We start from the raw sequence: 243793 nt of genomic DNA on the forward strand, positions 1-243793 counted from the left end.
TCTACTTCAGCTCCTTTGAGTGACTTGTCTACATTTCTGATACATTGTTATCCCTGTTCCATAACCTTTTGTGTTCTCTATTCCAGTACTGGTTGTTTTAGGTCCTCGGTCCTTCAGTACTCGGTCGCCGTATGTGTCTGTGTTTTTCCAAAATAGGGTTCCTCTATAACCCATGCTGACCCCACCGGTCCCTGTGCAATCCTAACCTGGAAATCCTTGGAAAGTTCTTGGCCTGAGGCCATTCCAGAGCCAGAGGAAGCCTTTGCTGTTCCTGAGCCAGCTGCCTCAAAACCAGAGTCTTCTGCTCTACCAGGATGTCCAGAGTCCAGCAGACTGTTCTAGCAGACTCTTCTATCAGATCCTTCTTCTGTTGAGCCAGTTGCTCCTGGTTTACCCAATAATCAGAAGGGAGAGTTCCCCTTGAAAACATAACCCTGTGAGCCATGAGATGGGACCCATGTTGGGATGTGTATGTAGACCCATTTTCATATAATATGCCTATGATAGAGCCCTCATTGGTCTAGGATTCAGAGAGGTTGGAGGTCCCTTCTCCTGTCCCAGCACTCAATGATCATGGAAAGTTTTAACAACAACAAAAATACAGTATTTCATTAACAGAAAGCTTGAAGAAAGTACAAAAAGACTCAGGAGGGGATGAGGCCAAAATAACAAACACAATGGTACAATATCTGGGGAGTCAATAATTACCTTACACCCAAAAGTATTCCTACAGTAACTCCCTAACTAACACAAAACAGGAGAAAATGGTAATAAACCAAACTTGCATTCACTTCCTTACAACATCATTTTACATACAACAATGGCTATTCATTGGCAGATTTTCAAGTTTTTAATAATAAAATAAAAAAATAAGATAAAAAATAAAATATAAGAGATGACCAGCCCAAGCATCATGGGTCCATTTCCACCCGGTTGCTTTTGGAAAACAATGCAAGGTGGACACATGAATAAGTCATTTGATGTTATCCTACACTATTTTGAAGCAATTTGGATAAATATAAGAGGACTATTTTAAAGTCTGTTTTAAGAGCCACACTTCCTGCTGTCACGTGGAGGCACTATGACCGTGACCCAAAATAGTCACCTCCATGTGATTAGTCCCCAAGACTAAACATACATCTCAATTTTGATCTAAATCACACATTACACACAGAAGCTTTGAGACATTTCATGTTTCCCATTAATATAATGCCTGGCCATGGCAACACTGTTTGATATATTAAAAATCTGTTCACAATTTAGCATCTTTAATGTCTTGGCATAATATTGTCTTAATATATTGGGGTCTCATAAATCCTCTAGGAGGATTATTTAAAAGGTCAGAGACTTCAATATTACAAAAATACAAAATGGCCGACTTCCTGTTGGGTGAGCTAATGACTGTAAGTATGAAAGTTGTTTGACTTGATTGGAACAATCTATGTACCAAGTTTGGTGACTCTATGTGAAAATGGGTGTGCTACAGAGCCCCCCTTACATGCCCATTTTAAAGGGGGCACTACAGAGCACCCCCTAGACCCCCCTCCCCTGCAACTTTGCCCAGCCCTAATGGCCAACGACTCTGATGTGTGTGCAAAATGTAAAGCATTGTCCTGTCAACAGTATTTAACATGTAAATGATTCCTTTACAAATTTATATCAGCAGTGTTTTTTTCAAAGTCTGTTAAAAGTGCCATACTTCCTGCTGCCAGTTGGTGGCGCTAATACTGTGACCCATAATAGCCACATAAATTTGATCAGCCCCCATTTCCAAACACACATCTGAATTTTCTTCAAAATCATACAATGCACACAGAAGATATAAGGATATGTTTAGCCATACATTTATTGCTTCGCCATGGCACTTTTCATAATATCAAAAATCTGCAATTTAGTATCTACAATGTCTTGGCATGATATTGCACAAATTTGGTGCCAGTCACATGAATCCCCTAGGAGGAATATTTAAAAGTTCAGAGCTTGTGATTTTCAGAAAATTGAAAATGTCCAACATCCTGTGGAGTGGAGCGAATGACAATAATTATGAAAGTTGGTGGGAACTATATATGTACCAAGTTTGGTAGATGAAAATGGGGCTGCATTTGAGTGTGTCTAAAAAACAAATGTTTTGTTTTATATCAAAAACATCAACATGCTTGGTATCAAATTAAAGCTTAAAAACTAAACTGTCATTTTCTGCAACCTATTTTGCAATTAAAACATTACAGTGAAAAACACATTTTAAAATGATAAAAGAGTGCATTTTTAAAACATGCGACATGGGAGCGACAGTAGGCTACTTATGTTTCATGTTCTCTTCTTATGATCCAATCCAATGATTGAAGAAAGCGATCATCTGTGTTCCGCAGCTGCTTTCAGATCCTTGAATAACGTATAACGTGCAAAAAAGGGAAGCCGGTGGACTTTCTGGTGCCCTCCTAGGGTAAGTTGGTGCCCCCCTCGGGAGTTGGTGCCCTACACAGACTGCGTAGTCTGCTTATAGGGATCAGCAGTAATGATCTTGTATAAGACATGTAGTAATTTTCATATTAGAAAGTTTCTCACACAAGATTTTATTTGTTCCCCAAAAGCACTTGAGAAATGGACATTTTCATATGCTTTCCACAAATAAGATCTAGTCCGAGATTAATAAATTTTTACTGCCCAATAAGGTAAAGGAAATACATTTTAAAATGTTACTGTGGAGCGGAGGGGGGGCGGGGCCGGTCGGAATATCGCGCGCCCGGTCCCCAATTAGCCTGATGAGGCGCGCGAGGGATAAAGGCGGCCGGTGACGATTGTTCGAGAGAGAGAGAATTACGGACATGTCCGTCATGTGTGTTTGTTTATGTGTTTTTGAGTTTCTCATTAAAATATAATTTATGTTGACAAGCCGGTTCTCGCCTCCTCCTTGCCCATCCTTCAACTGTGTTACATTGGTGCTGAAACCCGGGAGGGAGGAGGGATGCCCGTCGCAGAGTCCTCGACACTGCCGTCCACCCAGGGGAGCGCCGCTGCCATCTGCCGGGGACGGAGTAGCCCGACCGCCCGGATGCGGAGTACGGCCGTCGTCCGCGGGGCAAGTGGGGACTGGATACCCCGACCGCCTGGAGCGTGGGAGCCGCTGCCGGGGCGGAGGAGTGCCCTGCCGTCCCCAGAGACGCGGAGGGGTCGAGGGAAGACCGCCGTCCACGAGGGGAGGAGGGAAGAAACTCTCCGACCGCCCGAGCGGTAGAGCCGCTGCCAGGGGCGGAGGAGTGTCCCCATTTGCCGCCAGAAAAGCGGAGGCGCGTTCTGCCCGCTGGGGGTCGGCGGTTTCACTCCGGTTCGCCCGGTGTTGGAGCGGCTGTCGTCCGCCTGAGTGTGGAGGAGTGTTCGGGGACCACGCGACGGTACATCAGAGAACCGGTGAGTGAGCTTTTTCTCTCTCTCCTCTCTCTCTCCCTGTCGCACCGTGTTGGCCTTTTCCCTCGCCTATTTTGTTTTTTTTTTTGTTGTTGTTGTTGTTGTCTTCCCCTCCTGTCTCCTCCCAGGGCGAGGAAGGCGGGGATGACCACGCGGGACGCAAGATACACCCCGCCCCAGGGATAGGGGGGGGTGTACGTCATGCCGGTGGCACCCCGGCCTGAGATAACGCCGGGAGGAGTGTGGAGCGGAGGGGCGGGCCGGTCGGAATATCGCGCGCCCGGTCCCCAATTAGCCTGATGAGGCGCGCGAGGGATAAAGGCGGCCGGTGACGATTGTTCGAGAGAGAGAGAATTACGGACATGTCCGTCATGTGTGTTTGTTTATGTGTTTTTGAGTTTCTCATTAAAATATAATTTATGTTGACAAGCCGGTTCTCGCCTCCTCCTTGCCCATCCTTCAACTGTGTTACAGTTACACAGATATTATCCTTGCAATGCTTTTCTTATTAAGTTTAAGGTAGACATTTTACAGCAATGTTCTTTTTGAAATCTTGAACTTGAAACATTTATACATTTATTCTGCACCTCTAAGTACTCTAAAGACTTCTGAACCCAAGTATCTAAGCTATTTTTTTATTCATTTCATAAAATAATTGCAATAGATGATTCCATGATCCTTTTCTTGGACTGTAACACTGGCTCTCCCATAATTGATGACACTCTAAAATTAATAACTTTTCTTGGGAAATTTAACTTGCATAAAGCTAAGGTAATGTGTATTAAGCCCTGTTTTAAGTTATTATGTAGAGATTTGAAAATGACTCGCTGAATGCATTGACCAGAAATAAGAAATAAACTAAAACCTCTCTTCTGTTGAAAAAAGTAAATTGTATAATTAAAGTTTTTACAATGACAATAAATATGTGCATATTGCTCAAGAAAAAATACTTTTTGTCACTAATATTTAAATGGAAAGATAGCACGATGAGAAATAACTTGCTGACAACACAGCTTAATGCTCATTGGCTTAAACAACCGTGATGTTTTGTTCTCTTTTAAAATGTTAGATTTTTTTATCTATAGAATCATGTTTTTATGTGTATAAATTATATGTGAATGTTACAAACATTCAGACAATGCAGTCTCTGTATGGTATATGTGATTGGAATAATATTTTTGAAATATGTAAAATACATGTCTTTATTAAACTACAAATTTCTAGAAAGACATGTCTGATGGGGGGAATCAAATAACAGTAACATTGAGTGTTTTGCTCATCATATTTATTTTCATCTAAAAGCAACAATTTAAATTGTATCCACTTTATTAACAACTCATGTCTACATGTGTTTTTGTACATGTTTTGTTTTCATGTCTTTTATTTTGGAATTCTAGTTCTTGTTTCATGTCATGTGGTTCCCTTGTCATGTGATTTCATGTTTCCCTCCATGTTCATGTGTCTTGTTTTCATTGGTTTATTGTCTTATCAGTTCTAGTTTGTCATTGGTTTAAGGTTATTAGTCTTGTTATCTTGTTTATAGTTTTGTCTGTTTATTGTTTTTCTTGTTATTGTTTTACCCAATGTCTGTGTATTTAAGCCCTCATGTTTGCCATTTGTCATGGTCGACAGGCCAGCGTCCCTCATCATGGTCGATGAGCCAGCGTCCCTCGTCATGGTCGACAAGCCAGCATCCCATGTCATGGTCAACGAGCCAGCGTCTCATGTCATGGTCGACGAGCTAACACCCACGCCTATCACGGCTGACGAGTCAATGCCCAAGCCTGCCACAGCTGACGAGTCAATGCCCAGGCCTGGCATGGCCAACGAGTCAATGCCCAGGCCTGGCATGGCCAACAAGTCAACACCCAACCCTGCCACGGCCAACGAGATGAAAGCTTCGTCCCAGTGTTGCCAGCCTCATCCTTCCCAGAGCCAGCGTTGCCAGCCTCATCCTTCCCAGAGCCTGCGCTGCCAACTTTGGCCTCCCAGAGGAAAGGGTCTCTGCCCATCAGCATTAGCTTCTTCCGTCAGCAGTGACGGATTCACATGTGATCAATTTAAGGAATTAGTCAGGCTGACGGAGAAGGTTAATGAGTTAGTGACACACATCCGAATGCTAAGGGAGGTTAGTGAGAAAGAGAAGCCGGTAGATACTGTTTCGATGCAGGTAGTACAACGAGCAACACACACTTTGGTTATGGCCGTAGAGCCCCCGCAGCAGGGCGATGGGGTGATGTCTTGGCAGCCTATTCGTTCAACAAAGCGACATCACTGTCCCAATCCTGTTAGGGTTTCCAATTGATGCACCCACTGAGAATCATGTTGAAAAAGCCCTAATGATTGGTGATTCTATTGTAAGGAATATGGAAATAGAGGCTCCAGCCTCTATTGTTAAATGCATTTCGTGTGCCAGAGCATCTGACACCAGATCAAATTTACAAGTGCTGTCTAATGCTAAACGTAGATTTTCCAAAATTAATATTCATGTAGGCACTAATGATGTCCGGCTTCGCCAGTCGGAGATCGCTAGAGATAATGTTAAAGAGGTGTGTGAACTTGCAAAAACAATGTCAGATACACCCTACTACATAAATGTTCTAAGAAGTCAATATTTCAAAGAAATTCAGAATCCTTGGGCTCTGGAGATATTAAAAGACACTTACATGCTCAAGCTGATACCACAGACCCAGTTTGGATGGTATGGTGAGAGAAATTCAATGCCAGCTACCCAGCATGCAGGTTGTGGCGGACTTTGAGGATCTTGAGGTAATACATCGATCAATTACTTACATGGAGGCGAAATTCTCTGAGTTGGTTACAAGAATTGGGGAGGTCAAGAAAATATAGATTATCTGCAGTCATCGAAGAGGGAATTAGCTGCTAACCCACTATCAACCAAAGTAAATTTGCAGCATGTATAGGAAAAGCTGGAAGACCTTGAGAATCGTAATTGGTGAAACATCGTCTGAATTGTTGGAATTCCTGAGCATGAGTAAGGCTGAGATATGGTGAAATTCCTAGACAAGCTTTTCCCGAGTCTGCTTGACATAACAGGCCATAGCTGGAAATCAAGCGAGAGTCCCAGCTCAGAGATCAGATGAGGGAGACAGAACCCAATTCTGCCCAAATTTCTGAGATCATCCACAGCCGGCTGAGTTTGTTTTACAGATTATTTTCTGTTACAGAAGCACCGGAATTGAGCAATCAGACAACAAAGTTGTCACAGGGGCACTCGTAGGCGTACATGGACTGTTTGAGTTTAGAGGGATGGACGCCAGTTGGTGCTGTCGTGTGCATGTTTAATCCGCATGTTTTTCTGTTTGTTTGATTCGGGGGAATGTTCGGGGTTTGATTGTTGCACTAATGGGGAATGTGGTCTTTATAATCTTGTTTTTGACACACAATCTATTTTTTTCTAATATGTCAAAATGTCAAATGTTAATATGAGTGGTTTGTCTCTCTCCAGGTGGAATGTGAATGGGTTGGGGCACCCCATAAAAAGAAGGAAGTTTATATATATATATATATATAGTGATATAGTGTTTCTTCAAGAAACACATCTTTCCCTGCAGGAAGCTGAAAATTTTGAGAAGATATGGGGTGGGCATGTTTTCTTTAGTGCTGCCTCAAGTAAGAGCAGCGGAGTCATTACATTGATAAGTAAGCATCTACAATTCATATGTCTCAAACATATTAAAGATTAAGTATGAAGAGTCATTGCTGCTTTAGCATAAATTCAGGGTTCAAAGGTTGATTTTGGCTAATATTTACTTATGCAATGCTGATGATCAGGGCTTTATTATAGATCTTGAAGGGATGTTGCAAGCCGCTGACACCCCTCATGATATTATATTGGGAGGAAACTTTAATTTATTGATGGATTCAGTCCTTGATCATAGTGATGCAAAAGTGTGTAAGCCACCTTGAGCAACATTGACACATTTCAGGATGTGTAAAAATCTTGGTCTTAGATATTGAGACTTTTGAACCCATCTGTTAGGGACTATTCATTTTTTTCATCAGTTCATAAGATTTATTCTAGAATAGTATTTTATATTTAAGTCCCTAATTTCATCTGTTGTTAATTGCTCAGTTGGAAACATCTTAGTCTCAGATCACTCCCTGGAGATGTTTAGAGGTGTTGCCATATATCATATAGTTGGCACTTTAATGTATCCCTTTTGCAAAATTCTGTTTTCCAACAAATGCTAAAGGCTGAATTCAATGTCTATATGGAGACCAACCAGACCACCACTGTGGGCGTGGCTTGAGAGGCATTTAAGGCAGATCTTAGGGGTTGGATCATACAGATTGCCTCATTCATCAAAAAATCCATTGCACGAGAACTCATGGAGTTGGAAGGGAATATTAAAAGTGCAGAGACAGAGCTGAAGCAACGAATGTCATCTGATGGCTTCAGATAATTAACCCAATTGAAATACAGATATAATACTATTTTGTCACGGAAAGTGGAGTTTTGGTTATTCAGGGCAAGACATTCATACTTTTAGTCGGGTGACAAAGCAGGAAAACCTTTGGCTAGATACAGTATATAAAGCAGAGAGTCTTTTTCTACCATTCCCAAAATTTGCTAGATGTGAAATATCATTCATTATTAATATCAGCCATTGATATTAATAATGCTTTTAAAGAGTTATATCTTGATCTTTATAGTTCCACATCTTCGTCTACTGATGAAGGTATTAAAAACTTTGTGAAACTTCTAGAACTCACTAAATTGATGACTGAGCAAAAAAAATTTGATTAAAAGATTAGAGATAACTTTGGAGGAGCTTGACGAGGTAATTAAGGTCCTGCTTACAGGCAAGGCTCCGGGGCCAGGTGGCTTTGCTGAACTGGCTCCACTTTTGTTAGAAGTTTATACGTAATCATTAAAGAATGGAAAGCTTCCGCCAACCAAGACACAAGCCCGGATCAGTCTGATTCTTAAGAAGGACAAAGATTCAAATGAATGTAAGAGCTACGTCCAATTTCCCTGATCCAGCTAGATGTTAAAATATTGTCAAAAATTTTGACTAATCGATTAAGTAAAGTTAGGACATCTCTTATACATGCAGATCAGGTGAGGTTTATTCAGGGAATACTTCGCAGATTTTCTGATAACATTAGGCATTTCATAAATATCATGTGGTCAGTAGCGAGCTCATTTTCTCGTCTGCCAGTGGAAACCTACAAAGTCTGCGCTAATCTGGGGATTGTACATCGCCATCGTTATATTCATCGGGGGTATAGTCACACTGTGAGAAATCGTATACCTGCCTCGCCTCTAACAGCTGTATTCCTTCATTATGGTCAACTATCCGTAGTCTCACCAATAGACCGGTTGCTGCGAGCGATGGTATTAACTTTGATCAAATTCACGTATTGGAATACTCTCCTGTGAAAACTGTGTCAACCACAATGGAACCTTCAACTACAGCCTCCTCTCCTGTTAAAATGGCATTAATTAATGCCAGGTCTCTTTCTAACAAATCCTTTGTTTTGAAATACTTTTTTAGTTCTAAGGATTTGGCCTTTATATTCTTGACAGAGACATGGCTTAACAATAACGATGTCATCCCTTTGGGTGAACTGACTCCTGCTAACTGTACCTATTATAATTCTACAAGGTCTGTTGACTGTGGTGGTGGTGGTCTAGCTACTGTGTTCAGGAATCATCATCATTGCAGACTTTTGCCGGTAAATAGATTTTCAAGTTTCGAAGTGCAGCTGATGAAAATTCATCTAATATGCCCTGTTCTCTTTGCTTTATTGTACCTCCTAAATACAATAAGGATTTTATTTGTGAATTCTCAGCACTTTTATCATCTCTGGTACCTCGTTTTGACAAGCTGTTAATTCTGGGAGATTTTAATATTCACACAGTGAGTTTCAGGACCTACTCATGTAAAGGGTCATACACTTGATTTGGTATTAACATCAGGTCTTCATGTGTACAATCTTGAAGTAGTAGATTCTGGAATCTCCGACCATAGTTTTGTTTTATTTGAGTCTGTGCAGCCACATTCTGTACCTTTACCCCCTGTGCGCCGGCACCTCACTCGTGCGATTCATTCTTCCACAGTTATGCAGTTTTCAGAGGTGTATGCTTCTGCTTATCTGTCTCATATTTCTGATGTCATTACTTGTACTTCAGACACCTCACAGTTGGTTGAAGTCTTTAAGTCAGTTTAGATCAGGTTGCTCCTTTAAAGTCATGGAGATGTAAAAATAAGTCAGGCATCCTGCCTTGGCTTAATGAGCATACTCGCTCTGTTAAACAGGAATGTAGGAAGGTTAGGTTAGTAAGTGGAAGATGGATAAACTTAAGGTTTCATTTAAAATGTTTCGTGATTCCTTAAAGCAGTATCAAGTCTCTGTCAAGACTGCAAAATCGAACTACTTCTCTGAATTAATTGCTAAAAATGCCCATAGGCCTAAGATAATTTTTAATACAACTGATTCCATTTTGGACCCTGCCCCTGTGGTCTATCCAGATGCAACCCCTGAGACATGTGAAAAGTTTCTTGAATTTTTTTATTGACAAAATTCAAGACATTAGAACACATGTCTTGGGCCCAGTTGTGATACACTCTGAACCTATGCTGCCTTCCAGTTCTTTTAGTCACTTTGACCCTGTTTCATCTGCCCAACTGTCGGATATAATTTTGTTAATGAAACCTACTAATTCTCCCATTGATGTCATACCATCACGGCTTCTCAAAGATGTTTTTATTTCTGTTGCCCCCATTATGCTGGCCATAATCAACTGGAGTAGTCCCTGCCAGCTTTAAACATCCTGTGGTTCAGCCTCTGCTGAAAAAAACCTAACCTTGACCCTACAGTTTTCAAAATTGCCTTTTCTGTCCAAAATCTTGGAAAAGGTGGTTTATTCGCAGCTCTATTCTTATCTAACCACCTTCAACATATTTGACAAATTTCAATCAGGCTTTAGGTCACTGCATTGTACTGAGACTGCACTATCAAAGGTGACCAATTACATTTTAGTCTCCCTGGATTCTGGCAACAGGGCCATTTTAATCCTTCTAGACCTCAGTGCAGCATTTGACACGATCGATCACTCCATTATTTTAAATCATCCTGAGAAGGTGGTTGGCATCCAGGGAGTTGCATTAAACTGGTTTTCCTCATATCTTAAGGTAAGAACTTTTTCTATCAGTATTGATAATCACTTCCTCTTCCCCAACACTGTTCACATGTGGCATTCCACAAGGCTCCATGTTGGGTCCTCTGCTTTTTTCTCTTTATATGCTTCCTTTAGGTCCCCATCTTTCAGAAGTACAGTGTAGCCTATCATTGTTATGCTGATGACACACAATTTTACCTTCCTGTCAGATCTAACGATTGTTGTTCCATCAGTAATCTCATCTCCTGAAATTTTAGAAATGTTTGGGTTTGGGAGTACATTTATTGGATGGATTAAGTTTCTTTATAGACAGACACCCTGTAGTGGTGGTTTTCTGGATAGCTCTTTCCCCATTATTGTTCTGTCTTGCCCTGGAATCATTATCAGTCGCAATAAGAAAGGAGGATAATTTTCCAGGGGTGATGGTGGGAGGTTTGGCGCATAAGCGTCTGCTTTATGCAGAATATATTTTATTATTCATCTCTGACACTACTAGATCTATGCCTTACTTCCACAGAATTATCAATTCCTTTTCCAAGTTCTCAGGATATATTGTTCTAAATCTGAAGCTTTGGCTCTGACAGCGTACTGCGCAAGTTACTTTCTGAACGTGTGCGCACCTGAGTCCGAGTTGCTTTCACATTCACAGGAATCGTGCTACAGTTCCATTGCAACCGAACTCAGACCACCTCCTACAGGTAGTCTCAGGTTATGATAGCTTTCACGTTACCAATTTTTCATGTGAACGATGCTCTGTTTCGAACTAAACTGCCAGTGTGAAAGCACTCCTAAGACATTATAGATATTACAGTTTCATTTTCTGTTAATGCATGATTTTCTGTAAAGCCACTTTGTAACGATGTGTGTTGTGAAAGGTGCTATACAAATAAAAATGACTTAATAATAATCCTAATCATTATTAAATAAAAATAATAATCCTTAGAAGAACAATAGAGTCTCTGCACTTTCAGTGCTTGGGCCCTAATAATCCTTAGAAAAGCAATACGACCTCCGCACTTTCAGTGCTTTGGCCCCTAATAATAATAATCCTTAGAAGAACAATTTTCACTTTCAGGGCTTGGGCCATATTAACCATACCCAGAAGTACAACTCAAAGTAACAACAACCATCTGGACCAGGAGAGGGGAATGCTCATTGTAGCTTATTGAGGTATTGCCAAGGCTTTATACCCATATTTCTCTCCCACATCCAATAATCACAGCCAAGTGATTAGCAGTCTTTAATGACAGGAGAGAGAGATGAAACAGGGGTACACACACACACACATTTTAAACATTTGCTTCAGTTTTCATTTTTGACCTGCAGCTCTAAGAGGTGACTCAGTGAATTTAATTACTGAATTTAATAAAGAATCATGACAGATGTTTGACAAGTTACCCCATTTCTAATCTACAACTTTTTTTGTTTTTACAAAATGTGAAAGTCTTTTCTTTCACAGGTTCATATCTTTTTTAATATCTCTCTGGAGTGGAGACTTGCTTCAGAGCTGAACAAATAATAGCTGTTTTGTGTGCTGGTGGGAACACTCCATTTTCCAGTTTTTCATCAACATCCTATAAAACCATCACAGGTGTTGTGCTAATGAAAGAAGGCCAGAGCAGTTTGTTAAACAGAAAGCAGTTTGAGCATCTCCTTTTATCCACTGTCCTGTATTGTTATGACAAGGTTGAGATTCATTGCTGTACAACATGAATGAATAACCCATCATATGTTAAATTGTATTTAGTGGAAGCTTTGAGAACTTCAGTGTAGGGAACAGAAATAGTTTGAATCCTGTACTTTTAAATATGTGTTTTTGTGGCTTTGACTGTCATCATGACTAAAAATACTTTATATGAAAGATACAATGTATTCTTTAGGACTGAAAAAATGTATAGCTTTATGTAAGTGACTAATAGCGAATGACATGCATACAGTAAAACAACACAGAGCTGTAAACATTACTTGTTTCTGTAATAATGCTAAAGCCTTCTCCACTATTTCAGCCATCTTGGCTCCAGAAATATTTTCCCATTCATTTCTTAATTCCTTTAAAATTCTTTTTGAAATTGTTGTAAGCTATGGATTAAAAACCAACAAGTTCCAATGTCAATGACAACATTACAAACTTTGATTTGAAAAACTGCACAAAGGTACAAGACTGTGTACTTACAGTAATGTAGGGTGGCCAGATGTCCCATTTTTCCTGGGACAGTCCTGTATTCAATCACTTTTTCTAGTGTTCTGACTTATTCTGGAAAACATCTAGGTTACGGATGTAACCGCCATTCCTGATGGAGGGAATGAGACATTGTGTCAAAGAAGCGACACTAGGGGTCTCTCTTGAGCAGCGAATATGCCTCTGATCTATGAAAAAAGGCCAATGGGAATTAGACAGTATTTGCATACCCCGCGCCGGACATACAGGTATAAAAGCGGAAAAATACGGCAAGTTTATTCAGGAATTTTCGGAGGAGCCGGAAATGGTCCGGCCACTACAGTGGCTCGGCTCAGCGACGTGGCCTGGAGGACACAACGTCTCGTTTCCTCCATCAGGGAATGGAAGTTACATCTGTAACCTAGATGTTCCCCGTCTGTCCCTCACTTCGACGTTGTGTCGAAGAAGCGACACAAGGGGTCCAATTCAAATCACGCCATGCGCTGAGCCGTGTACATGTACTGCTGACACAAGAGCGGGCAGGTTTCTTACGTGCAAAGGCGACCAGTTGTGTCAGACTGCACGTACCCTTCCTCAATGCCCCATAAAAAGTCGGTGGAATCCTTTTGGTTACCCTAAGAAGGGGAACAAGATGACGTCTTTTCTCTCTATGTATCCTGCATAGAGCCAAATGGCTGGGGCCCTTACACGCATCGTGGGAAGGGGGTCTTACCCTGTTGAAAAAAGACCCTGCGGAGACCACACCTGCCCAGGAACTGGGAGGTAAGTGGTGAAATACATCACATGGGCCACTCAGGTCAAGCCTCAAGGAGGGCGGAGTTGCTACAGCACGGCAACCGGAGGGCAGCTGGAACTGCCTAAGGGAGACGCGGGTCCACTCGCAAGGGGTACTGCGTACTGCGGCACAGTTTTAGCTCGACCAAGGGAAAGGGCGCTAGTTGCAAGTGATCCACCCGGCCAGTTCATCAGCGTGTTACCGAGTTGTACCGGCTCGGACCTGAGAAACCACGGGACGATACTGACTCAACCCTGAGATTGTAAAATCTTGCAAAGGTATTAGGTGTTGCCCAACCCGCTGCTCTACATATGTCTGCCAGGGAGGTGCCCCTGGCCAGTGCCCACGAGGATGCAACACTCCTTGTTGAGTGTGCACAGACCCGCGGGGGCACGGCCTGGGTGTGATAGGCCAATGAAATGGCGTCCACCACCCAGTGGGAAAGCCTCTGTTTTGAGATAGCGTTCCCTTTCTGCTGTCCACCAAATCAGACAAAGAGCTGCTAAGAACTTCTAAAGCTCTGCGTGCGGTCCAAGTAGGTACGCTAAGCACATACCGGACACAGCAACGAAGGGGCTGGGTCTGCCTCCTCCCGGGGCAGCGCTTGCAGGTTCACTACCTGGTCTCTGAAGGGCGTGGTAGGAACCATGGGCACGTAGCCCGGTCACGGTCTTAGGATCAAATGTGTGTCTGCCGGACCTAACTCCAGGCAAGTGTCACTAACAGAGAACGCTTGCAGGTCCCCGACCCTCTTGATGGAGGCGAGTGCGATCAGCAGGGCAGTCTTTAGATAGAGGGCCCTGAGTCCAACTGATTCTAGCGGCTTGAAGGGGGGTCTCTGAAGGCCCGTGAGGACCACTGAGTGATCCCAGGAGGGGAACAGGCTTGGCCGGGAAGGATTTAAACTCCGGGCTCTAGAGGATAGGCAGGCTGGCTGTGAGGCGAGCCGTTGTTGCCTCGAGCAGGGATGGGAGTTAACAAGCGTGCCAGGGACGGGTGGTCCGAGGGGACGTAACCGGCGGAGCTGCACTCTCTGCTGTCCCCAGATCGCCTCCATCGCCAGCCGCACCGTCCTCAATCCCATGGGAAGAAGGAGCAATGCGGGGGGCGGCTGAAATGGCGTGCTTTCTGTTGTAAGCGAGCCTTGCCCGCAACGTTGCCATGGTCATGCTCTCGCAGTGAGAACATGAACCATCCACAAACGCTGCCTCGATGTGATCGCAACCCAGACACACGAGACAACGCCTGTGGCCGTCTGAAGCGGAGAGCACTCTACCACATCCAGGAACTACGCAGGGGCGGAAGGGCATCTTTACAAAGACGCGTCCTGAAAAGGACGTTCAACGCCAGCTGCTTATTGCTCTTTTAGAGAAAATAACTATTTTAGAGAAATCACCCTTTTATGGAAACAGTTTTAGTTTCTTTGTGCTGTCGAAGCGCCCAGGGGCAAACTGCACTGCCATGCAGAGAATGAAGAAAGCCGCTGTAATGTGGCGTAGATCCAACAGCAGGCAAAGCATCAGAGGAAACAGGAACAGGTGTGTGACTCACAGCTGACTGTAACACGACCATTGGCTCCGAAGAAAATTTCTGAATGATATCGACGTATTTCTCCGCTTTTATACCCATATGTACAGGGCGGGGTATGCAAATACTGTCTGCCTAATTCCCATTGGCCTTTTTTCATAGAGAGATTGGCCTCTCTTTCACAAGAGAGACCCCTAGTGTGGCTTCTTCGACACAACGTCGAAATGAGCGACAGATGGGGAAATTGTGTTTTGTCCCTATGGGGTTGGGGGCATGGTCATGTGTCTGTCTGTTGGAGAGGGAGAGTGGTAAGGCTCATCAGCTGGGCTGTCATTATCATTAACATTAACATTTTTATAGTGATGGTGGAGGGAGACCTGAAAAGGCAGACAAAGTGCATCAGTCGGCAGAAAGAGAGGGGCCAGAGAGAAACTGTTTCTGTGTGTGTGCGACAAGAATGCTTGACTCGTTTGTGTGTGTTTGTTTGGCCACTGAGTGACCTTTTTGTTTGAGTTTTGTGAATGATGCTGAAGAGTAATAAAATACTCATGTTTACTGTTTCCGCTGCCTCCTGACTCCTCCATTTGCCCATAAAATACGAACGCTATTACAGTCACATATTTCTCCTCTCGCAAAATGTTTCTATCGGCTATGCGACTTTCTCAGTCACGTGAGTATTTTAATCAAAGGTAGCCAAGGAGGTGGCTTGTAAAAACCAATAAAATCACACCGTGTTATTTGAAATACATGATTGGATTAAACTATCCAATCACAATCCCCTATCAATAGACGTTCAGTTAGTGAACTGATTGAAGAGTCAGTTTGAAAGAGCACACAGATAAAATTGCATCTGGAAAAATGTAAAGGAAATGTGCATGTACATTTAATGAGGATCTAATGTGGAGTTCCCATTTCCACTGCCCATGGTCGACCAACATTGCGCAGCATGTTCATACAAAAAAACATTTAGATGCTGCTAAAAGTGTGCCACACTCAAGTTTTAGTGATTATTTCGTGAAGCAAAGTTCAGAATCTGACAAGGTGCATGGAATTGAAGGACATTTTGCTTATTGTTCTGTTGTGTACGGCCATAGATTTCGGTCGGCTGCACAGCGAAATTGACCAAGATATTGTATGATCTGAAATTTTCTTCTACCCACACCAAATCTGAAGCTGTCATATGCAATGCACTCACTCCTTTGTCAGAGGAAGAAGTTCAGATTGATTTAGACAAGTGCAAGACCATCACCTTCAGAGTCTTAGCCACGTGCCTGTGACATCTGCATCTGTGGAGTGTGTGTTCTCATTAATTAAAGCAGCATAGACACCGGATAAATATTGACTCAGTGTAACAGTCATGAAGGCAATACTTTTCATACATCTTAATTTTGGACTGGGCTGCTCTGCATTTTACAATAAACTCTTGAAAGAAAAGCATACACTGAGAAAAATTGCTGCCAGCAAAAAGTACTAGTGAAAACAGTTACAGATGCGGATGCCCCCTCTACTTCACATTGATCTGTGCCTAGGTAAGGATATGTTAATTTCATTTTTGCTGGGAGGGGGCTGTCCCGTTTTCCACATGTGAGGGGTTGCACTATCCGGAAATTCTCAGTCATGTCATGTGAATTTTGAAACATTGGCAAATAATTCCAAATGCTGTCCATTATTTTGATAAAAAAAAGAAACAGAAAATAATTTTAACCTAGTACAACAGGTTTGACTTCACTCTCTTTCCCTGTGTGTGCCCTGTTTATTCCCTTTTATTAAGGTGCATTAATGCACCTTAATAAAAGGGAATAAACAGGGCACACACAGGGAAAGAGAGTGAAGTCAAAACTGTTGTACTAAATTAACAGCCAACATCGCCATTTACACTTGGTAATATGCATCTATTTTGACCAATTGTGTTCAGATTTCAAGGAGAGGGCCTCTGATTTCATGACTGCATACATCAATCATTAATTACATCAGTGTGTTACTGCATGATAATAAAACAAATATTAATAAACGCAAATATTACGTTTAGAGCAGAATTGTCAGTTATTTTAATGGAGCATGTGTAACTAAGATGCAGAGATGTGTGTACTTCTCATCTGTGACACTTTATGTTATATCAGGCACTCTGAAAAAGTTCCATGAACTTGTGCATGTATGCTTGCATTTTAACCGGCAAAGTTTTAAAAACTTGTTTTAGTGCAGCATTTAATTGACAGATATAACTTTCACCATGGTAATTGGTTTCACCAGGCTTTAATCAGAATAAGAATGAGCTTTATTGCCAATATGCTTACACACACAAGGAATTTGTCTCGGTAACAAAAGCTTTCAGTGCACAGAGACAAACAACAACAAAACACAGATAATGAAAAATAATACAATACAGTGAGTGAATAAAATATATATAGCAATATAGCTGCAAGTGGCAATCATCAGGTCCAAGCAGATGTGAAGAAATAACCAAAATAATCGGAATTGACAGAAATGATTCAGTGGATGACAAAAAATACAAAATGACAGAATAGATCCTGCCAAAACTAAATTTGTTGAGTTTGTTGTAGAAATCTAGTTGCTAGGCAGTGAGCAAGGTGATACTTAAAAGGCTCCTTACTACCCTGAGTAAAATGAATGAAGTTGGAAGTCTATGCGATGTTCTGGTGCAGAGATATGTGATTTGCTACTTGGTTGCTAGGGTAACCACATCTGGTTGCTAGGCAGTTAGCAAGGTGATACTCAAAAGGCTCCTTACTACCCTGAGTCAAATTAATTAAGTCGGAAGTCTCTACGATGTTCTGGTGCAGAGATTTGTGATTTGTTACTTGGTTCCTAGGGTAACCCCATCTGGTTGCTAGGCAGTTACCATGGTAATACTCAAAAGGCTCCTTGCTACCCTGACTCAAATGAAAGAAACCAGAAGTTTCTATGATGTTCTGGTGCAGAAATATTTGATTTGTTACATGGTTGGTAGACAGTTTCAAGGTGATACTAAAAATGTTCCTTAATGATACCTGATGTCTGATGATCACTCTCAGCTATTTTGAATGGAAGTCAATGGGGTTTGCATGCTAGGTTGCTCTAAATGGTAGCTAAGGCATGGCTAAGTAATTTCTATGATGATACCTGAAGCTTGATTGCTCACTCAAGTAAAACAAGCCAACTGTCATTTCTCTAGGACATTCTGATCCAAAGATATCACTCTCAGCCTTTTTGAACGGAAGTCAATGGGGTTTGCTTGTTAGGGTGCTCTAAATGATTGCTAGGGCATGGCTAAGTAATTTCTATGATGATACCTGAAGCTTGATTGCTCACCCAAGTAAAAATAAGCCAACTGTCATTTCTCTAGGACATTCTGATCCAAAGATATCACTCTCAGCCTCTTTGAATGGAAGTCTATGGGGTTTGCTTGTTAGGATGCTCTAAATGGTTGCTAGGGCATGGCTAAGTAGTTTCCATGATGATACATGAAGTCTGATTGCTCTCCCAAGTAAAACAAGCCAACTGTCATTTCTCTAGGACATTCTGATCCAAAGATATCACTCTCAGCCTCTTTGAATGGAAGTCTATAGTGTTTGCTTGTTAGGATGCTCTAAATGGTTGCTAGGGCATGGCTAAGTAGTTTCCATGATGATACCTGAAGTCTGATTGCTCACCCAAGTAAAACAAGCCAAGTGTCATTTCTCTAGGACATTCTGATCCAAAGATATCACTCTCAGCCTCTTTGAATGGAAGTCAATGGGGTTTGCTTGCTAGGGAACTCTAAATGGTTTCTAGTGTTTCTTATCCTCACTCTGGAAGTTTACAGTTCTTGCTGGGTGGGAAGGGGAGCAACAATAATCCTCTCAGCAGTCCGAAGCAGATTGCAGTATTCAAAACCTCATGTTCCTGAGTCCCACTCAAACGCTACTGAGATCTCGCTACTCAGCTCATTCAACCTTACATCGAGCACTCTTCCTACCTAATTTCCTCTAACTATATGGATTTACCTCTCCCATTGCAGCTCTTGATAAACCCTTCAAGCATATGCAGGTGAATCCATTTTAAATCTGCTTGCAACTGTTCTTCCTGTACTTATACAAAGCTACACAATATTGACTTATCGCATACTGTATATCCAGAGCTGATGCGCTCCCCAGCTGATTCATTATTGACTAATATTCCAAATTAGTGGAACTGAAAGATGCTTCCTGTTGTAAGTTATACCTAATCAGGACATTACCGTTCTCTCTAATTACGCTCTAATGTCTACCTCTGAGAAGCTCAAGCTTGCGTTCATTCACAGAAAGGTTTCTTGCAATCAAAAGAAGTCGCAGAGTTATTCATCCATTGCATAAAGTTTTCCTTGTACAGTTAAATTTAGACCTCACCATTTTTATAATTCATGTACACTTTTTCCCAATTGATTTTATACATTTCTCCAAACTTTTGTCAATGCTCTCAAAAAAATTCACACCGCCAACAAAACAGACACTTAATTTTGCAGAACAATTCAATTTCACTGCATCACTGCACTGTAATATTTTATGATAAGCCCAACTTGCTGCCCAACAATTGGCAGTGGCTTATCTCCTGGCCTATGACGATTTAAAGAAAGCCATCCTGCAGTGGGTGGGTTGAAGCCAGGAGCAATACCGGCAGTTCTTCTGGTCTCTGAAGATGGGTAAGTCCGCCCGCCCGTTTGCCTTTTCCCTTTTCCGTGCCGGAAATGGCTGCTGGCGGGGAACCGCAACGTTTTGGGAGTTCTAGACCAGGTGGTACTGGAGCAACTTATCCTTCGACTGCCAAAGGGAACTGCAGGTTCAGTGCCACTGCCCGGCGTCGCTGTAGGAAGCTGTCCAAGTGGCAGAGGACCATATTGCGGCGTACCCGAGGGCGGAAGAGCCCTCTTCTTCTTCTTCTCTCTCTCTCTCTCCTTCCCCTTTGTGTTCCCCCTCCCTTCTCACTCTGCTCTCTCTCCAGAGCCTGTTCCTGCCCCGCGGAGGAGAAGAGTTCTGGCAACGCGCCCAGTTCCCCGTATGAGGTGGTGGGCCCCTCCCTCCACCTCCACAGTGCCCCACCATTCTCCCCCTCAGGTGGAGGTGTTCACCGGCGCAGGTGCGGGCATGGTGCTTGGGCCAGCCTGCTGGAGTTGCGGGGATCTGGGGCACTTCCGGGATTAGTGCCCGGTCATGGAGCTGGGGACAGTGGTCCAAATCCCCGATGCCCCACAGGCTGCCCTCGACCACGCCGGAACGTACCGCATATCGGTAAGAATCAAGGGGGGTACTCACCAAGCATTGGTTGACACAGGTTTTAATCAAACCACTATCTACCAATGCTTGGTTCAACACAGGACATTGGGTACAGAGAAAATGGTGAAGGTGAAGTGTGTGTATGGGGATATTCACAAATACCCTGTCATGACCCTGGTAATTAAATTTCGGGGAACAAAGCACAAAGTGGAGGCCGCAGTTAGTTCCCGCCTCACACATCTGCTGATTAATTGGCTTTAAAAGTGTATTAAAGGGAATATACTGCATAAAAGTGAGAATGGGTCCTGCATAAAAGTGACAAGATGTGAAGTGTGTGATGCTTTGGCAGGGGAGGCGGGGCCCGGGGCTGTCTTCGTCAGCTCCCATTCACAGGGGATTTCCCGAAAGGCATTTGCCTTTGCGAGACGCAACCCTCAAGCATGCCTTTGACCAAGTGAGAGTAATTGATGGTCAACAACTCCGCCTGAACGTTCCACTTTCATACTCCTATTTGCCAATTATCAACGAGCGGTTGTATAGAGTGACGCAGGACACGCATACGAAAGAAGACAAAACCTAGCTCTTCATACCGCAGAGCTACCGGGAAAGGGTTTTCCAGGCGGCTCACTGTAATTCGATGGCCGGTCACCTAGGGGAAAGAATAACACTGAACCGCTTAATAGCCAGTTTTTATTGGCCGGGCATTGGCAGGGGGTGTGTGGCATGCCTTGAATGTCAGCTAGTGAACCCACCGGCCACCCCAAAAGTGCCATTGCGCCCTCTTCTGCTAATTGAGGTCCCTTTCAAGAGAATTGGCATGGACCTCGTCGGACCATTAGAGCGGACAGTACGCGGACATCGCTTTATATTAGTCCTAGTGGATTATGTTACATGATATCCAGAAGCAGTGCCTCTGAGCAACATCTCAGCATGTAGTGCTGCCGAGGCACTCTTCAAAATAATCTCCTGGGTGGGGATTTGAAAGAAATCCTCACCGACCAGGGCACAACATTTATATCATGTACACTATGTGAACTTTATGAACTATTGGGTATTAAATCGATTCGCACCAGCGTTTACCATCCGCAGATTGATGGCCTGGTGGAGCAATTTAATAAAACCCTTAAGAACATGATTCGTAAGTTTGTGCAGAAGGATGCTAGAAATTGGGATAAATGGCTCAACCCCCTGTTACTCGCAGAAGGAGAGGTCCCGCAAGCCTCCACAGGGTTCTCCCCATTCGAGCTGATGTATGTGCGGGCCCGCGCAGGGTGCTCGACATCATTCGTAGAATCTTAGGAGGAGGGACCTTCAAATAGCAAAAATGATCTTGATCCTTGATCTTGGAGCAAAACTCCACACACTGGGGCAACTAACACAGGATAATTTGCTCCAAGCTCAAGAACGACAGCACCAACTGTATGACAGGGGAACTCAGCTAAGGGAATTTGCACCGGGAGATAAAGTTCTCGTATTACTCCCAACATTGAACTCCAAATTACTCGCCAAGTGGCAAGGACCCTTTGAGGTCACTCAACGAGTGGGGGATCTCGATTATGAGGTTAAACGAACCGATAGAGGGGGCACACGTCAAATATACCTATATCTCAACCTCCTGAAATTGGGGAGGGAGGCGGTCCCTGTGACATTAGATACGGTAGTTCTGGAGAGGGCTGGAGGTGGATAGAAAACCAAACATATCTCTCCGGTCACTTGTGGAGACCAGCTCTCACCATATCAATGCACAGAAGTTGCTAAATTACAGCAAGAGTTTGCAGATGTGTTTTCCCCTCTACCGGGTCATACGAACCTCGTCCAGCACCACATCGAGACCGAACCGGGGGTGGTGGTACGTAGCCCAAACACAAAAAAATTATTAGTTGAAGAATTATATGCAATACTAGATATGGGAGTAATAGAGGAATCATACAGTGAGTCCAGCCCAGTTGTTCTTGTCCCCAAGAGTGATGGGTCTGTATGGTTCTGTGTGAATAATAGGAAAGTCAACGCGTTGTCTAAATTTGATGCATACCCAATGCCCAACGTTGATGAGTTGCTCGATTGGTTAGGTACTGCTCGATTTTATTCAACATTGGATTTGAAAAAGGGTTATTGGCAGATCCCCTTGACACCAATTTCCTGTGAAAAAACTGCCTTCTCCACGCCCTTCGGATTACACCAGTTTGTGACGCTTCCGTTCGGTTTGTTTGGGGCCCCGGCTACATTTCAGTGCCGCTTGGACCGTATCCTCCAGCCGCATTTGGCTTACGGCGCTGCCTATTTAGATTATATTATCATATATAGTAATGATTGGCAGCGGCACATGCAACATCTGAGGGCGGTCCTGAGATCACTGCGGCAGGCTCACAGCAAACCCCAAGAAGTGTGCGATTGGGCGGGTGGAGGTATGGTATCTGGGGTTCTCCTTGGGCCATGGTGCCTAAATTGACAAGACTGCGGCGATTGAGACCTGCCCGAGACCCAAGACCAAAAAGGGGGTGAGGCAGTTCATGGGGCTGGCTGGCTATTACAGGAGGTTTGTGCCTAATTATTCTGACGTCACCTGACTGACCTCACTAAAAAGGGGGCTCCAGATACGGTCCAGTGGTCAGAGCCGTGCCAACAGGTATTCACGTAGGTTAAAGCCGCACTTTGTGGGGGGCCACTTTTACATGCACCACATGTGAAAGTGGCGTGGTGGTAGATCCTACCTAGTAAGGGAGGAGTTGCTACAAACACGGCGACTGGGGGGCAGGGGGGACTGCCCAAGGGAGATGCGTGTCTGCCGGCAGGGGAGTACCAGAGCGGGCAATGGGCGTTCTCTTGGGAAGTGAACAGGTCTACCTGTGCTTTGCCATAACGGACCCAGATCAGCTGAACCACCTGGGGGTGGAGCCTCCACTCTCCGTTGAGTGGAGCCTGTCACGACAGCATGTCCGCTGTCATGTTGAGGCTGCCCGGGATATGAGTGGTATACAGCGACCTCAGTCGGCGCTGACTCCAAAGGAGGAGATGGCGGGCGAGTTGTGACATATGACGAGAGCGCACACCAACTTAGCAATTTATGTATGCTACATTTGCGGTGCTGTCTGAACGGATCAAGATGTGCTTGCCTCGGATCAGCGGGAGAAACCTCCACAAGGCAAGAAATACAGCCAGCAACTCTAGGCAGTTGATGTGCCAACGTAGCCGTGGGCCTGACCAGGAACCGGCGGCTGCGTGCCCATTGCACATGACGCCCCAACCCTGTTTAGAGGCATCTGTGGTGACCACGATGTGCCTGGACACCTGCTGCAGGGGTACTCCTGTCCGCAGGAAACAGAGGTCTGTCCTCTGTTGAATAACTGAAGGAAGAGGTGGGTGAAGGTCACACGATACGTGCTGCGACGCCATGCCCATCTCGTAACTCGAGTCTAAAACCAGTGCTGGAGCAGTCTCAAATGCATCAACCCTAACGGCACGACCGTGGCTGAGGATGCCATATGCCCCAGGAGCCTCTGGAACTGTTTTAGAGACCACAAAGTCAAACTTGATTGAGATGTGGGAAAATCACAAGGCCTGCTTTCTAAACTCCCCCATCTCCCAGCTCGGTCTATTCGGAGACACCATTGAAGACTTTGCCCAGCAGTTTTCAGCAGTGAAAAAGCAGACAGATATTCTCATCCAGCTCGGGGGGTCTGAAGGAGACATGCCGTGGGGCAAGCTGGTCTCACATCGAGCCCAGATGGAAGCAAATGAGCGTGCAGGGGGGCAGGTGATTTAACCGCACCCTAAAACAGCAATGAGGCAGAACACACACACGCACACAGAAATAAATGGATGAGACTAAAACAGCCAGAAGGGATAAAGCAGAACACACACACACACAGAACATACCAGAACGGGCAGTGGGAGGTTTCTCGGGAGGCAAACAGGTCTACCTGGGCCTTGCCGAACCACTCCCAGATCAGCTGGACCGACTGGGGGTGGAGCCTCCACTCCCCACTGGACAAGCGTTGTCGTGACAGCGCATCCGCTATCACATTGAGGTTGCCGGGGATGTGAGTGGCACGCAGTGACCTGAGTCGCTGCTGGCTCCAAAGGAGGAGACGACGGGCAAGTTGTGACATGTGGTGGGAGCATACTCCGCCTTGTCTGACCTGACTAGGACATGTTTGTCTCGAATTAATGGGAGAAACTTCTGCAGGGCAAAGAAAACAGCCAACAAGTGACCAGGACGCATCGGGACACTTGCTTTAAGGGTACTTTCTACTACGTAGAAAGCAGAGGTCTGTCCAGGGTTTGAAGGTTTGGCGGTGGTGATTCTCACACAGCGCGGCCGCTGCGGAGGATGCCATATGCCCCAGGAGCCTTTGGAAACGTTTTAAAGGGACCATAGTGCCCGGCTTGAAGGAAGCGAGGCATTTCAGCACCGACTGTGCATGCTCGTTGGAGAGACGTGCTGACATTGAGACTGATTCTAACTAGATGCCGAGAAAAAAGATGCTCTGAACCGGGGCGAGCTTGCACTTTTCCCAGTTGACCTGAAGCCCCAAACGGCAGAGGTGCCTGAGCACCTGGTCTCTGTGAGCACATAGTAACAATCGGGAGTGGGCCAGAATGAGCCAGTCATCGAGGTAATTGAATATGCGAATGCCGGCTTCTCGGAGTGGGGCAAAGGCTGCCTCTGCGACTTTCGTGAAGACGCGAGGGGACAGAGACATGCCGAAAGGGAGGACTTTGTACTGATACGCCTGGCCGCCGAACGCGAACCATAGGAAGGGTTGGTGTCGAGGCAGAATTGAGACGTGGAAGTACGCGTCCTTCTAGTCTACCGTTGCGAACCAATCTAGATGCCGGACGCAAGTTAAGATGTGTCTTTGCGTGAGCATTTTGAACGGGAGTTTGTGCAAATTCCGGTTGAAAACTCGCAAGTCCAAGATCGGACGTAAGCCGCCGCCTTTCTTGGGTACAATGAAGTAAGGGCTGTAGAAACCCTTCTTCATTTCAGTTGGAGGGACAGGCTCTATCGCATCTTTGAGTAAAAGTGAAGTGATTTCCTCGAGCAGGGATTTGGCATGTTCGCCGTATACTGCGGAAAAATGGACGCCCGCGAAGGGGGACGGAGGCCTGGCAAACTGAATTGCGTAACCGAGTCGAATGGTCCGGTGCAGCCAGCGTGATGGGTTGGGCAGTGAAAGCCACACCTCTAAACTCCGTGCTAGAGGCACCAAGGGGATGAGTATTTTGGACGTATGGGGCTTCGCAGCAGGGTGAACAGGTAATATGGCTTCGGGAGGCAGTGATGCGTCCTGAGGCTTTGGTGCTAAGAACAGACTCGAAGCACTTACCTTGCTCCGCACACCCTGCAGGGGGCGGGTTTGTGACTGAGGAGGAGGTCTGATGTTGGAGTCCTCTGGACCGGCCGGCCGGGGAACAGTCGTGGGTCTGAGGGCGGGGGTACCGCGTTCAGGAAGCCAGGACTGTTGAGATCTGGAAGCAAAGTGCCGTGAGAACGGCATTTGCGGGCCCGGTGATGCAGAGACAAAGGAAATAGCTCTTTTATTGAGAATTTGGGTACCACAGCCCTTGTTAGGGGGTGCTGCAAATGAAAAAACACAAGATTCTCCTCCCGGCCCTCCACCGGGGGACGGAGCGGTCTTACCACCTCCGGAGCTAACGTCTTGGACTCAGGGTCGTCTGTCTCAGGAGCGCCTGGGAGCCTTCCGGGTCCTCGAGGGGGTCCGTGAGCATGCTCTTCCCGTGGAGTGCTCGACGCTGGAGCTGAGAGCTGGGCCCGGGTTGAGGTGGAGCAGAGTGTTTATTAGCTGCAGGGAGACGCCCTCGGCGAGCAGACGGGGCATGGCCCGGGGTGGCAGGTTTGCGGCAGGGCAAGATGTGATAGGCCTCCGTCTGCTTCTTCACCAAGGAGAACTGTTGGGCGAAGTCCTTGACGGTGTCGCCAAAGAGGCCAAACTGGGAGACAGGGGCGTTGAGGAAGCGAGTCTTGTCAGCTTCACGCATCTCGACCAGGTTCAGCCACAGTTGATGTTCCTGGACCACGAGCGTGGCCATCGCCTGCCCGAGCGACTGCGCTGTGACCTTCGTTGATCTCTGGGCGAGGTCGGTCGCTGAGCGCAGTTCCTGCAGTGTGTCGGGATCAGGGCCACCCCCATGCATGTTTCTGAGTGCCTTGGCCTGGTGGACTTGCAGGAGGGCCACGGCATGCAGGGCGGAAGCGGCGCGTCCAGCAGCACAGTAGGCTTTCGCGGCCAGCGAGGATGTTGCTCTACAGGGCCGGGAGGGGAGTACTGGGTGGCCCCGCCAGGTGGTAGGGTTTCCGGGGGATAGGTGGAGTGCAACTGCCCTATCCACCTGGGGAATTGCTGTGTATCCGTGGCGCATTCCGCCGTCGAGGGTGGCGAGAGCGGATGAGCAGGTGGCGGTGTGATGAGTGGAGAGGGGTGCTCTCCACGATTTCACCTCCGGGAAAAACGGGACCGGGGTGAGGCTGTGAGCGGCGCCCGGACCCCAGGAACCAGTCGTCCAGCCGTGATGGCTGTGGGGAGGATGGAGGGTTCCAATCCAAGCCCACGCTAGCGGCGGCCCGGGAAAGCATGTCGGTCATCTGCGCATCGGCCTCAGCCTGGGCGTGCAGGCCCGAAAGCGGCAGCCCAGGGGAGTACTCAGCGTCAGATACCGCGCTCTCCTAAATAAATAAAAATCGAATAAAATCACTCTTTTTTTTTTAAACTCTTCTGAGTTTGTCTGCGCTGTCGAAATGCCCAGGGGCAAGAATGCACAGCCGTGCACGAAGGAGAAAGCCGTCCAACAGCATGCAGAGCGTCAGAGGAATAACAGGAACTTGGTGTGTAATTCGCAGCAACTGCATACATGACCATCGGCTCCGCAGAAATTTTATGAATGAACTCCCGTATTTGCCCCACTTAAATACCCGTATGTCCGGGGGCGGGATATGCAAATACCGTCTGCCAACTTCTAATTGGCCTTTTTTCATAGAACAGAGGTATATATCGGCGTTCAAGAGAGACCCCTAGTGTCGCTTCTCCGACACAACGTGGAGAGAGCGACAGAAGGGGAACTACTGGCATCTCATTCTCACTGACCTCCACTAGCATTCGAATGCATGTCTCTAACTCATTATGTGCTGATGTAGACAAGCAGGAAAAAAAGAAAAGAAAAATGGTGCATGCAGTAATGTACACGCAGTTGAAACAGTAGAAAAGTGGGTGTAAAGCGCATACAAAAATGTCAAACGATGAATGTAGAGGATAAACAATGCTAAACAGATTAACGAGCTACAAAACAAACACAGACTTGTCACGTTTACATGCTCGCTGTCCTTATTTTACTTTAAGCACTTTTTGGGGGTAAATTAGTGCTCGAGTCGAGCATCATCCTTGAACCCTACCTTAATAAATGAAGAGTTAATAAACAAAGGTTTGGGAGGAACCTGCCCATTGAATCAATTGCTGTGTCTCGTTTGGAAGGCTGCATCCTCCGGAAAAAGCAGTTTCAGAAAAGCGAGTTGGACACTTTGAATGCATCCTTCGAATGCAATCTTCTTTCACGGGAATTCAGAGGATGCATGAGGTGAATTTTTCATGGACACTCATAACCCACAATACTTTCCTTCAACGGAAATGTCTAAAAACAATGACGCCAATTTGCCTGTAAATATGATGTTCAAAAGCAAGGAAAGTACCTCAGTAGATGGGTGCAGAGTATATAATATCTATAATTATATTCATATATAATTAAAATAAAGTATTAGACTAAAAGTACACTAAAAAAAAGTAAAAGTAAAATCTTTTTTCTTTTCACTTTACATTATTATAACTCTCCTAAATTTTACCTCATACATTGCCTTCCTGAGGAATTTTGTTCCCTTCTCACCCAAAGTGCTTCAAAGTGCTGTCATAGCAACCATGTTACGTTCCATTTCCTTTTGTCCTACGAAGGCCGTCTCGTTTAAACGAGGCTTGTTTAAAGGAGGACACTCAGTATACTGCAGCCTCCGACATCCGAAGGACGCATTCTTCCAAACGAGATACAGCTAATCAATCAACTGTAGAGTATACAAGCTTGCTTACCTCTCCCTGGTGACAAACCTTTTGGCAACACTCCACCTCCCCAACTTCTGCCCTATTCTAAGAGTTCCTGCCTTAGAGCTATCCCAATACTTTTAATGGGGGGGTAAATTAGTCGCGCCTCATCCTCGAGCCTCTCCTTTGTGAACAGCTAGGCACATACGTTTACCTATTATCTAAATATTATTTGGGCAAGCAAACTCATGTCAGAGTATCTGGTTATACAGTCATATCAACAACAAAAATAAGATCAATCACGATTATGTTTTAATGTACTGACAGACTTGGGCATGTACAGCTCTACTATAAACATTCACATGCTCTAGCATGTTATTTTGGTAGCCAGACTCTCTCTTGTTGGCCGTGTGTGTCTGGGAGTGTAGATGAGTCTTTGTTTTGAGCTCGGCTGTACCAGGCACTGCATCTCAGCAAAACTCATGAGGGAGGAGATGCATACCAGCACTTTGATATTAACCTTCCCTGCTTTTAATCTCACAAAACAAATTGTCATCTGTTTTATACTAATCTGGGAAATGCATTTTTCTCCCTCCATTCCATGTAATTTACATTAGTCCAGAGTGATGGAGTATACAATCAAGCAGTACAAAGAATAACACAAGACTTCATAAACTGTTCAAGTTACTTGTCAGAATGTAGGGCAAGAGGGTAAAGGAAACACTATACAACCTACACACATAGACATAAACACACACTTACAAACACGGTTGATTTGAGGGAATTTCAGCCTCCTCTATTCTCTTCTCTCATCTGTCATCATGGCCTTATTTCAAGTGAAATATGAAATGCCTCTGTCCTCAGAAAGCTTCTGACACTATAGGAACATTGTAAACACTGTTTGCTTTCACTGCAGGAAAACATGTTTACCTTCTGTAGAGGCTAATGTGTTACTACTGTAGTAATATCCTTCTTAACTTAAATTCAATTTGAGTTCCCTTAAAAAAAGTTACATTGTTTGTTCCTTATTGTTACTAATACTGGGCTTGTGAAATGATGTAGGATAGTCATAATTAGTGCGAAAAATTGACAAATAAAATTAATAAAATATACCAAAAACAATAAAATCTATACATAAAAGGGATTTTAAAAAGTAGCAAAATGAATGACAAAAGCTTGGTAAAATGTTTCCAAGACAGTTGTAATGTGACCTTCATATAACAAAACAAATAGTGGACCCACTTTATATTAGATGTCTCTAACTACAGTTTACTAGTTTTCAAATACATACAATACAATGTATTTATTGTGTAACTACATGTTGTTCTGCAAAATTCTCACAAGATTCACATTTGCTGCTAGTGAGGTAGTGAGGTACTGGAAGGTTTAAGGGAAAGACTATCCAGAGTAAAATAATATGAAATTAATCCATTTGTCATTAATCTACTGGGTGTTTCACTTAATCTATCCAATAAAAGTATTCCCAAACCCATATATTTCCAAAATCTTAAAAAGATAATCCCATTCTACCATATCAAATGCCTTTTTGGCATCAAGTGAGATGGCCGCGACCAGAGTCTGATCGTTCACCACAGACCACATGATATTGATGAAATGCCTAATGTTATCAGAAGAGCTGTGGCCCCAAATAAACCCCAACTGATTTATATGTATAAGGGATGTTATAACTTTACTTAATCGGTTAGCCAGAATATTTTTATGTCTAGCTGGATCAGGGAAATTGGACAGTAACTCTTACACTCTTGGATCTTTGTCCTTTTTAAGAATCAGACTGATCCAGGCTTGTGTCATGGTTGGCAGAAGTTTTCCATTCTTTAATGTTTCCGTATAAACTTCTAACAAAAGTGGACCCAACTCTGTAGTATAATATCTAAAAGATCAGTGGCAAAACCATCTGGCCCCGTAGCCTTGTCTGTAGGCAAGACCTTATTTACCTCTTCCAATCTCAGAATCCTATTTTTAGCTAATGTGTCAATTTAGGGAGATCTAATGATTCCACAAAGTTTCTATTGTCTTCATCATTAGACGAAGATGTGGAACTATAAAGATCAAGATAGAATTCTTTAAAAGCATTATTAATATCAATAGCCAAGGTAAATATTTCACCACCAGCTGATTTCACTGAGGGAATGGTAGAAAAGGACCCTCTGCTTTATACATCTAGCCAAAAGCTCCCCTGCTTGTCCCCCGAAAAATATGACTGTCTTGCCCTGAATAGCCAAAACTCAACCTTCCAAGGAAAAATAGTATTATACCTGTATTTCAATCGGGTCAATTCGAGGCCATCAGAAGACATTCGGCGCTTCAGCTCTGCCTCTGCTCTTTGAATATTCCCTTCCAACTCCACGATTTCCAATGCTTTGGATTTTTTGATGAATGAGGCATACTGTATGATCCGACCCCTAAGAACTGCCTTAAATGCCTCCCACACCATGCCCACAGAGGATACTGAGGACCAGTTGGTCTAAATATAGATATTGATTTCAGCTTTTAGCATTTGTTGGAATTCAGAATTTAGCAAATGGGATACTTTAAAGCGCCAACTATATGATTTCTTTTTCTCCATATGTGGCAACACCTCTAAACTCACCAGGGCGTGATCTGAGACTGAAATGTTTCCAATTGAGCAATCAACAAACGATGAAGTGAGGGACTTGGATATATAAAAAAATGTATTCAAGAATAAATCTTGTGGACTGATGAAAAACATTCCCTACCAGATGGTTTCAAAAGTCTCCAAATATCTGTAAGACCAAGATTTGTATACATCCTACGAAGTGTCAATGTTGCTCTAGGGGGCTTACACACTTTTGCTTCACTCTGATCAAGGACTGAGTTCATCAATATATGTAATTTATTTTTTAAATTAAAAAAAATAAAAAAATATGTATATATACTGTATATATATATATATATATATATATATATATATATATATATATATATATATATATATAAAAATTACAAAATATAAATAAAAAAAGGGCCGTTCAGTTTCCTCAGACAGTCAAACGAATGTTCAGTGAGCTGGCCTATTCAGAGTGGAACAGATGCCCTAATAATTTGCAAGACATATTCCACAAAACAGACTCCATCCGATAGGAGGCATAAGTACAAAAAACATGCAGATATCTCCACAAACTTTCCCGAAGGAGTGTTTCTTCACCAAACAAACTCCACCCGCAAGCTTCCTCGGATAGTCAAGTGATTGTTCAGTGAGTCAGGTCCATTCAGCTGTATCAAGAGCATCACACAATAACTTACTCATTCCATTGACTTTATGAATGATAATGCTTGCTGTAGGCATGTAAATGTTTTGCGGCCATCCTTTGTATCTATTCTCAATTTGGCTGGGAACATCAGTCCAAAAGCAAACTTCCGCTGATGTAAGAGTTTCTTGCATTCCTAGAATCGGTCACATTTCTCTCTTGTCCAATTCACAAAGTCTGGTAACAAGAAAATTCTGTGGTTCTTCCAAGAAAGCCTTCCTTTACTCCTCGTCTTGCGTAACACAAGATCTTTATCGGATGATCTCAGAAATTTGGCCAGAATTGATCAGGCTTGGGAAAAGCTTGTCTAGGAATTTCACCATATCTCTGCCTTCTTCGTTTTCAGGAATTCCAACAATTTGTTTTGCCGATTACGATTCTCAAGGTCTTCCAATTTTTACCAAATGCATTGCAAGTCTATCTTGCGGATTAGCAGCTAATTCCTTCTCCGAAGACTCCAGACAGATCTGTTTCTTGGTGTCCCCCATTCTTTTATCGCAGTTATCGATCAACGTATTACAGCAAGATCCTCCAAGTCCGCAACGACCTTCGCCAGCATTGCCAACATGCTCGACAGTTGACGCTGAATCTCTCCCGCCACACCGTCCAAATTGAGTCCCTGGTCTGCGGCCCTGTCAAGGGTGTCAGCTTAAGCATGTAAGTGTCTTTTAATGCCTCCAGAGCCAGAGGATTTTGAATTCTTTGACATATGGTCTTCATAGAACAGTTATGGATCAAGGTGTATCGAATCTCACTGGTTTATGATACAAAAAGTATTAAGTCAAGTCAAGTCAATTTTATTTGTATAGCGCCTTTCACAACACACATCGTTTCAAAGCAGCTTTACAGAAGATCAGGCATTAACAGATGATAAAACTGTAATGTCTATAATGTCGATGAATCATCAATGTGTAATTAGATAAAATACGATTGTTTATCATGTTTAAAAATATTTAATTAAATAATAATTGTATTAATAACCCCAGTGAGCAAGCTTAAAGCAACTGTGGCAAGGAACACAAAACTCCATAAGATGTTGATTAATGGAGAAAAATAACCTTGGGAGAAACCAGACTCACTGTGGGGGCCAGTTCCCATCTGGTTAACATCATTAATATAATATAAATATTACTTATGTATAGTTAAAGTCATGTTTTAAAATTATTATACTATGTAAGTGTTAAGGGTCAGTGTTTAAACATTGATTTTGTTTGAACTGTAAGATTAATGACCAATGTCTTTGAAGTCCATCCTGGATTAACTGCAGAAGTTCACATAGGTGTAATTGTCCTTGTTAATTGGCTGATGAAGGCTTTTGTTGGCAATTGTTAGTCTATGCATTCCATTTCAAGATCGTAGTCCATTAATAGACTGAGGTGATGCAGGCAGAGATCAGGGATGTGAAACGCAGTTCAACCTGGCCGGTAATTTTGGTGAGGTTCAGTGTGGTCCATCCTAAATCCAAGGTTCAGACAATGGCATATGAAGTATCCCATGTCTTATGGTTGGAGTTGGCATCAGTTCATCCTCTGAGGTCCATCATAATTGACCTCAGAGGATGATTAATTAAGCCCTAAAACTGATCCCTGAGGCACTCCATATTTTACTTTTGTTTGGTTTGACAGTTCCTCATTTACATAGACAAAGTGGTAGTGGTCTCCTAAATATGACCTAAACCATGCTAATGCAACTCCACAAATGCCAACATAATTCTCTAGCCTATTCAAGAGAATGTCGTGATCTATTGTGTCGAATGCCGCACTAAGATCTAAAAGCACTAGAAGAGAAATGCAGCAGCGAGCAGTCATTTGTAACTCTGATAGGTGGAGTCTCTGTACTGTGATGAGGCCTGAAATTCTCTGTAGAAATGAACATATTTGGGAGGATACTACCTGTTCTAGTATTTTTTACATAAACGGGAGATTTGAAATCGGTCTATAATTAGCCAGTTCTCCAGGATCAAGTTGTGGCTTCTTAATAAGCGGTTTGATAACTGCCATTTTAAAGTTTCTTAGGACATGTCCTAAGCATAGCGAGGAGTTAATAATATTAAGAAGAGGTTCTGAGATTACAGGGGATACCTCTTTTAAGAGCTTAGTTGGTATAGGATCTAACAAACATGTTGTGGCTTTTGATGTTTCAATAAGTTTTGTTAGCTCTTCATGACCTATGACAGAGAAGGATTGAAGTTGCATGTGAGGAAAATTATTAGACACTGTTTTCTGAGGTGCTATGACAGACACTGCATAATTCCAATTTTATTTCTGATTATTTAAATTTTATCTGTAAAGAAATTCATGAAGTCATTATTATTGTGCTGCAACGTAATATCTGTTTCTGTTGAGACTTTATTCCTAACCAATTTAGTCACAGTACTGAATAAACATCTAGGATTGTTGTGGTTATATTCTATGATTCTGTTTTAGTGCCTGTCTGTATCTACAGACACTATCCTTCTATGCACCACGAAATACTTCTAATTTTGTATTTTTCCACATGCGCTCCATTTTCCAAGCTGCCCTCTTGAGAGCATGAGTGTGATCATTGTACCATGTTGCAGGGCTTATTTCTTTAATTTTCTTTAATCTAAGTGGGACGACAATATCAAGAGTGCTAGAGAAGACTGCATTTATATTTTTTGTTATTTCATCAAGTTCTTCTGGGCTTTGGGATTTATTGAGTGTATGAGATAGATCTGGAAGATTATTAGCGAAGCTATCTTTAGTGGTCAAAAGAATAGTTCTACCTGAACGATAGCGTGTAGATTGAGTAACATTAGCTGATTGCAGCATACAAGATACGAGGTAATGATCCGAGATGTCATCGCTCTGCTGAAGAATTTATATTATCAACTCCATATGACAGAATTAAATCTAGCGTATGATTATGGCGATGAGTTGGTCCTGTTACATTTTGTCTGACTCCAAGAGAGTTGAGAATATCGATAAATGCTAATCCCAATGTATCATTTTCATTATCTATTTGAATGTTGAAGTCACCAACAATTAAAGATAAAATTAGCAAATTCACCAAGGAAATCAGAATAAGGCCCGGGTGATCTACACATTGTAGCAAGGACAAAAGACGAAAGAGATTTTTTTATTTATATCTGATGGTGTCACATTAAACATTATTAGTTCAAAAGACTTACATTTATATCCTGTCCTCTGAGTAACACCAAAAACTTCACTGTAAATTGTAGCAACACCTCCTCCTCGACCCTTCAGACGAGGCTCGTGTTTATAACAATAACCTGGGGGAGTAGATTCATTTAAACTAATATATTCATCCGGTTTAAGCCAAGTTTCAGTCAAACAGAGCGCATAAAATCTATGATCTGTAATCATTTCATTAACAACTAGTGCTTTGGTAGAAAGAGATCTAATGTTTTGTAGCCCTATTTTTATATGATGTGTATTTTTTATTCGTTTTTTTGTTCAAGTTTGACCTTAATAAAAGTTTTTCTAAATGATTTAGAAATGATTTAACAGACACAGTCTCTACGAGATATCTAGGTGATACAGTCTCTTATGTGTTGTAGTTTATGTGACCTGTGTGACGTCTCAAGGCAGCTAGCAGACGTTCGGATTAACCAGTTTCTTTGCTTCCTGACCTGGGCCCCAGTTAGTCAAATATTATAATTATTAAGACTATGAGCCAAATTACTAGAGAGGAGAGCGGCACCTTCCCTGGAGGGGTGGAGTCCGTCTCTCTTTAGCAGGTCAGGTCTACCCCAAAAACTCTTCCAATTGTCTATAAATCCTATTTTATTCTTCAGACACCACTCAGACATCTAGTCATTCAGTGACACTAATCTACTATAAACCTTGTCACCACGATGAGCAGGGAGGATACCAGAGCATATTACAGTGTCTGAATCGATTGGAAACCCTAACAGGAACGGGAGAGTGGTGTCTCTTTGCTGAGCGAGTATGCCGCCGAGACGTCACCCAAATGCCCTGCTGCAGGGGCTCTACAGTTGGAACCAAAGTGTGTATGTTGCTCTCTGTACTACTCGCATCCGAAACAGTATCTACCGGCTTCTCTTTCTCACTGACCTCCACTAGTGTTCGAATGCGAGTCTCTAACTCATTGACCTTCTCCGTCAGCCTGACTAATGCCTTACATTTATCACATGTGACGGAGGAGGCTATTGTAAATATGTGACATGCAATAACATGAGCGGATGCCATGACTTACCGCAAATTGTTTGTTGTTAGTTGTTCCTGAGCGGTGAGGGTTTGAGACTGATGTGAATCCCTCACAAAATTGTTTGTTGTTGTTGGTGGTTGTTCTTGATAAGCAGTGCTTTGAGATCAATTCAATAATCTGTGTACCGCAGAGGAGAAAAAACTCGTTGTGTGACCTCAAAGGGTCCTTGCCACTTGGCAAGTAATTTAGAGCTTGATGTTGGGAGCAATATGAGTACCTTATCTCCCGGTGTAAATTCCCTTAGCTGAGCATCCCTGTCATACAGCTGGCGTTGCTGTTCTTGGGCTTGGAGCAAATTCTCCTGTGTTAATTGCCCCAGTGTGTGGAGTTTTGCTCGAAGATCAAGAACGTACTGAATTTCATTCTTACTATTAGAAGGTCCCTCCTCCCAAGCTTCACGGATGACATCAAGCACTCCACGCGGGTGCCTCCCATACAGCAGCTCAAACGGGGAAAACCCTGTGGAGGCTTGCGGGACCTCTCGTACTGCGAATAACAGGGGGTCGAGCCACTTATCCCAATTCCTAGCATCTTCGTGCACGAACTTCCGAATCATATTCTTAAGAGTTTTGTTAAATCGCTCCACCAGGCCATCTGTCTGCGGATGGTAAACGCTGTTGCGATAAAAACGGGCTATTAAGCGGTTCAGTGTTTTCCTTTCCCCTCGGTGACCTGCCATCGGATTATAATGAGCTCTTAATACAGCTCCGCGGTATTAAGAGCTGGGTTGCTTCCTCTTTTGAATATCCCCATGCACACACTTCACCCTCACCGTTTTACGTGTGCTCAATGCCCCATGTTGAACCAAGCGTTGGTGGATAGTGGTGTGATTACAACCAGTGTCCACCAATGCTTGGTGAGTACCCCCCTTGATTCTTACCAGTACACGGTATGCTCCGGCTCGATTGGGGGCAGCCTGCGGGTTGTCAGGGATGCGAACCACAATCCCCAGCTCCATCACGGGGCATTGATCCCGGCAGTGCCCTGGGTCCCCGCATCCCCAGCAAGCCGGCCCAGACGCCACACCCGCACCTGTGTCGGCGGACACTTCCACCTGAGGGGGAGGTCGGCGGGATGCTGTAGAGGCAGGGGACATCCACTGCCTTGCGCGGGGAACTGGTCGCGTTGGCGGGGCTCCTCGCCTCTGCGGGGCAGGAATGGGCTCTGTGGAGAGAGCAGAGTGAGGGGGAGGAGGGGAACACACAGGGGGAGGGGGAAGAGAAGGGGAGAGAGAGAGAGCAGGGCTCTTCCGTCCTTGGGTACATCGCCAAATGGTCCTCAGCAAGCTGGACAGCCTCCTCCAGGGACGCCGGGCGGTGGCACTGGACCCATTCCATGGTTCCCTTCGGCAGAGCATGAATAAGCTGCTTCAGTACCACCTGGTCGATTACTCCCCCGATGTCAGGTTTCCTTGCTAGCAACCACTTCCGGCACGTGTCTCGGAGCCGTTGGGAGAAGGCAAATGGGCGGTCCTTCTTACTCAACTTTAACGACCGGAACAGCTGACGATTTTGCTTCACGCTGTGACCCACCTGCTGCAGGATAGCCTTCTTCAAGTCCACGTAAGCCAGGAGAGTCGCTGCCGGCAACTGTTGGGCCGCGAGTTGGGCTTCCCCGGACAGCAATGGTAAAAGCCTGGCCGCCCATTGTTCACGCGGCCAGCCCCAGATCTCCGCCGTTCTCTCGAAGAGGTCAACGAAGGCCTCGGCGTCATCTTCCGCCCCCATTTTCAGAAGTGTGGCGGGGGGGTAGCTGAGTGCGGATGTCGGGTATCGGGGCTGGGTTTTTAGCCTGACCAAGGAGGCTCCAGATCGCGTTGCGGTCCTCTGCCTGAGCCTGCAGAACTTCAGAAAATCGCTGGTCCTGGTCTTGGCGCAGCTCCACCATGGACTGTTGGAGGGCTTGGTGCATCCCTGCAAGGGACTGGAGGACATCGGCCAACTGAGAGGGCTCCATGGGGCGTACTTGAATTTAAATTTTTTTTGTCCCGGGTTTCGGCACCAGTGTAACAAACTTAAGGCCAGGAGGGTAAGGAGAACACAGGAAACTGGTTTCTTCGTTTCACAGGTACAACCTTTAATTAATGATCTCCAGTACTTTACAGCTTCACAACAACACAATAGTTTTTCCAGCTCAACAACAGATTCTGACTCTCTCATATCATGCCAACACTAGACTGGCGCGTGTTTCTCTTCTACCTAACTGGAGGTTCTGTGGCCAACTTTATGCCGCTCTCCCCATGCTCACTGAAATTAGAGACAGGTGTTAGACATAATTTAGCTCAGGTGCAAGCGCCCTTACCGCTTTCTCTCCCGGACAGGCCCTTGACCACGCCCCCGCTGCCACAGTTTTTTAAGGGAGTTTATTTCTAGTCCAAAATTACAGAGTTAAAGACACATATTCACAAGAATTTTTTCCTCCTGTCATTATTTGATGTGAAGTGAAAATCTTCCTGTATAATATCACATATTTACTGTACCTAATGAATGTACAATATGTATTTTTCCAAGGTTCTTCAAAGAAATGAATGAACAGTTTAAGCAGGCCAGTTTTCCATGTTTGGTCTAAGGCAGGAAACAGCTTTGTGGTGAGATTTATTGTTTCCAACCAATGAAAGGAAAAGTGTAACAGAGAACTTAGTTGTGATAAGGGTAGGTGCTTGTACACTCCTGAACAATTGTAGGAGGGTTTCATTTGGGTACACAAGTTATTCTTAATAAAATAATATTGGAATGTAATGAGAGAGAAATGTCCATTTGTATAATGTGACTCCATCAAATTATACTTTAGTAGCACAACTAAGGGATTCAATACTAAGGCCAAGTTTAATGCTATGTAAGAAGTGTTCAAAGAGAATAAGTCCTGGCCTGCATATTTCTTGTTAAATGTCACTCGAAAATATATCACATTACGGAAGTAAAATGGATAGCAAACACAGTTTTATGTTGAATGGTCAAGGATATTTGTGTGTGGTCAGATAATAAAATGCAAATAAGACAAATCAGAGCTATGATTAATTTAGTGTAGTAAGAGAATTTAATTGGCAAATTTTACACTCTTTCTTCAATCAATTGAAGATTGTCAGGAACAGAAGCTTGTGTTGTTTTGAATAGCTGTATGAAGGTCCAGACCCAAACATCTCATCTTATCTGTCTACAGACTCAGAACGCTCTTCACTGGCATAGCAGTGTGTCTGCAAGATTCAAGATGATTAAATGAGCAAACCAAAGGCTGAGTATGCAACAACTCATTACTTAATAGACAATTATTGACATGAGCACTGAAACTCAAGTTTGCTGTTGAGTTCAAATTTCAGTCAATGTTTTTCAAAGAGTCAGTTAATTCAGGGATAGGTAACACTTTCTATGAAGCCCATGAATATAATTCATTGTAAAGACATTATTATGCTTTAGTAATGTCTCATAATACACCTTAAAATATGTTAAAACTTATGTTATAACCACAATTACAATACATTTATAATAATTACATATTCATAGTTATACCTTAGAGTATAATACATTATAAAACAAGCAACATTGACCTGCAGAACTTATAATGTATTATATATATTTGTAATTGTAACATATTCAATGGAAAGGAGGAGGCGAGAACCGGCTTTTCAACTTAAATAATAGTTTAATGATAATCTTAAAAGACAACATTTTTGCTGTTGACGGACACACATGACGGACATGCCCGTAATTCTCTCTCTCTCTCTCGAACCGGCCGCCTTTATCCCTCACGCGCCCCATCAGGCCGATTGGGGACCGGGCGTGCGACATTCTAGCCCCGCCCCGCCCCCCTCCGCTTCACACTCCTCCCGGCGTTACCTCAGGCCGGGGTGCCACCAGCATGACCTACACCCCCTTCCCTGGGGAGGGGCGTGCTTTGCGCCCTGTCAGGTCATCCCCGCCTTACTCGACCTGGGAGGAGACAGGAGGGGAATCAACAACAAAAATTAGGCAAGGGAAAAGGCCAACATGGTGCGAGAGAGAGAGAGAGAGAGAGAGGAGAAGCTCACTCACCAGTTCTTTGATGTACCGACGCGTGGTCCTCGAACACTACGCCACACTCTCCGGCAGACGACAGCCGCTCCTCTCCGGGCAATCTCTGACCCCCAGTGGACAGGACGCCCCTCCGCTTTTCTGGCGGCACCTGGGGATATTCCTCCGCCCCTGGCAGCGGACCTACCGCTCCAGGCGATCGGGGAGTTCCTTCCCTCCTCCCCTCGCGGACGGCGGTCTAACCTTGACCCCTCCACGTTTCTGGGGGATGGCAGGGCACTCCTCCGCCCCTGGCAGAGGCTCCATCGCTCCAGGAGGTCGGGGAATCCAGTCCCCAATCACTCTGCGGGCGGCGGCCGTTCCCTGCGTCCGGGCAGTCGGGCTACTCAGTCACCCGGCAGATGGTAGCGGCGCTCCCCTGGGTGGACGGTAGTGTCGAGGACTCATCCCTCCTCCTCCCCCTCCGCTCCACAGTAATATATATAAAAGGTGTGTTTTAAATAAAGTGGCAAAATCAATGTCTTCTTATAAACATCCATAACATATTTTGATCATACTGGAAGTTATATATAGTACACATGCTCAAAATATAAAATAACACACATTCATTGTATATTTTGAGATATTACGAAAACACTTGTAAAACTGCATGGATAAAATATATCAGAAACTCTAAATATGTATGTTGATCACACATGTTGCCAATCTTCTTGAGTGTAAACTCATATGGGCTTCATAGAAACTGTTACCCATAGATACATTGTTAAAAAGAAAAAACCTGTAATTGTTTCCTTGAGGGCTTATTTTTTACTCAATTTAACCCTTAAAATTTGTTTAGTCATTACAACTCACTGAATAAATTATAGCAGTGTTATAATAGATAAGACAAGTTGGTTTGAGCATGTAGGACATTAGAAATACTGTATTATCCAGAATACAGTGTAAACTACGTTTTTTTCATCATCTGAAGGTCCTGCGATTTATAGTCTGAAGTGACTTTACATAATTTATACATAATTAATGTCGACCGGTCAAACACACGTACACCAAAACACATATGCTTATAAACAAACAGATGAAAACATCAGTCAATTCATTATAGATTATTTTGCCTTTACAAAGTACTTTCTGTTTCATCAGAATATTTAATTTCTAACAAACTCTAGATCTCTGTTGAACACAACTTCCACAACTGGCCACAAAATTACATTTCATCACACTTGTAGTAAAAACATTAATTCAATGAACTGGATAATTAGTGAATACGGTTGCAAGTTCAAAATATCAGAAATATCCACATACAGACAGTTTCTAATGTTAATAAATGAATAGAATGCAGCAGGCATGTTTTTGCAGACTAAAAGCTGTTTATTGTTTTTTTATTTCATGAAACATAATCAGAAAATGAAAAACAGTTTGTAACGTATTCACATGATGGGCAAGGAGAAGGTGGGAACTGGCTGAACAACCAACATAAACTGTTAATGCCACAAAGGAACTTAAACATAACACAAACTGCTTTCCAACATAAACAAAACAAAGACACGCACACACACACACACAACACATGCATCTCTCTCTCGAACTGGCATCCCCGGCTCCTCTCTATCCCTCTCCCTGCTGACTGGGCTAATTCAGCGCCAGGCGTCCATCGTTACAGCCCGGCCACGCCTTCCTCCTCATCATACTGTTACACACAGGTGCCCCCGATTCAAACAAGGCCAAAAACTGCATGGTACAATGCATAGATTCTGAGGTCATCTTCACAGAACACTTTTTGATATGTTTAGCAGCTGAAGGGTAAGGTCCTAGTACATGCCGCATGTTAGTATGTAAATGTGACTTATTTATGTTTTTTTTTCTCTCAACAACAGAATTTTGACCAGATGCGACTTATAATGAGGTGCAACTTTATTTACGGAATATATGTTCTCCTTCTGTCTCTCACTCGACGTTGTATCGATTATAGTGACACAAGGGGTCTCTTCTGAGAGCCTCGCATACCTCTGAACTTGAGAAAAGGCCAATGTCAAATTGGCAGACAGAATTTGCATGCCCTGCCCCCAGACATACGGGAGCGAATGTCAGACACATTTTTTATTTGAAGCCGAGCGGTTGTGTGATCAGCGAGCTGTGTGTCACGACTGCTTCACCCACCTCTGCAAGAGAGCTTCTGTTGGATATGACGGCGCATTCCAGTGGCTTTCTCTTCTCTGCATGCTGTGCAGACTCTCCCCCTGGACAATTTGACAGCGCTTCTCTCCTAAAAGAGTTGACTTCTCTGAAAGAATTTTATTTTCCTCTAAAAGAGTTTGTTTTCTGGTAAAAGAGCGACATACACAAGCGGGCGTTGAACGTCCTTTTCAGGATGCGTCATGTAAAGATGCCCTTTCGCCGCTGTGTAGTTCCTGGATGTGGCCGGTATCTCTCCAGATGCGACGGTCATATATGCTGCCTCGTGTGCCTCGATCACACCGAGGCAGCGTTTGTGGATGGTTCATGTTCTTACTGTGAGGACCATGGCAACGTTGTGGTTGCAGCTTTCGTTTCTCAAAACGAACGCCATTTCAGCCACCCCCCCGCATCGCTCCTCCTTTCCACTGGATTGAGGATGACCCAGCTGGCGATGGAGGCGATTTAGGGGTGGCAGTGGGGTCATTTTTGCCGGGCACAACACCACGAACCAGCCGCCCCCGGCATGCTCGTTTGCTTCCGTCTGCACTCGGTACGTTGCCGGTCCACTTCATGGCCAGTTTGCCTCATCCCTGGAGTCAGGGATTCTGGATGATGACATCACCGCTCCATCAAAGAGCGTTCAAGTGTCTGACGCTAAAGACCTGACCGGACTACCGTCCCGCTTTCTAAACGCCCCCGTCTCCCAGTTCGGTCCCAGCAGTTTTCAGTGGTGAGGAAACAGATGGAGGCCATCTTTCACATCATGCCGCACCATCGCAGCGCAGGCCGCCACCCGTCTGCTCACCGTGGGCGTCCCCCTGCGAAGAAACCACCGACAGTGCCGCCTCAATCTGGGCCCAGTTCTCAGCCACAGCATCGAGCGCCCTGCAGGCGGATTACGCCACCCGTCTCCAGGACCTCTTCTAGGGCCTGTAAAGCCCCTAAACGCTCCTGAGACGGCGCACCCAGGAAACCAGACATTTGCTCTGGAGCTGGTAGCAAGACCACTCCGACCCCTGGTGGAGGGCTGGGAGGAGAATCTTCAGTTCTCCCTTTTTCTTTCGCTGCACCCCCTTTGGGCTTTGGTACCCAAATTTTCAATAAAAGAGCAATTCCCTCACTTCCTGTGTCATCAGACACCGGTGCACCATTCTCACGGCACCCCAGCACCAAAACCTTGCAATCCCATCTCCCCGGACGGGGACCATCTCGCCTCCGGACGGGGACCATCTCGCCTCCGGACCCACGACTGCCCAGCCCCAGCAGGCCAGCACCTAGCAACAGGACCCCCCTCCTCTGTCTACAACCCACCCCCTGCTGAGTGCACAGAGCAAGGTAAGTGCTTTGAGTTTTTTCTCCGCACCCAAGCCTCGGGACACGTGTTTGCCTCCCGATGCACTATTACCTGCTCCCCCCGCCACGAGGCCCCACCCGGTACGTCCAAAACAATCGTCCCGTTAGTGCCCCTCACATTAGACGCATGGCTTGCGCTTCCCAGCCTGTCGCGTTGTATTCGCTCCACTCAGATGCGCGGCGAAAACACCAGCACCTTGCGAGCAGAGATTGCCACTCTGCTACTCAAGGATGTGATAGAGCCTGCCCCTCCAGCCCAGATGAAGAAGGGTTTCAATAGCCCTTACTTCATCGTACCCAAAAAAGGCGGTCGGTTGCGGCCAGTCTTGGACCTGTGTTACGTCCCCCTTTTATTTGTCTAGAGAATTTAAGAGTACGTAACATATAGTGAAAAGATGAACTAAATTAAGAGAATTAAATGAAAAGAAAACAGGTTCAGTTACCGAAAACTTGTGTGGTGGAATGAACCAGGCAGAGACAGATATGGGTTACTGCTAAATATAATTATTTGTAATGAATCATAGCAATACACCCAATCTTATTTACAGAGCAAATAGTGAAACAACAATGATCTATTTACAAAATATGTACAAATGGTAGGACAAAAAAAAACAACAAACCAGACAAAGGAGCAAAGGACAATGAGCGGTGCTAAAGCAAAGAAATCAGCAAAACAAAACTTATATCTTATATCTTTAAATCTCAAGCTAACACAGAAAATAAAAATATGAAAACAATACTTAAACTACACTAACTAAACAAACGTCATAAATACAGAGGGTAGCACCCGCTCCTTACCTGGTGTGTTTAGACAACTCAAATTCTACGTAGCATAGTGTAGATCATGTGACATACTACCCTATCCCCACTCTCAAGGTCCAAAAAGTTAGTTTTTGAATAATCGATCTAAGTGAAGCAATGTCACAACAGATAAACCAAGTAACAAAAATGATTGTCTCGCTAACACATCAAAGTAGCTATTACAAGTCCGAAGACAAAAGAGAGATAAACAAGCCTCCTTCCGTGTTGTCACTTCCAGGTTTTATAGAGAGAAGGAGAGTCCGGATTGGTTCCTTGAGGGGGAGGTTGTCACGTAAACTAATGATGATTGACAGGATGAATAACCAATCACTGAACCTAAGAATCATAACAGTGAAGATGAATGGGAGAAAAGAAAACAATCGAAATATGCTACAGCACGTAACACTCACACCCTTAAATACAAACATCTATACATAGTATAGATTTTGACAAAAGGGCTAAATTATTTACGAATAAATAACTACCCTCTTCAAACCCGGGACAAAGCATCTGCAACAATATTATCCACACCCTTTTTGTACTTTATCTCAAGGTTATAATTTTGAATGATGAGAGACCATCTCATCAACCTCTGCTTCTGGTTGTACATGCGTAGAAGGAAAGTCAGTGGATTATGGTCTGTATAAACAGTTACAGGATGAATTGTGGAACCAACATATACCTCAAAATGTTGAAGAGCCAACAATAACGCTAGGGCTTCTTTCTCGATAGTAGAATAATTACGCTGATATTTATTAAATTTCTTCGAGAAGTAACAAACAGGATGATCAAGTCAAGTCAAGTTTATTTGTATAGCACTTTTCACAACAAACATCGTTTCAAAGCAGCTTTACAGAAGATCAGCATTAACAGACGATAAAACTGTTATGTCTATAAAGTCGATGAATCATCATTGTGCAATTTAGATAAAATACAATTCTTAATCGTGTTTAAAAATAATTAAATAATAATTGTATTAATAACCCCAGTGAGCAAGCTGTAGGCGACTGTGGCAAGGAACACAAAACTCCATAAGATGTATATTAATGGAGAAAAATAACCTTGGGAGAAACCAGACTCACCGTGGGGGCCAGTTCCCCTCTGGCTAACATTATGAATGTAATGTAACTATTACTTGTGTATAGTTAAAATCATGGTTTCAAATGATTAAACTAAGTAAGGGTTAAGGGTCAGTGTTTAAACATCGATTGTGTTTGAACTGTAAGATCAATGACCGCAGTCTTTGAAGTCCATCTTGATCAACTGCAGGAGTTCACACAGATGCAACCGTCCTTGCCAACTGGCTGATGAAGGCCTTTGTTGGCAATAGTTAGTCTATGAATTCCATTTAAAGATCGTAGTCCATCAATAGACCAAGGTGATGCAGGTTGGAGTTGGCATCAGTTCATTCTCTGAAGTCCATCATAATAGACTGAAGTGATATATGGCTGGCACCGGCTAGTCATCATCATTCAGCAACATGTAGCAGTGGAGTCCAACGCGAAGCAGGAATGGAGCTGGATCCAGCTGGTTCTGGTGACCTCAGGATAGGAGTCCCGAGGTTGAGACAGGGAAACAAATAAAAAGATGTAAGCATGGATGCCATTAAATTTATTGCAGAGTTAGAGATCATGATCACTGTTTCTGGTTTCTGGTTCCGGCAGACCCAACTAAAGCAGCCTAATTGTGGGTTGAAGGATAAATTAGGTGTATGCCTGGCTAAATAGATGAGTCTTTAGTCTAGATTTAAACTGAGAGAGTGTGTCTGCATCTCGAACAGTGTTTGGGAGACTATTCCATAGTTTAGGAGCCAAATATGAAAAGGATCTACCTCCTTTAGTGGATTTTGATATTCTAGGATCTATTAACAGGCCAGAATTTTGCGATCTTAATGAACGTGTTGGAATATAGCGTGGTAGAAGATCACTTAAATACTGTGGAGCTAGGCCATTCAAAGCTTTGTACGTAGTTAACAGAATTTTAAAATTAATACGGAATTTAACAGGTAGCCAATGTAACGATGATAAAATGGGGCTAATATGATCATATTTCTTGGTTCTTGTTAGCACTCTGGCTGCTGCATTTTGAACCAATTGAAGTTTATTTATTGATCTTGCTGGACATCCTCCCAGTAATGCATTACAATAATCTAGTCTTGAGGTCATGAATGCATGAATTCCTTTTTCGGCATCAGCAACAGAGAGCATATGCCTTAATTTAGCAATATTTCTTAGGTGGAAGAATGCTGTTCTACAAACATTTGTAATTTGATTTTCAAAGGACAGATTGGTATCAAATATAACACCTAAGTTCTTCGATGTTGAAGATGATGTAACAGTACATCCATCTAGAGTCAAATTATATTTTAGCGGCTTGTTTTTAGAGTTTTTTGGTCCAATAATTAGAACCTCTGTTTTGTCAGAATTGAGTACAAGGAAATTTCTGGCCATCCAATCTTTTATTTCATTAATACACTTTGCTAATTTTGAGAATTGTGAAATCTAATCAGGTTTTGAAGAAATATAAAGTTGTGTATCGTCAGCATAGCAGTGGAAACTTATTCCACGATTCCTGATAATATCTCCCAGGGGAAGCATATACATGGAGAAAAGCAGAGGCCCTAAAACTGATCCCTGTGGCACTCCATATTTTACTTTTGTTTGGTTTGACATTTCCTCATTTACATAGACAAAGTGGTAGCGGTCTGCTAAATATGACCTAAACCATGCTAATGCAACTATTCAAGAGAATGTCGTGATCTATCGTGTCGAATGCAGCACTTAGATCTAAAAGCACTAGAAGAGAAATGCAGCCGCGATCAGATGATAAGAGCAAGTCATTTGTAACTCTGATAAGTGCAGTCTCTGTACTGTGATGAGGCCTAAATCCTGATTGAAATTCTTCATATATACTATTTCTCTGTAGAAATGAACATATTTGGGAGGATACTACCTTTTCTAGTATTTTTGACATAAACGGGAGATTTGAAATCGGTCTATAATTAGCAAGTTCTCCAGGATCAAGTTGTGGCTTCTTAATAAGCGGTTTGATAACTGCCATTTTAAAGTTTCTTGGGACATGTCCTAAGCATAGCGAGGAGTTAATGATATTAAGAAGAGGTTCTGAGATTACAGGAGATACCTCTTTTAAGAGCTTAGTTGGTATACGATCTAACAAACAAGTTGTGGCTTTTGATATTTCAATAAGTTTTGTTAGCTCTTCATGACCTATGATAGCGAAGGATTGGAGTTGCACATGAGGAAAATTATTAGACACTGTTTTCTGAGGTGCTATGACAGATGATTGCATAATTCCAATTTTATTTCTGATTATTTAAATTTTATCTGTAAAGAAAGTCATTACTCTTGTGCTGCGATGTAATATCCGGTTCTGTTGAGGATTTATTCCTAACCAATTTAGCCACAATACTGAATAAACATCTAGGATTGTTGTGGTTATTTTCTATGAGTTTACTAAAATATGCTGACCTGGAGGCTTTGAATGCGTGCTTGTAGCTACAGACACTATCCTTCCATGCACCATGAAATACTTGTAATTTTGTATTTTTCCACATGCACTCCATTTTCCGAGCTGCTCTCTTGAGAGCATGAGTGTGATCAGTGTACCATGGTGCAGGGCTTATTTCTTTAATTTTCTTTAATCGAAGTGGAGCGACAATATCAAGGGTGCTAGAGAAGACTGCATTTAAATTGTTATTTCATCAAGTTCTTCTGGGCTTTGGGGTTTATTGAGTGTATGAGATAGATCTGGAAGAGTATTAGTGAAGCTATCTTTAGTGGTCGAAAGAATAGTTCTACCTGAACGATTGTGTGGTGTAAATTGAGTAACATTAGTTGATTGCAGCATACAAGAGACGAGGTAATGAGGTAACGAAAGCTCTGCTGCAGAATTTCTATATTATCAACGTCAACTCCATATGAAAGAATTAAATCTAGCGTATGATTATGGCGATGAGTTGGTCCTGTTACATTTTCTCTGACTCCAAGAGAGTTGAGAATATCGATAAATGCTAATCCCAATGTATCATTTTCATTATCTATGTGAATGTTGAAGTCACCAACAATTAAGGCTCTATCTACAGTAACTACAAGATCTGATAAAAAAATTGCAAATTCACTAAGGAAATCAGAATAAGGCCCGGGTGATCTATACACTGTAGCAAGGGTAAAAGACGACAGAGATTTTTTATTTATATTTGACAGTGTCACATTAAGCATTATTAGTTCAAAAGACTTACATTTATATCCTGTCCTCTGAGTAAAGGCCATTGCACACTGAGTCCGAAATTTTCGTATGCGTTTTTTCGTGTTCATCAGCCTAAAAATCCGTCACGCACAGAAACCTTGCACACTGAGTCCGATGCGTATTTATTAAACCTTTGCGGAAAAAAACGTAAAAATTACAAAATGGATTCGCCAAGCAGTGAGGATGATTTTGTTGCCCTCTCTCTTCTTAAAAAGAGAAAAAGAAAGAGGAAATATTGGGTCCATCCAATCCTGAGATTGCGCCGAGAGGAAGGAGAGTTTCAGCTCCTTATCAAGGAGTTGCGAAATTATCCCGAGCGATTCAGAATTTACCTCAGAATGTCTGTGGAAAAGTTTGATGCTTTGCTAGCGATACTGGAGCCACACATTAAAAAGAAGACTACAAATTTCCGTGAGCCAATCGATCCTGAACAGAGACTGGCAGTATGTCTAAGGTAGCTATCACACACACACACACAGCCGGCGGAAGCGCTGGGCAGACAGAACAGCTGTATACAGGTTATATTTTGTACCCTAATAATACAATAGTAATCGAATTGGCTGCTCAATCACACCTAAATCGATCCGAAATTTCGATCTGATTGAAAGGGGAGGTTTATTCCTTTTCTATTCCGATCGAGAGAACATACACTTGATGAAATTGAAAACCGAAACTGAAAGGACTGCGCATGTGCAATGATGTGCGGAACGAGCTGTTCTCCCCCCGGCCCCGCACACACACACAAACATTATTGAAACAACATTAAGTTGTGCTCTATAATAATATATGTATAATTTCAGGTATCTGAGCACTGGGGACTCATTCACCACCATCGCCAGCAGTTTTAGGTTGGGTATCAGCACTGTAGGGAAGACTGTGAGGGAGACCTGTGACCAAATCTGGCTGCAGCTCAAGGACACTTACATGCCAACTCCAACAGAGGACATCTGGAAACACACGGCAATGAGGTTCAATGAGAGGTGGAACTTCCCTAATTGTATTGGTGCTCTCGATGGGAAACATGTCAAGATTGAGGCCCCTGCAAACTCCGGTTCCCTTTTTTTTAATTATAAAGGCACTTTTTCTATTGTCCTCCTTGCATTAGTAGATGCTGATTACCGTTTCCTGGCCATCGATGTGGGGAACTATGGTGGGAACAGCGATGGAGGCATTTTTGCAGATTCTGCACTGGGACGGGCCCTCCAGCGCGGGACCCTGGATGTTCCACCCCCATTGGAGCTCCCATCTGCACCTGAATTGGGGAAGGTCAACCATGTTATCGTGGCAGACGAGGCCTTTCCCATGAAGCAATATTTGCTCCGACCCTACGGTGGAAAGCGACTTGAAGAAGACAAGCGCATCTTCAACCTCCGCCTGTCAAGAGCCCGTCGCATCTCAGAAAATGCGTTCGGCATTTTGACCCAAAGATTCAGGGTTTACAAAAGGCCAATGGAGGTGAACCCTGACCTGTCAGACAGCATCATCAAGGCAACCTGCATCTTATGCAACTACCTGCGCCATGATGTAGTGGGACAAGCCAGCCAGGGTGAAAGCTTTGATGTTGACGATGCTGGCAGTGGCAATGCCTGTCTACAGGAGTTTCAGAGGCCAAGGGGCAACCGCGCATCTGAAGAGGCTCTCAACATTAGAGACACATTTAAAAAATATTTTGTCTCACCTGCTGGCGAGGTACCATGGCAGTATGACCGTGTGCGCCATGGACTCAGATTGTAGACACACACAACCAATCACACTGTATAGACCTCAGTCGTGCATAATGGCTGAGTTGGATTCGTGTATGCAGTGTAGTTTGTAAACACAACCAAATATATACAATCAGTTAACATTATTACTAAAACTATTATTATATTATTATTATTATTACATTCAATGCAACACTGATCCACAAATTGTTATATATACATTATACTCTGTAAAACATGATACTGTATATAGTTTATACATTTATATTTTGTAAATTCAATTTGTATTCATTTTTGTATTATTGTAGTTTTTGTTGTATTATATTTATATATTAAACATATAAAGAAAAACAACTAAAGACAGTTGAATAAATCATTTCTTGTTTATTCTGTTTTTAAAAGAACTTGCTGCCCAGAAAAACAGAACCAAAATTCAAGTAAACATTTAAAATGTGTTTCTGCATATCAAAAATAATAATAATTTAAACTGGAATTTTAGATGAACCCCTTAAGCCCCAGTTAAACTAGAATAATGAAGTAATAATAATTACTTTAAAACTGGTGCTCTTAAATGGTTGTGAAAAAATATTTAAACGTACCATGTACAAAAACTAGTTATTTACAGAGAACGGTAGTTTGGATCCTGGGAAAACTCCTGATAATAAAGCCCTCCAAATGAAACATTGTGAATCAATTCCTGCATTTTAATTTTTAGATAGGACAATTTCTCTGGGGCGAGTTTCCTCATGCTGGGGGCCAAGATGGAGAGAAACGTGGACACCTCATCAGTTTGCAGGTCCTGCCAGGCCTGACGCTGCTGTCGATCTGCCTCTCTCTCCTTCTCTCTCCTTTCATCCCTTGCTTCTTTCCATTGACAGTACCTCTCTAGGTTGTCCTCACTCTCTGCCTGCATCTTCTTGCTTTTTGCACCGCAGCTACCTGAAGGAGTTGTGCTGCCATCTCTCTCTGTCTCCATCACTACACTGTCACTCTCCTTCTCTGTCTGCGTTCTATCATCTTCCCCTATTCCATTCTCATCCTCTTCCTCATCATCATCCACCGGGATATTACCATCTGACCTGTTGAAAGTAGGCTATCTGAGTTATGAAATGATAGGCTACACTGCACTCTGCAAGCTTTCTGTGGTGCATTTCTGGATAGGCTAACATTACCTTCTCCTTGCCAAGGAATTTTGCAAGAAGGACATTGAATCCATATGGATCCACTTTTTTTTGCTGGCCCCCTGTCCACTTCTGCCCTGTCTTTCCTATAGCGGACATATGTGTCCCGCAGGTTTCACCACATTTTCTTCACTGCTTCAACTAACATCATGTAAAAAAAAGGTACATTATTGTTATTATATTATATATAACAGTTATTTATTCACAATATCTAATATCATATACTAATATAATATATTATAACATAATAGATATATTGTTAAATACATTATTGCAGTAATTTAGGTGACCAGAGCTTTGCATGTATTATATTAAAAGTCCAAGTATGCTAGCAACTGAATGAATAAACCCTGGTTGGGACTACTTTACGTTATCACTATTCACTACGAATGAATGAATGACATTAGCAAAAGAGCTATTGTATAGCTAACTTGAACACAATACTGTATACACTTTCGTACACTCTTTGTTTTGAAATCAATGCCCACCATCCTGTTTCCCAAGCTGTTCAGTAATCATCTGCCACAATCTGTCTTTATATTCAGTGTTTTTGTAATCCGCATTTTGTTTTTCATACAGTACTTTGTGCTGCGAGACGAAGTGTATCAACTTGTTAACGGCATTCTGGATTTTGCCGGTCACTTGTACGGTGGCTCCGATTTGTCAAAAAACCTCTCAAAATGCTGGCTGTGGATGCGAAAAAAAATGCAGATAATCGAACCCGATCCGAATTTTTTTATTACGGACGAAAGTTTCGGAGGCAGTGTGCAAGCGTGATTGAAATAACGTGAGGTTGAATTTTTTTTTTAACGTGCGAAAATTTCGGATGCGAATTTCGGACTCAGTGTGCAATGGCCTTAACACCAAAAACTTCACTGTAAATTGTAGCAACACCCCCTCCTCGACCCTTCAGACGAGGCTCATGTTTATAACAATAACCTGGGGGAGTAGATTCATTTAAGCTAATATATTCATCCGGTTTAAGCCAGGTTTCAGTCAAACAGCCCAGATAGCAAAAAATGTCCGCACGGCTTCTTTTTGCCGCCGTCCCCAAGCTGTCGGCTATAGGTGCTATATAGAAGCTTGTTTTTTCTTAGATTTAAAGCAGACTGTTTGTTAATTTTTGTGATAATTGTGATATCAATTATATTAACTTGGTCTCCTCTCAGTTTCTAATAAAGATCAGGACACCGGTGAAGTCACTGTCAGGGCATTGTGTTACAGGTCCATGAGAAAATCAGAATCAGAATCAGCTTTATTGCCAAGTATGCTTACACATACAAGGAATTTGTCTAGGTGACAGGAGCTACCAGTCAACAACAATACAAACAATACCAAAAAACAGCAGCAAGACATAGGTAATTAAAAACAAAAAAGAACACAAAATAAATAATTATACATATACGTACATACACTCACCTTCATACATACCCACATACACACACGTAGTGCAAATCTAATACAATCTGTATATAAAGAACAAAAAACAGTATATTATAGTATAGTACAGAGCAATGTAAGTAAAAGCAGATAAACCTCACAGTTTGAATGTATGGTGAAGCTAGACTTAATAAGACTGCAGTTATAGGCTTGTTACTTTAATAGCCCGATGTTCCTGGGGACTCGGCTAAGGTTATTCATGTTTAATGTAATTCAAATCAAATGAAAACAGTTATTGTAGGCAGGTAAGTTTCCCTAGCTGGTCCCCTCTGTGTAAAATGCGTTCTTATTCAAGTTTTCAACTCAGTCATTCGTTTAAGATGCAATCTTGTGTTATAAGTATTAGGCTATCATGATTATACAGTGAGCAAGCTATATAAATAAGTATTTAATATAATAAAAGTGTAGAGCAACAACCGAGGGTGTAAGGTAAAGGCTGAATATTGTAGATTTATTACAATATGTTGCATGTTTGAATTAAAATACCTGTGGATATGCAACTTCCCACTAATGAAAGTTTTATTCAAAAGGAGCACACACTCTACAAAGGCCTGACTGGAGATTTGCCTGATCTATCCGTCCTTCAGGTGAGTAGGGATATAACAATAGCACATTTCACTGTACAGTATGATATATCAACCAAAATCTGTATACCAATATTTCATTTTCTTTTTCCTCCCCTTTTACAAACAAATATTCTGCTTCAAAGAAAAAAACTTAAATTGATGTTATCATAAGGGTTCTTCATTATGAACTTGCATGCCATGCATAACATACTGTGGATAGAAATTACAGGGAAAGTTACTGGTATGATAATTGTGGTTATATTATATTACTATTATAGTTAGTGTATTGCTAATCAATATATTGTTACTTCCCAGATGACAGCGGCTCGCTTCATGAACAGGTGAAGCAAGTTGGGACAATGTTGAAGACATTTGCTCGCACTGGGCAATCAGGTACAACTTGCAAACAACACCTGTGGTTGTTGGTTGAATTCCCACTGGGGCCACCTGTACATGTAGTAGACCTAGATATAAATGTCATAGTTTAGTAGTTGAAGGACCAGGACTGACTACTTTATTCTTTTATTCTGGGAACCCCTGTAGGTGCAGATCAAACCCTAATGCTGCAACGTCTTGGAATTTGGCGATGTTGTGCGTAGCATGGACGACAAAATGCTATGCTGCAACGTTTCAGTGCCAATGTGTCTGTTGGAGAGTTATCCCTGCCAGGGGATCTGTTACTCCCCCCTAGACACCCAGGAAGATTTGGCGTTGCTTGACAACAGTTTGAGGCAGGATAAAGAGCTCCAGCAACGATTTGTAAGTGTGCCGATTTCGTTTATAACGGTATAGGGTAATCTAAAAAGTAAAATTAAGATCATACACTGCATATTCTACAGTCTGAATCCCATTTTAAATTTATGAGAAGAGATTAGAGTATCTTCTCTAATCACCTTTCCATCAATACAACCTGGACTGGTGTAGGGGATAAAGCATGTTTTAGAGACATGTTCCTGAAGACCATTGTTCAAAGTAAGTTGGATATTTTTTTTATATTTAAGTAGATGTGTATGACCTTATGCCATTCAAATGGAATGACAGATCTTTATTTTCTACAGGAGCCATCCGGAAGAACCCGGCAACACAGGATGCCACTGATGAGGCGATCCAGGTTAACGTTACCTGAAAGGAGCATCTGAACATGAAGGTGGAAAAAGGCCGCACAGCTGAGAGGGACCCACAGCCGACCCCTTAAACCTAGGCTGACTACTGACACCCCAGCATCACTGACAACTGGAACCCTTTCTTTATCCTGCAGTCAGTAACATCAAGACCCCTAAAAAAGCCTGCTAAAAGTGTCAGACTACACTCACCCAATCCACACTGTTCACTGTGGAAATTGCTCTTTTTTTTTTTTCTCGTGACCCTGCTTTGAGGGCAGCTCCTTGGATGAATATGGGATGGTTTGTCCTTTTATACAGGCATACGAGGAATCACTGAATATATGCTAATTTGCACTGCCTCATTCTGGAGGTCGGGAAAACCGGTGATTCTTAGCCCACTACGCCACACAGTCCCCAACCTCTCCAGACATTCTGATTGGCTGGGTTCTCTACAGCCAGATTTTCTGCTGTTAATTATATTTATTCCCACTTGTTGTCATGTGTAAGTTGAATGTCAAAATGTATATTATACCTGTTATCCTGCACATTCCTTGATACCAAAGATCTCAATTATTTCATATACAATTTGCTGCTTATTTCATTGTTACAGTGCTTAACTATTCTATATTTAAATGTAACTTGTAAATCCTAGATTATACATCTAATACTTGATATTTGCACATTATCTGGTATCAAATATTCTACTTACCGTGACTTTAGTATTGGCTTATTTCATTCCGTCAGTGCTTAACAATTCTATTATAGTTTGTAAATCCTATTTCATACCTCTGATACTTGATATTGCACATTAACTAGTACCAAAAATTATACTTTCATTCCATCACAGTGCTTAACTGTTATTCTGTTGTTACATATAGCTTGTAAATCCTTGTGCCACAGGTCAGCATTGCAGTTATAATGGTATATTCTACTCCAGAGCTTTACTCTAAATTATTACCACTTAACCTATTGTTAGAAATGACTTGTAAATATGATGTTATACCTCAATTTATTTGGTATCCTGCACTTTCTTTGGTACCAAATATCCTCATTGCTTATGTTTACTGGTAATTCTTTTCATCCCAGAGCTGACCTCTTTATATTATTAACAATTATTGTAAGTGTTACAATAGTGTTTTTAAAAAAAAAAAAGAAATTGGAAACCTGCATGTTCTTTTGTGTGTGTGTGTATATATATAATGTTTGTATTTTTCTGTTATTTATATTTCAGTGATCTGACATCTTGTTTCAATGACAGTTACTGTACTTTGAAATGTGGAATTAAAACGCCAAATGGAAATTTGTCTGGTTTGATCAATCATTATTCTTGATATACTGCATGCTATAAATATATATATATATATATATATATATATATATATATATATATATATATACATACATACACACACAATAAGCGGCGGCAGATCGCTCGGAAAAAGCGTTTGCCTCTGACGGTCCACCTTCGATATAACGGCGGCGGAGCGGCGGCTGGCCAGCGGGCCGTCCGCGTATCGAAGGCGGTAGGAAGGCGACTGCCACTTTTAAAAAGCGGCTGCCGCCGGCGGACCGCCGTCAAATGTGTTTGCGATTTCGCCATTCTGCCGCTTCTACTGCCGCCGGCGCACCGCCAGCGGACCACATACTTATTGCTATCTGGGAGAGTGCATCCAATCTATGATCGGCAATCATTTCATTGACAATTAGTGCTTTGGTAGAAAGAGATCTAATGTTTAGTAGCCCTATTTTTATATGATGTGTATTTTTATTTGTTTGTTTTGTTCAAGATTGACCTTAATCAAATTTTTTCTAAATGATTTAATGAGGGTATTGTGTTTCGTAGTTCGGGGAACAGACACAGTCTCTATGAGATATCTAGGTGATACAGTCTCTATGTGTTGTAGTTTATGTGACCTGTGTGACGTCTCAAGGCAGCTAGCAGACGTTCGGATTAACCAGTTTGTCTGCTTCCTGACCTGGGCCCCAGTTAGTCAATTACTATCATTATTAAAGGGCACTTATTATGGAATTTTGAAAATGACCTTTCATGTAGTGTGTAACATAGATTTAAGTGAACAAAAACATCCTGCAAAGTTTTATATATGAAAGTTCACCGTAAAAAAAAGTTATTGTCTCTCAAATGTAGGAGTCGACTCTGAGTCAATTTAATGAATCGTTTTTCCAATGAGTCATTTTCCTTTTCGTTGTGACGTCAAGACGAAAAATTATCAAATTGGCCGCGCCCACTCATTGTGCGCGCAGACAATAGGGAAAACTTGAAAACATCATGTCGACAACAAGACGCTGTGTTCTGAAGTGCGTATCAGAAGCAACCTTTTTTTCACTGCCCAGGGACGAGCATGTGAAGAATCAGTGGCTAGAGTTTATATTTACAACTATACCACACAAGTATAGCCCGAACCTTGTGCTGTGTTCGCATCATTTTAATGACGATTGCTTTACGAACATGAATGCTTTCAAGTGTGGATTCGCGAGACGGCTGATACTGAAGGAAGGTTCAGTACCAAGTTTATTTGGATCAGCTTCCTCCTCTGAATCACAACCTGTAAGTATTATTAATAATTGTTGCTTTTATGTGTTTTTTAGCATGCTTAATAAGTATTTGTGTGTGTTGTGTACGTTACGCTCAGCTTCTAGGTCTCCAATGTCAATTTTTTAGAGATATGTGAAATGTTTGTCGATGTTATTGGAGTTGTCATAAAGAATAGAGCAATAACTTGTTGTAATGCATTGCTTTATCAATATGTTTATGCGTTGGGCTAACGCAAACAATAACTGATTGGGTGTTTACCACCGAACTTTGGGCTATGATCGCTAACATAAATCAACTCAAATTCCTTCTCTGATTTTGATTTTTTTTTACTACAAAGCGGTTATGGGCGTTCCGTTTCCAACAATCTCTGCACAGAGTATACCAATCACAACTGACTGGGTCATCTGACCAATCACCGCAGATTAGCGTCACGCAAAGGAGGGGTTTGGAAAAATGAGTCGGTGAGCAAATCAGGTAAACATAAATGCATATTATAAGACAACAAAAGTGTTTTTTGTCATTGCATGCATGTAAAACTGTTGTTGGGGACTCCGAAAACAATATTAGGAACATTTTAAATGCCATAATAGGTGCCCTTTAAGACTATGAGCCAAATTACTAGAGAGGAGAGCGGCACCTTCCCTGGAGGGATGGAGTCCGTCTCTCTTTAGCAGCTCAGGTCTACCCCAAAAACTCTTCCAATTGTCTATAAATCCTATTTTATTCTTCAGACACCACTCAGACATCCAGCCATTCAGTGACACTAATCTACTATAAACCTCGTCACCACGACGAGCAGGGAGGGGACCAGAGCATATTACAGTGTCTGACATCAATTTTGCAAATTTGCACACCTCTTTAACATTATCTTTAGTGATCTCCGACTGGCGACGCCGGACATCGTTAGTGCCGACATGGATAACAATTTTAGAAAATCTAAGTTTAGCATTAGCCAGCACTTGTAAATTTGATTTGATGTCAGACGCTCTGGCCCCGAAATGCAATTGACAATAGTGGCTGGAGTCTCTATTTCCACGTTCCTTACAGTAGAATCACCGATAACAAGGGCTCTTTCAATATGATTCTCAGTGGGTGTATCACTGAGTGGGGAGAATTGATTGGAAACCCTAACAGGAACGGGAGAGTGGTATCTCTTTGCCCTACGAGTATGCCGCCGAGACGTCACCCAAATGCCCTGCTGCAGGGGCTTTAAAGCCGGAACCAAAGTGTGTGTGTTGCTCTCTGTACAGTATCTACTGGCTTCTCTTTCTCACTGACCTCTACTAGCGTTCGGATGCGAGTCTCTAACTCATTAACCTTCTCCGTCAGCCTGACTAATTCCTTACATTTATCACAAGTGAATCCCTCACTGCTGATGGAGGAGGCTATTTTAAACATGTGACATGCACTGTAGGAACAAATAACATGAGCGGATGCCATGACTTACCACTGCAAATTGTTTGTTGTTCCTGAGCGGTGAGGGTTTGAGATTGATGTGAATCCCTCACACAATTGTTTGTTGTTGTTGGTGGTTGTTCTTGATAAGCGGTGCTTTGAGATCGATGCAATAATCTGTGTACCGCAGAGGAGAAAAAACGGGTGCGCGCTGAAAAACTGCACGCAGTTTAATCGAGATAAAAATAGAACGCGGATGCAGGTGGAATATGCGAGCAGTTGAATCGCGATAAGAGAATAATACGGGAAGACAGGTTTGGGTGCAGGTTTCTGGGTTCGCGGCCGGGGCTATCTCCTGGGAAAGGAGGCTCCGGATCGCGTGCCGGTCCTCTGATTGAGCCCGCAGGATTTCGAAGAATCGTCGGTCCTGGTCTTGGCGCAGCTCAATCAGGGATTGTTGGTGAGTCTGGTTTTATGCCACTCTCCCCATGCTCATTGAAATTAGAGACAGGTGTTAGACATAATTTAGCTCAGGTGCAAGCGCCGTTTCCGCTTTCTCCTCCGGACGGGCGCTTGACCACGCCCCCGCTGCCACAGACATAAAAGTTTGAGGTTTGTACCAACTGGTGTGTTGTTTTGAGATTGTGTTTATAGTTTCAAGAAAATTGTGAATTGTTTCATGAAATTAAGAAAATACATTTCAATTTTGAGAAAACTCTAAAGTTGATTCAGTGATTCAGGAATATTTTTCAATAAAACCAGTTAATTTAGATGTTACCACATGAAGCATATTTTTTACATTGAACTGAGTGGTAACGATTGTTACCTCAAGGATCTCTCTCTCCTTGATCCAACCCATTAAAAATTACTTTTGTTTTTGTAACCTAATTTATCAAGCTGATTTTGTCAATCGTCGTTGTGTAATTAGATAAAATACGATTGTTAATCATGTTTAAAAATAAGTAATTAAATACTAAATGTATTAATAACCCCAGTGAGCAAGCTGAAAGCGACTGTAGCAAGGAACACAAAACTCCATAAGATGTTGGTTAATGGAGAAAAACAACCTTGGGAGAAACCAGACTCACTGTGGGGGTCAGTTCCCCTCTGGCTAACATCATGAATATAATGTAAATATTACTTATGTATTGTTAAAGTCATGGTTTAAAATTATTAAACTGAGTAAGTGTTAAGGATCAGTGTTTAAACATCGATTTTGTTTGAACTGTATGATTAATTACCAATGTCTTTGAAGTCCATCCTGGATTAACTGCAGAAGTTCACATAGATGCAATTGTCCTTTTGATGAAGGCTTTTGTTGGCAATTGTTAGTCCGAGGTGACCGAGATAGACCCAGGTGAATCAGGCAGAGATCAGGGATGTGAAACGCAGTTCAACCTGGCCGGTAATTTCGGTGAGGTACGGTGTGGTCCATCCTAAATCCAAGGTTCAGACAATGGCATATGAAGTATCCCATGTCTTATGGTTGGAGTTGGCATCAGTTCATCCTCTGAAGTCCATCATAATAGACTGAAGTGATGTTTGCTTGGCATAGGCTGCATTTAGTCAGACTTGACTAAATATAGAGACTTGACATTTTTTTTTATCCTAGCCCACACTCCCTCCTCCAATACCAAGTTTAAATCTTTCTCCCATAATCTCTTAAGAGAAGTTGAAGCTCCGTCCCCCAGACTCTGAGTTAACAAGGAGTAATAAACTGATGCCTCATGACCTTTTCCAAAAGCAGTAATCAACTTTCCCAGAGTATCTGAGAATCTGCTACTCCCAAAAACAGTACAGGGCAGGCAATGCAGCTGTAAATACCTCTAGAACTGAGATCTGGGAATCCCAAAGGATTTTCAAATTTTCAAAACATCTCAACACTCCACTCTAATATAGGTCACCAAGCGTATTATCTCTGACTAATTCAGACAACCTCCTTACAATACATTCTGTCCAGCAGAAAGGGGAATTATGAATACATACATTTAAATAAATGTCTGAATTAAACACTCTGGACAATTTTGTCCATACCAATTGCAAATGTGAGATAACGGGGTGTTACTTAACCTCTCTGGTTAGTTTGATAGAAAGGCTTTGCAATGGCAAAATAGGGGCAAGTATGTCCTGTTCAGTACAAAACCAGGGAGGGTCTCTCTTAGGTGGAAGTGACCAATGAGACCGAATGCATAATAATAAAACAAAATCTTGGGTAGGCCTAGCCCACATTTGTCAGTCGGCCTATGTAACTTATTAAAATGTAATCTAGGATGCTTACCATTCCAAATGAAGATCTTTGCTATACTATTAAATTGTTTGAAATGATAGAGGGGGACATCTACAGGGAGAGATTGTAGCAGGTAGATACATTTTGGAATACATTTCATGGGGTTTGATTGCTGCAATAATGTTGGAATGTGGTCTTTATAATCTTGTTTTTGACACACAATTAATTTCTATTATATCAAACTGTCATATATTAATATGAGTGGGTTATCTTTGTCCATGTGGAATGTGAATGGGTTGGGGCACCCCATAAAAAGAAGGATGTTTATTTCTTTTCTTAAGGGTATGAAATATGAAATATGTTTCCCTGCATGAATCTGAAAAATTTGGGAACATATGGGGTAAACATATTTTCTTTAGTGCTAGCTCAGGTAAGAGCAGGGGAGTCATTACACTGATAAGTAAACATCTACAATTCAAATCTCTCAAACAGATTAAAGATAAATGAAGGATCACCTAATGCTGATGATCAGGGCTTTTTTATAGTTCTTAAAGTGATGTTGCAAGCCGCTGGCACCCCTCATGATATAATATTGGGAGAAGACTTTAATCTTTTGATGGACTCATTCCTTGATCATAGTGAAGCAAAAGTGTGTAAGCCCCGTAGAGCAACATTGATGCTTCACAGGATGTGTAAAAATCTTGGTTTTGCAGATATTTGGCAACTTTTGAACCCAGCTGGTAGGGACTATATATTCTTTTCATCAGTCCATAAGATTTATTCTAGAATAGATTTTTTTTTTCATTAGAACTCCCTAAATTGAAGACTGAGCAAAACAATTCTCTTGATTCTGAGATAACCTTGGAGGAACTCTTTCCCCATTATTGTTCTGTCTTGCCCTGGAACCATTAGCAGCCGTGATAAGAAGGGGAAATGATTTTCCAGGGGTGGTGGCGGGAGGTATGGCGCATAAGCTTTTGCTTTATGCAGATTATATTTTATTATTCCTTTCCGACACTACTACATCTATGCCTTGCCTCCACAGAATTATTCATTCCTTTTCTAATTTCTTGGGATACAGAGTCCATTGGTATAAATCTGAAGCTTTGGCTCTGACAACGTACTGCCCGATAGCGGCTTTTCAGCTGGGCAACTTTCACTGGCCCAAACAGGGCATTAAGTATATGGGTGTTTTATTCCCAGCAAATATATTTATATGTATATGTTAATGTTATAAAAATGTATTTTTTCCAAATTTCAACTACCTACTACAATCTCTCCCAATCGAAGTTCCCCTCTTGTATTTTAAACAATTTTATAGTATTGCTAAATATTATATCTGGACTGGTAAATGTCCTCAGATGCATTTTAACAAGTTAAAGTTACAGGCCAATTGACAAAGGTGGGTTAGGTCTCCCCAAGATTTAGTTTTACTATTTTGCTTTTTGGTCCCAGACATTTGCTTCATTGGTCAATTCCACCTGAGAGAGCACCTCCCTGGTTCTTTATTGTACAGGAGGTCCTTCCCCCTCTCATGCATTGCAAAGTTTTTCTATCAAGCTTCCCAGAGAAGTAAAGACACATCCCGTTATCTCGCACATGCATTTAGTGTGGACAACGTTTTCCCACATGTTCAATTCTGACATTTACCTGAAGTTGCCACAAGTATTTGGTTAAATTCTAAATTGTGCATTAACAAATCCCTTTCTGCTGGACAGAAAGGATTGAGAAGGGAGTTGCTACGCTGGGTGACTTGTATGGAGCGTTGAGATCTTTTGAAAATATTATACGTTGGTTTGGGATTCCCATATCTCAATTCTTCAGGTTCTTACAGCTGTGCCATCTATTTTGCACCATCTTTTGGTGTAGTACACAGCACCCTAAAGTGTCAGACACTCTTGAGATGGCGCTTGCTGGTTTGGAAAGGGTCACAAGGCTTCAGTGTACTATTCCTGGCTAATTCAGAGGTTAGGGGACAGGGTTTTAACATACCTTAACTTAAATTTAATACTGGAAGATGGAGAATGGGGTAAGATTTAAAAAAAAATGTCAAGTCTGGATCTAGGGATGTAAGGGTGCGCCTCATTCTATTTAAGATTCTGCATAATTTTTAATGGACTACCTCCAAATTGTATAGACTTGGCTGTAAAGACACACCAACTTGCTGGAAATGCCAGTTGGAGGATGGGGACATAGCCCATGTTTTTTTATACACAATGATTACTCTAAGACATTACAGATTCATCTTCTGTTAATGCCTGAGAGGGGGCCGGCGAGCCTCTCTCTCTCACTCTCTGTCATCCCTCTCCCTCCCCTCCTTCTTTCTGACCTATCCTGTTCCCCCAGAAATGGTAGAACAATCCCCGAGACCAGTGCCTCGGGGGTGTGCTAACACTCCTGTATCTCTCTCCCCTGGCTCTACCTATTCTTCCTCTCAGGTTGGAGAAGCTGCCCGAGACCCAAGACCAAAAAGGAGGTGAGACAGTTTCTGGGGCTGACTGGCTTCTATCGAAGGTTTGTGCCTAATTTTTCTGATGTCACCGGCCCGTTAAGTGATCTCAATAAAAAGGGAGCCCCAGATCCAGTCCAGTGGACAGAGTTGTCCCAACTAGCTTTCACGCAGGTAAAAGCTGCACTTTGTGGTGGGCCGCATTCACCTGATTTTTCTCTCCAATTTGTTTTACAGATGGATGCATAGGACAGGGGCCTGGGTGCTGTTCTGTCCCAAGTGGTGGAGAGGGAGGAGGGAGGTGCTGTACATTAGTCGAAAGCTCTCTATGAGAAGACTAAGTACAGCACCATAGAGAAGGGGTGTTTGGCCATCAAGTGGGTGGTCCTCACTCTCCGCTACTATTTATTGTGAGGCGCATTCACCCTCTGTTCGGAAAACACCCCACTCCAATGACTTCTCTGCATGTTTAGAGTGAAGCTGTACAGTGATTGCTGGTTATTTGTGAATAAAACAGACTCACGTAAACTGTGGAAGCTGGTTCCCGCTTCCTCCTTTATCTGCCCAACATGAATCTTTGTTACAGTTGTGTATATTATGTTTCTGTGCTGAAGTGCCACCTATAGCCACTAGATGCCCCCACCACACTCACACATCTCTTGACTCAAACGCTGAAGGAGAAGTGCTGTTGTTTACAAAACACTGGTTAACACATTTTTGCAGTGAAGCGCTAACATGCAGGGACAAAATGTGATTTCATTAATTCAGTCAATCGTGCAGCCTTGATGGATACCATGCTGAGTCTGTTTTGAATGGGTTTCCCCTTATTATTCGGTAAGTGCTACTTTTACTGTCACTACCACGTTTGTAACGTCAGTTTATCCACATTAATGAGAAAATGACAATGAATAAATATTAAATTGTGCATTTTCTCTGGAGTGCCAACCCCTCTACATTCTGTGGATATTATTATTTTTGGATTGTGCATTTAAATTCACAGTTTTGACCAAGTGTGTGGTCGCACTACTTTTTCTCTGCATCTGATTTAGAACAGACGGAGCTGCAGGTCTAAAGGCCCTTTGATTAAATGAACCATCATTTTTTTTATTCTTCTGGTTAAAATTTGCACTGCAAGAAATATATTGCAGCTGTGACTAATCATTTCTGATGCACAGACACCTTACACCAACCCCTAAACCTAGCCTTACTTTACAAAAATTAAGCATGGTTTTACTGCAGTAACCATAGTATCACCATGGTATTTTGTGGTAAAATCATAGTAACCACAAAATTAAACATGGTTTCTATATTAACACCATATTATTGTAGTAACACCATAATTAATTGTTTAAAACTTTGGTTTCTACAAATATGGTTACAACAAAGTTACTATAGTAAAATCGTGGTTAATTTTACCTGGATCCTTTCTCTCATCTCCCTGACCTTCATGGTGACCAAATCATTGCAAGAAAATCAACTGTTATATTAATTTTTATTTATTATTATCTGTAGTATGAAAGGAAATATTAAGAGACAAGACAGGAAACAGGATGAGAACTAGTGGGACAAATGGTAGAATCGAACCAGAGACATCTGCATGAAAAAAGCACATTCACACCATTGTTACACCCCATTCCACTGCAGCGACTGGGGATGCAGTTTGTCTTCAATTTGTGTGTTTCTAATAGACTATTGGAGGGCAAATGTCTGCGCTGTGTGTGTCACGAATGTAGGTGAAGGTAGACGAGGGGCGAGGATCTAGGTGCAGTGGTTTTTAGTGAAGCAAAATATGAAACAGATACAACAGGAACAAAGGAAATACCCGCGATGGGGAAAATAAAGCAAAACAACACAAAAGACATACGATGGGTTAATCAGGTAGGAGAAACAATGCCGGAGAGCACAGAAACAAGCATCCACAAACATTAAAGACTGACAGGGGAATGAGAAATAAACAGGGTTATATACACAGAGGTGATGGAACTAAACGAGACGCAGGTGAAAACAATGAGTGAGTGCTGGCAGGTGGCGAGGGCAAGGAGAGTTGGGAAGTGTAGTTTTCTAGACAGTGACTGGTGAAAACACGGACCGGACCACAAGCAACGTGACATGGAATGTGACGTGCTGAGTGAAACAGAAAACACGGGGCAGACAACCCAGGAACGTGACAGTGTGGCTGGTGCTATATACACTTAGTGCAAATAGTCTATAAATAAATAATATGCTTTCTGCCTCATTCTATGAATGGACTCAACATGATATCAGTGAAAGAAGATGTCATAACCATGATGATTGAAAGATATATGCAGTAGTGGCTCGTAAAATTACTGTACATTCACTTATTATGTAATTCTTTTGAATATTCAATTGCTAATCACGATTATTCAAAGTCTGGTATTTATCACACATATAGAATACAAATATTTTATTTGCATGATTGGTTCCAAGTAATACATGACACAATTGATTTAATATGGTAAAGTGGGGAAAGTGTATAGTGAAGTTTTTTGTTGTCGAGGAGGATGGGGCATCCAGAACAAGGATGTCAACAAGGATACGGGTCAGGAGCTTCAGTTAAAGTTCACATCAACCTTCAGAATGGGGAAAAATGTGATCTCAGTTATTTAAACCTTGGTATGATTGTTGGTGCCAGACGGGCTGGTTTGAGTATTTCTGTAACTGCTGATCTCCTGGGATTTTCATTCACAACACTCTCTAGAGTGTACTCAAAATGATGCCAAAAATAAAAAAACATCCAGTGAGCTGTAGTTCTGTGGACAGAAATGCCTAGTTGATGAGAGAGGTCAATGAATAATGGTAAGCCTCGTTCGAACTAACAGAAAGGCTATGGTAACTCAGAAATGCTCTGTACTGTTGTGAGCAGAATAGCATCTCAGAATGCACAACATGTTAAACCTTGAGGCAGATGGGCTACAACAGCAGAAGACAACATTGGGCACTTTATTAAGACCATAATGTTCGTAATAAAGTTCTCAGTGAGTGTATATATATATATATATATATATATTATTCAATAATATATATATTTGCAAAGTTCGATTTGCCATTATGGGGTATGGAGTGTAGATTGATGTGAAAAAATATATATATTTAAAGCTCTTTAGTATAAGACTGCAACTTAACAAAATAAAAAAGGGGTCTGAATACTTTCTGAATGCACTGTATATATAAAAACTGGAAATATCACATTTGACATAAGTATTCAGACCCTTAACTCAGTACTTAGTTGAACCACCTTTGGCAGCTTCAAGTCTTTTGGGGTATGATGTGACAAGCTTTGCACACCTTGATTTGGAGATTTTCTGCCATTCTTCTCTGCATATCCTCTCAAACTCTGTCAGGTTGGATGAGGACCTTCTGTGGACAGCCATTTTCAGGTCTCTCTAGACATGTTCGATTGGGTTCAAGTCTGGGCTCTGGGTGGCTACTCAAGGACATTCACAGAGTAGTGCCTAAGCCACGCTTGCATTGTCTTGGCTGTATGCTTAGTGTCATTGTTCTGTTGGAAGGTGAATCTTCCGCCCAGTCTGAGGTCCTGACTGCTTTGGACCAGATTTTCATTAAGGAAATCTCTGTATGGGTGCCATGCAGGGGTCAAAATTGTACACGGCAAGCTTTGAGCAATTTGCTAGTTTTTAATTATGTTTATATCATAAACCGGTGAGATTCGATACACCCTGCTACATAACTGTTATATGAAGTCAACATGGCAAAGAATTCTAAATTCTCAGGCTCCGGGGTATTAAAAGACACTTATGTACGTCATGTCGGAGGCTCACCAGCCTGAGAGAATGAGGGAGGAATGTGAAAGGGCGGAGGGCGGGTCAGGTCGGGATTTTACACACCCGGCCCCTTATCAGGCTAATCAAGCCTCCGAGAGAGATAAAGGCCGAATGCGGATGGTGGTGCGACAGAGAGAGAATTTTACGTGCAGCTGTCCATCCTATGTGTGTGTTTGTGTCTTTTGGTTAAGTTCTACATTAAAAATATGATTTATATTTTCAAGCTGGTTCTCGCCTCCTCCTTTCCATTGTTCCCTTTACATTTATCTAATATACAATTGGACAGAAATATGTTTGTTTTCCTTTTTAAAACAAGCCTAAAATTTGATTCTTTGAGTATTTTCTGTGTTTTAGTGCATGTGATTATATTCCATAAATTATATTTCATATTTAAAGGTTGAATTAAACAATCTCTCAAAAAGCAGATTTAATGTAAGTAAAAAAATATATATATATTAATCTTTCTCTCTTTTTTTTCTCCATTACTTAAAATACTGTATATCTCTATCATTTTGTTTGACTCTTGGGCACAAAAGGATTAATCTGAATTGAATAATGTTGACAATACACAAATTGGGGAGAAATGCTTTGTATAGTGCTCAATGTGCGCAGGAAATGCAGAAGCTGCAGGAAGCCTGAGTGGCTAAGAATAGCACTTACTGATGAAGTGGATCTACTTGAACAGGAAATTGCTTTCTCGAGCAGCCCGCTCCCTTAAATAATCCTCTGGCTGGTTGTACTCACGCAACAGGAGGGTGAAGCGCTGAAGCTCAGTAGATTTCAACTTAAAAAGATAGATTTCTGCTGATTCAGCATCTCTTGATCTGGACCTGCATGCCCTTCAAACATGAATTTTAAACACAGAAGAGGAAAGTTTGATGTTTTAATGACTGTGCGTCTCTTAAAAATATAGAGGAGTTTCAAACAGGGATGTGGTAGTAAGGGCTATATTTACATTTACATTTATGCATTTGGCAGACGCTTTTATCCAAAGCGACTTACAGTGCAATTATTACAGGGACAATCCCCCTGGAGCAACCTGGAGTTAAGTGCCTTGCTCAAGGACACAATGGTGGTGGCCGTGGGGTTAGAACCTGTGACCTTCTGATTAACAGCCCTGTGCTTTAGCCACTACGCCACCACCACTCACTATAAGGTTTACATTTTTTTTCTAGAAATGTGTTGGTTTCAAACACCTAGTTCAGAACTTCCCTAAATTAAAATAATTTTTGTGAATACTATCCTCCACATTAATTCAATTTCATAGATGTTTCGCTATAGCTCTTTGTTAAACACAATAAAACCACTCTGGCATACATTAAAACTTTCTATAAAGAAAGTCTGAAGGGTTGAACTGTGTTCTAAGCACATGGGTCTTGTTAACTAATGTCAGGTCATAGGAAATTGTCAAATTTTTAATGGGCAAGATGTCATATGTTTCATAGGTTTTCATTTTATTTTTGTAATTAATATTTTTTTTTGCAATTTATTACAAAAAAATCTGTTAACCAAAAGTTGTTTACAGTTTTCTCAACTGATTTATACATTTATCAAAACTATAGTCAGTGCTCGCAAACCAATTTACACTGCCAACAGACTCCTAATTTTGCAGAACAATTCAAATTCACGGAAAGATTGAAGTTAACTTAATATAAAAGGAATTGAAATGGTGACAAAATAAAAAGCTGTCCCAAACAACACACTATACACTATGCACTTATAAAATATAATATGCACTCAGTCATGTATTGTATGAATTTTCAAAGAAGTATCATCCCAGATGGAACACTTAGCGGATTTTTTCTACACGGAAACATTAGCCGTTTCACAGGAATTGACATTTCAAGCGCACGTGATGTGTTGACGCTAGCTTTAGCACATTAGCCAACCTCTGTTCAACACTTGCATATTCACAGAGCTTGGGGAGAAGGTAAAGCATTCAACTCACATTTTAAGGTGCTGTATCCACTGAAGTGTCGCTAGCTGCTTTGTTCTTCTTTATTTACAACTGTTTTGTCAAACCAGCATCACAGCCAAGTAACTTCTCCCCTTCCGCTAAGTACGGCAAGCCGCATGCTCTGAGTGCATGAAGTCTCCAACATTCCACACTCTGTTTTGACGGTTGAAAAAGTGCATCATCCGGGTACTTAAAGTACACTTCTCTTTGCCTCATTTTCAGTGTAAACATACTAGCTGCACTACTTACACTACAAAATGGCTAAGAATAGTGCAGAAATGTGCTGTTTTGGATGCACCTAAAGGTCTCATATTGCGATTTGATAGCAGATGCGGGTAGTAATGCGCTACATTTACTCCGTTACATTTGGGGAAAAATCTACTTTTAGAGTAGGTTTAAAAGTGGGTACTTTTTACTCTCACTCAAGTACGTTCTAATGAAAAAACTTACTTTTACTTCTTTACAATGGGTGCCATTCCTATCCTTATATTACTGGATTTAATTTTAGTTAATGTGTAATTTTTTGAGCGATTATTGAATGGGACTTTTATGACAGTGGAAGTTCAGACAGCTGTGCGCACTGTCACAGACTGTCATTCAAGACGAGTCTATCACTGCTGCAGCATCATGCTCTTCAAAGTGAAACACTTTATTGGCTCCACACAGTGAAAAAATTATAGTTTCGTCATGCAGTGCCTTCATTTAACACCAAGACAAGCTGATATTGTCGCAATTTAAAAAAAGGTATAAAAGTTTTATTTTTGACAAGTACAGAAGTGAAGAGGGTGAATGATAATTCATTATGATTGTAAATGCAGTTTGATTATGTTTTTTTTTGTTTGTTTATGATTTTATTGTTTTCATTATCTTAATACTAAGATAAAGCATTATTGTAATTTAGCAGGTTTTTTTTGTATTATGTAAAACGTTATGTTAGATTTATCTTCTTTGATTGTGAATTGGTTTGGGTAGTTACTGGGGGTAGGTCTTGATAAGCCTAGGGCTTCTACCTATCCCTTTTCGAACAGGTTGATTATTGTTTTTGTGTTTATTTATTTGTATGGAAATTTCATACGTATTGCTGTCTTCATTTATTTATTTTTATTATTAATTTATTAATTGTTTGAAATAAAGATTTCATTCATTCATTCATTCATTCATTCATATTTCAAGATTAAAATCTCAGCTGTGTCTGTGTCTGAAATCGTTCACTCATTCACTCATTCATTATTTCCTATATATTGAATGGCAGTGAGTGCACTATATCTCAGCAGTGAGTGAATTAAATGAGTGAGTGAATTAAGATGCTGACGTATACACCAAGCATCGGAGCTCTGGGGCTGTCGCAGAAACAGTGTCACATATGAACATAATAATGAACACAAATAATTGGACCTTACTTGTTATTCTTATTAAATAATATATTATAACAATACATATTCATTCTGTTTGTCATTTTTAATATATATGTTAATAGAAAGAGTAAACACATTTTATCAAATGTACATTATTGTATTTATTTGTTATACTTTAGTATCTTTAAACTCCTATACAAAATGGGTAGCTTTTCTGGGCGCATCGTGCCCTCATCCGACCAAATGATCATAACCTACATGTTGTAACCGAATATTTAAATCATCCACAGAATTATAATTTCCAATGTGTGCAGTCACCTGAGTTAAAATAATATCACCTCAGTGAATTATTTAGTAAATAAAGAATTTTTCAGCTTAACGCAAAATTCTGTATAAATATAAATAGAGTACATTTTAAAATGTATCTGTGCTTTTTCTCTATATATGTTATTATGTTAATCAAAAAGTAGATTTAATACATTCAGCATAAAATCAAACATTGCAGGAGTGAAGAAAGCAGTAAACTCCCAGGTCGTAAATCATCCCTGCAGTGGACTATGGGCAATTATTTCACAATTATTTGCAATTATGTCACTTGAAATTAGCGCATTGTGGGTAAGAATGAGTGGACAAAAGTAGGAACAAGTGGCTCACCCAGAATTCAGACTCTCCTACAAAATGGCGGACACCTGAAATAGTGCACTCTATAGTGGATATGGGGCGGTTTTAGACACAGCGAGTGTTGAAAGTGAATGGTGACCGAGACTGTCAGTCCCTAACATTCTGTCGTGCACTATTTCGGGTTTTTGCTATTTTGTATTCAGAGTGTCTGAATTCTGAACTTTTGTTCACTCATTCTTACCCACAATCCACTCTAATTTCAAGTGTAACTTTCAAGTACACTCAATGACGGTTAATTCCCGACAATTCACCACAGGGAAGACGTACGAGCTAAGTGTTTACTGCTTCCTTCACTCCTGCAATGTTTTATATCATGCTGAATGTAGTAAATTACTTTTTGACAAATCATTACTGGATTTAAATAACATAATAACATATATAGAGCTAAAACATACAGATACATTTTAAAATGTACTCTTTATTTGATCAAATGTGTTTACTCTTTATATTAACACACATATATAAAAAATAAATGTATTGTATTAATATATTATTTAATAAGAATAACAATTAAGGCCCAAGTATTTAAAAATGTCATATATGACGCTTCTGCACCTGCCCCAGTGCTCCAACACTGTCATCCGAATTCACTCATTTTGTTCACTTACTGTTGAGATATAGTGCACTAACTGCAATTCACTATATAGGAAATAGTGAATGAGTGAACGATTACGGACAGACTCTCGTCGCCACGATTGCCTCATGTCCTCACATCTCACACACGCGTGCCCGTGTGAAATGCTGTCTGTTCGCCTAGTTGTCGATGGCAGTGATTTACGCTCAATTTGGATGTTTACATGGATTTATACAGTTAATCCGCCTGAAGTAGCTGCGATAGTTCCCAGTACCCCCGCGAGGGCGCGGAGTAAATGCATAAATACTGCTCATGTGGGATGTGAAACAATGCACACTGATATATTGCTGCACTGATTTAAAAATGTACACTTAAAAACTGATGTCAAGAGCCCATTTACATTATCACCCTGAAAATGTCTCATTACGTCTCAAATGTCTCATTAGACAGAAAAGCCCGCGTTAGAGCTGTGACTTTAATCTTGAAATATCAGCTTGTCCCTCTTGATGGAGGTGAGCATGATCAGGAGGGCCGTCTTCAGGGAGAGGGCCTTGTTTGACTGATTCTAGTGGCTCAAGGGGGGGGGGGGTCTCTGAAGGCCCGAGAGGACCACTGAGAGACCCCAGGAGGGGAACAGGCTTGGCCGGGAAGGATTTAACTGCGCCTCTTAGGAACCTGATGATTTAGTTGTGCTTACCCAAAGACTTGCCATCTACTGCGTCGTGGTGGGCCGCAATAGCAGCGACATACATACACCATCAAGGTGGAAGGGGACAGCCTCCCCTCAGCCTCTCCTGCAGAAATAAGAGCACTGACCTAACTGCGCACCTCTGTGCGTCTTCAGCCCGGGAAGAACCCAATCTGCGAACAAGCGCCACTTCAGGGCGTAAAGTTGCCTGGTAGAGGGGGCTCTGGCTTGGTTTGATCGTGTTTTATTTTTATTTATTTATGCATTTGGCAGACGCTTTTATCCAAAGCGACTTACAGTGCACTTATTACAGGGACAATCCCCCTGGAGCAACCTGGAGTTAAGTGCCTTGCTCAAGGGCCCAACAGTGGCATCTTGGTGGTGCTGGGGCTTGAACCCCCGACCTTCTGGCCAGTAACCCTGAGCCTCAACCACTGAGCCACCACTCGTGTCTATTACGGCAGGTGGTAGACCAGCCAGATCTTCCGTGTCCCGTCCATGGGCCAGACGTCAAGGTTCCAGAGGTCTGGGAGCGGATGCCAGAGTGTGAAAGAAGGTCTTTCCTCAGGGGAATTCACCAGGGAGGGGCTGTCTCGAGGAGTACAAGATCCAAGAACCAGGCCCGAGTAGGCCAGTAGGTAGCCACTAGGGTGACCTGTTCCTCGTCCTCCCTGACCTTGCACAGCACCTGTGCAAGAAGGCTCACTGGGGGAAATGTGTACTTGCGCAGCCCCGAGGGCTAGCTGTGTGCCAGTGCGTCTGCCCAGAGGGGAGCCTCTGTTCGGGCATACCAGAGCGGGCAGTGGGAGGTCTCTCGGGAGGCAAACAGGTCTACCTGAACCCTGCGAATCGTTCCCAAATCAGCTGGACCGACTTTGGGTGAAGCCCCCACTCTCCACTGGGCAAGCGTTGTCGTGACAGCGCGTCCACTACCACATTGAGGTTGCCGGGGATGTGAGTGGCGTGCAGCGACTTGAGTCCCAATTTGGAGCCGTCGGTCGTGACCAGGACGCGTGGGGACACCTGCTGCATGGGGACTCCTGTCCGCAGAAAGCAGAGGTCACTCCAGGGTTTTGACGTTTGGCGGCAGGCGGGGGTGATGATCACACAGTGCGTGCCGTGGCGCCATCCTCGTCTCGTGACTCGAGTCTGGGGCCAGTGCTGAAGCGGTCTCATATGCATCAACCCCAGCAGCGCGTCCCAGGAGCTGAAGGCGGCGAGGCATTTTAGCCCTGACTGCGTGCGCTCGTTGACCAGGTGCGCTGACATTGAGACTGAGTCTAACTCCATGCCGAGAAAGAGATGCTCTGAACCGGGGCGAGCTTGCTGTTTTCCCAGTTGACCTGAAGCCCCAAACAGCTGAGGTGTCTGAGCACCTGGTCTCTGTGAGCGCATAGTAACAATCGGGAGTGGGCCAGAATGAGCCAGTCGTCGAGGTAATTGAATATGCGAATGCCGGCTTCTCGGAGTGGGGCAAGGGCTGCCTCTGCGACTTTCGTGAAGACGCGAGGGGACAGAGACATGCCGAAAGGGAGGACTTTGTACTGATACGCCTGGCCGTCGAACGCGAACCGTAGGAACAGGGATGTAGTGGAGGCTAAACGCACGTAAACGGCATTTACGCACCTCCTAAAATTCGGAAATAGCGTTTAGCCACCTCCAAAGTGGGTTTATCCACCTCTAAATTGCGTTTATCCACCTCTAAATAGATAGTTCCTAAGCCATTTTAAATTAAGCTCATGTCGTTTTAGTTTCATATTGTTCATTATTAGTTTCATAGGTTGTTAAACCTAAGACGAAGTCTTTCATAATGCGCTGCTGCCAGTGTTTCCCATGCGCATGCATCGATATTGACTACTACCAGCTATATACAGCGTGCTGACCTCAAAAATCCAGCTGTATTCTTACAATAACTTAGCTCTCCTTATTAGCTAGGCTCCTTGCATGCTGGCTAATAAGTAATAACTGACAGTGCTGTGTTGGACAGATTTATGCAGCGGTGTTCCATGACGGAGAGAGAGCGCGAGAGGTACGGGTGAGAGAGAGAGAGGGACGAGCGAGAGGTAGCCTAGTGCTGCGCGAACGCGCTACGGCTCTCTGCAATCAAATACGATTTTAAATAGGCTTAGTAAAAAATAAAAAATAAATCGAAAATCAATGTGTGGCGGTCAGCGTTGATATTGATATCTGAATATAATCTGTTACATTTATGTGTTTAGTTATGTGTTAACCACTGTATATTATTTTGTGTTCAAAATGGAACCTATATTGTCTTTCTTCTGTTAATTACAGAAACTGAGTTTTCTTAAAATTAAAATATGTGGCACCAGATTCATTCTTCTGTCGTTAATCTGCACTTTTTTACTATCTAAACTATTTTGATAATCAATTAGTCGGGTTGAGTCATTTTTTAAAACAAAAGTAAAAAATTATTTGATTCCAGCTTGTTAAATGTGAATATGTTCTAGTGTCTTCTCTCCTCTGTGACAGTAAACTGAATATCTTTGAGTTGTGGACAAAACGAGACATTTGAGGACGTCATCCTCCTGGGCTTTTGGGAAACACTGATCCACATTGTTCTGACATATTATAGACCAAACAACTAATTGATTAATCGAGAAAATATTCAACAGATTAATCGACTATGAAAATAACCCCAAATCCCTAATCATTATGTACAATGCATTGCATTGGAAGCCCTGGATATAAGCCTCCCTCTCTAGCTCTCTTAAATATTTTTGTTCTCTCTGTTTTGTCATTTAGTAAACTTTATAGATTTCAACCATATTATTCCTTCTTGGGTCTCTTTAACAAGAACTTAGATTAATGTATGAATTGAATAGTGATTGTGTGACCTATGATGAGGGAACAACCAGTGATACCCTTGGTAGTACCATCAAATGATAGCCTCTAGCGATGTCATCAGGATACACATACACCGGTAGGCAGTGGCCCACCTTACCGGGTGACCACGTCGTGGTCCACCAGAATTTATAGTTTACCCACCTCTTTTTTTACCACTACACCTCTGCGTAGGAAGGGTTGGTGTCGAGGCAGAATTGAGACGTGGAAGTACGCATCCTTCAGGTCTACCGTTGCGAACCAATCTAGATGCCGGACGCAAGTTAGGATGTGTCTTTGCGTGACCATTTTGAACGGGAGTTTGTGCAAATTCCGGTTGAAAACTCCAAGTCCAAGATTCAAGTCAAGTCAATTTTATTTGTATAGCGCCTTTCACAATACACATCGTTTCAAAGCAGCTTTACAGAATATCAGCATTAACAGACGATAAAACTGTAATGTCTATAAAGTCGATAAATCATCATTGTGTAATTTAGATAAAATACGATTTTTAATAGGGTTTAAAAATAATTAAACGATAATTGTATTAATAACCCCAGTGAGCAAGCTGTTCTAAGATGTAGATTAATGGAGAAAAATAACCTTGGGAGAAACCAGACTCACTGTGGGGGCCAGTTCCCCTCTGGCTAACATTATGAATGTAATGTAAATATTAATTATGTATAGGTAAAATCATGGTTTAAAATTATTAAACTAAGTGTTAAGGGTCAGTGATTAAACATCGATAGTGTTTGAACTGTAAGATTAATGACCAAAGTCTTTGAAGTCCATCTTGATTAATTGCAGAAGTTCACATAGATGCAATTGTCCTTGTTAATTGGCTGATGAAGGCTTTTGTTGGCAATAGTTAGTCTAAGCATTTCATTTCAAGATCGTAGTCCATAAATAAACCGAGGTGATGCAGGTTGGAGTTGGCATCATTTCATCATCTGAAGTCCGTCATAATAGATTGAAGTGATGTTTGGCTGGCACCGGCTGCATTTAGTCATCATCATTCTGCGACATGTAGCAGTGGAGTCCAACATGAAGCAGGAATGGTGCTGGATCCAGCCGGTTCTGGTGACCTCAGGATAGGAGTCCTAAGCTAGACTTCAACTGAGAGCTAGACTTAAACTGAGAGAGTGTGTCTGCATCTCGAACAGTGTTTGGGAGACTATTCCATAGTTTAGGAGCCAAATATGAAAAGGATCTTCCTCCTTTAGTGGATTTTGATATTCTAGGAACTATTAATAGGCCAGAATTTTGCGATCTTAATGAACGTGTTGGAATATAGCGTGGTAGAAGATCACTTAAGAACTGCGGAGCTAGACCATTCAAAGCTTTGTACGTAGTTAACAGAATTTAAAAATCAATACGGAATTTAACAGGTAGCCAATGTAACGATGATAAAATGGGGCTAATATGATCATATTTCTTGGTTCTTGTCAGCACTCTGGCTGCTGCATTTTGAACCAATTGAAGTTTATTTATTGATCTTGCTGGACATCCTCCCAGTAATGCATTACAATAATCTAGTCTTGAGGTCATGAACGCATGAATTAGTTTTTCGGCATCAGCAACCGAGAGCATATGCCTTAATTTAGCAATATTTCTTAGGTGGAAGAATGCTGTTCTACAAACATTTGTAATTTGATTTTCAAAGGACAGATTGGATATAACACCTAAGTTCTTCGCTGTTGAAGATGATGTAACAGTACATCCATCTAGAGTCAAATTATATTTTAGTGGCTTATTTTTAGAGTTTTTTGGTCCAATAATTAGAACCTCTGTTTTGTCAGAATTGAGTAGAAGGAAATTTCTGGCCATCCAATCTTTTATTTCATTAATACACTCTGCTAATTTTGAGAATTGTGAAATCTCATCAGGTTTTGAAGAAATATAAAGTTGTGTATCGTCAGCATAGGAGTGGAAACTTATTCCACGATTCCTGATAATATCTCCCAGGGGAAGCATATACATGGAGAAAAGCAGAGGCCCTAAAACTGATCCCTGTGGCACTCCATATTTTACTTTTGTTTGGTTTGACAATTCCTCATTTACATAGACAAAGTGGTAGCGGTCTGCTAAATAGGACCTAAACCATGCTAATGCAACTCCACAAATTCCAACATAATTCTCCAGCCTATTCAAGAGAATGTCGTGATCTATCGTGTCGAATGCAGCACTAAGATCTAAAAGCACTAGAAGAGAAATGCAGCTGCGATCAGATGATAAGAGCAAGTAATTTGTAACTCTGATAAGTGCAGTCTCTGTACTGTGATAAGGCCTAAATCCTGATTGAAATTCTTCATATATACTATTTCTCTGTAGAAATGAACATATTTGGGAGGATACTACCTTTTCTAGTATTTTTGACATAAACGGGAGATTTGAAATCGGTCTATAATTAGCAAGTTCTCCAGGATTAAGTTGTGGCTTCTTAATTATCGGTTTGATAATTGCCATTTTAAAGTTTCTTGGGACATGTCCTAAGCATAGCGAGGAGTTAATGATATTAAGAAGAGGTTCTGATATTACAGGAGGTACCACTTTTAAGAGCTTAGTTGGTATAGGATCTAACAAACAAGTTGTGGCTTTTGATGTTTCGATAAGTTTTGTTAGCTCTTCATGACCTATGATAGCGAAGGATTGAAGTTGCACATGAGGGAAATTATTCGACACTGTTTCCTGAGGTGCTATGACAGATGATTGCATAATTCCAATTTTATTTCTGATTATTTCAATTTTATCTGTGAAGAAATTCATGAAGTCATTACTCTTGAGCTGTGACGTAATATCTGGTTCGGTTGAGGCTTTATTCCTATCCAATTTAGCCACAGTACTGAATAAACATTTAGGATTGTTGTGGTTATTTTCTATGAGTTTACTAAAATATGCTGACCTGGCAGCTTTGAGTGCGTGTTTGTAGCTACAGCCACTATCCTTCCATGCACCCTGAAATACTTCTAATTTTGTATTTTTCCACATGCGCTCCATTTTCCGAGCTGCTCTCTTGAGAGCATGAGTGTGATCATTGTACCATGGTGCAGGGCTTATTTCTTTAATTTTCTTTAATCGAAGTGGGGCGACAACATCAAGGGTGCTAGAGAAGACTGCATTTAAATTTTTTGTTATTTCATCAAGTTCTTCTGGGCTTTGGGGTTTATTGAGTATATGAGATAGATCTGGAAGAGTATTAGTGAAGCTATTTTTAGTGGTCGAAAGAATAGTTCTACCTGAACGATAGCGTGGTGTAGATTGAGTAACATTAGCTGATTGCAGCATGCAAGAGACGAGGTAATGATCCGAGATGTCATCGCTCTGCTGCAGAATTTCTATATTATCAACATCAACTCCATATGAAAGAATTAAATCTAGCGTATGATTATGGCGATGAGTTGGTCCTGTTACATTTTGTCTGACTCCAAGAGAGTTGAGAATATCGATAAATGCTAATCCCAATGTATCATTTTCATTATCTATGTGAATGTTGAAGTCACCAACAATTAAGGCTCTATCTACAGTAACTACAAGATCTGATAAAAAATCAGAATAAGGCCCGGGTGATCTATACACTGTAGCAAGGGTAAAAGATGACGGAGATTTTTTATTTATATTTGACGGTGTCACATTAAGCATTATTAGTTCAAAAGACTTACATTTATATCCTATTCTCTGAGTAACACCAAAAACTTCACTGTAAATTGTAGCAACACCTCCTCCTCGACCCTTCAGACGAGGCTCATGTTTATAACAATAACCTGGGGGAGTAGATTCATTTAAACTAATATATTCATCCGGTTTAAGCCAGGTTTCAGTCAAACAGAGCGCATCCAATCTATGATCTGTAATCATTTCATTGACAATTAGTGCTTTGGTAGAAAGAGATCTAATGTTTAGTAGCCCTATTTTTATATGATGTACATTTTTAATTTGTTTGTTTTGTTCAAGTTTGACCTTAATCAAATTTTTTCTAAATGATTTAGTGAGGGTATTGTGTTTCGTAGTTCGGGGAACAGACTCAGTCTCTATGAGATATCTAGGTGATACATTCTCTATGTGTTGTAGTTTATGTGACCTGTGTGACGTCTCAAGGCAGCTAGCAGACGTTCGGATTAACCAGTTTGTTTGCTCCCTGACCTGGGCCCCATTTAGTCAATTAATATCATTATTAAGTCTATGAGCCAAATTACTAGAGAGGAGAGCGGCACCTTCCCTGGAGGGATGGAGTCCGTCTCTCTTTAGCAGGTCAGGTCTACCCCATAAACTTTTCCAATTGTCTATAAATCCTATTTTATTCTGCAGACACCACTCAGACATCCAGCCATTCAGTGACACTAATCTACTATAAACCTCGCCACCACGACGAGCAGGGAGGGACCAGAGCATATTACAGTGTCTGACATCGTTTTTGCAAATTTGCACACCTCTTTAACATTATCTTTAGTGATCTCCGACTGGCGAAGCCGGACATCGTTAGTGCCGACATGGATAACAATTTTAGAAAATCTACGTTTAGCATTAGCCAGGACTTGTAAATTTGATTTGATGTCAGACGCTCTGGCCCCCAAAATGCAATTAACAATAGTGGCTGGAGTCTCTATTTCCACGTTCCTTACAATAGAATCACCGATAACAAGGGCTCTTTCAATATGATTCTCAGTGGGTGTATCACTGAGTGGGGAGAATTTATTGGAAACCCTAACAGGAGCGGGAGAGTGGTGTCTCTTTGCTGAGCGAGTATGCCGCCGAGACGTCACCCAAATGCCCTGCTGCAGGGGCTCTATAACCGGAACCAAAGTGTGTGTGTTGCTCTCTGTACTGCCCGCATCCGAAACAGTATCTAACGGCTTCTCTTTCTCACTGACCTCTACTAGCGTTCGGATGCGAGTCTCTAACTCATTAACCTTAGAGACTAATTCAGCCTGACTAATTCCTTACATTTATCACAAGTGAATCCCTCACTGCTGACGGAGGAGGCTATTTTAAACATGTGACATGCAATGCATGAACAAATAACATGAGCCCATGCCATGACTTACCACAAATTGTTCGTTGTTCCTGAGCGGTGAGGGTTTTGAGATTGATTTGAATCCCTCACAAAATTGTTTGTTGTTGGTGGTGGTTGTTCTTGATAAGCGGTGCTTTGAGATCGATGCAATAATCTGTGTAACGCGGAGAAGAAAAAAACGGGTGCGCACTGAAAAAATGTACGCAGTTTAACCGCGATAAAAATAGAACGCGGATACAGGTGGAATATGCGCGCAATTGAATCTCGATAAGAGAATACGGGAAGACCCGATGCGTGCTTAAAAATGGCTTTTGTTTAAGGATTAAAGGCTACAAACACAGACTCTAGCTAGGTGTCAGCAGCAACCGGTAAAATACACGCAGATGAAACGGGAGAATCTGAAACGCGGTAAAATGACAAAGGATATAACTATGAACGATCACTATAACGTTGAACGTATGAGAATAAGCAGTGCTAAGCAGGCCACAAACAAACTCTCGTGCAGCGTGCGTGCGTGCTGTGCCGTCAGAAACAGGAAGTCCAATGACGTCAGCCCAAGATGAAGATCGGTCATAAGCCGCCGCCTTTCTTGGGTATGATGAAGTAAGGGCTGTAGGGACCCTTCTTCATCTCGGTTGGAGGGAAAGGCTCTATCGCGTCTTTGAGTAAGAGACGATTTCCACACGCAGGTATTTGGTGTATTCGCCGTGCACCAAAAAGCGGACGCCGGCGCAGGGTGGCGGAGGCCTGGTATACTGAATCGCGTAACCGAGTCGGATAATCCTGGACAGCCAGCGTGACAGATTGGGAAGTGAAAGACATGCATCCAAGCTCCGTGCTAGGGGCACTAAGGGGACGATTAGTTTTGACATACCCGGCGGGGCTTCGCAGCGGGGCGGAGCAGCTAGTACGGCGTCGGGAGGCGAGGGTGTGTCCCGAGGCTCTGGTGCTGACAGAAGACTCGAAAAACGTACCTTGCTCCGCACACCCGGCAGGGGGCGGGTTAGTGACTGAGGAGGAGGTCCAGTGGAGGCGTCCTCAAGACTCGTCAGAACCAGGCGGCCGGGGAAGAGTCGTGGGGGCTGAGGGCGGAGGGTCCATGTCCAGCGTGCCGGGACTTTTGAGGTGTGGCAGCAGAGTGCCGTGAGAATGGCATTTGCGGGCCAGATGACCCAGAAAGAGGAAATTGCTCTATTATTGATAAACGTACAAAAAATACCTTTAACTGAAGGTTTTCTTCCCGACCCTCCACCGGGGGACGTAGTGGTCTGTTTACCAACTCCAGAGCAAATGTCTCGATCTCTAGGTCGTCCATCTCATGAGCACTTGGAAGCCTTCCGGGTCCTCGAAGGGGTCCGTGAGACGGGGGGCGTGCGCTTCCTGCGGGGTGCTCGACGCTGGGGCTGAGAGCTGGGCCCACTCTTGGTTGAGGCAGAGCAGCATGTTTTTATTTTCTTTTTTTTGGAAGCCGCAGGAGGACGCCCTCGGCGAGCAGACAGGGCATGGCCCATGGCGGCAGGTTTGCGGCAGGGCAGGATGTGTGAAATGGCCATCGCCGATGCAGCGCCGATGTCGTCATCCAATTCTGGGAGCTCAAGGGACCGGCCGGCCAGCAAGCAAGTGTGCCGGGGAGGTGGGTGGTTTGAGGGGATTTACCCGCCGAAACAGAGCCCGTCATTATCCCCAAATCGCCTTCATCGCCCGCGGTGCCTGCCCCAATCCCGTAGGAAGGAGGCGAGGTGCGGGGGGCGGCTGAAGTGGCTTTCTCTTATGACAAAAGAAATCTGCGACCGCAAAGCTGCCATGGCTATGTTCTCGCACTGAGAACATGAACCATTCATAAAACGCTGCCTGCGTGTGATCGCAGCCCAGGCATGCGAGGCAGCTTTTATGACCGTCAGAGGTGGGGAGAAATCAACCGCATCCAGAAACTACACAGAGGCGGAAAGACCTGAAGAGGACGTTCAACGCCTGATGTGTATTTGCTCTGTTAGAGAAACTAACTCTTTTAACTGCGCTAAGCGCCCAGGGGCAAACTGCACTGCCGTGCAGAGAAGGAGAAAGCCGCTGATATGCGCCGTAGATCCAACAGCAATCGCACTCAGAGGTGGGAGGAACAGTGTGTGCCTCGCAGCTTGCTGCATACAGGACCATCGGCTACTCCCAAAAATAGTACAGTGCAGCTTTAAATACCTAAAGACACAACGTCGAAGTGAGCGACAGACTGGGAACTGAATGCATATGTTTAAATGTTTGAAATTAGTTTTATAGACAAAAATATAATTGTGCCAACATATTAATTTACGTTAATTACTAAACTAAAATTTTATTTAAAAGAAATCAAGTTTTTGAAATGGATGACGAATAATTAAGAAAAGCAGCCACTTAGTTCCTAGCATATAGATGGGAACTTCAATACTGTTTAAAAAGCATCCCAGGGTGATACCTCAAGAAGATGGTTGAGAAAATATCAAGAGTACATGTCTGCAAAATCTAGGCAAAGTGTGACCAAAATATAACACAGTTTTGATTTATTTTGGATTTTTTTTTAGGCAAAACATAATTCCCATATTTCCATTTCTATTATTCCATAGTTCTGATGACTTTACTATTATCCTGAAATGTGAAAAAAAAAGAATGAGTAAGTGACCCTAAACCTTTGAACAATGGTGCATATTCACAGAATCAACATTTAACCTCCACTATTACCCCTCCAAATCCCCACCCCCACCCTGACCCACACATGAGTATACAAACACAGAAAAAAGAAAGAAAGAATATACATATATATATATATATATATATATATATATATATATATATATATATATATATATATACACTCACCTAAAGGATTATTAGGAACACCTGTTCAATTTCTCATTAATGCAATTATCTAATCAACCAATCACATGGCAGTTGCTTCAATGCATTTAGGGGTGTGGTCCTGGTCAAGACAATTTCCTGAACTCCAAACTGAATGTCAGAATGGGAAAGAAAGGTGATTTAAGCAATTTTGAGCGTGGCATGGTTGTTGGTGCCAGCCGGTCTGAGTATTTCACAATCTGCTCAGTTACTGGGATTTTCATGCACAACCATTTCTAGGGTTTACAAAGAATGGTGTGAAAAGGGAAAAACATCCAGTATGCGGCAGTCCTGTGGGCGAAAATGCCTTGTTGATGCTAGAGGTCAGAGGAGAATGGGCCGACTGATTCAAGCTGATAGAAGAGCAACTTTGCCTGAAATAACCACTCGTTACAACCGAGGTATGCAGCAAAGCATTTGTGAAGCCACAACATGCACAACCTTGAGGCGGATGGGCTACAACAGCAGAAGACCCCACCGGGTACCACTCATCTCCACTACAAATAGGAAAAAGAGGCTACAATTAGCAAGAGCTCACCAAAATTGGACAGTTGAAGACTGGAAAAATGTTGCCTGGTCTGATGAGTCTCGATTTCTGTTGAGACATTCAGATTGTAGAGTCAGAATTTGGCGTAAACAGAATGAGAACATGGATCCATCATGCCTTGTTACCACTGTGCAGGCTGCTGGTGGTGGTGTAATGGTGTGGGGGATGTTTTCTTGGCACACTTTAGGCCCCTTAGTGCCAATTGGGCATCGTTTAAATGCCACGGCCTACCTGAGCATTGTTTCTGACCATGTCCATCCCTTTATGGCCACCATGTACCCATCCTCTGATGGCTACTTCCAGCAGGATAATGCACCATGTCACAAAGCTCGAATCATTTCAAATTGGTTTCTTGAACATGACAATGAGTTCAGTGTACTAAAATGGCCCCCACAGTCACCAGATCTCAACCCAATAGAGCATCTTTGGGATGTGGTGGAACGGGAGCTTCGTGCCCTGGATGTGCATCCCACAAATCTCCATCAACTGCAAGATGTTATCCTATCAATATGGGCCAACATTTCTAAAGAATGCTTTCAGCACCTTGCTGAATCAATACCACGTAGAATTAAGGCAGTTCTGAAGGCGAAAGGGGGCCAAACACAGTATTAGTATGGTGTTCCTAATAATCCTTTAGGTGAGTGTATATATAATTATATTTTTATATGTAAATAATAATCATCCATCCATCCATCCATCGTCAACCGCTTATCCTGTGTACAGGGTCGCGGGGGGCTGGAGCCTATCCCAGCTAACATTGGGCGAAAGGCGGGGGACACCCTGGACAGGTCGCCAGTAAATAATAATCACACACATTTAAAACTATACTTCTCTCTACTGCCCCTCCCTGAGAGCCCTCAATGAAGGCCAAATAGCTGCCCCATTTTCTATCAAATTAATAAGTTCCCCAGCCTTCTACATGATATTTCTTCGAATGCCGCCACCCTCCCCATCTCTGCACCACTCTTCCATCCCCTTAGAACAATCTGTCTGCCGATCATAACACTGGCTAGGACCCAATTTTTTGTGTTTATCCCCTATATTAAAGACCACCCCATCACCTAAAATACTGAGTCTGGGGCAAAATGAAATTTTAAGGTCCAATACATCACACATACAACTCTGAACCTTCAACCAAAATTCTTGGATCTTAATACACCTCCAAAAAACATGGTTTGTGTCCCCATCTTATGATTGGCATCGCCAGCAGGTGGGTGGGTATTTCAGACCAAGCCTATACAATCTAGAGGGGGTCCAGTAGAATCAATAAAAAATCTTAATTTGCATAAGATGCACCCTTGCATCTCTAGATGTAGACTTGATGTTTTATAGAATCCTAGCCCACACTCCCTCCTCCAACACCAAGTTTAAATCTTTCTTCCATAATCTCTTGATAGATGTTAAAGCTCCATCCCCCAGACTCTGAATTAGCAAGGAGTAACACATTGCTGCCTCATGACCTTTTCCTATAGCAGTAGTCACTAGTCCCAGAGTATCTGCTGCTTTAGGAGGGTGTATGCTACTCCCAAAAATAGTACAGTGCAGCTGTAAATACCCAAAGAACTGAGGTCTAGGAATCCCAAAATGTTGAACCATATTTTAAAGGATCTCAACACTCTATTCACATGTAGGTCACTGAGTGTATTAACCTCCCTAACAATCCACTCTGACCAGCAGAAAGGGGATTTATTAATACATCATTTTGAGTTCAGCCTTATGCTCCAGGCATCATTTAACTAAATGTCAGAATTAAACACTCTGGACACTTTTGTCCATACTGAGTGCAAATGCGAGATAGCGGGTGTAACTTAACTTTTAGCTTGATAGATGGCGAAATAGTGGCAAGAACTTCCTGTTCAATAAAAACCAGGGAGGGGCTCTCTCAGATGGAAGTGACCAATGAACAGAATGTCCGAGACCGAATGCATAATAATAAAACAAAATGTTGGGTTGGCCTAGCCCACATTTGTCAGTCAGGCTATGCAATTTACTGAAAAATAATCTGTGATGTTTAACATTCCAAATGAAGGAATTCGCTATGCTGTAAAATTGTTGAAATAAGTGAGGGGGACATCTATATGGAAAAATTGTAGCAGGCAGTTGAATTTTGGAATACAATTAATTTTAATAACATTAACCTTCCCAATCATAGATAAATGTAATTTAGCCCACCTGCCAACATTGCTCGAAAATCTTTTCATTAAAGGGTCAAAATTAACTAAATAAATCACACAAATTTGCTGGGAATGAAATACCCAAATATTTAATGCCCTTTTGGGCCACTGGAAGGTGCACGGCTGAAAAGCCGTTACTGGGCAGTATGCTGAAAGAGCCAAAGCTTTGGATTTAGATCAATTAACTCCACATCCTGAGAACTTAGAAAAGGAATTAATAATGTGGAGGAAAGGCATAGATCTAGTAGGGTCGGAGACGAATAATAAAATATCATCTGCATAAAGCAAAAGCTTATGCACCACACCTCACGCCATCACCCCTGGAAAATCATCCTCCTTTCTTATAGCGGCTGCTAATGATTCCAGGGAAAGACAGAACAATAATGACCAGACCAGAGTCTGAACATTCGCCACAAACCACATGATATTGATGAAACGCCTAATGTTATCAGAGGAGCTACGGCCTTGAATAAACCCCACCTGATCTATATGTATAAGAAATGTCATAACTTGACATAATCGATTAGCCAACTTTTTTTTACAATATTTTAACATCTATCTGTGTCAGGGAAATTGGACGGTAACTCTTACACTCACATGGATCCTTGTCCTTTTTAAGAATCAGACTGATCCGGGCTTGTATATGATTCCATATAAACTTCTAGCAAAAGTGGAGCCAGTTCTGTAGCATAAGATATCTGGCCCCGGAGCCTTCCTTGTAGGCAAGGCCTTAATTACATTGTCAAGCTCCTCCAAGTCTCTCTCAGAATCAAGATAATGTTTTTGCTCAGTCGTCAGTTTAGGGAGTTCTAATGGTTCCTCAAAGATTCTAATATCTTTATCAGTAGACGAAGACGTGGTACTTTAGAACTTTAGGTAAGTGCGTTTCAGTTCTGCCTCATCACTTTTAATATTTCCTTCCAACTCTATGAGTTGCATCAACTGGCGTCCATCCTTCTAAACTTTAACAGTCCATGTACGCCTATGAGAGCCCCTACAACAATTTTGCCATCGGATTGCTCACGTCCAGTGTTTCTATACAAATTTTGTGAGGCAGAATTACATAACATAAAATAATCTATTAAATAAACTCCAGCCAATAGGCAGGATAAATACAAAGAACTGTCCCAAAGGTGTGTTCCTCCACAAAACAAGCTCCAGCCGCTAGCGGAACCAGTTCAAAAAACAACAATAAAGCCGTTCAGTTTGCTCCGGCAGTCAAACGAATGTTAAGTGAGATTTGACTGGTACATGAGATCAACAAATGACCCAATCACTCCAATATCCTGCAAGAAATACTCCACAAAAAACTGCAATCAGACAAAAAAAGGTGCCCAGTTTCCTTGGACTGTCAAGTGAATGTTCAGTGAGTCAGGCCCACTCAGCAGCAACACGAGTACTACAAAATAACTTACTCAGTCCATTGACATTATGAAGGAAAATGCTTGCTGGGGACATGTAAATACTCCCTAAGCAGTGCACTAAGCCGGAACTCTGTGAGCTTGCTCGATTTCCAGCTTATGGTCTGTAATGTCGAGCAGACTCGGAAAGAGCCCGTCCAAGAATTACACCTTATTCTGACCCTCTGCTCTCTCAGGAATTCCAACAATTCAGACGTTATTCCACCGGTTAAGATTCTCCATACTTTCCAACTTTTCCCAGAAGCACTCCAAATCCGCCTTGGTTGCTTGGATTAGCAGCTAAATCCCTCTCCAATGATTCCAGATAATCGATCCATTTCTCAACATCCGGTACTCTTGTAACCATCTCAGTGAATTTAGTCTCCAAGGCAGTGATTGATCAATGTATTACAGCAAGCTCATCCAAGTCAGCAACGATCTTCATCAGCATTGCCAACATGTTCATCAATTGTCACTGAATTTCCTTCATCTCGCTGCCCAAATCGATCCTGGTGCTAGGGGGCTTCAGCTTGAGCACGTAAGTGTCTTTTAATATCTCCAGAGCTCGAGGATTTTTAATTCTTTGACATATTGTCTTACTAGAACAGTTAAGAATCAGGATGTATCGAATCTCACCAGTTTATGACACAAAAACTATTAAAACTAGCAAAGTGGGTGTCTGGGAAGCTCAGTGAGTATTGATGCTGACTACCAACTCTGGAGTCACATGTTCGAATCTAGGGCATGCTGAGTGACTCTTGCCAGGTCTCCTAAGCAACAAAATAGGCCCAGTTGCTAGGGAGGGTAGAGTCACATGGGGTAACCTCCTCGTGGTCACTATAATGTGGTTCGCTCTCGGTGGGGCGCATGGTGAGTTGTGCATGTATGCTGCGGAGAATGACATGAAGCCTCCACACATGCTTTTTCTCCTCAGTAACACGCTCAACAAGCCACATGATAATATGTGGGGATTGACTGCCTCAGTGCGGAGATTCATCCTCCACCACCATGAGGACTTTGGGCAGAAATTGGGCAGTTCAAATGTGTCAAAAACAGCACCATCACTATTTGAAGTAATTTTTGATTAAATCTAGACAGGCCCCTATTTCCAGCAGCCATCACTCCAAAACCTTATCCTTGAGTAATCATGCTTAATCATGCCATAAAAAGATCACTTGCCATAATATCAAACACAGCTGAAAGCTATATGGTTTGTTAAATGAAGCTTAACATTGTGTTTGTTTTTGATTTGCCACAGTATGCAATAGACTGGCATGTCTTAAGGTCAATATTAGGTCATAAATGGCAAAAAAGAAACTCATTAGCCAATCATTGTTTTGAGGAATGAAGGCCCTACAATGCTTGAAATGGCCAAATAACTGAAGAATTGACAGCGTCATTTAATTCTACTTGCACAACACAAGTTTAATGTACAACTGTAAATAGAAGACTCAGTGTTGCAAGCCTTATGGGAAGAATTGCACAATTTTGAAACAGAAAAACAAAAAGAAAAGTAGCAAAGAAACACAGTTATTGGACAAAAGATAATTGGAAAAGAGTGCTATGGATCTTAACCCCATTGAGCTTGTGTGGAATCAGCTAGACTGTAAGGTGCGTAAGAAGTGCCCGACAAGGCAGCCACATGGCAAGTGCTACAGGAATCGTGGGGTGAAATGTCACCAGAGTATCTGGACGAACTGACAGCTAGAATGCCAAATTTCTGCAAAGCTGTCTTTGCTGCACGTGGAGAAATTTTTAATTAGAACACTTTGAAGTAGTTTAAGAAGTTCTGAAAAATGTTCATGTTATTAATGTCCTGCCTATACATAGTGATCAGTTGAATGCCACTTTGGTGAATAAAAGTACCAATTTCTTTCCATAAGAGCAAAATTATTCCAAACTTTTGCCACCAATTATATATTTTTGTCTGGTTTTGTATTTCTATATATTTTTATTTGCTTTTTATTTGTATTCTATATTCTCTATATCTCGGTCTTGTTGTATCGTTTGTGCACTGGAGTAACTAAGACAAATTCCTTTTATGTATAAACATACTTGGCAATAAAGCTTATTCTGATTCTGATAAAGTTATCTTTTTACGCTGGGCCGCCATACGTACGCCTAGGTCCATTGGCCCCTCCCACTTGACAAAAAACCTCTCCAGTCTGTCCGGAAACCCCTCCCTCTCACCCTCCCCCAAATTCCCGCCACGCCCACTCTCATAGACTCTATTAAGGGGCAAAAATTGAGCACAGAAAATGGCGACGGCGGGGAGCCGGACCTCGTCTTTAGGCGGATTATTAGACTCCAGTAACGGCTCAAACGTCTGGAACGGACCTCAGGGAAGCTCCAGCGGCTCCGGTCTTCTGAACAGCAGCGGGAAAGTGAGAAGAAATGCAGAGGAAAGTTCGCAGTGGAGGCGGAAGGTGAGAAGTGTGGATCTGGATAAATGTGAGAGCGGGACGGCAGCGCTGGACTTCCTCACGGTGTCCAGTCCTGGCTCGGGTCAGAGCGCATTACTGCAGCAAAGCCTCACCGAACCGTCGCTCTTCGACAAAACCAGCAATAATCTGTGTAACATTGCTCAGGAATGGACTAATAGCTCTTTAAAGAGCAGTAGCGAAGGTCCGAGCGATGAACATGGAGGAACTCCTTCAGTGGACGTGAACACTTTACACAACAGGTAAAAATAACTACAAAACTTTTCGCATGTGTTTATGCTGAAGGAGGAACGCGACATATTTAAGACTTAAAATTAAACCTCTCAGACAGCGCTCCTTCTGTGTTTACATGTAATATATATTTGACCTTTCTCGTTCATATCTCGGATATATTTGATCTTGAATAACCGCTCATTTCAGTGCCGTTTAAAATGTCCTTTTCAAAAAGACTTGTTTTTCTTTGTCTCCACTCATCTACTGAAATAACTTTTTAAGTGCAAACTTTGAAAACTAACACGTAATCACAAATCAAACATAAATTTGGATCAATTTCTACAGCATTGTGAAGCTCAAACTATTTTAGAAGTGACATTTGTATAAATGTAAGTATATGTGCACAGATGACAAGTAAACTTGAAATATTTTCCTGGGAATATGGCTTAAATATAGTTTCTGCTCACAATACATGAGCTCTGATATTGGCTCTGATATTGGACTATTGTGTTCTATGACATTGTGTGTCTGAAGTTCTATCTATTGTTTACTCATTTGTTGTATTTAATTTGGTTCAGAATTTAATTACCGGATTAAAAAAAGGAAAACGCAAGTTGTTCTTAAAGTTCACTCATAAAGATGTGGGAGTATGATCAAGTGAGGAAGTTAAGTGTCTGCAGGTCTAATGACCGCTTTTTCTCAGAAGGAAGAGGATTTGATGCAACCTGAGCTGAAGGCTTTGAGACTGTAAAGATAATGAGATTTGAATGGATGCTGAAAGGTAAAGAAACCACTGGAAAAAGAGCTGTGTGCCATTGTGAGCTCTGTTTCCCATAGCTCACAATGGCATGTTGAGAGTTACTAGAGTCTCCTTTGACTACGCAGGTGGGATCCCTACATGAGAACTCAAAATGGAGTTGCGTGTTGGTAAACTGGTTCATGCATGTTGCATGAAGTACACATGTGAATTCATATTGTGACCCATTCAGATCAAAAGTGTCATAATCTTATACTAGCCACGTGATGTTACTTTTATCCGAAAGGTTGTTTTTCCCCAAAAGATCAAAGCAGCTCCTTTCAATGTTCCCTGGGATGTTTTTGTGCATCTTGAAGCTGAAGTGTGTAAACACCACTAGTGGCACCAAATAGAATTTCAAAAATTCCTGTTTCCACCTGGTATTTTAATCTCAAGCACTTTAACAAAACAAGGTCTTGTTTTTCCAGGTATTCCATCAATTTCATTTATGATAACATGGACAGAAAAAGAATACAGCAAAGTTATGCCATGATGTTGTTAGTAATTATTTTTTGGTTTGCAATATATCGAAATTCATTGTATTGCCCCATCCCTAGTGTGCGTAGTATATTATAATGCAGTAACACATTGACAGTGTTTGATGTCTGTCGTCATGATATCAGACCCTACCTTTGAAATCCAATAACAAGTGGCATTTGACATGGTACGGTAATACCAGTTGGAAACAGCAATGCATCTCAGCTGATCACTGACAACATATCATAACTGATACTTTCTTCCATGTAATGTGTGTCCATCAAAGATGAGAAGACTCTTTCATTGAATAATGTCTCTTACATCATTTCTGTTCTTTACAGTCAGATAAAAAATAAATATACATTTTAATCTCACACAGCATTGAACTGAGAGATTCTTGTTGAGGTTTGCTGAACCAGAGCAGGTTAAACCCTTAAAGTGACGGTAACCCTTTTAGACACGTGTCTTATACAAATGAATGTAAAGTCATGGAAATGCTCATATCGTTATTATATATACAATTTCATGATATAATATTAATTAATATAATGTAATTATAATTGTTTTATTTTTTACAAATTTGGCATCATTATAATAATGATGACAAACAAATGATTAAAATATAAATATACACTTTCACATATTGTTTTCAGGACATGTTCTGTTCATTTCTATTGCTTGTTCTGCAAATGATCAGCCTGAATGTAACCCACTATTTTTGAAAGCTTATTTATTTGTGATCTTTTCTTATAGAGAAAGGTATATGAGCAACTCTTATTTAAGTTTTGTCTATTAAAAAATTTTATTTGATGAGAATTTGTGTATTTTGCTCAAATGTTTTTCAGAAATTCAAACTTTTTTTTTCATTATATTTTGTAATTGAAGTGTTATTATATCGGATCGAGATTATATCGAATTTTGAACTCGTAACGTGTATCAAACCTAATCATGAGAACCATATTGTTCCATCCATACAGTGCACCGTTTCTCCTAAATGCAGCAGATATTTGATCTAAACACAAACAAAAGCTATTTTAGTTGGAGTACCTGTATTAACCTATTTTAAAAAAAAAATACAACATTTTGGATATTTTGTTTGCATAGTTCAAGTATTTTAACTGTTTTGTACCCAACAATGTTACAATGTTTTTACCAAGTTAATCTATTCTTGCACCTCATGTGGTGTGACCGGAATATTTATTTTTAAATGACATGTTCCCTTAGCACGAATAATAATATAAGTTATTGTTAGTATAGTGAAGTATTTTGAAAACGAGTTTGCACTTTGGTTTTTAAATCTGTAGGCCAAGTACTATTTTAATAAAAAGCACTTTATAATTATTTTGTATTCATTTTACGTTGTGCCGCTTGCAAATTAGAAGGTAAATACACTGCAAATGAACAATGTGTCAAAACTAAAACATTGCCGTTCTAGTCAATGCATAGATGCTTTGTGAATAATTGATTTATTATGATGTTTTTAATAAGAGCATTTGGGAGAGTGCAGAACTATGTTTGGAGCATCTATGAGCTTGCACTGAACTGTTTATAAACTTGCAGTGAGTGACCGCTTCAGTTATTGTAATGGGAGAGTTTGTCTCGTTGATTGATTTCTGTGTACAGTTGATAAAAAAATGTATAACTTTTTAATATACATAATAGTGCTGCACAATTAATCATATTTCAATCGCAAGCCTGTGCGATTTATTTGACGGCAAAATGCTGCGATTTTATTAAATAAGTGCTTGTGTGGACGTGACCGTCCATTCTCTCTGAGAGGTGTTTCCCCATTTTCTACACCGCTAATAAAAAGATGACCAGTCAGTCTCAGTTTAGTGAGTGGAACGTGTGGTCATGTCATGTGATTTTGCAGCGTGGAAATCAGGTGAAGATTGACGCCGAGCAGACTGACACTGAACTGGTGGCTAGAAAAAATAACACCGATCATAGCTTGGTGATGTATCTCTATTTCATCCTTAAAGTTCATATAATACGGGAGCGTGCCATTTAAATAAACCCAAAATCCAAAACTATCATTCTCTGTGCGGTCAGAGCTGCTTCAACCAGTCACGAAAGAGACCCAATCTGAGCTGGAGTCGAGACCAGGAGAGATTTAAAGTTCTGCTGGGTGATGCGCACTCTAACACTGAGTCGCTCGTCTCCCTGCAAAATTTATATTTTAAAGGTTCATTATTACTGTTCAGTATTTCTCTGTAATGTAGAACAGTGTTAGCAATGTTAGGCCTACTTAGACTTTCTCAGCCCTGGCACTCAAACCATTCTGATGCCCCCCAAAAAATATATATTTAAGTAATTTAATATCATAAACTTGTGATGACTTGTCGACTAAAGGCTTTAACTAAAGACTACTAGTAGACTAGGAAAATCTTTGGTTGTGGTCGGCTCTTATTAATAAACATTACTGTAGTTAACATGAACTAATTAACTTAATGTTAGTTACAACATATACGATTACATTTTTAGTAGTTGTGTGTTAGTTAACATTAGTTAATGCATTATGAACTAACATGAACTATTAACAATTGTAATTTTATTAACTAACATTACATTTAATAAAGGCTGTAAAAATATATTGTTCATTGTTTGTTCATGATATCTAATGCATTAACTAATGTTAACAAATAAGTTACTAAAATTACATGAATTGTGAATTGCTAACATTTATTTGAGTAGTTCAGTTGTCAATATCAAAAAGTCATTGTGACATACTGGTAAGCAGTAAAAACCATGAGAGCATCACACGCTCAAAAATAAGAAAATATATCTATAACAAGCTCTAAAATTGCTCCAGTGAGAAATCATTAATTGTTTAAATGATTTTTTTTTACTGTCTTTGGTGTTTTGCTGTAACACAGATCACTAATTATTAAGCAAATGCGTGAAGATGCGATGCAGTTATGTTCAAATGTAATGAGTGGTGTAACGGTTTAAATGGGCAAGGAGGAGGCTGGAGTGTCAAAGTTATATTTAATGAAACAAAAAGACACAAATACACACAAGGCAGCTGCTTGCAGCTCTCTCTCTCTCACAAACTGCAGCATCCGGCTGCATTTATCCCTTTCCTCAGCTGATTAGCCCGATTGGGGGCCGGGCATGCATAGTCACGGCTCGACCCCGCCGCCCTCTTTGTACCTGGAGAGCATGCATGTTTGATTGACACCGCCAGTGAGCATGTTGAAGGGAGTGAAGCTGAAAGTGTTCATGACCGCTCTATCGTTCAACACTACGTCTGATTGTCATGATTCACTTTCACGCATACTCAGATTTGTATACGCATGTTTGTTTTTATACCCGTTTGCAGTCTCTTTATCCTCTCTATGCTCACAGTGCTGCGAGTCAGAATTACTACCGTAATGACTCCTATTCAAACACATGTAATTCTTAGACATTTTTAAAAACAATCCTGCATATTCATCTGAATAACAGCATGTCTGAAAGTTTAAATTCCTAAATACTTAGAATTGCCAGCAATTCACCCTCCAGAGGCCATACTGTCTTGCATCAAGTGCTGAGAAAGCACTCATTCATTAGAGTAGCTGTGTGCTGCAAAAAAAGATTGGCCCTGATTCTTGGCACGATCTGCCGATCACAGACTTGAGACGAAGATCGGGCGATTTAGATCGGTGGCTGATTGATCGGTGCACCCCTAATTTACTGTACGTGGACAAATTATTTTGGCAGTGAAGACACGTATTGCATGTCTGATGGTAGTTTTTTTTATTTTATGCCATGTTTCTCAGGCTTTAGAGGTGTGATAAATGTATGAGGATGTGCATTTATCATCCTGTTACGTGTCACAGGCATATTAAGTAAAAACTGGTTTTGTTAATAGCTCAGAAAACACTTATATATATATTTAGTATATTTCTTCTATACCATAGATATCCCTTTAAAATATTCTGCAGCTTATTATAGTGTTATAAAAGCTGTATTATGCTTAAAAACAAACAAATTCCTTCTCATGCCTTTGTCCTTAGTCGTTCAGTGTGCCAACATTCACTGAGCGCGTTATAAATGCAACGCTCTAGATTCACTAATTGCACGTTTGCGTATTTCCAAATATGCTTTGCTGCTAAAAGTTACTACACAAATCTAAAATAATCTCATAACACCAGGGTTTTGTCAATAGAACAATGAATGAGAGCGTTTCACTGCATTAAAAGCTATTTTCTATAGGCATGTACAATTCACAAGTTTCACAATAAGATGCAAAATCCTCATGACACGATACAATTATTAAAAAAAGAAACAGACCCACAAATTAGTGTCGCGTAAACTTATTCAAGGATTCGTCATAAATGTATTTTAAATCTTAAGTGACACAGTGTCTGACATTGGCAACATAAAGCAGAGCTCTATAATAAAGTAACTTAAACAACACTGCATTTATCAGCAGATTGTTATGAGAAATTAGTTTGTCTACATTAAATCCATTTTAATTTGAATGGCACTTTTCACAGTGCACATCGTTTCAAAGTAGCTTTGAAGAAAATCATGCCTTCTAGTCTTAAAGCCTCAGGTGAGCAAGCTAATGCTGACTGTGGCAAAGGGAAAAAATGGAGGAAAAAACCTTGATCTGAACCTGACCTCTGGGTTTACGTTGTATGTACATAATTCAATATTATTTAGCACTTTGAGCAAAAACCCTATTCCCTCGGTTTCACTTTTACAGTAAAAAACTGGCAGCTGTGGTTGCCTGAAATTCACCGTAAAAAATATGGTAACCACTCTTCAGTCTTTATGGGATGTGATTTTGATACCTCTACATTTTAAGGTGCATTATTTAGATTATTAAATTATATAAACTTTAACCTTCTGAAACTGTAAAAATCTTTTCACTTTATAATGTAGTGTTACTCACTTTACTAATTACAGAAATGCACATGATGATAAGAAGTTTATCAATAGTGGCCTCTCGGGTGCAATGACCAATAAACTTGTACTGAAAAACACTCAACACCATCAGGGTAGCACATGTACAATTCAAATAATGTGATAAACATTAACTAAACTACATCAAATATAATGCTGAACACCCCAATGTAGATAAGTGATATAAAAAATAAGAAGAAACAAAACAATTCTCATAAAATATAATCTAATGGGTCACTGAGGGAATTCTGGGTACACTATATATATATATATATATATATATATATATATATATATATATATATATATATATTTATTATAAAAAATGTTTTACTGTAAATGTAACAATTTACTGTAAAAAGTACATATACTCTGTTGTTAAATAAAATTATAATATATTATAATTTTTGACCATTAATTATATTGTAAAATCATACTTTTTACATCTAAAAAAAAAAAAAAAAGTAATTTTGTGTAGTTTTTTTTTTTTTTCTTTCCGTTTTCGCCCAATTTGTAATGCCCAATTCCCAATGTACTTTTAGGTCCTCATGGTCTCATAGTGGCCATGTGGAGGTTACCCCATGTGACTAGCCTCCCTAGCAACTGGGCCAATTTGGTTTCTTAGGAGACCTGGCTGTTAATTGCAACTTGTTGCTGCTGTTTCTGCCTCTCAAATCTACAGATTTCTGCGGTATTTTGGTGTAACTAAAACATGTTTGTGTACTGTAGCTGACGTGACACCATTGTTTTGCAAATTCGACAAGCTGTAATGCTACAATCTACTTACCTTTGCCATCATCTCAAGAATGAATCCTACAGTTCAAACAAAATTGATGTTGACCCTTAACACTGACCCTTAACACTTACTTTGTTTAATAATTTTAAACTTTGCACTATACGTAAGTAATATTGGCATTATATTAATGATGTTAGTCAGAGGGGAACTGACCCCCACAGTAAGTCTGGTTTCTCCCAAGGTTTCCTTCTCAACAAAGTTGTGTTCCTTGCCACAGTCACCTTCAGCTTGCTCACTGGGGTTATTAATACAGTTGTTATTTAATTATTTATTTTTAAACATGAGTAACAATCGTATTTTCTCTAATTACACAATGAGTATTCATCAACATTATAGACATGACAGTTTTATTTTCTGTTAATGTCTGCTTTTCTCTTAAGCTGCTTGAAATGATGTGTGTTGTGAAAGGCACTATACAAATAAAAATGAATTGAATCGGTCTTTGAACTCTCACCTATGTAGACTAGTTGCTCTGTTTTTCTGTGAGTGCTCAGCGCTGCCTCTCCGGGAAGGAGAATTGTTTCTCAACTCCCAATGTTGCATTTCTTGGTTTTAATCACGCATACTTATTTATGCATCGTATGATACATATCAAATTTAGAGTGTTGTATCGTACGATACAATTGAAAACAATATTTTTTTACACACCTATTTTTCAACTATGCTACAGACAGAAACTCAAATACTCAATTCAGTTTTAAGAAAAAGGTTTGAGGGTTTAACCAGGCTAACATGCAAGTTACTTTGTAAAATATTATTATTAGCTATTAATGTCATTGTATTTGGTCTTTTTGTGAGAAAATGCGATTGCGAATGTGCTCACACCATCTGTGGAGACAGGGTTACCATGTGCACTGTTGTTATTTTCTTTTTCCATTTATGTACAAATCTATCATGTAACAGCCATCCTGCTCTCTAGATATCAGTATCAGCCAATTAAAAAACACATGAGTCGATCACACAATCGGTTTAAGATGTACAGTCAAGTCGAGCGTGTACCTCCTGGAAATGTATATATTACTTATATCCAGTTTTAGCCAAAGAAAGTGGGGATAGCCCCTCATTTATGTGGACTAGGGCTGAACCCTGCTCTATTGTAAAACCTTAAAGGCTGCGATGTAAATAAATAAATAGTCTGAACACTGCCCGCTCTACTGCGGTTATGTGCAGCCAATAAGTGCCCAACATAGATGGGAACTCCTTCAATACTGTTTAAAAAGCATCCCAGGGTGATGCTTGAGAAAATGTCAAGAGTAGTGTTGTCAAAAATACCGGTACCCCGGTACCAAGTCGATACTCAAAACATTATTTACGATACCAGAATTTCTGAAGGTATCGATTTCTGAAGGTATCACTGTAATTTGTATAAAGAAATATATATATATATATATATATATATATATATATATATATATATATATATACAAAAAGAACCGTTAAGAATACCGTTGAAGTACCGGATCGATAAGTAGTATCGGTAAGATAGTAATACCATTAAAACCTTAACGATACCCATCCCTAGTTATGCCTGTGCTTCTCTTGGATGCTCTGAATATTGGATTACGTGTCTGGATTGCCCCTTAATTAAAGCTGCATTTGGATCTCAACCTTCGTGTCTCGGAGCAGTTCGTAACACCTGCTTTGTTTATTTAATATATTTGTTATACATTATTTATACAATATGTTTTTACATTATACATTTTGAATTTAAGTGTACAAGTGCAGATTGGTCAAGTGTTCAATAAATTTATTTGTTGAGAAATTTTGTCTATCTTAAGTAATTATTTGTTACATTTTATCTTTCAAATAAAAGGTTCAAATAAGAGGTTAAAAACAAGCACCTATCGGCCAAAATAAATCGGCAGCATTAATCGGCCATCGGCCGACCCGAATTTCAAAAGATCGGCATCGGCCTAAAAAAAAAACAATATCGGTCGACCTCTAACTCAGACCAGCCCATCTGGCACCAATAGTCATGCCATGAGATCACAAAATGACTGGATCACATTTTTCCCCATTCTGATGGTTGATGTGAACATTAGCTGAAACTCCTGATCCGTATCTGAATGATTTTATGCATTACATTGTTGACACATGATTGGCTGATTAGATAATTGCATGAATAAGTAGATGTACCTAAAAAAAAAAAAAAAAAAAAAGTGCTCAGCGAATGTATATTATGATTTATGTATATTACATTCATATTAGAGATGCACCGATTGCAATTTTCTTTGCCGATTCTGATTTCCAATTTTTTTGCAAGTGTGACCTGCCGATTCCGATTTCCAATTTTTTTGCAAGTGTGACCTGCCGATTCCGATTTTCTTTCTAAGAACTATTATTTACTGCATATACAAATAAAATCTACCTTTACATTTTATTTTCATAATAAAAGAAATTATTAAACATTACAATTTCCCCCAAACTGCACCAAGTTACAGGATCTTCTCTCACTTAAACAACTCTGAAAATAAAGTGCTCTGTGACTGGAAAGAGGTAGAAATAACAATTAACTGCAAATGAGTTGCTTTATATAACAGATGTCATTTTCCACTATTTTTATAAATGGACCTTTTTCTCTTTATTACTCGTCTAACAAAACAAGTCCAAAGATCTGAAAAACTGAAGTGTCCAATACTCTCAACTTACGTTAGAGGTCCAAATATCAGTTGTAAAACAGCACTGCCTTGGGAACGACTTGTAACCATACCTGTCAACACTCCCGTTTTGTTATTTCTCCCAAAAAAACTCCCGTAATTTGTATGGCCCAAACCACGTTATATGAATAATCACATCAATATATTATTCCAAGGTTGTCCAGTTGCCAGATCTTGTATGAAAAGCATCCTACTCACACAATCGACACATAGAAATTACAAATAATTTGTGACCTCAACCTGGGAACCAAAACCCATTTGCGCTGTTGATATCTGCGCAGGCAGTAGACACGAGATGTTAAATCAAGCATCACTGGTTGATGGGAGGAGAAGAATCATCTGGTGCTCCGGTGAAAGAAACGAAATATACATGTAAATTTAACAACAGCTGGATGGAAGAATTTAATTTCATATCCCGAAGCCATATCGACAATGCCCACGCCTTTTGCAAAATATGTCGCACTGATTTTTATATCGGACACGGTGGGAAAAATTACGTTACTCAGCACATTAAATCACAACGGCACAATTTGTATAGTATTTAGCCTGCCTCTGCCATCCAGCACCCCACTTCCCCTCTCCCGGATTTGTGTACCCAAATGTTGACAGATAACAGGCTGCGTGTGTGACATGACACGAGATTAAACAACTCGGGCAACGCGACGTCGGAAAGTACCTCCTACTCTGTATCGAGGAAATTTATCCGATTTCTGAACCCTCTGTCCTCCACTATGGAGAACAGCTGGTCATCCAGGGCCATGAATTCCATAATTTTCCTCATAATTGCTTTGGTCTTTTCGCTGCTCATACCAAGGAATGATAGGAGAGGCTGCTGACTTGTGGCTGGCTCTGAGCTCTGGCTAGCTTTAGCCGCTTTACTTTTTAGCTTCTTTTTTAAAATGGGCATTTTCAGCTGGGTGATGGTGTTATTAATGTCTAATTAGGTTTGTTGATCCGAAAGCTATTGTGGTGGTTCCCCCACGGTTTACTTTGGCCTTACAATTATTACACATTTCAAACTTTATGTATTCTTCACAGTGATGATCTTCCATGCCAATGACATGTTTACATGTGGCTGTGACGTTATTGCCTGCACCGCTGGCAACAAAACGGACCGGCTTGGAATCGGAAAGACGTGAGGCTGACCGGCTGGTCCGGCCGAGCATGTGGAAAATCGGCTAATTCATATATTATATGGTTGGTTCATTGTGAACCATTAGAGAAGCTCTACCATAGGTCACATTGTTTTAAGTGCTGTTTTCGGCACACGTGTTGCACGAACATCAGTATGCGCATGAACGAATGTCCTGATCTAAGGGGGGAGACTGAAACTGCATCCGGCTGATACACACACTGTCGCAGGGATGCTTGTCCCTCGAGCACACACTTGCTGCAGCTAGATTATAACGTGATGGCTCGTGACTTATTGAATCGGCTCACAGTCACTATGTCAATAATCAACAGTAATCAATTGTCAATATGTCCCTGCATTTCTTATCGTGAAGAAAATTGGTAATAAGCAGCTTTATTAATTAGAGAGTTAGTTTTTTGTGAGTTAATGTTGGATTGACGTGAACAAAAAGTTGAGAGAGGGTAGTCTTCGCCCCATTATACACGGCAACAAAATATGTTTATGATTTGTTTTGGCTTGTTTTCCAACAAAAATATCTAAAACTCCTTTAAAACAATGTACATTTTCTTTAGCAGCTATACTGCAGAAGAAAAAAAATATTAACTTAGAATTAAAAATACAAATATTTAAAAATACCTAAAAATCCTTGTAAAAAAAGATGCGTTCAACAGCGAAGCAGCATATAAGATATTTAGACTTGCTTTTAGATTTAGAGAGTAGATCTTGAATATAACTATATATTTTGTCTATAGTGCTGGTGGCGTAGTGGACTAATGCACATAACTGGTAATCAGAAGGTTGCTGGTTCGATCCCCACAGCCACCACCATTGTGTCTTTGAGCAAGACGCTTAACTCCAGGTTGCTCCGGGGTGATTGTCCCTGTAATAAGTGCACTGTAAGTCGCTTTGGATAAAACCGTCTGCCAAATGCATAAATGTAAATGTCTTTACTGCACTCGCAGAAGTATTTCCAAGTGGGGAAAAAAATACACTTGTATACAAAATACACTTCTATTTAAGATACATTCTCAAAGCAAGTCTAAATATATTTTGTTTCTTCTCAAGTAAATGTATTTTGGTTTTTAGACCATTTTAAATGGAAAACATTTGATAACAATAGTATTTTTTTAGAGTGAATTGCTTTACTGAAATAAACCTAAAGTATTTTTCCATCTTTAATTCAGTGAATATCATTTAGAGGTATTTTTAAAAGATTTTTCCTCTATTGTTTGTAAGCATGGTTAAAACCACATTTTAAGTCTGGGCATAGGCTGACTAATCTGTTAAGTAAAGAAATCGCTGAATAGTCGAATAATCATTCTAATAATCATTAGATTAATCAATTATCAAAATAATCGTTAGTTGCAGCCCTAGTGTTCAGTTGAAACTGATTTTACAACTGGCCCACTTTTTCACTGACATGAGAACCAAATGATGCAACTGTTTTCATTTCAGCACAACCAGCCAACTAACTCAGTGCATTCAATTATTTCTTTAAGAGTATTCCCAGTTTTAAAACATACTTTAATATCCAAAGTAATTTTTAAATTGACGTCTGTGTTTTTGCAGAAGTATTTATATGCATCTTTTTTTTAAAAGGATTTTTAGATATTTTAAAATATTTGTATTTTTAATATTATATTCAACATTCTTAAATATTAAAGGAGTTTTTGATATTTTTATTGGAAATCAAGCCAAAACAAATCAAAAACATAGTTTGTTGCAGTGTATATTGGGGAGAAGACTCTCTCACCTTTCTGTTCACTTCAATCCATCTTTAACTAAAAAGAAAAAAAAAAAACTCTATTAATAAAGCTGCATATTGCCAATGTTCTTCATGATAAGAAATCGAGCCATCGCGTTATAATCTAGCTGCAGCAAGTGCGGGCTCGAGGGATGAGCGTCCCCGCAATAGAGTTTGTATCAGCCTGATGCAGTTTCAATCTCTCCCCCTTAGATCAGGACATTCACGCAACTCATAGAAGAGGTGCTGACCACACAGAAAAATGCCATAGTCAGAGTTTGTAATTAATTGACCTGCTTCGTATTATTTGAACTTTAAGAAAGTTAGAACGCATTTAAGATGTGTTTCCTTTAAAGAGCTCCGACTCCTGAATTTACTTATTTGGTATTTTTTATAATTCCCTTGTACTTTGTGATGTACATCACCTGAAGCTGTTTGGAAAGTTTAGAGTGCATCTGTGATCTGTGTAATTCTTTCTCTCCTCAGTCAGAACTGCAGTGCTGTTCTCACGCGTCATCATTAGTTTAATGTGATCTCATGTTACGTTAAATGAGATCAAAAGACTATTCGACCATGAAAATTGTCCAATTTTGTGTTGTCTATTCGACTAATCATTTCAGCCCTAGAAGCAGCACTATTTTGGTGTGAAGTGGTATGTGTGTGGCTTTCCTGGGCTGCAACATAAACTATGTAAAAAAAAAAAACTATTTCTTTTTAAAACATACCACACCAACATGTTTAAGTAGGAAATCCCTCAACATGGTGTGATGCTGCGTTATATATATTTTTGCGGTAAAGCTCCATCAGGGAGAACTATTGACATTTCTGAAGGTCACGAGGAAATGTAGTTGTTTCACACTTTTTTTTTTTTTTTTTTGCCTGGGTTACATTTAAATGCATTGTTGCCACAAGTAGGGCCCCGTGTTTTAAAGTTGAATTACATTAATCAAAAGGCTGTCTAATCAAATTAATCATGAGAAAATCATTGCAATTACTTTTCAATATACCATTACTTTTTTTTTCATTAATTTATATTGATTTATTATTAAAAAAAAAATATTTACATTGAATATTACATTATACCACACAGTAGTAATATATTTATGGCGCAATTTCTTCAATTTCATGCATCTAGAAAAATGTAACTTATTTTAGCAGAAAACGAGTGAATCGCTTTAAGTTTTTGACGACAACTTCACATCTCTTTATAAGCAGTTCACAATATGGCCTTATGTGCTTATTAAACTGCACTGCGCACTTAGAAGTAAATGAGTGCTCTGCCCTGTGTATGAGGGACTGGCTTCACTCGTTTACTTGTGCAGCACAGGCAGACAAAATATTTATGTAATTAAATCACAGCCTTTTGTGTATGTCACATTATAACATATCACAATTTGTATTTGATTGTGCATTCATTAATTTAGATTATCCCATATATATATATATATATATATATATATAAATTCTGTGACGTTCCATGTTTTATAGTTTATACTGTTTTTATGACTTGTGGGATTTTGTCCGGATATTCATATAAATGCCACATGGATGTATTGATAACTTTGACTACTTTTAATAACTGATTAAAACGTGTAAGAGTTTTTAAACCTTGTCACTGGTGTCGATGGCTTTGGAATGTAATTTGAAGATTATTGTTGTTTGAACCTTGGTCAGTTTCAGTGCTAAACATTTGTGGAATGATTGAGATTGTATTCATTACAAAGACATTGTGATTGATGAACATTACGGTGTTCACAATGTCATTGTGAACACCGTAATGTTGATGTCTTTGTGGTGTGGCTTGTCTTCTCTTACTGGAGTGTTTTAGCATGTTTTGTCTAATGAGCAAAGGCCTCTCCACGGTCACCAGGAACTGCATGTTTAAAGCCCGGGGTTAGCTGAACGATCACGCCTGGACCCCGGACACAAAGGCCCGGATATTTCCATACCCATTAGGCCCTGTCCACAGGCACAGGGGTGCCCCCTCCTCTCAGGTTTTGTTTAGTTAGCAGCAGGACGAGGCAAGCTAGAGATTACATGTGAAAAGTAAACACATGGGAGCGTGACTAATCAGGCACTGATTAACTGGTTAAAACAACATGTCTTGTGACCGGCCTGGGCTAGATACCATCAAACTCATCCATGACATGAGTGTACATGCATGAGATTAAAACAAACCTTGCAGATGAGGTGAGATTGCTGTCTGAAAGCTGTTTTGTGCTTTCTAAATCTGCGGTTCATCCTTGCATATTGCCCTATGATTTCCACGATGCAGAAAACACAGACAGAATCCTGGATTCCAGCCATAAAAATGGAATTGACAATAAAACATGGATTGTCACAGAATTTAACACATTTGGGATAAAATGTATGAATGCACAATTATCGTAATCAAATTAAAATCATAATACTGTATGTCCTAGTGTGATTATTAAACCACAAAAGGCTTGAGATTTAACATTCAAAGGAATGTGTGAAGCCGGCTGCTCTTTTATAACACCGCATCATTGTAATAAATGACAGACAGCAAAACGTGCATTAACCTAGAAGTCCAATTTAATAAGCACATTCAAGGAGCAGTCACTCTACACTTCACACTCAATTCACACATTCAAATGCGTCCAAACACAGGTGACTGGAATATCAACCTAGTGCAAAGAAATGTTTTACTATGCTGCATTTTGAAAGTTCGTGTTTGTTGAACTCTGACTTGTGAATCCGTACACGTGACCAATTGATAATTGAAACGTCACATGCTGACCTCCTGGCTCAATTCAAAATACATATAGTGCTGCAGGAAAGGAAGTAGACGATATACTGACTTTGAGTAATCTAACGTAATATGTTACAAATTATATTTCACAGCATGTGTTCTGTAATCTGTAGTGAAATACATTTCAAAAGGTGTGTGTGTGTGTGTGTGTGTGTGTGTGTGTGTGTGTGTGTGTGTGTGTGTGTGTGTGTGTGTGTGTGTGTGTGTGTGTGTGTGTGTGTGTGTGTGTGTGTGTGTGTGTGTTCCAAAATATGTTCCTGGATATCGAAATACCTGACTGGTAGAGAATGCACAGATGAAGTAGGTTCTTTGCCAGAGAGAGGTTGCCCTTCACAACTGTTGTAAAGCCATTTTTCAAAGGTTGAACACATTTATTTTAACTTTTAGTTAAAATCAAGTTCAAAGTTTGAATTCAAGATGTCTTGCTTTATTGTGTAGGCTTAACCCTAGCCCTGCTTAACGGAATTTATCCCATAGGACCACCTAGCGTCCAACCAGCAGTAAGCCTACTAAAGGCGGTGTTCGTCGTTTTCCTACTGCATTTTCTTTTTCAACCAACCGACCAATCAAAACCTGGTCGACCAAGACTCCTCTTATCGACTAATGGTTAGTCAACTATCAGGGGCAGCCCTAATATCCATCCATCCATCGTCAACCGCTTATCCTGTGTACAGGGTCGCGGGGGGCTGGAGCCTATCCCAGCTAACATTGGGCGAAAGGCGGGAGACACCCTGGACAGGTCGCCAGTCCATCGCAGGGCCAGCCCATATATATATTTTTATATATATATATATATATATATATATATATATATATTATATATAATTACATTACACATACACAAGCATACAAGAACAAGTGATATTGCTTATATTCAACAGTTCAATGAACAAGTACATTTTAAAAATTAGTAAACTTGAGTACGGTCATAAAAACGCATTTGTGCATGGAACTACTTATGCAATGGATCCCAATCTGCTGTTTCTGGTTTAAAGTGTGTGGGGGAGCTGGTGTAAGAGAGATGTGCAATCACCTGTTGCCACGCCCAAGCAGAGATGCTGTCAGCTTTCTGAAGATCGGCTTTCTCAGTGGAAAAATAGCATCCAAGCGGGGGAATTTGTGCCTATTTCACTGTAGCCGGTGCGCAAGTATCGATCACTATAGAAACCGCTTTGTCCTCTGCCATTTTAAACAGCACCCATTGTGTAATTAATCAGTCTATTGTGTGTCTCTCAGCTGTGATGAGCTGTAATCTGAATTTGTTTGTTTAAAGCTGTTTAAGGCTATTTCCTAGCTTTAGTAGTTTAGACAAGCGATCACAAAGAGCTGTTTTATAGACACTGGCTGACGTGGACTCACTTAATATCACCTAACTGGCTCATATTGCACAAAAAATTATCTTTTGCCTCCACCTGCTGGCTGACAGATGATACAGTCTCTTAAAACTGAGATACTATCATCGTTGCGCAACGATCTGGCAGAAATATTTCGCTCTAAGTTGCGGTCCATGTTGGGTGATGACTTGTCGACCAAGAGGACAGAATACGTTTGAGTAATATTTGTGCACGTCTTGACCTCATACAATACTATACAGAATTCATTTTTCTAAGGCCCGGCTATCTGAAATATTTCCTAATATTGAAGATAGATGTGTCCTATGTCATGCTGCTTGGTGCAATTTTAGTCCTATCTTGCATAATTTTTGGGTCAATTATTTTAGAATTATGTCTGAAGTGTTAAAAATGAGAATTGATGTTTTCCCCGCTATAGCAATTTTTGGGGTACCAAAGATTTGGTCACGGTTTAATTCCAAACAACTGGATATTTTATCTTCCCTCTTTGTTAGCCAGGCGCCGTATTCTACTCCACTGGAAATCTAATAAACCTCCAACAACCTCCCAATGGCTAGTGGATACCATGTTTTTTCTGAAACTGGAAAAGTAAGATTAATTTATTTAATTAATGACATCCCTTTATTGCTTGCTTCAAGTCTCTTAGCATCCTACCTCCTGTTTAATTCATGAGTATGTACGTATCTACGTTTTGTTTTGTTTATATACATTTTATATTGTCTACTGGTATTATTATATAATTATAAAAAAGAAAAATTGTGTGTGTTTGTTTTTCAAAATGGTCGCAAATGCGACCAAATGTAATTGATTGCGACAATAATTAAAAATCTAGTCGCCATTGGTGACAGTCGGGTTGTGTGAGTTCAGATGCAGATTTTAAGATATCATCTAGTGAGTTATGGAATAGATCTTTATAGCACACAATTGTAGGGCTGGGCGATATGGCAAACATTTGTATCAAGATAATCTTTTTCCTATTGTTCGATATTTATCAAGATATACATTTACACATTGCACTTTCTTTTTTTTATTTCAAAGTTGTGGAAGAAAAGAAGAAAAAATGTATTCTAAACAGTCAAAATAGTCTCTACAAAACTGCACAGGGGGTCCAGAGATGGCCAAAGCAGTGGGGTCTGTGGGATCTTTTACCAATTTTAGCATCTTTAACCATTTATCAATTGAAAATCAAGTCAAGTGGTTTTTATTGTTGTTCAACCATATACAGTTAGTACAGTACACAGTGAAACGAGACAACGTTCCTCCAGGACCATGGTGCTACATAAAACAACATTGGACGAACACAGAACCACATGAGACTACACAGACTAAATAACATACCTATATAAAGTGCACGTGCAAACGTGTGCAAAGAGTACGGGACCGTACAATAAATAAAAAATAAAAATAAAATGCTTTGCGGATGCAGTGTTTTTTGAAAACGTCTTTGATGGAGGGAAGAGAGACCCCGATGATTTTCTCAACTGTCCTCACTATCCTCTGCAGGGCTTTACGGTGCAAGTCCCAAACCAGGCAGTGATGCAGCTGCTCAGGATGCTCTCAATAGTGCCTCTATAGAATGTAGTGAGGATGGGGGGTGGGAGATGTGCTTTCCTCAGCCTTTGAAGAAAGTAGAGATGCTGCTGGGCTTTCTTGGTATTAGAGCTGGTGTTGAGGGACCAGGTGAGGTTCTCCGCCAGGTGAACACCAAGGAATTTGGTGCTCTTCACGATCTTCACAGAGGAGCCACCGATGTTCAGCGGAGAGCAGTCTCTCTGTGCTCTCCTAAAGTCAACAACCATCCAACAACCAATCCATTAATCAACAACCAATCTCTTTTGTTTTGTCCACATTCAGAGACAGGTTGTTGGCTCTACACCAGTCCGTTAGCCGCTGCACCTCCTCTCTGTATGCTGACTCGTCGTTCTTGCTGGTGAGACCCACCACGGTCATGTCATTGGCAAACTTGATGATGTGGTTCGAGCTGTGCATTGCTGGACAGTCGTGAGTCAGCAGAGTGAACAGCAGTGGACTGAGCACACAGCCCTGGGGGGCCCCAGTGCCCAGTGTGGTGGTGGAGATGCGGTTACCGATCCGGACTGACTAGGGTCTCCCAGTCAGGAAGTCCAGGATCCAGTTGCTGAGAGAGGTGTCCAGGCCCAGCAGGTTCAGCTTTCCAATCAGGTGCTGAGGAATTATTGTTGAATGCTGAGCTGAAGTCTATGAACCGCATTTGAACGTATGTCCTTTTTATCTAGGTGGGTGAGGGCCAGATGGAAGAGGGTGGTGGCGATGACGTCGTCTGTTGATCGGTTTGGACGATACGCAAACTGCAGTGGGTCTAGTGAGGGGGGGCAGCTGGGTCTTGTGACCTCATGTGCCTCATGACGAGCCTCTCGAAGCACTTCATGATGATGGGTGTGAGTGCGACGGGACTGTAGTCGTTGAGGCAGGACACTGAACACTTCTTTGGCATGGGGATGATGGTGGTGGCCTTGAAGCACGTTGGAACGATGGCGCTGCTCAGAGATGTTGAAGATATCGGTAAGAACATCTGCCAGCTGGTCTGCACATCCTCTGAGCACTCTGCCAGGAATGTTGTCTGGTCCAGCAGCCTTCTGTGGGTTGACTACGTAGAGTTAGCCGTGGTAAGACAGAGCACCTGGTCGTTGGGAGGAGGGGTGGTCTTCCTTGCCACCATATTGTTCTGTGCTTCAAACCTAACGTAGAAGTCATCACAGCAAAGAATGCAAAAGAAGTGCTGCACAGGGTGTAAAATCTCAGTGCTCTTTGGTTGCTTGGGATAATTAAGCTCAAAAACAAAATATTCCAAGGCACTCAATTTGTGTAGAAAAAGTTAAAAGCCTTTATTAAATCATGGCTTTTATCAGTAAAATTGGTGACAGATACACCTACGCGTTGTGGCTTAAGCCTTCGTCAGGGTGTGTGTCTAACGTAGAAGTCATTCAGCGCATCTGGAAGGGAGGCATCTTTGTCACAGGCAACTGATGTTGTCCTGTAGTTGGTGATGGCCTGGATGCCCTGCCACATGCGCCGTTTTTTGCCGCTGTCCTGGAAGTGACTGGATTCTCTGGGCGTGTGTATGCTTTGCCTCTCTGATGACCGGGAGAGTTTGGCCCTCGCTGTTCTTAGGGCAGCCTTGTCGCCTGCTCTGAAGGCGGAGACTCTGGTCCTCAGCAACGCACGCACCTCCGCAGTCATCCACTGCTTCTGATTGGAGCATGTGGTGATGGTCTTGGAGAAGGTGACATCATCACTGCACTTGCAGATGTAGCTGGTCATTGATACTGTGTATTTCTCCAAGTTGGTAGAGTCGCCATATGTTGCAGCCTCCCTGAACTTGTACCAGTCAGTACACTCAAAACAGTCCTGAAGAGCAGAGATGGCTCCTGCTGGCCAGGTTTTCACTTGCTTCTGGAGCAGTTTTGTGTGTCTGACGAGCGGTCTGTATGCTGGAATTAGCATAACAGAGATGTGGTCTGAGTAGCCGAGGTGGGGGCGTTGCTCCGCACGGTATGGGCCTCCGCCCGGTACGCGCCTGGGATGTTTGTGTAAACAAGATAAAGCGTGTTCGCCCCTCTCGTTGCAAAGTCTACATACTGGTGGAATTTAGCGAGCACTGTCTTGAGATTCGCATGGTTGAAATCTCCGGCGACAATACCACTGGTGCGTTGTGAGCGAAGCTAAGAGCGTTTTCAATTAATTCCTATGAAAGTGGGCGTCATGCTTGCAAGGTGGATCGTAGGATTGGCAGCAGTGCGGAGCAAGCTCTCTCCTAGTGCTGTGAGCACCTTTTTGAGTGGATTTCGTCCGCTCCAGTGGAAACGCAGCCTGAGAAACCCGAACTGCTTGTGTTTTAACGACACGCAGTAAATAGCGAAAATTCCTCAAAAGCTTATCATGGATTTTCTTTATCGTGATATATATTGATATAGTTTTTTCGCCCAGCCCTACGCACTTATGTCTCGTGCCACTTTTCACCCATTCTGTAGTGATGAGCTTGCTGCACGCAACAATAAATGCAGCACGCGAGAGTTGTGACCAAATGACTCTTGAACCGGGTCTTTTTCATGAACCACCCGAAAAGAGCTCAGAAGCTCAGGTTAGTAGTTTGAATCAGAGTCCATTTCTCAGCAAATCATTTGTCAGTGTGTTCACAACTGGGAGCGCAGACATTTTAAAATAGAAGTCCCATGTGTATTTCAGGCTTCTTTATAATTAAAAGTTCTGCACCACTAAAATATATATATCTCTTTTGACACTTGGGACAATTGAGGCACACAACTATTATACAAGGTGCAAAAATGTATTGATGCTCCAGAAGGCAACACACTACTATATGCATACTGTATTTATTACTGTATATATCTTCAATGTAGATTCTGAAGAGCAGTACTAAAACTCTTATCTCTTATATTTGTATAAATTATCAAGCAATTTTATGATTTGGTGACTAAAAACAGCCATTTGGCTCCTTAATGTTTCAGTTAAGGAGCCAATGGCTCCGAAGTAATTGTTTTCTGTGTACTTGGTGGCTCGTGAAACCTTAAATCAATGTAATTACTAACTGGTTGTGACGGTATGTTGTCTGAAACATACATTCACAACAGAGTTTTGTTGTAATGGTACTTGGAAAAATAATGATAATTAGCAATATATAATTATTATTATTTAATATTTTTAAATGCATTATTAATATTATGAATAAATGCTAATTATAAAAAATAATATTGGCATTATACATAATATTCATGTAGCATTATTATTTATTATATAAAATATGTAAGCTAGCTTTTGTTTTTTATGTATTGCTTTTGGGATATATCTGGGACTAAAGTTGCAGCGGTATACCGGTTTCACGGTATTCCACGGTTTGAAAATTGACAGTTATCATACCATGTACATTTGCTTATCTACGGTATTGAGAAAAAAAATGCAACCGGACGGAGAATCTCACATGCGCATCTCCTTTATTCCTTGTCTGCCTCTCAGTGGACGTGTCTCCACAAGCATTTAACATGCTCAGGGTTGCCAGATAAGAGACTAAACACCCCCAGTTTGAGATTTATACAAATTGGAAATATTCCACCTAACGTTATACTTATTTTGTGCAATCTGGCAACCATGCACGTCTCGCTTTCTCCTTTGATCATACTTAGCGATCTGTAGTGCAATATTCTGCTCAAGGAAAAGTGTTATAGGGCTACTCTGTCCATTCTTGAGGCTGCTTGTGATGTTTGGTGCTACTAATTTTGCAGGTAAACCTTTTCAGTGATTTAAATTAAATATAGAAGTATATCTCTGCATAATTTACGTATGGAGGGGTAATCATTGACATGCAAGCAAAAGCAAGCCAGAGATGAATATGCAAATGTATTTTTTATTTGTGCAAAGTAAACTCGCCCGCTTTGCGACAAACATTAAAAGTTCTATAAAAAAAGTGTTGTATTATTACAACTGAATAATAAATTAACAGGGAAGTAGAGATGGCAAAATACATTTATAATCTCTGCCTTTATTCAGTGCCTGATAGAAAAGTATCTATCTTTGTAGAGCAATATAATACTTTAGGCAATTGCAGAATAGTCCCATTAGTCAAAGATACAGGTGAAACTTGAAAAATTAGAATATCGTGCAAAAGTTCATTAATTTCAGTAATTCAACTTAAAAGGTGAAACTAATATATTATATAGACTCATTACAAGCAAAGTAAGATATTTCAAGCCTTTATTTGATATAATTTTTATGATTATGGCTTACAGCTTATGAAAACCCCAAATTCAGAATCTCAGAAAATTAGAATATTACATGAAATCAATAAAAAAAAAAAAAGGATTTTAAATACAGAAATGTCGGCCCTCTGAAAAGTATAATCATGCATATGTACTCAGTACTTGGTTTGGGCCCCTTTTGCATTAATTACTGCCTCAATGCGGCGTGGCATGGATGCTATTAGCCTGTGGCACTGCTGAGGTGTTATGGAAGACCAAGATGCTTCAATAGCAGCCTTCAGCTCTTCTGCATTGTTTGGTCTCATGTCTCTCATCTTTCTCTTGGCAATGCCCCATAGATTCTCTATGGGGTTCAGGTCAGGCGAGTTTGCTGGCCAGTCAAGCACAGTAATACCATGGTCATTGAACCAGGTTTTGGTACTTTTGGCAGTGTGGGCAGGTGCCAAGTCCTGCTGGAAAATGAAGTCAGCATCTCCATAAAGCTTGTCTGCTGAAGGAAGCATGAAGTGCTCTAAAATGTCCCGGTAGACAGCTGCGTTGACTCTGGACTTAATAAAGCACAGTGGACCAACACCAGCCGATGACATGGCTCCCCAAACCAACACAGACTGTGGAAACTTCACACTGGACTTCAAGCATCTTGGATTGTGTGCCTCTCCATTCTTCCTCCAGACTCTGGGACCTTGGTTCCCAAATGAGATGCAAAATTTGCTCTCATCAGAAAAGAGGACTTTGGACCACTGAGCAACAGACCAGTTCTTTTTTTCTTTAGCCCAGGTAAGACGTTTGACATTTGAAGCCCATGTCCAGGACCCGTCTGTGTGTGGTGGCTCTTGATGCAGTAACTCCAGCCTCAGTCCACTCCTTGTAAAGCTCCCCCACACATTTGAATGGCCTTTTCCTGACAATCCTCTCCAGGCTACGGTCATCCCTGCTGCTTGTGCACCTTTTTCTTCCACACTTTTCCCTTCCACTTAACTTTCTATTAATGTGCTTTGATACAGCACTTTGAGAACATCCAACTTCTTTTGCAATTACCTTTTGAGGCTTTCCCTCCTTGTGGAGGGTGTCAATGATGGTTTTCTGCACAACTGTCAGGTCAGCAGTCTTCCCCATGATTGTGAATTCAACTGAACCAGACTGAGAGACCATTTAAAGGCTCAGGAACCCTTTGCAGGTGTTTAGCTGATTAGAGTGTGACACTTTGAGCCTACAATACTGAACCTTTTCACAATATTCTAATTTTCTGAGATTCTGAATTTGGGGTTTTCATAAGCTGTAAGCCATAATCATCAAAATTATATCAAATAAAGGCTTGAAATATCTTACTTTGCTTGTAATGAGTCTATATAATATATTAGTTTCACCTTTAAGTTGAATTACTGAAATTAATGAACTTTTGCACGATATTCTAATTTTTCGAGTTTCACCTGTACGCTTCAGAAAATTGAATACACAACTATTTCTGGGCTTAAAAGATACAAAAACCAAATCAATGCAGAACATTGTATCTCAAAATTAATACAATGTGGCCCCATATGCACTACGTAAAGCCCGATGTGGCCCCTTTACCAAAATGGTTAAAAAATATTAATAATTACACACATCACCTTTACAAATTTGTTTCAGGATTTTACATGAGTAAAAGAAACTGTTATACGTTTCAGTTTCATTTGAAATAATCTAAAGGTAGAATCTATTAGACCTCATTTTATATCAACCGTGGCAATTGTAGTTAAAGTTTCAAGATGTGTTTCAGCTAGTATTTATTATTATTAGGACTGTTTAAGATTAGCACACTGACTATGGTAATGAGGAGCCTTTCCTTCTGTGTAATATGTGTGTAAATATGTAATATTCGGTAACAAACAGGATAATAATGGGCTCATATAAGTAAATATGTTCTTAAATTTTTAAAAGGGGGAGAGACAACTTCCTGTAGATTTTGTGTTGACATCAACAACAAAAATAATGTCACTTGATGCATGTCCTTGTACTGGAAAACCATGAACAGAACTAAGCAACATAAAAGGAAATGCGACCCAGGATACATTAAATACAGGTTATGTTTAATCTATGGCAGGTCGACACTTGATGTCCAATGTAAAATCTGTCCTGAAAAACCAGTTGAGAATCACTGAGTTAAAGATACAGACAGGAGCAGTATATATTAATTATTAATAATCATAGGACATTACTTTAAAAGCTCACACAGCTGATGTTATTTTTCATTTAGTAGTTCATTTAACATGTTTTAGTTATATAACATGTTATAGTTACACAATATTTTTATCATGTTTATAATTCTGTTTATTATAATCCTGGTAGCTTTCTCATTTTTTCTATTTATTTTATTTTCTAAAGGGATACTTTTGTATACACACACTTCAATAAAAATAAATGGTTTCAATTATAATAAAATGTTTGCTCAAATAAAATAACCCTTCTGTTTTCACTGATAATATTAATTGTGTAATACCGTGAAACCGTGATATTTTCTGACACTTATCATACGGTGAAAATCTCATACCGTTGCAACCCTATTTGGGACCAGTTATGGAGGGGTGCTTCCTCAAAAACAAATGATCATTAAGGAAATTAAATTGTCACATGAAATCAGAATTGGAACCAGAATCTTCAAATTCCTTATTCCAATTACTATTCCTATTTGCAATCCCTCGTGCCTTCTCCAGCCTCCCTTTAGCTTAAGTCAAACCTGACACTGTTTACACAGCCACACCTTTGAGTGTTCATCCAGGCAGTGGTCATGGACCGGCCCCAGCTCATCCCCGGGGACATTATTCCACAGTTTTGTTTATTTTGTTTGACTGTTCTTTTGAGGTCAGGTTTGGTCTCAGTTGACCTCTCATCCTGTGTCCAGTCGTTGTTTGGTTGAAAGCGCAGAGTTGTGGGACAATACAATAATTTGTGTTATTAATTGAAACTGATTGTGTTTCTTCATTCTTCTAACTTGGATGAAGATCGAACCAGATTTAAAGACAAATGTATAAACAAATGTAGGTAATTCCAAAGGGTTCACATACTTTTCTTGCCACTGTATAGTCTAGATCTATTAGTAGGTTGACTTCCTGAAGAGTGTAAATACTGGCTCTGTGGCACTATCAAAACATGGCTCTATTTGTTTGACATAACTGACATAGCAACTTCTGATGCAGGACTGTTTGTCTCAACAATGAATGATGGGGCTATGATGGATGGGTCATTATGAGGGTGTGCAATTCCATGTGATGGTCCAGAAATAACACACTGCAGCTTTAAGAACAACAGGAAATGAAGGGAGGTCTTCAAACTTATAGGTGTCTGTTTTTTATATTTAGGAATATGAAAGTCACCTTGTTAGTTATGAAGCTCAGTAACTTCTTAGTATTGCAATGTGTGGCATTGTTTCGACAACCTTATGCAATGTCGCAACATTTATTTCCATCCAGAGGTGCATTAATGTTTGGCTGAGAGTGAACCACTCCGAAAAGTCTTCTCCAGAACATCCCAAAGACTTTTAATGGGGTTAAGGTCCGGTCTCTGTGATGGCCAATTCATGTTTGAAAATGATTCCTTATGCTCCCTGAACCACTCATTCCTAATTGGGCATTGTTGTCCTGGAATATGCCAATTCCGTCAGGGAAGAAAAATCCATTGATGGGATGACCTGGTCATTCAGTACATTCAGGTAGTCAGCTGAATTCAATTTATTTCCACATAACATTGCTGATCCTAGACCTGACCAACTGAAGCAACCCCAGAGCATAACACTGCCTCCAGAGGCTTGTACATTGGGCGCTATCCATGATGGGTGCATCGCTTCATGGGATTCCCTTCTTACCCTGATGCGCCCATTGCTTTGGGATAGAGTAAATCTGGACTCACCAGACCACATGACCCTTTTCTATGGCTCCATAGTCAAATCTTTATGCCCCCTAGCAAATTGAAGTTGTTTTTCGGATTGTAAGTGCTCTTACTTTCACTATTAAACATTGCTGTGAGTTCTACTGTCGATTTTACGATGTGACTTCAAGCGTTTTTGTGATCTCCGTTCACGATCATTCAAGATTTTTTTTTTTCGACCACTTCTGTGAAGCTGATGGTTCACCACTATCCATCCAGATTTAAAAAATGTGTTGGACGAGGAGTCACGGGATGCTCTCGTTCTAAGTGGCGCGTTTTTGCCGAGCTCCCACGATCATAGTGTCATTTTTTGTTAATTTTACATTAAACTGTGTGGCCGTTTTTACTTTTAATTTTCATAATCCAACTCATAAACATGTCATGGACAGGTCCCGCAGCTTCCCAACTAGAAGAGGCCACACGACAACAAATGACCAACCGTCTGCTAGTCAGGGTAACAAAGATGGTGGTTCATCCATTTTATGAGAGTCTGCAAAAGCCTACCTGAGAGGTGTAATTATATCTTATACTTAAGTCTAAAAAGAAAGAGGCTACGTGAAATATAGCAGAGTTCAAGAAGAAAATTCTGATTTAATTCAAATTGTCACCCTCCAGAGGCTTATCCCAACAGCTTAATGCAGCCTGTTTGGCTTTAGATCAGTTATTAACTAAGAAGGCAGAATCATCTATTTATTTATTTTTGCCAGACAAAGACTATGAATCAGTGAATAAACCAGGCCATCTTTTTGCATGGTTGGGAAGGGCAGAGACTAATCTAATTTCATCTTTAAAGGATTATTCTGGGGATAATAGATTTGAAAACAAATACAATAATAAATGTTTTTATCAAAGTCTTTACTAATCAGAATGCCACTCCACAGAGCAAAGGATGAGCCATTTCCTTAATAACATTAAGATCCCCTCTCTCACACTGGAGGAGCTAACAGACATTTGTTGGCCAATTACAGAAGAGGAAGTTCTGAACACTATAAAATGTCTGAAGGGAGTGAAGGTCCCTGGGCCAGATGGTTTTTGTCCAGAATTCTATAAAAAAATGGGAAAATAAATGGTAGGATCACTTACTGACATGTTTGCATATTCATTGAAAAATGGTCAGCTTCCACCCACTTTAAACACGGCAACAGTGCATCCGGAAAGCACATTTTGGTACGTTACAGCCTTATTCCAAAATTGATTAATCTCATTATTTTCCTCAAAATTCTACAAACAATACCCCATAATGACAAAGTGAAAAGTTTGTTTGAAATCTTTGCAAATGTATTAAAAAAAAAAAAAATAAAAAAAAATCACATGTACATAAGTATTCACAGCCTTTATGGCACTCAAAATTGAGCTTAGGTGCATCCTGATTCCACTGATCATCCATGAGATGTTTCTACAACTTTATCCACCTGTGGTAAATTCAGTTGATTGGACATGATTTGGAAAGGCACACACCTGTTTATTTAAGGTCCCACAGTTAACAGTGATTGGGGGGGCCTTAGTCAGGGAGGTGACAAAGAACATTACATTTACATTTATTCATTTGGCAGATACTTTTATCCAAAGCGACTTACAAAAGAGGAAAACCTAAGTGAATCATCTTAAGGAGACAGTGGTACGAAAAGTGCCATACTACAAAGTTTCTCTATCATCAGAATAGTATACAAAACAGATTTAAGTGCAACAAGAAATGTAAATATTTATTTATTTTTTTGTGACCGGTTAAGTGCTTTTGGAAAAGATGTGTTTTTAGCCGTTTTTTGAAGATAGAGAGTGAGTTAGCTTCCTGGATTGAGTTGGGATGGTCATTCCACCACCGTCCGGGAAAGTGTTTTGGTACGACAAGGCGACGTTCCTTAGCCGACCGCAGGCTTCTGGTGGGAACGTAGCTCTGCATAAATGTTTTTAGGTATGCTGGAGCTGACCCAGTGACTGTTTTGTATGGTAGCATCAGGCCTTGAATTTAGTACGTGCAACGATAGTCACTCTGACAGAGCTCCAGCGTTTCTCTGTGGAGAGAGGAGAAACTTTCAGAAGAACAACCATCTCCGCAGTACTCCACCAATCAGGCCTGTATGGTAGAGTGGCCAGACAGAAGCCACTCCTCAGTAATAGGCACATGGCAGCCCACCTGGAGTTTGTCAAAAGGCAACTGAAGGACTCTCAGACCATGAGAAACAAAATTCTCTGGTCTGATGAAACAAAGATTGAACACTTTGGCCTGAATGGCAAGCGTCATGTCTGGAAGAAACCAGGCACTGCTCATCACCTGGCCAATACCATCCCTACAGTGAAGCATGGTGGTGGCAGCATTATGCTGTGGGGATGTTTTTCAGCGGCAGGAGCTGGGAGACTAGTCAGGATCGAGGGAAAGATGAATGCAGCAATGTACAGAGACATCCTTGATGAAAACCTGCTCCAGAGCACTCTGGACCTCAGAATGGGGCGAAGGTTCATCTTCCAACAGGACAGCGACCCTAAGCATATAGCCAAGATAACAAAGGAGTGGCTACGAGACAACTTTGTGAATGTCCTCGAGTGGCCCAGACAGATCCCAGACTTCAACCCGATTGGGGAGATCTGAAAATGGCTGTGCACTGACGCTCCCCATCCAAACTGATGGAGCTTGAGAGGTCATACAAAGAAAAATGGGAGAAACTGCCCAAAAATAGATGTGCCAAGCTTGTAGCATCATACACAAAAAGACTTCAAACCAAGGCTGTGATTGGTGCCAAAGGTGCTTCAACAAAGTATTGAGCAAAGGCTGTGAATACTTAAATGTTTTATAAAAATGTCTCTTTTCTTTTTTCCTTTTAATAAATTAGCAAAGATTTCAAACAAACTTCTTTTACATTGTCATTATGGGGGTATTGTTTGTAGAATTTTGAGGAAAATTAATTTAATAAATTTTGGAATAAGGCTGTAACATAACAAAATGTGGAAAAATTGAAGCGCTTTGAATACTTTCTGGATGCACTGTATTTCTCTAATTCTTAAAAGGGATAAATCACCAGATTTATGTAGTTCTTATAGACCCATTAGTTTAATTGGGGTTAATGCTGAGATACTCTCTAAATTGCTGGCCAGAAGACTTGAGATGGTTCTCCCCAACCTTATGAACCCTGACCAGACTGCTTTATTTAGAAGCGTTTTTCTATTAAAAAATACAATAATACAATATACTAACCAACAGCATTGCGAGGTGATCTCTATCTTTGGATGCAGAGAACACTTTTGACAGGGTGGAGTTGGGTGTATCTGTTTGAGGATTTGCAGATATTTGGTATAGATAGTGACTTTTTGAAATGGATTCAAATTATCCATCATTCCCCTATGTCCTGTGTTATTACTAATGGCTTACTGTCAGATCCCTTTCCACTTGCTAGGGGCACCAGACAGGGTTGCCCGTTGAGCCCGCTCTTGTTTGCATTGGCTCTGGAACCTCTTGCGGAGGCTATCAGACAGCATGGAGATATAAGGGTCATTTCAATGAGGGGTACAGAGTCCAAAATAGCATTGTATGCAGATGATTTTCTGTTGTTTTTATCATCACCTGAATTATCTATATATATATACCTGTCATTATTTAATCTCAGGGTACAAAATACATTTTAGTAAATTGGAAGCCCACCATTAGGCAATTTTAATTCTGAATCTCTGACTAACTTCCCCTTTAAATGGTCTAAATCCAGATTTGTTTAATTTGGGATTAATGTGTTAATTGGCCTGAATAAATTATCGAAACTTAGTGTGAATAATCGGAGCACAATTGTGAAAAAAGATTTAAACCGCTGGCAAGCTTTTCCTCTTTCGCTGCTCAGTAGGATAAGTTTAATCAAGATTAATTTTCTTCCTCTATTATTGTACCCGCTTCAGATTTTACCCATATGGTTAAGCAGGAAAGTCTCTGCAGAGCTAGAAAGTGCTTTTTCTAGATTTACATGGAATGACAGAAAACCTAGACAAAAGTTAAAATCTTTGCAGATGCCAGTAGACTTGTGTGGTTTAGCTATGCCAAATATTTTATATTATAATTGGGCTTGCCATGCCAGACTCATGTTGGAGTAGTTATAGTTCTTACTTTGATCTGTGTCCTTGTGTGGATTCCTGTGACCGTTCCCCATTCTCTACTTGGAGCCTGTTTGCTTGCCCCTATAAGTATGTAGATACAGTGAGGAAAAATCAGGTACTTTTACAATTCTGTTAAAGTTTGGTGACAGATCTCTGTTCTTTGGAAGAGGTGAAAATCTGTTTATGCTGAGTCCGATTTACTTGAAACAGGACTTTGTCCCCGGCTTAGGTTCGCCTCTCTTTAAAGCATGGCACATAAAGGGGATTCATGTACTGGGAGACTTGTTCCAGGATGGCTCCCTAATGTCCTTCCAACAATTACGACAGAAGTTTGATCTCACAAAGCAACATAACTTTGGTTATTTGCAAATTCGGCATTATATTTTTTCAAAGCAAAGGCCTGTGTTGGATTTGTCAGCACTTAGCAATTTTGAGATTTTCCTGGTTAACACAACAAATGCTGCTCATTTTATATCTAGGTTTTATTCATTATATACTCTCATGCCTCTGTATTTTTGAACACAGTGGCTCGCAAATGGGAGAAAGATCTGTGCAATGAACCTATAGGTGATGACTGGCAGGAAGCTATTAAATGTGTGAGATTCGCTTGTACATGTAACCAGCTCAGAGAGACCCAATATAAGATTTTGCATTGGTTACATAATGACAGTTATAATGAATAAAATTGATCATTGTATATCGGCCCTCTATGTTAAATGCCATACAGAGTTAGGGACATATTTTCATTGCTTTTGGGGGTGCAGGTACATTTCTAGATTCTGGAGCTTCATTGCTTCTGAAATTAGCACCATTATTCATTTAAAATTGAAAAAGGATCCTGGTCTATTTCTTTTGCGGCTCCCATCCAAAAGGCAGGCAACTATACTGATACTGGATGCAATAGGTTACAAACTGTCAGATAAACTGCTACTTGTGGCAAGGAAATGCATCCTTATTAGATGGATAAATGACACTCCCCCTTCTGTGACTCAGTGGTATAGAGAGATCTTTGCAGTTTTGCCCCATGGAGACTGGCTGCTGTGCTTAGGAGTAATGCACAGATTTTTCTGAATTTATGTCTCCGTTTATAGATCACTTACCTTCAGATTTGATAAAAATACTTGTGTCGATTAGGGCTGTCTGGGGTGCCAATTTCCTACTTCTGGAGGTGGGCTCAAGAAAAATTATGAAGAATGGTCTTTGTTCTTCTGTGTTCCAAATGACATATATCAGTTTCCATTATAGGATTATGGTAATGGAGGTGAATAGAAATATGTATTGGAAATCTTTTCATGTGCTTTTCTGTAGGTTTTGATTTGTTAAACGTTGTGACTATATTAGTCACCAATATTAATATTTATAAATTGTGTTAATCTTATGTTTATTATTACTATTTTAGTTTCTTATTTATTTGTTATTTTGGGAATGTTTATGCATTTGTTATCATTTATACACTACCCCTCTTGCTTTGGAGTTGTTTCTGTTACACAATATTTTGGAGATTTTCTGTTAAATGACTTCTATTATTTCTATTTCCCTCAGGAAGGCACATTGATCATGTTAACGTTGAATGAACATGTAAAAAAAATTTTTTTGGACAGTTCTTAACCCAATTCCACTGATTTCAGTAATCTCCTTAGTTATTTTCTTTGTTTGGTGCAGGCCAATAATTTGCCCCTTATGAAACATGGTAACATCTTTTCCATGACCACGGGTTACATCTTATGACATGGTTGTTTAAGAAATGAGAAGCTACACACTGCATCAGTTAGGGTTAAAAGAATTGTTGCCAGCTGAAACATATTAATCACTGCAATAATGATCCAATCATAATCTCAAGTATCTGCTTATTTAAATCCAAACGGTGATTTATTTTTTTTTGTTTTGGTTTTTTTGTTTTGCGAAAAGACAAAATGCTCATTAAGAAACCATCTACGTCAGAATTGACCTGATTTTAATTTTAGTTTACATTTGAAAGGCAGGAAGTGCATTTTCAGGTTTTACTGTGTCTCTTTCTCTGCTGATTGCTGAGAGAGGCCATGCATGTAATTCTCAGCAGTGTTGGCCCAGATTCTCATGTCACTTTGATGGCCACTGGAACTGATTTAGAGTCCCACTTCTGGAGCTCTAGACAGGGGTGTTTTTATTTTTCACTCATGCCATCAGTTTTTCCCTTTCACTTTCTCTCTTTTGCTTCTGTAATTCTTTGTTTATCCCTATGTCAATTTGAGTTATTTAGCCGTTTCTTTATTCCTGCAGATGAAACCCTCATTTCTTCTGTGTATCTATCATCGGTGTGAGACAAAGCTCTACCAGAGTAAAACAATTCCCAACCAAATTACTTTTTTTTTTTTTTTTTTTTTTTTTAAAGCCAGTTCTTTGGAATCTACAGCATGACATTGTAGTCTGATTCCCAAAGAAAGTATTCTTTTGAACAGTTTCTTTTTTTTTGTGAATCAACTACTACAGCGCCACCTGTGAGGTCCAATTACTGAATGAACAACTCTACGAGCTGGCTCTGTTTAGGGCATCAAAGAATCAGTTGGAGCTGACTGAATTCTTTCTGAATAAACAAAGATCTGTTACTCTGTTATGTGTACTTACGGCTCAGGAGACTCATGAGAGTTAGTTACTGGTTATTCATATGACAACATGTTATTTAAAATACAAAATTAGTTTTGTTGTGATAAGGAAATAATCTGTAAAAGAATACTATATGGAATATCTGGCAATTCAATATTTCATAAATCAAATAAAACAATACAATTCTTTAAAAAAGCAGTTTAATTTTAATCATACTTACAGTATTGTTTATTTGCCCCTCATGTCTGTAAAATACACTTGTAAAATGCAATAATTTTTTTTTACAAAAAATTGGCTAGTAAGAATCTGACCGGCTGGTAAATTGTTTTTCATCTAGCAGCTACCTTGGCTGGTGGGCTAAAAATATTTTGGACCCTGCCTTGATGTGAATACATTTTCAATAATTCAACGATCTGAGTTATATAACCACATGTAGTATATGTAAAACATAGACTGAATCACAAATTTTAGTATTAGTAATAAAAATCAATGAATGCCATGACACATTTGGATGAAAATTAATGTTTGAATTAGAGGTCGACCGATATTGTTTTTGTCAGGCCGATGCCGATCTTTTGAAATCCGCGTCGGCCGATTAATGCTGCCGATTTATTTTGGCCGATATGTGCTTGTTTTTAACCACTTATTTGAACCTTTTAATTGAAAGATAAAATGTAGTTAAGATAGACAAAATTTCTAAACAAATACATTTATTGAACACTTGACCAATCTGCACTTGTACACTTAAATTCAAAATGTATAATGTAAAAACATATTGTATAAATGATGTATAACAAATATATTAAATAAACAAAGCAGGTGTTACGAACTGCTCCGAGACACGAAGGTTGAGATCCAAATGCAGCTTTAATTAAGGGGCAATCCAGACACGTAATCCAATATTCAGAGCATCCAAGAGAAGCACAGGCATAACTAGGGATGGGTATCGTTAAGGTTTTAATGTATTACTATCTTACCGATACTACTTATCGATCCGGTACTTCAACGGTATTCTTAACGGTTCTTTTTGTTTTATATATATATACACACATTACACAAAGATAAACGTTATATAGGCACAGTGATTTAATTTCAGGAAGGTCTACTAACATTACTGTTCAGGTGTGGTCTAAAAAGAAATCTAATAAAGTAATCAATTGTAAAATAACACTGCATAGTTTATCATAGATAGATTAATGCAGAAGTTATTCATTCAAGAGCTGTAAGTGATTTTCTCTTTGCCTTTTGTTGTTTGATTCGCAGTAATGTCTCAATCGTCAGCATGTTCATTAGACTGCTTCCCCTTTAAGACCGAGTCCAATAGGCTCCTGATGCGCCATATTTTCTCCCAACTATTTCCATAACTACGTCCATTTAAGGCATAAACTGTGTTTAAGTGAATCTCCCAAGCTGGTCGTTTTGACATATTTTTGTGTACAGTTGATCGTTTAGATGCGCACATGAAACCCAAAGTAGCCTATAGTTTGCTTGTCTCGTTGCGGTGTGTTTCGGAGTGTGCGCCGCCTTGGGAACGGTATGTCTTGCGCTCTTTTTATTATTAAACGCACCCCGCAATTTAGCAACAGTAGCTAGACTGCATTTTACAACAATCACCGATCGTGCTGATTCTGACGTTAAGTTTGAGTTTTAGGGAGAAATGTCAGTGCACCGCTGTGAAGGGAAGGAAGTTGTGCTAGATAGAATGCGGCTTATGTATAAATATTCTTTTTATAATCTTTGGAAGGAGAAATATAAAATAAAATCAGACTAATATCACAGATCTAAACCAGGCTACGTTTGAATGTTTAGTTCTGTCACTCATTAAGCTGGACTCGTGTTGTGCGCTCTCTCTCTCTGACTGCGAATAGCTAAATTGCATCACAGACAAATGGTTTCATATTATTATACATAGAAATGGCTGGCGAGATAAAATAACTTTCTCTTTATAGCAATAATAAATGTATTTTCTTAATTTCTGCAGAACCGATAACGTCTGAGCTTACCAAAGCCAGTCCTTCAATAGCCTATAGTGCGTTGGTATCTTTTTTTTTAATTACATATTTCTCTGCATTGAGTGACAACCCTCTCAAATATAAGACACACAAACAGAACAAATAAAAGTCTCAGATTCACTGTCTGTAATTGCAAAATTCTTGCTTACTTATTGTGACATGATAGCAACCCTTCTGCTGTGATAATGCAACTTCAACTACGCTAAAAATATCCAAAGTAGCCGAACGTCATGTCACGTTTTTTCTCGAAGTTGGCAGTAACATATCAGAAGTTTTTAATTAAATATAAAGAATTTATACAAATTTAATCCTTACTGTTTTCTCCAAGGAACTTAGCTCCTTCCTTAGGCACTGGATGAGGTCTGCTCACTCTGCTGGAAAATGACCCTAGGGGCAGCGTGCGTCGAACACGTGTTCCACAACAACACTAGGCTGCCCACAGATGCGCCTGCCTAATAATCTGCTTGATATACTTGGATATTGGCCGATGCCTATTATGTTAACAAAATGCAAACAATCGGCCGATTAATCGGTCGACATCTAGCTTGAATGCACGATTAATCATATTAAAGTTTCAGTATGTCCTAGTGTTATAATTAAACTGCAAAAGTCTGTGATTTAATTGAATAAATATATAATCTGCATATGCTGCTGGCTTCAAAATGAATGTGTGAAGCTGGACACTCATACACTGAAAACATCTCTTCATGATGATCATGTGTGATTTTGTAAGTGTGAGAAGACAAAGCAAAACACTCTGAAGTGTGCTAAACATACAGACTATTTATTTAATTAAATCACAGCTTAATTGGGATTAATAAATACACTGGGCCATGTAGCGAACTCCTTATCTGGATGTGAGAAACTAAAAAAGAGGAAACGCACACAGAGCGGGACCAGGCATAAATGAAGTGTGTTCGGTGCTGGAGAAAAATATTCAAGTATACATCGCAGAAAGATCAGATCTGGTGTGCATGGCACTGTTGTTTTGTTATCCGTTCATTAGAGACGATGAGAAGGCAAAACCATCGTCATGATGTCATGCGGTCCAGATGGAATCAATCCAGGGTACGGACTTGGATTTGGACCGCAGAGACTGGCATAGCCTAATCATTAACAAGGCAGCTAAAATTACCAACTTAGGAGTTGGCAGTCTTAGAAAGCTTGCATTTTTAGAGACACACACCTGATCATCGAGATTTAGAACTCAGGCTAAATATAGAAAATTGCTCAAGCTTATCATCAATATCATTTATAATGTTTTTAGCACGATAAAAATCGAGATTGTTTTACTCCTTTAAATTACAATCACATTTTACTGTCAAAAAAGGGAATGCACTGCACATTTGAGTGTCTTATTAAATTGATCTTTGACCGTCTCACTGAGCCGCACCCCAGACTGTGCTGTGATGAACCTACCATTGCGCCAAACTCCCACAAAAATATAAACAAATATTTTATTGAATCCAGAGTTTTACTTCTATTGAAAGATTGTGTAATTGTGGGTTCATACATCGAGTGTATTAGAGGAGATGCCTGCTTACTTTTATTTCTGGAGATAATAGAATGAAGAAGCAGAATCTCAAAGGTCTCTATACGAGATAAAAGGGATCATTGGTTTAATCAGTAGTTAGTGTGTAATTGAAGAAATTTGGACAAATATTTTACTATTGCATAGTTAAATATTAATTAGAGCTGCCAGAATTAACTTGTTAATCAGATTAATTAATTAAAAGTTTAACACATAATTTGTCTTAATCGCGATTTTAAGATGTTTAACAATAATAAAGCTTGTTGGGAGTGTGGAACCTTTGTAACGTGTTCTCCCGGAGTCATTATTCTGATGCAAACACCACAACACACAACAGCTCTTCTTTGTCAGCGATAAAATAATGGAGAAATGGACTTAACGCTATTTGATATACAAAACAAGCCCCAGATGGGAAGTATTTTCAGTGCATTTTGATTACCACAGAAGCATGCCTAGTCTTAATTATTGCTACGCTTTTCCCGTGGATTTCAAAACGCCGCTGGTGTTGACGTTCTGATGCAAATCATGAACACTGATTCATGATTTACAAAAGCGGATAGTCACAGTCTACCAGCAGATTAATATTCTTGAGGATGAGAGTTTTAAAGATTTAATGCCCATTGCAATGAATACTAAACCTATGGGGATTAAAGCCATCTTTACAAGGCAAAGGTGGTGCAGATGTTGCATCTGAAGTAGCAATTAGGTGTATTTTCACAGAGCAGGAATAAATACATTTACACAGCAGTTGCAAATGCATAAATGTTATGAGATGAATATTTTAAATGTAAAAATATAAATGAATACTCAACCTATGTGGACTAATAAGTCAACCTTCCAGTTAGACTTTGGAAAATGTTTAATGTCAGTGAATAGTTGATATTTGAGTGCATTTCTATCTTTAACATTTTCCAAAGAAAGCCTTCCAGAATATAAAGTGTTTTTTTTGTTTGTTTTTTTTGTTTTGGTCATTAACCATTTTTATTGATTCCATGCAGCAAATCAAATAGACACAACAGAAAATATAGAATCAAACCACATGAAATCATTTATTTTCTCCCTGAATATTAACACCCCTCACGTGACTCAAGCATCACAGTGGTCAAAAGTCAACTGACAGACACACAAATAGACAATAAAAAAGCAGAACATATTTAGAAACATAAAAAAGAACATAAAACATACTTTCATAAACAAAAAGGTTGCGACACACACATCCAAAGCCACTAGTCTCTCTCCACTGCCCCTCCCCGAGAGTCTTCCAAAAAGGCTAAATAGCTGCCCCATTTCCTGTTGTACAAATCCCAGTTGCTTAGCCTTCTACATCTCCTCAATTTCCGCTCCCCTGCCCATTTCCGTGTACCACTCCTGAAATGAGGGCGCTTCAGCTGACTTCCATCCTCTAAGGATGACCTGTCTACCGATCATAACACTGGTTAGAGCCCGATATTGGTTGTATGTGTCTTTAAGGCCAAGCCTATACAATCTAGATGGGGACCAATAGAATAGATGTAGAATCTTAAATTTCATAAGGTGCACCCTTGCGTCTCTAGATGTAGACTTGATGTTTTTCTTAGAAACGCTGTCAGAGCCAAAGCTTCAGATTAACTCTGTGTCCTGAAAATTTTGAAAAGGAATTAATAATTCTGTGGAGGTAAGGCATAGATCTAGTAGGGTTGGAGACATAATAAAATATCATCTGCTTAAAGCAAAAGTTTATGCACCACACCACCCCTGGAAAAACCTCCTTTCTTATTGCGGCTTCTAATGGTTCCAGATCAAGACAGAACAATAACTGGTAAAGAAGGCAACCCTGACGGTGCCTCTATTAAAAGTAAAATAATCTGAAATGAATCCATTCGTTTGTACCGCCACTACAGGGTGTATAAAGTAACTTAATCCATTCAATAAAAATGTTCCAGAACCTGTACATTTCAAAAATTAAGATAATCCCATTCAACCACATCAAATGCCTTTTCAGCATCAAGTGAGATTGCAGCGACCGGAGTTTGATTATTCACCACTGACGACATGATATTGATGAAACTCCTAATGTTATCAGAAGAGCTACGGACCCGAATAAACCCCTCCTGATCTATATGTATAAGAGATGTCATAAATTAATCCGTTTAATCTTTAACAAAGTGTTTACTTCTAGCTGGATAAGGGAAATTGAATGGTTGGATCTTTGTCCTTTTTTAAGAATCAGACTGATCCAGGCTTGTGTCATTGTTGGGGGAAGCTTTCCATTCTTTAATGATGCTGTAAAAACTTCTAACAGAAGTGGAGCCAATTCTGTAGCATAAGATCTAAAAAATTCAGCGGCAAAACCATCTGGCCCAAGAGCATTTCCGGGAGGTAAGGCCTTAATTACCTCATCAAGCTCCTCCATGGTTATCTCAGAATCAAGAGAATTATTTTTCTCTGTTGAAAGTTTAGGGAGATCTAATGGTTCCTCAAATTTTCTAACATCTTCATCAGTAGACGAAGACGTGGAACTATAAAGATCAAGATAGAATTTTTTAAAGGCATTATTAATATCAATGGCCGAGGTAAATAATTTCACTACCAGTGGATTTTACTGAGGGAATGGTAGAAAAACACTCTTATATATCTAGCCAAAAGTTTCCCTGATTTGTCCACTGACTCAAAGTATGACTCTCTTGCCCTGAATAACCAAAACTCCACTTTCCACAACAAAATAGTATTATATCTGTATTTCAATTGGGTCAATTCTCTGTGACCATCAGACGACATTCAACGCTTCAGCTTGGCCTTTGCACTTATAATATTCCCTTCCATCTCCACAAGTTCTCATGATTTGGAGGCATACTGTATGATCCGACCCCTAAGAACTGCCTTAAGTACCTACCAAGCCATGCCCACAGAAAATAATGAGGACCAATTATTCTCCATATAAATGTTGATTTCGGCCTTTAACATTTATTTGGACATGTGGATTTTGCTATAACTATGATACATTTTTCTATATGATACATTTTTCTCCATATGTGGTAACACTTCTTAACTCACCAGGTTATGAATAGTCCCTACCAGATAGGTACAAAGTCGCCAGATATCCAAGACCCAGATTTTTACACATCCTGTTATGCGTCAATGTTGCTCTAGGGGGCTTAAACACTTTTACTTCACTATGATCAAGAACTGAATCCATCAATAGATTAAAGTCTCCTCCCAATATTATATCATGAGGTGCGCACAGGCTTGCAGCATCCAAAGCCCTGATCATCAGCGTTAGGTGTGTAAATATTAGCCAAAACCAACCTTTGGCCCTGAATTTCTGCTTAACAGTAATCATTCTTCCTAATTTATCTTTAATCTGTTTGAGAGATTTGAATTGTAGATGTTTATTATCAATGTAATGACTCCCCTGTTCTTGAGCCAGCACTAAATTTTCCTAAATTTTCAGCTCCTTGTGGGGAAAGATGCGTTTCTTGAAGAAACACTATTATCATATTTCTTACGCTTAAGGAAATAAATAACCTTCCTTCTTTTTATGGGGTGCCCAAACCCATTAACATTCCACGTGGAGAAAGATAACCCACTCATATTAACATTTTGACATTTTTATATAATAGAAAAAATAAATTGTGTGTCAAAAACAAGATTATAAAGGCCACATTCCAACAGTAGTGCAACAATCAAACCAATCATTAACCCTGCACACGACAGCGCCAACCGGCGTTCGTCCCTCTAAATCAAACGGTCCATGTACGCCTACGAGAGCCCCCGCGAAAACTTTGCCATCGGATTGCTCAAGTCTGGTGTTTCTATACAAATTTTGTGAGAGAATTACGCAACAAAAGATAATCTATAAAACAAACTCCAGCCAGTAGGCTGAATAAACAAAGTGCATGTAGATTCATCCACAAAACTGTGTTTTACTCCACAAAACAAACTCCAGCCGCTAGGCTGAACCAGCACAAAAAGAAAACAAAAAGGTGCTCCGTTTCCTCAGTCAAATGAATGTTTAGTGAGCCGACCCACTTGGATGCAACGTGATTCCAACAAATGACCTAATCTCTCCAATGTCTTGCAATAAATACACCACAAAACAAACTCCAGACAATAGGAGCCATAAGCACAAAGAGCTTGCATATTCATCCACAAAACTGTCCCGAAGGATTGTTGCTCCACAAAAAAAAATCCAGGCACTAGACGGAACCAGCACAAAAAGGCGCTCAGTTTCCTCAGTCTAATTAATGTTCAGTGAGTCAGTCCACTTGGCTGCAACTTGAGTACAATGAGATAACTTACTCCATTGACTTCATGAAGGACTTCACTTGCTGTGGGTATGTGAATGTTTTATGGCCATCCTTAGCATCTATTCTCAATTTACCCTGGAATATCAGTGCAAAAGCAATTTTCCTTTGATGTAAAAGTTTCTTGCATTCCTTGAATCAATCATGTTTCTCTCTTGTCGAATTTGCAAAGTCTGTGAACAAGAAAATGTTGTGGTTTTCCAAGAAAGCCTTCCTTTACTCTTCGCCACAAGTGACACAAAATCTTTATCGGATGATCTCAGAAATTTGACCAGAATTGATCAGGGCCTGCCTCCCTCCACAACTCAACATGCTTTCCAGCTTATGACATGTTATGTCAAGCATATTCAGAAAGAGCCCGTCCAGGAATTTCTCCATATCCTGACCACCTTGGTCGCTAGCGACTTGGCAGATAATTCCCTCTCTGATGACTCCAGATAATCGTTCTGTTTCTCGACGTCCCCCACTCTTGTAACCACCTCAGAGAATGTAGTCTCCATGGCATTGATCGATCGACATATCACCGCATGATCCTCCAAGTCAGCAACAACCTTTGTCAGCATTGCCAACATGTTCAACATCTCTCGCCGCAATTCCCTCATCTCCACGACAAAATCGACTCCCTGGCTTGGGGCCTGTTTGACTCAAGCATTATATTGTTAAATATATTTTTCTTTTTCTTTCCTAAGATAGAAATAAATGCTTTTTTAAAGGAAAATAATATACTGTCAAATTTCAGCATTTTCAAAATCTGCAATTAATCGCTATAAAACATTTTAAACAACTGACAGCCCTAAATATAATCTAATATAATGTATTGGCTATTTAGGTTGGCTGGGTTCTAACAACATCAGTGTAAATGCAAAATGGACCAAGACTAAAGTTGTCCAAAAAGAGTGGATATTTTGAGATTTAAAATATATTTTAATATTATTCTTGTTTTGTTTTTTTTAAAGCCTTAAAATAAATCTTGTAAAAGTTAAATATGAATAGACTGCTTAAAGTTTATGAAGCACGCATAAGCTTTTGACAGTTATTCATCTTAATTGCAGTTATTTTTGACAATTAATCGTCAGCCAAATCTCATAATCGTGACAGCCCTGGTTTGACCTGAAGTACCGATCATGAACGGAAAGCTAAGAAGACCAAATCTGTGATTGTGCATTTATCCTATTAGGGATTGTCTTAGTAAACATATGTCCATTCACAATAAGAAAAGTACTTCTGTTTAATAAGCACGGAGTTTACTCTTGTTGCATTCTTCACTCTTGAATGGCTCTTGGGTGTACAGTAACCTTAGTTTCCCCATATGACCCAGTTTGACTGTAACTGAGTGTGATGATCTCTCGGTCAAACTCATGTCAACAGCAGTTAGCAACGCTTTCTGTGTGCTAGTTCACATAACAGCTGGAATCCAGTGGAAGAGCATGACAAATTTTGGTCTGTGGAATGTTCCCGTCATGCTTCAAGGCAAGGAAGTCTTATTAACCTTACTAGTACTGAATGCCTGTCCTGGTTTCTTTAGCGTGGCTTTTATAGCTGTTGGCTGGACAACGGTGTGTGTGGTTTAAAAAATGAGCAACAAACAAACATGCATTTTTCAGAACTTCCTGTCATTGGCCCAGCATGTGGTGTAGTTAAGCAATGGTGTACCTTAAGACCAAGAAATACCCTGTTGTGTTCCCTGACCCTGCGTGTTTTTTTGCGTGCTTGCTGCACACTGCTTGCTTGTCTCTCATTTCCCCAAAACATGATGAAGAGGAAGTCCTCAGATGAATCTCAGACCAAGCTGACATTTGTCAAGAATTGATGACTTGTATCTCACTTGCATAATCTGTTAGACTTGGTCATTTATATCCTTAATGTAGATTTCTCTGAGTCAAATGCTTTAAATGCATAATTAAATACATAACTCACAAGTTCATATTATTGCTACATGCTGGACAAGTGCATTTAAATGTGCATTAAATTAAAAAAAAACTGAGAACGTTTTCTTTTATATTTAAAGTGGGCAAATTCAGTGTCAATAGTGTCACCAAATGGAATTGCAAAGGTTTGTGAAGACAGACTTTGGCCACATCCACGCTAATACAGGTGCACGAAAAAGTATGTGAACTCTGTGGAATTACCTGCATTTATCAGGGTTTCTGCGGGGCATTAAATGGATTTTGCGAAAATTAAGGCCTTAAATAGCATTAAAAAGCATTAAATGTTATTCCTACAGGCATTAAAAATGTTAGATGGTTTTGAAAAAATTATATTTCCAATTTATTTTGAATATAGCCTTCAATTAATAAGCAGATCCAGTTTGGTAATTGTCTCTGGCGTATTGACGTAACTTGACGTAACGCCAGATGTTTGCACAGCGGCGGGCTGGGACCTGGAGGAGTTCGAACAGAGAACGTAAATTTAGTAAAGTTGCAAAGAAATGGGTAAGTGCAAATTCCAGCATAAGTGGCTAGAAGACAAAGAATTTAGGACATGGTTGTTTGTCCACATGGAGCCGTTAAATCTCATATGCAGTCCGACCACAAATCGGCTGTAAAAGACAGACAGCAATTAACTATCTCAAGTTACTTCGTTGTGACCTACAAAGTAACATCTTCAGCAACTACTACTACTACTACTACCACCACAACTGCTGCTGTAGTGACCACCACTTCCTGGGGAGCCACTACCGAAGGAAAATCGATCTAACTTTGACCAGCGTTTGGTTCGAATGCGACGCTGCAGGCAGACGTTTCAGACACCAGAGCATGCAGCACCACTCATACGCATCAAATGAAGGTGTTTCTGAGTTGTTCCAGGGAATGTTTCATGATTCACACATAGCCAGATCTTTCACCTGTGGAATGGACAAAACCAGCTACATTTTAAAATGTGGACTTGCCCCATACTTAAAAAAATAAACTGATTTCTACGATTTAACAATGCAGGACAATTGTGAACTACTGGCTTCTGTAGCCTCAGCCAGGACCATATACAGGATCTACCTTGATGAAGAAAGGAGCAAGAGAGGGTGCCATGTGTGGACTTAAGAGAAAAGCATATATATAGGCCAAATGTAAATAAACAGGCAGCTTGTAGACCTCCCTTCATCCCCTCTTTCCTCCGTCCCCCATGAAATAATTCTGTTATGCATGAAAGTTATAATTTTGACATGATATTTTCTAGAGGTTGACAGTGTATTTTACCGATAACCAAGTTGGGCCGTACCTGCTGATAACACGTTAATCAACCGATATTGTTTTTTTTTTTTTTTTTTTTTTAATATATACTGATTGACAAAATAACACTCAAAGTAGTGCTGAACTTTATTACAAAAATAAATAGCACTCTGAACCATGAAAATGTATTTAACTTTTTTTAAATGAAATAAATATATAAATAATATATATGAACTAATAATAGAATTTTAAAGTCAGCTGATTTTTAAATTGACATTGTTTCCTTAGTCCACAAATACATAAACCATTCAGCACCATTAAATTATTTCATAGAACATTCCTATTCTGGCTGTTAAAAAAGACCATTTAATTTTCAATTAATGTGCATAAAATACATTTAAAAAATGTGTCGTTCCATTTATCTCAAATGTTAATTCAAAAGTAAAATGAAGGGGGAAAACTCTTCAATAGACAGTTCTCACATGGTGTTGCACTTTCACTGATTCCTACTACTCCAGACTCGAGCTTCATAATTACCGCAAAATACCAGAATTGTATGTAGAGTGGCAATATTCATTGATGGCAGTGGTTTTCGGCTGACCTCGCTGGTGAAGTGGCTCGGACTATGAGCACAGGCCAGTGGCTGTTCAAACAGACGGAACACAACAGACTGGAACCGAACGAGAGCATCTCGAGATGCATGTTTCCAAGTTGAACATCTTTCCTAACAAAGCATTTAAACAACTCATAATCTCAGAAATGCTTATACGATAGCAAGATGCAAAGACCTCCACCAACATTAAGGTGCTGTTCACACCGAACGCTCAATCCATTTGTTTTTCTATGTAAACGCACACTAGACGAATGTTTCCCTTTGTTATTTTTTATTCAGTGTCTCTTGCAGGAGCGCTGTTTTTTTAGATGACGTGTCTAATTAAAAGAAATGTAAAGGCATATTGAGACACCTGCTTTCTGTTAAACTTAATTTTTTGCACTACATCTAGTCTTTTTTTAATTTTTTTTTTTTTTATTGCAAGTATCAATCTGAAGTCCTCGTATTACAGTGAGGATAAAAAAATGTAATTGAAAAAAGATGCGTTTCTGATTTGTTTATACGTTTCTCTTGGCTGCATGAAGATATTAATTTGCTTTCTCACGTCACTAGTTTTAAATGTGCAACTTAGCTGGCTAACAAATGCATAAACGTGGCCTGCTGGATATAAACCAGTGCAAATAGATTGTAATAGATGGCAACATTCGTGACATTTAAACATTTGGGTAGGACTTGCGTGTATTTTTGTCACATTGTTCTAACTGTTTGAGGTTAGCTTTAATGTTAGTGTCCTCTCAGCCTGTTCTGCAAACATACTGCTGTTCTCTAATGCAGCATCTAGTCAACAAATTCATTACTTTATAATGATATGACAACATGTTCTGTATACATACCTTTTCATTGATGTTTTAAATTCTTATAAGTGTTCCACTCCATGCAGAGTGTAGTCTCATACTGTATAACGACAGCTGACCCTTCCCAGCCGCTCCAGCACCAGACGCATCGTCGAAAATTGTGTGAATTTTGACCGATAACTGATTGTTCCAGAAATCTGTTATCGGTGCCAATTAATGTGCAAAACCGATATATCTGTCAACCTGTAATATTTTCCATACCTCACATTCTTTATTGAAATTTGTTTGTTTTTGCATAATTATATGCTGTATGTTTTAATTGTATCTAAATTGCGCTAGACAGACTACCACCTCTGTTGTTTTTCTCTGCATCTTGTGCAAGAGTTTCACTTCAAGACATCCATCAATTACAGAATTTTATAAAACATTGACCGAATAATATAAAACATAGCAACAGTTCCCTCTAGGTTGCCTGAACTTGTTCTGAATATTGAATCTTTGTGACAACTGCGCTAAAAACAATCTAGAACAACTCATCACAAAGAATGAAACGGAGCGCAGGTGTCTCAACATGCATTTTTGAAAATGTTGTTTAAAATGTGCCAATCCTGCGCGAGATGCGGCGCAAATGTCAAAAACATTCGTCCAGAATTTACATAGGGAAACGATGGGAAAACAATGGGGAAACAGAACAGATGCATGCAAAAACACATTCTGTGTGAACGGCCCCTTACTCGTCAGTTCACACGTGTCTGAGTGAGAGTGTATGCGCGAAACAAGTGTGATAAGCCTGTTTATTTTTTCAGTCATTACAAACCGTACCCAGCCCGAACCAGAAACACGGGCCCAGGTCGGGTTGAAGGCCTCTATGCTCTATATAAGTTCAAGTGTCAGTTGTCACTCACCGGTGTAGCCAAATAATTTCCCAGATTCACACAGTCATTTTCACTCGCAAATGCATGCTGAAGAGGTTTGTCCAGACTTTTGACTGGTATTGTACATGATCAGGGGTCTTTTGTGAAGTCCAGACCATTTCCTACAGCAAATAATAGCTCATGTGCATACAGGAAGCAGCAAATAATGAAGCTCTTGTTATTCAATAGAATGCTAGACAATTTAGCTTTGTTTCATGGAAACGTTAGTTTGTGGCTGTTCTTTATGTGGGTTTTATTTATTTAGAAATATCTCTCTCAGTACTGTGCAAAAGTGTTGGGTACATAAGATGATTTCAAAAATTTGTCTTGAGATGGTTAATTATATTTTCAGCTTAAGTGTGTCAATAGGAAGTATACATTTTAGACTCCTAAACATTCATTTTGCAAATAGAGTAGAAAAACTGGGAGCTCTGCAACAGATGTCATGGCCCCCACAGAGCCCCCCCCAACTGAATATTGAGTCAGTCTGGGATTACAAGAAGAGACGGAAGCAATTGAGACAGCCTAAATCGATAGTAGAATTGTGGCAAATTCTCCAAGAAGCTTTGAACATCCTATCTGCCAACAACCAAGAAAAACTGTGTCCAGGTGTATCTAGGAGAATTGGTGCTGTTTGAAAGGAAAGATGGTCACATGAAATATTGATTTAGCTTTGTTTATTGGACTTTGTATGACATTAAGTGATAAATGAAAACTATTTATGTCATTATTTTTGAAGACATCCTTACTATGCAACATTTTTCCCAAGTGCCTAAAGCTTTTGCACAGTACTGTGTATACATTTAGTTACCTGTGCTGAGTGCTGGTTATTTCAGTGTGTGTGTGTTTGGAGTCTTGGGCCCCTACAGCAGAGATGGTGCTCATTGTGTTCACTGTAACATGAGTGTTGAGAGCACTGTAGCTCATGAGAAAGGGAGGGGACTGTATCTAGGTTTACGTTGAGGGTTGAAATGGATTTGTTGCCGCTGGCTCTTCCAAGTCCCACCTGCGTGCCCCACAATGCCTCTTTGTTCCTGCCCCATGGCACTGTGGGATAGCTGTTATCTGAGAGGGGCTGGCCACCACTGACTTTCTCATGAAAGTACAGATGGTGAATTCCTGCTGTCTGGCTTCGTTGTGGCTAGCTCAAGCTTGTGGGAGTGAAGCTTTTCTGTTGTTTACTTTGCACACTTACAGCTTTGCTGTTCAGGTTGCATTAAATGCGTACAGTACTCATTCAGAATGTTGTGACTAAGCATCAGCATTTACAGCGAAACAGGCAGTTTGTCTGTACAATACAGAACTTAATACGGTCTCCATTTTGTTAATCTATTATTAATTGAAACGTTCTTACATAAGACACATTCCTCGTGTTTGTTTAGAAAAAGAGAAGGATAATTGTTGAACTGTAATATTTGCAATCTTGGTTCTGGTTACATGTATTTGTTTCTAGCAGGGTTGTCCCAATACCAAAATGTAAAAAGTTTCACGGTTCTCTACACCCAAGGCTCGAGTTGAGGGTGGATGCAAGGGGATGCCATCCCCCTTGTTGCAAGAAATTCCAATAAGCATCCCCCTTGTAAAACCACCATCCCCCCTTACTATCCCCTTTAGATCAATTGTTACGTATAACTTGGAACTATTCATGCAAGAAAAATATAAAATGTTCTATGTTTGATAAATAACGGACTTTAAATAAGGGCGATTTAGCCGGTCAGAATAAAATTTCGACGTGTGGGGTTTCTAGATTTCGATTGGTGAAATCCCACAATTAGATCTTGACACTTCAGTTTATAAATATTCTGCCAGGGTGACGCTTTTGTAACGCAATCTGGCAACCAGTGAAAAGACACTGGATTTCTAAAACACTGGCAAACAGGTATGTTGGAGTTTAGCGATGGGTTGATTTGTCGTCACTAAAGGTAATGCAAGTTTTCAAAAATGTCACGCAATTTTAAAAATGTCCAAGATACAGTTCAATTGTTTTCATTAAAAAGAAGAGAAGGTAAGATATTGCTTTGTGGAGTGTACAGTTAAAACATACATGTTTTAATTCAGCCCATTTTCAGGGTTTCGCCTATAACACTTTTGTGTGTAGAACAACTTTTTTACACCTCTGTTTAAGCATCCTTTATAGAAACAGCCCAAACTGCCTTTGTAGTTCAGTTATTGGTGTACAAAATGTATGTCTGTGACAGTGGGTGAGTGATCTAGAAAAAAAACTTTTTCATGATCATAACATGGATTCTTTTCACAAGGTTCGTCATAAAATACAATAACGGAGGGTAACGGGAGTATATTATGTCCATGTGTCCTAACCTAAGGGTCAATGAAGTTACTCTTTTGTGTCCAGATCTATTAAATTAAAAATACATTAGAAAATAAAATTCACACAAACCATTTTCTTGAATACACCTCTTCTATGTTGAGCATATTTTCAATTTCTGAGTTTAAAGTCCTATTAATATTTTATAATTTGTTTAATTTTCTTTTTAATGTGGTGCCCAGAGACAGTAAAACATTTTTTTTTTTGGCATGCTTAGTGCAAAATAATCTTGTAATGTTATATATAAATGTTTTAAAAGAAAAAGTGAAACAATTTTGTTCTTAAATAACTTTTGTCCACCAAATCATAGTCATTGTTTGAAACCAACATGATGGAAGCCATTGTTGACAATAAAAACTATAAATCTCACGATGTGGGAAATCAGGAGAAGGCAGACAGAAGGTAGGATCCAAACGCGGCTTTATTGAAACAATAAATGAACAAAACACGGGAACAAAAGAAAGGTCCACAATGGGAAAACAGAGACAGAACCTTGGAAGGACACGGAGACATCAACAAGGGGAACAGGAACCACGAACGAGAGAGTAGTCCCAGGGAACTCTGGCTGGAAACAGGGAGCTAACAAATACATCCATTAACAACCAACGACCGACAGAGACTGAACAAACAGACAGGGTTAAATACATGAACAAGGGAAAAAGGGGCCAATGAACAAACAGAACTCTAACAAGGTGATGAACAGAAACCTGTGGCAAATTAACGAGGGCAGGTGAAAATGATGAACGGAGAACACGAACTCTAACAAGAAAACAATGGAAGCACAAGGGTGACAAAAGTGAAAAACTAAGGAATTACAAAAGTGACAAAAATGACAAACAAAGGGCAACAATAAATGACAAAAAAACCACAAGGAACAAAGTGAGGGACCTAGGGGCAAACAGACAGACCAAAGGGGGCACAAGGGGCAATCAGGCAGTCCGAGGAGGCAAAAGGGGCAAATAGGCAGTCCACGGGGGCACAAAGGGCAGACAGGCAGACCAGGGAGGCCGAGAGGGCAGGTAAGCAGTCTCTGGGGGTGTGTGCAGGGAACCAGGTCGGGTGGTCTGGGGGGTGTCCACCGGGTAGGGACAGGTTTAGGTGGTCTGGGAGATGGCCGCAGAGCAGGGGCCGGTTCAGAGGGCCTGGGAGGTGGCCACAGGACGGAGGCCGGTTTAGATGGCCCGGGAGCTGGCCACTTGGCAAGGGCAGGTTCAGGGGACCTGGGAGGTGGCCACAAGACAGGGACAGGTCTAGGAGGCCTGGGAGGTGGCCAGCGGACAGGGACAGGTCCCAGAGGCAGAGTTGAGAGGGGCTCTGGAGACGAAGCTGTGGGAGGCTCAGGAGGCAGAGCCAAGGAAGGCGGAACCATGGAAAGCTCGGGAGGATCAGGGGGCGGAGCCGTGGGAGGCTCAGGAGGCGGAGCCGTGGGAGGCTCAGGAGGCGGAGCCGTGGGAGGCCCAGGAGGCAGGGCAGAGGGAGGTGGCGCCGCAGGAGGCTCTAGAGGCGAAGACGAGGGAGGCTCGGGAGGCTCTGGAGGCGGAGCCGTAGGAGGCTTGGGAGGCTCTGGTGGCGGAGCCGAGGGAGGCTCTTGTGGCGGAGCTGAGGAAGGCTCGGGAGGCGGAGCCATAGGAGGCTCGAGAGGCGGAGCCCTAGAAAGCTCTGGAGTCTCTGGGAGCAGAGCCGTAGGAGGCTCTGGAGGCGGAGCCATAGGAGGCTCTGGAGGTGGAGCCGTAGGAGGCTCGGGGAGAAGGGCCGTGGAAGACTCGAGAGGCTTGAGAGGCGGAGCCCTGGGAGGCTCGAGAGGCTCGGGAGGCGGAGCCCTGGGAAGCTCGGGAGGCGGAGCCCTGGGAAGCTCGGGAGGCGGAGCTCTGGGAAGCTCGGGAAGCGTTGGCGCTTGGACGGTCGAGGCTACAGGCGCTGGCTCAGGGACAGTCGAGGCTACAGGCGCTGGCTCAGGGACGGTCGAGGCTACAGGCACTGGCTCACGGATATCTGAGGCTACAGGCACTGGCTCACGGATATCTGAGGCTACAGGCACTGGCTCACGGATATCTGAGGCTACCGGCACTGGCTCGGGGACGGTCGAGGGCTCAGGCTCGCTCACCTTGACATGCGTGGGCTCTGACTCGCAGACCGGGACAGGCATAGGCGCTGGCCGGGAGGCGGAAGTCCGTCTTCTCCTCCTCCTCTGGGCAGACGAAGATGAACGAGCTGGCTCGTGGGGGGCGACTGGCGTAGGGATGGGCTCGCTGACAGGTGGAACTGGCGTGACGGGAAGAGCCAAGGGCGAGCTCAAGGTTGCCACCACGGGAGGTGAGGCAGGGTTCTCCTCTGCCACGTACACCATGAGTGACGAGCCGCTGACCAGCAGAGCCTCTTCCACCATCTCCTCCAAAGTCCAGCCGAGCGTCGCCGGTGGCAACCGCTCCCTTAGTGAGGCATTCAGATTTCCCCGAAAGAAAGATACCAGGATTAAGTCCGGGAAGTCGGAGACAAACGCCAGCTCGAGGAAGTCCTGGACGTGGTCCTCAATCGGTCGGTCCCCTTGCTTCAAGCAGAGCAGCTGGTAGTTGGCCTGTTGGGCCGCTGGATCCATTGTAGTGGTCGGTCGTTCTCTCACGATGTGGGAAATCAGGAGAAGGCAGACAGAAGGTAGGATCCAAACGCGGCTTTATTGAAACAATAAACAAAACACGGGAACAAAAGAAAGGTCCACAATGGGAAAACAGAGACAGAAACTTGGAAGGACACGGAGACATCAACAAGGGGAACAGGAACCACGAACGAGAGTAGTCACAGGGAACTCTGGCTGGAAACAGGGAACTAACAAATACATCTATTAACAACCAACGACCGACAGAGACTGAACAAACAGACAGGTTTAAATACATGAACAAGGGAAAAAGGGGCCAATGAACAAACAGAACTCAAACAAGGTAACAAGGTGATGAACAGAAACCAGTGGCAAATTAACGAGGGCAGGTGAAAACAATGAACGGAGAACACGAACGCTAACAAGAAAACTATGGAAGCACAAGGGTGACAAAAGTGAAAAACTAAGGAATTACAAAAGTGACAAAAATGACAAACAAAGGGCAACAGTGAAACAAGACAAGGTAATAGAAGAAACTACAAAGGACTACAAAACCAAACAGGAAACAGGAACTAAACTAAGCTTCCACATAAAAGCATAAAACAAAAGACAACAGTGAACATGACAATAAGAGCGGACACATTTAGACCTTCAAGATGAAGCGTGAAGTTTTTAAAAAAACATCTGATATTCATTTTGACATTTTTATGAAAGGGCACATTTTGTTCAAGTCATGTGGTGGAACCCTGAGAAAACTCCTTGACTCAAGAATTCAGAATATTTATTAAAAAAAACTATTTACCTTGAAAAATGTGTTTGAAAACATTTTGGAAATGAATGAACTCTCGCGTATTCAAGGTTCAAAGAAAGTATAAGAATACCTTTTACCTGATGGTTACACCATGACAATTCAAATTTTTCAAAAAAGTATGAAACCAAATTGGACACAAAGATTACATTTCTGAGAACATGACACAAGTGTTTTAAACTACATTACACCTTTACTTTTAAATAAAGGAGTGAGGTTGCATTAAATAGTGGTTTTAGAAATTTGAGACTGATACCGATATCGATTTAATTTTTTACAAAAAATTTAAAGTGCCCTTTGCAACACTTTTGCGATATAATCCTGCATTTATATGTTTATGCCCCACACCGTAAAATTTTATTTAAATTTGTGCAGCGGTGGTGCAGCGGTTAGCACTGTCGCCTCACAGCAAGAAGGTCGTGGGTTCAAACCCTGGTTGCCCTGGCCTTCTGTGTGGAGTTTGCATGTTCTCCCCGTGTCTGCGTGGGTTCTCTCCGGGTACTCCGGCTTCCTCCCACCATCCAAAAGACATGCAGGCTAGGTTAATTGGTGTCTCCAAAAAAATTGCCCTAGATGTGGATGTGGATGTGGATGTGGAGGTGAGTGTGAGTGTATGTCTGTCTATGTGTGGCCCTGCGATGGACTGGCGACCTGTCCAGGGTGTCCCCCGCCTTTCGCCCAATGTTAGCTGGGATAGGCTCCAGCCCCCCGCGACCCTGTACACAGGATAAGCGGTTGACGATGGATGGATGGATGAATAGTATGAATACTGGCAACCAGTAAAAACCATGAGAGCATCACTAGAGGTCGACCGATTAATTGGCCGATTTTTAGCATTTTTTAACATAATCGGCATCAGCCAATATCCAAGTATATCAAGCCGATTTTTAGGCAGGCGCATCTGTGGGCAGCCTAGTGTTGTTGTGGAACACGTGTTCGACGCACGCTGCCCCTAGAGTCATTTTCCAGCAGAGTGAGCAGACCTCATCCAGTGCCTAAGGAAGGAGCTAAGTTCCTTGGAGAAAACAGTAAAGATTAAATTTGTATAACTACTTTATATTTAATTAAAAACTTTTGATATGTTACTGCCAACTTCGAGAAAAAACGCGACATGACGTTCAGCTACTTTGGATATTGATAGCGTAGTTGAAGTTGCATTATCACAGCAGAAGGGTTGCTATCATGTCACAATAAGCAAGCAAGAATTTTGCAATTACAGACAGTGAATCTGAGACTTTTATTTGTTCTGTTTGTGTGTCTTATATTTGAGAGGGTTGTCACTCAATGCAGAGAAATATGTAATTAAAAAAAAAAGATACCAACGCACTATAGGCTATTGAAGGACTGGCTTTGGTAAGCTCAGACGTTATCGGTTCTGCTGTCGGTACTGGAGAAATTAAGAAAATACATGTATTATTGCTATAAAGAGAAAGTTATTTTATCTCGCCAGCCATTTCTATGTATAATAATATGAAACCATTTGTCTGTGATGCAATTTAGCTATTGAGAGAGAGAGAGAGAGAGAGAGATATCTCGCGCACAGCGACCACAACAATAGCCCCGCTTAATGAGTGACAGAACTAAACATTTAAACGTAGCCTGGTTTAGATCTGTGATATTAGTCTGATTTTATTTTATATTTCTCCTTCCAAAGATTATAAAAAGAATATTTATACATAAGCCGCATTCTGTCTAGCACAACTTCCTTCCCTTCACAGCGGTGCACTGACATTTCTCCCTAAAACTCAAACTTAACGTCAGAATCAGCACGATCGGTGATTGTTGTAAAATGCAGTCTAGCTACTGTTGCTAAATTGCGGGGCACGTTTAATAATAAAAAGAGCGCAAGAGATACTGTTCCCAAGGCGGCGCGCGCTCAAACACACCGCAACGAAACAAGCAAACTATAGGCTACTTTGGGTTTCATGTGCGCGTCTAAACGATCAACTGTACACAAAAATATGTCAAAACGACCGGCTTGGAGATTCACTTAAACACAGTTTGTGTGTTAAATGGACGTAGTTATGGAAATAGTTGGGAGAAAATATGGCGCATCAGGAGCCTATTAGATCTGAACTCGGTCTTAAAGGGGAAGCTGTCTAATAAACATGGTGAAGATTGAGCCATTACTGCGAATCAAACAACAAAAGGCAAAGAGAAAATCACTTACAGCTCTTGAATGAATAACTTCTGCACTAATAAGCATTAATCTATCTATGATAAACTATGCAGTGTTATTTTACAATTGATTACTTTATTAGATTTCTTTTTAGACCACACCTGAACAGTAATGTTAGTAGACCTTCCTGAAATTAAATTACTGTGCCTATATAACGTTTATCTTTGTTTAATGTGTGTGTATTGCTAAATATATATATATATATATATAACAAAAAGAACCGTTAAGAATACCGTTGAAGTACCGGATCGATAAGTAGTATCGGTAAGAGTAGTAATACCATTAAAACCTTAACGATACCCATCCCTAGTTATGCCTGTGCTTCTCTTGGATGCTCTGAATATTGGATTACGTGTCTGGATTGCCCCTTAATTAAAGCTGCATTTGGATCTCAACCTTCGTGTCTCGGAGCAGTTCGTAACACCTGCTTTGTTTATTTTATATATTTGTTATACATTATTTATACAATATGTTTGTATGATACATTTTTTATTTAAGTGTACAAGTGCAGATTGGTCAAGTGTTCAATAAATGTATTTGTTGAGAAATTTTGTCTATCTTAACATGATAGACTTCACAGCCCGCGGAATGTACAAAATAAAAGTATGCGATAAACAAAACTGCTGTGTGTTACATTGGTACACATGCCACATATCTTTGGAAAGCTACATTTCTTGATTTTCTATTGATATAAACCATTTTAAGATACAATCACAACAGCAGGTACAATCTATATCTTTGTCAGACCACCAACATATAAACAACCAATAACAAAATTTAGGCAACTCACCTATGAAGTATCATAGTAGTCCACTGATCCATAACTTCCCGACAAAAACGGTGTTGTTTCATTGTCAAATGTCCAATTGATCAAATCAAGTAAAATGTTTAGTCCAAATCACATTATTACATCAATAAATATCCACAGACTCTTGTTGCATCATTTCAAAGCACCTGGCAGCTGTACCTAAACTTTCACAATATTATTGGTAATAACTTCAGTTCAGATGTAAACATTTCCTATATCCGGTATCAAAATGGAAGCATGCACTCTGACCTTTCGATTGACACCTCATTTGACCCAATAGGAGCTTCCATGTCCTGTCCAAAGCCTTCAAAACCCAACCACAGTCTGTGTCGAATGTAAGGGCATACCCACTTTCCTTTGTTTACTGATCAAACCAATTACATTGAAGAGTGGAAATGACTGACGCATTGTATAGCCAATGAAATTCTGAAAACAGTGATATGCGGCTTTAGTGGGACGATTAGAGCACGGTTCTGAAATGTGTGTGCGCAATGTTGCCTCGCCTTTACCGAGTGTTTTGTGCGTCCGTGCGTAAAACCATTGGAGTGTTGTTTTGGAACTGTTTACACATTTGGCGATTTTAAATATGGTGAAACGGACGCGAAAAACAGGATTTTCACCCCAGGATGTGATATAAGAAGGCATTCATTGTGAAAATTCTGAGCTTGGAGATGAAATTTCTGAAAACAATACGGATGATTCGGAGGCAGAGGAAATGTTTATGGAGAGATGAGACATTGCTCTGGACAAGTAAGTGTTTTCTTGTGTTTTATAACATATATTACTGTATATTCCGCATAAATAAGCTTTAGTTTGAATAATGAATACACATTTTGTAATTACCCTTTGTCGTGTGTTTCCTCAGGGAGTGTTTGAACCGTTTGTGCGTGTGTGAGGTTTTAGTTAATTGTTTGTTTCAGATCTATTGACATGCTATATAGATGTTTTGTATATTTACTGTAAATATATATTTATATATATTCACTTATGTATAAATGGACACGAAATATATATATAAATAAATCAATAAATATAAGTTGAAAATAAGAATATATGTTGTGTTTGAGAGTCTATTTGTTACAATGCTGAATTCATGGGGGGAGGTGTAGGCCCATCTATTTGTTCCATAGTACATTGGCAAAGTATACAGTATTTACAGTAAATATACATACAATAATGCATATTTACACACTCGAAAAGAAAAACTATATATATATATATATATATATATATATATATAATACAGAAAAGATGGAAAAGTTGTGTCTAGCTTTGTAAATTACATTTATTTATTCTCCCCACTCAGCAAGCGGCCACATAAAGTGGAGCAGCAGGACAGCACCTCATCAAGAGAGGAGAGCTTTCAGAGAGACCCTTGCTGAGGAGCTGGCAGAGTTGGGGTCTCACTCCACAGCCAGACCCATATCTCCTGCTCCACGTAAGAGCACATCACAGGCCGTTGCACATCACCAAATCTTGCACCGCTGGTCGTCTGAAATGCAGGCAGTGTCATGCAAAGACACCAGTGAAGTACTCTTCCTGTGATGTGCCTTTGTGCTTTGTACCCAAATGTGACTGCTACAATGACTGGCATGTTGCTAGAAACATGTACAATTTTATAATGGTTTGTAAATACTTTGTGTAAAAATTCATGTAAATAGTTTGTTGTGTATTTTTTATATAAACAAATTGTCCACCATAGCACTAGTTTTGACTCTTTTATATGCACAACATTTAGTTTCAAGAAGGGAAAAGGCACTCTAATGTGTTTATGCATCAGTTACTCTGTGTCAGCAAAACTAATAGTGGATCTGGATATGGAATATGATAGCTCTAAGTGTCATCTTTCATTAGAGCCCAAAATTATGACTACGTTGAAGCGTTCAAAAGTAGGAGCCTTTTTGTCCTAGGTTACCAAAAGGTCCTTTTGGAGTATCCAAAAGGCACTTTTGTAAAACGCCTGGGTGTACCCTTAGAAAAACATGTGTAAAATATTCATTTTTTATGGTATTGTTCTAAAATTTTAACTTGGACTAGGTAAGGCTTCATGCTGTGATCCCATTGTGTTCTCAAGCTAATAGCTACAAGTTATAGTCATCTGCAGGCATCTGTATGCAAGGATTGGGAAGAGGTTAAGTAATTATTTGTGTTACATTTTATCTTTCAAATAAAAGGTTCAAATAAGAGGTTAAAAACAAGCACATATCGGCCAAATATCGGCCAAAATAAATCGGCTGCATTAATCCCGGATTTCAAAAGATCTGCATCGGCCTGAAAAAACCAATATCGGTCGACCTTTAAGCATCACACACAGCAGAGTTGAAGTCTGAAGTTTAGATACACTTAGGCTGAAGTCATTAGAACACATTTTTGAACCACTCCACAGATTTAATATTAGCAAACTGTAGTTTTGGCAAGTCATTTTGGACATCTACTTTGTGCATGACATGAGTAATTTTTCCAACAGTTGTTTACAGAGAGATTTTTTTTACTTTTAACTGACTATATAACAATTCCAGTTGATCAGAAGTTTACATACACGAAGTTAACTGTGCCTTTTAAGCAGCTTGGAAAATTCCAGAAAATCATGTCAAGCCTTTAGACAATTAGCAAATTAGCTTCTGATAGGAGGTGTCCTGAACAGGTGTTGTACATGTGGATGTATTTTATGGCTTAACTTCAAACTCTTTGCTGCTTTGCCTCTTTGCTTGACATCATGGGAAAATCTAAACAAATCAGACAAGACCTCCAAAAATGTTGGACCTCTACATCTGGTTCATCCTTGGGAGCAATTTCCAAATGCCTGAAGGTCCAACATTCATCTGTACAAACAATAGGATGCAAGTATAAACACCTTGGGATCACGCAGCCATCATACTACTCAGGAAGGAGACTCATTCTGTCTCCTAGAAATGAACTTAGTTTGGTGCAAAAAGTGCAAATCAATCCCAAAACAACAGCAAAGTTGTGAAGATGCTGGAGGAAACATGTAGACTATCTATATCCACAGTAAAATGAGTCCTATTTTGGAATAACCTGAAAGGCTGCTCAGCAAGGAAGAAGCCACTGCTCCAAAACCACCATAAAAAAGCCAGACTACAGTTTGCAAGTGCACACGGGGAAAAATATCTAACTTTTTGGAGTCTAATGAAACAAAAAATGTAACTGTTTGGCCACAATGACCATTGTTATGTTTGGAGGAAAAGGTTGAGGTTTGGTTTAGGTTAAACTCTAATTAATCAGATTAAATTAGGGATCCTCACAGAATAGCGCTTGGATGAGTGACCGATATATTGACCCTGTTTCCACCTGGTATTAAGATGCATCTCGGGTGATCCGATCACATGTGGTCAGGTGAGACGCGCTGCTGTTTTTTCCTGGTCACTTAAGGCCAGTTCGCACTGCACCAACGGACAACAACCAATGGCAACGGACACGTCTGTCGGGTTATGTCGGATCAGTGTGTTAACCCTGTCGGCGTTTGTTGGCATCTGTTTTTGCCAATTGAACATGTTCAATCGGCAGTTGTTGGGTCGTGGAATGTCTGCGCAGTGTGGTATGATTTTCCAACAAACTCTGACGTAATCTGACATGGCCACGAAATGTTGCCATGACGGTGAGCGAAGTGTCCCTGAAAACTCCATGAAAACAAAAGCGCATGAGCTAGGTGCTAGCAGCAGCTAGCACATGACGGACATGTCCGTAAACTATCTCTCTCTCCCGCACGATCCTCTGCAGTCGACCTTTATCCCTCGGAGGCATAATTAGCCTAATACGGGACCGGGTGTGTAGGATCACGACCCGGCCCTGCCCTCAACCCTGCCACACTACCTTAAGATGTCTTTCTCGGAGAACATGGTAGATGGCTCTACATGTTTCGGAAATAAACTCAGTTAAAGTTGAGGATCCAATTCGAAACAAGTAGTGCAGGTTACAAAAACATTCCCCAAAAACAATTCAATAGGTACACCACAGCTCAACTTGTGTTTTGAACACACAAAATACACATCTAAAATAAACTGTTTTGTGTTGGGGCACATGACAATCAATTTAAGCAGGGCAAGTAAAAATCTGAATGACTAGACCGATTGGGCCGGGAGACCCTTTTTGACCCTTGGAACCGTATTTGTTACTGTTACAGGGTTTTATAAAAAAATAAATTTTCTGTAAAGAGGTCTTAACTTTTTTATTATTGGGTTCCAAAAATAATTATAAAGTGAGCCATGACCCTATCACAAAGTGGACAAAAACAGGCACACTGTGAACAGATACAATGTGAAGGTAATGTGAACCGTATTCTTGAACAATAATTCTATTGGCAGTAGAGCATGTTTTCCCATTATTGAATTAAATGTTAAGAATAATTTTCAAATTCAAATCGCAGTATTTTTCTAATTAAACTCGATTAGTTTTTTTTCATCAAATCATTCAGCCGAGTTTGTTTTCTCAGTACCACCGACACTGTAGAAAGTTACGTTACATTTTGTTTTACTTATCGATGTAGTACTAAAGTACCAGTTCAAGTTTGTTGTTGATTTACCTTTTTGATAAGCTGGATGAACACTGTTTTTGTGGTGAAATTATGTTTTGAATGTTTACATATTGAATCGGCCTGAAAAAAACAATATCGGTCGACCTCTAAGCATCACACACAGCAGAGTTGAAGTCTGAAGTATAGATACACTTAGGCTGAAGTCATTAGAACACATTTTTGAACCACTCCACAGATTTAATATTAGCAAACTGTAGTTTTGGCAAGTCATTTAGGACATCTACTTTGTGCATGACATGAGTAATTTTGAGTTTAGGAAAAATTTATTTTGAAAACCTCTTATAGAATTGCTTACACATATTTTCACCATGGAAATGGCCATAGAAGCTGGCATGGTGTTAAAAAAACCAAACTGATGAATTGAAATAAGCTGGCTAGTCGTTCAAACATCCCACTGGCAAGTTGATTTGTAAGTTGCGTTGGATAAAAGTGTCTGTTGAATGGCTAAATATAAATATAAAAAGGATTTTGAAACTATTACTCTTTGCTCATACCTAGTTTGAAATCTATGGAAATCTGTGTTGTTCATTAGTCGCAGATTCCATTTATGATCACGCTCACACTCATATATTTCTCTTTTGTGCAGTCGTGACATGGACAGTAAGGAGACTCCGCGTGGGCTGCAGAAGATTGAAGACCGGCCAGAGGAGCGTTTGATTCGAGAGAAGCTCAAGGCCACCTGTATGCCCACCTGGAAGAGTGAGTGGCTGGAGAGACGGAGCAGGAGAGGGCCGATGGTACAGCGACCCCACACACACAAACACACACTCCTCATAGGCATTTTTACATCCACAAAAGAGGCAGTGGGAGAGTTGGCCAAGAACTCTGCTAAGTTAAACCAGCCTAAGGTAGGTTAGTTTGCCTTGGCTGGTTTAAGGTGGCTTAGATAGTCTTCCAAGCGTTCAAAACCCATCTAAAACCATCAAAATAGACCAGCCACACAGACATATTATCAGTGACCTTTACTCCATCAAGATAACATTAACTTTCCATTTTCACAAATTATATTGATTATTTATCGGCTACATTTATTTTCCATTTTCACAAATTATATTGATTATTTATCGGCTACATTTATTTTCCATTTTCACAAATTATATTGATCATTTATCTGCTACATTTATTGAGTTAATGAACTAGTCGAGTACTAGTAAAGGTTAAATTATAGAATAGTTTTATCACCAAAAATGGTTGAAGAATGGTTGGTTTGCAGTAGAACAGCACTTCCTGTGTTGAATGCCAGTGTCAGAGACTGAGAAGATGACTTTTAACACTGATAATCTCAAAATCAATTGAATCGACCATGGTAACAGTTTTCAAATCGAAACATTACCCCCAAAATATTTGTTTGTTTGTTTTTAAATTAAAATAAAAAGTTATGTTTTATAAGTGTTTTCATTGGTGTGCTTCTGTGTGGTGTGTGTCAGGTTGTGAAGCCCATTCCTCTTCGAGCAGATGGCACTGAAGCTGGCAGTGACAGTCACAACTTGTCTTCACCTCACAGCAGAACTCATCGCAGCCCGTCACCTGGACCATCATCTTTCTCTGCCTCCTCATCTTCATCCAGTAAGACTGCTGGGAAGCCTGATTCTCCCGGCCTGCTCAGACGTAGGGGGTCTCCGGTTCCTGTGAGTTCCTGTAAATTTTGTGCTTTGTAAATCTAATGTGAGAGTCTAGCACAACAGAGTATGGCTTATGTATGTGTCTGTCTGCATGTTTTTTTCCAGACCGGAAGGGTCACACCCCCTCGGAGAGCACCCTCCCCCGATGGCTTTTCCCCATACAGTCCAGAGGAGACCAACCGCAGGGTCAACAAGGTCATGAGGGCACGCCTCTACCTGCTGCAGCAGATAGGACCCAATTCATTTTTGATTGGCGGAGACAGTCCTGACAACAAATTCCGTGTGTTCATTGGTCCACAGGTATGCTAATGGAGAATAAGGGATCAGAAGTATAGTAGATCAGAGAATAAGTGCCCCCTTGGAGTTTATTCGGCAGTCCCCCTATTGTGTTGCACCCATATGCGTTGCATAAATTGCATATTAAAGGTTGCCTAATCTATCATATTTTGCAGATTAATCGGTGCTGATAGCAACCGGGAACTATTGGTTATTGTATTAGTATGTGGAAACATGCCCTGTAAGTAAATAAACTCAGCAAAAAAGAAATGTCCTCTCGCTTTCGCTTTTATTTTCAGCAAACTAAACGTGTAAATATTTGTATGAACATACAAAATTTATACAACAAAGACATAATCTGAACAAGTTTCACAGACATGTGACTAACAGAAATGGAAAAATGTGTCCCTGAACAAAGGGGGGTCAAAATCAAAAGTAACAGTCAGTATCTGGTGTGGCCACCAGCTGCATTAAGTACTGCAGTGCAGCTCATCCTCATGGACTGCACCAGATTTGCCAGTTCTTGCTGTGAGATGTTACCCCACTCTTCCACCAAGGCACTTGCAAGTTTCCAGACATATCTGGGGGGAATGGCCCTAGCCCTCACCCTCCAATCAAACAGGTCCCAGGCGTGCTCAATGGGATTGAGATCCGGCTGGCTCAGCCTATTGCGGACACTCTGAGCACTGATCGAGGGATTGTGTGTTCCTGGTGTAACTCAGGCAGTTGTTGTTGCCATCCTGTACCTGTCCCGCAGGTGTGATTTTCGGATGTACCGATCCTGTGCAGGTGTTGTTACATGTGGTCTGCCACTGTGAGGACAATCGGCTATCCTTCCTGTCTCCCTGTAGCGTTGTTTTAGCATCTCACAGTACGGACATTGCAATTTATTGCCCTGGCCACATCTGCAGTCCTCATGCCTCCATGCAGCATGCATAAGGCATGTTCACGCAGATGAGCAGGAACATGGGCATCTTTCTTTTGGTGTTTTTCAGAGTCAGTAGAAAGGTCTCTTTAGTGTCCTAAGTTTTTATAACTGTATATTGTTATATATCTATATTGTTTAAATCAGGGGTGCCCACACTTTTTTGTGTGATGATCTACTTTTAAATGACCAACTCAATAAGATCTACCAACTAAAAAAACACAGTTTCGTTTAAAATAAGAAAATGCTTGTTGGGACTAGTGCATGTATCTCTACAGGGAATTAATGTTCTTATTAATAAAAAAATATATAATAATGTTCAATGTTGATATCATTCAGTTTTAAAACTATACCCAAAACACCTACAGCACAATAGATTACAATAGCCAGGGCATTTAACTTATTCTGATGACTTGCACTGAATGGAATCACACAGTTTTGCGTAATCCGGGCAGTAGCATCGAAATTTCGCGCTCTGTTCTCAGAAGTCCTTGGAAGGCGCGTATGCGCAAACCTAGTTGTCATGGCAACTGAATAAACAAAACCTCGCCTGGTCAATATTTACTCAAGTACAAGTCAGACAGAAACTAAAAGAAGGAAAGACATTATATTTATTTTTATAAAAATTTTACGAAAGTACATTTAAATTTTGTGCGATCTACCAGCATTGCCTTTGCGATCGACTGGTAGATCGCGATCAACGTATTGGGCACCCCTGGTTTAAATCCTTTACAATAAAGATCTGTAAAGTTATTTGGATTTATATCAAATTCAGTGTCCTGAAAAAGGGACATTTCCTTTTTTGCTGAGATTATATCTGAAACCCTTCATCAGGTGAATGTGTAGGTTATAAATACAATAACTTGCATTGTGCATTAAAAATGGAGCTGTGTCTCCTTTGCCGTTTATAGACTAATGCATGATTATTACTACAACGTGATGTTATAGAAAAGACTCATATGAAGCATAGACATTATTGAACGTTTATTTATGTAACCATTATTGATTGTTGGGTGAATGTTGTGTAGTTTGATAGGCGGTGTCCCTAGAGAAAAGGGTCAGCTTCTATAATACTGGATTACCTAAATACTGGACATTTATGATGAGCAATGTTTACTTTATAGTGTTCATATTGTAATATGTTGTAGATGATTATAAGAGTGCATATTTCTTCTGGTTGCGTGTGCAATCTGGAGCACAGACATTTAAAAAAAAGTTACCTGCTGTATTTTGGGATTGTTATATTCAAAAGTCCCACGTTATGCATCAAATCTTTATTTATTTAATCTGGTTAATCTTGGGATTTTGGGTGCACTGAGGTTTTATTCACTTTGGACACTTGTAGCCTCTGTCTGTGCTCATTACAGTAAGGAAAGACTAAGAAAATTTTCATATAAAGAAAACTCATTCAATGATTTAAACTATTGGCCAATTAATCAGTTATTGGTTTTATCCACCACCTTAGTTATCGGTGTCAGCTTTTGGTCAGTGTCCCGTCCATGTATGTATTTTTTGCGCCTCTGCTGGTACTGTATTTCAACTTAATTTGGTTAATTTCAGATGACAGTTTCCTAATTCTTCATGACAATTTTTTCTTAATTAGACTTGTAGCTGTGGCCGCGGGACTTTCTGCATCCACGTACTGTTCGTCATGCTCAGAGTTTTCCAGCTTGAGCCATCAGATGCATTGCTGTGGAGGAAGACCCTCAAGAACTTTGAGGTGAGGAGACTCTAATCCAACTGACGCACCATCATCAGCACTACAGCAGTGTGTTCATCGCGTATTGATATTGTGCTCTCGTTCAGGTGGAGAGCTTATTTCAGAAGTATCACAACCGTCGCAGCTCACGCATCAAAGCTCCCTCTCGCAGCACCATCCAGAAGTTTGTGTCTCGCATGTCCAGCTCTCACACTTCATGCGCCTCCAGCACCTCCCCATCTAGCAATGAAAGCAGGTCTGTAATGACTGTCATAATATTAAGGGTCACTTTTTATGGTGATCAATCTGATGTCTGGACTGTGGTAGCATTCTATTAAACACAATACAGAATTTGTGTGACACTGTGGAGGGGGGTTTCATGACTTCCAGAAAAAAAATGACAAATCTCCTGTGATGCATGTTGGACATTGTTTGTTGGACAAGTTTTTTTGTGAAAAATGTTTTAACAAGACTTCATTTATAATTACTTTATAATTTTATTGTTGTCTTATTATATACCTTACTAAAAGCAGTGACAAAAAAAATAAAATGACGTTTCCGCTGCCTCATTTTCAAATAGTAACCGGTTAGAATTAAATGATTTTTTATTTTTTTTTTAAATGACAGTACACCGTGCTAAGGGTGGATGATATACCAGTTGCATTGTTACCAGATCTTTCAAGAATGAAAGGGTCCTTGTCTCAAATTAAAGAACTTGCCGCAACCAAAATAAGTGATATCAAGCAATTAAATTTTTACAACCAAACTAAGGTTGCTGCTGGAAGAGGTGTTACGGGAGGCCACTAGGGGTGCTCACCCTGCAGTCTGTGTGGGGCCTAATGCCCCAGAATATTGACGGTGACACTATACTGTATCCATAAATTGGCTCTTTAATTCTACAAAATGTTTACCCTCAGCGTTTATAAGCAAAAACTGAACTAAATGGAATATTTCAATATTTTCTACGTTGGAAAGGAAAAAAAAATTTTTTTGAGAATGACCCATTTTCAATTTGGAAATATGCAATTTGTTTTAATGACATCTCGAGCATAGTCCTTGAAAATAAATACAAATGTGCTTGAAAGTCCTTGAATTTAACATTGAAGCATCTGTACCAACACTGCATTATGTTTGATCACCATTGATCTTCATTTTCATGATCAATCATTGCTGCCACATCCAGGTACCTGAGTACTCGTGCCCATCCCTAGAAGAAACACCCATATATTTATACTGTTTAAGTTTAAGTTTAGTTTAGGTGGTCTTTTTTTCCCTTGTAGGGAAATTTTGAGTCTTGGTATATTTTGTAACGGTACATGTGTGCAGTATGAAGGACGAGGAGGAGCAGATGTGTCCTATCTGTCTGCTGGACATGCTGGATGAGGAAAGTCTGACGGTGTGTGAAGAAGGCTGCAGAAACAAACTGCACCATCACTGCATGTCTATATGTAAGTGCCATCAGCACATCACAGATTTTCCCACATCACTGTATGTCTTTAATGGCTTCATCATATCATAGGTAATACTGTGCACTTTGCATGACATTAACGACGCATTGTTACACCAAATGTTAAAGGTAACCATTTAAAATCCAATGCATTGGTTTGAGAAGCAATTTAAAAAATCTTATATTAATCACATTTCAAACCACTACTAGGGATTAGTGCTTGGCAAAAAAAAAATTGAATTTTCAATTCATTGTTTATAATTTGGTTGATTCGATATTGATTCTCAAAAGCCATGGATCGATCTTTTAATCTATAAGCAACTGTGCACTGCAATGAGAGGATATCACTTACATATGCAACCAAATTTCACTCAAATGTGCCGGCTGGTAAATGTTTATATTTCACTCACCATTAATTGTGTAGTATAGTGGTGGAGTAAAAGTTTTTCCTTTTTTTAATGTGTGTGTGTATGTCCAAAGATGAAATCCACTCAATTAATTTATCAGTGAATAATGTCTTATTTTATACCCTTTCTGTTCTTTACCGTCAGTTGTTGATAAAAACAACAAAAATAAACATTTAATTGTAATCAGACAGCACAGATGAGATAATGCCATTCAAGACTCATTTAAAAACACTCTACAGAAATGCTGCATTCTCTTAAAGGGACAGGACCGGTTTTGGCAGGTGTTCAACAAAACTACAAATAATGCAATTAAACTAACAAAATATAATATGTTCAATATAATATTTATTGATTAAATGCATTGATTTGTTCAGTTTTAAAAAGCTAAATTGTGATTTTAAAATGATGATAAACTAAGAAAATATAATTAGTAAAATATTTGTTTCATAGTGTATCTAGTTGTATGGTCCCCTGTATAATCCACAGAATTAGCTGGAAGAGAATTTATTTCATATGTAAGTAAAAGGGACATTATAACCAAAATATGCCCAGATAGAATCGGAATTGAATCGGGAAATCTGTATAGATGCCCAGCCCTACTAGTGATGTCCCAATACCATTTTCTGGAGTACAATTATTATTTAAATTTTTTTTTGGTAATGTTGCAGTTTTCAAATACAATACAGTTAGACTGTTGATTAGAATGTTTTCTGAATTCCATATTTGACAGTTTAATTCAATTTCATCATCAAAAGGGTATATAAAAGGAAAAGCATCATAAATAAAAGGGTTTTTCAATTCATTAACTTTAATCAAATGAAAGTAGAATAATTAATTAACAACATAACATTACATTGTTTATTATATGAAGTACTTTTGTACAGAAACTATTATAGAGTTATTTTTGTAAAAAATGTTCACACTACAAAAAACTACTTAGTTTTTTGTCTGATATGGCTGTTAGAGGTCCTTATGATTGAAAAAACGAGTCAAATCAAGTTGTATTGTACTTTTTGCTAAATGTACTGTTTCGCTTTATAGAAAATTGTGTCTTTCTCCCAGTCAGCAAACCAAAGACTCTTAGAGCCCATCTCTCCACTGACAGCTCTTCATGGAACGATGAGGAATTAAGAATGTCTCCTTTGTACTGTTTGTTTTTCAGGGGCAGAGGAGTGCCGGAGAAATCACGATACATTAATCTGCCCTCTGTGTCGAGCCAAGTGGAAGTCTCATGATTTTTACAGGTACAGTTTGTGGAAATTAGCTGTTCAAGAGATTGAAGTGTTCTCCAGTTCATGTTTCAAGCCCAGTGAGCTTTCATCAAAATGATTCTTCTGGTCATAATTTTTGAAATCTTGAAGTTTCTATAGAATTGGGTTGGGCTGATCATCTGCTCTCAGCTCAAACTGTCCATTTCAGTGAATTGTTTGCATCATCACTCTTGAATGCGTGGCATTTTTCATCAAATAAATAAAATTTATTAAATGCCATGCTTTGCATTTTTGTAGTGAAAACATGCCATGGTTATTTTAACTGGATTTTTACCAATTCATTTTTTGTATTAAATACTTTGAATCTAAATGGCTGCAATGGTTGTTCAGCTAAAATGATCTCTCTAAGATTTTAAGCCTTTTCAGAGGATATGCATAAATATCTAGATAAATATCCAAATTTGTCAACTGATTGAAATATATCGAGATTAGTTTGCCATCCAAAAGGTCCTGCTCATTATTGTCCAAAGCTACTTAAAATATTTATACACTATTTATTTTGTCATCAACAATTTGTTTTCCCCCTTTTTTAAAGCGCAGTACGCACCTGCATGTACCAGAGTCATTCTGCGCTGCAAATCTCACAGATTGGAGGATTTGATGAGTTTCATGGAACTCATCCTCATGGAGGAGTGTCTGTTTATGGAGGTGTGGCATTTGTGAGCAAAGCCCACGCAAGACAGTCCTACAGAAAAACAAATGGGCAGGATGCTCGCAGAGTGTGTCCCAGTCATATCAATTTTTAAAAGCGCTAACAAGCCCAAACACAGAGTTAAAGAATGCTGTTGTCAACAAACCCAGATTAGATTTCAAACCTGTCAAAGCCACCGACTGCGCTCATTAATAAAGCTGGCAAGCACACAGTTCAAACCCACAGCTCTGATCATTTAGATTTGAAAGAACAGTGGTTTGCCTGAGATGGAATCATTTGTCTTCATTTAGGGCATGCAGTTTTGATGGTGATTTTTCCTGTTTGTGTTTAAGAACTGAGACTTAGATGAGGTCAAACTGAGGTTGTATGATGCTCGATATTGGTTAGGTGAGTGAGAGAGCTCAGCACCATTTGTGTTTGTGTGTCTCCTCGGGACTGAAATGCTAGCGGTTAGTCATTTTTTTTTATTTCCAGCCCTCCCACAAAGCAGCTACGGATTTGCCCCACGTACAATGAAAGCCAAACCCTTCCGTTTCTTCTTCTGGAAACTGCCATTATTTTAATTATATAGAATAAATCCTCTCAATTTGTCTTTGCTAAATATAAGTGGACTGACTTTTGAGTGGTTTGCACATTTAGACCTGCCAACTCAGGGTAAGAAAACACAAACCAACGGTGGTTTGTCTTTTTTGTACGGTTTTGTGCTTTTAAAGTCTCATTTATTGTCATGACTCTATGCAATTATATCATTAGACTTAATGGCATAGTGACTACAGTTTCACTTTCATTCTTTTTCACACAATATACAATTATTCAGTGTTTATACAAGTGTTGCGTGGTATGCCAGTGCCATGGTAGTGGCTATAAAATACTGCCAGTGTCATAATATAGAATATTAGTTCAGTATGTACAGTAATTAACTTTTGCTCTACCAGAACTTTAATTTTAATCAATGCCACGTCTCCATAAACAACATAATAAACAATTCCATATAACAACTGTATCTTTTAAATGCATTTCCAGTTATTTGAACAAACATGTAGTTTGAAACAACAATTCAAGCAAATGATAGTTAATAAGCAACCATGCCAGTCCTAGCCTTTTGTGGTCCCTAAGTAAAAATGGGTGTGGGGGCCCCTGTCAGTATGTTCGTAACGGTACTTATAATCTTCAGGGGCCCTGAGCAACTTGCTTAGTTTGCTTATAGGGAGGACCGGCAATAAGAAACTACATCTAAACATGAGTGGTATCATGATACTTTAGCTGGTATCATAAGTAGCTAAAGTGGTATCAACCACACAAAGTGGTATTGTGTGCGTGCGCGCGTGTACAGCCTGTTGTATATCAAATTTCAGCAGGGACGTAATGAATCTCGGTCTGTCATTTGTTGAATAAGTGAGAAATAAAGCATCAAAATATAACAATGTTTTATACTCCATTTTTCTGTAATTGTCTTTAAAAATGCTTTTGAAATTTGTACATTTTCTGGGGATTTTCTAGATCCATTTTTGATAAATATGCTCGATCACTAAAGACTCGAGGTATGTAATTCTGATTGGTGTAAGGCTTATTGTGTGATTTATAGTGGTATTAGTCTGTTGTTTGGTGTGTGTTAGACGATGATCCGTGTGTGTGTGTGTGTGTGTGTGTGTGTGTGTGTGTGTGTGTGTGTGTGTGTGTGTGTGTGTGTTATAGTTATGATCAGTCATCTACAGTGGAAAGCACAACAAGCCGCTCTCAGAGTCAAACAGCTTCTTCCTCCTCTTCATCTCTACATGCTGAGAGCTCTAGATGGGGGCAGGACAGCGACTTCTCTCTTCCACATTATGGAGTTCAGCACATCCCTCAAACATACTCTGAGCTTGCCGAACCCTGGATCAAGGTGCGCTCCACCTGCAAAATATAAACACATAAAGATATACTGGAGGCTCAAAGTTTGGAATAATGAACAGATTTTGCTCTTATAGAAATAAATTGGTACTTTTATTGGTACGCTTCCTGTAGCACTTGTCATAGATGTGGCTGTCATGTTGGGCACTTCTCACGCACCTTACAGTCTAGCTGATCCCACAAAAGCTCAATGGGGTTAAGATCCATAACACATTTTTCCAATTATCTGTTGTCCAATGTCTGTTTCTTTGCCCACTTCAAACTTTTCTTTTTGTTTTTCTGTTTCAAAAGTGGCTGCATCCACAGCATTATGTGTCACTGTGGGTCCAAGATGACACCAAAGTTACTTAGTGAACCTTTAATAATATTATTATTTTTCTTTACCTATTTGACATTAGATTCTGACATTTTATTCAGCTCTGTGTGAGTTCTAAACACAGGTTGGAAATGGGCGGAACCTTTGAGAATTATTTCACTGACGTGCACTCCAGAAACAAGCTCTCAGCGATTCTGTATCAGTGAGAAAAAACAAAACAGATAGAACTTGTGACCAAAGTCAAATACTTTGCAGCTTCCATGGGTGGAATTTAATTACCATAGAAGCACACCAAGTTTTTGGATGAAGTATCATTATGTGGGCAGTGTCAGCTCTAAAAGCAGAACAAGACATCTGCATACGATAGTTTTGATGCCCCGGCGCGAATTATGAATGCGATGAATCACGATTGCTATAGCAAAGCGTATAGCCACCACAATAGCCAACAATATTAATTGTTGATTAATATTGTGTAGGAGGAGAGTTTTAAGAGAATTAATGCCTATTTGTATGAATACTAAACCTAAGACTAGTTTTTTTTAATTATTGGTAGTTTGCCACTTTGACTTAGGGAAACGTTTAATGTTACTTGAATTGGTGATATTTTAGTGCATTTCTATCTTAATACTATAGAAGGCTTTATTTTTAAAATATTAATTTGACAATGTTATAATATCATTGTTCCATATTGTTTTGTCTTCTTTCCTAAGAAGGAAATAAATGCAGTTTGAATGGAATAGAAGTATACGTTGAAATGTAAGCATTTTCAAAATCAATAGGTTACTATCGTAACCCCGGTTCTCTGAAACATCGAGTGGAGAGATCCACCTATGGGAAGGGCATCCGCACCTGACCTCTGCAGAAGCATCCAGTTGCACCAAGTCTGGCCTGACAGACAGAAGCGCGTGTCCAATGCTTGGTAAGGGACCCGCCCCTTACCAAGTGCATAAAACACTAGTACGCGCTATCTTACCTCAGTGAGCATATTCGCTTCTCGTGCAGCAAGCGGGGCAAGCTTGGTGGATCTTTCCACTCGATGTTTCAGAGAACCGGGGTTACGATAGTAACCTATTGTTCTTTCATCATCTCGTGTTCGAGATCCACCTATGGGAGATATGGACAGCTCCCCGATTGCCCAATACACTACAATGAGGCCCTGAAAGCCAGAGGACGGTCACCTCGAAAGGCGGTGCATGACACGTCACACAGAAACCACCCCACAAAGTGAGGAAGCCACTTTAGCAACAAAGAATAGCATATGGTAACATGCATTCGTGAATAAACCTGAACTAAACTATCATGGTGAATATATGGTGCCAGGTGCAGAGTAGAAACATGCTTAGTGACTTTAAAGTGCTGGACTAAGCAGCCCAGACTTAAAGAGGGGTGGAGGGCCTAAGAGCACAAAGCTACAAAGAGCCGACACCCAGGACAGAATGAGCTACCGGGGTTCTGGTAACATCTAGCCGGTAGTATCTGGCAAACGTATGGGGAGAGGCCCAGCTTGCAGCGGCACATATGTCCTGCAAAGAGACTCCCTTAAATAGAGCCCAAGAGGCAGCCATACCTCTAGTGAAGTGAGCTCTGATGCCCTCTGGGGGCTGCACTCCCTTTGATTCATATGCCAAAGATATAGCTTCCACAAGCCAATGAGAAAGGCGTTGCTTGGAAATGGGGTTCCCTGAGTGCGGGGGGCCCCAAGAGATGAAAAGCTGGTCGCCTTTTCTAAACGAGCTGGTCCTGTCTAAGTACGCCCACAGGGCAAATACAGGACACAAAGCGTTCAACCTCTGATCCTCTGTGGAGGAGAAAGGAGCTGGGTGGAACGCGGAAAGCTCAATCACCTCACACGTGAATGCCGGGAAGCATTTTGGCATAAAGGCCGGGTTGGGCCTGAGAAAAACCTTATCTCCACTGAGAGAGAATTTAGTGCACGAGGGATGAACAGAGAGTGCATGCATATCACTGACCCGCTTGGCAGATGCCAAGGCCAAGAGCAAAGGTGTCTTGAAAGACAAATTCTTAAGGGAAATACTCCCCAGGGGCTCAAACGGCTGTTGAGACATTAGCGTCCAGCACCATGGAGAGGTCCCATTCAGGAACGACTCTCCTGGGGACTGGAAGAGAGCGGCGTCGCCCTTCATAAACCTACTGAATAAGGGGTGTTGCCCCACCGTAGCGCTGTCGAACCCCACATGACATGCAGCGATAGCCGCTAAATAGACCTTAATAGTGGAAAAGGATCTTCCCTTGTCCATAAGGTCCTGCAAAAAGCATAAGATGTCGGTGATTGAGCACTGATATGACGCTACCCGTCGCCCTTCACACCACTCTTCGAACACCCGCCACTTACAGTCGTAAAGAGACCGTGTTGAAGAGGCTCTGGCACACTGAATGGTGGCCACAACACGTGGGGAGCCCCAATGTGTTTAAGTTGGCCCTCTCACGGGCCAGGCCCGGAGGGCCACCCTGTCCGGTGCGGGTGATAAATTTCCCGTTCAGCTTGAGACAAAAGGTCTGTGCAGTGGGAGGGGCCATGGCTGGGCATACAGCAGAGGGATAATCTCTGAGAGCCACGGCGCCTTGGGCCACCTGGGAGCTATCAAAATCATGGTCAAGCTCTGTTCCCTCACCCTGGCCAGAGACGGCGCTATGAGGCAAAGGGGAGGAAATGCATAGAGCAGCACGTTGGGCCACGGGTGGGCCAGTGCGCCCACGCCGAGGGGGCGTCCTCGTCCCGTAGCGAGAAGAACATAGGACAATGGGCGTTCTGGTGAGGCTGAAGAGATCTACGGTTGGCTGGCCGAACCTCCTCCACAGTAGACACACTATCTGAGGATGGAGGCGCCAGTCTCTGTAGAGCGGGTTTCCCCATGACAAGAGGTCTGCGCCCCTGTTCAGTATGCCCGGGACATGGGTCGCCCGTAACGACAGGAAATGCCGCCTGCTCCATACTAACAGCCTGTGAGCGAGAGCATGCAGCTTGGAGGAGCGCATCCCCCTGGCGGTTGATATATGCTACAGCTGTCGTGTTGTCGCAGCGCACCAGCACATGATGCCCCTGCAAGCGGGGCAGAAAGTGATTCAGAGCCTTCCACACAGTGAGGAGCTCTAAATAATTTATATGGGCTGAGTGAAGTGTGCTTGGCCACACACCATTCACTGTTCTGCCCTCTTGCGTGGCTCCCCATCCTGTTAAGGACGCCGTCTGTCGTCACTACTTTCCGCAGCATAATCGCCCGAGAGGGGTCCCATGCGCGTAGAACTCTGCGTTCCTCCAGTGGCGCAGCGCTGCTGTGCACGCAGCGTCACTGTGACAGAGCAGCGGAGATCGCTTAAAGGGCTGAGATGAAGAGTTAAAACCCACTTCATGAACGCCCTCATTCTCAGAAGGCCCAAAGGCAGGACATGTATAGCCGCAGCCATAAGACCCTGTAGCCTGAGACATGCGCGAAAATGTATTCTCGCCCTTCTTTGAATTGTGAGAGGCAATTCATTAAGGAGAGAACAGCTCTTGTGAGAGATCGCGCAGCATTGTAACCGAATTCAGCTCCAAACCCAGAAAAGTAACTCTCTGCGCGGGAGTGAAATTGCTCTTGCTCACGTTCACTCTGAAGCCGAGCGCTGTGATGTGAGCGAGCACACGGGCAGTGTTTTGCATGACAATCTCTCTCGAATCGGCTATAAACAGCCAATCGTCTATGTAAGTCAGGATTTTGAGCCCCGCTATTCTCAGCGGGGCTAACCCTGCTTCCGCACACGTACAAAACACTCTTGGACTGAATGCTAGGCTAAATGGAAGTACTGTGAATTCGTAACATATATGCCTTGGAAGGCGAAACGAAGAAACTTCCTGTGTGGCGGGTAAACGTTGATGTGAAAACGCATCTTTCAGATCGATCGACGTGAACCAATCGCTCTGTTTTATTGCACGAGAGAGAACGTTGTGGGTTAACATTCTGAAATTGTGTTTCCTTAAATGTTTGTTCAACACTCTGAGATCCAGAATAGGACGAAGTGAACCGTCCTTTTTTGGAATCAGGAAATAACGGGAGTAAAAACCCTGTTGACATTGATGCGGAGGTACCACTCGCACCGCCCCCTTCTCGAGAAGAGAAGAGATCTCGTCTTTCAGAATGTGCACGGAGCTCTCTTCTGTGTGAGAAAAGATAACTCCACTGAAACGTGGCGGTTTTCTGGCAAACTGAAGTCTGTAGCCCTTCGTAATGGTGCGAATCACCCATTCTGGGGCAGACACAGACTGCCAGGCTGTCACGTGTGACGTGAGAGAGCCCACACTCACCGGCGAGTTGCCTAGGGCAGGCAATACAACCGGATCGTTCATTTGTGATACAATGGCGCCATCTAGTGGACAACTTAGGGGCGACATGTAGAATTTCAGGGGAACAACAGCACTTGGCAGAGCTTTCGCTCTGTGTTTGATATTTTTGTTGTTCTTGTTTTTTTGTTGTTTTTATTTTTGAAACACACACAGGGAATTGAACCTTTATTGAATGTGTGTGAAGTGGTTTGTGCAAACTGTGAAGAGACTGTGGTTGAGCACTTTTCAACAGTGGAGGGGCACACCTGGACAGTGAATTTCCCCCCAGTTCTGGAACTGGAAGCTGGGAGGGGAATTTTTTTATGGACCACACCTGAACTTGTGACATGTCCATATTGAACTGGGGTTGGGCACCCGAACGAGGGAAAAGGGGCCCTCGAGCTGAGAACTTCCTCCTTTTGGGTAAAGGGGGGAAAAAACTCAAGCTTGTGTCCACTGGGCTGGTCGCCTGAAAACCTGGACCGAGAAGCCCCTGGAGCTGAGCATCAGGTAGGCCTCTTCCTCTTCCCGTCCGACAGGGTAGAGTGGGTGGGCTTTTTCACTGCAACCGCCACGAAGGATGTCTTACCCCAGGGCTTAGGAGGATGGTTGGGCTGCTGGCTAGGCTGCTGGCTGGGTGGCCTGCTGCGAGCCTTAGGCCTGGCTGTAGCTACTGCACGGCCGTCCTGTGGCTGGGGCCTGAGGGGGCCGTGCGGGGGGCTGGTGTGGAGTGGCCTTTCTAGGCAGGCACAGTTTAAACGCCTCATCCTCCTTCTTATCATCGCACCGCTGTTGCATAAGTGCAACAGCAGGGCCAAAAAGAGCCTGGCCTGGTTCCACTGGGGCTCCTGCTATGCGTCTTTTCTCGCTGTCGGGCAGACCAGAGAGATTGAGCCAGAGGGCCCGTTCCCCCACAACACATAGGGCCATGGAGCGTCCGCCGGCTTGGATGGCCTGGCGGGCATTACGAAGGACCAGGTCGTTCACTGTAACGATCTCCTTCCACAGCGTCGGCGATGGCACACCTTTCTCCAAATGAGTGCTCATGTCCTCCAACAGCTCGGCCTGGTAGGCCGAGAGGAGGGAGGAAACATTTAGAGCCCGTACCGCGAGAGCCGAGGCCTTGTACGAGGCCTGGAAGACAGATGCTGAGAAGCGGTCCATCTTATTAGGGAGAACTGGCTTAGGAGGGGCCAGTAACCCTCCCTGCGAGGGGTTAAGGTGTCTGGCGATCGAGGGCTCGATGGTGGGAGGGTCGCCCATGCCACACGCTGCCATATCCTGAACCTCCAGACCCGCTAAGCCGTGCTTAAGATCTAGCGGGTCCTTCCAATAGAGTCGCATGTGCTTAGCGCACGCAGGGAGTACAGGCATGAGCTGCTTCCTAGGACCGGAAGGGGGACCTAGGAGTTTTCCATCATACACATCCCTCTCTTGGTCGGCGGCGTTCTGGAGGGCCGGCCATTCCATGCCGAGACGAGCGGCCGCTCGCTCACACCTCGAGAAGGACTGCGTGCGGCAGTGTAGTCGAGCCGCTAACCGGGGGAGCTTGGGCGGAAGGGGTGGTTAACTCGTCGTCCGAGCCCTCAAGTATAGCGGGATCCTCGTCCTCACCTGAGCCAGGCGGCTCGTCGTCGAATGAGGAAATACCGGGAAGGATTTCCTCGAGTAGGCCCTCGTTAGACTGGTCAGCCCAACTGAGAGCAGGCATGCTCTGGGAAGTCCCCGGAGCTGTAACGCTTTCACCTACTCCAGCGTCCGAATCGTAATGATCGTCCGTGCCTTGAGAGGATGCAACCTTGAGTCTTCGTCGAAGAAGCTTCCTAGGCAGGGCGAGGCAATGGGTGCAGTTCTCAGGAAGTGAAAGCGCTTCCTGCGCGTGTCTTAGTCCCATGCACACCACGCAGAAGGGATGGGCATCCCTCGCGGCAATGAGTGAACCGCAGGCAGCAGGGCATGCACGCGACTGCACGTCTGGTGGGTTACCGGAGAGCTTGTGATCCATTGGAGAGGTGAAAGTTGATAAACAGGCGGGCAGCCTGAGCAAATCCAGGTAGCGAGCGTGGGTGGCTTGCAACCCGAAATAATCGCAACTAAACGCAACCGTCTGACAATCACGCCTGGCGGAGGCTGATCAAATGGATATTTCCTCCTGTTGACTGTGGTGAAGTCAGCGAAAACCGTAGAGCTGCGAAGCAAAGAGGTCGCGAGAAGCGAATAACAACTGAGGTAAGATAGCGCGTACTAGTGTTTTATGCACTTGGTAAGGGGCGGGTCCCTTACCGAGCATTGGACACGCGCTTCTGTCTGTCAGGCCAGACTTAGTGCAATTGGATGCTTCTGCAGAGGTCAGGTGCGGATGCCCTTCCCATAGGTGGATCTCGAACACGAGATGATGAAAGAGAACTGCGATTCATCACGGTTAACTTGGAAAAAATATGACAACACGGCATATTAGATAATCAGTATGAATAATGGAAGCAGATATTATCAGACATAATTTTTTTAATTTTTGCCAGATCATAAAAATTCTTAACGGTTGAATCTAATGTTGATTGATGATATCAAGTCATATTTCATCACAAACCAAAGTTCTATTTAGCATAAAGAAAATAAAGCATGTTTTTAGTACCAATAATATTGTTTGCATTATGATTTACATATTTATGACAATTAAGCACATTAACCCCCAAATAAATGTTCTTATTATTATGCAAAATAAAATATAAAATAAACCCTAACCCGGACACACTTTCATTTTAATCAGCATAAATTGATTTAGTACACAAAATACTACCATGATGTGTACTTGCGAATGTACTTTACCATTTAAATGAATTATTATTATTATTAGTGGTGCTTGCAAAGCATCACTATTGTAATCTCACATACTTATTAGTGGTGCTTGCAAAGCATCACTATTGTAATCTCACATACTTATTATTTTTCTTTTTATTAGTGGTGCTTGCAAAGCATCACTATTGTAATCTCACATACTTATTAGTGGTGCTTGCAAAGCATCACTATTGTAATCTCACATACTTATTATTTTTATTAGTGGTGCTTGCAAAGCATCACTATTGTAATCTCACATACTTATTAGTGGTGCTTGCAAAGCATCACTATTGTAATCTCACATACTTATTAGTGGTGCTTGCAAGCATCACTATTGTAATCTCACATACTTATTATTTTTATTAGTGGTGCTTGCAAAGCATCACTATTGTAATCTCACATACTTATTAGTGGTGCTTGCAAAGCATCACTATTGTAATCTCACATACTTATTAGTGGTGCTTGCAAAGCATCACTATTGTAATCTCACATACTTATTATTTTTATTTTTATTAGTGGTGCTTGCAAAGCATCACTATTGTAATCTCACATACTTATTATTAGTGGTGCTTGCAAAGCATCACTATTGTAATCTCACATACTTATTAGTGGTGCTTGCAAAGCATCACTATTGTAATCTCACATACTTATTATTAGTGGTGCTTGCAAAGCATCACTATTGTAATCTCACATACTTATTATTATACTTTTTATTTTTATTTTTATTAGTGGTGCTTGCAAAGCATCACTATTGTAATCTCACATACTTATTAGTGGTGCTTGCAAAGCATCACTATTGTAATCTCACATACTTATTATTTTTATTTTTATTTTTATTTTTATTTTTATATCTCTTAACAAAACTTCGGCACCTAACTCGTCCCGCACCGTTTGGCATAGACCCACGAATGAGGTGTCAAATCGAACGGCCTATTGAGGACACGTGTGCTATGACTTTTATAAGCTGATCGGGGTACGGTATTTGCCCCAGGGGCAAAAAAGCGGCCGAAAAATCCCATAGACTTAACATTGAGACAAACTTTGACGCGTCACAGCTCCGAGCGAGGATTTCGCAGAAACGTGTGATTTGCCACATTTGAAGAGGCTGGCAGGCTCTGTAAGAGCATACCTCAATATGGGGTAAAAGTTGCACCCCTGGGGGCAGGAGCTGCCCAAAGTTGCCCCAATTGACTTACAATGGTGTAGGACGGCCCATGAAATGAAAAGGCATAGGGATTTGTAATTGAACATAGCTCTGGATCACAGTGTCATAGAGACAAGGGGCCTGGGCTCATTTTACTCAGACGACCAATCAGTCTCTCAGGATCATTGCGAAGCTATCAAGCCACGCCCTAGCAACCATTTAGAGCACCTTAGCAACAAGTCCCATAGACTTCTAATGAAAGAGATCAAAGGGATATCTCCGGCTAGAAGTGTCATAGCAACACAAGGGTGGTCTCGTTTGACTCGGGACAGCAAACAGCCAATCATGCATCACCTCAACACTTCCTAGCCCCTCCCTAGCAACCATTGTCGAGCACCTTAGCAACCAAAATCCATAGAGGGATATCTTCCATTCTGAATGTCACAGAGGCATGGGAGTTGGTTTATATCATTCATACTGACAAGCAGCCTTTGGAGATTTCATGATTGGCAGCTGCCAAACCACTCCCTAGCAACTACACAGAGTACCCTAGCAACCGTGTAGCAAATCACTATATCTCTGCACCACAAAATCAGTACAGACTTCTGGGTTGATTTATTTCAATCAGGATGGCAAGGAGACTTGATTAGTATCACTATGGTAACTGCCTAGCAACCAGATGGGGTTACCCTAGCAACCGAGTAACAAATCACATATCTCTGCACCACAAAATAGTCGAGACTTCCGGGTTGATTATTTCAATCAGGATGGCAAGGAGACTTCATTAGTATCACTATGGTAACTGCCTAGCAACCAGATGAGTTTACCCTAGCAACCGAGTAACAAATCACATATCTGTGCATCAGAAAAACGTAGAGACTTCTAGGTTGATTTATTTCAATCAGACGCATGAATTTATTAGTATCATTATGTCAAGCATGCTATCTGATGAGTTTTTCCAGCAGCAAGCACCAACTCACATATCTCTTCAGGAAATGTGACCTATCTAGTTATACTTATTTCATTGATGTGATTTATTAGTATTTTATGATCTGCCTTAACAAATGAGCTTCAGCACCTAACATCACATCTCTGCACCGCTTAAGCGTGAGACTCCACGTTAATGAGGTCGATCAAGATCGAACGGACCTATTGAGGACACATGCTGCTATGACTTGTTATAGCGATCGGAGTAAATCGCGTATTTGCACCAGGTACTACTCAGGATTCATTGCAAAGCTATCACTAGGCCACTGCCTAGCAACCATTTAGAGGTTACCTTAGCAACAAGTCCCATAGACTTCTAATCAGAAAGAGATCAAAGGTGATTATCTCATCAGGATAGCAAGTGTCATACCAACACAAGGGTGGTCTCGCTTTGCAACTCAGGGGTCAGCAAAGCAGCCAATCATGATATCACGCATCAACGACTTCCGGTAGCCCACTCCCTAGCAGACTATTGTATCGCAGGCACCTCTAGCAACCAGAGAATACCATAGCAGCGATATCTTCACATTCTGAATGTCACAGAGGCATGGGAGTTGGTTTATATCATTCATACTGACAAGCAGCCTTTGGAGATTCATGATTGGCAGCTGCCATGGTCACTGCCTAGCAACTACACATGAGGTTACCCTAGCAACCGAGTAACAAATCACATATCTCTGCACCAGAAAATAGTACAGACTTCTGGGTTGATTTATTTCACTCAGGATGGCAAGGACACTTGATTACTATCACTATGGTAACTGCCTAGCAACCAGATGGGGTTACCCTAGCAACCGAGTAACAAATCACATATCTCTGCACCAGAAAATAGTAGAGACTTCCGGGTTGACTTATTTCAATAAGGATGGCAAGGAGACTTCATTACTATCACTATGGTAACTGCCTAGCAACCAGATGGGTTTACCCTAGCAACCGAGTAACAAATCACATATCTCTGCATCAGAAAAACGTAGAGACTTCTGGGTTGATTTATTTATGACCATAATTTTTGTTCTTTTCAAGCATGCTATTTGACGAGTTTTGCCACGGCAAGCACCACTCACATTTTCTTCAGGAAATGTACCTATCTAGTTATACTTTTTATTTTTATTTTTATATCTCTTAACAAAACTTCGGCACCTAACTCGTCCCGCACCGTTTGGCGTAGACCCACGAATGAGGTGTCAAATCGAACGGCCTATTGACGACACGTGTGCTATGACTTTTATAAGCGATCGGGGGTACGGTATTTGCCCCAGGGGCAAAAAAGCGGCCGAAAAATCCCATAGACTTAACATTGCGACAAACTTTGACGCGTCACAGCTCCGAGCGAGGATTTCGCAGAAACGTGTGATTTGCCACATTTGAAGAGGCTGGCAGGCTCTGTAAGAGCATACCTCAATATGGGGTACAAGTTGCACCCCTGGGGGCAGGAGCTGCCCAAAAATGCCCCAATTGACTTATAATGGTGTAGGACGGCCCATGAAATGAAAAGGCATAGGGATTTGTATTGAACATAGCTCTGGATCACAGTGTCATAGAGACGAGGGGGTGGGCTCATTTTACTCAGACGACCAATCAGTCTCTCAGGATCATTGTGAAGCTATCAAGCCACGCCCTAGCAACCATTAAGAGCACCTTAGCAACAAGTCCCATAGACTTCTATTGAAACAGATCAAAGGGATATCTCCGGATAGAAGTGTCATAGAAACACAAGGGTGGTCTCGTTTGACTCGGGACAGCAAACAGCCAATCATGCATCAAATCAACACTTCCTAGCCCCTCCCTAGCAACCATTGTCGAGCACCTTAACAACCAAAATCCATAGAGGGATATCTTCCATTCTGAATGTCACAGAGGCATGGGAGTTGGTTTATATCATTCATACTGACAAGCAGCCTTTGGAGATTCATGATTGGCAGCTGCCAAGCCACTCCCTAGCAACTACACAGAGTACCCTAGCAACCGTTTAGCAGTAACTATATCTCTGCACCAGAAAATCAGAGAGACTTCTGGGTTGATTTATTTCAATCAGGATGGCAAGGAGACTTGATTAGTATCACTATGGTAACTGCCTAGCAACCAGATGGGGTTACCCTAGCAACCGAGTAACAAATCACATATCTCTGCACTAGAAAACAGTACAGACTTCCGGGTTGACTTATTTTACTCAGGATGGCAAGGAGACTTCATTAGTATCACTATGGTAACTGCCTAGCAACCATATGGGGTTACCCTAGCAACCAAGTAACAAATCACATATCTCTGCATCAGAAAAACGTAGAGACTTCTGGGTTGGTTTATTTCAATCAGGATGGCAAGGACACTTGATTAGTATCACTATGGTAACTGCCTAACAACCACATGGGGTTACCCTAGCAACCGAATAACAAATCACATATCTCTGCATCAGAAAAACGTACAGACTTCTGGGTTGATTTATTTCAATCAGGATGGCAAGGACACTTGATAAGTATCACTATGGTAACTGCCTAGCAACCAGATGGGGTTACCCTAGCAACCGAGCAACAAATCACATATCTCTGCACCAGAAAACACTACAGACTTCCGGGTTGACTTATTTCACTCAGGATGGAAAGGAGCCATTTATTGTATTACCTTGGTAACTGCATAGCAACCACATGGGCTTACCCTAGCAACCGAGTAACAAATCACATATTTCTGCACCAGAAAATCGTACAGACTTCTGGGTTGATTTATTTATGACCATAATTTTTGTTCTTTTCAAGTTACAACATGCTGTTTCACGAGTTTTGCCACGGCAAGCACCACTCACATTTTCTTCAGGAAATGTACCTATCTAGTTTTTATTTTTATTTTTATTTTTATATCTCTTAACAAAACTTCGGCACCTAACTCGTCCCGCACCGTTTGGCATAGACCCACGAATGAGGTGTCAAATCGAACGGCCTATTGAGGACACGTGTGCTATGACTTTTATAAGCGATCGGGGGTACGGTATTTGCCCCAGGGGCAAAAAAGCGGCCGAAAAATCCCATAGACTTAACATTGAGACAAACTTTGACGCGTCACAGCTCCGAGCGAGGATTTCGCAGAAACGTGTGATTTGCCACATTTGAAGAGGCTGGCAGGCTCTGTAAGAGCATACCTCAATATGGGGTAAAAGTTGCACCCCTGGGGGCAGGAGCTGCCCAAAGTTGCCCCAATTGACTTACTAATGGTGTAGGACGGCCCATGAAATGAAATGGCATAGGGATTTGTATTGAACATAGCTCTGGATCACAGTGTCATAGAGACAAGGGGTCGGGCTCATTTTACTCAGACGACCAATCAGTCTCTCAGGATCATTGTGAAGCTATCAAGCCACGCCCTAGCAACCATTTAGAGCACCTTAGCAACAAGTCCCATAGACTTCTAATGAAAGAGATCAAAGGGATATCTCCGGATAGAAGTGTCATAGAAACACAAGGGTGGTCTCGTTTGACTCGGGACAGCAAACAGCCAATCATGCATCACCTCAACACTTCCTAGCCCCTCCCTAGCAACCATTGTCGAGCACCTTAACAACCAAAATCCATAGAGGGATATCTTCCATTCTGAATGTCACAGAGGCATGGGAGTTGGTTTATATCATTCATACTGACAAGCAGCCTTTGGAGATTCATGATTGGCAGCTGCCAAGCCACTCCCTAGCAACTAAACAGAGTACCCTAGCAACCGTTTAGCTAGTAACTATATCTCTGCACCAGAAAATCAGAGAGACTTCTGGGTTGATTTATTTCAATCAGGATGGCAAGGACACTTGATAAGTATCACTATGGTAACTGCCTAGCAACCAGATGGGGTTACCCTAGCAACCGAGTAACAAATCACATATCTCTGCATCAGAAAAACGTAGAGACTTCCGGGTTGACTTATTCTCTACTTTCTGGACTGGGATGGAAAGGAGCCATGTATTGTATTACCTTGGTAACTGCATAGCAACCACATGGGCTTACCCTAGCAACCGAGTAACAAATCACATATTTCTGCACCAGAAAATCGTACAGACTTCTGGGTTGATTTATTTATGACCGTGATTTTTGTTCTTTTCAAGTTATAACATGCTGTTTGACGAGTTTTGCCACGGCAAGCACCACTCACATTTTCTTCAGGAAATGTACCTATCTAGTTATTATTGTATTACAATAGACTCCTGAGGGTTGCTAGAAGATGTGCTTCATTTTCATGTCACTATGCAAAAAAAATCTTAATGCCAAGAAAAGCTTAATTATCTTAATGCAAAATAATAATAATAAACATATGTTTTTGTGAGATTAAAAAAAAATAAATCTATTTAATTTGAGCTATTATTATTATTTATTTTTTCTTAAACGGCATTAACACAGATCATCAGCTATAAGGACTGACTAAACTTCCTTTATTGGTGCAAATATAATGAAATAAAATCAAAGCTGTTCCAGTATCATTTATTCAATCATTGCTTGAGTTGACAAGCTTACTCTCTCTTCACATTTCATGTGTTGTTCCCTCAGGTGTTTGGTTTGGAGCTGGTGGGCTGTCTCTTTTCCCGTAACTGGAACATCAGAGAAATGGCTCTACGACGGCTGTCGCATGACGTGAGCGGTGCTCTCCTGCTGGCCAATGGCGAGCACTCTTTGGCCGGAGCGGGTGCTGGGGCAGGGCTGGGTACAGTCGCAGGGGAGGTGTCTGGTGACGTGGTGGTGGAATCCTGCTGTAGCGTCTTGTCCATGGTCTGTGCAGACCCTGTCTACAAAGTCTATGTCGCTGCACTGGTGAGACTCTACACCCCTGTATTAAGAGCACACTTACCACTGTTACAGCATCTGGAGACTCAGGACTAGGGGACAGCAGTAGCTAAAGGCACATCAGTAATGTCTATGGATGGGAATCATAAGGAATTTAGTGGTTCTGATTTCACTTTAGGGGCACTTAAGGGGCATGAAACCGTATAAAAAATGTGTTTGATGTTAACCGATATGTACATCATTAAAAACAATTATTTTTAATCCTAAAGAGAAAGTAGTTCAGTATTTGTGTAAACAGATAAAACATTCTAAAATAAGAACTGGTTTGCATTTTCCAACCCCAGTACTGTAATGGTTAATGGTTCTGTTTTTATAAAGGTTTTGAGCACCACAATTTAATTACCATGTATGTATATTGTTTAGGTTACTTAAGCACTTTATAATTCTAAAATTAAGTCGTTATGTGCTCTTTAAATATTATTTGTTTTCAAGCATTGTGATCACATATTGGTGATGTTCTTGGGAACTCCCTTAACTGCCATCTCACATGCCTGACCGCTGCAGTTATCATGTGCACACTTCAGTCACATGTGTACACAGCGTGTAACTGCTCCTGTCACGATCATATTGAGCAGCGAGGTTTCAGTGCTGCAGCAGGAGGTTGCACAATATTGCAACAACGCATCCTGATAGACTTTATCATCAGAACAGGTTACACTGAAGCCAGAGTATTAACCATAAATAGCTCACTTTATTCAGGTAGAATAATGGATCGGTGCCCTTTGCTCTTTCATTTAGCTTTAAAAGTATAAATAATAAATTCCACCTTTTATTATTTAATATCTTAAATAAATATTCCTAAAATATTAAAGGCAGCTATATACATATTTCCATGTATAAAGATGCATTATACTGCATACAATTAATACATATATTATAAAGACAAAGTGTTGTTTGCAAAATTAACTAATTGGCTTTTCTATTTACTTTGTATAAGGTTGACAGCATGTTTTACAGCATTATAAAACAGTAAACATTTTCAGTCCATCTCTAATTCTTGTGTATAGTGCTTTTTTGTGATAATTGTGTTCAATGATTTCCAACCAGTCTTTTGCAAGCAGAATAAAACAATGTCGAATTCAAAACTAGCACCCCCTTTGCAGAGGTTCCCAGACACCAGTTTGAAACCTCCTGATTTATTCAGCTGAGGTTCATGTTCTTGAGTCTTTTGCTGCTGCTTGATGTTTTGCAACTAATAAATAGTTTATGCCTTAAAGTGAGTATATGATGCTGCAAATGACACAACCTGCACAAACGTAATACAATTCCACTGTCATAAGAGCAAATATATATGAAAAATAGTCTGGCGGGCTGTGAATGTCCCTTGAGGCATTGCATGGAGCTTGTGTGGGCAAGCAAGGTGGGATTAATACTTGGGAGAATTCAAATTTTTGATCCCATTTTATTACAAAAGTATCCCCTCACCTTTTTATTAGCAGGGTTTCCATCCACTTTTTTACTAACATTTTTGAATATTGCATATTAATGCAAAAGAATGTGCAAAAATGTGCATAAGATGCTCGTTTTAGGTGGATACATTTATATTCAATAAGAAGACATGTGCATAAACTGTGATAGAAACACATCTACCCAATATGTTCCTACAGAAATTCTATAGGAATATACTAGATGTGCATTAAAATAAGTCATGTGACTTTGCCTCAACAACCAAGCGTAATAATTCACTCAGAGAATATAATCAATATCATCACATAACATCTCAATTCTGAAATGGCGGAACAGAAGCCTAGTTTTCCTACCAAACATTAAGTCCATCGTTGCGTTTTGTCCATGCGCTCTAAAGCCCAAGTCATTTTTTACATGAAGCAAAAGAGCCACAGTGGCTTCATGCCAAGAAGCCCAAAACTTTCAATTCAAATAATGCAAAATACAGTGCAATGACCAGTAAGACACCATTATGGCTGTTACATTTTCAGTTCATTTACCATGTGTGCCAGAAAACTTATTTTGGACCCTTGTTGGTGATTTTTGGCCAGATCGAAGTATACAATGAATACAGCGTCAACTTTTAGTTTTTATTTCCGCCTGAGGTTATCGGAGCCTTGCCAAAGTTCGAAAGGACAACAAACCACGGTGGCTAGTTATACAGTTCACTTCAGAGCAGGAAGTCTGGAAGCAGCAGGGATCTGCAGACTGAAGCTGGAAAGAAAAGTTTTCTTTTTTTTTTCTTACTCTTTCTCCTCCTTTTCAAAAACAATAGCTCTTGCAGCATGGACTTCTGGGACGTTGTCCTTGCCTCGGGCCATGAGCTCCTGTGAGACGCCTTTTTGAAAACAACAAGCTTTTGTCCTTTTGGGGTTTTCCAGCACAGTTGAATTTTGCAGTATTCTTCATTCACAGACCAAGAAAGAGCAGTTGCTGGGTACTAAAAATATTACTGCAGTGTAGTGAAGGAGAATTATTTGAGCCAGATTTACAGTGTTTTGACTTTGTGGTAAAGTGTGTATATTTGTGCGTGTGTTGTTCATTCAGGAGGGTTGTGTGTGCAATCAGTCACTCTGGGATTCGTTGTCAGAGTGAACTCTGTCCTGTACACACACAATAACATGCATGGTGAAAAGTGTTTCGTTTTCATTGAAGACCAGTGGCTTCCTATTCTATATTGGTCAAAGTGACTAAATCTTCAATCAAACCATTAGAAGTGAATCGAGATGGAAATCAGAATCATTAAATTCTGCCTCATTTTATTTCACTGCAAACCTTTAAACACAAGCCACAATTCTGAATGTCTGTTGTTTTGTGTTTGTTTGTGGGTCTTATGTTTGTGCTGTATTTCAGAAAACCCTGCGAGCGATGCTTGTATACACCCCTTGTCACTCCCTCTCAGAGCGCAGTCGATTACAGCAGCTGCTGCGGCCCGTGGTGGAGACCATACTGGTCAAGTGTGCAGACGCTAACAGGTGCAACCCTCTTCCACAGGCCTGGCCTGCAGTTAACAATCTACTGCCACCTAGTGGTCAGGCACTGTAACAATCACAGATGAATAAGGGTGTTTTTCATTCTATGAACTTTAAGTCCTATTAAAAAAAAAATATAAATTTAAAAACTTTTAAGTGGACCAAAAAATGGAACAAGGTGAAAAGGACCCAGTTCTGTTTGCGCTCACAACTGGCCTTGAAAGTGGGTTCAGATCTCTTTTGGTCCACTTGTTAAAGAGTCTGTGATACCCAACCCACTGTTTAAAATATAATATTGATGATGATAATTATTATTATTAGTGCTATATTTAATGTTAAGAGTACAGTTAGCTCTACATACTAATGTTTGCCTTTTAAAAAGATTTAGCAGCGTGTGTACACTCTACATCTGTATAACATATACACTCAATGAGCACTTTATTAGGAACACCTGGTCACCTTATTCATGTGCTTTTCTAATCAGCCAATCGTGTGGCAGCAGTGCAATGCATAAAATCATACAGATACGGGTCAGCAGCTTAAGTGAATGTTCACATCAACCTTGTTGATGAGAGAGGTCAACAGAGAATGGCCAGAATGGTTCGAGCAGACAGAAATGCTCTGTGCATTTGTAGTGAGCAGAATAGCATCTCAGAATCCACAACACGTTAAACCTTGAGACTGATGGGCTACAACAGCAGAAGATCATGTCAGGCACTTTATTAGGACCATAGAGTTCCTAATAAAGTGCTCCGCGAGTGTATATTGCAATACAGAAAAACATTGAGAAATGCTTGTTTCATGTTGACTTTAAATTCTCTTTTTGGGTAAGGTTTACCATTTGTATTTATTTTTTGTATTTTGCTCATAGTCGAACCAGTCAGCTGTCTGTATCCACTCTACTGGAGCTGTGTAAGGGTCAGATGGGTGAACTCACTGTGGGGAGAGAAATCCTCAAAGCAGGTACAAATCTCATCAACATCCATTTAGGCTGCAACAGAAAACACATCCGTGCCCTAAAGACCCAAAGCTGTAGAGAAATCCATATAAATATTGCTGTAGATATGTTCCCTTGAATTTTCCTTTGTTTTGCCATTTAGCTCAACACTTGTACTGATCTCACAAAGTCTACTCTACACGGCCGTCATTAGGACAATTATTATGGTGCAGCCTATAAATGAAGTCCACTAACCAGACACAATGCAATACGTTTCCAGAGACAAGGGAATCTCCTACACTTAAATGACTAATAAAATCAGAGATTATAACAAACCATCTGTTTTTAAAGTTTTAAAATTTCTGTGAATGATGGCTTAAATTCAGTCTCTCATACAATGGCTTCAGAGGACTTAAGCCTAGGATTTCAACATCTTATAGACTACTATTATGGTGCTTTTTTTTTTTTTTTTTTTGCCTTGAAAGCCTCTAGTCACAATATAGTTTCATAGTATAGAAAAAAGCATCGTGAACATTCTGCGAATGGGTGTTCTTATTTTTGGGTGAACTCTTCTTTTAAGGGGGGCCTTCCATACTCCTATTTTCTTTCTATAAAGTTATCATTCTGTTGAAAAGCATCTAAATGTGTTTCTCTTAGGCTCTCTTGGTATTGGTGGAGTTGATTATGTGCTGAACTGTATTTTGGGCTCTAAAACGGAGGCTAATAACTGGCAGGAACTGCTGGGTCGACTGTGTCTGATCGACAGACTCTTACTGGAATTTCCTGCTGAATTCTACCCTCATATAGTGTCAGCTGGAGAATGCAGCCAGGCCCAAAACATTGTGGAGAGGTACAGAAATTCATCCTAATATTACTGACATTCTTTTCATGCTTTATAAAATAGCAGGATTTAAAAAGTTCAATCTTTTGAAATGACAGTAGTTGTCCTGAAAGAGAAAACTGGCCTTTGAAGAAACTTTTAGGCTAATGCCCACTATTGCAGCCCTTGTGGCAGCCACCGTGCTGAGAATACGGTGTATTGCATGCATTGCACAATTAATTGTGGTCCAACACATTTCTGAACACATTTAGGGTAAGGATTAGGGTTGTTTTGGCCTAATTCTCGACATAATTGTTGTGAATAAGATGTGTTGCAGTTTGAGATTTCTGATGTATCGTTCAAACTCTAGTTGGAGCAGGGCTGTACGCTTTTTGAGGTGTTAGCGCTAATGCTAGAAAACAGAAAAATTTATTGGCACTAGTTAAAATGTATTGGCACACAGAAGAATGTGGTCGAAATGGCTTTTTATTTTATTTCATATTTTTAACGATTTGATATATATTTGTATTACTATAAATATTCATCACAAGATCAATTATGTTGCTGCAACACCCTTTCTACTACCACAGAATATAAATTTTGTTCTAAGTAATAAAAAACTGTATATTTTGATTGTAAAATGTTAAGAATAGACCACTGAAAAACCCATATCCATCAAACACCAATCTGTAGATAATTAGAGGAATGCATCCCACTGTACTGTTTCCCCTCAATCCCAGAAACATGCTGAATCCAGTATTTTGGAGTCAAAAGCACCACTGTATAAGATCATCCTCAAATTGAGAAACAAGATGCTCGCAGACCTTGAGGGCAAATATTAATATCTTGTGTTTTTAGTGATTGCAGCAGTTTCTGCACTTTAGCTGTTTTGCGTAAAAACTGAGTGATCCGCGTGGGACCTTGACAATGTGTCCACGGCAACTGTTATTTGTCATTCAAATTTATCGTTACATATATTAATTCTTAAACGCAAATGCGAACAAAACTGTCTCGATGTACACCAAATACAGTATTATAAATTGCAGCCTGATATGTTTCGAGCTTGTGTAGCTAGAAGAATCTGCACTCAAATGCTAACATGGAGTATGTTTCAGTCCTATCTAGTATCTAGTCATAATGGTTGTGAATAAGAAATGTTGCAGTTTTACTTTTCTGATGTACTGTTGAAATTCTATGAGTATTGTTCTAGAGATTCAATCCATTTATTTAACATTTCAGGTACCAGAAGTTGCTGCCTCTTTTAAGTTTTGCACTGCAGTCCATCGATAACTCTCACACAATGGTGGGTAAGCTTTCTCGTCGTGTCTTCTTGAGTGCTGCCCGTATGGTGGCTCGTGTGCCTCATGTCTTTGTTAAGCTACTGGACATGCTCAACATCACAAGCTCCACTCACTACGCCCGTATGCATCGCCGTCTCCTTGCCATTGCTGAGGAGATGGACATCCTGGAAGCCATCCATCTGGGCCTAGAAGACCTCCAGGCTGAGCACAGCTCACACTCAGATGCCTTCCAAGAACCCTCAGCCCCAAATAACTCTCCCTGCACCACTGAAAGAAATTCCCCCACCCATGGCCTACAGCAGCCCACTGCCAAGATGGCTCGTCCAGGTCAAGTTAGTTCCAATACTGTAGATGATATAACAGAGCGACTCTCAAACGTTGTCACAAGCCCTGCTGAATTTCCAAAGCCCCCCATTCAAGCCCGAAACAGACCTTCTAGTCAATGTTTGAACTCTCCCTCGTCCAGTCATCCCCCGACCCTTCCCTCATTGGCCAATGCCTTAGCCTTCCCTCCAGACAACCCCAAAGCCCTGCCACATAGTTCCATGCCCAGCAAACTGGCCCAGTCTTCACCAGGAACCCAGCGCAAGTTGTCGCTGCAGAAGGCAGTTAGCGGAGGGGTTTGTATCAGTAAGGACCCAGAGAAGCTGCCAAGCTCCTCTTTGTTGACTCGAGCTCTTCGTCTGCCCTCGAGTCATATCCATTGGCCCAGACCTACACGACCTTCTCCTGCTGCCTCATCTGATGGAGCTAAAGCTTTAAGCTCAGGGACGAAGAGCAACATGAAACTGGACCTTCAGGATGTCAGGTCTGGAGACAATGTGGCTTGCGGTGGAATGTGTACTTTTACCCCCAGCGAGGACACAGTCTTCACTCCGGTGGAGGAGAAGTTCTGTGATCTCGAAGCTTTGGCCGAGCTCAACTCTAGCATGGAGGACCTGATAGAAACCTCCATACCTGCGGTGGACAACACTGTCACCTTCCAGTCTGAAGTGGCAGTGCTGTCACCGGAGCAGGCAAATACAAATGATGACACGTACAGTGAGGATGTGACCCAGAACCAGAAGTGCAAGGAGAAGATGGAAGCTGAGGAGGAAGAGGCCCTGGCAGTGATCATGGCCATGTCAGAGTCACAAGATGCCCTGCCCATCATCCCGCAGTTACAGGTGGAGAAAGGAGAGGACGTGATTATTATTCAGGTGGATGTAAGTGCAAAGTTTCCCCTTCTGTAAACTAATATTCTAGTCAGCTTTGCTCAAACAGTGCAGATTGGTTTAAAAATGAGGGTGGATCATTTGTAGGAAGACATTTCCTACAACAATGTTGATGTCTAGATTGTAAGCCTTATTCAGTGAAAGTTCAGCTTCAAAGTTAGTGTTATGGATAGAGTTAGGATTAGAGTTTTACTCCAAACTTCATGCAGGTTTTTGCAGGAAGAGGGTTAGACTATTTGCAGGAAGAGGGTTATCATTTAGACATGTATGACCACTAGGTGCAAATGATGATTTTTTTAAATGTTTGGCTTCATTGTTTGTTGTTTTTTTTTTAAATTTCCCCCTCTATTTTGCTTTTCATGGTCAGACAACAGAGACTCTGCCTGGTCATACCAAAGCAAAGCAGCCATATAGAGAGGGCATGGACTGGCTCAAGGGTCAACAGATCGGCCTGGGTGCCTTCTCCTCATGTTACCAGGCTCAAGATGTGGGCACTGGCACACTAATGGCTGTCAAACAGGTGAGAAAATCTGTGACACCGCCTGAACACTTTGTTAGTGAAAGTTTTCTTTGCATTTCTGTTTGTATATCATACATCAACATAATCTTGGTAAGTCAGATCAAGACCATGGCACTTAACAAATGTGCTAAAAAAAATATAATAATTTGAAGAAAAAAAATTATATTTTGACAATAACTATATAAATACAGTGCTGTGAAAGTACTTGTCCCCATTCTTATTTCTTCTGTTTTTTTATATCTCTTTTTAAAATTAAAACAAAAGCTATCTGAGTAAATGCAAAATACAGTTTTTAAATGATAATGTTAAGCATGAAGTTATCCAATACCAACTGGGCCTGTATGAAAAAGTATTTGCCCCCTTAGTTACTAAATCACCAAATCTATGAAACTGCATTCATAATGGGGTTCAGCTGGACTAGACACACAGGCCTGATTACTGCCAGCCCTGTTCAATCAAATCTACACCTAAATATAAATTTTTACAGCAGCATGAATTTGGCTAAAATGTCTCACCCCGTTGCACATTATGCCACGGTCGAATAAAAATTCCAGAAATTATGAGGGAAAAGGTGATTGAAATACATCAGTCTGGGAAGGGTTTCAAAGCTTTTGAAGACGGAAGGCTCTGAGACTCCAAAAAACCACAGAGAGAGCCATTATCTCCAAATGGAGAAAACTTGGAACAGCAGTGAACCTTCAAGTGGCCAACCTTCCAAAATTTCTCCAAGAGCACAGCGATGACTCATCCAGGAAGTCACAATAAAGCCAAGGACAACATCCTAGGATCTGCAGGCCTGTCTCGCATCAATAAAGGTCAATGTTCATGACTCCACTATCAGAAAGACACTGGCCAAAAATGCCATCCATGGAAGAGTGGCGAGGAGAAAACCACTGTTAGCCCAAAAGAACATTTTAAGGCTCGTCAGAATTTTGCCAAAACATACCTTGATGATCCTTAAACCTTTTGGCAGGACTTTCGGTGGACTGATGAGTCAAAAGTGGAACTGATTGGAAGACAGGGGTCCAATTACATCTGGCGTAAATCAAACACAATTTCACAAGAAGAACATCATGCCTATGGGCAAGCATGGTGGTGGTAGTGTGATGGTGGGCGGATGCTTTGCTGCCTCAGGGTTGATTTGCAATAATTGAGGGAAACATGAATTCTGCCCTCTACCAAATAATCCTAAAGGAGAGTGTCCGGTCATCGGTCCATGTGTTGAAGCTCAAGCACAACTGGATTATGCAGCAAGACAATGACCCATAGCATAAAAGTCCATCCACACCTGAATGGCTCAAAAGAAGCAAAATTATAGTTTTGGAGTGGCCTAGTCAAAGTCCTTACTTGACCATGATTGAGATGCTTTGGCAGGACCTTAAACTGGCAGTTCATGCTCAAAAACCCTCCACTGTGGCTGAACTAAAGCAGTTCTGCAAAGAAGAGTGAGCCAAAATTCCACCACAGCATTGTGAAAGACTGATCTCTAGTTATCTGAAGCATTTGGTTGCAGTTGTTGTTGCTAAAGGTGGTACAACCTGCTATAAAGTTTAAGACGGCAGTTCATTTTTCACATGAGTGCTAACTTTTTTTGTTTCAAGTTTGTAATAATGTACAGATTTAGCTGTTTCTGAAGGAAATTGGTACATTAATTTACCAAAGTGGCATTCAACTGATCACAAAGTATAGTCAGGACATTACTCATGTAAAAAAATCGCACCATCAATATTTGAAGTCATTTTTGATCAAATCTAGACAGACCACATTTCCAGCAGCCATCATGCCAACACCTTATCCTTGAGTAATCATGCTAAATTGATCATTTGGTACTAGAGAATCAATTGTCATAATATCAAACACGGTTGAAAGCTATTTGGTTTGTTAAATTAAGTTTTAACATTGTGTTTGTTTTTGAGTTGCCACAGTATGCAATAGTCTTAAGGTCAATATTAGCTCAAAAATGGCAACAACAAAAAAAGAACCAGCTTTCTCTAAAAACACATAAGTCAATCATTGTTTTGATAAATGAAGGCTCTACAATGCTTGAAATGGCCAAAAAAATGCAGATTTCACACAAAGGTGTATACTGTAGTCTTCAAAGACAAAGGACAACTGACTCTAAAAAGGACAGAAAGAGATGTGGAAGACCAGATGTACAACTAAACAAGAGAAAAGTACATCAGAGTCTCTAGTTTGAGAAATAGATGCCTCACATGTCTTCAGCTGACAGCTTCATTGAATTCTACCCGCTCAACACCAGTTTCATGTACAACAGTAAAGAGAAGATCAGGGGTGCAGGCCTTATGAGAAGAATTGCAAAGAAAAAGCCTCTTTTGAAACGGAAAAACAAAATGAAAAAGTTGGTGTGGGCAAAGAAACACAGACATTGGACAACAGATAACTGGAAAAGAGTGTTATGGATCTTAAACCCATTGAGCTTTTGTGGGATCAGATAGACTGTAAGGTGCGTGAGAAGAGCCCGACAAGAGACACATCTATGACAAGTGCTACAGGAAGTGTGGGGTGAAATGTTACCGGAGTATCTGGACAAACTGGCCGCTAGAATAACAAGGATCTGCAAAGCTGTCATTGCTGCACATGGAGGATTTTTTGATTAGAGTTCTTAGAAGTAGTTTAAGAAGTTCTGAAATACAATTTCAAATTGTAATTGTAATTTTTCATGTTATTAATGTCCTGACTATACATTGTGATCTGATGAATGCCACTTTGGTGAATAAAAGTTCCAATTTATTTCTATAAGAACAAAATCTGTACATTATTCCAAACCTTTGGCCACCAGTGTGTGTATATATATTTAAAAACTGTATTTTCTGTTTACTCAGGTTGCCTTTGTTTAATGCTATATCTCGGTTGAAGATCTAAAACCATTTTTTATGAAAAATACACAAGTAGAAGAAATCAGGGAAGGAGGCTATATTCACAATATAGCACATTATTAGGGCCCAAGCCTTGAAAAGGCAAAGGCCCTATTGTTTTCGTTAGGATTAATATTATTATTATTTTTTATTCGACTATTCGGGCACTTTTGGGGCTCTTAACGTGCTCGAAAACTCTTGAATCTTTGCACACGGGTCAGAACCCGCGGCCATTTGGGCCGGGCTGAAGCTGGTACCCGGGCGTCGCAGGGGGGCTCGACAGCGCCCCCTGGAACAGGGTCCGAAAACTGGGTCAATAACTCAAACAGGCTTGCATGTAATAATATGAAACTCAATACACATATAGATCTCATCGTTTCATATATCCTTCATACTTTTACTTTTTACCTCAGCCCAACAGGAAATCGTCTATTTAGGGTTTTTTGGAAAACGCATGCAATGGAATTTGAAATACTCCTAGAGAATTCCACCAATCGCCACGAAACTCAGTCAGCATGAAGTCAAGACGTTGAGGATGAAAAATTGCCGGATTTTTGATATCTCGAACGGTTTGGCCGTGGCAAGGAAACGAAATGATGGCACGAAAAGAGAAACAGGAAATGTGTTATAACTTCTACATACATTAATTGATCTCGATGAAACTTCAGCGGTGTGTTCGCTGTAATAGGCCGATCGCATGGATGTGACTATTGTGAGTCAAAGTTATAGTGCCACCAACTGGCAGAAGGAAGTGTGTCACTTTCAAAATGCTTTGAAATCACCCTCTTATGTCTCAAGTGAACAAACACACCAACAGAAAGACAGATATTTTGGTTTGAATGTGGAACACATTGCAAATGAACTTTGAAGCTCCAAAAAGCACATAAAGGGAGCATAAAAGCAAGGAAGTGTGTTATAACTTCTGCATACATTAACTGATTTCGATGAAACTTCAGCAGTGTGTTCGCGGGAAGAGGCCGGTCGCATGGATGTGACTATTGTGAGTCAAAGTTATAGCGCCACCAACGGGCAGAAGGAAGTGTGTCACTTTCAAAATGCTTTGAAATCACCCTCTTATGTCTCATGTGAGCAAACAGACCAACGGAAAGTCAGATATTTTGGGTTGAATGTGGAACACATTGCAAATGAACTTTGAAGCTCCAAAAAGCACATAAAGGGAGCATAAAAGCAAGGAAGTGTGTTATAACTTCTGCGTACATTAACTGATCTCAATTAAACTTCAGCAGTGCGTAAATTATAATTACATTAATAAACCTGTACAGAGACCTCCGGATAAATACTGGCCTTCTGGATTTACACATTTAAGTGCTGCAAAAGATATTGACCTATGACATCCTATGACATAAAAAATTATTCTACATTTGAATTACCTCATAGATGTGACTATTGTTCACGTTCATAGGCCCTGTCCCAAATGGCACACTTCATATGAATTTTCAGTCTTGTGTACTTATTTCGTGTGTCCATTAACTCCATGAGACCGTAGGGTGTCTCATTTTTCATTGTAGGTATCAGAAGGGTGCTCACGCATACTTTGTGGTCGATATATGCCCTCCATGCGCACTTTTGCAGAGCCCACGCTGATGCGAGCTCTACAGCACACGTCTTCTCGACGGTCAAAGCGAGGTTACGTTATTGCCCATCGTGCACAGCGACCCTAAAGGCACGGGGGTGGCGGTGCCACCAGCGACCCTAAAGGCACGGGGGTGGCAGTGCCACCGGCTTGGGCCCGCCATCGCTGCTTGCAGCTATATTATTTTGCTTGAATGTGTCCAATAAATTGAGCATGTTGTGCCGTTAAAATTGCTCATTTTACAGCTTCAACAGACTTTATTTTGCGTTGCTTTAGTTTTTGCTTTGATATTCTGGATTTGACCGGTAATGCAGAAAATATTTTATGCAGACATAATTATTGGTGGTTTTTACCTATAGGTAACATATGTGAGGAACACCTCCTCAGAGCAGGAAGAGGTGGTGGTGGCGCTGCGAGAGGAGATTCGAATGATGGGCCTCCTCAATCACCCAAACATCATCCGGATGCTTGGAGCAACCTGTGAGAAGAACAATTACAACCTTTTTGTCGAGTGGATGGCAGGTATGTTATACTGTTTTGTAGGGCGGTATAACGAATATCTTAAATCGTTGTCAGAGTAATTTTTTATCATGGTGACTGTATATATCACTATAGAGCTATTTTTGCTTGAAAGTAAAGAGTTCTGAGACATTGGTATGGTATCCATTAATGCTGCATGATTGATTGAATTAAGATTGAAATCGCAATATGCCCTTGCATGATTACCAACCCATATAAGACTGTGCATTCAGTGCTTCAGTCTGTTTCAATTAGCGCTGTGTGAGCAAGTGGCTCCCTCTAGTGATCTTGAATGCATTATCCATTATACCCCTATAATAAAAAATTTAAAAGGGTTTTTTGTTGCTTTTGCTAAAACTTTATATATTTTTCATCATCTTATAAGATTTAGTTGTTTTGTTTTTTTATCTTTGATGTATCTTTCATTGTGGATCTCTTTTAAAATTTTGGCCTGTCATGTGTTCAACAGTTCAACAATCCATGTTCAATAGAAATTCTTTATTGTTTGATCAGTAAAAAAGCTTTTGTACTCCTTTTGTACATTTTTAAAGCATCATTCCTATAAGATAAGTGGCAAAATATCGGTATTGGCCTATATTTGTGGTTAAAATTGGAATAAGTCAAACATTTTCATATCTGTGCATCCCTAGTTCTCACATGTAAATAATGTAAAGCAGTCCTGCTTACTGATAGCCCACGGTAGTGTTGGGGACAAGCTAACTAAAAGTAGTGTTTAGTAAAGTTACTTAAAAGTGACACTAGTAACTTAACTATTAACTAATTTTAGAGTAGCGTGACAGTACTATTTTTACAGCTCTTTTCACAAAAGTATAGTTTTTTCAGTTACAAGGTACTTTTTTCAACATGTAGCCACTGCATCATAGCATCACAAAGCGCAAAATTTTTATCACGTTGTATAATGAGCATGCAGCAATTCCACCATGTGAACTGAGGCAGTAATCAAACACACTTACCTAAACCATCTTCTCTGTCTCTCATATCATATGTATGGTTGGAAAGTCCAAAACATATAAGGGAATTTGTTTGTTGGTACAGTTCATGATTTTATTTAATTATAATTTAATAATAATAATAAGAATAATAAGAATAATAGGCAAGCGCTTCTTAACTTTGTTGACCGTATTTGTGCCTCTGTGGACGTTATTCAGTGAGAAAGAAAATATATACAGAGTTTTTAGATTAAAGAGATTTAGATTACCATTTTAGCCATTAGATACTGCAGCAAAACTGATCTAACTGGCACTATTCTTTGTCTTCAGGTGGTTCTGTTTCACATCTTTTAAATAAGTATGGTGCCTTCAAAGAGGGTGTGGTCATTAACTACACTGAGCAGCTTCTGCGAGGTGTCGCCTACCTCCACGAGAACCAGATCATCCACCGGGACATCAAAGGTGAGCTACAGGCAAACCCAAGCCTACAGGAAACAACTTTTGTTTTGTGCTGGGAGGAATGGTTTCCATTTTCATCTTAGTGTACTTTTCTTGGTGCTCTCGTAGGTGGGGGAAGATAGGATGTTGTTAATTTTCCTTTTGTGTGTTTTAAGCTTGGTTCATAAACATAGTAAGCTACCTAACTAGGCAGAATTTGAAGGCATCATAGGCACTCCTGGCACAAAGGCTGTCCCAGAAGGGAGACTGCAACATTATACTGCCTTTTAAGAAGACTTATTTTGGCCATATTCTAAGGCGTTATTGGATACATGGGTAATTCTCATGAAACCTGTCAAGGAAATATACTATTGTACTCTATAATCAAAAGAAACCTCTTTCTTTTTTTCATAATGGTCCTAAAGGCTTTCATTTCTTTTTGCTAATTTTATTATTGATTTGGGGTTAAACCATGGGCTAGCATCCATGATGGGTGGACAAGTCAAGAGAAATGCTGATTTTAAATGTACTTTATGATTTACAAACAGTACTTCACTAATAGTATGATTTAAAAAAAATTTGATTAAAGATTATTTGTCTTTTATGCTTGAAGTATCAAGTCATTAGCTTGGCAACATGCCTTGTTGCCAGTGAAGATCATTTCAGATCAGTCACTTATGAGGTTATGCTTCAGTTAAGTCCAAAGTATACTTTGTTTTTGATGTGAACACTTGGTGTCTGTGTAAATCGAATGCTAGGCTGTTAAATGTATACTTCAATTGACTGTGGGCATATTCACTGGTGGTATGCGCATGCGCGCTACCACTGCTGTGAGAGACTATTGCTCTCTTTTGACTGTTGATTAAGACTAGCCTTTGAACATGAGAATTGTTCCATGATAGCTGCATGTCATTTTATAAGGTTCTCTTCCACGCTTTCAATATAGACATCTTCAAGCTTTTGTAGTTGTCAGTGTGGCAGCTCAGTAGGTTTTGGAACAGAAATTAAGAATGTCTGCCTTCTCATTTTGACCTGTGTAGGTGCCAATCTACTCATTGACAGCACAGGCCAGAGGCTGCGGATTGCTGATTTTGGGGCAGCGGCGCGATTGGCCTCTAAGGGCACAGGGGCTGGAGAGTTCCAGGGTCAACTCTTAGGGACCATCGCCTTTATGGCTCCAGAGGTAAGACTGATTCCCCTCTTCAACTGAAATGATGCTGTTTCTTGTGTCGGAGCCTGTGCTGTGATTTGGCAGTTAGTAGAACAGTGAACTTCCTCTCAGAACTGGCCTGAGTTGCTTGCTGACTTGAGAGCTGACTAAATTACTACATAAACTGCCCACAAATAAATATAGTGCATCTTCAATAACCTTGAGTGAGTAATTGAATAGCATTCAATTATTCATTCCATTCATTATTCCTAACTTTTGGCCACCAGTGTATATGGGCCTTAAGCCCATCTGTCTTGTTCTCTCCTCTTCACCTTTCTGACTGAGCACCAGTGTGTAAGCCAAGGGTGCGATGATGTAAAAGTCATGTGATGATGTATTCATATGTGATGTTACAAAGGAGGGAAAATCCAAATGAGACATTTTTGCATCTTGGTTTAAATAAATGCTAATTTTTTTTTTAATTATTATTATTGAGGTTTTGATTCCTGAAACTTACAGTATTTTTTTATAATACAATGAACTTTTAATTGTCAAAAGATCAAGAAAATGTTTTTTCCTCATGTCCCAATCCCTTTAATGTCAGTGTCTTTCAACAAAGCCACAAGTTTGGGCACATCTTGGTGTGCTGTTCTGAGTTACGTGGCCAGTCAGAAAACATCACAAAGTGGATTTAGATCTCAGTAACTTGAAATTGCAGTTCTTTTGAAGCAGCCACAATTGGCCGGCCCCTTAATTCCTTGTTGTCATTGTGGCCCCAAACTCTGTTTAATTAGGCAACCGTTCAGCTTTCCAGTAGAGTATTCATTACTGAAACCTCTTCAAAATGAACAAGCTGTCTTTTGTCTGGGAACTTCTCTCTCTCTCTCTCTTTTATTTTCTAACAAAACTTCTAAAGTGTAAAGCAGATTTACTTCTACAGCTCCTTTTAAGTAGTCTAATGAAATGGACCCAAGCAAAATGACCTAAATCACTAGTATATGTCTGCATTTATAACCAGTGTGCCTGTATCAGCATTTTGACACGCATAATAAAATTATTTGCAAGGTTGATTTTTACCAAACCTGGCACGTGTGCCATAGTTTGCCAATCCATGTATTAGAGCAGTACTACTCAGCCGTTGAGCTATCTTTTGCACCCAGCGTTATGAATTAAAAAATATATATATTCATCAATAGCCTATCAAATGTTCATGAATTGTGAGGTGTCCATTATCCAGAGTATTTACAGTAGCTCTTTGTATTGCTGAAACACAGCACTGTTAGAGAGGGAAATAAACTCCAAAAGGATGTAATGAATGCAACGAACAACAAAGAATATCTGAGCAAAGCTGATGTATCATGAGAGCAGCGGTTAGTCTGCGAGCACCTTCATAGGAACCTTATGTCTGTCAATCAAACATGCGCACTCGCTTGAATCACCCATCCGCATGAATCTGTCAAACCTGTTTGAATATCTTAACAAAGATATATGCTCGTCATGAGATAAATAAACATATCAGTGTAAATGGTACAAATTAACCATGTAAACAACAAAGAGATCCCAAAATATGTGTATAGCAATTTCAAATCATATTTTTTGATGGAATACATTTATCTATTTTCTTTAAAAGCTGAAATGTGACAAATTATGAATAACTAATGATAAAATAAAATATTTTAAATACGTTTGTCTGTACAAGATCCCCTGTATAGTTGATCAAATTTCTTTCATACTGTATGTAAGCAAAATTGGCATTATAACTTAAATATACCTAAATGAATCGGAATTGAGCGCTTGTGAATCTGAATCCAATTGAATCATGATATTGTGATGCATCGTGCTATATCGCATTCTTTGGATTCTTTATAAACACTTTTTTACCCAAACAAGTGTTATTCAACCTTCCCTCGAATAGAGCCACTGCTGCGTCATACACATACTTTAGAGTTGAGAATGCATGAGACGGAGGTTACTGATCTTAGAGATACGGATTATTTAAATGAATCCAGAGTAATAAAAGCTTATAAACGAATAGATATAAAACTGGTTTGAACCATTGCCACAGTTGCTGACAGGTTACAAATCACTGTTGTTAAGGGGCAATTCAAGTTGGGCAGTTGGGGTTGTTTGTTGTGCCAAGAAGAGCACAACACAACCGAATTAGCAAAGCAAATAAAATCTAAAAACTAGAGTTGTCAGAAATAATGCTTTAACATATGCAATTAATTAGTTTAACACGTAAATTTTTCTTAAGCGATTAATGCATTTACTGCTAATACGGCATAAACACTTGTGTGAAGGGTGGAGCCTTTATAATTTGTCCGCCTGGAGTCCGTACACTGGCACACACTTCAAATATATACAAGGTGCCAGAGCCTTTCTTCCAAGTAGAGCCTACAAGCTTAGCATAAAATAGTATAACACGGTGGACCTATTGGCCCACGTTATTCTATGGGCGGTACTGTCGTAAAACTCTCCAATGATGGTTTACAGAGGTTGTTATCTCAGTAAATAAAAGAATCTATGACAGCGCTTCCCTGTCGGTGATAAAATGAGGGAGAAAGGAGGTCTTGGCACTGTATGATGTAAAAAAAAAAAACAAGCCCTGATGGGACTTGTAAGGCACATTTTAATTACCACAGAAGCAAGTCAAGTCTTGACTATCACTAAACGCAGAATGAGACATTTTTATCTGGAAGCTTTTCAAACGCTCTGACGTGAATCATGAACGCAGTTAATTCAACAGCTTAAATTCCCTCAAAATAAAAATAATTATTGTAGGCTTACTGTAGTGAATCGGGGTAAAACAAGGACATGGGTTTGAACCTGGATTGTTTTTATATGCTCACTCAATTAACTTTTGTTTATTGTAACCAAAACAAATCAGTGCAGCTTTAATCCAGTTAATCACATGTATTAATAATTTCTTTGAAAAAAAAAAAAAGATAATTCAAAGATATTACATTATGACAGACAAAAGCATTGAATAGACATTACAGAAAATGGGATTTAGGAATCAATATATTGTTTGTTTAATGTCATACCTTTGAACAGTCCATCACTACCATAACAATGCCTTATTGCAGAAGGTACGCACAGGTCTGGGAGCATGATTAATTGCGTTATTTTGTTAATATAATTAATCGCACTACATACTCTGATACACTCACTTCAAAGTTATTCTTTGCTCAGAGCCAAAAATAAATTTATTTAAAAAACATTTTACACACCGTTTTGCTACAGATGTTTGGATTTAGTGATTGATTTTTATTTATTTTTTTTATCCCATTTTTCTCCCAATTTGGAATGCCCATTTCCCAGTACTTAGTAGGTCCTCATGGTGGCATGGTTACTCACCTCAATCCAGGTGGTGGAGGACATGTCTCAGTTGCCTCAGCTTCTGAGACAGTCAATCTGAACACCTTATCACGTGGCTCGTTGTGCATGAGAACGCGGAGACTCACAGCATGTGGAGGCTCATGCTGTTCTCCGCGATCCACGCACAACTTGCCACACGCCCCACTGAGAGCAAGAACTCCTAATTGCAACCACGAGGAGGTTACCACATGTGACTATACTCCCTAGCAACTGGGCCAATTTGGTTGCTTAGGAGACCTGGCTGGAGTCACTCAGCACACCCTGGATTCGAACTCACGACTCCACGTAGTCAGTGTCAATACTCACTGAGCTACCCAGGCCCCTTGAATTTATTTATTAATAACAGGTGTCATGTATGTGTCATGTGTTTGTGCAGGTGTTGAGAGGTCAGCAGTATGGGCGCAGCTGTGATGTTTGGAGTGTGGGTTGTGCTATTATAGAGATGTCCTGTGCTAAACCTCCATGGAATGCTGAGAAACACTCCAACCACCTGGCACTTATATTTAAGGTGAGGATAGGCGTGTTAGGAGTGGCTGTTATGTTACAGTAATCACAGTAAGTGTATGTATCACAGTATTGTTGTTTTTGCTATATATATATTTAAAATCGAATAATATTATATAATGCATGTAGCAATGTATTAATTTCTGTTTTTGGATGAATTAAATAGTTTACAAATGAGAGTTGTTTTTGGATCTTGGTAAAAAAACAAAAGATTATTCATAACAAATGTACACTGATGAGCCAAAATATGACCACTCACAGGTGAAGCGAATAACACTGATTATCTCCTAACAAGGCCTCGTGTCAAGGTCGGAGTAGATTAGATGGTAAGCGAACAATCAGTTTAAGTCAACGTGTGGAATGGGCAGGAGTAAAGACCTGAGTGACTTTGGCAAGGGCCAAATTGTTATGGAATGACAACTGAAATGGCAAGGCTTGTGGGGTGCTCCCGGTCAGCAGTGGTGAGTACCTACCGACAGTGGTCCAAGGAGGGACAAACCACAAACAGGGTGTTGTGTGGCAAAGGCTCGTCAATGCGCGAGGGCAACAAAGGCTGTCCTGTCTGGTCCGAACCAACAGAAGGTCTACTGTGGCACAAGTCACAGAACATTTGAATGATGGTTACAAGAGGGATCTGTCACAACACGCATTGCATTGCACCCTGCTGCGTATTTGGCTGTGTAGCTGCAGACCGATCTGAGAGATGACCCCTATCCACCATCGAATGTGCCTAAAATGGGCGTGTGAGCCTCAGAACTGGACCTTGGAGCAACGGAAGAAGGTCGCCTGGTCTGATGAGTCCCGTTTTCTTTTATATCACATGGGTGGCCATGTATGTGTTTTACCTGGGGAAGTGATTGCACCAGTATGCACTGTTGGAAGACGATAAGCCGGTGGAGGGAGTGTGATGCGCTGGGCAATGTTCTGCTGGGAAACCCTGGGTCCGGCCATTCATATGGACATCAATTTGACACTTGCCACCTGCCAAACATCAAGGCAGACCAGGTACACCTCTTCATGGCAATGTTATTCCCTGATGGCAATGGCCTCTTTCAGCAGAATAATGGATTAAAGGTGTTGCCCTGGCCTCAAAATTCCCTAGATCTCAATCTGATTGAGCATCTGTTGGATGTGCTGGACCAACAATCCATGGCGGCTTTACCTCGCAACTTACTTATACGTTATATTATATATTATTATATATAATATAACGTATATTACTTGTATACAAATAACTTGAATAATTGCTGTTAATCTCTTGGTGCCAGATACCACAGGACACCTTCAGGGGTCTTGTAGAGTCCATGCCGTGCCAGGTCGGCGCTGTTTTGGTGGTACACGGAGGACCAACAGCATATTAGGTCATAATGTTTTGACTCATTGTGTATACTAAGTCTGGCATCAGTGTAAAAACATGAGTTAAACACTTGAGTTAAGGACGATAAAAGAATATAAAACAAATGTTGAGGTATGTATAAAAACACTTGTAAAAGCCCATATATGCGCACACCTGTTACAATGTTATTGTACACTAGTTGAATTCTGTATTTATGCAACAAGCTGTGACAGTGCTAGGCAGCCATAAACCAGTGTTTGGGAAGCTATTTTGAAACTATAGCTTCCCATGCTACTCATAACTTAAGTAGATAAACTGTAGTTAAGCTATTTTTTTAAAAACTAATTAGCTGCACTACAAGCTACTGACAAGAGTAGAATAATAATAAAATAAAATAATATATTATAATATATTTATAATAAATTAAAACACTTTAAAATAGATGAAAACATTTCAAAGAGGCATAACTAATTTGACTATGAGTCTAAAAAGGAAAAAGAACTTGAAACTATCAAAAGCTGGAGAATAAAAATAGGCCTTTAAGCTTGTTTTAAACTTGGCTTGCAATGGGGAGGCACTGATGTGAATACATAGACTGTTGTAGATCTTCAGGGCAGTTACAGAAAAGGCCCGGTCACCCTTTGACTTGCAATGTGAACTGGGGACAGATTACATGATTACCGGTACATGATTTAAGTGACCTGGAGACAGAGTAAGGATGGAGAAGATCACAGATGTATTCTGGTCCCAATCTATCCAGGGCCTTGTATGCAAAGTGCAGAATCTTAAAATCGACTCTAAATTTAATTGGAACCCAATGTAAGGAGGCTAGTACAGGAGAAATGTGATCTTTTCTTTTTCCCCATTTACAATATGGGCACCGCAATTTGCAAAAGTGATAGTGGATTGAGGCAAGATGACATACAGGGAGTTACAGGAGTCCAGACGAGATAAGATGAGTGCATAAATCACAATTTCAAGATCATTTTGAGAAATAATTATATAATTTTTTTGTAAATTTTGCAACAGATCCAAGTAGGGAAAAAACTACTCTTAACCTGTTAAACTTTGTTGCATTTTTGGGCTGCTAACAAAAAAATTTCAATCAGTTTTAAAAGCTCACCATTCACACATACTGTGGACTAATTGCAAACAAATGGTCTAATAATAATAAAAAAAGACCAATTATTCATAAATAATATTGTATGCATTTATACACTTGATTATAACTTTGTAAACATGTAATTCTGATTCTGTTCACTCTACCTCACTTTGAAAAGTCTTATTTTATTCCACTTGGTGGCAAAAAGCACTAAATCACAATTTACAGATCTGAAATGTAGGTAGCGCACTAACACTTTAAGCTTAAACACTTAAAAACATCTGAAACACGTTATGACTTATATTTTTCACCGTTCATGAGTTTGCATCCCTGCATATAAAAAAAAACAAACATCTGCAAGCTTCAACATCTAAGAACATACAGTTGAAACCAGAAGTTTACATACACCTTAGCCAAATACATTTAAACTCAGTTTTTCACAATTCTTGACATTTAATCATTGAAAACATTCCCTGTCTTAGGTCAGTTAGGATCACTACTTTATTTTAAACATGATGCTGCCACCCCCAACCTTCTTGGTTGGGATGGTGTTTCCTTGCTAAGCAGCCATATCGATATAGGATTCATTTTACTGTAGATATAGATACTTATCTACCTGTTTCCTCCTGCATCTTCACAGGGTCCTTTGCTGTTGTTCTGGGATTGCTTTGCACTTTTTGCACCAAACTACTTTAATCTCTAGGAGATAGAATATGTCTCCTTCCTGAGTGGGTATGATGGCTGCATGGGACCTATAGCTGTAGGAAATTGCTCCACAAGGATGAACCAGACTTGGCTGATTTATTTTTTTTATTTTTATTATTATTATCCCATGATGTCAAGCAAAGAGACACTGAGTTTGATTAATGGTAGACCTTAAAATACATCCACAGGTACATCTCCAATTGACTCCAGGGAACCAATTAGCCTATCAGAAGCTAATTGGCTCATTGCCTAAAGGCTTGACATCATTTTATGGAATTTTCCAAGCTGCTTAAAAGCACAGTTAACCCACTGGAATTGTGATATAGTCAATTAAAGTGAAACAATCTGTCTGTAAACAATTGTTGGAAAAATTACTCTTGTCATGCACAAAGATGATGTCCTAAATGACTTGCCAAAACTCTAGTTTGCGAATATACAAATCTGTGGAGTGGTGTAAACATATACATGTATATCATTTTATTATCTTCCCTGAGGTCCACTGATAATATTACAAGTGTAATACCTGAAACATTACATTACCCACTAAGAATATACACCGATGCGAGTGAAAACACTGGAGACTGAAAATTGAAAACAGTTGAATCGTTGAACACTTCCGTGTTTGGGGAAAAAGGTGGATGGAGCCATTTTTGAAACGCAATCTGAAGAAAATAAACACACCAACACCACAGCCTTTTATAAAATGACATTTCAGGATTTACATATAACCTACACATACAGTGAGGAAAATAAGTATTTGAACACCCTGCTATTTTGCAAGTTCTCCCACTTGGAAATCATGCAGGGGTCTGAAATTGTCATCGTAGGTGCATGTCCACTGTGAGAGACATAATCTAAAAAAAAAAATCCAGAAATCACAATGTATGATTTTTTAACTATTTATTTGTATGATACAGCTGCAAATAAGTATTTGAACACCTGTCTATCAGCTAGAATTCTGACCCTCAAAGACCTGTTAGTCTGCCTTTAAAATGTCCACCTCCACTCCATTTATTATCCTAAATTAGATGCACCTGTTTGAGGTCGTTAGCTGCATAAAGACACCTGTCCACCCCATACAATCAGTAAGAATCCAACTACTAACATGGCCAAGACCAAAGAGCTGTCCAAAGACACTAGAGACAAAATTGTACACCTCCACAAGGCTGGAAAGGGCTACGGGAAATTGCCAAGCAGCTTGGTGAAAAAAGATCCACTGTTGGAGCAATCATTAGAAAATGGAAGAAGCTAAACATGACTGTCAATCTCCCTCGGACTGGGGCTCCATGCAAGATCTCACCTCGTGGGGTCTCAATGATCCTAAGAAAGGTGAGAAATCAGCCCAGAACTACACGGGAGGAGCTGGTCAATGACCTGAAAAGAGCTGGGACCACCGCTTCCAAGGTTACTGTTGGTAATACACTAAGACGTCATGGTTTGAAATCATGCATGGCACGGAAGGTTCCCCTGCTTAAACCAGCACATGTCAAGGCCCGTCTTAAGTTTGCCAATGACCATTTGGATGATCCAGAGGAGTCCTGGGAGAAAGTCATGTGGTCAGATGAGACCAAAATAGAACTTTTTGGTCATAATTCCACTAACCGTGTTTGGAGGAAGAAGAATGATGAGTACCATCCCAAGAACACCATCCCTACTGTGAAGCATGGGGGTGGTAGCATCATGCTTTGGGGGTGTTTTTCTGCACATGGGACAGGGCTGACTGCACTGTATTAAGGAGAGGATGACCGGGGCCATGTATTGCGAGATTTTGGGGAACAACCTCCTTCCCTCAGTTAGAGCATTGAAGATGGGTCGAGGCTGGGTCTTCCAACATGACAATGACCCGAAGCACACAGCCAGGATAACCAAGGAGTGGCTCTGTAAGAATCATTTCAAGGTTCTGGCGTGGCCTAGCCAGTCTCCAGACCTAAACCCAATAGAGAATCTTTGGAGGGAGCTCAAACTCCGTGTTTCTCAGCTGACAGCCCAGAAACCTGACTGATCTAGAGAAGATCTGTGTGGAGGAGTGGGCCAAAATCCCTCCTGCAGTGTGTGCAAACCTGGTGAAAAACTACAGGAAACGTTTGACCTCTGTAATTGCAAACAAAGGCTACTGTACCAAATATTAACATTGATTTTCTCAGGTGTTCAAATACTTATTTGCAGCTGTATCATACAAATAAATAGTTAAAAAATCATACATTGTGATTTCTGGATTTTTTTTTAGATTATGTCTCTCACAGTGGACATGCACCTATGATGACAATTTCAGACCCCTCCATGATTTCCAAGTGGGAGAACTTGCAAAATAGCAGGGTGTTCAAATACTTATTTTCCTCACTGTATATACCAACACATTTCATCAGAATATATTAAACTGTTAACTCAAGCAGCACCATACTGTCATGACATTTATGAATCCGTTTACTTACGGATTTGCAGTCCAATAGTGTTTTAACTTCAATAACAGTTCCACGCTAATAATATGAGCTGAAAACATACAATTCACGATAAAATGTTCTGAATACAAACATAATACAGTCCACGGGGATGTTGTGTGCTTCAACAGGCCAAAGCAGAGATGCTGGTCTTCACATTTCACATCTTGCATGTTTTTCTTCCCGTCGATGGCAGCAGCAGAAAGAGTGGGTTTTTAAAAGTTGTGCTTGTACCGCTCTTAAAAGGAGCGCACATTGGTGGTGTTGTGTGGAAATGCATCAATACAAAGACATCTGTGTCGTGATTCTACACACCCGGTCCCTTATCAGGCTAATCAAGCCTCAGAGAGAGATAAATGCCGACTGCGGAGGATTGTGCGGGAGAGAGAGATAGTTTACGGACATGTCCATCTTGTGTGTTTTTGTGTCTTTAAGTTGATCATTAAAACTATTATTTATATTGTCAAGCCAGTTCTCGCTGCCTCCTTTCCATCTAAATTATGTTACAACATCCATGTTAACAAAAGAACAACAATTAAAAATAGCCCAGATGGGTGCAGAATGGTCCAGGACGCCTTCAAAACAGCAAGACAGCGCAGCTGAATGAAACGCAATGCGTCTTTTAAAAGTGCTGTGAGATGTATTATAATTGTCAAAGCTGTGCACGTTTATGTTGAAAAACATGTAAATCCAGATAGGCACATGAAGGTGTCTTGTGAAAGTCCACTTTGGATGAATGTTACATGGCAGGCCCATCTCTCTCCTCTTCACCTGTGTGACTGACTGAGCACCAGTGGGCAGCGCCAAAGGTGCAATGACAAATATGCATCGCTGTTTTGCTGAAGAGGCATTCATATGCTGATGTATTTAGTCCTTGTGACGTCAAGTGTCAAATTCGAAATGAGCCGTTTTGCAGCTTGGTTTGTTTTTATATGTTTTAAAGTATAATAACCTCTTATATGGCAAAAGATAAAGGAAAATGTGATTCCTCATGTCATGACACCTTTAAATTATTTGGTTTACCAGCACTGTAAGAGAGAGAGGGGATGGTTTAGGCAAGCTCAGTTAATTACACCCACTCCTTGATTGCTCCATTGCTGCGCTCACAATATATATAATAGGACAAATCATTGGAAAATTAAGCTTGTTAATGGAAAAAATACACTGTTGTGAAAATAGTTGAACTTCTCTCATCTTACTGAAACATTTAGTTAGTAGCATTGTTAAGTTTAGTTAACTAATCCCCAAAACCAGTTTGCATAATTTTGCCTTTTATGTTGTTTGGTTCAGTATTGACCGTTTACGGAGTACCTCATGCAACTAACTCAACTTTCTAATCACTGTCTGCTCACCCAGATTGCCAGTGCTACCACAGCACCCACTATCCCCCTTCACCTGTCACCCGGACTGCGGGACGTCACCCTGCGCTGCCTCGAGCTTCAGCCCTCCAACCGGCCGCCCTCCCGAGAGCTGCTGAAGCACCCCATCTTCCGCCACAACTGGTAGAATCTGTCTGCAGATGCCAAGACGTCATACTACTGAGGGCCACGTCTGGCCTGTACCTCATACTGCTGTCATCTTATGTGCTAGTTCAGTTACATTCAACTGGCCCCTCAATACTGTATCCTCTGCACAAGGCTGCAGGAATAAGAGTGTCTCTATAAAAGTGATGTTTCTGTGCACTGCACTCTGTTTTGTTAGATCTCTTCATTCATTTATGCATTTAGCTCACATTTTTATCCAAAGTGGCTTGCAAATGAATTTTCCTACCAGAATGGTGTGTAAATCAGGGCATCTTTATTCTTAGAGGGATCCAGCTGTTTTGGTCAGTTAAAATGGGCAAAGAACGTTTTTAGAAGAACAACGAGTGGGTTTAGTGGCTCATTGGTGAAAGGAATTGTTTAGCCAAAAATGACAATTCTGTCATCATTTACTAACCCTCATATTGTTCCTAACCCATATGCTAGTATTTCTTTTCTATGGAACACAAAAGTAGAAATTTCGGAAGAATCATTACGCAGGGCCATCTAGTCCTCTGGCACGTCTTGCCCATATTCGCATCGTTCAGTTATTAAACATTACCAATGTTGTTTTGGCATCAATGACGCCGGATAGGTAAGCTTCAGCAGAGGGCAAGGTTATCAGTGAGTAATGACTTACCCTATGACTTCAGAAGAATTGGACAGATGTGTCAGTATGAACTGTTGTATGGAAAAGAGCTTCGTAACGATTCTCCAAAAACATTATTGTGTTTGTATTTTTGAGGAAATAATGGCAGAAATCTTATTTTGGGTTTACTTTTCCTTAAGGTTCTCTGTTCCGTAGTGTATAGTCCAGTTTCTGGTTCCTGGAGCAGTTGAAGGAACATTCTAGAAGCAGTAAGGGAGTTTAATGGCGTATTTGTTAAAGGAATATTCAGGGTTCAATTCGAGTTAAGCTCTTTGGACAGTGATTTTGTTTTGTGGTATAATGATGATTACCACAAAAAAATAATTTCAACTAGTCCCTCCTTAAAAAAAGAATCAATAAATCTGGGTTACAGTGAGGTACTTACAATGGATATGAAAGGGACCGATCCGCCAACATTAAAATACTTTTCAAAAGTGTAGCTACAGAGAAAATCACTTATTAACTTTTTCTGTGTAAAGTTCTAACCAATTTTACAACTTCTTTTCCATGACAATGTGAAGGTGTAAACTCTAAAACGGCTGTAAAATTATGATTTAAACAACTTAACAGCTCAAATAATACACAAGTCTTAACAGCTTATAAAATTATAAGCTTCACATTTTTGCCCTAAAACCCTCAAAGAAATTGTCCCATTGTAAGTGTCTCATTGAAACATTCATTTTTGCTTTTTTTTTTTTTTTTTTAGAGGGAGGAGTCAAAATATTTTTTTGTGTTAATCAACAGTATGCCACAAATGCTATTGATTGAACTCAACTTGTACAGGACCTGGAATATTCCTTTAAATTCATCACATTTAACACTTAATTTTCATGCAGTCATGAATGTTTTGGAGAAAGGCCAAACTTTGCTAGTTGAACTAGCATAATGCTGAATGTGAATTCTTATGATGCCGTTTTGGCTTTCATTTCTAAATGGAGATCATATGCATTTAAATGTATGCTTTTACATGTTTTAGTTATCTGAATGTTATTGTGGACTGGTTTAGAGCTATCGCCCAATTTTAGACTGACGTGTGTGAGTTTTGTTTTACACGTTTGAAAGTCTCACTGGAACACTATTTCTGATCTCCAACTTTGTTCGCTGCTTTTCAATTTACATGTTGTGATTCACTTATTTAATTATTTTGGATGTTGACTCCTGATTCAGTTGAAGTTGACATTTCATTTCCTGTTCAGCTTTTATTTACAGATTAGCTATTATATTGGTGCTGTTCTTTTCACTTTCGTGCAAATCTGACTGACTTTTTGTAAATGATTTGTTTCAAAACTGTTATTCTTCCTTAAATGTTTGAAAGGTTCAGTGACCTGAGGATGTCTAGTTGTCCTCCAGGTTTTATTTACTCTATTACAACTGTACACCGATCAGCCACAACATTAAAACCACCTGCCTAATATTGTGTAGGTCCCTCTCATGCCACAAAAACAGCGCCAACCTGCATCTCAGAATAACATTCAGAGATGATATTCTTCAGCACAATTGTACAGAGTGGTTATCTGAGTTACTGTAGACTTTTATCAGTTCAAACATGTCTGACCATTCTTGTTGACCTCTCTCATCAACAAGAACTGCCGCTCACTGGATGATTGTTGTTTTAAGCACCATTCGGAGTAAATTCTAGAGACTGTTGTGTGTGAAAATCCCAGAAATACTCAAACCAGCCTGTCTGGCACCAACAATCATGCCACGCTCCAAATCACTGAGATCAATTTTTCAGATGGTTGATGTGAACTTTAACTGAAGCTCCTGACCCGTATCTGCTTGATGTTATGCACTGCTGCCACACGATTGGCGGATTAGATAATCACATGGATGATTGTTGGTGCCTGATGAGCTGATTTGAGTATTTCTGGGATTTTCACACGTAACAGTCTCTAGAATTTACTCAGAATGGTGCCAAAAATCATCCGGTAAGCGGCAATTCTAGTTGATGAGAGAGGTCAACAGAGAATGGTCAGACTGGTTTGAACTGATAAAGTCTACAGTAACTCAGATAACCACTCTGTACAATTGTGCTGAAGAATATCATCTCTGAATGTTATTCTGAGATGCAGGTTGGCGCTGTTTTGGTGGCACGAGGGGGACCTACACAATATTAGGCAGGTGGTTTTAATGTTGTGGCTCATCGGTAAACATGCTGTTAAGCATTTCAGTGGAGGGATCATTTTTAGCTATTGCTCCTAATAATTTTCCCGTTTTCTAAAACCATGTCAGGTGAATGAACTTTAGCTCTGAGTGTTGTTGTTTTTAGGTAAATTTTTGTCTGAAAATTCAGGCCGTTTAAAAATGAAATGTTTGATAAATTTATTTGTTCTCCCTTCGAATGAATCTTCGTTCGAAAAAGGAGTTTGAAACATGATAATTTCAAGAATATTTTTAGAAATAGTTATTTAATGTAAATCCTACTATTTTAAGTGGAATACATGCTTGAGTTAAAATGTAAATATGAATTTTGGTAGCTAAATGTATTTTACTTGACTCCTGCATACATGTTTTTTAAACCACACTTTTCTTAAAAACATATTTTTTTTTTTGTGCATTGGGTGTTTTTTTGTTTTTGTTTTTTTTACTCAATGTGTTTATAAAAGCTTTAAAGTTATGCACTCTTTGTCTTTTTATATATTGGAAAGGATTTATTTTGGGCAAATTCATCATATCTAATCAGTATTACTTGAGTTTGTCACACCTGTCATTTCTGTTTAGTTTTCATTGTCTCATCTAGCTTGTTGGCCACTATATATTTTTATTCTCTGCCACTTTTTATTTCATGCGCTTTTGGATATAGGCTGAACTCACTTGTTTGAAATGATGCTGTTTCTTGTCACTTGGTGGTACTTTTTTTATGTAAAGATCGTCAATTGCGGTTTTATTCTAGTCTTTTCTACCTCAGGTGTCCTATAGCATTTTTCTTCTACCAAAGTTCACTTTCTCAATATATACAAATAATTATATATATATATAAATATATTCTTTTATTAAAAAAATTTTTTATCTCATTGTTTTTTCTCAAAGATCTCCAGGGCTAACTTATAATAGCACCTTTTATTGTGCAGATAAATCTCTGGGTTCAGCAAATGAAAATCAAATGGGCTTAAGCGGTATCTTTTAACCTTGCATAGCTTTTGTCAAAATGTTTCAATTATTAGGTTTCTACACCATTTGAAGCATTGTTTAATGAAATCTACCTATTTTGGTCTTTTGGGCAAATAAAACTGAAAAATGACTTTCTCTGGGGGTTTTTTATTTATTTATTTATGTTTGCCTTTGTCTCATTTCATATTTTGAACTTGCTGTTTTTATCTTCAGAATTTTGACAAAACAAGACAGCACATTAATTTGGCACTGGTCACATTGATTAGATAATAGTGTCTAATGCAAATGATATTTGTTATTAAACCGAGGCATAAATGGGTTTAGATACTATAATTGCCACTCTTGTAGTCATTTTCTCACTCCCCTGATGATGTATTGCAGATAAATGACAAAACACTTGTTCTTGAAAATGACCCTAAAAGAGTACAGGAAGTTGAAAGTTATCAGGAAATCTAAACTTATTTATTTTAGAACTTAATGTTATTCCTGTAGTAGCCAGAAGGTTATCAAAATTCTCACATCTTTCAGGATTTTTCCCCTCTGCATGAAATATTTTTGAAGAGTCCTTTCTAAAACGTATCCGTTTCCTAAAGTACTGAAAATGGAAGAAAAGTTCTGAAAAGGTATATAGTTTTAATTACGCAATGAACCACTTGGTTTGAAATTGTGTCTAGGGCTATGCATGCTTTACCTTTGCAAGTGAGGCTAAATGGTACAAATACTGTTTTCTTTGTGTTTTTGTTAGTTTAATAATGAAAGTTTCTACATTAGCCATATAACTAGTAATAAGACCATAAAATTATGTTTTAAATAAATCACCAAAGGTCATCCATTTGACCAAATAACTGGGAAAATAACATATTTCATTCTGCTATGAACTTGAGATGTGGCGATCCTCCGATACGGTGTATTTTGAACAGTCAACCTCCTGTAGTCATGGAAACGGCATTAGGCTTCCCTGCCGATTCGCGCAAAAATGGCGAGCAAGTCAGACGTGTGCTGTGATTGGCTGCTGCTCTCTCACCATATACCGTCATTCACTCACACCATTGAACCACCATGAGCTGCTCTTTTATCGGCCCTCCTCTCTGAACCACTGATTAGCTGAGAATGTCAAAGAGGCGGGACGAAAATAACCTTCAGAACTTTATCTGTGTGCTGATTGGCCGTGTGAAACGAGCTCAAGAAACAGGAGCGCACATTGCACAGGTATAGTCCTCTGGCAATGTATAAATAGTATTTAATACCGTTCAGCAGCCGAGTCATTTAGTGACAAGAGACTATCACCTAACTGAACTCAGTTGAACAGGTAAGTGAAATCTAACAGGGGTTTCAACAATATATTTAATGCTAGGTAAAATAAATGTAATGTAATATCAAAATATGAATTACACAGTGGGATTACTTGCCATATTTCAGTTGTCTTGGGAAAATAAAAATAGTATAAAACTTGAATGAATGTGAAGAAACTAACCATGTCTAACAACTATTAAAGTGAAACAATGTTCACTTCACCGAGTCTGTGACCTGCTATGTATTTAAATCTAATATGAAAGCCTAAACTCTGTATTAATCTAAATTTACTGGACTTAAATTGTGTAAAAGATACACTTACTTGTTAATATGGATGTGCAACTGAAAGCTGTTGCTGTAACCTACTCAAGAAACTTGATCCTTTAGTTTACTCTCACTTTCTAAGAGTAAGGTAAACATTCATAATAATAATAGAAATCCTAAAGACGCTGACTACCACCCCTGGAGTCGCGAGTTTGAATCCAGGGTGTGCTGAGTGACTCCAGTCAGGTCTCCTAAGCAACCAAATTGGCCAGGTTGCTAGGGAGGATAGTCTCACATGGGGTAACCTCCTCATGGTCGCTATAATGTGGTTCTCGCTCTCGGTGGGGCGCGTGGTGAGTTGTGCGTGGATGCCATGGAGAATAGCGTGAAGCCTCCACATGCCATAACGTGCTCAACAAGCCACGTGATCAGATTTGTGGATTGACGGTCTCAGACACAGAGGCAACTGAGATTCGTCCTCTGCCACCCGGATTGCGGCAAGTCACTACGCCACCAGGAGGGGAGAAAATAATAATTTAAAAAATATATATGTTTCATTAATTGCAACGACCTGAAAAGGTATTATTAGATTCCTCCGTAAGGAGGGAATCTATTGTATTTGACAGTATTATTATTATTATTATTATTATTATTATTATTAGATTCCTCCGTAAGGAGGGAATCTATTGTATTTGACGGTTTTATTATTATTATTAGATTCCTCCATAGGAGGGAATCTATTGTATTTGTCAGTATTATTATTATTATTATTATTATTATTATTATTCTCCTTGAGCCCCAATATATCAAAAAGTCACTGGTCAAAAGTTTTCTAAATTGGCACATTGATACTCCATGCCAACGGGTACCCCCAAACCAAGAATGGTCAACATTCGCACATAGGTGGCGCTACAGGCCATGCCCAAAAAATATATTTTCAAAGTGATACCATTTCCACGCCATTTGTCCAAATCTTCTGAAACTTGGTGTACATGCCTCATTCCTCATGGGGAACAAAAAAGCCTCAAGGACCCATAACTTCTGCCATTATGGATTTTCCTGTACAGTGAAAATTTTGGAAAACCTACAAAACTCTTCTTCTCCTGGACCTTAGCTCCAATTGACTTGGAATTTGGTACACATGTGTAGAATGGATGTCTTTCCAAACGTTTTTTTTTAGCAAAAATGAATACAATACAAAATGGCTGAAATGGGGGTGTTTATGTAAATGTACACACAAATGATGATCAAAAATGTAAAAAATCCCATTGATTTACAATGGCTGAGCAAAAGTGCCCGCTCTACTGGATAAATACGGTCTACATGTAAAATCCCATTCACTTACATTGGCTGAGCAAAGAGGCTCCCTCTACTGGAGTAACTCTGTCTACCACATGTAGCTCTCCTGATTAAACTCCCTAATGCAGCATTTCTGTCTCCTAGTGGGTGGAGCTCCAGACTTAGAAGCCAAAAGACATTTTGCGTCTGGACGAAGATATGTCAAGTTTTAATGCGTTCCAGTTTGAACATTCAAGCGATTTTACACTATTCAACTCAACAAAGGCAAAACAACTCAAATAAATGTTTGCGAGCTGTTTGTGTGACACAGCGAGCGAGCCGCGTCGCGTCTAACTCACGCACGCCGATGAGAGTTCCCTTCTTGCGTTTGAACGGACAATTTCATTCACGATATATTGGGGTGTCTGCTATATCTGAAGTGAACAAACAGTTGATAAAGAAATCGGGTATCAATATATTTAATTATTAATTATTGCAGTGATCAACATTGATGCCGCTAGTGGTGTCCTGTTAGATTTTTCTCTATCGAAACAGCGTTAACAGCTTAAACAAAATACTGCGTTATTGTTGCCCATACATATACATTTAATACATCGTCACAAAATATGAAAGTTGTACTTTTACAATACACTTACAATAACAACAAAACCTTGTGCTTTTGTAAAATAAAGAAAATAAACCGGGTGTGCAGTCTCCGTCTTAGTTTTTATGACGTGTTTCAGAAAAATAATCGCTAAACCTGTAACACATACATGAAACATATGTCTTCACGAAGGTTTGTCGGTTGTATACAATGTTTGCACGCCGATGAGACTTCGCTTTCGCTGCTGCTTGCGTCTGAACGGACAATTTCATACAAAAAAATGTAAAAATAGGCTACATGATATATTGGGGAGTCTGTTATGTCTCAAGTGAACAAACAGTTGAGAAAGAAATCTGGTATAATTATATTAAATTCTGGCATTATTCCAGGTGACGTCCTGCTATATTTTTCTCTCGAAACAGCGGAAACAACTTAAACAAAATACTGCGTTATTTGTGCCCATACTGATACATTTAATACATCATCACAAACTATGAAAGTCGTACTTTAATTTGTGTACACTTAAAATAACAACAAAACCTTGTGCTTTTGTAAAATAAAGAAAATAAACAGGGTGCTCAGTCTCTGTCTTCGCGATAATCTTTCTGAAACACGTCACAAAATTCAAGTGAACAAAATCAACCATTCACGCAGTCTGTATTTTATCACCTCACACCCATAATCTCTGAAATGAATACAGATGCAACAAGCATTGCACAGAACGAAAATAATGATACTTCTCAGTTCTCAAAAGATTAAACTGAACTGTGCCTTGAATATCGTAACATGCGATAAAACCCTCTTAAAGAGACAGTAACAATTTAGCCTTCGCCCTGAGCATTGACATCCCAAATCATTGAAAAGTACAAATGGTATTATTTTAAGTTTTTTTTTATTTCTCTCTTACGTGGTAGAATGCCACGTAAGAGAGACATTGAATGGCATGTAAAATGTAAAAATAATCACTGGATCCATTTTCACTGGATCTGTTGCTATTTTAATGATTTAAAAATCAAAGCACTTACCATTTAAAGTGTGAGCTTGTACAGCTATGCATTGTTATTATGTGCCTAGATAGTCTTTCAAATAAAATTAGTTTACCACAAATAGATATTTCTCTCATCATTTACTCACCCTCTTTCTATCCCAGATGTGTATTTCTTTCTTTCTCAGCCCTGTTGGTGCTTTCAATGCACTTGAATGGTGATCAGAACTCACATCAACAAAAATCACATAAATGCAACATAAAAAGTAACCCATAACACTCCAGTGGTTTAATCCATACTTTCAGAAGGGATATTATAGGTGTGGGTGTGAAAAAGATCAATATATGTAGTATATAGAGTATTTTTTATTTATTTTTTTTTTACTATAAATTGTCCACCCTGCTCAGGAGGGGTGATATGCTTATGTAAATCACAAAAAAAAAAAAACAGAAAAAGAACTCTTAAGAGAGAAGAGCGCTTATGAAAGTGAAAGTGGAGATTTATAGTAAAAAATGACTTAATTATTGATCTGTTTCTCACCACTTCTCATTTACTTACATTGAAAGGACCAACAGAGCTGAGATATTCTTCTAAACATCTTCATTCAATTTCTGCAGAAGAAAGTCATACACATCTGGGACTGCATGAGGGTGAGGAAATGATCAAATATCCCTTTAACATTCACTTATTTTTACAATGCATAAAATGAATGCTAATTTGGTACATTGATACTACAGGCCAACAGGAACCCACAAACCAAGAATGGCCAACATTCACCCCTAGGGGGCGCTACAGGCCACGCCAAAATTCCCATTTTCTGGTCAAAAATTTTCTAATTTGGTACATTGATAGTACAGGCCAACAGGAACCCACAAACCAAGAATGGACCACATTCGCCAATAGGGGGCGCTACAGGAAATGCAAAAATTCTCATTTTCTGGTCAAAAATTTTCTAATTTGGTACATTGATACTACAGGCCAACAGGAACCCACAAACCAAGAATGGCCCACATTCACCCTTTAGGGGGCGCTACAGACCACGCCCAAAAGTCTCATTTTCTGTTCAAAAATGTTCTAAATTGCTACTTTGATACTACAGGCCAACAGGAACCCACAAATCAAGAATGGCCCACATTCACCCTTAGGGGGTGCTACAGACTACGCCCAAATGTCCAATTTTCAAACTGATGGCATTTTCATCCAATTTGTCAAATTTGTCTGAAACTTAATGTACATTCCTCATTTCAGATACCATTTCCACGCCATTTAACCAATTCTTCTGAAACTTGGTGTACATGCCTCATTTCTCATTGGGACCAAAAAAGCCTCAAGGATCCATAAGGTCCGGTATGATGGATTTTCCTGTACACTGAAAATGTTTCGTTTAGGATTCAGACAGAAATACGTGTTTTTTGGATTCATCCATTGAGAGGGTTTAACCCCAACCCTCTACTGATCAATTTTAAATTATTTGCCATTTTGAGGAGGAATCCGCATTGCTGCTTGCAGCTATATTTATTATTGTTGTTATTTACATTTAAAATAATTTAATTCATTTTAAGAATTTTAATCTGTATAAAGATATCAGTATGCATCAATGCAATTTTATGATGTGTACTACGTTTTTACCTACTGAAATACACGTGTTTAGTACTGTCGTAGATGTGTGTGAATTGAGACGCAGGGCCAGAGAACTGCGTTATGATTCTAATTGCCCGTTTTGTATTTCTGGTTTCGAGGCACCAAGTTAAAACTGCCAAAACGAGCGATCCAGAGGACAAAAACTATTTAAGTGTTACTGGAGTAAAAATACATTTCAGGCTCAACTTGTGCAGTTGTTGGCTGTAATAACAACTTAATGATATCAACTTTACTAACCTCAGACCATTGTTTCATGTCATACACACTGTTTTATATATATATATATATATAGGTCATCTTGACTAAGTATCAGCATGTTGTTTTTTGTTTTGTTTTTTACAAATATAATACCTTAAACATACATCACATTACCCGCTAAGAATATACGCCGATGCGAATGAAAACACTTGAGACCGGAAATTGAAAACAGCCGAATTGTGGAACACTTAAGCGTTCAGGGAAAAGTTGGATAGAGCCATAAGGTGCGGCCCAAACCGCACACTTCTACACTATGTTACGTTACTTTGTAGTGCAAGTAGTATGTTTACTGTAAATGCAACAAAAATAAGTGCACTATGAGTACCCGGATGATGCACCTTTTCAAAACAGAGTGTGGAATGTCGGACACTTCTTGCACTTGGCGCACGTGGCTTACCGTACATGGGGAGTTACCGGCAGAGATGGTGATCTGGAAAAACAATTGAGAATATGGCAACTAGCGAAACTTCGGTGAAGATATCACCTTACAAAAGTGAGTTAAATGCTTTACCATTATACAATTCTGTGTGAATATGTATATTATTGAGATATAAGTGTTAAACTGAGAGTGGATAGCTAGTGGCAACACTACGCTTGGGTTTGAAATGTCACTTCCGTCAGCTGTTAAACGGCGACGGGCAAAAATTTCATCAAAATGTTGGGGGGGGGGGGGGCCACAATAAACATAACAATTCTCAAGAGCAAATTTTGAAGGTTTTTTTTTGTTGTTGCCCCATTTGCATTTGTATTATTTTATTTCTTAAACAATTATTTTAAGAATATATCATTATATTATTTACAATACACATATTTTAAATGATATTTTGGGGGGGGGACAACCCTCAGATTGGGGGCAGAAATGCGAACGCTTCCGTGTACTAAACAAAGTGCCCATTTGAGAAGATAATGCACTTTGAAAATCCAAACTCTACATGGCTGAGTGCATATTATATTTTTTAAGTGCATAGTGTGTCATTTGGGACACAGCTTTAGGAATAGAGCGTTGCGGTCAACTAGCGTGTTACGACAGTAAATTACCTTTTGCGGATACCATACAAATGATTGGGAGGAGTCGTAAACTGTCACGTGCCTATCGCAAAATTGCCAGTGTTTTCTCTTATAAGTCAGCAAACGTGGTAAAGTCCACACATAGTTCATTCCAAAAGGATAGTTTAGCGTACAACTTGTAGAAGATTAGGTGATAAGTGGTTAGTATATTAAGTTATGAACTGTTCACTCACAAAAGCACTTTAATGAGCACTCACCGAAGTATCTAATCCATAGACATCCATTAAAAAACGGCCTCTTGTCTCCTCGCCCGTGCATCGGCCATATAATGTCCGCCGCGCTTATGCCTTGCAATACTAACCAAGGAGCTCTAAGATGCTAACATTTTAGGCTCAACTTGATAGCAAGGCTCTGGCAGAGCTCTGTAAACGGAAGGCGGTCCGTTCACTAATACTGCTCTACTACACACTCATTAAACCTTATGAAATCTTCGCCGGACAGGACAGGTCCCTGTTTCTAACAGTCAGGTCTAGAAATTACTATATGATTGTAAGGTAAGCAGAATATCTCGTGTATCTGAATAAATATATCGCAGTGATGAATGTCATTTGAGCAGTCTGCTAGTGTCACATGTAGGTGCGGTCATCACGGCTTACAGAATACACATGTATATAAACTTTATTCTTGTAATGACTAGTTTCTAATTTGCAAAAAAATAAAAATAAATGCTAAGATGACTAACGGTAAGCACTGAAGGCTGTTTCCACTAGCGATGCGACAAACTAGAACATTTCCATTATAATCTATTCGCTTTACTGTAGGCAAATAATCGCGTATTTAAGTAATGTATTTTATAATAGATTGGATGTTGTCTTTAACTGCACGTGACTAAAACTATTACAACAGCAGTCATTAAAGACAAAAACATTACTTAGTACTTCGGTATTTAGTAGTCTAAGTCAGCTAAAATAAAGACCGAAAGACAAGTTAGCTGTTTAACATACAAGCCGGTGTCTTAAAACTGATTTAAAGTTTGATTCTAAATCGCATGCTTGTGAAATGCATTAGCATCAGTTTATTAGTCAGTAGCTCTTTTAAACGAGATTATTCAACATATTAGACGAGCAAACACAATAGTGTTGTTGTTTTTTACATGAAGTGGTCAAGTCTGTTTACAAGTCCGTTGGAACAAGGTAAACCGTATGCATGTAGGTTAAAGGTCATGTCCTTTACCCAGTAAAGGGTTAATCTCATTAGAGGAGAGCAGAACTTCTGTGGGTTACAGGCTTTTCACTTCCTAATAGCTGCAAATAACTTCTTTCCACAAATGATGGCATTCAGATACATTTGTTCCAGAGCCATATAAAGAGAGATTTGCGACAACGGAAGTTCTAAATGCTTGATCGTCACGTGATTCACGTAGACTTCAGATAGTTCCAGGAAGTGCTTTTGCGGTCATTCCAAACTGTTAGAGTAGAGTGACATAACTGCGATTTCTGGTAATTAGTAGTCAATAAATGCATTTATTTTATATATTTATGTAACACACCGACATGTATATAGCATGAGTATGTTGTTACAGCGATGTTGTTTTTTAAAGATCAAATCAGCTAATATTTGAGGATTAGTGTTCGCTTACCGTTATTTCAGGCTAGGGTTTCTGTTGCCTTTTTATGTTACCTCATGTTCATTGTTTTCAGTAATCTCATGGTAACTAATGTCATATTTATGACTTTTCAGATAGTACAGAGACAGGCTGGTGACAGGTGATTTCCAGCTCGCACCGCACAATGGGTCAATGAACTATTAAATATTAGCAGCAGTGACGTAAATTTAAAATTTAGTGAAATGAAGCTTATTGTTTACAATTCTTACAATTCTATATATAGTAATATAATTATTTATGTATTATACATATTATATATCTAATGTATAATTCTTACAATACTTATTCATATACACAATATATTCAGCTTTAAAACAACTTAAGCATACTCGTATATAAACTGCCGTTCAAAAGTAATGAGGCTGAAAATTCAGCTTGGCATCACAGGAGTAAATTACATTTTAAAATACATTAAAATAGAAAACAGTTATTTTAAATTGTAATAATATATTACTGATATTACTTTTTTTGTGTTTTTATTCAAATAAATGCAATAACTATTTACAGCAATTCATGAATACATTTCTAATAAATTAAATAGCATGCCAAGCATTTTGTATGTGTCCTTTCTTTCATGTTGTCGTTGCATAGTCTTCACCATGGTTTGCTGTGCTGCATGGGGATGCTCCAATCGCTCAGAGAAAGGTGTGCTGAATGTATGGCTTCCCCACTGACATGGAGAGGAGAAAAAAATGGTTGGCTCAAGTCAGCAGGAGCAATCTAAATATAAATAAAAATTACAACAACAAAAAAATGTGTGAGGTATTTGCAAAGATTTTACAATTAATAGGGTGTTCAGTTACTAACTTTATCCAGCTCCAATCCTTGCCTAATCTGTTAGTTATCCGATAACATCCCTTATCTCCTAATTTAATGAGTAATACTCAACTATAAGGTTTTAATTTACAAGTTATTTTTATTTAGATGTACTGATAATATACAGAATAAGATAATATTATTCTTTAAACGTCTCACCTTATAAAAGTGCGTCGAAAACGGTTTGTTCTGATGCATCTCTACGGTGTTTGCTGCTACTTGGGGAACTATTGAGAGGCTCCACGAGCCCCCATTGCTGTAAAAAAAACGTTCCATTGGAGTCAATGGAGTTGTCGCAACTCTCTCTTTATATGGCTCTGATTTGTTCAAAGTACTTCTCATTTGGATTGCAATCATGTTTGATACTATTCAAATCGGGCTCTATTTGTGTGAATCTCACAAAACATCTCGCCCCAATTTTTAGGACCACTACCATGTTGTATGAATAATTTACAGTTTAAATAAGAGATCTTTTTGACATTATTACTTTGTAAGATGAACAGACTGAAATGTAAGTTGTTAAATTCATCAAAAGGATGTTTTATTAACTCCCTAATGTACCTTTGAACAAGACACTGAACCTCAGGTAGGTTACTCCAGTGAAATTGAGTAATAATCTAGCTGTACTTCACTTTGGCAAATGTCAGCTCAAGATGATTTAGACCATTTTAGACTTTTGTTTTCAAGATGAAGAATTGTATGTTCATTTCAGTCCACTCAGAATGCCTGGATCACTCCCTACAAGTTGCGAAGCCACATGGCCTAAAGATGTGGGAATCATTGCGATGGAGGTGTACGTGCCCTCTCAGTATGTGGACCAATCAGAGCTGGAGGAGTTTGATGGAGTGGGAGCTGGTAAATACACCATTGGGCTGGGGCAGGCACGGATGGGCTTCTGCTCGGATCGCGAGGACATTAACTCTCTGTGCCTGACAGTCGTGGAGAGGTTAATGGAGAGAAGCAGCCTGTCGTACGACAGCGTTGGGAGACTGGAGGTGGGAACCGAGACCATCATTGATAAGTCAAAGTCCGTAAAGACTGTCCTGATGCAGCTGTTTGAGGAGTCGGGCAACACTGACGTGGAGGGAGTGGACACCACTAACGCATGCTACGGAGGAACAGCAGCTCTCTTCAATGCTGTTAACTGGGTGGAGTCCAGCTCTTGGGACGGTAGGTTTCTCAGCCATGGCTCGCTTAGGAATCTGAATCGATTTGTTTCCAAAATGTAAGAGACATCACAAAACCTGTCAAGAACATGTTTGGGTCGCATTTCACCCGCAAAATAAAAAATAATTCCTATTCAGCATAAAGAAAATGAAGCCTGTTTTTAGGATCATTATGTTGGTTTACATTTATTCCAGTATTTGACATTATTTTCATGACAATTAGCACAGTCCCCCAAATTCTTTTTACAGTAATGCATAAAAAATATTGAAAATGCATTTGTTCCTCCAAAAATGAAAATTCCTTCATCTACTCACCCTCTTGCTGTTCCAAACCCATATGACTTTCTTCTGCAAAACATAAAAGGATATTTATTATTAAAATGTCAAGATTAATGATTTCCATCTAATTGCAATTGATGGTGATACATGTTAAAGTTAAAAAAAGCTCCAAAATGTGGCATAAGAGTAGTCCATGTGACTCGTGTCATATACCTAGTTTCGGAAGGCATACAATCACTTTGCATGAATCATTTTTGCAGAACAAAAGTTTTGTCATTATTCACTGTCGGATCAAGTAAGTCAGCTACATTGAAAACCTCAAACCTCATTGGTTTTTGCACATCTTGTGACCTTGCCTCATGTCACACGAACCAGTGAGGTTTGATGTTATTGATGTGTCGCCATATTTTATGTGGACTCCATGAACATGAGTTTGATTTACGAGTGAATAATTACTCAAAGTTCGGTTTGTATATCATTCGAATTGATTGTATGACTTCAGAAGACCAAAGTCATTTGGACTACTTTTATGACGTATTTTGGTGCTTTTTAAACTTCATAAGTTTTAACTGTAACTTAATGGAAATCCGAGATCACAACATTCTTTAAAATAAATTATTTTGTGTTTCGCAGAAGAAAAGTCACATTGTTTGAACCAACGTGGGTACATTTTTACACCGTTTTCATTTTTGTGAGAACTATTCCTTTAATTAAAACAGATTTTTGATTTTGGGGTTAAAGGTGACTTGAACATGTGAGATTTACCCACATTCTTCATACACATCCATTAAAAAAAAATGGGTCAAAGATGTAAAATATTGGTGCGATTTTAATTTGTATTGTTTGCATGTTATGCCTCAGGTCGCTATGCCCTGGTAGTTACTGGTGATATTGCTGTGTATGCCACTGGCAGCGCCAGGCCAACAGGAGGGGCTGGAGCTGTGGCCATGTTAGTCGGACCGAACGCCCCTTTGGCTTTTGACAGAGGTATGTGGCCTGTGATAACACAGCCTGCCTTCGTGACCTTTGCCACATTTTGTAGAGAGAGTTCTTACAAAACCGGGTTTGCTATCACTGAGATGCAAAGTTTCAAATCAACACTGTTATGTCCTGTTATATTTACTCTGTTTTACAACGTAAACAAAATGTAATTGATTGCTTTTTATGCTCTAAATATGCTCTTTTTATTTCAGAACATAATATAAATGTGTTTTATCAGGGCTTCGTGGGACACATATGCAGCATGCATATGATTTTTATAAGCCAGATATGGTGTCGGAGTATCCAGTGGTGGACGGCAAGCTCTCTATCCAGTGTTATCTCAGTGCATTAGATCGATGCTACTCTGTCTACAGGAACAAGATACATGCCCAGTGGCAGAGAGGTGGGCAAATATACCTGCATTTTCTCAAAAATAGAAATCACTAAGTTTGTTTTGGACTTTTTTTTAATTTTTTTTAGGGTGTTTGGCTTTGCGCTTTAAAACTACATTGAGCTAACAGATTAAAAGTAGGACTGTTGATTTAACATGCTAATTTAGTGTGATTTAAATGTATACACATTTTGAACAATGTGCAGTTTTCACTGTTTCTGAAGGAAATTGGTACTTTAATTCACCTAAGTGGCATTCAACTGATCACAAATTATAATCACGACATTACTCATGTAAAAAAAACAGCACCATCACTATTTTAATAAATTTAGATAGACCACATTTCCAGCAGCCATTACTTTTGGTTTGTTAAATGAAGCTTAACATTGTCTTTGTGTTTGTTTTTGAGTTGCCACAGTATGCAATACGCATGTCTTACGGTCAATATTAGGTAAAAAAAAAAAAAACTCAAACTTTCTCTAGAAACTCATCAGGCAATCATTGTTTAGAGGAATGAAGGTTATACAATGCTTGAAATTACCGAGAAAACTACAGTCTTCAAATACAAAGGACAACTGTCTCTAACAAGGACAGAAAGAGATGTGGAAGACCAGATGTACAACTAAACAAGAGGAAAGTACATCAAGAGTCTCTAGTTTGAGAAATAGATGCCTCACATGTCTTCAGCTGACAGCTTCATTTAATTCTTCCCGCTCAACACCAGTTTCATGTACAACAGTAAAGAGAAGATCAAGGGTGCAGCCTTATGAGAAGAATTGCAAAGAAAAAGCCTCTTTTGAAACGGAAAAACAAAATGAAAAAGTTGGAGTGGGCAAAGAAACAGACATTGGACAACAGATAACTGGAAAAGAGTGTTATGGATCTTAACCCCATTGAGCTTTTGTGGGATCAGCTAGACCAGGGGTGTCCAAACTTTTTTTAGTGAGGGCCAAATACAGAAAAATAAACAAAGGGCCGGGCCACACACTATATTGACACATGAATACTGCGTTTTTACGACCTGGCTTGTTACTCAAGGTCTCAACATAAAAAGGAACAGGAACAAACAGTTTAGGTTTTAACATTTAAAATGAATAAAGAACTGTTTATTATTAAAGTAAAAAGTGTGGTATGAATTAAATACAATGTCAGTTGTGTGTGTTTGCAAAGAGTCAGGTTAATAACTGGAACTGCACTGCCCGTGCACTGGAACGACAGGCCTGCAGGTGGCACAGGTGGTCGTAACATTGTAACTCACCTATAATGTGAAGAACATTGCACTCAGTGTACATATCAATGTATAGTAAAAAACATGTGACAATTTGCCCCAGGTTGACATTTATGAAAAAAATACTCTTGTCCTGAAAACCTTTCAGTTTATATACTACCTTCAAAAAATGTATATTGAACTTTTAGTTTCACAAAAAAATATTTTATTTTAAGGTTAAATGAAAACCAACATACTTTGTTGAAACAAAACCTTGCTGGAGAAAATACAGATGTTGATAGGACTTTTGACTCAAAACATCCTAGTTACTCGGATACAGCCCTGGTGACAGCCCCGTTCTACTTTCAATTATATTCATTAAAAATATGAACATGTGTAAACTGTCTGTAATTAAGGTTTACAATATTTAGCAGGACTTGTCAGACTAATAATCTGAGGCAATTTCAAGAGACTGCTAATTCGACTAAAGAACAATTCTCACAAATAAAAAATACTTCAAAACTAACGCACACAATTCAAAAGCGACAAAGAGGAAGGTGCAGCAAGACACTCGCGCAACAACCAACTCGCAGCGCTCGCCCCCGGGGGGAAACGCGTTCATGTGGCAGATCTCTGCGCGGCGCGCTGTCCATGGTTCTAGGTCACACGCGCGCTGCTTTTAGCTTTATTGCTGTTTAATATGAACTGATAATTCTATAATGTGAAGAACATTGCAGTCAGTGGGAGCAGTGATGCTGTCCTTTGGATTGAAGGATGGCTGACATGTCAGGAGAAAGTCCTCGATTCTCCGCACCACTGTATTTCTGGATAAGCTCACGTTGTTGAAATCCTGCACTTTCTCCGGGCACATTATTTCTGTGACTTTGATGAGGCACTGCTTTATGAAACCACCGTCTGAGAACGGTTTGCCGTGCTGGGCAATAAGTTTAGCGACTTCATAGCTTGCTGTTGTGGCGTTTTCCTGTATTTTGTTAGCACGAAAAAAAAAACTGTCGTTGAGCTTGCAGACTTGACTTTCTGTGTTCGTTCGGCACCGGTGTACGATGTGTAGCTCTGATGTTTGGTTTCATAGTGCCAACGGACATTATAGTCTTTCATCACAGCAACATCTTCATTGCAAATCAAACAGACACACTTTCCGTTGATTTCTTTGAAAAAATATTAATTTTCCCACCGTGTTTGAAATCTTCTTGGGTGCTGCCATTTCTGGTGACTCGCGGTAAAAGTTTTTCTAGCGGTAACGGTTGAGAAGCACCGTTTCTGTGGCTGGCTGCCTGGCTCCATCTAGTGTTGAAAATGAGAAGTGCAACAGAGTTGAGCTCAAGCTTCTTGTGTGGGCCATATTCAATTATATTTTCAGAATTTGCCGCGGGCCAATAAAAACTGGACCGCAGGCCGCAGTTGGCCCGCGGGCCGTAGTTTGGACACCCCTGAGCTAGACTCTAAGGTGCGTGAGAAGAGCCCGACAAGAGAGACAAAAACCACTGTGCACTGTGTAAAGCACTGTGAGTGTTGTGTCCGAAACAACGCTATATAAATGCAACATTCATTAATTTCTTTCATTAGTGGTGGTTATTTTTATTCATTTTGTGATTCAATTCTTTTGATAATGTCGAGCAAAAAGATTTGTTTATTGATTCGTTCACTGACCGTAGCTTCAAGTTACGCTTTTGCAGCTGCAGGTTGCGCCAAATGACCATCTTTTAAGTAATTGCATGCAGGCACGGATTTAGGAAGCAGAGGCCACTGGGCACAAAATCTTGGAGGCCCCTCCTCCTCCTCCTCCTCTCCTCTTTCTTTTTCCTTTCCTCCTTTTTCTTTAGTTAAAAACAAAAACACCAACTCCATTTCTTGTGATGTTAACTGTGACAGCAAAAGAGATCTATAAATATCTATAAAACAAAAGACAAAATGGAAACTATCACAGAACAAAATCAACAGAATTTATTGGAATAAAAGCAGATTAAAATCTATGAAAATACAGGCTAATAACATAACTAAGAATAACTATAGTCATGTCTGTACAGTCTGTTTTTTTTACGGAGAAACAGATGATCAACGATATACTAGGTTGTAACGTGACAGAGGCTGGTAGCAGAGCAATCAATTCAGTGAATTACACTGCGCAAATCAAAAGTAATAGTACCCACCGGCACCGGATGAAGAAGGATTGACAGTCTCCACAGAATAAAATATTCATTTTATTTTATTTTTCGTGTTCGCATTTATGAGGAAAAAAATTTTACGGACGTGACAGTGAAAGCGGCACTAAAAGTAAAAGAATGCTTTAAAACGTTTTCACAGAGACCTCAAACAGAAAGCACAAAGACTTTCTTTAAAGTGAATTTCGTTTTGTATTCATTTAAATCTTAATTTTAATCAATGTTTCATCAACCAATTCCCTAGATCCGGGCATCTAATAATCAGGGTTTTTAATAAGGGGAAAAGGTAATAGATATGCCTACATTTTGAGGCGGTCAAACTGGTAATGCACGTCACCGCCGGGTCTCTGTCGCCTTCAGCACCTGCTTCGGGTTCGGTCTCAAGCGGAGTCGGAGACTGTGGTGGTGGGGAGGCATTTGAATAGGTGTCTGTCACTCCAGGCGGGTTGGGGTTCTCTGTCTTGTCGTGCTGGTGCTAATGCTCAGGTTCATCTAAAATAGCAAAGCTGGATATTGTGCTAAACTCAGCATCACCGCAGGCGCCGGCGCCGCCAGGCTCTTTATTTTGGTCGAGCCGACTTTTGTAAAAAGTAGAGATGGCTGGAATATTACTCCTAATTAAAACCTCTCGGCTATCCTTCTCCTTTTTAGCTTTACGTTTTGTGGCTCCGCTGCTCCACCGTTTTTTATCCATTTTGTTTGTTTTTTTCGATGTCCTCAACTCTCTGTTTTTCACACTATCTTCTACCGCCTGTTTTGCCGCTATCAACAGTTTCCGCGGTAACCTGATTCGTCATCATCCGACACAGCCGAAAAACTGATCATGATACTTTTTGCGTGTAAATAAATTATTGTTAACACACATACGCACAATTACACACGCATTCATGAATTTTAATTTAATTTAATACTAATAAAAAATTACAAAAAGGATGAGGCCACACAGTTAGTGGGGTCTTGGAGGCCCCCTAGAGGTCGGAGGCCCCCGGGCACCGGCCCAATCGGCCCGGTGGTAAATCCGGCCTTGATTGCATGGAACCGAAAGCATTCAACAAGTCTAATTGTCCTTTATTAAAATTCTACAAACATACTTCAGCACTGCAGTTAAAGCATCATAAGCTTTTGCCAACAAATGACCACAAAGCAGATCTATCACATTTTTATCAAGCTATACAAAAAACAAGTCATTCACGAACCAGTTTACTAATATATTCAGTGTTTTCACCTCTCATCTCGTTCATACTCAAGTGACCGACTAGTTCAGTGAAGGGTGTATTCATTCAGCGGGTGGAACCAATGATATGCTCCTTCACAGCCAGCGCACGAATGCTATTGGCTGGAGTTGTAGTCAGTCTTTACAGGCATGAAAAGTAGAATCCAGAGAGTCCATTGGCTCTCTGGATACTACTAAGGGAGAGACATCAGCAAAAGAAAAATGAGTGTGTGTATGGAGGTGAACAAGAACGATTAGTTTTAAAAAGAATGATTCCTTCACGAACGAAACGCCACTACTGCACAGACATGGCCAAACCAAATTCTTGTGTCTCATGACTGATTTCGATGCTTCAGGTTGGAATCTGTGCTAATTTGAATGAGCTTTAAGAGCTATAGCAAAGCGCTATCTCCAGGAAAAAGTGACCTTTTGGCTCCATCTTTTATCTTCAGGTTTCATACATTCACATACCAACAGAGCAAAGCACAACTAGATTAACATTAAATGAATGCTCGTCTAGAGAACTATACATATCCTGTGTTTTATAATGTTGTGTGTTTTGTGACTTCTCTTTCTTGTGTTCCAGAGAGTCTCGAAAGGCGTTTTAGTCTTGAAGACTTTGGCTTCATGGTGTTCCACTCTCCTTACTGCAAACTAGTGCAGAAGTCTCTGGCTCGTCTAATGCTCAACGATTTCCTCTCTCATCCCAGTCCAAACACGGAGAGCGGCCCCTTTAGCGGACTGGAAGCTTTCAGGTTAATATCCTCCTTTTCATGGCAGATGCTTTTTGAAAAGAGTACCATCAATTGAGCTTTAAACTGCAGACAGTGTTATCACAGAATACACAGGCATGCTTTAAATTTACTCAGCGGTCACATTTAACAAACAAATAATTTTTCTTATGACAATTGGCTTAAGGAAAATGTTGTCAGTATTTACTGACCTCATGTTGTTCCTAACTTTCTTTCATCCATGGAACACAAAAGGAAATATTTTGAAACATATTCACACTGCTCTTTTCCATACTAGATAACATCTAGATGACCGATTAGTGACCGCAGTAAATAGTCATTTAGGGCCCTACGAAGTTTTTTTTTTATTATTAATTGATTTTATTCTATTTCCATATTTTTTTCTGGATTCTAGGTTATCCCTTGTTATTTTAAAACATTTTTCTTTTTTTTTAGGGATGTGAAGGTTGAGGACACTTATTTCGACCGAAATGTGGAGAAGGTCTTTATGAAAGCCAGCTCAGAACTGTTTGAGCAGAAAACAAAAGCGTCTCTACTTGTATCAAATCAGAATGGCAACATGTACACACCATCAGTGTACGGCTGTTTGGCATCAGTGCTCGCACAGTCAGTGTTCCTCATGTCTCCTCTTATTTCCACCAGTGTAAATAACATTGAATGAGATGTACAAGTAATTTTGTGTTTTATTCTAAAGACACACACCACAGCAGTTGGCAGGACAGAGAATCGGTGTGTTTTCTTACGGCTCAGGCTTTGCTGCTACGCTGTACTCCATCAGAGTCACACAAGACGCTACACCTGGTCTGTACTCGCACGCACACAATCTCATTATGCCACAGCTAGGGGTGGGCAGTATGACCAAAATTTTATATCAGTGTCTGGGCACTGGGGAGCACGCCTCCCCTGACCTAATCACATGGCCCCTAGGGAGTCTTGCCCCCCAATTTGAAAACGGCTGATGTAAGATATTAAATGGGGAACAAACTGAAGACAAAAAATAAGTGCAATAAAAATGTTAAAGAGAAATACCATAATAAAATACACATGGTTTCAGCTTAGACCAGTGGTTTTCAGACTTGGCGGCACGTGATCCTGTCAGGGGTGGCGCAGAGAATAAAGATAAATTCACAAACGAAAAATAAATAAATAAATACAATAGATATATATTATAAAGAGAAGTAAAATAATTAGTAGAGCTGTCAAAATGAACGCGTTAACGCATGCGAGTAATTTAAAATGTTTAATGTGTGAATGTTTACTTTATCGCAATTTTCAAATTAGATTCTGACATGCGTATTCAGCTCTGTGTAAGGGCTGAACACTGGTTGAATAGGTCGGAACCGTTGCGCTGTGTCCAAGGCCATTACACTGACGCACACACCACAAAAATACACACAACAGCATCTCCATGTCAGTGATCAAGTGATTGAGAAAGGACCCCTAAACCTCTTCACACCACCTGCTGGAGTTAAGCATCAGGCTTTTCTTGGCGTTGTTCTTGGCGTTTCAGACAGTTCTGATAAGGTATCGTAACGTAGACTATGCCTGCGCTAAAAGCAAAACAAGGCATTCTCTGCAAGTGCCTTTCATGTGGAGTTCAAAGTGGCAAATCAAGTAAATATGGCTTCATGATTGCATTAGTGAGATTTAAGAGATTTAATGCTCAAACTACGTAAACAATGGGGACTAGATATTTCAATTGGTCAACCTCCCACTTAGACTTTGAATTGGTGCTGTTTTAGTGCATTTCTCTCTCTGTACTGTGGAAGGCTTTGTTTTGGAAATGTTAAAGGAATATTCTGGGTTCAGTTAAAGTTCAAATCAATCGACCGCATTTGTGACAATGTTGATTACCACAAAAATGTATTTCGACTAATTTCTTCTTTTTCTAAAAAAGCAAAAATGGAGGTTACATTGAGACACTTACAATGTAGGTGAATGTGGTCAATTTTTGGAGAGTTTAAACCCAAAAATGTGAATCTTATAATTTTATAAAAGCACTTCCATTAATTCTTGTTAAAACGTGTTATTTGAGCAGTAATAAAAAAAATTTACCATTGTTTTGGGGTTTTAGTGTTTGCAGCATTACATCCTGATGGCAACAAATCTGTAAAATTGGATTTAACTCAACACAGAAAAGGTTAGCAAGCGATTTTATCCCACTAAAATCAAGTTAAAATGCACATTGTTTCTGTCTTCTGTAAATGTTAAAATACTCACTGTTTTAAAAGTATAGAAGTGTCTCACTGTAACCCAGATTTTTTTTATTTTTATTTTTTAAGAAAATGAGGGACACATCAAAGGTAAATTCTGTTGTAATCAGCATTGTTCCAGGTGTGTGTGTGTGTGTGTGTGTGTGTGTGTGTGTGTGTGTGTAAATTTTTGCACTTTAAAAAGAATCTGCGATTAATCACGATTAACTGAAAAATCATGATTAATCACAATGAAACATTATAATTAAATGACCGCAGTAATTATTAATACTAATAATTATAAAAGGCACATGGTTTCAGATTAGACCGTAGTGCTGCCACTGTTAATTCATACAAATATTCTCCCTCTGTGCAAGGCCTACTTGCATGTTATTCTGCAGTTCCTAATAAATTTACCAGCCAAACTGCATGTATTCATTTGCACGGGTCCTCCGCCACCCGGATTGAGGCGAGTCACTATGCTACCATGAGGACTAAGAGCACATTGGGAATTGGGTATTCAACACAAGAAAATAAAAAGAAGAAAAAACATTTGTTTTGTCAGAGGGGGGGCCTCACTGTCTAAGACTTTGAAAACCCCTGTCTTCTATCATTGTATGGGTCATTTTTGTTCAAATATATATTTTGAATGTATTTTATTTTAAATATTACATAGCAATATAGTAATGTCTATTTTTGGTAATCCAGCTAATTAAATACTTTAAAATGAAAACTACTTTGTTGTATTTGATTCTTTAATTGATGAAAACAAGCCAAAAGATACAATTATTAATAACAAATTAACGACAAAAATATCTTCAGATTTTGTAACACTTAGGTCAAAAACAAAAGACTCAAAACTGTAAAAAAAAAATCACAAATATGATAATTATCCACTTTCAAGGCCACTGTGAAACTGGCAATAGATACACATGCCTGTGTCTGCACACAAGTTGAATTCTATATTAATGCATAAACGACCTACAGTTACGCAGCACCTGCAATGCATAAAAAATGAAATTGAACGACGGTGATTCTGATGCACAGTTTTCAGTATGCTATAGGTTTTCTCTTTGTTGTCGTATTTGTAAAAGCACAGATATACATGTATCTTTTACATGTAAATATTGTATGTAGTGTATGTAAATGCATAGGATACAATGGGGCTAAAGCCCCTTGGGATAAAGGGACATTTTGATTTTGCAAATGTATGTAGCTAATGAAAATCCCTGAAATTATCAAAATTATTTTGAAGCAAAATACTTATGTCATTTTCAGTTTTATTCAATATGGTTAAATCAAAAGTTTTTAAATAACAGTCCAATAAGTGAAAGAATAGTGTTTAGGGTGAAAACTGTCATACTGCCCAGCAGGAAGTCTTGACTATCTACACTATAACTCCAGTTTGATTCACAGACAGTTGTGCTAATTGACATGACTATTTCTTAGGCTCTGCATTGGATAAGCTGGTATCCAGCCTGTGCGACCTACAGGCCAGATTGGACTCCAGAACGAAAGTTTCACCCAATGTATTTGCTGAGAACATGAAGCTCAGAGAAGAAACCCATCATTTAGGTATTCAAATGTTTTCATTCTGTCTTTCAATGATTTGTTTTTCTGTTTTTTTGGGATCGATGTTGCAGTTTCTTGTACTAGACTAGAGGTAGCTAAATGTCCAAACTGCTTTTTCCAACAACAGTGAATAACTAGGGCTGTCAAGCTCCAAGGACCATAAAATAGTCCATATGACTCATTCGTTTTCTAACATCTGAAACTGCTTTGTTACAAACAGACCAAAATTGCAAATATTGTCAGTAGGGATGGGACGATATATCGAATTTATGAACCTAAATAATTATGAACCATGTCATGGCAACTTGATATTTCGAAATTTGCCATTCAAGTGCTTGAATTTACCTTTTTAAGAAATTTTTAAAAACTGGAATACCTGGAAAATCACCTTGTTTTGATGAAATGTGATTTAAGATGATTGAAACTGATAGTTTCCTCCGTGTAATGTGTGTACATCAAAGATGAGTCGACACCACTTTCATTGAATAATGTGTCTTAATATTTAATGATGCACCAAAAATTTTTTTTTTTGGTTGAAACCGAAAATTCTGGAGACACAAGGCCAAAAATGCTTTATATATTTTATTTTTATTAGAATTTGGAAAATCTGTCTGTCGGTCTATCTTTTATGTGTAATATATATATATATATAAATATATATATATATAAATAAAAACACATAAATGTGTGTGTATCCATGTTACAGCCTATATATAAACTGACTTTTGCCTAACATAAGCAAACATTTACCCTACAAAGTGCTAATAAAGTACTGATGAATACATCATCCATATTGCCAATATTGTTGTGAGTGGGGAAAAATAAACTTGGTTTATCTGTGACTGTGTCACTTACTGGTCCAGTTTCAGACAAAAAGTGTGAATTTTCCCATTTGGGTGAGACTTGAATTGAATTGGTGGAAAACCCCAAAAATCTTTTTTTTTTTTTTATACCAAATCACTGGATTTACAACGCGCGACATCAACCTGTTAGTTTTAAAGTTAGCAACAGCGATAGCAGTATCAGTTGTTCACGCAACTTTAGAATTGTGAAAGAAATGGCTGTGCGCAAAACCACTTTCAATAAACTAGGTGCAGATGGTCCACTCGTTAGCGATGAGTGAAACGAAAGTCTCTCAGGAATTGTCTTGGGTGTTGGCTGCACACGGCTACCACCGGACCTACCAGCAGTGTAGGGAAAAGTGTAAAAAAAAAAAAGATGAAAAGTGACTGCAGATCCATCAAGGAGAAGTGGACCAAATGGACGCCAAACCAGCGAGCAATGGGATGGAGAGTGCCCTGGACTGGCGTTGGTCCACGATAGAGGATGATATGTTTTATGTTAACTCTATGCTCTACTTGAAAGCTTCACTTTATTTGGTTAACCAGCTACTGGAACCTTGCTTCTAAAAAAACCAGGCCAATTTAACTGTTACTGTGGGAAGGCCAACCAGTTGGAGTGGGAAAAAAAGGAAATGACGTGTTGTACAAAAAAGTTGATGCAAAATCCAAAATGGTGTTTTATTGGAGAGTGCTAAAATATTTACAGTGCAGGAGAAACAAAAATAAATAAAAACTGTACAAAACGAAAAGAAAACAGCAACAATGTGCTAATTTTGGCTAAACCAAATGGCCCAACGTTCGCAACACTGCTTACTATACAAGTTCACAATCAAAAGTGCTATCCTTTAAGCCAGCAAGCTTATTTATAGGCTGAAGCCCCGCCTATAGGGCATACCAACCAGAGGTACAAAACTAAATGGACCTGAGGTGTCCTAGAGAGATAATCTGCTGTACAATTTTGTGCTCCAGCTTTGTACAAAATTTCAAAGTCAAATGGCTGGATGGCTAAAAACCATCTCGTGATACGAGCATTGGTGTCTCTCATACGGCCCAACCAGGCCAATGCTCTGTGATCAGTCTCAAGTGTGAATTTGCGTCCCACCAGGTAGTATCGTAAAGCGTCCAATGCCCATTTAATTGCCAGACACTCCTTCTCTACTGTGGAATACCTGGATTCACGGGGAAGGAGCTTCCTGCTGATGTAGGCAATTGGTTGGAGCTGACCTTGACCTTCTTGAAGCAGTACAGCCCCAATACCATGCTCAGAAGCATCGGTCTGCACAGTGAAAGTCTTTTCAAAGTCGGGAGTCTGTAAAACAGGCTCTGTGCATAAGGAATCCTTTAGGTCCTGGAAAGCCCTCTCACAGTCCTGAGTCCAGTTAACTTTATTTGGCTTGTCTTTTTTAGTTAAATCAGTTAGGGTAACAGCTCGTTCAGAGAAGTTTGGGATAAAACACCTGTACCACCCCACAAGTCCAAGGAAAGAACGGACCGGTTTCTTGGTCACTGGCCGTTCTGCATTCTTGATGGCCTCCACTTTCCCCACCTGTGGACGTATTACTCCATGACCCAGCACATACCCTAGGTATTGTGTCTCAGTCCTGGCTAGGGTACATTTGTCTGCGCCGATGGTTAGACCAGCATTCTTAATTCTCAGTAGCACATCCTTCAGATGACCCATATGCTCCTGCCAAGTTTGGCTATAGATGATTATGTCATCTAAGTATGCAGCAGCAAACTTCTCAGTTCCCCGGAGGATCTGGTCCATCATCCTTTGGAAAGTAGCCGGAGCTCCGTGAAGCCCAAAGGGAAGGACACGGAACTGAAAATGTCCAAAGGGTGTTTTAAATGCGGTCACCTCCTTGCTCTCTGAACTTAATGGAACCTGCCAATATCCCTTGCAGAGGTCAAGTGTGGTGAGATACTTCGCTCTTCCAAGACTCTCCACTACCTCATCCACTCTTGGCATGGGATACGGGTCAAATTTGCTCACACTATTGAGCTTACGGAAATCCAGACAGAATCTAAGACTGCCATCCTTCTTAGGCACTAGGACAATGGGATTGTTCCATTCACTGGTTGAAGGTTCAATAACACCAAGGCTCTGCATGGTCTCCAACTCCTCCTTCATAACTGGTAGAAGTCTTTCTGGGACCCGGTATATTGGCTGACGAATGGGTTTGGAATCTTTGAGAGTGATGAGATGGTGGATAACGTTTGTTCTGCCAGGTGTCTCCATAAAGATTTGGGCTGGGATGCATTGTAAAAGTTCCAGCTTTTGACCATCTTCCAGGTGCTCAAAGTTCAGCTGACTGTTCCCCTGACGACCAGGCAGGTATTGTTCCTCTATTTCCTCCTCTCCCTCCACGGATCTCACGAACAAAGCATTTGTGGTTCCCGGTACTTCCTCAGACGTAGATTCTGGTTGTGTAGAACGAGCATACCACTTCTTCAACATGTTAACATGGAAGATTTGCAAGGGCTGGGTCCTGGATAGGATCTCTAGCTCATATGTCACAGGACCCACTTTCCGCTTTATTTGGTAGGGGCCCTGCCACTTAGTCAGCAGTTTATGCTCACTCGTTGGTAACAACAACAAGACCTTCTCACCTGGCTCAAATGTACGGGATCTGGATGTTCGGTCGTACCACTCTTTTTGTCGTTTTTGAGACTGCAGGAGATTTTCTCGTGCAAGGGCTGTTGTCTTCTGCAGATGCTCCCTCATCTTCAGTATGTAAGAGAGAATGTTTTTCTTATCTGGCTTATCAGTGGCCTCCCAACTCTCCCTCAATGCATCCAGAGGCCCTCTGACATGGTGAGCATACAGCAGTTCAAATGGCAAGAACCCTGTAGATGCATGAGGCACCTCCCTATATGCAAACAGGAGGAATGGAAGCCACTTGTCCCAGTCCTTGCCAGTGTCAGAAACATATTCTTCAGCATGGGTTTCAAGGTCTGGTTGAAACGTTCAACAAGACCATCAGTCTGAGGATGGTAAGGGGTGGTTCGTACTCTCTTTATGCCCAGCAATTGATATACTTTTTGTAGGGTGTGGCTCAAGAAGTTTGGACCCTGATCTGTAAGCACTGAGGTATGCCAACCTGAGAGAAAAATCGTAGGAGTACAGTGGCTATTTGCTTAGCTGTGACCTCTCGTAATGGATATGCCTCAGGGTACCTGGTAGCGTAATTGCAAAGAACCAAGATAAATCTGTTCCCTCTCTGACTCTTTTCCACAGGCCCAACTACGTCAACTCCTATTCGCTTAAAAGGAGTGTCAACTACAGGAAGTGGTATAAAAATACTATTTTGTACCACAAAAGTCTTACCGAGCAAAGACACAACACCCTCAGTCTCCTCAGCCTGGTTTAAACATTCAGTCAAGGTTGAGTCCTCACGCTGAAGTTGGGCTAGATTACCTGGGACAACTAAGTCTGCTTCAGTGATTTCGGGTTCTTCTGCCCCTTCTTCAGCTTCCTCTGAAGTTTCCAAAAACCCCTCAACCCACTCCCTGCGTTTCTGCAGCCTTTCCTGCTCTGTAGGCCGTGACTCACCTAAACTAGTCTCCGAGCTGAAGGGCATTTCTCGCAGTGTGTCTGATGTTATTTCTTGGGGCTGTGGAACCTGAGTAAGCTGCTTTGCTTGGGCTCTCGTGACAACACCACACCATACAGTCTCTTGCACCAATTCAGCTAGTACAGGGAAGTCAGTACCTAACAGTACAGGATAGGGCAGCTTGGTAGCAACACCCACATTCATCAGATATGACTGATTACAGACCTCAATATAAACCTCAGCAGTAGGCAACTCAGTGCTATCCCCATGCACACAACGAACTGTTACCACATCTCCTTCACTCCAGGAATCTCTGGGTATATATTGGGCCTGTACCAGAGTATGGGAACAACCTGTGTCCACCAATGCTGGAAGGGGTTTACCATTTAACAGTACAGTGATGACTGCCTCCCGATCGGTCTGTGTTCTTAACTGTTCTGGCCGCGGCATATAACAAAGACCAGTTGCCTTAGGCTTTTTGAGTGGGCAAAAGGGCCTAGTATGACCTGGCTCACCACAGTTATAACATACAACAATCTCTCCCTTAACTGTTGTCTGGGGCATTGTGGCTAATGGGGGTTTAGAATGAACAAGCTTAAAGATTTTAGGGCCACTTTGAGAGTTTGAACCCACCCCAAACCCATCAGACTTACCCTTCGAAGAGTGGAGGATGCCAGCATATCCAGTGGTTCCAGGTCCCTTTCGTGCAGCAATGTAGGCCTCAACCAATGTTGCAGCTTCTGCAGCGGTGTCAGGATCTCTTTCCTTTACCCAAGTCCTCACCTCAGGGTATAACACTCGCAGGAACTGCTCCAACACAAGTGACTCCATAATGTGCCTCTTACTACTTTGCTCAAAGTGTACCCATTTGGAGAACAAGTCCTTCAGTCGGATATAGAGTTCCGTAGGGGTCTCATCGGCAGGGGTACTAAGGGACCGGAATCTTAACCGGTATGTCTCTGCACCGATTTCATATTTTTTTAGAATTGCAGCTTTCACTTGGTCATGGTTTGTGAGGGATTCATAGCCACAAAAGCACTTTGGGCCTTGCCAGTTAGCAAGCGAATAAGACGAACGGCCCAGTTGCCCCTTGACCACTGATATACCTCTGCAAGTCTTTCAAAAGTTGTAAGGTAGTGTTCAATATCATCACTGTCCTCCAGCTTGGCTATTCGAGGTTCATGGTCTATCACCCGCTTTGCAGCTCCTTCCGAAGCTCCATGTCTTGTCCGCTCCATGTCTAGCTGCATTTGGGTGACCTGGTGGCTGAGGACCTTGTAATTTTGTTCGCGGCGAGAAGTCTCTCTCTCTTGCCTTTCATCCCGGTCCTTTTGATACTGCATGAATGACTGAAACATTTGTGCCAGCGCTGTGATGGCAGCATCTCCCCCAGTGGCTGGGATTTCCACAGGCAGCAATCTCTCCTCGGCAACACCTCCAACAGCAACTTGGTCCATTACTGCATCTGTGCCCTCTTCAGGCTGACCCCTCGTTTTGGGTGGCATGTCAGCAGGGCATTACCTTATGCAGGCACGTCACTCACTGGTGGGAGGCTCCCACTTCTGACACCATATGTGGGCTTTAAGCCAGCAAGCTTATTTATAGGCTGAAGCCCCGCCTATAGGGCATACCAACCACAGGTACAAAACTAAAATGTTTGTAACAATCAATTTAAATAATATAAACACCCAACACAACACTTAAGCCTTCCAAACAGCTAAAACAACAACCATTAACAGAAAAAGAGTTTAACAACAAAGTATATGACAAACACAACTGTTTCCAAATCCCCCCCTCCTCTGACATCACACCCAAAATGGTATCTTCCACAGGAAGTGATGTGGCTGTTGCTTTAAAAAAACAGTTTAACCTGGGTTATGGGTTTGGTTGTGCAGAGTGTGAACCCGGGAAGTTTAACTGCAATAAGGTTTGTGGAAAATATGTGGGAAAATAAAGGTAATTATCGTATAAATTATTGCGTGTTCTGGCATTCTGCTCATTTAGGAAAATAATGACAAACTTTAAGAAAAACTATAAAGAGTTGCAAACTTTAACAAAACACAGCAGTGACAAACTTTGGACTGAACAAAGCAAAAGATCCATAACATGTTCCTGATGTGTACACAGATGTAAATATTGCCGGCAATGCACAGTATCCGTGAAATGGGTGTATGTTTGTAAGTCCAAGTTTATAGAGTCACTACGTTAACCTGTGACAGTTACACTTGTGAAATCACCATGCAACAACTGCTTTATGCAGCACAATGAGCTAGTAGCTAACAGCTAGCGGTCATTATTGTTTTGGTCAGTTTGTGTCATGTTTAAGATGATGTCACGGCAGTAGAGGCGGCGTGTCTATGTCGATCAGCCTATAATCCCACCCGCATTGAGGCTGCGCTAAACTGCAGTGGGAAATGCAAGCTCAAAAACAAAGCGAGTAGAGTTGAGGCGATTCAAACTGTAATGTGCAGTGGAAAAGTGCCATTAGGCTTTAGAGTGCGGCTCGGCTCAAGCAGTAGGTGGGGATATTTTGCCATGGTATGTGATGGTGACTCAAGCTAACAGCCTCACAGACTCTGAATACACACGGGAAAACACTCTTTATTAATGCTCTGATATTCAACAGAGCGAATGCTTCATTACTTTTGGGAATGTAGACTTTAATAGGCAACTTGGTTACGCAAACACCAACAGAATGTGGGTTTGCATTTAGAATTCTCCACAGTGTGCTTTCATAATCTCCTTTGAGTGTTTTTGTGCTCGTTCGTTTGGACGCACACATACACAATTGCACATCGCAATTATGAGCACAGTCTTGTTACTATCAATATATATTTGAACATAAGCTGCAGTTTACATAATTTTACATTAAACGCTGCATTTTATCCATGTCACTGTCTCTGTTACTTGATTTTTAAAGTACAGATTTTGGCAAATATTTCAGCTTTTTTTCTCTTTCGGCTGAAAACTGAAAATAGCATTTTCAGTTTCCCTATTAATATCCCTAATGACACATTAAAATATACACTGTTTTCAGGACACGTTCTGTTTATTTCTATGGCTTGTTCTGCATCTGATCTTTGCTTATAGAGAAGGGTATATGAGCAACATTTATTTACATTTATATTGTGTGTTAGCATTTTGATGAGCAAACAATTTTCTGTAATATTTTGTCATTTTAAGTGTTATATCGAATGGTGAATTTCATATCGTAAATCGAACCGAATCGTGAGAACCATAATGTCCCATCCCTAATTGTCAGCCACTGTTGTCTTGGAGACACAAAGTTTTCTTCAAGGGGTTGCTTGATAGCTCAAAGCCAAATCCTCCATATATTCGAATTCAAATCATCAGATGTTTTTTGTCTCATAAGATATTTGTGCACTAGAAAGTAATACTTTTTTTTTTTTTTTTTTTTTAACTGACAATTCAAAGGATTTGTACCTGTTGATGGAAGTTTGCCTTGGCAGTCTATAGAATGGTTATTGTATTTCTACAGCAAATTACATCCCTCAAGGCTTTGTTGATGAGCTGTTCCCAGGAACGTGGTACCTCACTCGGGTGGATGAAAAGCATCGTAGGCAGTATGCCAGACGCTCAATGAATGATGACGGACCTCTGGAGGCAGGACTGGGCAATTCCAGCATTGCAACTGAGGTAATATTAATTAAAATTCAATCAAATATATTAAATTGCCCTAATGAAAATAAACATGCCGAAACATACTCTCTATGCAAGCTCGATTTGGAGTGTTGTTGAATTTCTAAATGGGATAATTTACCCGAGGGGGCATTTGAAATTTTGAAGGGGGCACAGATTTGTAATGCCGCTAAATATGAAGTTCTTCTTTAGCCCATGACTGAGTACATGTGTCTGAAATCGTGGCATGTCAACACTTTTTAAAATATGCCAAAAATAAACCAAAATCAAAAAATTTTGTCTAAATAAATGTCTAATCAAATGATCCTCTGGAGCGCACACTCCAAAAAATTTACTATATTTAAGATTTACACATTTCAATTTCAGAACAAAATTAAATTAATAAAACCTCAATATTTTTACATTTGATTATTTACGTAACTTATTTCAATTTGATGGAATTTTGTTATGATTTTGTTTGAGTGCATGAAATTTTATCTGTTTATCTTCACTTAAATGTGAGGAATTGACGACGGGCCATTGAATTATTGAAAAATAATGCACACAGAGGTGGTAATGCTGTCACGATGGGCAGCAGAACATTGTGGGGTGGAGTGCTAATTTAATGGCACAGATATTTGTAGGTAACACTATCGCCCCCTAGAGTTGGCTTGCTTGCAGTGTGTTGGACAAGCATTTGTGTACTTGCATAAAGTTAATGTTTCTAGCCTTTTATTTTAATGCAGTAAACTGATTTTTCTTTAGAAGAAAAATGCTAAATAATTTTTTTTCTGTCTGTCTTAGCATATTCCCAGCCCTCTGAAGAAGATTCCCCGTATCCCGACTACCACAGCTGCCCCTGAGTTGGTCGTCATTAGTAATGGGGATCATTAAGTTGACCTCTTTGAGATTCACATAATGACAGGTCACAGGATCTGTAAAGGAAACAAGCAAAAAAAGGGCCCCACAACTGTTGCTAAAGACATATTGTTGAATGATCTGAAACACAAAAGCTTTTTAAATGTTCCAGGACTGGATTTGTTTAAGGGATATTTAGGAAATGAAGTGTTGGTACATGGAATGTTTGCTGCTCCGATTTCTCTATGCAGATATCCTAATATTGTTTAATGGTTTCTAGTTCAATAGTCTGCCTGTTGGAATTTCACAAGCTCCATGTTGTCTTTTGTTAGCATTAAGCTAATGCAAACTTTTTAAAGTAGAGGTTTTAGGATCACCAAGAACAAGAGGGTTCGGGCATCATAACATTGATGCCTTAAAATGACGTGTATCCCCCCCCCCCCTGTTTTTAATTGATCTAAAAGCTGCTGTTTTCACGCTTCTCACATCTGTATTATTATGTCCCCACCAGCTGTCAGAATACCTCTGTTTTTGCTAAATCCTTCTATTATAAAACACCTTTTGTAGTCTTATCAACATGACCATGTCAGGGAAGTGTGCCTGCATTTCATATTAATGAGCCATAAACTTTATAAGTTTATAGGTTTTTTAATTCTACAGGAATGATTGTTTAGTTGCTAATAAACGGACTTGTATAAGTGAATGATTGGCATTTATCTCCAGTGAAATAATGATGATTAGAAAGTAATGAGTCATTGATTATTGCTAATGGATAATTACTTGAGTGTTGTTTTAGTGGAAAGACATTAAAACTATTAAATAATGAGTTGGTCAGTTGCACTGGTAACTTTTTTTTGAACAACAGACTCTTAGTGATTAAAGGGAGGGAGACCACAATCAGATTGTCATGTCAGTTGAAGGTATTTCAGAAAATTTGTTGAAATGTTCATCCACGTTTTCTTTGTTGTTGTGGCATCATATAGTGTTGATCAACAGTTAATTGCCTTCCTGTCAATTTCAAATTTGAAGAACGACAGAAAATAAATTTGGTCATACTACAGCCTCATTCATGTCAAAGGGCTTAAAGCAAGTGTTGATTCAACAGCTGGTTGGTCAAAGCATATTCTCTAGAACCTCAATCACATCTATGTCTATGCTGACATCTGAAAAACAATAGAGCACTTCTGGTCCAACTGCAAATCCATCAACTTTAAGAAGCTTTTTTTATAAGCATGTACTAAACACAAAGGGTTTATTCTGAAAGGTGTGTGTGTGTGTGTGTGTGTGTGTGTGTGTGTGTGTGTGTGTGTGTGTGTGTGTGTGTGTGTGTCTCAGTCTCATGCAGGGCAGGTTGACTATAAGGTTATGGCATGAAACGGCAAATGTTTACAAGAAGATTCCCTGATATCAGTTAATAATACCAAGTATTGGTGAAGAATGTACACTACTAACTTTAAAATGATTTATATTTGTTGATTGAGGAAAAAAAAAGATATCCTATCAGGTGTAATTTGTTGAAAACAAGCTGTATAGGCAATACATCACACCATTGTATGTGAGAATCTAATAATATATGAACTGAGAATTAAATGTTAATTTGCTAAAGCCATGGTGTAACTCAGTAATTCAGACCCCTTCATATTTGTTTTGTTGCAGAATTATGCAAAAATACTTTGTTTTTTTCCACATCAATCTACAATTCATACACCATAATGACAAAGCAAAAAACAGATTTCTTTTTTTCTTTTACTTAAGTCAATGTGATATCAGTTTTTTCTTTTTATTAAGTATTCAGACCCTTAACTCAGTACTTAGTTGAAGCACATTTGGCAGCGAGTATAGCCTTAAGTCTTTTTGGGTATGATGCAACAAGCTTTGCACACCTGGATTTGGGGATTTTCTGACATTCTCTGCAGATCCTCTCAAGCTCTTATCGGGTTGGATGGGGACTGTTGATGAACAGCCATATTCAGGTCTCTCCAGAGATGTTCGATTGGGTTCTGGATCGGCCACTCAAGGACATTTCACTCTTAAGTTGTATTGACTGTGTGCTGATTGGCCGTTGTTCTGTTGGAAGGTGAACCTTCGGCCCAGTCTGAGGTCATGAGCACTCTGGACCAGGTTTTCATTAAGGATATCTCTGTATTTTGCTGCATTCAGCATTTCTTCAACCCTGACAAGTCCCCAAGTCCCAGCCACTGAAAAACATCCCCAGAGCATGATGCTACCACCAGCATTCTTCACCGTGAAGATGGTATTATGCAGCACAAGTGATGAGCAGTGCCTGATTTCCTCCAGACATGACAATTGACAATTGAGGCCAAACCATTCAATCTTTGTTTCATCAGACCAGAGAATCTTGTTTCTCACAGTCTGAGAGTCCTTTGGGTGCTGTTTTGCTTCCATCTGGCCACTCTGCCATAAAGCCAGTCAGACCAGTGGAGTGTTGCAGTGATTTTTGTCTTTCTGCAAGTTTCTCCCATCTCCACACATGATCTCTGGAGCTCAACCTGAGTGACCATTGGGCTCTTGGTCACGTCTCTTAGCAAGGCCCTTCTCCCCCAATTACTCAGTTTGACAGGGTGGCCAACTCTAGGAAGAGACCTGGTTGTTCAAAACTTCCATTTAAGAATTATGGAGGCCACTGTTCTCTTGGGACCTTCAATGCAGCCAAAATTATTTTGTAGCCTTCCCCAGATCTGTGCCTCGGCACAATCCTGTCTCTGAGCTCTGCATGTTGTTCCTTTTGACCTCATGATTTGTGCTCTGATATGCGTAAACAAGTGTGTGTGCCTTTCCATATTATGTCCAATCAATTGAATTTGCCACAGGTGGACTCCAATCAAAGTTTAGAAACATCTCAAAGATGATCCATAAAAATAGGATGCACCTGAGCTAAATTTCAAGTGTCATAGCAAAGGGTCTGAATACTTATGTAAATGTGATCGTTCAGTTTTTTCTTTTTAATACATTTACAAGGTAATACAAAAATCAGTGTTTTGCTTCATCATAATGGGGTATTGAGTTAGTATAGATTATCAAGATGGCGCCACGGATGGTCGCCTCTGTGTGGAGCGCTCCTATTATATTGTTGCTTTTTCCAATCAGTTTTACAAGGGACAAACTGCTGAAATTTCAGCAGCATGTACCAGACAATCTTTTGACTATTCGTATGCTTTGCTGGACATTTTAGTTGGAGGCGCAGGCAAGGGAGAAGAGCAGACACTCTAGTCAAACTCCATTGGCACGGCTTTCAATCAGCCCTGCCAAGTATTCATCTAGCGAATCTCCTCTCTCTTCCTAACAAAACGGGCAAACTACATCATCTTACCTGTACAAACAAAGACTTTTCAAAAACTGCTGACTTGTGCTTCACAGAAACCTAGCTGAGTGAAGCCATTACATTGTTGGCCCACCTGAAGCACATCACTGGACCTTTTCTAGATACCCTTCAATTTGCTTTGAGCAAACAGGTCTGTGGATGATGCAGTCAACATGGGATTGCATCATATCCTGAACATCTGGACAGACCAGGGACATATGCAAGGATCCTTTTTGTGGTCTTCAGTTCAGCTTTCAACACCATCATCCCAGCTATCCTCCGGACTAAATTACACGAACTCTCTGTTCCCACGTCTATCTGTCAGTACACTACCAGCTTTCTGACGGACAGGCAGCAGCTTTTGAGAATGGGGAAATTCACTTCCAGCACCTTTACAATCAGCACTGGTGCCCCCCAGGGATGTGTGCTCTCCCCACCACTCTTCTCCCTGTACACAAATGACTGCATTGCCAAGGACCCCTCTGTCAAACTCCGGAAGTTTGCAGATGACACCACTGTCATTGGCCTCATCCAAGATGACGATTAGTCTGCATACAGAAGGGAGATTGAACAGCTGGCTGTCTGGTGCAGTCAAAACAACCTGGAGCTGAACACGCTCAAAATGGTTTGATTTGATTGTGGACTTCAGGAGGAAAACCCCAACACTGACCCCCCTCACCATTCTAAACAGCACTGTGGCAGCAGTGGAGTCATTCAGGTTCCTGGTTCCACATTGTGAAAAAGGCCCAGCAGAGGTTGAACTTCCTTCACCAGTTGAGGAAGTTCAAACTGCGACAGTTGCTGCTGATACAGTTCTACTCTGCAGTCATTGAGTTTGTCCTCTGCACTTCAATAACTGTCTGGTTTGGTTCAGCTACAAAATCGGACATCAGAAGACTAGAAAGGACAGTTTGGACTGCTGAGAAGATTATTCGTTACCCCCCTACCCTCCATTCAAGAACTGTATACTTCCAGAGTGAGGAAAAAGGCTGGAAAAATCACTCTGCACCCCACTGAACCAGCCCACTACTTTTTGAACTGTTGCCTTCAGGCCGATGCTTCAGAGCTCTGAGCACCAGAACCGTCAGTCACAGGAACCGTTTGTTTCCTCAAACTGTGCAATTCACAGTTGTCTTTTTATATTTATCCAACACATACTACCTCTTCTGCCATTACATTCCCTAGCACTGTATATAACAGAATTTCATTTATATTTGCACTACGTTTGTATTTTAATAGTGTGTGTGTGTGTGTGTGTGTGTGTGTGTGTGTGTGTGTGTGTGTGTGTGTGTGTGAGCGTGTATTTATCACTTTGTGGGGACCAAATGTCCCCATAAGGATAGTAAAACCCGAAAGTTTTGACCTTGTGGGGACATTTTGTCGGTCCCCATGAGGAAAACAGCTTATAAATCATACTAAATGATGTTTTTTGAAAATGTAAAAATGCAGAAAGTTTTCTGTGAGGGTTAGGTTTAGGGGTAGGGTTAGGTTTAGGGGATAGAATATAAAGTTTGTACAGTATAAAAACCATTATGTCTATGGAAAGTCCCCATAAAACATGGAAACACAACTGTGTGTGTGTGTGTGTGTGTGTAAGCATACCTGACAATAAAGCTGATTCTGATTCTTCTTCTGATTATTCCCTTCCCCAATCCCCCACCCTGACCCTCTACAATAATTCTTGTGGTCAAAGCTATAATATACACACAAAACGATAAAAAAATTATAATCACACACATTTAATACTACACAACTCTCTCCGCTGCCCTTCCCCGAGAGCCTTACAAAAATGCCAAATAGCTGCCCCACTTACTATTAAACAAATCCAATTTTCCTAGCCTTCTATATGACATTCCTTTGAATGCAGCTACCCTGCCCATCTCTGTGTACCACTCTTGAAATGAGGGTATTCCAACTGACTTCCATCCCCTAAGAATGACCTGTCTGCCGATTATAACACTTGTTTTAGAAACAAGCTTTCCAGTAGCTGTTCAACTAAAAAAAGTGAAGCATTCAAGCAGAATATAGAGTTAAAGTAACAAAATGTACCGTCCTCCATCATGGACTCCAACAATGCTGTGGTCCGGGTCCAGTACACTCTCCCTCCCATTGCTCGCCGGTTTTATGCCATAGATAGCGTCCATTTGGTCAAACCACTTCCACTTTCTTCTGTTTGAACCACTCCGGCTGTTGTGGTCCTTGATGGTTTTGTAGTGACTTTGTATCATGGCTGATCCTGCACTCTGTCCCCATATGTGAAAATGAATAAATTTCACTGTATATATGCAAAAAAACTGTGTATTTAATGTGTGACCAAAAAAATTTAAAATAAAGGATAAAGGTACTATCCACAGTAGAAAACCTCCAAAAAGCGAGCAGAGTCGAGTAGAGCTGCACCGTGCAGTGGAAAAGCCCCATTAGAATCAAGATAATTTTTTTCTCTTCAATTTCAATTATCCGAGGCCATCAGATGACTCTGCTCTTTTAATATTCCATTCCATCTCCACAAGTTCTTGTGCTTTAGATTTTCTAGTGAATGAGGCATACTGTATGATCTGGCCCCTAAGAACCACCTTAAGTGCCTCCCAAGCCACGCCCACAAAGGATAGTCTATACCAGTTGGTCACATATAGACATTGATTTTGGCCTTTATCATTTGTTGGAATTCATGATTTTGCAAAAGGGATTCATTAAAGCTCCAACTATATGATTTCCATTTCTCCATATGTGGCAACACCTCTAAACACACCAAGGTGTGATCTGAGAATAAAATGTTTCCAATTGAGCAATAAACAACAGATAAAATGAGGGACTTAGACATTAAAACAAATCTATTCTAGAGTAAATCTTATGGACTGATGAAAAAAACATATAGTCCCTACCAGATGGGTTCAAAAGTCTCCAAATATCTGTAAGACCAAGATTTATACACATCCTATGAAGCGTCAGTGTTGCTTTTGCGGGCTTGCACACTTTTGCTTCACTATGATCAAGGACAGAGTCCATCAAAATATTAAAGTCTCCTCCCAATATCATATCATGACGGGTACCAGCGGCTTGTAACATCCCTTCAAGATCTATAAAAAAAGCCATCAACGTTAGGTCTGTAAATATTAGCCAAAATCAACCTTTGCCCCCGAATTTCTGCTAAATCAATAATGACTCTTCCTAATTTATCATTTTGTGATTAACATTTTATTGATTCCACAGAAGACACAAAAAATAAAACATATATACATGGAAACAACATTTAACATTTAATCCCCACCACTACCCCTCCCAATCCCCAACCCCACCCGACCCCCAACAAACACTCCCGTGGTCACATGAACATATTCACACAGAAATTAAAAATAAATAATAATAAAACACATACAAAGGAACAAAAAAATATAATCACATACATCCACAGCTAAACCTCTCGCTCCACTACATCTCCCCGAGAACCATCCAAGAACACCAACCACTTGCCCCACTTCCCTACAAACAAATCCAAATTTCACAGTCTGCTAAACATCATCTCCTCATATGCTGCCACCCTCCCCGTCTCCGTACTCCACTCCTGAAATCTCACGCTCCAGCTGACTTCCATCCCCTCAATACAATCCGTCTGGCAACCATCATACTTGTCACGACCCAGTTCTTTATATTTTTGTTTTCCATATTGATGACCTCCCCATCGCCCAAAACACTGAGTCTGGGGCAAAAACGAAATCCGAGTGCCCAACATGTCACACACAACTCACTGATCCTTCGTCCAAAATCCCTGGATTTCAACACACCACCAAAAATTAATGCTACTCCCCAAAATAGTACAGAGCAGGTGGCGCAGCTGTAAATACCTAAAATATTTAACTCTTGGAATCCCAAAATGTTGAACCAAATCTTCAAAATATCTCAACACTCCGCTCTCATATAGGTTACGGAGTGTAGTAACCTCCCCTCACAATCCACTCTGACCAGCAGAAAGGGGACTTATCACTACATAATTTAGGGTTCAACCATATGCTTGAGGCAACATTTAAATAAATGTCATAATTAAACATTCCCGACACTTTTGTCTATACTGTGGTGTAACTTCTCTTAATAGTTAGATAGAAAGGCTTTGCGATGGCGAAATAGGGGCAAGAACTTCCCGTTCAATACAAAACCAGGGAGGGGCTCTCTCAGGTGGAAACAACCAGTGAGAAAAATGTCTAAGACCGAATGCATAATAATAAAACAAAATTTTGGGTTGGCCAATCCCACCTTTGTCAATCGCCTTTGTAACTTATTAAAAATGCAATATAGGACTCTTCCAATTCTAAATGAAGGACTTTGCTATGCTATCAAATTCCTTGAAATAAGAGAGGGGGATATTTACAGGGAGAGACTGTAACAAGTCTTTGGAATACAATTCATTTTAATAACATTAACCTTCCCAATCATAGATAAATGTAATTAAGCCCACATCGCTCGAAAACCTTTTTATTGAGAGGTCAAAATTAACTTTAAATAAATCACACAAATTTGCTGGGAATAAAATTCCCAAATACTTGGAAGGCCGGTACTGGGCAGTATGCTGTCAGAGTCAAAGCTTCGGATTTAGACCACTTGACTCTGTATCCTGGGAATTTAGAAAAGCTATTAATAATACGGTGAAGGCACTTCCTAATTTATCATTAATCTGTTTGAGGAATTTTAATAGTAGATGTTTACTTATCAATGTAATGACTCCCTTGCTCTTACTTGAGCAAGCACTAAAGAAAACATGTCCACCCCATATATACACACATTTTTCAGTTTCATGCAGGGAAAGATGAGTTTAAGAAAAACATCATATTTCTTACGTTTAAGAAAAGAAATAACCTTTTTATGGGGTGCCCAAACCCATTCACATTCCACGTGGAGAGAGACAATACACTACATTTGACATTAGAAAAAATAGATTGTGTCAAAAGGAAAATGATAAAGACCACATTCTAACATTAGAGAAACAAAACAAACCCAGAAAAATAAACAGAAAAACGTGCATTTTAACCCCGCGTACGATAGTGCTAACCGATGTCCATCCTTCTAAACACAAACGGTCCACGTACTGGGAGGCCTGGGTAGCTCAGTGAATAAAGAAGCTTACTACCACCCCTGGAGTCACGGGTTCAAATCCAGTGGTGCTGAGTGACTCCAGCCATGTCTCCTAAGCAACCAAATTGGCCCAGTTGCTAGGGAGGGTAGAGTCACATGGGATAACCTCCCAGTGGTCACTTTAATGTGGTTCAATCTCGACGTCCGACCATCTTGTAACCACCTCAGAGAATTTAGTCTCTATGGCAGTGATCGATGGATGTTGTGAGGGACCAAGTTGGCAGGCATGAGGAGTCAGAAAATTTTCCAGAAATATAGGTTTTTATTTATGGGAGAACATGGTGGAGTCCAATTATCCATCCCCTACTTAAACAGCTTGGGTTTAGTTGAAAGCAGAGATGGGACCAAGTCACACATGTGCAAGTCTCAAGTAAGTCTCAAGTCTTAACCTTCAAGTCTCAAGTAAGTCCCAAGTATTTTTTTCTTGGGCAAGTCAAGTCACAGGCTATGTCAGGTCAAGTCCAAGTCAAGTCACAGGCTATGTCAAGTCAAGTCCAAGTCAAGTCACAGGCTATGTCAAGTCAAGTCCAAGTCAAGTCACAGGCTATGTCAAGTCAAGTCCAAGTCAAGTCACCTTATTATTGTAATTTTACCTGCAGAATCTGATCATAATAAAGTGAAAAGACAAGATATAAGTAACTGTCAGTAAATTACAATACTCATGTTCAGTAAAATACATCATGGAATCAAACAAAATTGTAACTTCATAAAATTATTTATTTTTCACTTCTGCCAACAGTGTTTGAAATGTTTTAAATTTTCAACATTGAGTCCATAAAACAAATAACAGCTTAACATCCAACAGACTCCTCTCTGAACACCTCCCTCTCTCTCTCTCTCAAACACAGTTACGTACATTAAACTTTGTTACATTTCTCCTCTCTCTCACACACACACTCTCTCACACACACACACTCTCTTTCCCACACCCACACTCACACACACTCTCTCTCCCACACTCCCACACCGACACTCACTCGCTCACTCACTCTCGCGCTCACACTCCCACACCCACACTTACTCAATCACT

At 40.4% G+C, this 243793-nt stretch overlaps 2 protein-coding genes and 1 long non-coding RNA gene across 7 annotated transcripts; all 3 read left to right on the forward strand.

Moving 5' to 3' along the window:
• The first annotated feature begins 52903 nt into the window (after positions 1-52903).
• Positions 52904-54056, forward strand: LOC127636989 (uncharacterized). The gene is made up of 3 exons (XR_007969656.1): positions 52904-53324; positions 53619-53696; positions 53847-54056. It is a non-coding gene; the product is annotated as an uncharacterized LOC127636989 (long non-coding RNA).
• Positions 54057-89185: 35129 nt separating this feature from the next.
• LOC127636985 (mitogen-activated protein kinase kinase kinase 1-like) lies at positions 89186-199903 on the forward strand. The gene is made up of 20 exons (XM_052117804.1): positions 89186-89610; positions 149678-149828; positions 150519-150719; positions 150819-151013; positions 153518-153634; positions 153721-153869; positions 154940-155061; positions 156630-156711; positions 159086-159272; positions 173401-173661; positions 176494-176615; positions 177484-177575; positions 178207-178399; positions 179609-180875; positions 181252-181404; positions 186234-186396; positions 187674-187805; positions 188822-188964; positions 192686-192817; positions 199751-199903. Exons 1-20 carry the CDS (start codon positions 89186-89188, stop codon positions 199898-199900), a joined length of 4437 nt encoding a protein of 1478 aa, XP_051973764.1. The 3' UTR covers positions 199901-199903.
• Positions 199904-204835: 4932 nt separating this feature from the next.
• Positions 204836-239875, forward strand: LOC127636987 (hydroxymethylglutaryl-CoA synthase, cytoplasmic-like). Of its 5 annotated transcripts, XM_052117814.1 has the most exons (12): positions 204876-204983; positions 208666-208749; positions 210350-210491; positions 214201-214658; positions 215795-215920; positions 216153-216317; positions 221495-221663; positions 222096-222266; positions 222355-222461; positions 225302-225427; positions 233320-233477; positions 234264-239875. In XM_052117814.1, exons 4-12 carry the CDS (start codon positions 214211-214213, stop codon positions 234351-234353), a joined length of 1560 nt encoding a protein of 519 aa, XP_051973774.1. In that variant the 5' UTR covers positions 204876-204983; positions 208666-208749; positions 210350-210491; positions 214201-214210; the 3' UTR covers positions 234354-239875. The 5 variants fall into 5 exon arrangements, with proteins under 5 accessions (XP_051973773.1, XP_051973774.1, XP_051973772.1 ...); XM_052117812.1 differs by lacking the exon at positions 210350-210491; XM_052117811.1 differs by lacking the exons at positions 204876-204983; positions 208666-208749 and adding an exon at positions 208837-209441.
• The last annotated feature ends 3918 nt before the right edge of the window (positions 239876-243793 follow it).

This window comes from Xyrauchen texanus, chromosome 44, assembly GCF_025860055.1.
Source record: "Xyrauchen texanus isolate HMW12.3.18 chromosome 44, RBS_HiC_50CHRs, whole genome shotgun sequence".
Taxonomy (NCBI): domain Eukaryota; kingdom Metazoa; phylum Chordata; class Actinopteri; order Cypriniformes; family Catostomidae; genus Xyrauchen; species Xyrauchen texanus.

What these genes read in the sequence shown, in the direction of transcription:
- LOC127636985 (XM_052117804.1), top strand. Translation starts at nt 89,186, where the DNA reads ATGGCGACGGCGGGGAGCCGGACCTCGTCTTTAGGCGGATTATTAGAC. An exon ending in GTAGGGGGTCTCCGGTTCCT is followed by an intron (nt 150,720 to 150,818) that starts GTGAGTTCCTGT and finishes GTTTTTTTCCAG; the next exon opens with ACCGGAAGGGTCACACCCCC. An exon ending in TTGCCGAACCCTGGATCAAG is followed by an intron (nt 159,273 to 173,400) that starts GTGCGCTCCACC and finishes TTGTTCCCTCAG; the next exon opens with GTGTTTGGTTTGGAGCTGGT.
- LOC127636987 (XM_052117810.1), top strand. An exon ending in GGAGTCCAGCTCTTGGGACG is followed by an intron (nt 214,659 to 215,794) that starts GTAGGTTTCTCA and finishes GTTATGCCTCAG; the next exon opens with GTCGCTATGCCCTGGTAGTT. An exon ending in CACACAAGACGCTACACCTG is followed by an intron (nt 222,462 to 225,301) that starts GTCTGTACTCGC and finishes ACTATTTCTTAG; the next exon opens with GCTCTGCATTGGATAAGCTG.